The sequence below is a fragment of the Pezoporus wallicus genome, unplaced genomic scaffold (genome assembly GCF_028554395.1).
Source record: "Pezoporus wallicus isolate ANWC-B61680 ecotype Strahan unplaced genomic scaffold, APGP_CSIRO_Pwel_v1 contig_14027, whole genome shotgun sequence".
Lineage (NCBI taxonomy): Eukaryota > Metazoa > Chordata > Aves > Psittaciformes > Psittacidae > Pezoporus > Pezoporus wallicus.
The window spans coordinates 315,005-569,559 of NW_026640337.1; the positions used below are offsets into that span (position 1 = coordinate 315,005).

Below are 254,555 nucleotides of genomic sequence, written 5' to 3' on the forward strand. Positions count from 1 at the left end.
ATTTATCCCTAATGATTAGACGGGCAACCCTTGGGAGGAAGCAGCTGACTCAGTGCATACATACATGAGGAGCTCTTGGATTAGGACCCGTCTCTTCCAAATCGGCTTTGAGAAAGACAACCCATGGAGAAGATGGGTGTCGCCGTGATGGGCCGCGTGTCCCGTTACAGCTGGGGGTGTGCACAGTGCTTGGTGTGGCAGTGCATCTGCCCCTGAACACTGCCCTGAAACGGGATGTCCCCTCCTGCCCTGCCCAGGGAAGGAGCTGGGGATGGAGATGGGCGCCGCCGGGCTCCCTGCTCCCGGGCGCTTGGCTGTGTAATTCCCGAGGGCTCTTCCTGTCCGCTCCGAGTGCTGGTGTTCATAAAGAGCATTCGCGTATTTCAACAATAAAGGGAATTCTTTTCCACAGTGCTTTTCCATGACGGTTCTTTCCCACTGCTTTCCCTGGGGACCATGACCTGCACTCGCAGCATGATGTTCGGCGTTCCTTATCTCCACGGGCGGGGCCGCGGCTCACACACTAAATTCTGATTCTCACAAGGCCTTTCCCTAAAGCTTTTGCCTGCTGCCGTCTTCTGCGTGGGCAATAACCGGAGGCCACGGCACCGCCCGCACCCAGGAGGCTCCCCCCGGCCACAAGGAAACGCTCCTGGGGAGGGTGCCCGCGCCGGCTGCCAAGGGAGGAGTGGAGCCTCCCTTCACGGAGATGACCCGGAGCGGCCGGGCCGCAGCCACCCCCAGGCGACCGCCGGGGCCTCGCTGCGCTGCGGCAGCGCCAAGGCCGGCACCGCGGGGCCGAGCGCTCTCCGCTCCCAGCCGGGGCCGGCTCCGCGCTGAGGGGCCGGGCCGGGCCGGGCCTCGCCGACAGCGCCCCTCGGCGGCCGCTCCGCGCAGCTGCACCCGGGGCCGCGCTGCGGGGGCCGGGACGTGCGCGCAGCCACGCACCGCCCGCGCCCCGCGCCTGCGCGCTGCGGGGGGACGGAAGTGGCGGCGGTGCGCGGGACGGCAGCATGGCGGCCGCCCGCTGCTTGCGGCTGTGCGGGCGCTGGCGGCCGGCGCTGCTCGGCCCCGCTCGGCGCCGCCTCTTGGCCGCCGCTGCCTCCGCCGCGCCCGCTCCGGCCCCGCTGGGCCCCGCACCGCCGGCCCGCGCCGCCTTCAGCACCGCTCCGCCATGGCAGCAGCGCAGCCCCGGCGGGCTGGGGGGGGGGGACGCGATGGAAGGAGGCGGCGGGGAGGAGGGCGGCGGCGGCGGCGGCGGGGGGGAGGCTGGCGGCGCCGGGCCGGTCATGACGGCGCTGACGCCCTTGATGGTCCCGGAGCACTTCCCCAACGTGCCGCTCATCGCCGTGACGCGCAACCCCGTGTTCCCGCGCTTCATCAAGATCATCGAGGTGAGGGCCCCGGGGAGCGGAGCGGTGCCCCCGTCCTGGAGGATGAACGCAGCGCAGGAGCCGAGTCCGGCCCTGGCCTTTGCGGGGTGCGCTGCTCCCCAGCGCCCTGCCCTTTGCAGGCGTCTCGGCGTCGCAGCCCGAGCCCGCGGGGGTAGCGGCTGCTTTGGGCTGCGGGTTTCGCGGGTGTTGCATCAGAGCCGGTTGTGGCGGGGAAGGTCAGCAGCGGTTCGCTCGCACGCGCGGTCCTTCTCGTGCTCAAGGCTGAGCAGATGTGTCCTTGGCTTAGCCTCGAGGGCTCGGGTCACGGCTCCAGCAACGGCACTTGTGAGCGGAGGGAGCCTGCCGCTGCTGTGGAGCAGCACTGCCAGAGGGATGGAGGTCTGGGAGCGTGATCGCACCCCGCTGTGGCTTTTAGGAGCCCTACATTTATGTTCTGTCAGTTATGTTTGTACGTGACTCGGACTCCCAGCCCCCACATCCCTTCTCCCCCTGAAATGGAGCTGTTTAGCAACAGGTACTCCTAGTTTTACACCTCAGTCGCATTCCACCGAGCTGATTTGGAGTCAATGGAGCAGGAGCTGAATCAGGATCTTCCCGGTCCTGCACTGTTATTTATCGTGATGGTACTTCTGACGGTATTTTTCTGCATGTCCAGATCTAATTTGTGCAACTTTTAGTGCCCTTATAGACCTGTCGGGTGAGGAAAATACTAAATATTATGATGCTCTTCAGGCACGCCCTCGTGACACTTTCATGTACAAGTCATTGTAAATGTGTCTTACATTGAGATAATTGTTAAATGCTTTCTCTTACCCTGCGAGTTCACTGTGCTGCCATTTGATACTTTATTTCCTGGTAATATAAAGTCTCTCCAGTGAACGTGGAATGCTTTTCTCCTTTCACTTAATGCCTCTGACACGCGCAAGCACAGTGCTTTTAGGCATTATGCAGAATTAAAGCAGGTGTGCCAAGACGAGGACAGGCCAGCAGCAGTGGTACTGCTCCTGCTGCTCCGTCACGATCATCCTGTTCATTGTCAAAAGCTGCTGCGAGGCCTGGAGCAGCTCTGCTCTGGAGCCAGGCTGAGAGAGCTGGGCTGGGGCAGCCTGGAGAAGAGAAGGCTCCTGAAGGGGAGACCTGAGAGCAGCTCCAGTGCCTGAAGGGGCTGCAGGAAACCTGGAGAGGGGCTTGGGACAAGGGCCTGTAGGGACAGGCCAAGGGGAATGGCTTGAACCTGCCCGAGGGGAGACTGAGATGAGCTCTTAGGCACAAGCTCTTCCCTGAGAATCAGTCAGGGCTTCCCCATGCCTGGCCTTACACAGGGAGGGTGCAAAGCTTACGGAAAATGGATCCCTGATTTCATACCTGTTGTTGTCCCAGGTGAAAAATAAGAAGCTGGTTGAGCTGCTGAGGAGGAAAGTTCGTCTCGCCCAGCCGTATGCTGGTGTTTTTCTTAAAAAGGATGACAAGTAAGTAGTTTCTCTTGATCCTTTTAAGAAGCTGTTTCCATGGCTAGGCTGCACTTACACAAAAAGCCATGATCTGAATTTCCCTGCCTTGGGTAGCGTTACAGGAATTGTGATAGGCTTGGACCAGCCCATCTCTTCCTATGACAGCTTTCCTAGCCACCACCAGCACTGCAGGAGCTTGAGTCTTGCTTTAGAAAAGGCTGTTTTCTGAGGGGAACTGAACCTGTAGCGGGGGGGTTGGAACTTGGTGATCTCTAAGATTCCTTCCAACCCAACGCAGTTGTGATTCTGTGGCTGTCCAGGCTGGTGGGTGGTTTGGAAAGGGGCTGCATGGCGGTGACAGGGTAAAGTGCAGTGTTCTTGCTCCTGAGGCCAGCTTAGATTCCTCCAACCAGTGAATGTTTCATACCTGCTTACTCAGGATTCTGAATATCTCCTCCATTTCTTTTCCTCAACAGCAATGAATCTGACGTGGTTGAGGATCTGAACGAAATCTACCAGATGGGAACGTTTGTGCAGATTCATGAAATGCAGGACCTTGGCGACAAGCTGCGTATGATAGTCATGGGACACCGAAGGTAAGTGCTTGTGTTACCGCCGCATCTCACCAGCCTCCCAGTGCCAAAAGGGGTATTCTTTTTATCATCAGAAATCTGGTTTTGTGGTTCTCCACCTGGTTTGAGCCAGCAACTTATGATAAAGGTGCAGTCAGCTGCCCTTGGCCTCTCATTCACCCCCCAACAGGCTAAATCAGTGCTCACTTAACTTTTCTTGCATGGCAACTTGCTCCCTGTAAATTCTCTTTGTAAATCCAATCAGGACCTACCACTTGATTACCACTTGTATACTAAATCAAGCCTTATTTTGAATAAAAGACCAACAGCTCCATCTTGTCAAAAACTGGACAACGTCACCTTTGTCAAAGGTTGCAGTTTGACTTCAGATACAACTTAGGCTCTTTTCATGCTAAAATTGCACATAGCAGAGGGGAATTCATTGGACCTGGTGTCTTTTGGGTTTCAGGATTCGTATAAACAAGCAGCTAGAGGTTGAGCCTGAGGAGCCTGAGAACAAACAGAAACGAAGGAAACAGAAGCGCTCCAAGAAGGAGGCTGAAGAGGAGCCTGGAGCAAAGGACCAAGCAGTGGAATTGGTACTAGATCCTGTAGCTGCTCCCTCGCAGGAAGTTCTCATGGTAGAAGTAGAGAATGTGGTTCATGAAGATTTTCAGATCACAGAAGAGGTTAAAGTGAGTGAATTAATCCTACAAGCCTGAGCTTGGCCTGTAGAGCTGCACCTGCATTTCTTGCTTAAAAGGAAAAGTTCTAAAATCAGGCTCTACTTTCACACTTCAGAAACCTTTCCTTTCTCCTAGAGTCACTGCATGAGGGGCTAACATGAAAATAATGATTTTTTTCATGACAACAACCCAGTTCCTTAGAACTGATCACTTCCAAAAGTTGCTGAATGAAGAGGCTGGGCTGGGCTTTAGTCTGTGTCATCTCCTTTGTCAGACTGAGTCTTTGCTGCAGGGCGGCCTGAGTGGTCAGCCTGAACATATCTTCTGGCCAGGAACCAGCTGAGTTTTGTGTGTGCAGAAAACCACCTTCTAGAATCAAGTGGGTTGGAAAAGACCTTTGCGATCACCAAGGCCAACCACTACCCCAGACCTGCCAACACCAGCACTAAAGCCTTATATAGCCCTTCTTGCCTTTCCTTGCCTCCCGGGAGGAGTAACTGCCCCCACAGCAGGTACCATCACAGCACACCATCTCAGCGGCTGTGTTTCTGTGCTCCCGCCCTGGCGAGTTTGGGGAATGTCAGTCGTGTTTGCACTGAGGCGTTCTTTGTCCTTTGCCAGTGTTTTTGCTGATGAAATTTGTGTTGTGTTTATAGGCTCTTACTGCAGAAATCGTCAAAACCATCCGGGACATCATTGCCCTGAACCCCCTGTACAGGTACGTGTTTCCTCTGCCGCCTGCTTTGGGTACGGCACAGGATAGGTCCTATGGCAGGTGACTGGGATCTAAGTGAAGCTCATTGCAACAAGTATCATGGCCTGATCCATGTAATATGAGCATAGGAAGAGTCCTGGCATACTGACACCCAAAAATTTTACATAAGTCTTATAATAGCATTCCATATGTTTGGGTTTATGTATCCGGGATCATTCCTTTTATCAAGTGATTTATGCATGTGTTACTGAGTTTGTTACTGAGTGCTGGCTTAGCCAAGTTTTTAAGGAAACGGTTCTTTGCTATGAAACTGAGCTGTGTTTCATTTCTTTACTCTGTCATAAGAAGTAAATAACTCTAAAGATATTCCCTTATGAGTTTTAACAGAGCACTTTGGGTTTTATTACCATTTTTTTCAGAGAGTCTGTACTTCAGATGATGCAGGCTGGACAGCGTGTGGTAGATAACCCTATCTATCTGAGTGACATGGGTGCAGCACTGACAGGAGCAGAGTCACATGAACTTCAAGACATCCTGGAAGAAACGAGTGTAAGATGAAGCTTTTAACTAAAGCTGTAGTAGCTGAATCAGAAGTGTGGCTGTTACATGTTATGGTTTCTTTACCAGGCCTCAGTACAGAGGAGACTTCAGTGCTCTGTTTGATGATACTGTAGTATCAGTGACTAGGTTTGTGTTGAAGGCTATAGTAAGTCATTAATAAGTTGCCCTTAGGGAAAGGTAGTTCTGCATCATTGGTGGCATTGCTTGCATGATGTGTAACTGCTGCATGCTTCATCTTTCCTCATCTGCAGGTGCTGGAGATTTCTCCCAGGCAGCCTGTTGGAGCTTTTTATTCTCCATTTCTCCCTGGGAGTTGACAGCAGTTTTGTGTCTGAACACTCATTTTGTGTTTTGCTTTTCCAGATTCCCAAAAGGCTTTACAAAGCCCTTTCCCTCCTGAAGAAGGAATATGAGCTGAGCAAACTTCAGCAGCGTCTTGGAAGGGAGGTAAGGTTTTCAAGTAACATACACCTTGTATGTATTTCTATCATATCCACCACTGATGCTTAGTGCAGCCAGCAGAGAATTTTAAAGTAAAGCAACGGTCCATTCGAAATAGCAATGACCATTTTCTGCTGACTTTAGCAAGGTCTTTGTTCTGGGCAGCCATAGTATTCTTGTGACCAAATTGGGATGTTACAGACTGGAAGGATGCAGTACAAGGTGCGTGAAAAAACGTTAGCTAGTTTACTGGGCAGAAAAGGTTGTGCTCAACACTATAAAGCCTAATTGCATGTAGCTGCCAGTGGTGTCCCTTAGGGAGTCAGTAAGAACCTCCTCAAGTTCTGCAGAAAGCAACTGATAGTCCCACAGCTGGCTTGGAATAATCCCATGCCAGAGGACAGGCTGGGTACCACTGGATAGGAAATAGCCTTGCTGGAAAGAACTTTGAGGCCCTGATGTACAGGAAGCTTCTTATTAGCTCCTGTGGCAAGGAAGTCTGAGTGCATACTGGTCTCTGTTTGCAGTTGTGTAGACAACAGGTTGAGAGAAGTGGTTATTCCCCATTATCTGGCACTAAGGAGATCACATCTGGCTTACTCTGCCCAGGTTTTTGCCTCCCCAGCATAAACAAAACCTCCCAGTACTGAATCACAGCCAGTGGAGGGAGCTGGAGTATGTCATAGAGTCACTTTTTGTATTAAAATGTGCTGCAAATGGTCTCCAAGTAGCATTTTCAGTTGCTGCAAAGGTTATAACAGAAGTATTTGGAAGCATTTGGTTGACGTTTGATGGGTTGTACCAGGAACAGAATAGTTACTGTGGTTGTTGCTTTGTCCAGGTGGAGGAGAAGATCAAGCAAACCCACCGCAAATACCTTCTCCAAGAGCAACTGAAGATCATTAAGAAAGAGCTGGGTCTGGAAAAGGAGGACAAGGATGCTATAGAAGAGAAATTCCGGGAGCGACTAAAGGATTTGGTGGTGCCAAAACACGTCATGGATGTGATTGATGAAGAGCTGAACAAGTTGGGTTTGCTGGATAATCACTCTTCAGAATTCAAGTGAGTGCATGGCTGTGTCCTCTCCTGTCAGGGGTGTTTGGGAGAATGAGAGAAATCAATACCATTCTGGGAAGCTCATACCTTAGGAGTTCCTGTTGGGTTTTTGTCATAGTCGTTATCCCTGAATTTAGCACATGATCCCATCCGAGCTATGGGATTGTTCCCCAAATCCCCTCTGTTTCACTGTAGTTTACCTGTTGATCATTTTAGGTCTTCTCCTGCAGCTTAATGCTGTGGATAAGAACTGTGGTGTTCGTTCCCCCTCCTGAAACATGTTACAATTCCTTCAGCCCTTCATTTTGGCTCCACTCTCTTGTAGTTAGGTGTTTTCATGAGATGTGAGAGAAGAGAAACCTCAGACAGGAATCAGCCCCACACCACAAAATCCTGCAGGGAACGTGTGTGGAAGAGTCTTGTCTTTGGATTTGTGTTGGAGGTTCTTTGTCTCAGGAAAGCAAAAGCTTCCTGAAAAAAAAAAAAGCTTTGATTTTGGGGAAGGGAGTGAAAGTCAGAATGAAAGGTTAGCAATGACTGCCCAGATATTAATGTTCTTTTCATAGGCTCCGTTCCATGAGTAGCTTATATCCCACTTGTTCTGGCTGAGGTTGTTTTGGAAGGCAGAGGAGGAAAGCATGAGCTGATTGTTGTCAAATCACCCTCATTTGTGTGTTTCCATCAGTGTCACACGGAACTACTTGGATTGGCTGACATCCATCCCATGGGGAAAGTGTAGTGAGGAGAACCTGGAGCTGACCAGAGCCCGAGCAGTTCTGGAGGAGGATCATTATGGAATGGATGATGTCAAGAAGCGAATCCTGGTAAGACAGGAATAGGCAGTGTGGCCTATTTGACACTCTGCTTAGCACCAGGCAGTTTGGATGTATTTCAGGTTATAGCTTTCCATTGAATTTGCATTAATTCATGGATCAAACAAAGCTGTGTGCAAGAACACAATGTTCTGTAAGCAGTTCATGTGTTTAATTGTTCATAGCAATAACGGTCATATTCTGATTTCAAACTGCAATATACTCCCAGTTTATTTGCTTTGCTCCCGAGTGCTGAGCAAGTGGGTGAATGTCCAAGAGAAGCAGTCTCTATTTTAATCCATTTGTTCAATGAGTATTGCAATGGTTCTGCTTGCCTGGCAAAGATGCTGCCTTTCGAAACACACAGAACTGCAAGATGAAGAGGGCAGAAGTTAGCAAAGGGCATGTTTGCCTCCCAGCCTTTACCTATCCCTAGAGCTGTGTTGGATGCTGAAGGGTTTGTAGTCTGAAATACAGCCCTCACAAGAAGCAGATAGGGTGGGTTTCAGGCTTGCCTTGTTCCCTGACTTCTGTCACTTTTGCCTGAGGATGCCCCATCCCACCTGTGCTTGCTGTGGTTAGGGAAGCTGAGACATCTAAACTGTGTAAATAACCAGAGGGAAAAGAGGTGCACCAGCATCCTTACTTAGCTCCTCCCCTTGCCTTCCCCAACTCCTTTGAGGACCTGTTTTGTGTGATGCTCATTCTGTAATCGGTGCTTGACCTGGTAAGTGTGTTTTGGTGTTGGGGCAGTTGCCCTCTGTTCACTCTGGCTCTTCATCTGCTCCGCAGGAGTTCATAGCAGTCAGCCAGCTGCGAGGGTCCACCCAGGGGAAGATCCTGTGTTTCTATGGCCCCCCTGGCGTTGGCAAAACCAGCATTGCCCGTTCCATTGCCAGAGCCCTGAACAGAGAGTACTTCCGCTTCAGTGTGGGAGGGATGACGGATGTAGCAGAAATAAAAGGACACAGGTCAGTGTAACCTGAGCGGTTTCTCTATCCAGCACTTGTTACTAATGTGGTCAGCATGGGAACCCAGCTGAACTTGATGTAATTTACATCTCTGTTCTGCCAACCCTTGCTGGCAGGAGTTGAGATATAGGAGAAAAAGGAGAGCAAAGGGTGGAGTTTGGAATATAAATCCTGTTTGTGTCTCTTAAGTACAGTTGCTCTCTGTTTCTTGTGTATGCTTATGGAAGATCTTTGAAAAGCTGTGTGAGCTACCCAAAAGCGTTGGACTAATGTCAATTGCTAATTCATGTCTGTCTATAGATGCCAGCACTGGATAATAGTGGCAGATTGAACAGGCTCATTCACATGTTCAGATGTCACTGTTCAAACAGCTCTGTTCTCAGCATTGCCTCTTTTCTTCCCTCTAATTTAAACGTGGTTAAAACTAAAGATAAAAACTGCCAAAATTCATGTCTGATCTCTACTAGGAACAGACTCAGTGGGTCTTGGTGCTTAGTATGGTGATGGGTAGACTTGTTTCCCAGCAGGATATACCTGTTCCATCAGCTGCATTGTGTTGTGTGATGTGTACTCTACAATGGTTCCCTAAATACAGTCTCTGATAAAACAGGAGAACATACGTGGGAGCTATGCCAGGAAAAATCATCCAGTGCCTGAAGAAGACCAAGACAGAGAATCCACTTATCCTGATCGATGAGGTAATGTATCTGATCTTTCTGCTAGTTTTCTCTCATGGATCAACTCTTGACCCAAATAGGAAAAGTGAAGCAGCAACTCTCCCCAGAATCCCAGCTCTGGGGCTGTTAATTACGTGTTGCTGGGGTCTCAAGCTCTTTGGGTGACAGTGACACAAAGACCTGTTTGTTTTCTCTTCCCTGTCTCGGTGTGGGTGCATCAATGTGCACGAAACTAAAGATTATCAGAGAGAGTCACTCTCTCAGCAGATCTAAAGCAAGACTCTAAGGAATAAGATGCTTACAGACAGTTTGTGGTCTGATTTGAGAATAAATGAGTCAGGGCTACCAGCCTGTGGAAAATCAAATAAGGACAGGACATAATAGCAGGTGTTTGGGATAGACTGAAGTTATCTCTAGCTTCCTTGTGTGCCATGGTTGGGAAAGACCAACAGAAGATGGGAATAATATAGAGGGACCAAGACATTGGGTGAAGAGTTGCAGTGTAATGGAACCAATTAATATCTTGATTTGACAGGTAATGAAACCCTTAGGTCATGGCACTTCTAAAGTGGTGGTGGTGAAGAGCCTTGTTTTGGCTGCAGTAGCAAACTGTTACGTCCATCTAGTTAATACCTCAGGAGAAAAAGCAATGGAGAGCAGCCCTGGTTTGGCCTCTCCTGAGGACATGAAGAACCCTGAAAGAGGCAACAACCTTGGACATGGTCCTGGGCAGCTGGCTCTAGGTGCTCGCATCCAGAGCAGTGGGGCTGGACAAGATCATGGAACCACAGAGAGGTTTGGGTTGGAAGGGACCTTAAAGCTCCTCCAGATCCAGCCTGGCCTTGAACACAGCCAGGGATGGGGCAGCCACAGCTTCTCCGAGTACCCTCACAGCTTCTCTGCGCAGATGCCTTTGAGAAGTCCCTACCAGCCTCAGGGAGCCTGTGGTTCTGTGAAAGCAGCAGAGTCGCTACCAGAGCTGAGACAAGCACCTGTGCATGGGCACTTTGCACCTTGGGCAGAGTAAAAAGGATTTCTGGGCTCACATATTAGGGAACCGATACAAGGCAGCACCTTGTAGTCCTTGTAGTGCTCCTCTACAATACCGTTAAAATCTGTGTCTCCTCAGGTGTGTTATGCTCATGTAGTGGCCTAGTGGGGACTTGGGTGAATGCCCCAAAACTGCCAGGCTGGTAGTGGCTGTTTCTGAACAGACACATGAAGGTTTTCAGATGGAGCCATGGAAGAATCTTCGCATGAGAATTTATTGTGGTCTAAAACTTCCTGGAGCTTTTAAGGTTTTTCTCCCATAGGTGGATAAAATAGGAAGAGGATATCAGGGGGATCCATCCTCAGCCCTCCTAGAGCTCTTGGACCCAGAACAGAACTCGAACTTCCTGGATCATTATCTTGATGTTCCTGTGGATCTATCAAAGGTATTTCTCTCTTGTGCAAAGGCCATGGAGCTGGAACGTATGAATGTGAATCACTGCAGAGATCTCCTGTCCATGAAAAGATGCTGATGTTTAGTTAGACGGGATTGAGAACGAGTGCTCCCGCCTTTCAGACAGAAAAACACACATCTGAAGGACTGTTGCTTTGAGTAAAGCAGCAGGTTAATGAAAATCCTTAATAGGATCTTGTAATGCTTCCAGGTTCTTTTCATTTGTACTGCCAATGTAACAGAAACCATTCCAGAACCGCTGAGGGATAGAATGGAAGTGATCAACGTATCAGGATACGTAGCAGAAGAGAAACTTGCAATTGCAGAGGTAAGAGAAGCCACTGATGCACTGTTTAATCACATCTGATAATTCACATTCAGGCTTAAATAGTTACATGCAGCTGTGTCCAGAAAAACCCAGCCATGTGGCATTTTGGACAGAGTTCCTCTGATTTGAACACCCAGTTAAAGGAACTCCAGTGTTCCATGGGCTGTGGATTCCAGCAAATGGCATTGGGCATAATGAAGTGGTGAATTGGAACCATCAGGCTTTTGTCAGACAACTAAGGGAAGGATGCGGGGCATTGTTTCTTTCAGAGGTACTTGGTCCCTCAAGCACGAGTTCTGTGTGGCTTGGATGAAAACAAAGCCAAAATCACTTCCGATGTCCTGACTCTGCTCATCAAGCAGTACTGCAGAGAGAGCGGGGTGAGGAATCTGCAGAAACAAGTGGAAAAGGTGAGGGGAAAGTTGTGTGTCACTGTGACCATTGTGCTTCAGCCTCAGCTCCTCCTACAGAAAGAAATCACTGTCTCACCCAGGTATTGAGGAAATCCGCCTATAAGATTGTGAGTGGAGAAGCAGAGACGGTGCAAGTGACACCTGAGAACCTGCAGGACTTTGTAGGAAAGCCCATCTTCACCGTGGATCGCATGTATGAAACCACTCCTCCAGGAGTGGTGATGGGTCTGGCCTGGACAGCGATGGGTGAGACAGAATGACTTGGGTTAATGCCTACATTTATGATCTTCCAGATGGAATATGATAGTCAAACTGAAGCCAGTGAACTTCTACCAGCACCATTAACTCATGTGGCCTTTTTAGATCCTGACTCCTTCTTCCCTGAACAAGAGGCCCTTTCTTATTCCCTTTCCCCAGGTTCATTTTAGCCTCAGGCCAGCACATTTTCACTTTATGCTCCATATCCCATATGAAGCATATACATTGGGAACAGCAGTGACTAAAGGCATAAGCCTGTTCAGAGAGGACAAGACCTTGTCTACTCCCTTAAAAGCAGGAGGTGCCATTCTGACTTAAGGCAGGGCTGAGGCTTCCCTGCATTACTTCCCTAGGAACTTGGGGAAATACAGCAGAGGATATGACTCCTGCGTCCTCTAATTGACACTGGGTGGAATTGAAGAGGGAAATGATGTCTCAGCAGAGAGCCCCAGTTCCAAACTCCTGCCATTGCTTCTGCATCACTAAAACCTTCTCATTTTTCCTTTCAACTTTTTCTCAGGGTGTTGGCTTTGTCTTTTCTTTCTTTAGGAGGTTCCACTCTGTTTGTTGAAACATCCCTGAGGCGACCCAAAGACAAGGAAAACAAGGATGGGTCCCTTGAAGTAACGGGGCAACTGGGAGACGTAATGAAAGAGAGTGCCAAGATAGCTTACACATTTGCAAGAGCCTTTCTGATGCAGAAGGACCCCAACAATGACTTCCTCATGTCTTCCCATATCCACTTGCATGTGCCAGAGGTAAACTGATGCAGAGCACAAAGAGCATGCATAGCAGCCAGGCAGCTTGCTCCCCTAGACATGAAGCTGGGAAGCACTTCATTTGTGTGCAGGGTACCCTTTTAGCGGTAAAACCGGGGAGGGGGATAAAGGCATCTTCTTCTGGATCCCATGAAAGCATTCCTGTCAGCCTGAGTTTGATCTCAGATAAATCCAGTCTGGCACTAGTTCAGGCCTAGATTTTATTGGGCTTTCTAAAGTGAATGTTCTCTTCTGCCTTGAGTGATTTTCAGGTTTGTCCTCCACTGGTTTGCATCTCTTGATGCTCTCTCCCTTTTGTGCTGCTCACCTCTGGTACTTTGTTTTCATGGTTGGCTTAGGCCTACAAAAAGCCTCAAAGGATTCATGCTCTGGTTTTTGCTGGTGTTGCTAAACACAAATGAGCTAAAGGTAGGAGGTTGTGATGATTTGCTCTCTTTTACCCAGGGAGCAACACCAAAGGATGGACCAAGTGCAGGGTGTACCATAGTAACAGCTTTGCTATCACTGGCCATGAATTGTCCAGTGAGGCAGAATGTGGCCATGACTGGAGAGGTGTCATTAACTGGAAAAATTCTTCCCGTTGGTGGAATCAAGGAGAAAACAATTGCGGTGAGAGCTCTCCTCTTGTCTCTGTGCCCTGGGCTCTGCAGTGACTGTCACAACCACAGTGGTCACTGCTGTACTGGGAGAAACCTGCTGGGGGGACGTGGGGATCTTGGGGGTGTCTCTGGCTGTGAGGAAGGAGACAGGACCCCAGCCTTGCAAGAGCATCTGTGGTGATCCAGTTACTGGACTGGTGGAACTAAGGGAGATGTAGAACATCATCCATCCTTAGTGCCATCTGTAAGGAATCGCCTTGCAGAATAAGGGCGGATCATGCTCCTGAACAACTCTTTGTGTTCTTGCTGCCTAAAATGGGTATTTCTAGGAGGTGGATGGATTCCTAGGACTCAACAGCCTCCATCCCGTTGTTCTCCCGCAGGCAAAGAGGGCGGGCGTCACCTGCATCATTCTGCCATCAGAGAATAAGAAGGATTATTACGACCTTGCTGGATTCATTACAGAAGGACTGGAAGTGCATTTTGTTGAGCACTACAACGAGGTATTTGATATAGCATTTTCTAAGCTGGATTCTGGTGGAGGATGATGTTCAAGAATCCCATGGCTGGAAGGTGGTTTGTCCTCAAATGCTCAGCCCCCAGAGAGAACTGGGGTGACCTGAAGTGGGACATGGAGCTATTGCTGCTGAGCAGCTGCTGAAATGAATTATGGCTTTACTAGAGTAAAATATTTCTCACTCTTCACTATGGAATGATGATCCAGTTACGTGTTTCCAATAAACTGTGACATTTTACGTAAAGAATGTCCATGTTTTCAGCCACCAGCCCTGGAGCCTTTTTCCCACCACTGCTCTGGTCTCTTTTTAATTACAGATTTTTCAGTCATTGCTCTGCTGATGGGGAAAAAACATTTAACTGCAAGCAGAGCTTGGGGGTGTGATTCAGAGAGATCACATTCCTGAAGTGCTGGTAGTGGAAGTGCCTTGCAGAAACCTCTCCCTGTGTTGACTTATAAGGGGAAACTGAAATTCAAGAGCCAGTTCAGCAGAGCTCATACATTCAGTGTGCTCAGGCAGCCAAGAAGTCACCAGCATCCTGGCCTGTATGAGCACCAGTGTGGCAGCAGGGCCAGGGCAGTAACTGTGCCCCTGCACTGGGCACTGGTGAGGCTGTACCTCAAATCCTGTGTTCAGTTCTGGGCCCCTCACTACAAGGGAGACATTGAGGTGCTGGAGTTGGGCCAGGGAAGGGCAGCGGAGCTAGTGCAGGGCCTGGAGCACAGGGGTAATGGGGAATGGCTGAGGGACCTGGGGGGTTCAGTCTGGAGAAGGCTCAGGGGGGACCTTACTGCTCCCTACAACTGCCTGACCAAGGCAGTGCTGCAGTCACTATCCCTGCAAGTGTTCACACCCCATGTAGACGAGGCCCTCGGTGCCATGGGGTAGTGGTGGCCTTGGCAGTGCTGGGAGACAGCTGGGCTTGATCTCATTTCCAGCCTAGCCGAGTCTGTGACTGAGCTGCTGAGGGACACGTTTCTCCCCACTATATCATGTGTCAGTACCACCAGAAACAACTCCAGGCTTAAAGCCTGGGCAGGCTGAAGCAGAGGCACCACTGTCAGTCACTGCACTCATCTGGTAAGAAAGGACTTTATTGAATTAGAGATTGTGGAACTCAGTCCTTCTTTGCAGCAGCTTTCCTCATGGCTGCCAGGACATTGCTGAGCTCTTCCCTCTTCCGCTTAGCCCGGATGTGAGTGCCGACCTGAGGGCAGAGCAGAGCAGTCAGCATCATTCCAGCAGGAAACAAACACAGCTTCTTGGCTACCCAGGACAGCCACTGGGGATGAATGCCCTTCATTCCTTCACTCCAAATGGTAAAGTCCTGGTAAGCTCAGGGCCCATTTGCCCTGGCTAGCCAGTCAGGAACTTCTCACCACTGCATCTCATTGTACTCAACTATTTGAGACAAGGTAAAAGCTGCCCTCAGTGAACCCCCAACCTGGTGAATGGTTCCCAGCCTCTATCCCAGGATTCTTCCTCCTCTTCCCAACACCAGATTTGCAAATGATTCAGAAAGAGCAAAGGCAAAGTGAGGGCTCCTGGGCCTTGGGGCCCTTGTGTCTGTCTCCCACCCAACCCAAGGAGCATTCCCACCACTCTTCTCAGCCCAGAGAAGCTGTGGCTGCCCCATTCCTGGCAGTGCTCAAGGCCAGGTTGGACACAGGGGCTTGGAGCAAGCTGCTCCAGTGGAAGGGGTCCCTGCTCGTGGCAGGGGTTGGAACTGGAGAAGCCTTAAGATCCCTTCCAACCCAACCAGGCTGGGATCGATGATGGCAGCTGGACCTACCCGTTTCTTGATGAACTTCAGAGCACGTTTATCCTTGGAAACCTTCAGCAATTCCATGGCACGTCTCTCATAGGGCGCAAAGCCGCAGACTTCCCTGATCATGTCTCGCACAAACTTGGTGTGTTTGGTCAGACGCTGCAGGAGAAATCCATGAATCCAAGAACATCAGCAGTGACTGACTCACACTGGAGAGCCAAGCATCCCGCGAACACTGGGCTGAGGCCCCAGTGTGCTCAAGGCCAGGTTGGACACAGGGGCTTGGAACAAGCTGCTCCAGTGGAAGGGGTCCCTGCAGGGGTTGGGGCTGGAGGAGCTTTAAGGTCCTTTCCACCCCAAACCAGGCTGGGATTGTGTGAGTCAAACACCACATCGAAACAGTTTCATCAAAGCAGGTAAAAGCTGCCAGGTGCCGTTTCCTCTTTGTGAGCATTCCCTGAACTGGATAACTGATACTGGTCATTACCGCGCTGGTCTGGGGGCGCCTGCTCTTACTGACAGGAGCAGCTTGTGTGCTGACTGCACTCCGACTGCTTCCCATGCATCTGCCTTCCTCCTCCGCCGGTACCGGTAACGGCTGCTTCGCACCCACCCTCACGGGTTTAACGCCTCCTGCGACTTAACCCGTGTTTAACGCTCCCCCACCCCACTCCTGCGGCTGCCGCTGCCCCGGTCCCGGCAGCTCGGGGGCTCCACACCCGGCCCCCCGGAGCCACCTCGCGTTCTGCAGCCGCACCTCGCTCGTTCGGGGCCGCGCGGTCCCGCGTCAGCAGCCCGCGAGAGCCTCCCCCTTCCCGGCAGCCTCGCTCCGGTACCACGGGTGTCCGGTACCGCGCACCTGGGCTCGGCCCTCCCGCCAGCCCCGGGGCACGGGGGCAGCCCAGGCCCGAGCCCGGCTCATACTCACCCCGCGGCGGCGGCACTGCCGGGGCTTGGACACGTTCTTGGTCACCTTGTAGCCCTTGTTGAGGCCCACGGCCATGGGGTACCGGATCGCCATGGCTGCGGGACGGAGCGCTCAGCGCAGCCAACGATGGACGCGGATCCGACCCCGGCCCCGGCGCTCCCCGCCCGCTCCGCAGATGGCGCCGCACCGGAAGGACGGAGCGCGCGGGGAACGCTGGGACAGCCCCTCCGGAGGAGGGACGCTCCATGTCCATAGAGGCGCGAAGGGAGGGCGACCCCTGGCGGCCGGTGGTTCTGCCCCCCGCAGCCCGGGGCTTTGGGATATAAGGGATATGGGGACAGGCCAAGGGGAATGGCTTTAACCTGCCCCAGGGGAGACTGAGCTGAGCTCTGGGGCAGAAGGGGCTGAACCCCAGAGGAACGGGGGCAGCCCCGGCGGAACCTCCGAGAGGGCCGCGGCGCCGCGGCGGACTCCGCTGTGTGCGGCACCACGCCAGGCCTCGGCGCCGGCCAATAACAGACGAGGATTAGCGACCCCGCGGCTCTCCGCACCAATGAGAGGCGGAGGGGGGCGGAGTTTCTCCGCGGAAGCGGCGATCGCGGCGGGTGGCAGCGGCGGTAGCGGCGGCAGCACCGGGACCCGCAGCCATGTCCGAGCGGAAGGTGTTGAACGTGAGTTGGGGGGGGTGCCCCGGCCGGGGGGCGCTGTGGGGCCGGGGGGTGTCTGTGGGTGAGGCTGGCGCTCAGAGCAGGGGTGCCCGGCGGCCCCGGTTGGGTTGGGGGGGCCCTGAGGCCGGGAGGGGGTGTTTGGGGTGAGGGCCCCTCCGCTGGGGCAAGAGGGTCGGGTCCTAGAATCATGGACGGGTCGGGGGGCGGAGGACGTGCACCCAGCGCCCAGCACCCCGCACCCCGCACAGCGCTGGCTCCTCCGGGTGCATTCAGCAACCGGGAGCGCGGCCGCTGCAGCTCCCGCTCCTCCGGGTGGCTGCGCCCCGCACGCACACGTCTCTGCTCTGCCTCTCTAGAAATACTACCCCCCGGACTTCGATCCTGCCAAGATCCCGAAGCTCCGACTCCCGAAGGACCGGCAGTATGTGGTGCGGCTCATGGCCCCCTTCAACATGCGGTACGAGCGGCTGCACCAGGCAGCAGGAAGCGGCTGTGGGAGAGAAGCTGGCTTAGGGATGGGTTCCCCTTCGTACAGTGCAGAGGAGCTGCAGGGGTGACAGAGCAGGGAAAAGGGGATGGAAGAGAGGGAGGAGGTGCTGGGGGATGGGGGGGTTGTTTGGAGTGTGCTCCATTCCCACAGGATGAAAGCCCCGAAATAAATTGGAATTCTCTTGGTCTGTTCCCCGTTCTGTTGTGTGTTATGAACCTTTCTTTTCCCTTCCCCAGCTGCAAGACCTGTGGGGAATACATCTATAAGGGGAAAAAGTTTAATGCCCGTAAGGAGACCGTTCAGAATGAGGCGTACCTGGGGCTGCCCATCTTCCGCTTCTACATCAAGTGCACGCGGTGCCTGGCAGAGATCACTTTCAAGGTGAGATATGCCCTGGGTTTTCTGTGCTCTCCCTCCCTGGGGAGGTTGTGCAGGCTGTGGCCACTGATGGGTGCTGTCCCTGTGGGGAAGGGGTGCTTGCTGGGGTTTACCTGCAATAGGGGTGTGCTGTCAGGGCTAGACTAAAGGCAAAGCACAGCGCTGCATTGCTAGCAAGGAAATTAACCCTGTTCCAGCAAAGACTGGGTCCGAGCATGCGCTCTTTAGTTTATCTCCCCTTATCGTGGCTGTTTGTGGCTCTGAAGTGTCTCTCCCATCGGAGGCTGGGCTGCAGCAGCGCCAGTTGGAGAAACAGGAGGGCTGTGGGGGATTGTCCGCCCCTGTGCTGAGGCTGGCATTGGGAGCTGTGTGCGTGTGGCTCCGCAAGTGGCCACAGGATGGCCCCAGTGATTTTCCCGGCTTGTGCCTTAGACAGATCCCGAGAACACGGACTACACCATGGAGCATGGGGCCACGCGCAACTTCCAAGCTGAGAAGCTCTTGGAGGAAGAGGAGAAAAGAATGCAGAAGGAGAGGGAAGAGGAAGAGCTCAACAATCCCATGAAGGTAGGAGACAAACCTCTGCCCCGGCTGAGGGCACCTGAGCAAAGCAGGTGGCTTTGTAGCCATTGCCTTCGTTCTTCAGGCTCCCGAGGTATTGGTGTGCTCTGGGCAGGCAGGACACAACTCTGCTCTCAGGAGGTTTCCTCCTGTGCTAGCACTTTTAACAGGCTGCATCTTGCCCCAGTTTTCCCTGTCCTGTTAAGACCCCAAAATGAGGATGAGGACGATGGTGATGATGCCCTTAGGGCTTCCTGCCCTGTACTGGGTGGGGAGGTGGTGCTGGCAGGTTCTTCTAGCTCAGATAATCCCATTTATCTCTGGTCATCCAGGTCCTGGAGAACCGAACCAAGGACTCGAAGCTGGAGATGGAGGTTTTGGAGAACCTGCAGGAGCTGAAGGAGCTCAACCAGCGCCAGGCAAACGTGGACTTCGAGGCCATGCTGAAGCAGTACAAGGAGCTCGAGGCGGAACAGAAGCGCAGGGAGCAAGAGGAGGATGAGCAAGAGATCAGGTGAGTGGGCTGGGAGTGCACCCCGAGAGCAGCTCAGAGAGGGCCCTGCCTGAGGGGCTGGAGGTCACAGGAGCTGCCTGTGACCCTGAGCGGGCTCGGAGGAGAATGGGGGCACTTTGTCAGGGCAGTGTTATGGGGGGCTGACTCTCCCTGAGAAGTGTCCTCACATGGAGAGTGAGTTCCTGCTCCGGCTGAGGCTGCACATCTCGGTGCTCCCACCTCAGGCACTGCTCGAGGGTGACTTCTTAGGTGGATCCCGTTGCAGCGCTGCGGGCTGCCAGCTGCCCTCACCACAGGGAGCAGGGAGCTCAGGCCCAGCTCTCAGGCCTGGCTGGCTCTGTCCCTGCAGAGAGATGCTGGAGCAGGCACAGAACCGCCGGCTCCTGGTGGACTCTGACTCTGACGAGGAGCCTGTGAAGCCCCACGTGAAGCCTGAGGCCAGAATGAACCCCACGGACATCCTGCAGGAGGTGAGTGGGGGCAGAGGCTCTTCCCCCCAGTCCAAGCCCGCTGTCCCAGGCTCTGTGTTGCCTGTTTTGTCCCTGCTCTGTGCAGTGCTGGAGCTTGGTGTCACGCTTGAGCAGCTCCAAAAGGCTGTGTCCCCGTGCACTGGGCTGGAAGGGAACAGGGATCAGTTGGTGATTTTAGACCACGTCTGCTGACAAAGGCTGGGATGGAGCTGCCCCCACCTCGCTCAGGACGTGGCTCCCTTTCAGCTCCAGCAATTTATAACATTCCCCACAGGGAATTCAATCAGCAGCAAAGTTTTCGTTAGCTTAATTGGTGAAAATACTGAAGCCCATTCATTTCTTGAGGGGAAAATACACAGCGAATCATAGAACCGGGGAATCAGCTAGGTGGGAAAGACCTTTCAGATCAGCACATCCAGGCAGCTTGCAAAGGGCAGGCTCGCCTTTGCCGTGGTCCTACTCGAGGCTCCATTTCAGTGCTCTGAAAAGCACAGCAGTGAAACAGCCCCCCCTCCGTTGGGACAGCCCCTCCTTTGCTTCTGTTTTGTCCACGCTGGTGCCGTGCAGAACAAAAGAGCTTTCAGTGCCTGGCTCGCAGGGGAGGGATTATCCCCGCAGACAGGCCCTGCAGTGCTGCTCTGTGGTGTGGATCCGTGTCTGGGACCTCTCTTGGGTTGGGGGAATCAAAGCTGCTGTGACCCTGAGCTGGGCTGGGTTAATCTGAGCCATGTCCCCTGGCCCAGCACTGATCCTTGGGCAGGGGGGACTTTGATGCAGTGGCAGGACCACCTGCAGGCCCATGGTGCTGCTGCAGGGGGCGGGGGGCAGCCCTGGGGGTTGGATGGGGCTTGGAGCAAGCTGCTCTAGTGGAAGGTGTCCCTGCCCGGGGCAGGGGTTGGAGCTGGAGGAGCTTTAAGGTCCCTCCCAACTCAGCCTGTTCCATGGTTCTATGTTCTGTCTCAGTGTCCCATGGCCACACAAGGCTGGATTCAGCTCTCCCAGGCAGTGGGACCTTTGTCTCCAAGGGCTGTTCTGCAGCCATTTGGATTCATATCCTTGGTGTCTGTAGCTTGTGCCAGTCCCTATGGGGCAGAACACCCAGCCTGGCTGCTCGAGCAGCTGTCCCATGGCTCTTGCTGTTTGTGCTGCTGGTTTTACTGCTCCTTCCTCCCCCCGTTCCACTCTGCAGGACCCCCAGCCCCAGAGTAAGAAGCTGAAGACTGAGAGCTGGGAGCGGAGCGTGGGCAAACTGAACACCAAGTCCCAGCTGGCCGGGCTGGTGACAGTGAGGAAGCAGAAGCCAAGTCCTGCCCTGGCAAATGGCACAGGGAGCCAGGAGACCACGGCCAGCACTGGTAACTGCCCCTGCAGGGTTGGGGTGCCCTGAACTAGGCCATCGGGGAGGGACCTGGCAGCACACACATGGTGTTCAGCTCTGTCTTCAGAGCATCAGTGCTCTCAGGTCAAGCTGGGGACAGATGGGCCCACAATGGTGTGAGAACGGGGGGGTGTCCCTGTCTCCAGATGTCCTGATGGAGGAGAGGCTCCTTCCCGGTCCTTGGCTGTCAGCCAGGGCCTTGGAGACAGAGCCTCAGGGCCAAAAGCTTCAAACAAGCATCCTGGTGTGCCCGTGGGGTGCTGGGCACAGTCACAACAGTGAGATAGGGATGCAAAAGCAAGAAAATGGCTTTGTTTTGGGGCCTGATTATAAAACGTACCAAGTGTTGGAGCGTGGAAGCTTTAAAGAGGCTTTCCAGCACCTCGCCATCATCTGCTTGTCCTGGGAAGGCAGAGGATCCATGGATTTAGGGAAAGAGTCAGCAAATCGATCAGTTCTGGGCTGGTTGGCCCCAAGCCTTGGGCTCGCCAAGTGCCTCTGGGGAGCTCCTAGGCAGGGCAGTGCTTCGAGGTGCCCTCCCTGGGCTTTCCCAGCCTCTGCTCAGGCAGAAGGGGGTTCGGTTAAACCTTGGGGCACCCTTGCTGCTTCCTGCCCTGCAGGAGGCTCCGGCTCAGGGTCCTGGGCTCTCGTCCTGGCTGGATCCCAGCCGGGGGGATGAGGCACCGCGGCTCCGGCGCGGGAGGTCTGTGCTGTCTGTGCCGTGGGAGGGCTGCCCCCCATGCTCTCTGCTCTGCTCTGCTCCCAGGCTCGGCTCCCCCCACCGCGTCCTCCCTCAGCTTGCTGGGGATGTACTCGGACAGCGAGGACAGCGCTGGGGACTGATGAGGCACCAGAGCCCCAGGAGGAGCTGGCACCGCAGAGGGGGCCCAGCGGGGCTCCCGGACCATCGGCACCCCCAGCACCTTCCCGGCCCGGCCCAGGGTCTGTGTCCATCCTCCAGCAGGGAGCAGAGCCCGGACGATGGCTTCCTTGCAGGAGGACCTTGCTGCTGTGCCCCAGCCTGGTTGTGCCCAGGTGCAGCCTCCAGCCGGCCCTGGCAGCACCGTGATGCCCAGCCCTGCACCACGACGGGCGGGGAAGCGCCAGGGCCAGCCCAGGACTTTGTCCCTTCTGGTGGCACCCACTGCCCAGTCTGTGATGCACCAACCTGCCCACAGCAGTAAAGGGACCTCAGGGCCTTTCTTCCCTCCTCACCTGCATCCCTATGGGGAGCAGGGGAAGGTGGGTGCTCAGCACCCCTCTTTTGCTGCAGGAGGATGCCCTTCACCCTGCCTCAGGGTGGCTCCTGCCCCCCCCCCCCCCGTGGGGCTCAGGACCTGCTCTTGCAGGGTGAGCCTGCATCCCTCGTTGTGCTGTTGGGGGGGCACCTTGTGTGGGGTCAGGGCTGTCCCCCCCCTTCCCTGAGCCCTCCAGCTCCGTGCTGGACCTTCCCCGAGGCTGAGGGGTTTCCTCTGCTCAGCAGCAGCCTGGTAATAAATTGGATCCATCTGAGCCAGCTCCTTCTTCATCTTCACCCTGGTGCTTCCTGGGGGGGCTCCTGCCTGCGGGCCCCCCACTGCAGTGGGAGCAGCTCCTCCACCCGTCCGAAGGGCTGGAGCACCCCGGGTGCCCCCGTGGAGCCAGTGCCAGGCCAGGATCCTGGAGAGGACCTTTGTTCTGGGGAGACAATGGGGGGGAGCCCTTCTGCCCCCCCAGTGCGGCCCATGGGGCTCCCCAAAGGGCAGGGGGGGTCAGGGCCCCCATATGAGTCCCTGGGGGGGCTGGGTTCCCCGGGGGGGTGTCCGTGTTCCCCCTTTTCCCTGTGCCCTGACCCCCAGGAGCAGCCGGGGGGGGGGGCCCGCTCCTGTAGGGGGGGAGGCGGGGGAGACCCCCGCTCCCCTGTGGGGGTCCCGATGACCTCTTCCCCCCTCCCCGTCTCTCCCCCCAATCCCCCCCGTGGGTTCCCCCCCCCCCCAGCGAGGCGGGGTTGGGGGGGGGGGGGGGGGGGGCCGGGGGGCTCCGGTCCGCGCGGCGCACGGCGGCGACACAAAGCGGCTCCGGGCGGCGGCGGCGGCGGGGGGGGGGTCCCGCCATGGCCAAGTGGCTGCGGGAGTACCTGGGGCGGGGGGCGCGGCGCTCCCCCCCGCGCCCGCCTCACCCCGACTACAGCGGCCCCGGCCCCGCGCCCCCCGGCGCTGCCCTCCGCGGCCCCGCGGCCTCCCCTCGGCACCGGCTCGTGCGGGTGGCGGGAGCGGGGCCCCCCCGGCGCACGGAGCAGGTAGGAGCGGGGGGGGGGAGCGGGGGTGCAGGGGGGGAGCTGGGGAGAGGAACCGGGAGCACCGCGGGGTGCGAATGAGCCCGGGGGGGGGGGGGGGGGGGGGGGGGGGGGGGGGGGGGGGGGGGGGGGGGGGGGGGGGGGGCGCGGGGGGGGGGGGGGGGGGGGGTTTGGGGGACCCGGGGAGAGGGAACCGGGGATGGCGGCGGGGGGGGGGGGGGGGGGGGGGGGAGCGGGAGAGGGGCCGGGGGACAAAGGGAGCGGGAGGGAGGCAGCGGGGAAAGGGCCGGGAACAGCGGGATCGGGGCTGGGGGAGCCCGCAGGGCCCCGAGGCGGGGCCGGGATGGGGGGGGGGGGTCGTGGGTCCCGTCCCACCGCGGGCACCGCGCAGGGCCCCGGCGAGAGCGAGTACTCGGAGCCGTGCGAGGGGGAGCAGGAGCCGGCGCCCGAGGGCGGCTGCGAGGAGCCCGCGGAGGCCGCAGGTGGGTGCCCCCCCCCCCCGACCCTCCCCAGGACCCCCCCCCCCGTGTCCCTTCCCCCATGTCCCAGCGCCTCCTGTCCCCAGGGGGCCGGCGGGGGCGGCCGCGGCGGGGCCCGCAGCTCTACGACACCCCCAGTGAGGAGTGGGAGGCGGCCGGGGACGGCCCCGGCGCGGGCGGCAGCCGCGAGAGCCGCGAGAGCCGCGAGAGCCGCCTGCCCCGGGACGACGAGCGCCCGGCGGATGAGTACGACCAGCCCTGGGAGTGGAAGCAGGATCACATCTCCCGGGCGTTCGCAGGTGACGGCACCGCGGCACCCACGGGTACCACCGCTGGGGCATCCCTGCACCCACGGGTACCACCGCTGGGGGACCCCTGCACCCACGGGTACCACTGCTGGGGGACACCTGCACCCATGGGTACCACTCTGGCATCTCCCAGCACCAACGGATACCACCCTGGCATCCCCAGAACCCATGGGTACCACCCCTTGGGTCCTCCAGCACCTACGGGTACCATATTGGCATCTTCCAGCACCCAGGTGTACCACCACTGGTGGCCCCCTGCACCCATGGGTACCATCCAGGGGTGCCCCAGCATCCATGGGTACCAGTCTGGTATCCCCCAGCACCCATGGGTCCCACCCCTTGGGGACAACAGGAGGCCATGGCAAGGCAAAGCCTTAGTGGGGCCATCGGGAACATTCCTTTGTGGTCTGACAGCGAGCAGTGCCCCACAACAGCAGCACCCATAGGTGCTGACACCCTCCTTGTCCCCCCAGTGCAGTTTGAGAGCCCCGAGCGCTCCCCCAGCCTGTCCCGGCAGCTGCAGCGCCCCCCCCGGCCCCCCCCGGGCACCGGCTGCCCCCCCAGCCCCCGGCATGTGGACGCCTCACTCCCGCTGGAGAAGCAAGTGTGAGTCTGGGTCCCTCCTCCATGGGGCACCATGGCGTGCCCGCAGCCCCCTGGGGTGCAGGGACCCCATGGATGGGTCCCCAAGATGCTGGGTGCCCCATGGGATGGAGGGGTGCCCATAGGATGGATGGGTGCCCCATGGGATGGATGGGTGCCCATGGGATGGATGGGTGCCCCATGGGATGAATGGGGGCCCAAGGTGTGAAGGGTGCCCCATGGGATGGATGGGTGCCCATGGGATGGATGGGTGCCCCATGGGATGAATGGGGACCCAAGGTGTGAAGGGTGCCCCATGGGATGGATGGGTGCCCCATGGGATGAATGGGGGAATGGGTGCCCATGGGATGGAAGATGTGGGTGAAGGGTGAAGGGTGCCCCATGGGATAGATGGGTGCCCCATGGGATGGATGGGTGCCCATGGGATGGATGGGTGCCCCATGGAATGGATGGGCGCCCAAGGTGTGAAGGGTGCCCCATGGCGTGCTTGCTCCCTTTGGCACGGTTGGCTGTGCTGCGCCATAGCCAGTCTCCACAGTGCAGAAGGTGCTCCTGTGGGGCAGTGGATGCTGATGGCTCCATGCGGTGGGGCTGGTTCCCCACGGCACGGAGGGTGCCCCATGGCGCAGGGGGGTGATGCCGTGGCCGTGCAGGTGGTACCACGGCCCCATCGGGCGGGCGGGCGCCGAGACGCTGCTGGCGCTGTGCCGGGAGGGCAGCTTCCTGGTGCGGGACTGCGAGACCAGCCCCGAGGACTACTCCCTGTCCCTGAGGTGAGCGCGGGGCCGGGGGGCGCCGGGGATGGCCCCAGAGGGGTTCCCGTGTGGGGGAGCCATGAGCATGGCGCTGCACCCGTGTCGTTGTGTGTCGTCGCATGTCATTGTATGTCGTTGTGTGTTATTGTGTGTCGTGTGTCGTTGTGTGTCGTTGTGTGTCATGTGTCGTGTCATTGTGTGGCGTTGTGTGTTATTGTGTGTCGTTGTGTGTCGTTGTGTGTCATGTGTCGTGTCATTGTATGTCGTTGTGTGTTATTGTGTGTCGTGTGTCGTTGTGTGTCATGTGTCGTGTCATTGTGTGGCGTTGTGTGTCATTGTGTGTCATTGTGTGTCGTTGTGTGTCATGTGTCGTGTGTCGTCGTGTGTCGTTGTGTGTCATTGTGTGTCGTTGTGTGTCGTTGTGTGTCATTGTATGTCGTTGTGTGTCATTGCGTGTCGTTGTGTGTCGTTGTGTGCGTTGTGTGTCGTGTCATTGTGTGTCGTTGTGTGTCGTTGTGTGTCATTGTATGTCGTTGTGTGTTATTGTGTGTCGTTGTGTGTCCTTGTGTGTCGTGTGTCATTGTGTGTCGTTGTGTGTTATTGCATGTTGTTGTGTGTCCTTGTGTGTCGTGTGTCATTGTATGTTGTTGGGTGTCATTGTGTGTCGTTGTTGTGTGTTGTTGTGTGTCATTGTATGTCGTTGTGTGTTATTGTGTGTCATCGTGTGTTGTTGTGTGTCGTTGTGTGTTATTGTGTGTCATTGTGTGTCATTGTGTGTTATTGTGTGTCATCGTGTGTCGTTGTGTGTCATCGTGTGTCGTTGTGTGTCATTGTGTGTTGTGTGTTATTGTGTGTCGTTGTGTGTCATTGTATGTCGTTGTGTGTTATTGTGTGGCGTTGTGTGTCCTTGTGTGTCGTGTGTCATTGTATGTTGTTGTGTGTCATTGTGTGTCATTGTGTGTCGTGTCTGTCGTGTGTTATTGTGTGTCGTGTGTCATTGTATGTCGTATGTTGTTGTGTGTCATTGTGTGTCGTGTGTTATTGTGTTGTTGCGTGTCATTGTATGTTGTTGTGTGTCATTGTGTGTCATTGCATGTCACTGTGTGTTGTTGCCTGTCGTGTGTCATTGCGTGTCACTGTGTGTCATTGTGTGTCATTGTGTGTTGTTGTGTGTCGTGTGTCATTGTGTGTCATTGCATGTCACCGTGTGTCATTGCGTGTCATTGTGTGTCGTTGCGTGTCATTGTATGTTGTTGTATGTCATTGTGTGTTGTGTGTCATTGCGTGTCACTGTGTTGCATTGCATGTCATTGCGTGTCGTGTGTCGTTGCATGTCGTTGCGTGTTGTTGCGTGTCACTCACTGGGTCCCCATCCCGTCCCGCAGGAGCAGCCACGGCTTCGTGCACGTGAAGCTGACGCGGACACGGGAGCACCACTTCACGCTGGGCCGCGCCGGCGCCGCCTTCCCCTCGGTGCCCGCGGCCGTGCGGCACTACACAGCGCGGGCACTGCCCGTGCGCGGCGCCCGCCACCTCTCCCTGCTCTACCCGGTGGCGGCGCAGCCCCTGTGAGCAGCAGAGACCCCCCATAGGCCCCCCATTAAAACCAGCGCACACCCAGCCCTTGCCCTGTGGTCTGTGGGCACCGCGACGCTCGGGGCCCTCTTGGTGCTCACCTCGATGGTGCCTCGGGACCCCGCAGGCGGTGGCTCCGTCACCGGCTCCCGGACTCCTACCCCTGTGTCCACACGAGCCCCCCCATCACCAGCACAGCCCTTGTGGGGCGCTGCTGGGGACACCCCATCGATGCCAAAGCGTGGGGGTGGCTGCTGGGTCCACGCCGGGGGGAGCGGGTGCTTCCTGCGTGGTCACCATCGCCCCTCAGGCACGAGGGGAGGCCACGGGGCCGCAGAGGGGGTTCCTTGTTAAATGGCCCCCCCGACAGGACCGGTCCGTACGGGACAGAGCCGGCTGGGTACCGGGGCAGCGGGTGCTGCGGGGTGACCACACACAAGACACAGTGCGGGCCGATGGGTGCTGCAGAGCTCCTGTCTTGGGTGCAGAAAGGCAGGGCTGGGGGGGGCACCCAGCCCATGGGGACACGGAGTCACTCGGGGCCGGGGGGCAGCGGGGGGACCCCATCCCCGGTGCTGCCCTGCCTGGCACCTGCAGTTCTCCTTCTCCTTGGGGGCGGCAGCAGCTTCGTGGGGGCCGGGGCACCGCGTTCACGGCGATCCTTGTGTCGGGGGGAGCGCCGGGCCCCCCACACCGGGGCGCTGCTGGGGGTGCCCCCCCCCCCCGGACTACATCTCCCAGCATGCAGCGGGGCGGGCCCCGAGCCAGGACTACATCTCCCGTCGTGCCCCGCGGCCGGGGCAGACCGGGGCGGGGCGGGGCGGGGGGCGCCGCTCCCCCTTTGTTGGTGGCGGCGGGGCCGAGCGGCGGGGACGGCCCGGGATGGGAGAGCAGGTGGGGATGGGAGCGGGGACGGGAGGGGATGGGAGCGGGGACGGGAGGGGATGGGGATGGGGATGGGGGTGGGGATGGGGAGGGGGGTGGGATGGGGATGGGGCATGGGGGGGGGGAGATGGAGGAAGTGGGGAGGGAGGGGGATGGAGAGATGGAGGAAAGAGGGAGGGGGATGGAGGGATGAAGGAAGGGGGGATGGAGGAAGAGGGGATGGAGGGATGAAGGAAGGGGGGATGGAGGAATGAGGGAAGGGGGGATGGAGGAAGAGGGGATGGAGAAAGAAACAGGGGTGGGGAAAGAACCGGGTGGAGAAGGAGGGATGGAGGACGAGGGGATGGAGGAAGGTGGAACAGGGATGGAGAAGGAGGAAGAGGGGACGGAGGGGATGAAGGCCTGGAGGAAGGAGGGGTGGGAGCGCGGAGGGAGGAGGCCGCGGGGTGCAGGCTGGCGATGGAGGCTGGCGGAGGGCGCAGGGCTGCCCCTCGCTCTGCCTCAGCCCCACACTGCCAAGTCATCCCCGTCCCGCCATGTCCGGGGGCCGGGGGGGGAGACCCTGCCCCCTGAGCACGTGTGGCGGGGCCGGGCAGGAGTCCATCCGCAAGATCATCACCACCTTGGCCGTGAAGAATGAGGAGATCCAGAACTTCATCTACTCCCTCAAGCAGATGATGCAGAATGTGCAGGTACCAGAGACCCCCCTGCCCTCCCCATCCCCAGTGCAGGGTGGTACCCGGTGACCCCCCCCACCCCGCTGTGCCCAGGACAACTCGACGCGGGCGCAGGAGGACCTGGACGCGGAGTTCCAGTCGCTGTTTGCGCTGCTGGACGAGCTGAAGGAGGACATGGTGACCAAGATCAAGCAGGAACGCGCGCAGCGCACCTACGAGCTGCAGGTGAGCACCCCCCGCGTGCCCCCACCCCTAACCCTCACCCATCACTTCCCTCTCCTCCCTGTGCCAGGCCCAGCTTGCGGCGTGTACCAAGGCCCTGGAGAGCTCAGAGGAGCTGCTGGAAGCCGCCAACCAGACCCTGGGGATGGCCAATGACCACGAGTTCCACCAGGTACATCCCCACCGGCGCAGGGGGATGTCCCCATCCGGTGGCCTCCACGCTGCGGGGGTCCTGGACCCTCCTTTACCTGCTGGTTGATGCTGCTCTCACCCCGGGCAGGCGCCCTCCTTTTCTTTCTGTGCTGGGCACTGGGTGACACTGGCGTGGCTGTGCCTGCTGTGGGCTGGGGGTGCATGGAGACCCCCCGGGGTGGTCCCAGAGCTGCCTGATGCTCCCTTCCTCCTGATGCAGGGATGCCGTGGGGATGCAGGGATGCTGTGGGGATGCAGGGATGCTGTGGGGATGAAGGGGTGCTGTGGGGATACAGCAATGCTGTGGGGATGCAGGGATGCCGTGGGGATGCAGTGATGCCGTGGGGATGCAGGGGTGCAGTGGGGATGCAGGGGTGCAGTGGGGATGCAGGGGTGCTGTGCTGCTGGGTACCACAGTGGGACCACGGGCACACTCAGCCGCAGGGTCCGTGCCTGCTGCCCTCACTGCCCCTGGCTCTGCTCTCTCATCTGCTTTGTTTCTCCCTCCTCTTTCCCCCTGCGCTCGCCAGGCTGCCAAGCAGATCAAGGATAGGTACGGCCCCCCCGTGCCCCACCAACCGCCCCCCTCCTCCCAGCCAGGACCCGCAGAGGGTGCCCCACGGGTGCTGGGGGGGGGAGCGGTCAGGGCAGGCGGGTGCCCGGCTCCCGGCCCTGCTCACCCTGCTCCCCGTTGTCCCGGTGCAGCGTGACGATGGCGCCCGCCTTCCGCCTCTCGCTCAAGGCCAAGGCCAGCGATAACATGAGCCACTTGATGGTGGATTTCGCCCAGGAGCGCCGCGTCCTCCAGGCCATCGCCTTCCTGCCAGGTACTGCCCGCAGGCAGGGACACGGGGGGCAGCGGGCACCGCGGGGGCAAGGGGACACCTTGGGGCTGTGCCAGCCCGGGTGGGACAGCGCAAGGATGGGGTCCGGGGTTTAGGGGTGGGTGCTGAGGGACGGGGTGAGGAGCTGGAGGGGGCGTAAGGCCTGGGGCAGCCCATGCACACAGGATGGGAGGGATGGGATGCTGTGCCTGGGGGGTGCCCATGTGGGGTCCCCAGGGTGCTGTGCCATGGAGTTACCAAGCCCGTGGGATGCAGGGGGGCCCTAGGGGTGCCCCAGGGGTGCAGGGGGGCCCCACTGGCATGGCTCTTCATGCGGGCAGTGCCCAGCACCCCCGAGATCGACCTGGCCGAGTCTCTGGTGGCCGATAACTGCGTGACGCTGAGCTGGAGGATGCCCGAGGAGGACACCAAGATCGACCACTACGTGCTGGAGTACCGCAGGACCAACTTCGAGGGGCCGCCCCGCGCCAAGGAAGACCAGCCCTGGATGGTGGTCGAGGGCATCAGGAGCACTGAGTACACCCTCCCCAGTGAGGGCACGGGGGCAGCGCCCAAAGGGTGCCAGGATGGGAGCGGGCAGGGGGCTGGAGTGCCATGGGGCTGGGGGCAGCGCCAGGGGCCGGGGGGGGCGGTCCCCCCGTGCCCCACTGTGCGGCCCTGCTGTCCCCGCAGGGATGAGGTTCGATATGAGGTACATGAACTTCCGCGTGCGGGCGTGCAACAAGGCTGTGGCAGGCGAGTTCTCGGAGCCGGTCACTTTAGAGACAAGAGGTGGGTCCGGGGTGGGGGGGGCACAGGGCGCTGCCCCCCCCGGCTGCCCGGGGCCGGGGCCCCGCGGTGCCGCGCGCTGACGGTGCCGTCGGCAGCGTTCACGTTCCGGCTGGACGCCAGCACCTGCCACCAGAACCTGCGCGTGGAGGAGCTCAGCGTCGAGTGGGACGCGACGGGCGGGAAGCTGCAGGACGTGAAAGCGCGCGACAAGGACGGCAAAGGCAGAACGGCCTCACCGGCCAACTCCCCCGCCAGGTAACGGCCCCCCGGCCCCGGCATCGCCCCCCGGCCCCAGCTCAGACATCCCAACCCCTGCCCCGGGCAGGGACCCCTTCCACTGGAGCAGCTTGCTCCAAGCCCCTGTGTCCAACCTGGCCTTGAGCACTGCCAGGGATGGGGCAGCCACAGCTTCTCTGGGCACCCTGTGCCAGCGCCTCAGCACCCTCACAGGGAAGAGCTTCTGCCTTAGGTCTAGCCTAAATCTCCCCTGTTCCAGTCTGAACCCATCACCCCTTGTCCTGTCGCTCCAGTCACTGATGCAGAGCCCCTCTCCAGCGTCCTTGTAGCCCTCTGGAAGCTGCTCTGAGGTCTCCACGCAGCTTCTTCTCTCCAGGCAGAACAGCCCCAATGTCCTCAGCCTGGCTCCATACAGGAGCTGCTCCAGACCCTGCTCATCCTCTTGGCCTCCTCTGGCCTTGCTCCAGCAGCTCCATGTCCTGATGCTGGGGACACCAGCACTGCACACAGGGCTGCGGGGGGTCCCTCAGAGCCGAGCCAAGGGCAGGATCCCACAGGACCCGCTGCTCACAGCCTTGCCTGTCCTAGGGCCGTGCAGTCACCCAAGAGGACGTCCCTGGGACGTGGGGGCCGGGATCGCTTCACCGCCGAGTCCTACACGGTCCTGGGTGAGAGCCGCGGGCACCCACCGGGTGCTGGTGGGGACCCTGAGGGCACAAGGGGGTGCTGGAGGTGGGCAGGGGGCACCCATGGGTACCCTCATGAGCTGTGCCCATAGGGGACACCCTGATCGACGGTGACGATCACTACTGGGAGGTGCAGTTCGACCGGGACAGCAAAGCCTTCGGGGTGGGGGTCGCCTACCGCAGCCTGGGCAAGTTCGACCAGCTCGGCAAGACCTCGGCCTCCTGGTGCCTCCACCTCAACAACTGGCTCCAGGTCAGCTTCAGCGCCAAGCACGCCAACAAGGCCAAGGTGCTGGACGTGCCCGTGCCCGACTGCATCGGCGTCCACTGCAACTTCCCCGAAGGTGGGTGCGGGACCGGGACGGCGAAGCTGGAGCGGGGCAGGGGCGGGTGCAAGGAGGAAGCTCTTTACTGTGAGGGTGCTGAGGCGCTGGCACAGGGTGCCCAGAGAAGCTGTGGCTGCCCCATCCCTGGCAGTGCTCAAGGCCAGGTTGGACACAGGGGCTTGGAGCAAGCTGCTCCAGTGGAAGGGGTCCCTGCCCTGGCAGGGGTTGGGGCTGGAGGAGCTTTAAGGTCCCTTCAACCCAAAGCATTCCACGGTTCTATGGGCCACGGGCACCACCACGGTCACCGTGCGGGGGGGTCTGCGAGCCCCGTGCCCCCCCTGCACCCACGCTCCTGCCTGCAGGGGTCCTGTCCTTCTACAACGCCCGCACCAAGCAGCTGCTCCACACGTTCAGGACCAAGTTCACGCAGCCGGTGCTGCCCGCCTTCACGGTAAGGGGTGGGACGGGCAGCGCCGGCAGGGCTCCGGCGGCGGGGGCAGCCCCCCCAGCCCTGCCCCTCCTGTGCCCACAGGTTTGGTGCGGCAGCTTCCAGGTGAGCTCGGGGCTGCAGGTGCCCAGCACCGTGCGGTGCCTGCAGAAGCGCAGCAGCACCGCCAGCAGCTCCAACGCCAGCCTGCCCTAGAGCCGTGCCCCCAGGCAAGAGCACTGAATGTACCCCCCCACACCCCCCATCGCCCCATCGCTGCCCCGTGCCAGCGCCCAGAGCTGGGGTGCACCAGCGCCTATGGCCCCGCCGGCTGAGCCCCCCCGCAGCTCTGTGCCCCCCCCGGCGCTGGGCACGTCCCCCCCCCACCAGTGAGAGCTGCTTCTGGCCTGAAGAATAAAGCAGGATGTTTATGGTGTGACACGGACCTGGGTGCTGGGGGGGGCTCCGCACAATGAGGGGGGAAAGGGGGTTCTTGGGGTGATGTGCGGGGATGGGGCTGCTCAGAGCAGGGGGTAATGCCCCCCAAAACCATGCGTTTGAGGTCCGCCACCCCAGCCCCTTGGCACCCCCCTGGATCCTGGCACAAAGTGGGGGGCAGCCGGGCCCCCCCATGCTGGTGCCCATCAGTCCTCGATGGAGCACGGCAGGTTCCGGGCAGGCCCCTCCACCGTGCCTGCGCCACGGGGGGGTCATGGCCTGGAAGAGGACCCCAGTGTGCCCCCCCCTCCCCACACACCCCCGTGTGCCCTCCCCGCTCTCACCACCCACCTCCACCAACGCCGGAGCGGAGCAGGGGGGGCACCATGGACCCTGCGCCTGCCCCTGACCCCCAAACCCGCCCCACAGCCCCCCCGGACCCCTGCAGCGCCCCCTGCACGGCGGGGACCAGCACCGCGATGCCACCGGCCCCTGCTCCGGCTGCCCCCGTCCCTCTCCGGGCTCACGGTGGCGCAGCCCCCCCGCAGCTCCGGATCCGCCGCGGCTGCTGGGACCCTGGGGCCAGCCCTGCCCCGGCCCCCCCGGCGGTGCCACCCATGGGCGGGGAGGGGGGAGCCCCCCCCAACGCTCCCGGTGGGAGCTGCGGGGACCCCGTGGTGCTGGGGGGGGCTCACAAGGGGACAACGGCTCAGGGGGTGAGCGGTCACCGGGACCCCTCCGCCGTGGTCAGGATGAGGCCCGACCGCAGCTCCCGCTCCCATCCCGGAGCCCCCCCCGCGCTCCGGGGACCCCCCCGATAGGCGGCGAGCGTGAGCCCGGCCCCCCCGGTAGCACGGAGGCGGTGGCGGGGCCGCTCCGGGGGCGGTGTTACCGGTCGCGCCTGCTCCGCCCGCGGGAGCCGCAGGTGCCGCCGGTCCGGGGGGGGGGCGAGGCCGCGGTTCCGGGGCTGCGTCCCCGTGTGCGCCCCCCCCCATCCCCCCCCCGGTGCGGGCCCGTCCCTGCCCCGCCCCCCCCCCCCCCCCCCCCTTCCCGGTGTCCCGGTCCCGGTGCCCCCCCCTCGCGGGGCGGGGCCGCCCAGTCACGTGCCGCCGGCGCCGCGCGCACCGGGAGCGGACCGGAGCATGGCAGGTAGGGGCGCGCGCACCGGGCACGCACCTGCGCGAGAGCGCGCGCGGGAACAAACACCCCCCATCCCCCCCCCCCCCGCGCGCCCGCGCACACCCCGGTGTGGGGGGAGGGGAGGGGGGGGCACCGCGGCCGCGTCCCGGTGTCCCCGTGCCCCCCCGTGCGCTCCGGCCCCGTCCCCGTGGGCTCAGCCCCCCCCATCCCATCCGCCGTGCCCGTGCCCACCCCTGCCCCGTGTCTTTGTGTCCCCTCTTCCCGCATCCCCGCTGCTCCTCGTCCCCACGGCCCCGAGCGTCCCCGTCCCGAGGCGGACGGAGGGGGGCAGCCGGGGGTGCTCTCGGCAGGGACCCCCAGGCGCTGTTGTCCCGTCCCGCAGCGCTGGCGGCCGCGTCCCCCGGCGGGGATGAGGCTCTGGAGGAGGACGAGGATGAGCTGGAGCCGGGGCTGGACGAGGCGGAGGCCGAAGCGGAGGCCGGGAGCGGGGCGAAGCCGGCGGGGGGGTCCCGGGGGGCCGTGCTCACCCGGCGCGGCATCACCCTGCGCGTCCTGCTCCGTGACGGGCTCCTGGAGCCGGCCCGCGGCGTCCTCTCCATCTACTACCTGGTGACACAGGATGGGAGAGGGGACATGGGATGGGGAGAGGCATAGGGACAGGGATGGACAATGTGAGGTGGGGAGAGGCATAGGGACAGGGATGGGGACAGGGATGGAGGACGTGAGGTGGGGAGAGGCACAGGGACAGGGATGGGGACAGGGATGGAGGACATGAGGTGGCGATAGGGATGGGGACAGGGATGAGGGTTAGGGAGGGGGACAGGGATGAGGGTGAGGGATGGGGACAGGGATGGAGATAGGAATGAGGGTTAGGAATGGGGACAGGGATGAGGGTTAGGGATGGGAAGAGGGATGGGGACAGGGATGGAGATAGGAATGAGGGTTAGGAATGGGGACAGGGATGAGGGTTAGGGATGGGAAGAGGGATTGGGACAGAGATGGGGATAGGGATGAGGGTTAGGGATGAGGGTTAGGGATGGGAAGAGGGATGGGGACAGGGATGGGGATAGGGATGAGGGTTAGGGATGGGGATAGGGATGAGGGTTAGGGATGGGGTCAGGGATGGGGATAGGGATGAGGGTTAGGGATGGGGTCAGGGATGGGGATAGGGATGAGGGTTAGGGATGGGGACAGGGATGGGGATAGGGATGAGGGTTAGGGATGGGGACAGGGATGAGGATAGGGATGAGGGTTAGGGATGGGAAGAGTGATGGGGACAGGGATGGGGATAGGGATGAGGGTTAGGGATGGGAAGAGGGATGCGGACAGGGATGGAGGACATGGGATGGGGACAGGGCACTGGTTGGTCCCTCCCCATCTCACCCCACACTCCCCAGGGCAAGAAGTTCGTGGGGGACCTGGGTGCCGACGGGACCATCACGTGGCAGGAGACCGGGCAGGTCTTCAACTCGCCCAGCGCCTGGGCCACGCACTGCAAGCGCCTGGTGAACCCTGCCAAGAAGTCCGGCTGCGGCTGGGCCTCCGTGCGCTACAAGGGCCAGAAGCTGGACCAGTACAAAGCCGCGTGGCTGCGGCAGCACCAGCCCAACGCGCCGCCCGCCGACGAGGTGCGTTGGGAGGGAGCCCCTTTGGGTGCCTCCCCGGGGTGCGGGGGTGCAGTGGGGCCAGCCCGGTGCTGCCCGCAGAGCCTGGCCAGCGAGGGCGAGGATGAGGAGGTGCCGGAGGAGGAAGAGGAGGAGGCGGCGCGCGAGGGCCGGGCACCGGTGCCGGAGCCGGTGGCTGCCAAGAAGCCGGAGGAGAGGAGCAAGAAGCAGCAGAGCAAGAGCGTGGCGGAGCCGGCGGGGACGGGTGAGGTGATGGGGGGTGAGGGGGGCCCCGCGCCGCCGGCAGCGGTGACGGGTGTTGTGCATCGCAGAGCACGGAGCCCCGGCCAAGAGGATGGAGGGCAAAGCCCGTGCGCCCGTGCGGTACTGCAGCCTGGGCACCCGCGACTCCGCCAGGTACGGGGGCACCGGCACCCGCGGGTGTCAGCGCAGGGCCGTGGGGCTGTGCGGGGACAGAGGTGGCCGCGGCTCTTGCAGGAACCCGCAGACCCTGGTGGAGGTGACGTCCTTCGCCGCCATCAACAAGTTCCAGCCCTTCAACGTGGCCATTTCCAGCAACGTCCTCCTGCTCCTGGTGCGTCCCTTCCGCGGGGGACACGGGGTGGACACGTCCTCCGCAGGGACTGGGGCGATGGGACAAGGGGCCCCTGCCCGGGGCAGGGTTTGGAACTGGATGAGCTTTAAGGTCCTTTCCAACCCAGCCCATTCCATGGCTCTGACCCCGATGTCCCTGGCGTGTCCCCAGTGTCATTTTGGGTCCAAACTCTTTATTGTAACCTTTTCCCATAGGATTTCCACAGCCACCTGACGCGGAGCGAAGTCGTGGGTTACCTGGGCGGGCGCTGGGACACCAACACTCAATGTAGGTGCATGTGTGAATGGGTGCCCCCACCCCGCCCGCTCCATCACCACCCTCCCCGTGTCCCCCCCCAGTGCTGACGGTGCTGCGAGCCTTCCCCTGCCGGACTCGCCTGGGCGATGCCGAGGCCGCCGGTGCTGTGGAGGAGGAGGTAAAACCACCCCGACCCCATCCACACACCCCAGGGCTGTCAATGGGTCCAGCCCCGCATCACTCCCCCCCCAATAGATCTGTCAGAGCCTGTTCCTGCGGGGGCTGTCGCTGGTGGGGTGGTACCACAGCCACCCCTTCGGCCCCGCGCTGCCCTCGCTGCACGACATCGATGCGCAGATGGACTACCAGCTCAAGCTGCAGGGCAGCGGCAACAGCTTCCAGCCCTGCCTGGCCCTCATCTGCGGTGAGACCCGGACCCACAGCCCCGGGGGGGCTGCGGCTGCCATCACCCCCCCACCAGCCCCATCTCTCCCCCCATAGGACCCTACTACCATGGGAACCCCGGCGTGGAGTCCAAAATCGCACCCTTCTGGGTGATGCCACCCCCCGAGGTAAGGGGTCTCTGGCCCCACAGGGGGAGGTTGGGATGGGGGTGGCCCCAGCGCTGTGGGGTGAACCCCCGCAACTTGCCCCATCCTCCAGCAACGGCCCAATGACTACGGCATCCCCATGGACGTGGAGGTTGCCTATATCCAGGACGGCTTCCTCACCAACGACGTCCTGCAGGAGATGGTGAGGAGCTGACAGCCTCTTCCCCATCCCCACCGTGGTGCTGAGCTCGCTGCGCCTCAGCCCCTTCTCTCCCCACATCCCAGACGCTGCTCGTGGACTTTTACAAGGGAGCCCCCGACCTGGTGAAGTTCCAGGAGCTCTGGAGCCAGGATCAGACCTACCTGGACAAGCTGAAGGTGAGGAGGGGCCCTTAACCAGGGCATCACCTCCAGCCCCCCCCTTTAACTGGGCTGTGTCCCCCACGTCAGGGCTCGCTGGCCTCCCGCACCCCCAAGGACCAGAGCTTCAGCCACGTCCTGGAGCAGATCTTCAGCCTCCTCAAGCTCAGCGGCTGAGGGACCAGGAGCGCCCTCGACTCGGAGCAGGCTCCGGGCGCAGCTCGGCTCAGCAGCCCCCAGCCCGTGGGGCGCATCCAGACCCGGTGCGGGGCAGCGCCCACCCTGGGGGGCTCAGCGGGGGGGGTCCCAGCACCCCGCTCGCTCCTGCGCTGCCCTGGAGGTGCCGTGGTGGTGGTGGGAGCCGTGGCTGTCGTTGTGTGTGGAAGTGGTAGTTGATTAAAGAGCAGTTCCTGAGAGCTGCGTTGGTCGGGGCACACCTCAGCCATGGGGAGGGACCTCACGGGCTGCGGCCACCACCCATGGGGATGCTGAGCCAGGGGGATGCTCACCGGGGGGATGCCGTCATCCTCCATCGCACCGTGGCCCCCGGTCATGCTCACTCACAGAGGGCGCAGGCAGTAGAAAGAAGAGGACATTTAATACTTCCATTCAGATACAAGTCGAGCTTCGGGGGGGTCTTTTTTTCCCCTGGAAACCAGGAGAAACCATTACAAAAATCCACGAGGAAGTGAAGCAGTTGTCCCAAAACGCAGCTCCATCCACCTGAGCAGGACCCGCAGCGGGGGGGCGGAGGGCAGGACCCCCAGGACACCGCTCCCTGCGCTCCCTGTGCCCCCCGGCCCTGGCATGGGCTCAGTGCTCAGCCCAGCGGGGCGGGAGCACGCGGACACGGACATGCAGGGCTCACACCGGGAACGGGATGGGAGCAGCGGGGACAGGGCCTGGTGCGGAGCTTGGTCCCCAGCCAAGCAGGGACGGGGTCACCCAGGGAGAGGGGCTGGAGCCCGGCCGAGAGGAAGGGGGAACAGAGCACTGGTAGCAGGGGAAAGCAGGAGTCGGGATGGGGGGAGCGCTGCCAGGCCCCATCCTGACCCCCTCAACACGGAACCCGGGGCTATGGGGTGGCAGGAGCAGCACCGGGATGTACTGTCCCTGCTCCCACCGAGCCCAGCGGCCAAGGGGCTCGTTGCCCCCCCATAAGGAGGGTTTCTGTGGGGTAGAGGATGGGGGCGGCTCAGGAAAGGCACGTGAGGATCAGCTGAGCTCTGGTCGTGCGGCACCCATGGGTGCTGATGGCTCCCGGGGGCAGAAGTGCCTGTAAGGGACAGGAGCCACGACCTGCCCCAGAGCTCCCTCCCCACATCATCCCAGGAGGAAAAGGCCAAGATCCAGAAGCAATTTGGCTTAAAATCCTTAAAACCAAGGGCAGAAGGGAGCAGGCACCCGCTTGGGAGCCAAGGACCGCGGGGAGGGGGCAGAGGGATCCCTGCTGCGTCCCTCTGGGGTGGGCAGGGACGGCACAGAGCCCTGTGGGGCTGGTTTAGTGTTCGATGGGTGTCGTAGTGTTGCTGTGCCCCCAGCATCCCTCCCCTGAGCCCCAGGGAGAGCCGGGGTCCTACGGGGGCGCTGGGCATCCATGGGGAGAGGGGTAGTGTTCAATGGGGAGGGGGGGAAGGTCTTGCCCCCTGCTGGGGGGGGGGTGCTCCGCTCCCCAGCGCTGGGCCACGCACCCCTCGGTGCTGCCGCTCAATGAGATGGACGCGTCCCGGCTCTGGCAGCCGGGACAAGCAGAGGGCAGGGAGCGGCCGGCGCCGGTCCTGCAGGCGGGGGGGGCCGTGAGGAGGCGCAAAGTACCGAGGCTCAAGCACCGGGAGGAGAACAGAACCAAGAGCGAGGAACACCAAATCCGGGGGGGGGCTGACCCTTGTGCCTTGTTCCCTGGGGCCCATCTCCCCCCGCGGTGCCGCCGCAGCCGGGATGGAGGCGGAACGGAGGCTCCGTGGAGCGGGACGGGCGCGGCGGCGCCGTTCACTGAGGTAGCGGCACCAGCACCTCCACGTAGTTGAGGGGGAAGAAGCCGGAGTGGCCGCTGAGCATGCCCTCGTACCAGTTCTCGTCGATCTGGTTGGTCAGGGTGATGATGTCTCCCTCCTTGAAGCCCAGCTCGCCGTCGTTCTCGGGCTCGAAGTCGTACAGAGCCTTGCAGCAGGGCTGGTCCAGGGGCGCTGCGGGAGGGACGGGGGCTGCGGTGAGCTGGGAACCCCGCACGGCCCCCGCCGGCCCCGGCAGCACCGGGAGCGGGGCTCCCGCACCTCCGCCCTGCCCCGAGCTGCCCCCGCCATGGCACAGCCCCGTCGGGCCGGGGTTAACTCCTCGCCCTCAGCTCCCCAGCTCCTTCCCGACCTTGCCCCGGCGCAGAGCCCTGCCTCCAGCACCCAAATCCGCCTCCTCACCGGGAACCAGGGGGTCAAACCCCGCGTGACTGCTCCCGGGATGGGAAGATCCCAGCCCGGTTTGGGTTGAAGGGACCTTAAAGCTCCTCCAGCTCCAACCCCTGCCAGGGCAGGGACCCCTTCCACTGGAGCAGCTTGCTCCAAATCCCTGTGTCCAACCTGGCCTTGAGCACTGCCAGGGATGGGGCAGCCACAGCTTCTCTGGGCACCCTGTGCCAGCGCCTCAGCACCCTCATAGGGAAGAGCTTCTGCCTAAGAGCTCATCTCAGTCTCCCCTCTGGCAGGCTCAAGCCCTCTGTGCAGTCCAGCAGTTGAAGATGGGGTTATCAGACATCGGTGCGTGGTGGAGCAGGACCCTGGGGGTCCCTCTGTGACTGCCCCCCCGAGCACAGGGTTTTAGATCCAGCTCAGTGATGAGACCCCAAGGAGTGGGGAGCAAACCCCAGGCTCCTTCCCCATCTCAGCCCCATTTCAGCAACCTGCAAAGGGAAAGCTGCTGCTTGCTCTGCTCTGCCCTGCCCTGCCCTTCTGGGGTGGGCTCTGTGGGTGTTGGAGTCCCACTGAGAAGGGACTGAGCTAACAGAGAGCACCCAGGTCTGCAGGGCCCCCAATCCCCTCCCCATTGCCCTGGGCTCAGTGCACACACCAGGGCGAGGGGCACAGCCCCACGGCAGCCAGCACATCTCTGTGGAACAGCCCCAGCACTGAAGAGAACTCAAAACCCCACAAGCAGCAGCCAAGCAAGTGGCTTTGAGACAACTTTCACAGTACCAGGCTGGTCCCACCACCACAGCGCTTCCCTGCACCAGGCCCCACAAGTCCTCCTGCCCCCGTGCTGCTCCACCCCAAGCTTTCCCCACCACGACAGCTCTGCCCCACAGACCCCACATCACCCCACAACCCCTCCAAGGCTCCTTGCTGGGACCACAGAGCACAGGATGTGCTCAGTGTGCCGAGGCTCTACCTGCTCCCTCCAGCCTTCCGCAGTGGGGTATGGATGGGCAGCATGAGCAGGAATGGGAGAGATCCAGGCTGGGTGCTCGCAACCACAACAGAGCAACCCTCTGACACCTCATGGAAGAGGATCTGCTCCCTGTGGGCTCAGGCAGGACATGCCTGGGGGATGAGAGCTGCTCTAAGTCCTCCAGGTGAGCAGAGCCCCCAGCTTCGGGGTGCTCAATCCCAATGTAACGTGGCTGGTTTCACGTGGGGCTCAGCTTTGCTGTTGTGCTGGCCAGGCTCAGCACGGAGGTAGCAGCAGCTCCAAGCAGCAGCAGCAGCAGCATGGCAGGAGGAGCGAGGAGGGATGGGGAGAGATGGTCACACACATGCAGTGCACAGGGAGGAAACTCACGGATACTCCTGACGGAGGCCCGGGACGGCTTGTCGGATCGGAAAGAGGAGGAAGCTGCTTCCAAACAAAAAGAGACATGCTTAAACCAATGTGAACTGGAGAGAGGGAACGGCAGGGCCCGCAGGGAGGAGCTGTTAGGACAAAGAGCGGCCCACATGCTGTGTTAGGAACCCGCCTGTCGCGCTGGGACCAGGGGGGGATGAATGCAGCGATGGAAGACGGGGAGGGAGCAAGAGATGCTTCAGTTTCCCTGGCTGCCACTTGACCGGGCACCACAGGCGAGGCTGGAGACGCCACTGGGACATCCCCAAAGCCAACCTAACAAAGGCTGCTGGGCCCCAGGAGAAAACAGCCCCAGCCTAGAGGCACTGCTGACAGAGCCTCCAGCCTGCTCAGGTACAGCCAGAAACCTCATTTCCAGGCACAGTGGTTCCCCTCCATCCCCAGGAGGCTGCTCCAGAGGCACTTGGGCGTGCACACTCTTGGGACAACATTACCTGAGACTTTGGGGGTAGGATTGCAAGAGAAGCCCCCGTTAGATTGGTCAGTGTCTGCAAAGTCGTATGTCTCCCTGGGCTTGGGCTTGTATTCCCGCTTGGGACGCGAGGAGGCCTCCCTCATCCTGCAAGAAGAAATGGGGATAACCTGAGATAGGGAACGGTGTGATGAGATCAGCGTGGTTTCTGTTCTCCCTGGGGGCTACCCGGCTTTGTGGACACGAATCCGCACAGCCCTCTTGTGCTCAGGGTGGATCCTGCCCAGGGCTTGGGACCTTGCCCTTAGAGAGAGCCACATGGGGCAGGCTTTGCTGTGGAGCTGCTCAGGCAGTGCAGGCCAGCAGAGGCCACTCGTGCTGCACTTGGGAAGCTCCCACTCGGCAGAATCCTCCCAGCTCCTCGTTCAAACCAGACACAGGATCCACTCAGCAGCTTCTTGTGCAGCACCAAAGCACCCTGGGGAGCGGAGAGGCTGCCCTGGCCCTGGCCGCCCTGCACCAGGCTCTGCAGGGAAGCCTCAGTGGAGCCACCTCTCCCTCCCTGGCAGGGTGCAGGGAGATGCTTGCTCAGGGAGGCAGAGCAGCAAGAACACCGCTGCTGCAAGTCCTGGTTTCTGTTAGACAGAAGGGAGAGTGGGGCCGGCTGGCAATGGAGGGGCCTGGTGGCAGGCACACAGATGGCTGCCTTTAGGGACGCGGCGTTGGTGCCCTTCCACCAGCCTGTGGCCACCACATCATCCCCACTAAGCTGCATTCAGCTTCTGGTCCTCAGAGCAACTGGGAGCTCTTGGCATGGCCCTTGCTGAGCCACAGCGATGGCCAATGCCCAGGAACCCTCCCCAGTCACAATGAAACTAATGGCAAGAAGGCTGTAGGCCAGCCAGTTCCAGGTGACAGCAGGTGACAGGTATGTCCAGCTTGTGACATCTGAGCCATCTGCTCAATGGCATGATGGAACCTCTGACTCCAGCCGGGCTTGGCCAAAAGGCTCAACGCCCACAGTGCAAGGAGCCGAGCACTGGCACGAAGGGGATTCACCCTTCTCCACCCCTTCATGTTCCACTCCAGCCTCCTTGGGAGCAGCACACCCTGGTTCAGGCAGGGCTCAGCCCAGTGCCCATGGCACAAGCACTGAGGGGTTGCGTCAGATGTCACAGTGTTCCTGGCAGTGAAAGCAGCTGGTGCAGCCTGGAGGAGGTCTGGACTGAAGCTCTAGTGGCTGCAAGAAGTGCCTTTAACACCAGGGGACAGAGCCCTTAGAGCAGCTCCAGTGCCTAAAGGGGCTCCAGGAAAACCTGGAGAGGGGCTTTGGCCAAGGGCCTGTAGGGACAGGCCAAGGGGAATGGCTTGAACCTGCCAGAGGGGAGACTGAGATGAGCTCTTAGGCAGAAGCTCTTCCCTGTGAGGGTGCTGAGGCGCTGGCACAGGGTGCCCAGAGAAGCTGTGGCTGCCCCATCCCTGGCAGTGCTCAAGGCCAGGCTGGACACAGGCTTGGAGCAAGCTGCTCCAGTGGAAGGGGTCCCTGCCCGTGGCAGGGGTTGGAGCTGGAGGAGCTTTAGGGTCCCTTCCAACCCCTGTGATTCAGAGGGAGGGTCAGGGATCCACAGACAGGGCTTTGGTGTCTCCAGAACTCACCTGCGCTTGAGCTTCTCGGCAAGCTCGTCCAGGATCTGCACTGCCTGGCGGTGATAATCCAGCTGAGCGTCCACCAGGGCTGAGAGCTGGCTCACCTGCTCGATCTGAGGAACCACAGCAGGGCGTGAGCAGCTCTGGGTGACAGGAGCCCCTGCACTGCTCATGGGGGCTGAGGCCTCACTGAGCCCCCCGGGACAGGAGGAGAGGGCTGAGATTCCACACAGCAGAGCTCAGGCATGGCCAAGCCTCAGCCTGGGCACCTCCTGCCGCTCTCCGGGCTCAAATCCTTCCCAAGTAACCTGCTTTACCTGCCCAACCCCACCGCCACCAGCACCCTGAGAAGACACAAGCCACAGCCTCTCCCCTGGCCAAGAGCTCGATCAGGAAGAGTGGCTTCCAAAGGGACAAGAGGCCAGCAAACCCACGTGCTGGGCACTCAGATCTGGCTTCTCGGAGAGCAAACCCACACCTGCACGAATGAGAGTGGAAATGAGCATCCCTTTAACCTGTGTGTCCCTGGGGAGATCCCACCCTTGTGTACACAGGAGCACGCAGCTCCTGCCGTGCACTCACGTCAGTTTCTAGGAGGTTGTGCATGCTGGTCTCTGCTACTTCCTTGGACTCCTCGAACTTCTCCATGGCCTGTCTAAGCTCCTCATCGGGGATTTTGCCCTGTCGCTTCTTCTTGTAGTCAAAGTCCAGGCGTCTGCCTTCCAGCTTCTTGAGATGGTGCTGGGGAGAAGGTGGTGATGAACGGTAAAGGCAAAGAAGGCAACGGCAGGGGCTGGGAGCAGCCGAGCTCTGCTGCTGGGCGGGCAGCTCTAGTGACAGGCCAGGTTCGTGCCTTCCAGACACCCGACCTCAGAGCACAGCTCCTGCGGCTCCCACCTTTGTTCAGAGGCTGCAGAGGCTCTCTCCCGGCAGGGAGGAGTGGTCCCAGCCCAGCCTGGCAGGGGATTTACTGCTGTGGCTGCAGGGGCTTTGCACTAAGGAACAGCCCTCAACAAATCGAAACGATTTCACCTCCTTCCAGCTGAGAGCTGGAGGAGAGCAGGGCAGGGTGTGCTCCCCGTGCAAGCCCCTCTGCATGGCGAGGAGCTGGAGCGCCACTTGCACTTCCCCAGAGCTGTGGGGATGTCTGGAGGTGAGGAACTGGGAGGCAGGTTCTGGGCACTGCATCCCCTGAGTGCTCAGGGCAGGGCTGTTTCAATTCCGCAGAACTGGAGCACAGATAAATCCTGCCACAGGAGCTGGCAGCTCTTTCATCTGGGGCAGCTCTAAGTGAAAATTCACTTGAGAAAGCTGCCTGGTGATGCACAGGTTGGGATGAATCCTATTGCAAAGCCTGGCTGTGCTTTGCACAGACTTGTCTCTGTAGTAGCACACAGCAGCTACCAAGCTCCACGTCCCCCCAGTGAGACACCTTCTTGGGATGCTGCGTAAGAGACCTAGGAGGGCTTCCCTGGTCCTAGCTTGGAAGTCATGTTACAGCATCCAGGCTACTGACAGAATAGAGCCAAGAGCTGTGAAGAACACTGTGAAGGATAATGCCAGGCAGCACAAATGCAATAGGGCCGGGAGCTCCCAGCACGAAGAACCAAATTCAGCAAGGCCAGAACACACGTTGGGATGTATCCTCCATAAAACACAGTGAGTGAAGAACCATCCAAATCCAGCCTTCGGAGCTGCTCAGGAGCAGCAGCAGTGCTGAGCAGGGAGGGAATACTGGTGAGTGTAGAGAGAGAAAGCACACACGGTGCAGGAAACCTGCTGCTTGTGTGAGTCCTTGGTTCTCACCATGACAGAGACAGTGTTGTAAGCACTAACAGCCAGAAGAGGCCAGAAACAAGAGAGATGGGGAGGACGGCGACCCACGGCAGTGTTACCTGGATCTCCTTTAGGTCTTTGTCACACAGGTTCTGGAGGGGATCAATGAAATTCTGTTTGACTTCAATATCCAGCGAGTCCTTCACCTCAGCCAAGCGCTTCATGGATTCACCAGCATCCAGCAGCGCATCGCCTGCCGGCGGGGAGAGGAAGGGAGGAGGAAGAGGAAGGGAGAAGGGCCCAGCCGGTTAGAGAGAGCCCAGCGGGCGCTGGCTGCGCGCAGAGCCATTCTGCCCCCCACCCAGTGCCCCCGCTCCTCTCTGGAGCAAACCCCTGGGCCTGGCGCAGAGCAAGGGGCCTGCCGGGGCTCGCACCCTCCCGTGCGCCTCGGCACTCACCGAAGTTGGAGTCCTCGCCCAGCTCCTTGCCGTACCGGATCATGCTCTCCCCCAGCAGCCCCTCCGACTGCGGGTAGCCGGGGTTCTTCACCTGCCCGCGGATCTTGGACATGGTGTTCAGCATGGTCAGCTTGGCCCTGGAAGCTGGCACACAAACAGCCGCGGCCGTGTTTGCAGCTCCCCCGGGCTTGCCAGAAGCTGCTGGCTGCTGCCAGCAGGTTTTGGTTTCAAGCTGCACCCAAAGCCAAGAAGCGCCACTGCCTGCAGCTCCCAGAGACATTGTTCACAATGGAAAAGAGAGGTTCTTTTCCAAGAGAGCAAAAATAGCTCCCCAGAGCTCAGCACTGAGGCCCAAAGGAGTTTCCCCAGCCCTGCCATAGTCCCCAGAGTGCTCTGAAGGAGCTGGCTGGAAGCAGCAGGGCAGCAGGCTCCAGCAGTGATGCCTACAGAGCCAGCCAGCCCTTCCCAGCCCAGAGGTGCCAATTTTCCTGGACATCCCAGGTAAAACAGGTCTCCTCCAGCACCTCTCCAGGTCTAAGGTGAAAAGGTTCTCTCTGGTGGCTCTCTTCCCTCTCTGCCTCTTTCCCTGGAATGCTGTGGCAGAGGGAAGGGGACAGGAGAGGAGCAGGCACTCACCTGGGTTTGGCTGGAGGTACTCTATTGTTCTGGTCAATACTTCTGTAACTGCCTTGCTGGTCAGGTCCACTTTCTGCAGGGAAGACAAGGAGACCCAGCAGCAGTGAAAAGCAGCTCGGGGCTTTGGCAGGGTCACAGAGGAGTTATCTGGGTGACTGCAGAAGCTCTCTCTTGTTCCCTACTCACCTTTTCCATTTCCTTGAAGTCATCGTCGAGCTTGGTCCCTTCAGCCCCTCCAACCTTCTCACTGACCAGCTGCAGAGAGAGAACAAGGGAGAAGGGATCAGGCACGGTACTAACTGCTTACAGCTCCTTGCAGCTCGTGGAGTAAGTCTCTGGGACAGACAGGGTCCAGACGGCATCTGCAAGAGAAAGGAGGCGGCAGGAACAGCTCAAAACACATCAGAAAGATGTGGCTCTTTGCTAACCCTGCCCCACTCCAACTGCGAGCATCCCCTCCCCTCCCAGAGCACGGCTGAGTCAGGGCATTCCTCACCCACCAGAAGCTGCCACAGCTCCTTCAGTCCCGGCTCCAGCGCTGGCTGGAAAACCCAAGCAGCAGAACTGTCTCTCGACTCCATTGTGAGCCAAGGCTCTGGTTTCACACATGGCAAGATGCAAGTAAACAGGGAATGAACACAGCGCTCAGAGCTGCCAGCACAGGAGCAGAGCCTGGCAAGAGCAGGGGCCTCCCAAAGCCCTGACCCATCACTCCGAGGGGAAGGATACAGAGATGTGCAGAAGGGTTTGAATCCACTGATCAAAGCGTCTCCGAGGCCTGCTCTGAAACCAGAGTTAAGGGCAGATGCCACTTGGTCCAAGCAAAGCCCGATGCTCCCTGAAGCTCACCATTCACCTGCCCAAGCTCAAAGAGGACAAGGGCTCTATTAAACCCACCTCAACGTGTCCTTCCCAGCCCCACACCGCTGTGCCAAGGCAGTGCCCGGGCCTGCAGCACACACCAGCCAAAAGGAGAGCTTATCCTGCTCCAAACTGGTCCAAGTGGACACCAGGCTGCCCGCAGAGACATCAGAAGAGGTGCAGAAAGCAAGTGCTGGCTCCCAAGCAGCTGGTGCCAGGATTTCTGGTGTTTGCAGTCAAACCTCCAGTCGGGATGAACAATGCAGGGCTGTTTACTTCAACATCAAATACTTGATTTTATCACGGCTTTTTTCCTCCGGAATCCGGCTCCCATGGGGATATCGTGGTTCCTGGTTTCTTTTGAGGAAAGTGGGGGGAGGAAACCTTTTAGGGAATCATGGAATGGTTTGGGTTGAAGGGACCTTGAAGCTCCTTCAGTCCCAAACCCTGCCACAGGCAGGGACCCCTTCCACTGGATCAGCTTGCTCCAAGCCCCTGTGTCCAACCTGGCCTCGAGGCACTGAGCACTGCAGTGACTTGGGAGGCTTAAACACCCTCCTCTCTGGAGCAGAGGGGTGGGAAGCGGGTAAGAACCCCCCCACTTTCAGCCTGATTTAATCCTCCTTTTGACGCCCAAGGACCGCTGCGGGTGCCCTGCTGGGAAGGAATAATGAGATGGAGGTTCTCTGCCTGCTGGCTCTCATCAAAGTGGGAGGTTTCATCCCAGGAGGGAAGAAGGAGGGACGGTGCCATCCGCAGCAGCTCCATCCCTATCCCCACACTCCCAACTCAGGCAGGCAGGAAGACAAAGTCATGCAGCTTCCCCCCCAGTGCAAGTCGAGGCACGAGCCAGGAGGAGCCCTTGTTGAACCTAGAGCTTCCCAACGTGACTGGAAGGCAAGCTTCCAAGTGCCACATCGCGCTCTGCTGCCTGCAGGGAGCCTGGGAAGGCTGGCAAGTAGGCGGCTGCCTTTCCCAGGGAAGCATTAAGTTCACCAGGAAGCTCAGAAGCCCTTTTGCTTACAGGAGAGGGGAGGAAGGAAGCATCCACACGCTGCTGGGGGTGTCCAGCCTGCCTTGGGTGAGCGGTGGGGTGGCTGGTGACACGCTGGAGGTGCGCAGCTTCCTCCAGGGAGCAGCAAGAGAAGATGCAGGATTTGGCCATCTTTATCCTCTCGTAAGCCAGCCAGGCGTGAAGGGATGGCGCAAGGCAAGACACAAATCAATCATTAACCCAGGTCAGTGACTCAGCCCCTCTGTGGTGCTGAAGCAGTACGAAAGGTGAGAACAAGGCTCTGCTGCCCTGCTGGGAGGGGACGCCCTGAGAGGGTGAACCCAGCCCCCTGAAGCAGGGCAGTGGCAGAGCAAAACCCCTCCTTTGAGAGCAGCTTCTGAGAGCAAATATTAGCCCAAGGTGATAGCGTTGGGCGTCACGGCCCAGCGAGGCTCAGAACTGCTCTGCAATGGGTGGCTGTTACCTGGCACCCCAACAGAGCACAGCAGGGCAGGAACAGGGCTCAGGCACACGTGAGTGCCAGTGGAGGAGGCAGGAATCAATCCCTCGCTTCCCTTCCCTGGTTAATTAAAAAGATGCTGGCAGTTCCCATGTGCCCTAGATAGCTCCGAGCTGAGATCAGGGAGTGGGGAGGTGCACTGAATCCATGGGCTCTGGTGCTATGCCAGGATGTGGCAGCTCCCATCACAGAGCATCACCCAGAGCACCCCATCCAGCCCGCTCCAGCCGCAAGAGAGCTAATCCCAAGGGATGAGAGCCACGCGCACCAAAGGGCTGCTCCCAAACCACACTTTGCACTTTCTGCTGCTTCGCTTCCCAGAGCATGGACTCACGGGAGCTTCCCGCTTCCTTCCGACTGCTCCTTCCCAACAATCCCCACTTCCCCTGGCTGCCCGGAGCCCACCGGAGGGCTGCGTGTGCTGGAAGCTCTTTGGGAATGAAAGGCCTATTGTCTAGAGCAGGCAGTGCAGCAGGAGGGCGGCTGTGGGGAGAGGCAGCGCTGGTATGTGTACACAGAGCGGGAAGAGAGGCGCGATGCAGAGGGCTTCTCTTTTCCAGCCGGGAGTGGGAGAGAACAGGGGAGGGCTGCGGAGCCGCTCCCAGATCCACACATCCCTCCTCAACCCCCCTGGTCCTTCACCTCATCCCCTCAGCTCCAGGACAACTTGCAGCAAATGGGGAAATCCGAGGGCCCTTCCCTTGCTAGACCACACTGGGACCCGTACACGAACCTGATGGGTACCAGTCTGCCCAACACAACCTCTGCTGCTGAACAGCAGCTTTCCCGTAGGGCTTTACATCCCGGACATTTACATTCTGCCCTTCAGCCTTTAAATCCTTCCAAATGGGGAATTATCCCGAAGTCCTGCAGCCTCCACCCCGCACCCCCCGAGACAAACACAAACCCCAGCGAGGTTCTTTACAACTTGCTTTCTTTTCCCATAGCAAAGAGTCAGCTCTATTTAGAACACCTCAAACATGCCACAGCCCTGCATTCATAAGAGAAGGCAAACTTTATCCCTCCTCTTCCTCCCCGCCACCCTCGCGTTCTCCAGGGAAAGCTCCCTTGGCAAAACAAATCCCTATGGATGAGCAAAACCAGGAAGAGCTCTGCCCAGCTCCCGCAGCAGGAAAGAGCAAGTCCAGTGGAAAAAAACAGCCCACAAAGTAATGAAAGAAGATGCTGGAACTCATTTAACCCGCAGATGAAGAGGGGAACACGAGAGTCCAGTAGAGACATGTACACGAAGCAGCTGAGGAAAGCCAGGGCTCACTGGGATCACTCGTGCCCAGTTTCATAGAATCAAGGAATGGGTTGGGTTGAAGGGACCTTCGAGCTCCTCCAGCTCCAACCCCTGCCACGGGCAGGGACCCCTTCCACTGGAGCAGCTTGCTCCAAGCCCCTGTGTCCAACCTGGCCTTGAGCACTGCCAGGGATGGGGCAGCCACAACGGAGCGCGTTGGGAGGCGGCTTTGGGCTCTGCACCGAGTGACGAAACCCATTTACCACCCATCTACTGAAGCCAAAACACACATGAAGCAACAGAGACAACTGCCACGTTGGCTCCGTGGAGCTGCCTCTTGCACTGTGATGATGAAGCCACCAGTGAAAATGGCAGAGCTTTAAGGGCCCTTCCAACCCAAACCAGGCTGGGATTCCGTGATTCCATGGCTGGCAGAGGCAGGAGCTCAGCAGTGCTGAGTCCAGCTTCAGCGATGGAGAACACCCCAAGCACCCCACAGGTCCCCAGCACACAGAGGCTCCTTGCAGAACCAGCTTGTGCTGGGAGGTGTCTCCATGCCTGAGCTCTGAGGTGCTCCCTCTCCGTACCCAAGTGTCTCATTACAAGTTAATTGTCACCTGCTTGGCAAGCTGGCAGGGCTGGAAGTGCTGCAGACACCGGCTGGGATCCAGAGCACGTGGCCTCCTCAGAGGCTTCTTCCCTTTTCCAATGACAAATGGGAGACATTGCTGTGCAGGGAGGAGGGAGCAGACACCCCTGTGGGAGAGCTCAGCACAGCCACATGCTATTGTGAGCATCTCCTGGCCTACTTGAAGGAGAAGGAAACAAATCTGTTTATGTTGCAGAAGAAGGGATGGACGATTCCCACCAGCCTTGGGACGATGAGGAAGGCACATTCCCAGCACATCCCTGTGCTGCAAACAGGCACTGGGGGCACCCTGGTGCGTGGAATGGGCTTTCTGCCCCCAAAGCTGCCACCCTAAGGAGAGAAGACAACAAGTGCTGGAAGATGAAAGAGTCCAGGAGTGATTTGCTCAGGGAGCAGCAGAGCTCAAACCAGCAGGAGGACGGGACTCAGCTTCTCACATCCCCACTGGGCCGTGGGCTGACCAGAGGAAGAGGAACAGCAGAGGAACATCAGCCCCACCACCGACCCAACCTGCCTTGGGCACCTGAGAGCTCCAGCAGGCACCTGAGCTGCCTCATCTCCCTGCTAAATAGCCCATGGGAGGGTTTTTACCCTGGGGTCCAACCTCCCACCTTCTCCTCAACTTTATTTCCCTTATTTCCTTACATCACTTTTCTTCTTTTCCCTGAGCTGCCAGAGGGGAGATTAAGATGAGCTCTTCAACCACGACAGAACGCTGAGCTCCTTCCCCTCCCTCCCTCCTGACCAGGCAGAAAGCCTTCACAGTGACCGCAGGCTGGAATGGTATCATATAGAACCCACACAGAAAGAGCTGCTGCTTGCTGGGGAGCCACTTGTCAAACCACCATCTCCAGGGCTATCAAATGACTCGTCTCCCTCCAGCAGATGGGCTCAGAGGAATGAGGACAGCATGAATTAAAAGAGTAACTTAAGCAGCAGGCAGCAGGTGACAGCAGCAGAGCTGGGGCCAGCGAAGGGCACACATCTGCACTGCAGAGAGGCTGCTCCCGGTGTGCTCCTCCTGTCCCTGGCTCTATGACAGGAGCTGAAATCCTGGTTGTGATCCCTGTTCAGGAGGCTTTGTGCTCACCTCCTGCATGAAAACAGGCTGAGAACACTGGGGCTGTTCAGCCTGGAGAAGGGAACCTGCCTGGAGACCTCAGAGCAGCTCCAGTGTCTGAATGGGGCTACAAGGATGCTGGACAGGGGCCTTCATCAGGGACTGGAGTGACAGGACAAGGGGTGATGGGTTCAAACTGACACAGGGGAAGTTCAGGTTGGAGATAAGGAAGAAGCTCTTCCTGTGAGGGTGCTGAGGCGCTGGCACAGGGTGCCCAGAGGAGCTGTGGCTGCCCCATCCCTGGCAGTGCTCAAGGCCAGGTTGGACACAGGGGCTTGGAGCAAGCTGCTCCAGTGGAAGGGGTCCCTGCCCGTGGCAGGGGGTTGGAGCTGGAGGAGCTTTAAGGTCCCTTCATCCCAAACCGGGCTGGGATTCTATGAACAGTGAGCTCTCACCACAGGGAGACACTGGAAATGTTCTTGCTACAGGGAAGGGGGCACATCCAACAGGCAGCAACAGCCATTTGCATCCTATTTTCTCCTATTCTCAGCTCCTCCTCGCTCTGCTCCAAATGAGACACAATTTCTACTGAGCTGGAAAAAAACAAATAAAAGGAATTGGGTCAAATAAGAGGGAAAACAAAACCACGTAAGGAAAAGCAGCAGCTCCTGTCCCCCAGCAGCGCCTTCTCCTCACCCACTCGCAGTGATGCAGCAATGCAGAGGAAGTCCATGAAACCGAGGGGAAACATGGAATATTTGCCTTGCATCCAGATTTCCTGCTCAACCTCCCTACGTCCTATCTCGGAAGAGCCCCAGTGAATCACGGCCTGGCTGGTGCAGAGCTGCTGAGCCAGCGTTCCTGAGCAACTCCACCCGACCTCTGCAGACCCGGGGGAACAGACAAGCAGCTCCTCAGGCTGGAGACTTGGAGCTGCTCCTTAGGCCATAGAACAGGGAATGGTCTGGGTTGGAAGGGACCTTCGAGCTCCTCCAGCTCCAACCCCTGCCACAGGCAGGGACCCCTTCCACTGGAGCAGCTTGCTCCAAGCCCCTGTGTCCAACCTGGCCTTGAGCACTGCCAGGGATGGGGCAGGCACGCTGGGGACACCAGAACTGCACCAGTGCTGCAGGTGGGGTCTCACGAGAGCAGAGGGGCAGAACCACCTCCTTCAACCTTCCCTATGAAGGAACTGGGAAGGAGGCAGAAGCAGCTCTGGCTGTGCAGCACGATGAGGCCAAGCGAGGCTGACGGGACACAGAGCTGTCACCTCAGCAGTTCAGCCACGGCTGCGGTGGGGTTTGGGTGGCAGAGAGCATTAATGGGCTCAGGAAGGAGTCAAGCTGAGTTCCAGGCACGTCAACACACAGAAGGGACATCAAAACAGCTGCTGAGCTCAGGCAGGAGCTCAACTCCATCAAAGGGAAGGCAAAACCCTCCTCTTGGCTTGGAATGGACAGAGCCCCATGCAGAGCACGTTTAACACAGGCAGTGTTGGCCAAGCAAAGGCAGCGCTATCTCAGTGTACACAAACATCAAAGAGGGAAAGGAATCATTGGGAACACTATAAACACATTTTCCTTGTTCATTTGAATACTAGGAAAAGCTTTGTGCCTATCGGAGCAGAGCACAGCATCCTAAGGAAAAGGAGAGTGGGAATCAGTGCACAGATGCCTCTAAGTGCTGGGAGCAACCCTTGCACCGGATCAACCCCCTGCTCCTCCATCAGTTCAGGGGCCTTCCGCACATCCAGGTACTCTGTCACACTTCCAGCCCAAGCAAGATGCTGCTGAGCCCATTTTTCTCTCCCTGCCCCTCATTCACACTTTTTAACACTCACATCTGAATGGTTTAAATGGGAAAGAATCCTTCCCAGCACTTTGCAGGCTGCTTTGCCCCTGCAGGCGATGCTGTTGATGCATTGCTCTTGTCTCTACCCTGCAGCTGGAGCAATAAGTGGAGCAGGAATTTGTTTGGATCACGTTATCCCCACCCAACACAACCAGGAGGAGCTTTCCTATGGAAATAGCCGCAGCAACATCTGGTGCTCCAGCTTTGTGCCTGCCCAGTGCCCCTTAAGGCCACGCAGCAGCATCTGCACAGACACACGTCAGCAGCAAACAAGATGTGCTCGAAATGCTCCAGCACGGAGCAGGAACAGCACCTCTGACACAGGGGATCTGCTCCAGATGTAGGTCACTGCTCACCATCCTCCTGCCTGTTTCCTTCTGAATTAACAAGGTTAGGTTCAAATGTCACTGGTCCCCTGAAGCCAGAGCAGACTGGTCACAAAGTGGTTAATAAATGCTCACTGACGAATCAGGTCTGGGCCAATGTGAAGATAGAGCCTGGTTTTCAAGCACTAGAGGGAATTAGAAAGCATTTTCTTCATTAGAAAAAGGCCTTTAGAGCTTGAATCATGCAAATTTTATCTGCTGCCTGAAAGACAGACTTTCATTATGGAGATGCCTTTAGCTCGCCCTTTTTGGCTGAGCAGAAAAGCAATCGCATCAGTCACAGTATCGTTAACTTTATTAATAGCCAGGTAGGAGGAGATAGGAAGAGCCTAAAGCTCCCAGTGGCTTTAAAAGAAGGACAAAAAGACTAATTCCATCAATAAGACATGGCCAACAAAGCACATGGCACATGCCACGGGCTAGGAGGCTTCTTGTGGAAGCAAGAGCATCTCCTGATGGACTCACCATCTGCTGCAAGAGGCAGGTCCAGCACTGCCGGGGGACCCTGTGTGTCCCCCAGGAGATGGGGACACTCCATGGAAGAGCTCCCCAGCACCCCTGGCACAAGCAGCAAACCTACATCCACGTGGCTGCTGGATCCCTGTTTATCCCTGCAGCTTGGTCCAACCATGGCCCTTTCCTGTCAACAGGAACCTGCAGGCCCTGGGCTCGTTGCTGCAGCCGTGGGGGTGAGGGGAAGAGGAAGAGGAAACTGGGTTAAAAATAAGATATTAATTACGGCTTTTAGACCAACAGGGAGAGGCCACGAGGAGGCAGATCCTGCCCTGGGTCACGGTACACTGCAGCCGGCAAGAGAAGCTTGGGATGCTCTGGGGCTTTCCCAGCCCCACCAGTGCAGATCCTTCCCTTCCACACCAGCTGCTCTGCTCTGGTGAGACCCCCCCTGCAGCCCTGTGTGCAGTGCTGGTGTCCCCAGCATCAGGCATGGAGCTGCTGGAGCAAGGCCAGAGGAGACCACGAGGACGAACAGGGTGTGGAGCAGCTCCTGTATGGAGCCAGGCTGAGGACATTGGGGCTGTTCTGCCTGGAGAGAAGAAGCTGCGTGGAGACCTCAGAGCAGCTTCCAGAGGGCTACAAGGATGCTGGAGAGGGGCCTTCATCAGTGACTGGAGTGATAGGACAGGGGGTGATGGGTTCAAGCTGACACAGGGGAAGTTCAGGTTAGGTATGAGGGAAAAGTCCTGCCTGCAGCAGCTCTGGACACTGACTTCCCAGCCCAGGCTGGTGGCTTAATCATTCAAGATATTAAACCATTGTGATTAAAGAGATGGGGAGGACCAACAGAGCCCTCTGCAAACAGTAACCCCTCACAACCCACTTCACACAAATCCCCTCCCCAAGGGGCACTGAAGCAGCTGCAGTTTGGCTTTTTCCCAATGGAATTCTGCAGTCTCTCAGGAGGAGCTGCCCTGCTGCCAGCACAGGCATTCCCATTTTACCACCTAGGGCTTGGATGAGGCTCTGAGCCCTGGCAAAGGCACTGGCATACGTAGGGATGGGGAAGAGAAGGAAGGAGAAAAAAATGTGCTAAAGAAATGAATCAGCTTTACAAGCCAGCCTGATCTCATCCCTGGTTTGCTCTTTCCCAGGAGAAAAGCACTGGCAGGGAGCAGGGGGAGCAATGATTTCCTTCCATCCCATCCAGAAACCATCCCCTTGGCTTCACCCAGAACCTGTGCAAAGAGGGATCAACAGATCATGTTGGACAGCAAGCCCCAAGGCAGAGGGAGAGGCAGGAGCAGCACTGCACAGTCCCCTCCAGCCTGGAGTCAAGCATCCCTCCTGCATCCCAGATCCTGCCAGCGGGGTAACTCTCCCTGCTGGATGTCAGCGAGGAGAAAGGGAGCAAGCAGAGCAGCATATGGAGAGGTGGAGTTTTCCACCTCTGTTTTCTGCCTTTGCCTTCCAAGAATCTGAGTTCTTGTTGCTCTTTGAGCCCAGTGGCTGGGAAAACAATCTGAGAAGGTGGAAAAAAGCCGAGTTAAAGGAACTGATGCAGAACCGGGAGCCATCCCCTGCCTGCAGCTCCAGCCAGGCTGAACCGTGCTGAGAACTGCTCCAGCAGTGACTGAACCATTCACCCATGGGTCCTCAGCCACCGCCTGGCCCGGAGCAGGGACGTGCTCAAGTCCAGGCCCCTCCACCAAGGGTTCTGCTGACACAGGCTCACAGAACCACAGGACCAACCAGGCTGGAAAACACCTCTAAGCTCATCGAATCCAACCCTTCCGCAGCACCGCCAAGGCCACCACGAACCCAGGGCACCCTCTCCCACAACCTCCTCCTGCTCCTCAGCCCCTGCCGCTGACTCGGTTACTGGTGGCACCGCACGGGCGTGCAGAATGCACCAGAACAGCTCAAAAAGAACAAGAGAGCCCAAAATAGCACCTAAACCCCACCCTCGGGCGCCTGGTTCCTCCTTTGGCTGCTGGATGACGGCTCAGCCCCAGAGCACCAGCAAGGGTTCCCCCAGGGCTTCACACACTTCTCTCCTTGGCTCTGGGAAAGCACATGGAGCAGGTCAGGTCCATTCCCACCTTGAATCCTGGAGGATTCAAGACAAGATCAGCCTCAAGTTGTGATGCCACCGCAGAGAGGGATGTCCTTGCCCCCCTTGGGGCACAACGGAAACCATCCGCAGCAAGACAAGGCACCCACAGGCAAGCTCTGGCCTCGTGGGTTTGGATTTCCATGTGGAAGGTTATCCCACACACTGCACTTCCCATTTCTTTTCCAGTGGGAGATCCTGTGCTGCACGGTACGTCCTTGCCATGTCCACAAACCCACTGCAAAGCACAGGCAGGGAGCGGAAAGGCAGCTCATGCCTACAAAAGAAAGCCCCAGAGAGCCCGAGGACCGAGTGAACCTCAGGAAAAGGGAAAACAGGGGCTGTCACAAGGCATCAGCTGGGAAAGGGAAGATAAATCCTCATTGGAAAGAGAAATAAAGGAAACAGGAGGAAACGACCACAAAGGCCAAAATACCAGAGGACAAATGGCACGCTGCTTCCTGCATCCCTGTCATCCCTGCTCCCTGTGCAGCACGGCTGGGAGCAGATCCCACTGCCTCAGCCTGGAAGCAGATGCCAGGGCATGGCAGCAGCTGGGAGCCAGGCTGCTGGGAGGGAGCTCTTAGGATGCATTACCAACTGCCTGGAAAGCACAGGAGCTTGGGAACTGCGTGGTCCTGAAGCGGCTCTTGGAGGCTGCAGAGCACATCCCGGGCTCTTGGGACAGGCAGAAAGCAAAGGGTTATTGATGGTGGTTATTGATGCCCAAAAGCATCTCCAGAACCTCGAGAGCAGCCACCAAAGCCAGGAGCAGAGTGTGTGTGTCAAGGGTTTGGAGTTTCTACCAGCACTCACCTCTCCTCCCCTTGGCAAACGGCTTCTGGACCATGGAGGCTGGTCTGTGCCTCGGGCCAGGAGCCATCACTCACTCTCCCAGTCCCTACGCCCAGGCAGGCCTGGCACAGGGTTTAGCTTGGATCACGCAGCTTTGGGAGCATGTTAATCACACCTGGGATGGCAGCAGCACCCAGGGCTCAGCACCAGCCTGGCTGAAAGCAGCAATGCTGCCTTCCCTCAGCACGCCAAAACACGTCCTGGGTCCCCCAGAGGGCCCTGGCACCCCTGAGGTGACACTGCTCAGCAAGCTCATTCCTGCTGAGCTTCAGCTGCTCAGAGCAGATGGGGCGGTCCCGGCTCCCCACATCCATGGGGCAGCACCCAAAGCAGCCACACGGGGATCATGGTGATTCCACACCGCTGGAGGCTATGGATAAGGGCACCACGTACCACTGCTCCTGTCAGACCAAACAGGCTCTGCTGCTTCTCCTGCCCTGGCGCTGTCAAGAGGTGCCCGACCCCAGTCCTGCTGGCACAGAGGGAGGGGACGAGTTCCCCACCCCCATATCACAAGAGCACGGCCTCCACCCTAAGGCTTGTCCCTTCAAGGCAGAGGTGATAAACACGAAGGGCTGGTACAAACCCACTGAGACTCAGCTCAGAGCAGGCTCAGGCACCATGGCCAGAGCTTAACCGAGAGGTTTCATAGAACCACAGCCTGGTTTGGGTTGAAGGGACCTTAAAGCTCATCCAGCCCCTGCCACGGGCAGGGACCCCTTCCACTGGAGCAGCTTGCTCCAAGCCCCTGTGTCCAACCTGGCCTTGAACACTGCCAGGGATGGGGCAGCCACAGCTTCTCTGGGCACCCTGTGCCAGCGCCTCAGCACCCTCACAGGGGAGAGCTTCTGCCTCAGAGCTCATCTCAGTCTCCCCTCTGGCAGGTTCAAGCCATTCCCCTTGGCCTGTCCCTACATCCCTTGTCCCAAGCCCCTCTCCAGGTTTCCTGCAGCCCCTTCAGGCACTGGAGCTGCTCTCAGGTCTCCCCTTCAGGAGCCTTCTCTTCTCCAGGCTGCCCCAGCCCAGATCTCTCAGCCTGGCTCCAGAGCAGAGCTGCTCCAGCCCTCGCAGCAGTTCCATGGCCTCCTCTGGCCTCGCTCCAGCAGCTCCATGTCCCTCTTGCACTGTTGCCCCAGAGCTGGATCAGGACTGCAGGGGGGACTCCCTAGAGCCATTCCTACCCCAAACCCCTGTGTGTCCGAGTGGCTGCTGCTGGCTCAAGGCTGGATGGAGCCTGGGACCAGGCACTCCAATACCTGCAGACAGGGATCTCCCTCCCTGCTCCGGACACCGGAGCTGTTTCTGCTCCTGTTCCTCCTCCTTCCTTGGGTGAGCTTGTTTTCCACAGCAGCACAGTTTGCTGTGAACCAGCAGAACCTGTTGGGACACACGCAGCCACTGCTCCATTTGCCAGAGGGACTCTGTTGTGTGGGTGCCTCTCCCAGGCAGCAGAGCCAAATCCTGCTCCTTCTTCTCCCAAGGAGACTGGACCGGTCCTTTGTCACACAGGGAGATGGGGGGATCCCAAACCTGCTGCTCCAGCAGGACCCTGCTCCACGCAGACCTCGCTCCTGGCTCTCTCTGCCTTCAATTAACAACAGCCGTGGAAGCAAACACAAGGTTTTAGGAAAGATCTTCCACATGTTTGGTCTTGGCAGCGTCTGAGAGCGTTAAAAGAGCCAAAACTTAACTAAGCCTCGACTCCCTGAGCCAAGGGGAGGCTGAGGAGTGGGCCCGGTGGAGGGAAAAGGGAAGGAGGGTGGAAAGGGAAGGGAAGAGAGAGGAGAAAACCGGCCCAAATGGAACCAGTGACTCCTAGCTTCACGTTAAAGCATCTCTAAGGAGTCGATACCCATGTGCCCGTCACTGAAAAGGGGGTGGCAGCACCTCCAAGAGAGAGCCCTGTTCCTCCCAGCCCTGCAGAGCCAGGCGCTTCCTGGGTACAGGTGGAAAACCCCAGCGCAAACCCTGCTCCTTTGGGTTCTATGAGCTCCCGAAGGCCGGTGGCAACAAGAGCCATGAAAGAACTCCTGATGCAGTCCCAATGCAACATCAAGGACACCTTCTCTGCCAGTTTAGTGCAACAAACAGGCTCTGAGTGCTCAGTGGAGGCGAGGGGGCCACTTGGGCAAGCGACTTCAAGTGACTTCTCCTTGGACTGGGTTCCATTTCCTCCACAATAACCCAAAAAAGGTTCCTTTTAATTCCCAAAAGGACACCTGTAACAAAGGAAACCACTGACCCAAGCCCACCTCTTTGTCCCCCTTTGTGACAAACCCTCCCAGGAGAGGCTCCACAGGGTGCTCGGATGCTCTTAGCCCTTGGAATCGCGCTGCTCCTGACTCATCCATGAGCTTTCACCTCTAATTGCCCCTGCTCCAGCAACGCAGCGCATCCACGCCAGCAACATCCTCCCACAGCCAGCTTCCCTATGGAAGTGGTCGGAAAGCCCACTTCGAGCGCAGGGGGAGGGGGAATGACTTCAGGAATGCGCTCTGTTGCTTCGGTGGGGAAGCAAAATGTGTCCCCCCATGCAGGGCCAAGCGAAGGAGGCGACGCACGCAGGGCTGAGCCTGGAGGGGCTGGAGCTGGAACAAACCGCGTTTTCCCGCAGTTTAGAACAGGGGATTCCGGAATGGTTCCCGAAACACCGGCAGAGGAAGCTCCCACCGGTAATCCCGGTGCTCGCTGCGGGGAAGGGAGTTCATGGACCACGTTCGCAGCACATTCCCGAGCTGCCGCGTTTCCCCGTCCTCCCTTTCGGATGACACCAAGCCCCCGTTTCCACATCGATCCGAGCTCGCTTTCCCGATGTTGCTTCCCATTCCCGGCGCCGCTCTGCAGGAAGCGGGAGCTCCCCGAGCCCGGCCTGCGGGCACCCGACGTTAACGGGGCCGCAAACACCGCCCGAAACCCCGCTCTCCCTCCACATTCCAAAGGGAATCCCGGCCCTGCCGCCATCGGGGGGCTTTGGACCCCGCTCCCTGGGGTCCCCCCTCCGCATGACACCCGCTGGGCTTGGGGCACCGCCGGCATCGAAACCCCGGGACCCTCGGGCTTCCCCTCGAGCTCGGGATGGCACCGGGAAGAGCGGGGGCTGGAACAGCGCTCACCGGGAGGGGGGCAACCCGGCTCCCCCGGCCCTCACCTGGCTCGCTTTGTAGAACTGCTTCTTCAGCCCCGCCACCGACATGATGATGATGATGATGATGACAATGATGATGACGATGATGATGATGCTCCTGCCGCCGCCGCCCGCGCCGGGGAGGCCTGTGGCGGAGGGGCGGGCGGGGGACGGGACCGCTCCCGGACGGGACGGGACGGGACGGGAGGGGAGGGCCGGGCCGGGCCGGGGCAGGTACCGCGGGGCGGGGGGGAGCGGCGCTTCCGGCGGCCCCCGGGGTGCGCGGGGCCTCCCCGGGTCGGGGTAACAAAGAAGGCCCGGAGCCGCCGCCGCGCCTCGGAGCCAGGCCCCGCCGCCTCCGTCCTGCCCGGCCTCGTCCCCCGCGGCCTGTGAGGGTCCCCGCGGCCGTGGGGGGGTCTCCGTGTCGCCGGGAGGCGCGGAGGGGGTTTGACCGTGCCGGTTCTCTCCCGCAGACATGGAGTGCAGGGACAAAGCGGCTGCGCCTCCGCGGAAGCTCGTACAAGGTAAGGCTGCAGGGCAGCGGCGTCCCCCAGCGTGGCTGCAGCGCGCTGAGGAGGTGTCAGGCCTCGTTCTGTGCAACGGGGAGGCAGTGAGGGGACCCCAGAGAGGCTTTGGCTGCCCCATCCCTGGCAGTGCTCAAGGCCAGGCTGGACACAGGGGCTTGGAGCAAGCTGCTCCAGTGGAAGGGGTCCCTGCCCTGGCAGGGGTTGGAGCTGGATGGGCTTTAAGATCCCTTCCCACCCAAGCCGCTGTGTGCCTGCGACTGAGCTAATGCACAGCTCTCGTTCCAGCTCGGCTGCCGTTCAAGCGCTTGAACCCTGTGCCGAAGGATGATGCAGATTCAGAAGTCAAGAAAGTGAAGAGCTCCTCGGGAGGGTTTGCTCCCAGTAAGGATCCCTCCCTGGACGTGTTGGCTGCATCCCTGGACAATGTGGAGAATGACTGCCAGCTGGAGCCAGGGCTGGCTTTTGCTCCCGAACTTGTTAATGGAAAGGGACCATTAGACCATTTTATCCAGAAGAACCCAAAAGATAACCCAAATGAACCTGTAACCGTTACTGAGCTGACAAAGGGCTCCAGCCATAGACTGAGTGGTGACACAGACCATGTGGACTCAAAAGCATCTTCATCCCTAGCTGTAACTAATGGCATGTTAGGAAAAGAGAGAAACCCCTTGAGTTGCCTGGATTCCACTCAGAGAAGCCAAATGGATGAGCCCATGGAGACTGACGCACTGTGTGGGAATCAAGATGAAGGTTTAGTAGGTGGAATCCAGTCACATTCCAGGTTAACGGAGTGTAACAACGTGGAAAGCACAAAGGTAAACCCGCCTGAACTGAAGGATGTCATCTTTGGGGGGAAGATGCCTGTGGTGCTCCTGGAGGACATTATGAGCGCAAAGCCTCCCCCAGTCGCTTCTCTGGATGGGAGCATCACGTCGGGAAACGAGACCATGGAATCATCCCGGGAAGGGGACTCGGGGCTCACCAACTCCTCGCTCAGCTCTGGCTCTGGGGGCTCCCCTGGGCTGCAGCCTGCAGCAGAGACAAAGAGAACCTCCAGCCCCTTGGCTGCCTCCACGCCTGCGAGGAAGGTTGGTCCCTTGTTCTCTTTGGTGGGTGGCTTCCTGTGCTTGGAGTGAACAGGACCAATGGGATGTATGTGTGTGGAAGGTGATGGTGAGTTATTAGGGATGTAATGGAGTTATTGCCCTTTTATATCTTAGCTGTAGCAGAAGGATTTGAGTCGTGCCTGGTTTGGAGCTGCTGGTGCATTTGCATCATGGGGATGTGACTTTTAATTCTGTCACAGGTTCATTTCATTTCTTTGACTGGAGTGCTCCTCAAGTGCACACCCTGGGACTTGGTGCTTTGGTCACTGGGGTAAGGACAGTGTCCAAAAGCAGGTTTGTCCATTAGCTGATGGTTTACAACCTCTGTTCTCTTCTTGCTGAAGCTGCTGCAGTTCCTAGGAGCAGACATGGTCCAGGTCAGTGCAGAAGCTTTTCCAGCTCTGAATGGCTGTGGCATAGAAAAAGCTTTCAGTTGAAGCCAGAGAATATCAGTAGCACTGCAGATCCCTCTGTGAGCATGGGGGATGAGGCAGGTGAGCCTCTGAACTGAGCATACACAGCTTGTGCTCTCATCCCTCTTGTTCCAGGCACACCAGGGAACGCTCACTGCATGGATGCTGCTCCCAGGGAGCAGGATGCTGGAGCACAGGAGGGAACCCCTCGACATTAGCTCTGAGTGAGCTGCTTTCTTACCATTGTAGTTGCAGTTTGGGAGCTCTGATTCGTGGTGAAGGGGAAGCTGCTGAGCTCAACAGTGGCTGCAGTGGTGATGGGGCCTTTCACATGGCTCCAGTGCCTGTTCATCGCTCAGTCACTTTGGGAAGAGATCAGTGGGGTGCAGAGGCACCCACAGTGGGGCCTGTGCAGCAGGGGAGTCATTCCAATCCCACATTCCAAACCAGGAAATGTGCTTGGGCAGCCCCACATGTCTGTGCTGCTCAGCTACAGCTGAGAGGGGAAAACGAGGCAGGTTTTGAGGGGTGGGTTATGTGCTGCCAGGCAGTGGAGCATGTGGCTGGGGTGAATCCCAGAATCCCACCTGGTTTGGGTTGGAAGAGACCATAAAGCTCATCCAATTCCAAACCTGAAGGAGCTATGGATGAGGCAGCTGGGGCTTGGAGCTCAGGAGGTGGCTTCCAGTTCTTCTGTCTCCTTATCAAGGAAAGTGATCCATTCTTATACAGTTCAAACTCCCAGTCTTTCCTTGAAGGATTTCCAGCCTAGCAGAACAAGTAAAACACTACTGGAAGACAGGAACCCAACCGAGTTGTTGCTTTCCTGTGGTGTGAGGTGAGGCTGTTCCCAAAGTGGGAAGCTGTGTCTCAACCTGTCCTGGTCAGTTTGTTTTCCTCAGTGGGAACAGCTCCTATTAAAGTAAAGCTCCCAGGTGAAAGAGCTCTTATTTTGCCCATAGAGTGTCCTGCTGCAGCTTCGTGCGGCGTCACCGGGGATGTCTGTGAGCACAGAACATAAAGCACTTGGTCAGTGTTGAGCTATTAACCACAGAACTCAAACGTCTCACCTTCCGCTGTGAATGGAGGAAGAGGGAATGGGGGAATACAAGAAACAAGTCCCAGGGTGCTGAAACATTGGCAGATGAAAACCTTTGACCAATCCATGCATAATGCTCTTGAACATCAAATACCTGTTTTATCCCCCTATATAAATAACAGCATTAACTAACATGAGGAGCATGACCTGTTGGGAGCTTCAGGTTGGTGTGCTGGTGGAAAAGCAAGAAGAAGCAGTGTTAAAATATGGATAACAGCCCTTGAATTCAGGCAGTTATAGCTGAATATCCTACCCAGAGTAAGTGATAGGATGGAAAAAGCCCCAACCAACCAGTTTTAACCCAAAGGAAGTGACTTTGCTGTGATTAAACAACCTCTGTTGTGCTCCTGTGATTTGGAGCAGCTCTGATCTCTGGTTTTCTGCACATGATATTCCCTTGCAAATGCTACTTTAGAACTGAGGAGACTGAAGGGATTTGGTTGTGCAAAGCTGAGTAAACTGAAGCATTTGGATGGCTTCAGGCTCCACTGTAAATCAGAGCTGCTGGCAGGGTGTTCTGATAGAATAGGTAAGTTGCTGAATACAGAAACCTGCAAGAACAAGGTTAACCCAGTTCAGATGGAGCTTGCTGCTCTCCTGCAAGAGTTCCAGTGCCTCATGGAGCGATGTGGATCCCTAAAACTTGTGTTTTGTCATTCCAGGTATCTCAGAAATGCCACAAAAGCTCTGCAGAGAAGGAGAAGCTGAGATTGCAAAGAGTAAGGCATTTTCACTGACATAAAGCTAAGCTGCTGTGCTTTTACAGTGAATAGTAAGCAAAGCCCTTTGTGTTTCATCTTAGTCCACTTAGAGCATCTCTTATCCCACTTTTCCTCGCTTGATGCATATGGAGCCAGCTTCATGCATGCACTTAAAGTACTTGGCTCGTTCCAAAGCTGCTTAATGCATATGGAATGAAGTGTGGGTGGCCTGCACTGCATTCCTGTGCACTTTGGTAAGATATTAAGAACCTGTCAATGTTGCTGACTGCTTGTCAAAATGAACTTGAGGAGTAGTGGCCTAAACCCTTCCTGAGAGGGTAGGTGCACCCTGCAAAGTGATCACATGCAAATGAAAGCTTCCAGAGCTATTTAGGGCTGGTTCCCTTCCCCCTTTTAAGCCACAAAACACAGGATCTGTTCCTCATTAATAAGGGAGGCAAGTGGGCTGCTGAGTTGAGGGTTTGCTGGAGAAGCTCTTGGATGTCACATGGAAATGTTCAAGCTCTGCTCTTGGTTTGCTTGAATGCAGCTTGTGAGGAAACTGTTCCATACCCAAACAGGGGCATGGTGATGCTGCCCATTCTGCTGGATCATAGGGAGTTCTTGACTAGGGAGTGCTGTAGGAGTGGGCTTTGTCTGTTGGAAAAGTGGATGTTGAGAGGGGCCTGTGCTTAGGAATTTACTGTGTTTCTTAGGAGCTACTTTATAAAGTTGGTAGGGGCCTTGTGTGATTTCTGTATGCGGCTGAGCCTGCTCTCGAGATGCTTTGCCTGTTACAGTGCCCCATATAGAAGTCCAATCTGTTGTTTGCTTCTTCAATTCTATACATATGTTAAAAATAGCAGTAATGTGAGGGAGAGATGAGAATGGAAACTGCTGAGAACCAACCAGCCCCACCAGTCCTGCTGTTAACTTCCCACCGCTTCCAAAGCAGGCAGGAGCCCTTCACCAGGGACTCCGTTCTGACAGGACTGGGTTGGGGTTTAACCACTGGCACTGCTTTGTGCGTTGGTTGCAGCTATTTGTGCATCGTGCACTGATCACTTCAGTCTGGTGTTGCCAAGAAGAGAGGGGAAACAAATAAAGCAAAGCTGCAAAAGCACAGGGAGGATGTTTGTGTGTCTGAGCACAGATGCACCCTCGATTCCTGATGAAGTCCCCAGTGCCTAAAGCTGTCTTTGTGCATTCTCCTTTGTGTCAATAGACCCATAAGGAGAATTTCAGTTGCTCTGGGAGGAAATACAGTGAAAGGCAACGCTTCCAATGTAATCTTCCCCCCCGTGCCTCTTGAATATGCTGAGGGTGCCTGGTGTTGTCTGTTACCTAAAATGGATTAGCACCAGTGACAGTTCTGGTGAGCTCCAGGTCTTCTAAAGCAGGTTCACAATCTGGAGTTTGGACTGAAACACATTGTCAGGAAATCCTGATGGCTTTATAAAGCAAAATCACATCAAACTGTCTAAATTTAATCCTGTGGTAGCCCTACCATTGACAGCAAAGCATGAAAGCTCAGCTCATGAGGGATGTGTTTGCAAAGAAAACATCACATCCCCAGATAAGTTTCCATAATGCCACAAAGGTAATGAGGATGACTCAAATATAAAGCAAGTAGAACACAAAGCTTTTCTTGATGCTTAGGAAATGGAAATGCCTCCATTTGTTAGAGGAAAAGAACAGTTAATGCCTTCAGAGAGGCAGCACAAGGCAGCTCAGCAGCACGTAGCTGTGGTTAATAACCTCCTGTCCTGTGAGAGCTGGAAATGGCACCACAGGGGAAACACTGGATGGGTACAAGAATTCCATAGACTGGTTTGGGTTTAAGGGACCTTAAAGCTCCTCCAGCTCCAACCCCTGCCATGGGCAGGGACCCCTTCCACTAGAGCAGCTTGCTCCAAGCCCCTGTGTCCAACCTGGCCTTGAGCACTGCCAGGGATGGGGCAGCCACAGCTTCTCTGGGCACCCTGTGCCAGCGCCTCAGCACCCTCACAGGGAAGAGCTTCTGCCTAAGAGCTCATCTCAGTCTCCCCTCTGGCAGGTTAAAGCCATTCCCCTTGGCCTGTCCCTACAGGCCCTTGTCCCAAGCCCCTCTCCAGGTTTCCTGCAGCCCCTTCAGGCACTGGAGCTGCTCTCAGGTCTCTCCTTCAGGAGCCTTCTCCTCTCCAGGCTGCCCCAGCCCAGCTCTCTCAGCCTGGCTCCAGAGCAGAGCTGCTCCAGGCCTTGCAGCAGCTCCATGGCCTCCTCTGCACTCGCTCCAGCAGCTCCACGTCCCTCTTGTGCTGCTGCCCCAGAGCTGGATCAGGGCTGCAGGGGGGGTCTCCCTGCCCTGCTGCTCATGCGATGGGGATGCAGCCCAGCACATGGGGGGGGGGGGGGGGGGGGGTGTCTGGGTTGGGATTTAACATCTCAGCTGAAGAGAGTCTCCAGTTTTCGTGCCAGCAGCCGTTGCTGTGTGCTAAATGACACCTTGCTTAACGGCTTCTTTCCGACCCAGGACCAGGAGCGCGCAGACAAGCTGCAGAAGCTGCAAGCAGAAAGGGAGGAAAAGGGAAGGCTGAAGGAAGAAGCGAAAGCCGCGAAAGAGCGAGCCAAGGAGGAGGCCAAGAAGAAGAAAGAGGAGGAGAAAGAGTTGAAAGAGAAAGAAAGGAGGGAAAAGAAAGAGAAGGAAGAAAAGGAAAAAGCCGAGAAGCTGAGAGTGAAGGAGGAGAAACGCAAGGAGAGGCAGGAAGCTTTAGAGTAAGTGCCTCGGTTTCTTCATGCCCTGGGCAATAACGTGTCACGGTGTGAGGACCTTACCATCCCCACCTCACCCACCCCTCCTGGGGGCTATACTGGTCGAACAGCACGTGCCTCTGTTACAGGGTAGGTTTGAAAGGCCTGAAAGGCTGCGTGCACCAGAGCCTGGTCTCAGCAGTGCTTTCTGCTTGCAGGGTGACCTGGGCTTCTGCTTTGAAATGGCTGAAAAGTGCTGTTATGCTCCACTGAGTTTTCCCTTCATGACCAGTCTTGCTTGTACTTTGCAGTTTGCTGGCACGGGTGCCCAGGCTGGTGAGGAAGTTGCTTGTAACTTGGTAATATCCTAAATACCCTTCCCTGGGACTGAGGAAGCTACTTTGTGGCTAAACCAGGGCAATATTTGCTCTAGAAGGAATCGAGAGTCTTCTGTACGCTTAACCAAGTCTGCTCCTTGGCTGAATTAACAGCTTTTCTTCTTGCCTTGCATGATGGGGTCTTAGGCAAGGTCTGGGGCTTCTCCCCTCTTCCCCGGTGCAAATAAACACTGATGGTTCCTGCCAATTCAAATGAACTTTGTATTAAAGGGCAAAACTCGAGGAGAAGAGAAAGAAAGAAGAGGAGAAACGGCTGAGAGAGGAGGAAAAGGTAAATGCTTTCTCTAGCTTGTCTCTAAACCTTGCTCTGGGGAAATGATGTTCCTGGGCTCCCTGGCACCCTCCCCTGGGTGCAGCTGGGCCAGGCTGCTGTGGTGGGGCTGCTCCACCAGTTCTGTCCTGCAGGTTCCTTGTCTGTGGCTTCTCTATGTGGGGGATGTGTCTTTGCTTTTACCCCTTAAAGTACATTGGTTTCTCCAGTGGCCCTGGGTGAACTCAATCCTTTGCCTTAGCAATGACATTGGCATCCCCAGAGCATTCTTAGGGAGGCCAATTGGGGTTTGTTGAGTCACAGGAGCTGGTAAATGCCTGAAAGTTTGCTTTACACCTCAGTGGGTTTGAAGTTGAGTCATGCATGAGCTCTGCTGCAATTAGAAACCTTGGCCTACCTGTGCATTCACAATGTGCTCTTTGATTGCAGCGTATCAATGCCCAGAAAGCAGAAATCACGAGGTTCTTCCAGAAACCAAAGACTCCCCAAGCCCCGAAGGTGAGGTATTGCTGTTCCTGTCCTTCAGTAGTTGTCTTCTAACAAGTACAGATTTCCTTCTCATCTGCCCCTTCGAGCTGCTTAGGTGGGCAGAGCATTAGTTCTTTTCCTCACTTCCCAATCTCAGAAGTGTAAAGGGCTTTAAAAGAAGCCTGTGACCAGTTTGCAGTTGCTGAGGAGAAACCTCACCTCTGCCTTCTCCTGCACTGCCTCTAAAGACCTAGAGTCCCTTGAAAAGATCTCTTGGCGTCTCACATGTGAAGGGCTTAACCTAACTCTTCCTTCAGGCCTGGTGCTCAGGTCTGTTGCAGGTGGTGACCGTGTTGGTACCACGGTTTCTTGGGTGTTGAGACCTTGCCAATCCTCACTTGACATTTCAGATTCTTGCTGGCTCTTGTGGAAAGTTTGCTCCTTTTGAAATCAAGGAGAACATGGTCTTAGCTCCCCTGTGTCGTATCGCCCTGGATCCAGACTTCTTGGAGCAGCTGGATAAGCTCCTGCATGCACAGAACAGTGAAGTTTCCTTCTTGAGGGACCTAAAGTGTCGTAAACCACGTAAAACTGGACCTACTTTTGTCAAGAGCAGCCCTGACACAGTGAACAGGTTAGTTTGTGGCTTCACTCGCATGTAATGAGCTGCAGAATGGTTCTGACTTTGTCTTAGTCTAATATTGGAGGTGATGGGAAGAGGGAGCTTTGCTTTGAATACTTGTATTAGATGAGAATTGCTTCCCCAGGGAGCAGTAGGTTATGATGGGGATTTCCTTCATTCCATGCAGTGCTCTCAAACCCTTTCCTGCAGAAATTCTTGTGCTTCAGGCAGCTGCCCTGCAGCACTGGCCACTGCTGGCCTTTCCTGCTCTTCATCCTTGATTGTTTCCAAAAGGAAAAGCTGCCTCTAAGCTGTTTTGGGGAGCAGCAGGGGAGCATTGTGCAAAGGCTGAAGCTGCTCTCTTGTTCTGACAGGGATGTGGTGGTAGTGGATAACTGCAAAACAGACACTGTTCCTGAAAGGGGGAAATTTGGGAGGATGAAACTCCTGCAGTTCTGTGAGAATCACCGTCCTGCATACTGGGGCACATGGAACAAGAAAACCACTATGATCCATCCCCGGAATCCTTGGTCTAAGGACAGTGTAAGCACCTTGCAGGCTTGTTGGATTCTTTCCTTCTTCCTGCTCTTGAACTTAAGATGTATTTAGCCAAGTTCACTTGTTCTCTGGGATTCCTGATTCACTTCCATGTTCCCTTTTGCTACTGAATAGTCAGCCCCTGGCTGGGGTCTGGCCTCGAGCTCTCAAGTTGGTTACACAAATGGCATGTTGGCATTTGTTCTAGAAGCTACTGGACTATGAAGTAGATAGTGATGAAGAATGGGAAGAGGAGGAACCTGGAGAAAGTCTCTCCCATAGTGAAGGGGTAAGGATTCTGCCTGCTGGAAAACAGCTTTCTGAACCAGAACACTTGCCAGTGTGCTTTCTAACAAGCAGAGTTTGCTTTTAGGATGATGAAGAGGAGGGAGAGGATGAAGATGATGACGATGGGTTTTTTGTACCCCATGGGTACCTATCTGAAGATGAAGGAGTGACAGAAGTAAGTGAACTGTGGGGGGTCACTGGATTTCCAGGTGTTCCCAATGAATCTTGTAGTGTTGGCAGTGATGTAACTGGGTTTCTATGGTCCAGTAGCAACTTCTGCAGCTCAGGGAGCACAGGGAAAAGCTGGCTTGAAAAAAGCTTTTGGTTGTTCCTGGTCCATCTCTCAAATTCTCTCTCCCCTGTGGCTTTAGGAGTGTGATCCAGAGAATCAGAAGGTTCGTCAGAAGCTGAAAGCAAAGGAGTGGGATGAGCTGATGGCCAAGGGGAAGAGGTTCCATGTGCTGCAGCCTGTGAAAATCGGCTGCGTCTGGGAAGGAGCAGAACACGACAGCGGCACAAATGCAGACGTGAAGGTTCTGCAGCAGTTCACAGCCTGCGTCCTGGATGCACCCCTTGCAGAGGAAGAACAGCAGGTCCAGAAATGTAGCAAGAAAAGAGCAAAAGATCAGCAAAGTAAGACCTGAAGAGCTAAATACTTGTGTTTGTGCACTGCTGCACTCTGCCTGGGAGAGCACAGCTTTTCATACTGAGTGTCAAGTTCAGAACAACCTGTTTCTGAAATCCAAGGAATCTCTGAGAGCTCTTGGAAAAGAGTTTCCCAGCGTTGCAGCTGTATGGCCTTGATTGCACTCCCCCAGAAACTCCTGCTCTGGATAATGTAGGAAATGAAGGCAGCAGCACTTCAGTAGATGCAGATTTAGGACTGGAAGTGCTTGGGCCCATTGACCTGGTTATTGCTAAGCAGGGAGAGGGTTTAGGTTGTGTGACAGGTTTTGGTACTGAGTAACACAAGGCTGTGGATAATGAACAGAAAGGTTGGAACAGGGGTCAGAGCTTTCACTCGAGGGTGCCTTTTCTCCGTCCAATTTAGCTCCCGTTACAATCCTGGATCTAAAATTACCCTCAGCCTCTTTGTCCTCCTGGCCCCTGTGTCCTGGTGGCTCTTCCCAGCCCTTCAAGAGTTCTTTATCCCCCCCCAACCCAACCTTTGCCTCCTTCCTTCTCTGCAGTCCTTGCCCACCTCCTGCCGCTGCTGCACGGCAACGTGAACGGGAGCAAAGTGATCATCCAGGAGTTCCAGGAGTGCTGCCGGCAGGGAATGTTCAGTGACGTGACGGCGGCCGCCGACTGCAGCGACGCCAGCCCCGCCAGCCCCATGGCCTCCCGCCCGCAGACGCCCGTCGGGGAGGACAGTGGGGTCCCTTCCAAAGCCAGGCTAAAGAGGATCATCTCGGAGAACTCTGTGTACGAGAAGAGGCCCGAGTACCGCATGTGCTGGTACGTCCACTCCGAGGTGCTCAGGAGCTTTGACCAGGAGCATCTCCCCGTCCCGTGCCAGTGGAACTACGTCACCCAGGTGCCCTCCTCGGGGAAGGAGGAGGCTGGCAGCGGGGCCGGCCTGGCTGTGCTGCAGCCCACCCCCGTGGCAGTGAAGAGGAAGCCCACGGGCAGCATGTCCATCACCAGGTTCATGAAGAGACCTCGGGATGCTGAGCAGGTGAGTTCCTGTCGGGGAGTTCTTCCCCAGGACAGCACAGCAGGGATGGAGCTGTGTCCCCCAGCACACCCCAAACTTGGTCCAGATGAGCAGAGGCCAAATATAAAGCTGCAGATGCTTTTCTTTACACACACCCCCTCTTTTTTTTGTGGGGGAAGGGAGTGAAGTGATGTGACTCTGAAGAGATGGGTTTCTTTTGTGCCCCTCCAGCCTGGCCTGTGTGTTCCATTGAAGAATGTTGCTTTCCTGCTGTTCTTCCATTCTCTGCTATTTGGCAGTGATTTGCATCCAAGCTGTGAATAGTTTCTGCTTGGCCTTGGTTTTACAGCTGTGTGTCATTTGTATGCAGGTTTTTATGTCTGTGTATGGCTGCCAGATGCATAGCCCGAGCTGGGGACTTACATCACTTGCATGTGCACTGATTCAATGTGGTTCCTAAGTGCTGCAACTCAACCTATAATAAGTCTGCAAAGTCTCCAGCTTATCCTGTCATCCATAAAGCTGAATTTCAAGAGCTGCTTTAAAAACATCCCCATTCATAGGAACAAAATGAGATGGATTCAAAGGAGTTGGTACTCCAGCTCTAAGCTTTGTTGTGGTCTTCCTGTTGTTGGCTTCTGCTTTTCAGGGTAACCACGGGTACTATGAACAGCTTAATCACCCCAAATGATGACTCAAAAGTATGTGTTGGGTGATGCTTCACTGTGTATTTAAGACATGAAGGTCTTATATATAGGTCCTGAAGTTTGGTGTTACCAACCATGTGCTTCCAAACCTATGAGTAGGGCAGGGCGTGAACTGCTGGGGGGTTTATCCCTCATCCTCTGTGGACAAGGGGGTTAGGAAAGGAGCCACAGACAAGGCTTTTGATGCTTTTCCTTCCCACTTTATTCCTGGCTTGTCTTCTGAAGCAGCTCCCCATGCAAGTAGTGATGGGGATCAGAGGCTTGCACGAAGCTGTTCAGCCCCCGAACTCCATCTGCTTGGGTTTTTTCCTCAGCCACTAAATAAAGGCAGAGATAAAAATCCCTGCTTGGCACCCGCTGGAAGCTGCTGAGGAGTGAGTGCTTGAGCAGGAAGAGCCAAAGAGAGGCTTTTAGTAGAATCCCATCACCAGCTCCCCAAAGCAGCTTCAGGCCGTGCCTGTGGGGTGCAGAGGCCCCAAAGCCTTTCATGCCTTAGGACCTCTAAAGGGAGGTCCTCGATCCCATCCTTCCTGCTGAGTGTGGGGGAGCGTGGGGACAGCAGGAACGGGTGGGAGTCAAGGCTGCCAGGTTCTGCCCCCCAGCACGTGGTGTTCTCATGTAGGTAAAGGTGCTTTTACATAAGCTGTGGGGAGGGGAGGCCTGGCTCTGGAAGTGGGCAGTACCTGCGCACGTGTGGGAGGGGAACAGCTTCATCTGGGAGCTGTGGCTTTAATGGGAGATGCAAATGTGAAGTTTCTTCTCTTGGAACAGCTTGGAGGGGGTGGTGGGGACCAGATCCTAGATTCCCCTTCCAAAACAACAGAACCCATGAGGTTCAGCCCAGGTTGGAGCTCTGTTTTGCTGTGGAGGCTGTCGAGCGCGTTGTGCAAGAGTGAAACCTCCTGGAGCAGCAGCTCGGCGTGCTTCCCGCTCCCTGAGCCACTGCACATGAGGCCTTTTATCCCAGATCCTGGCCTGTTGGAGCCGGGACTCGCTGCTTTCTCTTCCCTTGCAGCTGGTCAGAGGGTGCTGGGAGCCCCAGTGGTGGGGAGCACCCACTGCTGCCTCAGCAGCACTGCCCCGGCACCTTCAGCTTGCTGTTAAAGGCTCCTCTGTTCCCCTTCAGGCTGAAGCTGCAGAGATGGATGGATTTCAGGCAGACACTGAGGAAGATGAGGAGGATGATGACTGCATTATTATGGATATACAGCCAGGCAAAGGTGGGGAAGGAAAACGATAGCAACCTCTTGGCTCTCCCACGAGGGAGAGGATGGGGTGTGGGGCTGAACCACTCGAGCTCTTGTGCCCCTTTCTCCCCAAGCCTCGTGCTCTCCTCTCTGGGTATTTTATTCTAGGTACTTCTGTGCTTTTCATGTTTTATTCTAGATGCTGCTTTGCTATTTACAGTCTTTAATGTGCCCTTACCTCTTCCCTCCTCCCTCCCGTTGATTAAACAGTGCAAATAGCATTTGGCTGCCAGTGTTACCTTTGGTTTCTGCTTCTTTTCTGGTAAGAAATGGGAATGTTGGGGTCAGGCTCAGCAGATCCAGGAACTGTTGGTCAATGTTGCTGACTGGGGTATGCACAGGCCAGAGCCCTGCCAGGACTGACAGGGTCTGGATTGTAACTCCCCCCTGCTGCCTTCTTGAAGCCATAGGTGCAGGCTGAGTTGTCTGAAAGGGCTGGAGCAGCTCTGCTCTGGAGCCAGGCTGAGAGAGCTGGGCTGGGGCAGCCTGGAGAAGAGAAGGCTCCTGAAGGGGAGACCTGAGAGCAGCTCCAGTGCCTGAAGGGGCTGCAGGAAATGTGAAGAGGTGCTTCGGACAAGGGTATGTAGGGACAGGCCAAGGGGAATGGCTTGAACCTGCCAGAGGGGAGACTGAGATGAGCTCTTAGGCAGAAGCTCTTCCCTGTGAGGGTGCTGAGGCGCTGGCACAGGGTGCCCAGAGAAGCTGTGGCTGCCCCATCCCTGGCAGTGTTCAAGGCCAGGTTGCACACAGGGGCTTGGAGCAAGCTGCTCCAGTGGAAGGGGTCCCTGCCCTGGCAGGGGTTGGAGCTGGAGGAGATTTAAGGTCCCTTCCACCCCAGCCCATTGTAGGACAGTGGCCAAGCTCTGGGCTGACAGGTGAGGGCTCTGGTCAGTGCTGTGCAGCTCTGCTCTAGAATCGAAGCAGTTGCTCTTATTTGTGTCCCAGTTATCCCTTAGGAAGTGGCTTTCAAAGCTCCAACGCTTATAGTGTGTCCTTTCAGGCTCCGGATTCAGCCGCAGTGGGATGAGGATGTGGAGCAGCTCCTTTCATCTCAGCCAGGTTTTAACTATAAATACTTGTTCATACACATCAATAACTTAATGCCAAGCACATGATGTGCATTCAGCTCCTCTAAACCACTTTCAAACCCTCCCAGCCCTTTCTTACAATAGAGCTTTCACAATGCCACTGCCACAACCTGAATTAAGTGGGGTTTTGTGGAGGGCAGCTCCTCGAGCTGATAGAGAAGAGCTTGTGCATATTCCTGAAGCCCTGCATCCTAAAGCTGAATGTTTGACCCATTCTAGACATATCTGGTGCCGCGTTCCTCCTCTCCTTCCCAAGCAGACAATGGAACTGCTTGACAAGAAGCTTTCCATTTAATCTTAAGCTGCTTTTTGCTTATTACAAGACTGGAGGGAGATGAAAGCCTTGTCCTGAGGATGGGGCTGCTGTTCAGCAGCTTCCTGCCTCAGGCTTTGTTGACACACAGGCAACTGCCTTTGTTTGCCTCTGCTTGAGTCTAAAGCACTGCAAAGATGAGGAAGATCTCTTTTTTACGGTTGAAGTGATTTTATTCTGCATTGGTGTTAACCCAATATTAAACCCAGGTTTTGAACAGCATTGAGAAGGAGACTCACAAGGGAAGACAGCAAGCAGCGAGCAGTCCAACCCTACTCCGTTCAGGAGCATAGTTAAAACCCCCCAACCTAAATCACCCCAAACCAACCCATTTTCTCCTTTGCAGATTCTACAGTGGCAGCTTTGGACTCGAGTGGTGGAGGAGCTGCTCCCCAGGACACCAGCATGCTCAGCCCATCTAATGCAGTTTGAGCCTTAACCACCTACTAACTTCTGGATGTACGTAGAATGAGTTAGAGAACCTTAAACCCAGCGTATCTTTGAAGGAGATACTTGAAAGTGTTCCATATTTCTTGTAAAGAGAAGACAGCACTTTGTTCTGCTTCAGCCCCAATGGAAGCTTATGTTTTTAGTCCTAGTTTTTAGGTTAAAAGAAGAAAATCCTGCGTCTTACTCTGTCCTTAATAAAGCATTATTGACATTTTGATACTTCTTTGTAATGGAAGGTATCTAAATTATCTCTAAACCTAGCAGAGGGCTTCTGGAATAAGCTTGTTGTGATGCCACTGGGTGAATGACTGTTCATAATGTTGTATAGCATGGCCTTGGGTATAAATGATGTACAATTATATGTGAATTTATGCGATCTCTAGCCTCCTGTTTGTGGTCTTCCTTGCTCCAGAGAACAGCAGCAGGGCTTTACCTTGGGGAAAGAGAAGAAACCACACCTTGTGTCCCCTCCGTTTCGGCTGGTGTTGATTGTTGATCAGGGTTGATTGTTGGTCTCCTGTACCCACTGCTGCAGCAGAGGCTGTAGAGTGCAAAGCCATCACGACTGCCATATAAAAGACTGAACTAGCATCAGACTTGCTGGGAATTCTAACCTTCTATGGCTTGTGAGGTGATGGATTAGTTCCCTAAACCCCTGGCTGCAGTTTGAGGCATCATCTCTCACCGTAAGCAGGTGTTGTCAGTCCCTTGGGCTGGCTGTGGGTGCGTGGAGTGAAGAGGTGGGTGATGCCACAGCAACACCAGTGCCAGCCCCTGCATTTCAAACCTACAGAGCAATGCAATTCCAGCAGCTTTGAACAGAACTGAGTCTTTAACCATTCCACTGAACAGAATGGTTCATCTACATATGGTTCATCTACATATGTCCTCTCCAATAGGAGTTCCAGTGCACACAGAAGCAAAAGGAAAAGCCCAGCCCTACATCCAGGCTCACTCGAGTGGGAATCCAGCCTCGTACTAGCGCTGAGTTACCCCCCTACGAGGGAGGAGAGAGATGCTTCAGCCTGGGCTTGGGAAAACCTCGAGCAGTCCCTGCTAAACGTGGCTCTTAAAGCCCTTCAGAGCAGTCCCAGAAGAGTCCTAGAGGGACTCAGTGCGTGGAGGGGACCACGAGGTTGGTGTGACACGGCTGAGCCGAGGCTCCTGCTGCGCAGAGCTTAACCCCAAGCCATTGCTGAGCTCAGTCCGCACGGGAAATGGAAGCAGGAGTCTGAAAGCCCCGGCCCTGCCTCCAGTGCCCTTTATTTCATGACAGTGTCTGGACTCTGGCGAGAAGCTCTGCTTTCAGGGGGCTTCGTGGCTGCTCCTCTCCCGCCGCCCGGATGTCTGCCATGACTGCTGCATCCCAGGCCAGGGTCAGCAGGGCTGAGGGTACCTGCACAGGAAAGGCACTGAGCTGGAGCAGGGTGATGCTGGGACCTCAGAACCCGGGGTATGTGCACGCCTTGGGAAGAGCGGCAAGTGTGGGGTGCTATGAGGAGCTCTTTCTAGGGGATGCTGATGGGCTTGTGCTCGAGCTGCTGCCCACGGCCCAGCCTGTGTTTGCCATGGAGGCAGGCCGCTGCAGTTCACAGAGTCACCCAGGCTGGAAAAGAAAAGCATCAAGTCCAACTGCTCCCCAGCACTGCCAAAGCCACCGCTGCCCCATGGCACTGAGGCCTCGTCTCCATGGTGTGTAAACACTCGCAGGGACGGTGACTGCGGCCCTGCCCTGGGCAGCCTGTTCCAATGCCTGAGCACCCTTTGGGGCAGGAATTGTTCCTCAGCTCCATCTAAACCTGCCCTGGTGCAGCTTGAGGCCGTTTCCTTTTGTTCCTTGGGAGAAGCGACTGACCCCACCTCACTACACCCTCCTGTCGGGTACTTCCTTCCAGACCTCTGCCTTGAGCCAGAAGCCTTCAATCAGTGCTTAAAGAGAAGGAGGCAGAGCAGCACTCGGGGCACTGGAAGCAGCAGACACAAACCTCTCTCTACGTTATGAGCAGCGGGTGACTCTGACCACCTGAGGACCCCCTGGCAGGTACCAGCTCTTTTTCACTCACCAGCCCGCATTCATTGAAGGCCAAGTTCTCATCTGTGAGTTTGAGACCTCCAGGTCCCAGAAGCTCAAAGGGCAGCCAGTCTTCTCGGAGTGCTTCTCTCACAAAGGTGTAGAGCGCAGAGACCGATTCTCGTGCATAAAACGTCCCTGCCATGAGCAAACAAGGGGAGGTATTGAGAGAGAGTCCGGCATTCCCCAATCTAACCTTTTGTGGTAGGTTCCGTGGGGCTCCCGCACTCATCCTCACTTCCCGAACCACTTCAGTGCCACAGAAACAGCCCGATTTGACTGCGAAGTAGAAAAGCACAATCCCCAAAGCCAAAACCTGCTTTAATTTGTCCCAAGCCCCTGCCAGCCTCTAACAAAGAGCTGGGAAAGCCTGAAATGCTTCCCAGAGTTCTGCTGTAAGACTTGAAGTGGATTTCATCCCCTTGTATAGCACAGGCAGCCTCATGCTGGCTGCTGTAACAACTTCATCTAACGAGTCCAGCTTGCTCCTGGCAGCCTGGGAAGAGCAGGATTTAATTAACAGAGCCTTGGGATTCTTCCCTCTCCACTCAAGCCTGGCCAGGCAAAGGGCTTGGAGATGAGGAGTCAGAGAAGCCTTACCCCACTCTGGGCTCTTTATTGCTTGTGTTTCGCTCAGCACACCTCCAGCCTGCTTAACGGGCAAGCTCTTTGGCTACGAGTGTTCTCAGAAGCTTCTAAAGGCTAAGAAGGCTTTTTACCTTGGAGGAGATACCCATCGGGGAAGCGGACCCGGAGCAGGGTGTAGTTGTACTTCCGCATTTCCCTTTGCTCTTCCTTCTCTCGCATGGCTTTTGTCCTCAGCATTGAAGCCTTCTCCACTGCTTCTGTCCTTTAGGGAAAGGCGAGGTGAGAGGAAGCCGGAGGCTGGCGGCCCGAGCCTCCTCCGAAAGGAACCCACCGGAGGCGCTGCTCGCGCCTGAGCTCCTCGGCGGTGAGGCTGTAGAAGTCGGGGGGCAGCTCGAAGCGGGCGGCGGCAGGGGACGGTTTGAACACGCAGCGCTGCCGGTCCAAGCGCGCCCGCAGGGGCTCCGAGCTCAGCAGCTGCTCCTTGTGGTGCCTGAGCTCGTCCAGGCGGGCCAGCGCCTCCTCCCGCAGCACGTAGTACTCCTCTGTGCCCTCTGCAACACAAGGCCAGGAGCTGAGGCCCTTTACACAAGCAATGGATGAGGTTCCGCGCTCTCCAGGAAACGGGATGCATGAACAGGGAAACTGCTGCTCCCATTGCAGCCTCCCCCAGGACGTCCCCCCAGCCACACACACCCCCCTTCCAGTTTAACACTCCCATGTCTTGCCTTGTCCTGGAACAGGCAGTGTTTTTGTCTCAAACCCGACAGCCTGGAAAAACCCGTGTATCCCTTCCAAGCAGCTTATCCTCTCCTGGAAGAAAAGGCACCAAGTTGGATGTATCCCGCTCCAGGCAAGGACTCTGCTGGGCAGAGCGCCCGGGGGAGCCTTCACCTCACCTGAAACACTTTGTTCTGCAGTTTGATTTTCCGGTACTTCTCCTCCTCCGGATGGAGACAGATGTTATCCAGATACCTGCAGAGAGAGGAACGTGGCCTGGATCAGAGCAGGATGTGCTCTTCCACCGTGCAGCAAGTGACTGAGAGACCTCAGTATTCCTCACTGAAAATCACAGGAAAGCAGGACCATTTCCTCCCCAAGGCAGGCAGAAGCTGGATCCCAACCAGCAGCTCCCAAACCTGGATGAGTGCAGTGACCATTAAACCCTCGTGGAGATGCTGCCCTTACTCCAGCTGACACTGAAGATGGTTTAAGCCTTGGGATTTGGTGTCCTACAGACTCTGCCCTGGAGCACAGCAAGAGAATGACTTGCCAAGGCCCCTGGGTGCCCCTTGACCACCAGCCCCACGTACTTGGCCATGGTCTCCAGCCCCACGCGCACTCTCTCCCGGTCCTTATTGAAGGTGTGAATCTCCATGATGGAAGCTGCCACTGGATCTACGGAGAAATACTGGGAGAGAAGGAGGGAAGCTGGTCAGGGGGAGCTGCTGCTGCTCCACACAAAGGGACTGGTGTGGTTCAACCCAGCACCAGGCTGGTTCTGCCCGTGCTGGGATGGCAGCGAGGAGCAACAGGGGCAAAGTGGGGCAAAAAACCAACCCAAATGAGGGTTGGGCTGAAGACGTCTCATAGGTAAAGCATGAAGCAAAGGGATTTATTCCCTCCTCCCCCCTTTGGCCACTTCCAGTGTGTAATCAAGACTCGGCCACAAACCCAAGGCGCAGCAGAGCTGCTATGAGGATAACGCACGCCATCCCAGCCCAAACCGGTAAACAGGAATGCCGAGGGAGGGGCTGGCACGGGAGTTTGCATGGCTCCTTCGGGAGGCGCCTGGAGAAGGTGCGGGGCTGGAGAGGGGACCCGTGCCACGGAGCGGAGCAGGGGAAGGCCGCGAGTGAAGCACTTACGGCCTGGATGGCTTCCCTGAGGTGCTGCTCCTTCCTGTCCCTCCGGACACGCTCCCCGCTCAGGGGGCACGTGAAGAAGACCCCGGAAACGGAGAGAGCGGCGGCGCCGTCCTCCGCGGGGGAGGCCGCGTCCTGAAGGAGGCAAAGCCGGCACCGGGTGAGCACGGGGAGGGCTCGGCCTTCAATGCCCAAGCCCGGCACTGCGGGAGCGGGGGTTCCGGTGCCCCAGGGCGGACACAGGGGCTCGGAGCAACCCGCTCCGGTGGAGGCGCCCGTGCCCGCGGCAGCCTTGGAGCTGGGGGATGTCCGGAGCCCCCAGCCCAGCCTCTGCTGGGGAAGCGGCGGCTCTCACCCCTTCCTCTGCATCGGGCCCTCTCTCAGCGGCGGCCGCCTCCGCCCTCAGCTCCTTCCGCACTGCAAGAGACAACCCCGGTTACAGCGGCCGCGGGCAGCGCATGGGGGCCCCGTTCCCGTCTCCCAGCACCCGCAGCCGGCCCTACCCTGGCTCCTGATGGCCTCCTGTGACGAGGCCGCCTTGGCCTTGGGCCTCCCCTCCATGCGGGCCAGCGCCGCCGCCGCCGCCATCTGCGCCTCATCCGTGGGGCCCTGACGGGGCCTCGGGGCCGCCGCCGCCGCCTTCGGGCTCTCCCTGGGGGCCGGGGCCCTGCGCAGGAGCGAGGGCTCGGGTCAGAGCCACCGGATCCGGGCTCCCCCCCCCCCCCCCGCCGTTACCGGAGGGTCCCCGCTGCCCTACCCCGTACCGGGACGGCTCCGACAGCTTCTGCCCGGGCCCCGCCGCCTTGAACTTGAGGTCGGCCTTGATCTCCTGGAAGAACTTGCGCATGGCGGGACCGGGATGGGACCGGGAGGGGACCGGGATGGGACCGGGATGGAACCGGGATGGAACCGGGAGGGGACCGGGATGGAACCGGGAGGGGACCGGGATGGAACCGGGATGGGACCGGGGCCGCCGCGCCCGCCCGCGTCACTGCCAGCGGAAGGGGCGTGTCCCCGGAACCGCTCTGCGCTGCCGGCGCTCTGTGACCCCCGCGGTCCTCCGGGGCGCAGGGAACGGGAGGGGACCCCCGGGCCACCACAGGGTGCCCATGGATAGGGATAGGGACAGGGATAGGGACAGGGACAGGGATAGGGACAGGGATAGGGACAGGGATAGGGACAGGGATAGGGACAGGGGTAGGGACAGGGATAGGGACAGGGGTAGGGACAGGGACAGGGATAGGGACAGGGACAGGGATAGGGACAGGGATAGGGATAGGGACAGGGATAGGGATAGGCATAGGGACAGGGCTAGGGACAGGGATAGGGACAGGGACAGGGATAGGGACAGGGACAGGGGTAGGGACAGGGACAGGGATATGGCACAGCCTGGGATATGGCATGGAGCCGTGGGATGGGTCGGGTTGGAAGGGACCTTAAAGGGACGTCCCCTCCGGGCGCTGCCCGCCCATCACCGCCCGCTGCCCCTGGGGGCCGCAGTCCCCCTGCGGAGGCTTCGTCCCGGCCGTGGGTTGGGGTTGGGGATGGGGATGGGGTTGGGGTTGGGGACAGGGCCCACCCGGCTCCTGCCGGGACCTGCCCCCAAAGCACGTGCAGAGGAACCGGGTCCCATTAAAACCAGGTTTAGGAATCGAGCTTCTGGGCAGACTGAGCCATAGCCTATAGCCTGACCCGCACCCTATAGCCTGACCCGCACCCTATAACCTGACCCGCACCCTATAGCCTGACCAGCACCCTATAGCCTGACCCGCACCCTATAGCCTGACCCGCACCCTATAACCTGACCCGCACCCTATAACCTGACCCGCACCCTATAGCCTGACCCGCACCCTATAGCCTGACCCGCACCCTATAACCTGACCCGCACCCTATAGCCTGACCTGCACCCTATAACCTGACCCGCACCCTATAGCCTGACCCACACCCTATAGCCTGGCCCATAACCTACAGCCTGACCCACACCATATAGCCTGACCTGCACCCTATAACCTGACCCGCACCCTATAACCTGACCCATAACCTACAGCCTGACCCATAGCCTATAGCCTGACCCGCACCCTGTAGCCCTGGTGCATAACATATAGCCCTGCTCTACATCCTCCAGCCCTAACCCATAACCGGTAGCCTTACCCATCGCTTATGGTCCTGACCCTCACGCAGTAGCCCTGGCCACTTCCCTATGGCCCTGGCTCATATCTATAGCTTGACCCATACCCTATAGCCCTGGCCCATAACCTATAGCCCTAGCTCATAGCCTATAGCCCTGGCCCATAATCTATTGCTTGACTCACACTATAACACTGACTCATACCCTATAGCCCTGGCCCCTAACCTATAGCCATAGCTCATAGCCTATAGCCCTGGTCCCCTCTCTATAGCTCTGGCCCATAACCTGTAGCCTGACCTACACCCCATATTCCTGACCCCCTTCCTATAGCCCTATCCCATAGCCTATAGCTCTATCCCATAGGCTATAGCCCTACCCCATAGCCTATAGCTCTATCCCATAGCCTATAGACCTATCCCATAGCCTATAGCTCTATCCCATAGCCTATAGCTCTATCCTACAGCCCTATCCCATACCCTATAGCCCTACCCCATAGCCTACAGCTCTATCCCATAGCCTATAGACCTATCCCATAGCCTATAGCTCTATCCCATAGCCTATAGCTCTATCCTACAGCCCTATCCCATACCCTATAGCCCTACCCCATAGCCTACAGCTCTATCCCATAGCCTATAGACCTATCCCATAGCCTATAGCTCTATCCTACAGCCCTATCCCATACCCTATAGCCCTACCCCATAGCCTACAGCTCTATCCCATAGCCTATAGCCCTACCCCATAGCCCTGACCCACCCACTGTATCCTGCCCCATAGCCCCCGCCCTGTCCCCACCCCACACTCCCGGCCCCCCCCGCCCCCTCTGGCCACGCCCCTCAGCGCCCCCTCTCCTCGGCGCCTCTAGCGGCGCGGCCCAATCCCGTTATCCCGCCGTGCCTTCTCCTCGCTCCTACTGGATGAGAGCGCTGAGCGGCGCGGCGCAGAGCCAATGGGAGCTGGCGCCGCGGGCGGGGGCGGGACATCCTGCGGGCCGGGCCGCCGCCGCCGCCGCCGCGCCGCTGCCCGGTGGTGCCCGCGGCCTCCGCCGCCCGCGGCCGCCATGCCGCACAGCTTCAAGGCCGGGGACCTGGTGTTCGCCAAGATGAAGGGGTACCCGCACTGGCCGGCACGGGTGAGCCCGCGGCGCCGCGCGGGGGGCACCGGGGGCGGGCGGGCAGCGGCGCGGGCCCGCTCCGCAGTGGAGGTGCCATAACGGGACCGGGGCCGGGGCCGGGGCCGGGCCGCGCTGCCCCGGGATGGGGCTCGGTGGCGGCGCCCGACGTGGGGCGGACGGAGCGGACATCCCATAGCGGGGCTGGTGCCGGGAGGAGGGCGTGGTGCCGGGCCCGAGCATCCCGTACCGGCACGGGAGGGGGCACAAGGGGCTGTGCGGGACCCGGTACCGGGTGTCCCGGAGCGGGAGGGGGCACAACGGGGTGTGATGGACCCGGTACCGGGTGTCCCGGAGCGGGAGGGGGCACAACGGGCTGTGATGGACCCGGTACCGGCTGTCCCGGAGCGGGAGGGGGCACAAGGGGGTGTGCGGGACCCGGTACCGGGTGTCCCGGAGCGGGAGGGGGCACAAGGGGCTGTGCGGGACCCGGTACCGGGTGTCCCGGAGCGGGAGGGGGCACAAGGGGCTGTGCGGGACCCGGTACCGGGTGTCCCGGAGCGGGAGGGGGCACAAGGGGCTGTGCGGGACCCGGTACCGGGTGTCCCGGAGCGGGAGGGGGCACAAGGGGCTGTGCGGGACCCGGTACCGGGTGTCCCGGAGCGGGAGGGGGCACAACGGGGTGTGATGGACCCGGTACCGGGTGTCCCGGAGCGGGAGGGGGCACAACGGGGTGTGCGGGACCCGGTACCGGGTGTCCCGGAGCGGGAGGGGGCACAACGGGGTGTGCGGCACCCGGTACCGGGTGTCCCGGAGCGGGAGGGGGCACAAGGGGCAGTGCGGGACCCGGTACCGGATGTCCCGGAGCGGGAGGGGACCGCACCGGGAGCTGCCCTGCGATGGGACCGGGCGCTGCCGTGGGCGGCCTGCCCCCAGCACCGCACTGGCCCGGGGACCCGGGGTGAGAATGGGGTGTTCCGAGCGGAATGGGGGACCCCGCTCCCCGTGCTGGGGTGGGGGCTCAGCGCTGGCGCTGCTGGGATGGGGCCGGGCACCCCGATGGAAGCACCCGCGCAGGATGGGGGGTACCGGCATGGAGAAGCCCCCAGCCTGTGCCGGGGGTCCTGCGTGGGCACCTGTGCAGGGAGGGCGCCAGCGCCGGGCTGGGGGTCCCACACCGGTGCCTGTGTGATGGGGGGGGGTGACCTGGGGGACCTGTGCCCAGGAGCTGTTTGACAGCCCCGAGCCCTCCCGTTCCAGCCGCACCCAGGGGAGACCCTGACCCCCTTGGGGTGATGGTGTGGGACCTCAGCCCTGGTTCACCCCCAGCACCCCTGCCCTGGGGATCCTCCCTGCTGCTGGGGAGGGACCAAAGACCCCTCCTCTCCTGGTGTTCCAGCACCCGAACCCCATAGGGGTGTCCCTCACATCCCTTCCCTTCACCCTCCATCCTCATCCTCCCACTGCCCCTTCCCAGCTCCCTGCCTGGACATCACCCACCCTCTGTCTGGGGGGGGCACAGAGCAGGGGTCTGGGGCTCTGTCCCTTGTCACGGATGGGGGCACACACGCGGGTGCTGAAGCAGTTCGGGGGTGATGGAGCGCGTGTGACCGGGTGACAGCATTGTGGTGCCTGGAGGAGATGCGATGGAGCAGGGCAGGACGTGCTCGCTGGGGGGCTCAGATGGGGCCCGTGGTGGTGCCTGGTGAGGCAGGTTCATGCGCTGAAGGTACCCGATGGGAAGACGCTGGCAGGTACCGGGGAGGCTCAGGGTGCTGGAGACGACGCTGCTTGGCTGCACCGCGCCGTGACTGGGATGCCATCCCCGCCATCCCCGCCGTGCCCGTGCTCTGCTGTCGTAGCTGGGGCCGAGAGGACTCGGTCCCTCCACGCTGCGGCCCCTCCTGCTTTAGCTGCTTGCTCCTTTGGGGAAGGCTCCCCTCCGAAGACCTCCCCAGCACCCCGAGGCTCCCGACCAGGCGGAGCGGACGGACGGGCGCTGGATGAAGACGGGGCGGCCCCGGGGCCTCTCCTGCAGCCGGTCTCCAGCCAGGAAGGACCCTCTGGAGCCGGAGGGGGCTTCCCTTGGGCGATGGATCTCTGGGGAGTAGCACAAGGCTTCCCTGGGCGCTGAGCCCGGCGGTGGAGCGACGACCTCGCGCCGAGCTCATCCACGAGGATCCCTTCTGTTACTCTTGTAGAGATCCCGCGTGTCCGTGCTTGCCTGCGAGGGGACGCTCCGGCTGCTCTCTCTGACCACCCCCTGCTTTGGGTTTCCTTTCAGATCGATGACATCGCGGACGGCGCCGTGAAACCCCCCCCGAACAAGTACCCCATCTTCTTCTTCGGCACCCACGAGACGTAAGCGCTGCCTCGCTCCCCGCTCCGGGCTGCGCCCCCGCTGCCGCCCCGGCCTCACCTCTGCTTTGTTTCTCTCCAGCGCCTTCTTGGGCCCTAAAGATCTCTTCCCTTATGAGAAATACAAAGACAAATATGGGAAACCAAACAAGAGGAAAGGCTTCAACGAGGGGCTGTGGGAAATCCAGAACAACCCCCACGCCAGTTACAGTGCCCCCCCGGTGAGTGCGGCGCCTGCCTCCCTCCTCTCTCTGCTTCTCATTGCTGCCGTGCCGATGTGCTTCCAGCTCCCAGACTGCCTTCCTCAGGGCTGCTTCCCTTCCCTGCCCTCTCCCTTCCTCCTCCTCCTCTGGAGGAAGACGCCTTTGCCCCAGCTTTGAGGTGGATCCGGGCTTGTGCTTTGTGCTGCTTGCCCAAGCCGTGGAGGAGTTCATTGCCACAGAGAACACTTGAGGCTTGCTCAGCTCGAGGCTCCTGCGTGCGAACTGCTGGGCGCTCCCTGCTCTTCATCCATCTCTGAGGTCCTGAGCCAAAAGCCCCTGGGCTGCTCCTTCGGTGAGCTTCAGAGCAGGCCAGGAGATGGCTCTTGGCCGTCAATTGCTTGCGTGGGCATTTCATAGCCATGGTTGTGTGGTGCAATCTCGTGCGTAGCGATCTTCAGAGGAGGCGTCCAACGCGGCTTCACAGGCAGCTGGTCTGAGGAGGCAGAGGGAGGTTAAGGTGGGCTGCGAGGACAAGGGGGTCTGCAGGCAGCTGGGCTCTGGGGCCGAGCCCCTCGGCTGTGCTGCTGCCAGGGCAGGACACAGGATGTGGTTTGAGCTGCAGGAGATGCTCGGGCCCAAGGCTGCAGATGTAGGGGAAGGTGAGGCCATGGAGGTGCCCGAAGAGCTGGAGAACAGCTCCAGCTGGGCTGTTGGGAGGTTGGTTGGCAGCACTTGCATTGTGCAGGGGCTCCACAAGAAACCTCTGGTGAGGGCCCTGCTCTGATGAAAGGACCATAGGGACACCAGTGGCCCCCCCAGGGCTCACCAACACCAACTGCATCTTGAGGCCACACTGCTTGGAGAAGCAGAAGAAGAGACTGAAGGAGAGGTCTTTGTTGGCTTTGGACCCAAGTGAAGCGAGGTGCCGGGATCAGTGAAGGACAAGGAAGCAGGAAGGCTCCAGTGCTGGAAGAATCCTGGCTTTGGGAACACCGACCCTGCCGTGCACGAAGACAGTGAATCAGTCTGGAAGATGGGAGCTTGGATGCGATGTCCTTGCGCGAGGAACCTCCTGATGGGCTGGGGAGAAGTCAGGAGACCTTTCCTACATGGGATCAAGGGAGCAGGACACGGGAGATGCCAACCGGGACGAAGGCTGGTCGCCATGCTGGACTTCTCACGGGGACCTTTCCAGTGGGGAAGGTGTGTGAAGTGCTGTGGGGTGAAGCCACCCGAGGAGGAAGAGGCCTGGTGGCCACCGGAGGGGAACGCTGGAGGCACCGTGAGGGCTGTGGAGGGCTGGGGTCTGCTTGCCCAGGAGGGGTTGTCAGGATGAGGTTTCTGCAGGGTCTTTGGCAATGGGTGCAGGCTGAGCAGGGAAGGTGCTGCTGGTGGTCTCAGGGTGCTGTGTGAGGGGTTTGCTGAGGGTCTCCGTGAAGGGCTCCTAGTGCTGCCCAGAGCCACGCTGAAGGGTTCTGTGCCACACACCTCTGCTCACACCCCTCTGCTCCATGCTGCCATCCATCGCTCGCCACCCTCCTGTGCCCCTTCTCCTCTCCCTGCTCCGCGTGCAGCCCCTCCAGGCCCTAACCCACCTCTTGTCCCCGTGTCTGCAGCCCGCGAGCTCCTCAGACAGCGACGTGCCCGAGAACGACCCCATGGGGGGAAGCGATGCTGGGGACGATGAGGAGGACGCTGCCATGGCCGGAGTCACCACGGAGAAGATGGAAAGTGATGAGGACTCGGACGGAGGCAGCGACCACAGCGGGCTCAAGCGGAAACCGCTGCCTATGAAGGTGGGTGCAGGATGAGGGGGTGCCACGCGGTGGGGACAGGAGGTGGCCTGGTCCTTGGGTCCACCACTGAGCTTCCCTCCACCCCGCAGCACGGCAGGAGGTGGTGGTGAAACCAGCTCCCTCTGGATCCTCCCATGGGAAGTGGGGTTCAGTGCCTGCCTCCTGTTGTCTGTGAGGTGGTGCCGTGGCCGAGCCCTGGTGCAGTTTGCACCCTAGAGAAGCCAGATCTCTCCTGAGTGCCCATGGCTGCTCTTGCGGGGCCGGTCAGGAAGAGCTGGGCCACCCCCTTCACTGCCTTTGTGCTGTGGGTGGAGGGGAATGAGCTGCTCTCATGTTGTCATTCCTCACACACCAGATGCCAGTGGCAAAACGGCCTCGGAAGTCCTCCAGTGACCTGGATCAGGGCAGCCCCTCCGGGACGGAAGAGGAGAACTCGGAATCGTCCTCCGAGTCGGAAAAGAACAGTGACCAGGTGAGAGGAGATTGGGATGTGCTGGTGGGGAAAGGGCTGGAGCATGGCTGGAAGGAGCCTCCCTGGCTTCTGAAAGCATCGTGAGACTCTTCCCTGGTTTTTCCTGTGTTTTCCTGCAGGACTTCACTCCCGAAAAGAAGCCGGTGGCCAGGGCTCCACGGAGGATGCCGGCGGTGGGGAGGAAGAAGAAGGTAAAAGACCCTGAGTCTGTGGTGCTGCGTGAGGGGGGTCTTTGGGGTCTGCACTGCCTGGAGCAGGGGTGCAGGGCTCTGGATGGAGGCTCGGTGCTGGGAGGGACCTGGTGGGTGCCTCAGTGGCCTGGTTGCACCCTGTGCTGCTGTGCTCCAGCCCCACTCTGTGCCTGCAGAAAGTGGAGTCCGCCTCCGACTCAGACTCCAAAGCGGACTCGGATTCGGAGCTGGGGAATGCGACTGTGAACATGGCCAAGTCAGACTCCAACTCGGATTCGGACTCGGATGTGTCTGTGAAGAAGGCTCCACGGGGCAGGAAGCCAGGTAACACTGAGGAGGCCGCTTCTGCCACTGCGGGGTCCCTGGGGGACTGGGGAGATGCGAGGCTCTGGGGGCTCCTGAAGCTCGGGGGCTCCTTCTGCCGCAGACCCCTTCCAGCCCATCTCAACAGCCCTCTGCCCCCTCACTCCGGGGCTGTTTGTTATTAACAGAGGGACAGCCAGGGCTCCTGCTGAGCATCTCCCCGTTGTCTTGCAGCTGAGAAACCCCCTCCCAAGCCCCGGGGCAGGAAACCGAAGCCTGAGCGTGTCCCAACCAGCTCCAGCAGCGAGAGGTGAGACCAACGGGGAGCCATCACCCTCGGGGCTGGGCTGGAGCCTCACCCCGTCCCCTTTGCACAAGGGGTCCAAGCGAGCTCCATCCCCTGCAGTGACAGTGACAGCGACGTGGACCGCATCAGCGAGTGGAAGAGGAGGGATGAGGAGCGGCGGCGGGAGCTGGAGGAGAAGAGGAAGAGGGAGCAGGAGGAAGAGATCCGTCGGCTCCGGGAGCAGGAGAAGGAGGAGAAAGAGAAGAGGAAGGAGAAGGCAGAGAAGAGCGAGGAGGTGCACTCGGACTCGGACAGCAGCGCAGAGGATGAAGTGGCCAAAAAGGGCCGGAAAGGCCGGGCCAAGGCCCCTTCCTCCTCGGACTCTGAGCTGGAGCTGGAGAAAGAGGTGAGTGCAGAGCTGGGCACAAGCAGGCAGCCCATCAGCAACCTGGCAGGGACCACAGGCAGTGGCAGGGACCTTGCATTACACTGAGGTTGCCCATGCAGCCCTGGGAAGGGTTGTGTCCATAGGGACGTCCATGCTTTGCACATGGGAGCTCTCCCCCTGGCCCAGGATACCCATCCAGCTCTGGGTGCAGCATCTCCGCAATGCTCTCCCTCTCACCACATTGTATTTTCTCTGCTGTCCTCCCTGGGGCCTGGGGGGGCATCAGCTGGATGGGAAGCACAGGAAGGGTTGTGGAGGGCTCTCGGGAGCCACACTGCCCATGGGCAGAGGTGAAGTCCAGTTCGTCCCCATGGAGGGGGACTGGGGAAGCAGCACAAAGATGCTGATGTGTGGGAGCACCCACGGGTCAGCCGTTCGGGTGCTGCCTGCTGTTGGAGGACAGCTCCAGGTACCAGGACATTCCCTTTTGGAGCAGCACTCACTGTGCTGCAGGCTGGGTCCTTTCTGCCCCTGCACCCTGCAGACTGGCAGCAGTGGGGTGGCCGCTGTCATTGCTGGCCATGGCTGTGGCATCTCTCCCCCTGCCGCAGGGAGGGCTCAGCCTCTCGCCTGCATTGTTCTCTCCTCCAAGGTAAAGAAGCCAGCGAAGAAGCAGCCCTCGGAGTTGTCAAGGAAACCGAATCAGAAGGAGAAGAGGGGCCGAGCAGAGGAGAAGCCACGGAACAAGTCAGCACCTCCTCCTGCAGCTTTGTCCTTGGGGACGGTGCTGTCGCTCTGCTGCTGCCCAGCCCATCCCTTGGGTGCGGATGGGGCTCCCGTGGAGCTGCCCCGTGCCAGCAGCACCCATGGAGGGGCCAGGTCCCTTCCCTGCTGCCTCCTAGAGCTGGAGGGGCTGGAGGAGGTGTTGGGGGACCAGGCTGAGGAGCTTCCCTGCTGGTTTCCATCTCCTAGAGGGCGATGTTTGGGGCTTTGCCTTGCTGCAGTCACTGGGAGCTGGGCCATGGGGGAGCTGCTGCCTCAGGGCTCTGCTGCCTGGGAGCTGGGATGTGTGTGTGGCATCATGGCAGGGCTCTGGGGTGCACACCCGAAGCGCCATCACCCTCCCGGTGAGCCCAGCAGCGAGCAGGGGCTTCCCATGAGCAATCTTCCCTCTTCCTTTACCTCCACAGACCCTTGAAAGTGGAACGAGGCCGGAAGAAATCCGACCTGATCCCTGAAAGGAGGATGGAGAAGAAAAAGGGTGAGGGCCCCGTTGCTCACCATCACAGGCGGAGAGAAGGGATCCAGGGCTGGTTTCCCCCATCCCAGGGAAGAGGAGGGATCTTTCCCGCAGGGATCAGTGTGGTGGTGCTGGGGCCTTGGCCTCGTGTTGGGAAGTGCAGGGCGTGCAGAGGCATCAGGGAGCTTCCTACAAACATCCCCAACCCCTGCTCCTCAGAGAGGCCCCTGAGGTTGTGTTTGACCTTGGAGATGGAGGAGGAAACCAAGCCCTTGCTGGGGGAGAGGTCCCGTGCTCTGCCCTGGTGGCCTCACGCCACTGAGGTCTCTTTCTTGCTCCAGAGCCCACAGTGGAAGAGAAACTTCAGAAGCTTCACAGTGAGATCAAGTTTGCGCTGAAGGTGGATAACCCGGTGCGTTACCTGCTGCAGGCTCGGCCACCATGGGGGCTCAGCCTGGCTCCCAGCCCTGCGGGTGCTCAGCCTGGCTCCCAGCCCTGCGGGTGCTCAGCCTGGCTCCCAGCCCTGCGGGTGCTCAGCCTGGCTCCCAGCCCTGCGGGGGCTCAGCCTGGCTACTCCTCTTCTTGCCTTGCTGGCTGGCAGGAGGGGAGGGTGCTGCCCCAGGTGCCCATGGGGAGCCTTCCAGGCCCCTTCTGATCTCGGTGTCACCCTTGCAGGACATCAAGCGGTGTCTAAATGCACTAGAAGAGCTGGGCACACTCCAGGTCACCTCTCACATCCTCCAGAAGCACACTGACGTGGTGGCTACGCTGAAGAAGGTAGGACAGAGGCTTCCTCCTCTCTGCAGGGAGCCAGGAGCCTGCTTGGGCCGCCCCAGCCCTGAGCCCATCCCTTCTCCTTCCTGGTGCAGATCCGTCGCTATAAAGCGAACAAGGACGTGATGGAGAAAGCTGCTGAGGTCTACACCCGGTTGAAGTCGCGTGTGCTCGGACCAAAGATGGAGGCGATCCAGAAAGCCAACAAAGCCGGGCCTGAGAAGGACAAGGGGGAGGCGGAGAAGGGGCAGGAGAAGCTGGCAGGAGGGGAGCCCCGCAATGAGAAGGGGGACGAGGAGCCGAGTGCCGGTACCGCTGCTGCGTGGCTCGGGGTGGCCCCTGCTCCGTGCGGGCACGGAGCCATCCGGGGCATCTCCCATCCACTGGGGCCAGGGGCAGGGCTGGCTCTCGGCGCTGCAGGGGTTGGCAGCCCTGGGGGTTAGCTCCAGGCCCTTGTTGCCGGGGTGGGACGGCACTGACCAGGCAGCGCTGGTGGCACTGGGAGCAGAGGGCGAAGCTCAGAGCCTTTGGGTGCCTCTGGGCTGGGGTTGGCTCTGGGTGACTGCTCGCAGGCACCAGGGAGCTGCAGGACCGGAGACGCCCTTGGCTGCTGGCTCCGTGACCCAGAGCTTCCAGCCCCTGCCTGGGGCCGTCCCGGGGATGCTGCAACAGCATTCCCAGAGGAGCTGCTGGGGAAAATCCGCCCCGACGCCTGCTTTGGGCCGGGGGGGTGGAGGCTTTGGGGCCCTGCTCGTAGGTGTCGGGGTCAGGGCAGACCTGGGGTCCCCCCGTGCTCAGCTGGGTGTCCTGTGCCTGGATGGGGACAACCTGTGGCCGTGGGTCCCTGGGATGGATGAGGTTCACGGTGAGGACCTGTGCATCTGAGGCTCTCCCTTCCCTTCAGACTTGTCAGGTCCTGTGAATGGTGAATCCCTGTCCCAGAAGGCTGAGGGCACAGAGGAGAAGGACAAAAGCCAAGGGCTGGGAGCCAGCGAGCTGGAGGCATCCACGGAGGAGCCCCACAACAAGTGAGCATGGGGGGGGACCCCTGCATGTGGAGCACGGCCAGGCTGGGCTCGCACAGGGATGATGGGGGGGGCTCAGGGGTTTCCCAGCTTGGGAATGAGCCCGGGATGCGGGAGAGGGGCTGCAGGGGCTGAGGCCTCTGCTCTCGCCAGCAGCGTGCAGGACTATGCCAAGGCCGAGCGAGCCGTGGTGGAGGATGTGGAGGATGTGGAGGAGAGCTGAGGAGGAGGAGGCAGAGGGGTTGCGAGGGGGAGCCTTCCTCTGCTCGGGTCACTGCACGCCGCGCAGCAGCTGATGTCCTTCGGTCTCGTCCCGTGCCCCGGCCCCGGCGGGGCTCTGCTGGTTTGTCTGTGTTCGTCCCCTCGCTTGGTCCTGTTCTGTTCCCTTGGGCTTGGTTCATTTGGGTTGGTTTTTGGGTTGTTTTTTTTTCCTCCTCCCTGATTTCTCGTGATTTCAACCCACATGAAATGAATATAAAGGGGTTTTTTAATGAAGCCCAACCGTGTGGTTCTTGAGGCTCTGCTGCCCGGGGCTGCCACTGGGACCCCCCACCACCACCCCAGGCCCCTGCCTGCTGGGCAGCAGCAGCTCTGCCCCTTTGCCTGCTCTTTTGCCTCGATCCAAGGCTTTTGTCCATGGAAAACAAGGATGTTCCAGCTCTGAGTCCTCTTTGTGGCCATGCCCCGGCCCCGCTCAGAGGCTGCTCTTGCTGTAACCCTGCCCTGGGGAGAGGTTGGCTCCTTTTTGCTTCTCCGGGGCTGATTTCATGCTCCATAAACAAAACCCAAATAAAACCTTTTGCCTCTTGCCCAATAGGGCAGGGGCAGGCGGGGGGGGTGCTGTGCTGTGCTCAGCCCCATCCTCACGCTATGGAGATGGGGAGGGACATTGAGGGAACCCAGCTCCTGATGCTGGGGATGGCAGATGGGGACAGAGGGCTGCATCCCTGTGCCCCTTGAGGGGCTGGTTAAGCCCCACACTGCCCCATCAAGGTGTAACCCCCCTTGGGCCAGCACCCAGGGGTATTTGGATGAGCTTTAAGATCTCTTCCAACCCGAACCATGCCCTGATTCCATGATTTAAAGGCAGATCCAGGGTCATTCCATTGGTGTTCCCCCACCTCCCCCCTTGCCTTGGGCCGTTGCAGCCCGCATCGTTGCAGAGGGAGCATGGAATAGCACCAAGATATGGACGTGAGCTTGAGCAGAGCCTTGTTGTTGGGTCGAGGAGGGTTTCAACCCTCACCCGGAGCTGGAGCTGGTCCAGGCTGGAGCGCACTTCCCTCTACCGCAGCAGCGGGTGCTGGAGCAGGTACGGCACCAGAGCCGCCCAGGCTTGGGCCACCATCTCCCAGCCTCGGGCCACCATGGTCCCCAGCAGCTCCCGCAGGGACCGTGCCTGCCTGAAGGGGTTCTGGACCTCGCCGATGCTGTGCCGTGCCCGGCGCAGGGCCTGCTGCACCATGTCCTGCAACCGCTGCGCCAGCAGCACCGCGGGCTCCTGCTGCAGCTCCTCTGTGTTCTCTGGGGAGGGGGGAAATGGCACTTTGGGCATGGGGGGGCACACATATGGTGGGGGGTCCCCCCCTCAGATGGTGGCTGCAACCAAGGGGCTGCTAGTGCTGGTCTGGATGGATGGGGGTCCCCAAGCAAAGTGGGAACTTCAGCTGCAGCATCCCAAGAGGGGCACAGGAGCCCACAAGATGGGGCCTTGGTGCTCACCTCCTTTGAGGGGTGCATAGGGCACCCTGGGGCTACAGTGCTGCATCCCAAGACCGTGCCCTGTGGCTGCTGCCACCGGATGGGGTAGAGCAGGGTGCTGCCGCTGCTGCATGGGATGGGGGCAAGGGGGGGCCCTGTTTGCTCCCAGCCTATGATGGGAGCAGCATCAATACAATGAGCAGGTCCTGCCCTTAAGCTGGGGGTGTCCCTGGTCCCACAAGGGCAGGGGCCAGGCAAGGGGGCCTGGGGGGAGGTCGGGGGGCCCTGTTCACTCACCCTCAGCCATGGCGAAGGGAGGCCAAGGCCAGTGTCCTGCGGGTGCCGTGGGGTCCTGGGGGCTCAGCACCCTCCTGCCTCTCTGTTCCAAGGCTCAGGCGCTGTGAGGTCACACAGGGCTATGACATCATCACCTTCCTCAGTGCTGTTTGGGGTCGATGGAACCATGGGGATCCCGCTGGCCCCCCCCCAAACCACAACTCGGGCTCATGCAAAACCAGAGTTTATTGCTTTGGGAGCCGTCCCCGAGCGCACAGACCAGGGAGGGCTGAAGGCACTGAGGATGAGGGGACAAGGGGGGGGCTCCGACCAGGGGACAGAGGTCACCCCAAAGGCACTTGGGAGCACCAAGGCACATCAGTGCAGCCCCAGCACAGGCGGGCACTAAGGTTATGGGCAATGGGGGCCGGGCAGGGGGTAGCAGATGCTCTACTGCGGCTGGGCAGGGTTGGAGCAAGCACCCCGGCGGATGGGGCAGGCGCTGCTACTTCAGCTCCAGCTCCACCACGCTCTGGCCCGAGGGGGCGAAGGGGCCCACGAGCCAGGTCAACGGGGGGTTGCGGGCCACGCGCTCCACCAGCTCGTCCATCAGCTGCCGCGCTCGGGCGGCGTTGGCACGAGCCTGGGCCAGCACCGTGCCCGTCACGTCCTGCAGGGAGGCGGCGGAGCCCAGCGCCGCCCGCAGCCCCTCCACGCTGTGCCGGACCTGCGCCGCCGTGTCCTGCAGGCTGCCGGGGAGCCCCTGCAGGCTGGAGACCAGGGGCTGGCAGGAGCTCTGCAGCTGCTGGGTCAAGCCCTGCAGCAGGGCCAGCGCGCGCGACTCCACCGCCTGCAGGGGACAACGGCGCCGTGAGGGGACGGGGACCCCATGGGGAGATCCCCCCCCAAATCCTCCACCTACCTCCGGCGGCACCAGCTCCTTGCCACTGCCCGGCTGCTTCTTGCTCCACTCCAGCCACAGCTGCTGCAGCTTCTCCTGCCCCCCCTGCAGCTTCTGGTCCATGCCCTGCTTGAGGTGCTCCACCTGCGGGGAGACAGAGCCTGGGCTGGAGGCGCTGCTGCGGGCACAAAGCGGGGCAGGGGCACGGGCACGCATGGGGATGGGTCCTACCAGGTCGAGGGTGCCCTGGAGCTGGGCCAGCACCTCCTGGCTGCTGTGGCGGGCGCTCTGCAGCTTGCCCAGGGAGTGCTGCAGCGCCCGGTGCCGCAGCTTGGTCGAGAGCGAGCCCAAGCGCACGAAGTAGCTCTGCTGCTGCCTCTGCTGCTCCGGCTCGAAGCCCTCCACGGCCGTGGCCAGCTTGGCTGCGGGACAGAAGCCGCATGCCCACGTAGAGCCAATGGCCCTGCTCAACCCCTACCCACGGGGCATCCTCAGGGGGTTGAGCTCCTTACCCAGCTCCTCATCCGTCATGGGCAGGTAATGGTCCACCAGCTCCTCCGACTTCTCCAGCACGGAGCCCATCCCGCTCACCACCATCTGGCCCACAGTGGAGCCCATGACGGTGCTGACGCCGCTGCTCACCGCGGACTTGGTGAGCTCCACGCTGCCCTGCACGGCCCCTTTGGTCATGTCCATCACACCCGTCACCCGGCTGGTCACCGCGTCCTTGGCCCCGGCCACGGTGCTGGTCAGGACATCCTTGGCCCCTGTCACCGTGGAGGTCACCAGCTGCTTGGTGTCCGAGATGAGCTGGGGGGCACACACACAACCCTCTGTTAAGCAGTTCGGGGAGGGGGGGCACACACTGAGCCCACCCAGCACGGTACCTTCTCCGGGGGCTGCTGCAGGATGGGCAGCTTCTCCTCCAGCTTGTCCAGCCCTTTGCAGGCGTATTCGTTGGCGGTGGACACTGGAGACGGGAGCACAGACGGGTTTAACACCCTGCTGGGTGCCGGAGCGCTGATAGGGACAGGCCTTGGGGCACCCCAAAGCTCATGGGGTGCCCCTGTATCCCCCCCCCCCCAGCCTTCTCCAGCCTTTTGTATTCATTAGAGGTGGAAACTACAGATAAGAATCCGGCTTTTCCCTGCCCTGCTGCCCCTCCAGGGGCCAGGTTTGGGGTCGTGTGTCCCCCCCCAGCCCCACTCACGCTGCGGCTCCAGCTTGCTGAGGATGGGCTGTGCCCCACTGACCGCCGCCGCCGTCAGCGTCTTCACCCCCTTCTCGGCAGCATCGCAGACGGAGCGCACGTAGGGGTGGCTCTCCTTGGTGGAGCTGTACGCCGTGGACACCATCCCGTAGGCCGAGCTCACCAGCGGCAGGCTGGCCACCCGCGACCCGATGCTCTGCGGGCACCAGAAGGACGGGGGGGGGGGGGGTAACGATAGCGCCCCAAATCCCGTAGGGAATAAGGGACCCCCAACGCCCCGAGGATGTCTTCGGGGGACTCAGGTGCCCCAGAGCAGGGACCCCCCCGGACCCTTCCCTCTCCGCACTGACCTGCGCCTCCTCAGCCTTGGGCTGCTCCGTCCCGGGCTCGCTGGCGGCCATGGCGGGGCTGGGGAAGGGGAACCGTGAAGGGGAGAACCCCACGTTACCCCCCCCATCCCCGCCCGGGGCAGCCCCCGCGGGCCGGGCCCCCGCTCACCTCCGGAAGCTCCGCTCCAGGCTCGCCCCTTTCCTCCCCTCCGACCTTTATAGAGCGGGGCCCTGCCCCGAGCGCATGTGACCGGGACCCGCCCCGCGGGGCCGGCCCGGGGCGGTCCGGGAGCCCCGAGCCAGGGGGCAGCGGCGGGGCCCGGGGCTGCAGCGACCCCGACCGGGCCCCGCGGCCGCTGCAGGATCCGGTTCCGCGGTCCGGGATGCGCCCACCCCCACCTCCAGGGACCGGATCCCCCCCCGACCGCATCCCTCCGGGACCGGGTCCCCGGGACGGGGCTGCGCTGCCCCCCCCCCCTCGGCAAGGACCGGATCTCCCCATCCCGGCTGCACCGACGGCCCCTGACACCGAACCCTTCAAACCCCCCTCCCATCGGGAGCATCCCAGTGCCCCCCCACCTGTCCCCGTTCAGACCGGTGCCGGTGGTTGCCGGCGGCAGCAGGACGGGCAGTCCCGGGGTCCTGTGGGTCCTGTGGCCACGCTGCTCCCCGGTGTGAGGGAGACCCAGAGCCCAGCCCCGCCGCGGTGACAACGGGGCAAAGTTCGGTGCCACACGGCCGCGGGTCACAGTCCAACAGCACCGCACTCTCCACGCAGCACCCACCAGCACCCATCCGGCTCTCCCCATCCGCGCACCCACCGTGCGCTCCCCGTCCCACGGTCCCATCTCTGCCGCCCGTGCTGAGCCCCCCGGCGCGGTGCTGGCGTCGCCACAAGGGGCTGTGAATCACTTTTAAGGCCTAAAAAGTTGTTTTACTTCTTTAAAGTGCGTTGAAGCTGCTAAAAGACATCCGGATGCTCCCCGTGCTCCGGGACACCCGCACACGCCGCTTCCTCCGTGTGCCGCCATCCCCTCACGAGTCCCCCATGTGCGGCATCCCGGGTCCCACACCGGTCACCGCGTCCACGCCACCTCATCCCCAGCGGGGATGGGGCTCGCTGCTGTGGGTGCCGCCCCAGTTTGACGTGCCGGGGGCTCAACGCTGGGTGAGCCGTGGGGCGGTGTGGATGTGGTGGCCCTCCACCGTGTCACAGCCCTCCCACTTGGCCATCTCCAGGGGGGCATCCTCTGGGTACTCGACCAGGGCTGGGGCGAAGGGCCCCACGAGCCAGGGCAGGGGCGCGTGCTCGCCCACGTGCTCCAGCATCTCGTCGATGCTCAGCTGCGCCCGCAGCACCGTCTCCCTGCCCTGCGCCACCACCAGCTCCGACAGGTCATGGAGGGAGCGGGCGCGGGACAGGGACGCTTGGACGCCCTCCACGCCGTGCCGGACGTGTCCCGCTGTCTCCTGCACGCTGCTGGGCAGGCCCCGGATGCCGGCGGCCAGGCGGGTGCAGGCAGCATGGAGCTGGTGCAGGAGCCCCCGCAGCATGGCCAGGGTCCGCGCCTCCACCTGCGGGCAGCAGGGGACCCCTGGGCCATGGTGTCCTCCACAGGCAGGGACCCCAGCCCTGTATCTCATTGCCTTCCATGCACGCAGACCCCAGCCCCGTATCTCATTGCCTTCCATGCGCACAGACCCCAGCCCTGTATCTCATTGCCTTCCATGCGCGCAGACCCCAACCCCGTATCTCATTGCCTTCCATGCGCGCAGACCCCAACCCCGTATCTCATTGCCTTCCATGCACGCAGACCCCAGCCCCGTATCTCATTGCCTTCCATGCACACAGACCCCAAACCCATATCTCACTGCCTTCCACGCACACAGACCCCAACCCCATATCTCACTGTCTTCCATGGCCATGGCCCACCACCCCTCACCTCAGTGTGTTTTATGGTACCCCGGACTCACACATGGTGTCCACCATGGCCGCAGGCCCTCACACCTCGATGTCATCTATGGATACCCCAGCCCTATGCTGTTGTCTTCCCCACGGGCACCCCCCCTCCCAACCCCTCAGTGTCCTCCATGGGCATCCAGCCCCGTACCTCACTCTCCTCCATGGGCACAGCCTCCTGCTGGCTCCACTCCAGCCACATGCGGTGCAGCCGCTGCCGGGTGCCGTACAGGGGCCCGTCCGTGCCCTGCCGCATCTGCTCGATCTGCGGGACGGGGCAGCGAGGCGGGAGCACCCCAGCGGGTACCAGCACCCCCCGATGCTGGCGCGGTCCACACCGCATCCTTACCAGCTCGAAGGTGCGGTGGAGCTGGGCCAGGACGTGCTGGGCTCTGTGCCGTGCCCGCTGCAGCTCCCCCAGCGAGCGCCGCAGCGCCCGGTGCCGCAGCTTGGCCGAGAGCGAGCCCACGCGGACAAAGTAGCTCTGCCACCGCCTCTGGTGCCCCAGCGCTGCCACCTCCGTGCCCGCTGCCGTCGCCACCACTGCAGGGACAAGGGGGGGAACCCACAGGGAGCCACAGCATAAACAGGGTTGGGAAAGAGCTTGAGGAGGATCAGGTCCAACCGCTCCCCCAGCGCTGCCTGGACCAAAGAGCCCGACACCGGAGCATCCCTGGCGCTCTGCGCCCCATGGAGGTGCCACCCCCAAGATGCTCGGGCACTGGGTGCATGTGGAGGTGCCACCAGGAGCCAGGCGGTGTCTCCGGTCACCTCTGCCATGACACGGGGCCATCTCTGCCCACCACTGCCCCGTGCCAGGCTATAAATACCCAGCATGGGGCTATATTTGCTTTCTGGTTTCCAGGTGAGAGGTCACCCTGTGCAGTGCTGTCTTCCCCGCCTTAGCATTCCCCATGGTGGGAATCATCCCCTGCGCCGTGGCCACGGGCATCCCATGGGGCTTGGCACTGCAGAGGGACCGCTGAGTGCAAGCGGTGCCGGGGTGGTGCTGAGCAGTGAGGGGGCTCCAGCACCCCTGGATTGAGGAGATGGCTCAGAGCCCTGTTGACACTCACCCAGCTCCTCGTCCGTCCCGGGCAGGTATCGCTCCACCAGCTCCTCCGACTTGCCCAGCACCAAGTCCACCCCCGTGGCCAGGATCTGGCCCACGCGGGACCCCGCCACGGTGCTGAGCGCCGAGCACGTCCTGGCCACGCCGCCCTGCACCGCGCCGCGCGCCAGGCCCACGGTGCAGGACACCAGCGCCCGCGTCCCTGCCACCACCTGGGAGGGGACAGCACAGGGACGCCATGCGCCAGCCCCGAGCCCAGCGCCGGACCCCCCCGCCTCACCCGGGGGAGACGTTACCCGCTGCGGGGGCTGCTGCAGGATGGGCAGCTTCTCCTCCAGCTTGTCCAGCCCCTTGCAGGCGTATTCGTTGGCGGTGGACACTGGAGACAGGAGCACAGACGGGTTTAACACCCTGCTGAGCGCTGACAGGGACAGGCCTTGGGCCACCCCAAAGCTCATGGGGTGCCCCACTATCTGCCCCCCCCCCCCCCAGCTTTCTCCAGCCTTTTGCAAGTATATTTATTAGAGGTGGAAACTACAGATGAGAAACCAGCTTTTCCCTGCCCTGCTGCCCCTCCAGAGTGCTGCTATAGGAATAGTTTTGGTGGCACCCCAAAACTTGTGGGTTGCTGCCCCTCCTCCCTTCCCCAGCTTCTCCTCTCCCTCCTCCAGCCCTTTACATCCATGTTTATGGCAATCTAGAGACATGGAACCAGATTATTCCTCCCTTGCTGCCTTCCCAGGGCTCTGCAGGGGCCGGTTTTGGGGTGTCCCCCCCCAGCCCCACTCACGCTGCGGCTCCAGCTTGGTGAGGATGGGCTGTGCCCCACTGACCGCCGCCGCCGTCAGCGTCTTCACCCCCTTCTCGGCAGCATCGCAGACGGAGCGCACGTAGGGGTGGCTCTCCTTGGTGGAGCTGTACGCCGTGGACACGGCGCCGCAGGCGCAGCTCACCAGGGCCAGGCTGGCCACCCGGCTCACCACGCTCTGCCGGGGGTGCTGGGGGTGAGCTGGGGGCACCGGTGGTACCCGCAGCCCCCCCTCAGCGCTCCCTGCACCCCTACCTTCAGCTCCTGCCCATCCTCGCGTGGCACGGAGCCGTCGGAGGACATGGCAGCGGTGGCTGCAATGGGAGGAAGAGCAAGATCATGGGGTGCCAATGGGGGACGCTGAGCCCCGTGGGGACCCCCAGCCCCAGAGCCACCCCTCTCCATGCCAAGGGAAGCAGCACACGGTGGGGCTGAGTCCCTCCGTTTGCCCCCAGCCAACCCTTACTCCTCAGAGGGCTGAGACCCATGGACCCCGTTACATGAGTGAGAGGCCTCGGAGCTACTCAAGGGGGTGTCACGGGGGAGCGGGAAGGGTTTGGGGATGGGGGTGGTCCCCTGCCCTATCGGGGGGGTTTCCCCAGCCCCTCCTGGGTCCCCCCACCCGGGTTTGGGGCCGGGGAGGGGTTTTCGGGTGACTCAGCCGGAAGCGGGGCTGGGTCCTCCTTTCGCAAGCCCCGAGTGTGGACGTGCCTCCGGTCACCGCCGCCTCGGCCGGGGCAGCCCCGGGACCCGCTGCAGGGAGCGCAGCCACCGGTGGCTCCCCCCAGACCCCCCCCCCCCCCCCCCCCCCCGCAGCATCTCCGAGCTTTGCGGTGTCCTCCTGATGCTCCCCGGGTCCCATCACCGAGGGGGGCACCGGGGACCCCCCTTCCCCTGCCCCTGCGGCCGCACAGGCTCTGCCCCCCTCCAGCCCCCGCAGACCCCCGGGCCCGGAAACACCCGAACCCCCCCGGAGCTCCTCCCCGGCCCCGCTTCCCCCCTCCCGAGTACCGCCAAGTCCCGGAGCGCTCCTCACCCTGGGGGCGCGGGGCCGGTCGCGATTCCCGGTCGCGATTCCCGACTCCCGCCCAGACCCGGATTCCCAGTCAGCGGCGGGAGCCAATCAGAGAAGGGGTGGGACTCGTCTCCACCAATTAGGATGGAGGGGCGGGACCAAGGGGCGGGAGTTGGGGGGTGGTCGCCACGTGCGCGGGACACGATCTGGGCCCGGGCCCTAAGGGGGGAGAAATGGGGGAGGGGGGGGGGAAAGAAAAGGGGGGACACGGGGGGGGTGCAGGGGGAAGCATGGGGGGACACGGAGAGGACACGGGAGGGGACATGGGGGGCACGGGGGAAGTCACAGTGGGGGACACGGGGACATGGGGGGCACGGGGGGACACGGCAGGGAGCACGGGGGGAGACATGACGGGGTCACCCCGTCCCGGGGAGGTGGCCAGGGGCACCGAGCCACCGCCCAGTGTCCCCATGCCAGGCGCCCCCGTGCCAAGCCCCCCCATGCCATGCGTCCCCTTGACGTGCGTCCCCGTGCCCGCTGTCCCCTTGCCAAGCATCTCCATGCCAAGTGTCTCCACACACCCCCCAGGTGTCCCCGCACCAAGTGACCCAGCGCCCGGTGTCCCCGTGCCAAACATCTCCGTGCCAATGTCCCCAAGCCCGGTGTCCCCATGCCAAGCAGAGCCGCTCAGGGCTCCAGGTCTGCCCTGGCCCCTGTGGGTGCTCAGGGCATGGGACAGCAGCGCCTGGGCGTGCTGGGTGATCCCCGGGGGGAGAGCGGTGCCTGGATGGGGACAGGGACGGGCACAGGCAGGGAGCACGGAGAGAAGGGGCCAGCCCGGCTGGGGGATGTGGTGCCCCTCACTGGGGGCTTCATCGGATGAAACGCAGGAGAAAACGCGGTGGCTCCAAGCGATGGCATTTAATGTGCTTCTGTGCGGTGGGGACAGGGGCGTGACGCACGCAGGATGGGGCCAGGGACGTGGGACAGCCTGAGGCACGGTGGGGCTGGGGGGCACTGGGACAGGCACCGCAGCACGGGGACAGGGCAGAGCTGCAGCCCGGCGCTCCCCGCCTCGGTTTCCCCAGGAGAGCTCCTATGGGCCGGGGACAACGCGGCGGGGAGGGAGGTGGCACCCCCGAGCCCCTGCGGTGCCGCCAAGCCCCTCACCTATGGGCCCGGCGGCTGCTGCCCGTCCCCGTTGTCCTCGCAGCCCCCGGCCCCGCTCGGCGCAGCCACCTCTGCCCCCGGCGGTGCGCGGGGCTGGCGCAGCGGGTGTCGGCGGCGGCGCTGAGCAGCGGGGCCGCGCTCCGCAGCAGCGCCCGCAGCGCGCACCCGCAGTGCCAGGGGTTGCCCGCAAGGTGCAGCTCCAGCGCGGGGCCGGGGCCGGGAGGGGGCAGCTCCAGCGCCCGCAGCCGGTTCCGCGCCAGGTCGAGGACGCGGAGGTGGCGCAGGGGCAGGAAGATGCGGGGGGGCAGCTCCCGGAGCCCGTTCTCCTGCAGGAACAGGAGGCGCAGGGCGGGCGCGGGGGCGAAGGCTGCGGGGGGCAGCGTGAGCAAACGGTTCCCCTCCAGGTCGAGCCGCTCCAGAGCCCCCAGCCCGGCCAGCGCCCCCGGCGGCAGCGCCGCGAGGAGGTTGCGGGCCAGGTCCAGGCTCCGCAGGGAGCGCAGCGGGCGGAAAGCCCCCGGCGGCAGCTCCGCCAGCGCGTTGGAGCCCAGGTCGAGCCAGAGCAGGCGGGGGAGATGCTGGAACCATGCGGGGCGCAGCGCCCGCGGCCGGTTCTCGCGCAGCACCAGGTGCTGGAGGCAATGGCTGCTGCTGAAGGTGTCGGCGGGGAGGTCGCGCAGGAGGTTGTTGGTCAGGTCGAGGACGCGCAGGGCGGGCGCGGGGCGCAGCAGGGCCGCGGGCAGCGAGGCCGGGCGGGTGGAGGAGAGGTGCAGCTCCTGCAGGCGCGGCACCGGCAGCAGCGCGGAGGGAGGGAGCGCGGAGAGCGCCGTGAACTCCACCGAGATGGCGAGCGTGGTGCGGGGCAGCCCCGCGGGGAGGGAGCGCAGCGTGGGCTCCGTGCAGACGAACCGGGTGGCGTTGGGCTGCGGGGAGCAGGGCGCGGCGGGGCCCGGCGGCAGCAGAGCCAGCACCAGCAGCAGGATGGGTCCCGGTGGCATCGCGGTGCCGCGCTGCGGGCAGCGGCCCCCGTCAGCCGGGGATTGTGCAAGCCCTGCCGTCGCCAGCTCACCCCACGGCGCGGGCAGGAAGGTGCCCCGAGCCCCATGTCCCCCACCCTGGACCCCACACCGAGACCCCCAGCCCTACCCTCACCTTCGCAGCCATCCGGTGGAGCTCCCTGCGGACCGTCCGGACTCCTCGGTGGCTGTGACCCGGGGGGGCTGCTGGTACCGGTTGGGAAATCGCTGCCTTCGCTGCCAGCCCGCAGGGTGCTGGCATCCGGGGTAGGGCCAGGGCGGTGGCATCCCCGTGTCCCCACTGAGCCCCATGGCTCTTGCAGCACTGCCACCCCCTTCTTACACCCTCGGGCCTCCCAGGTACCCCAGCACCCATCACCCATGGTGCTGCATACCCAGATGGGTGAAACTGAGGCACAGCTTGCGATGGGTGCTGGGGAGCCCCATGGCAAAACCCCATGAGTGCGTCCATGGCTGGTGGCTGCTGCAGGCTGAGCACTGAGGAGCTCGTTGCATGAGAGAGGGGCTGGGGGTGGGTTTGGGGGGGGCTGGGGGGTGTTGTCATGGCAATGGGGTGCATGGTGTGGAGGGGGGTAAGTGTGGTTCAGGGGCTTTGTCCCCCATGTCCCCCTCCAACCCCTTCCCCCACCGCATAGCAGCCCCCCCTCAAGACTGGTGCTGCCCCCCCGAAGCCGGGGGGAGCTCCCGGGGGGGATCAGACGGTTCCGAGGCGGCGCCGGGGGGAGTTGCCTCCGGTAAACGGGCGTTTATTGGGGCCGCGGGGTACAGACCGCGGGCGGCCGCATGCATGGCCGCGGGTGGGGGGGGGGCGCCCGCCGCCCCCCACCCTATTTACAGCCTGCCACCCCCCCCCAGGGACCCGCCAACCCAGTGTGGCACCAAAAGGGCCCCTTTGCCAGCAGAGAGTGGGTTCGGTGGGGACCCCCCAGCCCCAGCGGTGCCCCCACCCCCCGGCTGTGCTCTCCAGGAGGGGTTGATGGATGAGGTCCCGCCCAGACTGGCTCTGGGCAGGGGCTGACCCCAGGTTAGGGGTGTGAGTGTGCCCCATCCGAAGATATCACACATTTGGGGGCTTCCCCGCCCCACTGCACCTCACAAGTTCACCGTGTCCCATCCCCACAACCAACGCACCGCGGGCCGGGTGTCCCCAGGGCGCTGGCAGCACCCCTAAGCCCCCTTCTTGGGGTGCCTGGGTGCAGCTGATGGAGCCGAGGGGCTGCAGGGTGAGGGGCACAGCCCCGCTCTTCCTCGGCTGTGTCCGTGTGTCCATCCTGCTGCCCCCCAGGGATCCCCCTCCCAGGGTGCCGCACCCCTGGGTCCAGCCTGGGGAGGGGACGGGATGGACGGAACCCCCCTGGGACCCAGGGCAAAGCAGCCGGAACGTGGGGCACTGCCCCACTGCCAGCCGGGGACACCCCCAAACCCTACCCAAGGGGTACCTGTGTCCCCCCCCAACCCATGCAGCATCTCACCCCATGCCCGCAGCTCTGCCCTGGCCACCCCTCCTTGTCCCCAGGGAGCGCGGGAGGACACTCACACACACACACACACGCTGGGACCCTATTTCCCCGAGGGAGTCCGCTCCACGCCGTAGCGCAGGAGGTGCTGCAGGTCCGTCAGCGCCCGCGGGGGCCCGGTGCCGGGGGCCCGTGCCCCTGTGCCGTGTCTCCCGTAAGCACCCTCGCCGCTGTTGAACGTGTGGTTCCTCTTGAGGTGGGCGCCGGCGCGGCCCGTGCCGTTGTTGGCGTTGAAGTTCAGCTGGTCAGGGTGCCAAGGCGGCCCCTTGGTAAAGTCACCCCCTTCCCCACCGGGTGCCGAAACCACCCTGCGGCGCTCGGGGCTGGGGTGCGGGGTGCCGGAGAAGTCACCGTACGAGCTGCGGGGGGCACGGCGGGCGCCGGCGGGGGGGTGCTGCCGGGTGCGGGGCCCCTCCTGAGGCTCCCGACCCCAATGTCCATCCCCCGAGGAGTCGCTGAGTTCAGCCTCCAGCTCCTGATCCACCAGGATGGCGTGGCAGGAGAGGGGGATGCCGCGGGGCGGGCGGGCGGAGCCGGCGTGGAGCCGACCGGCGCCGGCGGTACCGGAGCCAGCGGGGTCCCGCAGCGCGGCGTTGATGATGTTGTGACTCTGCTCCCAGGTGCAGTTCTGGAGCGCTCCGGGGCAGCGTTTCTGCTGCAGCGGGGTCTGCTCCGGCGTGGGCAGCACCCCCGAGTCCAGGTCGTGCTGGGCGACCTTCCCCAAGTCCTTGGGCCACCCGTTGGGCATGAGCGGGGCCAGCAGGGCGCCGGGTTGGCCGCTGCGCGCCCGGCGCTCGCCCAGGCGGCTGACGCTCACCACGGACTCGCTGTGTGCCAGGATGGTCTCCTTGTCCTTGCGCCGCGCCAGCTCCTTGCGGTCCCGGTGCCCGATGAACCAGCACACGCTGAAGCCGGAGATGACGGCGCCGATGACGAAGGCGGCCACGGAGGAGATCACCAACAGGTTCACCGACACCAGCCCGTCCGGCTCGTCCACGAAGCTCTCTGTCACCAGCCCTGGGGGGAGGCAATGGGGGGGACACAATCAGGGGACGGTCGTGGTGGGGATCTGGTGGAGTCACCACGGCCCCGTGCCCCGTCCCTCGTGCGCTCACCCTCGCACTCGCCCAGATGGGATGTGCTGCCGCCGGTGATGTCCTGCTCGAAGGCCACCCTGGGGGGTACAAATTGAAGGGGGAAGGTGTCAGCTGGCCCCGATAGGTGACGGGGTCCCAGCTTGCTTCAGCCAGTGATGAATTGGCTGGGTCTCAGCAGTAGAGGGGTGCAGGCGCTCCTGTTGTCCCCCCACACACCACGTCCCCCAGTGTCCCCCCCCCGTCATGGGCCTGGAAGCGTTTGTTACCTGGGGGTGGGCTCCAGGAAGACGCAGGAGCCCTCCGGTGTCCATCCACAGTAGGGATCCTGGCTCCCGAGGCAGTTCCTGGCAGGAAGCAGGGAAGTCAGGATCCCCACCATGAGGGGGACAAGCCCCCTGGCCCTGCACCGTGCCTCAGTTTCCCCTGTTGGTGCTCCCAGCCGTGCCGAGCCATTCCCAGGCAGATCCCAGCACCGGAATGTGATCCCCGGCTCCTCCCATGCCCCCCCCATGGATCCCTGCCCACCGGGACACTCACTTCATGCAGCCTGAGTGCTGCTGGCAGCGTGCCACTGGCACCCTGGCCACGCAGGGCGGGAAGGCCAAGAGCAGGGACCCCGCTGCCTTGTCCAGCTCCAGCCCCAGCAGCCGCCGCTCGTCTGCCGTGTCCCGGCCACACCTGGAGACAGAGCTCAGCATGGCCCCGGTCCTGCTGCGCCTCAGAGGCAGGGCCAGAGGGGGGCATCTCACACACCCCTGCTTTGACCCACACACCCCTTGCATCCCTCTGACGCATCCCTTCCTTCCTTCCATCCATCCATCATCCACCCACCCACCCATCCCTCCATCCACCCATCTCTCCATCCATCCATCCTTTCATCCATCCACCCATCCCTCCATCCACCCATCCCTCCATCCTTCCATCCACCCATCCCTCCATCCTTCCATCCACCCATCCCTCCATCCATCCATCCATCATCCATCCATCCAACCATCCATCCATCCATCCATCCATCCCTCCTCCCGTCCCCCCTGTGTCCGTCTCCAGCACCCACCTCCCAGGCTGGTAGGTCTCGAACTCCTCCAGGAAGATGCTCTGGCTGCCGGGAATGGCGGGTGCGGGGCTGGAGCTGGCGTTGGGCTGGATGAGGAACTTGAGGACGGTGCCGGTGCTGGCGCCCAGGAACACCACGGTGTGGTTGCCCCACGGCCCCGCCGCGGTGTCCACCACGATCTTGCGGAGCTGGTACCTGCGTGGTGTAAATGGAGTCGGCGTCAGGGTGGGCAGGGAAACCTGAGGCAGGGTGGGCCCAAGGAGCGGGATGGGGCGTGCAGATCCCACATGGAAACTACTCCAGATCCTGGCCAGGAAACAGACCCATCTTGGATCCCACCCATGACTCATCCCAAATCCCACTCAGGATCCTGACCACATCCCACCTGTATCCATCTGGATTTCAACTGGGATCCTACTCAGATCCCACTAAAGAACCAGCCCAGACTCCCCTGATCCGTCAGCAGGACCCCAACTGGTGCCCAAGCCCAGCCCTGTGTCCTGGTTCTCATCCCCACATCCCTATTATTAGCCCCATATCCTTGTCCCAGCCCTTGCTGGAGGCAGTGACTGGATCCATTCCCATCAGCAGGAATTAAGGCAGGTTTCATTAGGATGAGACAACCTTGACTGCAAAGCTCACGGGATTTATCCAGTGCTGGCACGTGCCAGGCTCCAACAGCACCCAGCAGCACCCCTTAGCACCCATTAGCACCCACCAGCACTCACCAGCACCCAGCACCCACCGGCTCATGGTGCGCAGGATCCAGGGAGCGCTGCCCAGCGCCGGCACCGCCTCGTCCATCAGCGGATGCGTCTTGACGAAGTTGAGGATCTCATCCGGGAAGGAGCTGGAGGAGTTGTAGCGCATCCCGGGGGACGCGCAGCACCCGGGGCTGCGGCCGGGCACGGCTCAGTGTCCCCAGTGCCATGATGGAGCCCTGGCCCCATCATCATCCCTGTCCTCATCATCATGCCCATGCCCATCCCCTGATCCCTCCTGTTCCCATCCCTGCCCCTGTCCCCATCACCATCCCTATCCCAATTGTCTTAGAATCATGCTCATCCCCATCCCCACCACCCTTCCTGCGGGTCCCAGCCCTGATCACTCCTGTCCCCACCTCTGTCACTGGCCCCATCCCTGATATTACGCTCACTCCCATCACTCTCCCTGTGGGTACCAACCCTGGCTCCCTCTGTCCCCATCCCTGTTCCCATGCCCCTTCCTGCCCATCCCAGCCTTGTTGCCCCCGTCCCTGTCCCCACTCACCGGGGTTTTGGCACCATGTCCTCGGGCACGGGCGTCCAGATGGACTCGGGCGACTTCTGCTCCCGGAAACGTCCCTCGAAGACAGCGGCCACTTGGGTCATGTCAAAGGCACAAACGGCCGAACCGGGAATGCTGCAGGGACACGGGCACGGGCTGAGCACCTCAACGCCTCCCCATGTCCCCGCCTGCTCCCCAGCCCAGCCCTGGCGGTCTCGGCAGGGTACGAGGGTGTCCAACCTGTTGGCAGGCGTGGAGAAGACAGCGAGCACCACGGGGCGCCCGTCCAGCTCCAGGATGTCGGTCACGGCCTGGATGACGTTGAAGTAGAAATGGGAGTCTCCCGGCACGGAGCAGTTGAGCCGGGCCTTGAGGAAGGACGTCCACTGCTTCTCCAGCACCCGCTGCGAGCCCCCCATGTCGTTCTTGCACACCCGGGCCACCCGGGACACCACCACCTACGGGGTGGAAATCATCGTCACCCGGAACCCAGCCCTCAGATTGTCCCTTTATCCCTGTTCCCAGCACGGATGTCTCAGGCCACCATGGGGATATAGAATAATGGAATCATAGAGTGGTTGGGGTTGGAAAGGACCTTAAGATCATCCAGCCCCAACCCCTGCCACGGACAGGGACCCCTTCCACTGGAGCAGCTTGCTCCAAGCCCCTGTGTCCAACCTGGCCTTGAGCACTGCCAGGGATGGGGCAGCCACAGCTTCTCTGGGCACCCTGTGCCAGCGCCTCAGCACCCTCACAGGAAGAGCTTCTTCCTTATCTCCAACCTGAACTTCCCCTGTGTCAGTTTGAACCCACCACCCCTTGTCCTATTGCCACAGTCCCCAGTGAAGAGCCCCTCGCCAGCATCCACCCAGATGGATGCCACCTTCTCCCACCTTCTCCAGGTAGTTGAACTCCATGGCGATCTCCCGGAAGAAGAAGTAGACGTGGCTCCTCCATTCCACGGCGTGCACAAAGTAGGGCTCTGTGGGGACAGTGGCAGGGTGAGGGATGTGCCGGGATGGCGTGAGGGGACCGTGTGCCACGTCTCGGCATGGCACTGGCGGGAGGCACCTTTGAACCACTTGGAGTCATGTTTGACGGTGCGCAGGGTCGGGCTGTCCCCAAGGCTGCGGTAGATGACGGCGTCAATGGCCAGGAAATCGGTGACGGTGGCGGTGAAGAGCATCCCCCCTGCGCGGAGAGGGGGGTCAGGGGGTGCGGGCAGGGGGCAGAGCGCGCAGCACCCACCGTGGCGCCAGCACCGACCTGTGAAGAGGGCCACGTTGGCGTGCTTGGGGTCATAGGGGCAGCGCGCCATGCCGCTGATGTTGTCCCCGACGGGCTCCAGCGTGTCCATCTATAGCGGGTGAGACGGGGCCGTGAGCACCCCTGCGTGCCCAGACACGGGGGGGTCACACGGGGGGGCCCTCCTGGGGGCCACCATCGACTCACGCTGTAGTTGGCGCAGACCGGGTTGAAGGCGTTGGTGCCGCAGACGAAGAGCAGGTTCTTGCTCCGCACCAGCAGCACCTTGATGAAGTTGCGGCACTCTGCCTGCACCGGCGGGAGGGCACCGTCACCCCCAGCGCCCAGAGACACCCCTGGGTGCCCCCCATGGCGAGGGGCTGGCTGGGGGGGTGTTTTCACCCCAAAATGCTGCTTATGGGACCTAACGTTGGATTTGTCGCCAGTAAATCACAGCCACTGGCAGGGGGCAGGGAGGTGACATCGGGGGGGACACGCATAGGGGGTGGCCTTGTCTGCGTGATGTGGGGCATGGAGGGTGCTAGGTCCCCAGCCAGGGGGTGTCTTATGGGGTGCAGGCCCCCTCACCGCATACCTCGTGTTTGCCCTTCATCCTGCAGATGCTGATGTCGTGCTGGTTCGAGTGCCATGTCAGCTTCTGGGGGGGCAGAGAACACAGTGTGGGGCTGGGGAGAAGCTGGAAGCCCCCCAGACACCCCAGTATCCCCCCATGTCCCCAGGGGCACTCACCCGGTGGTAGCGCATCTCAGTGGCTCCAGTGGGCTCCAGGCTGACGCGGTAGATGTTGTCCCTGGGGAGGGGGACACGGGTGTCACCACCCTGCTGTGATGCTGATGTGCCCCCCAGCCAGGCATGTTGGGGGGTGCAGGATTTGGGATGCTGGGGTGGGCACTGAGCATCACCAGGGCATGGACAACCCCAGCAGCACCCCCCAGGGTGCCCCAGAGCAGATACTGGGGAGCCCCAAGGCCCCATTTTGGGTCCCTCCCCAGCAAAGAGGGGTGGGTGGGTGTTGGGTGCCCCCCCGCAGTGGGGAGAGGCTTTGGGGTGCCGTGGTCAGACCTGTCCCCGATGAAGAGGGTCCTGTTGACCTTGAGGATGCGCTGGATGTTGAGGCGCGGGGGGCCCCCCACCTCGGGGCCGGGCGAGCGGCTCGTGCCGTGACCCACGAACACGGGGTAGTGCTTCACGTCTGGGGAGGCACAGGGGGGCACACGCTGCAGGGGCACCCACGCATCACCGTGCCCCTGGGGAGCCAGGGTGGCCCCTGCACCCAGCCCTGCCCATGGGTGCCCCCTCCTGCCCTCACCCCAAACCACCCCAAGTCTCCATGCCCCCCCTTGCGCCCTGACCCCCACCCCGGATGTGCACTCACAGTCCTGGGGGGCCACAGCGATGGGACCGGGCTCCTCGGGGAAGGTGCCTCGGGCCGCCCCCTGCACCCAGAGCAGCAGCAGCAGCAGCAGGGGGGCGCGGGGGGGCGGTGGCCTCATGGTGTCCCCCGGCGCGGGCGGGCACCCACCGCTGCTGTGGGAATGGGCAGAGGTGAGAGGGCAGCACCCAGAGCGGCACCCGCACCCCAAGCCCATCACCGCGGTCCCAGTGCTGGGTGCTGGGCTGGGGCCGGCGCTGAGGGGCTGGCGCAGGATGGGGCTGGGATTGGCCATAGGGAAGCGGAGCTTTTCCCGATGGAGGAATTTGAAATAGGCTGGGAAAGGTGGGCGCTGTGCACCGGCACCGGGGTGTCCCCCACACACACCCCCCTGCACCCCAGGCTGATCCCAGCATTCCCATGGCATCCCGGGGTGCACCCGTGCCGGCCCAGCCACAGAACGTAAACCCATTAGATAGGCACCGGGAAAGAGGGGGGACGCTGGGAAAGGGGGGGACATTGACAAAGGATCACCCACCGGGAAACGGGCGGGACGCCAGCCCTGACATCCCTAAAACTTGTTTGGGAATAACAGCGGCAGGGGCTCAGCACGACCAGTCCTGGCCCCTAACGAATCAGGGTTTGTTAGGAGGGAGGATTATTCCGCCCTCCACCCCCCCATATTATCTTACATTGTCTTATATCCAAATCCCATCCCTTTCCATAGGCTCATGCTGGATTTTACCTGCTCTTTGGCACAATTTCCTTTAGAACATACCCAGTGCCAGGAAGCATGGTGGGGCTGGGGACATGGGGCCGCAGGGACATGGGGACACGGATGACAGCCCCAGTGCCGCCGCCACTGCGCCCCCGCCACCCGTCCCTGTGGGAATAGGGCTCAGCAATGAGCAGCCAGGCAGGAATTCCATTGATCGCCAGCTCCATGAGAGCGGGTGCGATCGAACCGTCCCCCTCCCGCCACCGCATCCCTGTGGGGACCGAGGACGGTGACATTGTGTGGGGCTGGGGGTCACGGTGCCCGGTGGGGAGGCTCAGCCCCAGCCCCAGCGCGGTGCCACCAGCCCCGGTGCCAGCCAACACTGACCCAGCCTCCGGGGACGTCTGACCCTGAGCCGGCTGTGTCACAGCCCCTGGGGACAACCGACCCTATCCCTTGGTGGCCTCCCAAGGACCACGCTGGGCCGGGATAACCAGGGTGGAATGGGATAACCAGGATAGAACGGGATAACCGGGGTGGAACGGGCTAACCAGGGTGGAACGGGATAACCGGGGTGGAACGGGCTAACCAGGGTGGAACGGGATAACCGGCATGGAACGGGATAACCGGCATGGAACGGGATAACCAGGGTGGAACAGGATAACCAGAGTGGAACGGGATAACCGGGGTGGAACGGGCTAACCAGGGTGGAACGGGATAACCGGCATGGAACGGGATAACCAGGGTGGAACGGGATAACCAGGGTAGAACGGGATAACCGGGGTGGAACGGGCTAACCAGGGTGGAACGGGATAACCGGGGTGGAACGGGCTAACTAGGGTGGAACGGGATAACCGGCATGGAACGGGATAACCAGGGTGGAACAGGATAACCAGAGTGGAACGGGATAACCAGGGTGGAACGGGATAACCAGCACGGAACGGGATAACCAGCACGGAACGGGATAACCAGGGTGGAACGGGATAACCGGCATGGAACGGGATAACCAGGGTGGAACAGGATAACCAGAGTGGAACGGGATAACCGGGGTGGAACGGGCTAACCGGGGTGGAACGGGATAACCAGGGTGGAACAGGATAACCAGAGTGGAACGGGATAACCGGGGTGGAACGGGCTAACCAGGGTGGAACGGGATAACCGGCATGGAACGGGATAACCGGGGTGGAACGGGTCCATGGAAGAGCAAACCGAGCCTCAAACCCAGCGCAGCTGAGCAAAACCGTGACACAACCGCATCAACCAACCCAGAGGTTTGGTGCTGCCGCTGAGTCCGTGCCAAGGAGTGGGGTACGGGGGGGATTCGTCCCCCAGAAGAGGAAAGGAGCCGTTTCTGGCACAGCGAGCACCCGTTCGGCACCCATCGGCATGGGCGCCAAGTCAGCAGGAGCCCCATCCCCTGGGCACCGGGCTGGGAATTCCTGGGTTTTAGCGCATTTGTTGTGCCAGAGCTGCTCCAGGAAAGCCATTAACAAGTGAATTGAGGTCATTAAAGCCTAGGGGGCTTTTACCACCTGAGCTGAACTCGGGGCTCCCCCAGAGTGTGTCCCCCCCAGCTTCCCCTTGTGGGTGCTCCGCACCCAGCCTCATTACCCGAACAAGCCACCCCCCTCCTTGGTATCAATGTCCCTATCCCAAACCCATCAGATTTAAGCATGCTGTGGAATTCCCAGGTGCCGGAGTGAGGAGGGACACCCCATAAAGCAGCCTTAAGGGAAGGGCTCGGCGCATATCAGCCACTTGAGACTCCACCACCATTTGGGGTGCAGGGAGGTCTTGTTGCCTCCGGTGCCTGTAAGCCCAAGGTGGGGGGGGCCGGTGTCACTGTGTCCCCCCACTAAGCCCGTACGGTGACAGGGAGCGGGCGCGGGGTAACCGGAGCCTCCGGCACCATAAATGCCGCCGATTGTGCGGGCAAAGAAAAGGGAAAAAGGGGAGGTTGGGGGGGGGGGGGGCTGGAGGGGAGGGGGACACGGAGGGGGACGGGTGGCACACAGGGACCCATTCATGGTGGTGGCGGAGGGCAGGGGACGGTCCCCGTGCGCGTCCCCAGCGGGGAAACTGAGGCAGGGCTGAGGACGGGGCAGGGTGCGGGCATGGGAAGGGTGCTCCGGGGAGAATGGGGGGGTTCCGGCCTGGGTGCCTCTGCACAGCCTCGGGCATGTCCCTTGTCCTTGTCCCCGCCGCAGCGCCCTGCTCCCTGCCTCAGTTTCCCAGTGTCTCCCCCGCCTTATTTCCCAGTATCCCCCTGCATTCCCGGTTCCTTTCTAATGGGTTTATGGAAGCACACACAGCCCCCCACGCACACAAAGCTTTGGAGCTGGAGGGGGGGGTGAAGCCTTGTCCTCCCCCTCCACAGCATCTCCCTGACCCCCCAACACAGGGATGGGGGGAAGTCTCCCCGGTTCCGCCCCCCTTCATGCTGCAATTCCAGAGGGAGCCGTGAGCCCCCCGCTACTTGTGGGGGGACGCTGTGCCCTTCCCCGGATGGGAGCCCTTCCCCGTGGCATCAGGGCACGGCTCCTGCCCCCCCACCCCCCCCCCCAACACCCCACTCTGCCCACCTGAGCTCCTCCGGCCACTTCCTGCTGTCCCCACTGCAGGGTGTCCCCAGTGTCCCCCCTCGGCTTGGAGAGGGGGTCCCGGATGCCTCAGTCCCATCCTGGGGGTGCCCCGACGGCGCTGGGGGCTCCGGTGTCCCACGAGTGGCTCAGCTGTCACGGCCCCCCCATGGCCCCCCCCTTGGGAAGGTAGAGCTGATGTCACCGTAACCGGAGCCACCACCGACACCCCCCCCCAGCAGCTGTCACCGCAGCCGGGGAGAGGGGGGGGCACCCATGGGACCTCCCGAGCGGCACCGCCGCGATGTCCCCTCCCACCATGGAGCCATGAACCCAGCCCGGAGATGCCCCCATGGCCATGGGGGGGGACGCAGGCACCGGGGTGTCCCCCCCACACCTCACCTGCACCCCAAGCTGATCCCAGCTCCCCGCATTCCCGGATTCCAGCAGTGCCGGGACAGGCAGAACAGGAACCCCTTAGAAAGGCACCGGGAAAGCGGGGGGACAATGGGAAAGGAGGAGGGGGGAGCATTGACAAGGGGACACTCACTGGGAAATGGAGGGGACACGAGCCCCAAAATCCCTAAGAACACAACTGCTTTGGGAATTGCAGCAGCAGGGGCCCAGCATGACCAGTCCTGGCCCTTAATGAACCAAGGCTCGTTAAGAGGGTGCTTTATTCGCCCCCCCGCCGCCCCCCCCCATATTATCTCCTATCCAAATCCCACCCCTTTCCATAGGGATCATGCTGGATTTTACCCCTTGTTTGGGCTCATTTCCTTTAGAAACCCCCAGCACCAATAAGCAATTAATTATGCTAATGAAGTCCTTATAAGCAGCATTAACTAATTAATTAGAAAGCCCCCCCATCCCCTCACCAGTGTTCCCCCCCCCATGCGTCACTCTGTCCCCAGAGCATCCCAATGGGAGGGACCACAGAGGGGGGTTTAGTGGTCACCAGCAGTATCCCCCCCCCCCCAAACTTGCCATGGGGACCCCCCCATTCCAGCTGCCACCACCGCCGGGGCTGGGGGGGCTCAGCCCCCCCCCCCAGTTTCCGTTGTGGGGCCGGTTCAGATGGCAGAGCCAGGAAGCAGCTGTCCCCATGGCGGGGACGGAGCAAATGTCACCCCGGCCACCTGGCCCCTGCCATGGGTGTCCCCCCCCCCGCACCACCACACAGCACCCCCAAGGGGGGGGTACGGGGGCAGCACCCCCAGAGCTGGGCCAAGAGGATGGGGGGGACCGCGGGAGGGTGAGGTCCCCATGCAGGTGACAGCGATGCGGTGCCAGCAGCGTGGAGGGGGGGGACACACAACACAGCACCCCCCATTTACCTTGGTGCTTCAGGGCCCGACAGCGGCTCAAATGTCCCCCCCCGGGCCTCCCGCTCCGGTTACCGGCTCCGCTTACAGCTGCCGTTTATAGCGCCCGTCCCCTCCCCACCACCATAACACCCCCCCCGCAGGCGTCCGGGTCCCCCAGCACCCAAACGGGGTCTGAGCCCCGACGTGGGGATGGTGAGGACCCCCCCGCGGTCATTTGGGGCGGGTTTGTCCCCACAGTGGGTGCCCAGGGGTGACTGGAAATACGGAGCTAGTGCCCGCCGGGTGGCACCCATGGGTGCTGGTCCCTTCCACCAGGCCAGGGCGGTGCTGCATGTGATTTGCATGCTAAATACATGTCACCTGCATGTTAGATACACGCCATCTGCACAGGTTTCCTATGGAGATATCGCTTCATGCCATGGAGGGGACAGGGGGGTGGTGAGGGGGTGCTGTCCCCCCAGTTCACAGCCCTTGTCCCCTGTCCCCCCCTCCTGTCCTGCTGGTCCCCCCAAAGCACTCGTCCCTGCACACATCCGCCCGTGTCCCTCTTGTCCCCCCAAAGACTGTCACCTCCTTGTCCCCGATGGGACACATCCCCCTGTGTCCCTCCAACACAGCCTTGTCCCCCTTGTCCCCAAAGTCGCACATCCCCCGTGTCCTCAGGGACCCCATGTCCCCGGGGCGCCCTGTCCCCGAGCGGGCAGAGGGATGCAGCTCCTGCCTCAGTCCCAAGAGCCAAATCCAGCCCCACACGGGCAGCCCCACAATAACAAACGGGGACACGGAGCCCCAGCCTGAGCCGCACGCACCCGCATCGCTCCCAAACAACACCCAACCCAACCCCAACGCTGGGAAAGCGACCCTACAACAGCAAACCAGGCGGGAGCCGGAGGAGGGGCCGGGAATGCCGGAAGGAGCGCTCAGCCCCTCACCGTGGTTTAAGCTCAGGTGATGGGGTTGTGGGGTCATTGCCTGCGGTCCCCGCTCTGTCGCTGTCCCCAGCATCTCGCTGCCCCCGGGTGCCGCTGGTCCTGGAGCTGCCACCCAGCTCCTGGGGACACCAGGGACAGGGCTCCAGGGTGCCAGGAGGTGATGCTGGAGCGTGGGGCACAGCACGTGAACTTCACCCGGCTGCATCCTCCTCCTCCTCCTCCCGGTGGGGTCACCGGTGCGATCCGGCTCCATGCCGTGGTTTTCCAGCCACCGGGAGCCAGCAGCATCCGGAGCCCAACTGAGCTGCTGGATGCACTAGGGCCAGGTTGGTGCTGCTGGATGTGGGATGGGATGCAGGCTGCAAGGTGGGATGTGAGATGCAGGCTGTGGGTTGGGATGCTATGTGGGATGCAGAATAGGATACAGGAGGCAGGATGTAAGGTGGGATACGGGATGCAGGCTGGGATGCAGGATGAGCTACAGGATGCAGGGTGGGATAATGGATGCGGGATGCAGGATGAGGGCTGGGATGAGGGATGCAGGCTGCAGGCTGGGATGCAGGCTGCAGGCTGGGATGCAGAACGCAGGATGCAGGCTGGGATGCGGGATGCCAGTGGCGGTGTGGAACAAAGGGCCATTGTTCCCGGCGCTCCCAACGCTGCCTCCCGCTCTCCGAAGGTCAGGTGCTTCCTCGCTGCCCTCCAAACGGCTCCTTGTTCTCCCACCAGCGCCGGCACAGCCCGAGCGGCCGCTGTGCCGCCAGGCCACACCGCCATTGCCACCGGCAGCAGCAGCAGCACCACCACCAGCACAGCCACTGACACTAGCACCGGTACCAGCACTGCCACCATCCACCACTGTCACCAGCACCAGCACTGCCACCATCCACCACTGCCACCGGCACCATTGCCACTGGCACCGGTACCAGCACTGCCACCATCCACCACTGCCACCGTCACCATTGCCACCGGCACCGGTACCAGCACTGCCACCATCCACCACTGTCACTGGCACCATTGCCACTGGCACCAGCACTGCCACCATCCACCACTGCCACCAGCACCGCCATCACGTGCTCCCGGCCACCAGCACCACAAAGCTGCTGCAGGATGGGTGACGATGTCCCCATCCCCTGAGGGCCCCAACAGACGTGTCGGGTGTCATGTGTGTGCAGGCACGTGTGAAACGCGTGTTACGTGTGTGGGCATCAGGTGTCACGTGTGCTGGTGCGTGTGCATGGGGTGTCGTGTGTGTAGGTATGTGTGCACCATGTGTCATGCGTGTGTAGCTGGTGTGTGTGTGTGTGTGTGTGTGTGTGTGTGTGTGCACCATCTGGCACGTGGGTGTGCACCACATGCCCTGTGTGTGCAGGTGTCAGTGTGCACCGTGCCCTGTGTGCATAGGACATCACACGTGTACAGGTGTCTGTGCACACGGGAGGGGGGTGTTGTGCACATGTGTGAGTACACACGCGCCTGCGCATGGGGTTGGTGCATGCGTGCACGCGTGTGCGTGAGGCTGCCATGTACACGTGTGGTGCATGTGAGCTAGGCTGTGCTGTGCACGCCCCACCTCGCCGGGCAGGACCTGACCCTGCACAGGGCAAGGACGGATCCCGGATGGATCCCCTCTCCCAGCCTCCCATATCAGCTGCTAAACGCTTCCCAATTTCCTGGCGCTTTATGTCGATGTCCCCGGCGGGAGATGATGGATGGGGCTGGTCACAAAAGCCACTTCTGTTCCCACCGCCCAACCCAGGGCCGCATCCCGTCTCCCCGGGGCGCACATGGGCGCTGCCACTGCTGCCCCTTCCCATGGCACCCAGCTCCATCACCCTGGATTCGGGCACAGGAATGAGGGTGGCTGCCAGCCCTCTGTCCTGGTCCCCAGCTACTGCGAAGCCACACGATCTGTGCCTCAGTTTCTCCACTCGATGCCCAAGTGCATCCACAACCACATTCCCCCCTTTGGATCCATCCAGCACCAAGCCCGGCGCTGAGCTGTGCCGCGGCGCTGCCAGGTTTGATGGGATTATCCCAGCAGGCAGGATTACACAGGGAAGAGCCGGGGATTAGCCACGGCGCATCGGCACGACGCTGCCACGGCCACAGCCGGGCTGCCAGCAGGCTGAACTGGGCTGAACTGGGCAGGACTGGGCCAGAGGTGTGAAACCAAGCCCCAGGGCTGGGGTCCCCTGGGACCTCCTCTGGGGAGCAGTGGCTTCACCAAGCGCTGTTTAATCCCCCGGCACAAGGAGACGAGAGGGAGCTTTTCCCCCTCTTTATTTTTGTTTTAATTTAACAAAATTGTAATTAAATAGGGAGGAAAATCCTGTTAGCACAAGGCGGCCCCACTGGGAGCTCCCCCGCGCCAGACGACTGCTCCTCCGCTCCTCCCGCCTTCCAAAGGGAATCGAAACCTCCAGCACCCCTTGCATGGGATGCAACCGAAGCCCAAAGGACCCTTGGGATGAGCGGGGGGTCCCCAGCGCCATAGGGTCCCCTCTGCATTGGAGCTGAGGGCTGCTGGGGATACAGCAGCATCCTTTTGGGTACTACGCTCCGGCAGCCACCTCCATCACCACGCTGGGGATGGAGTGATGGGAGGAAGGGATCTCAGATCCCTCCAGGATGCGGCGCTTGGAATGCTGATGGTGATCGGGTGCCAATGGGTCAAGTGGGTGCCACGGCACAGCCCAGATGGAGCTGGGCTCACTCTTGGGTTTCTTTACTACTGTTTATGCTGCCGAACACACGCTGGATGCCACCGCACCCGCACCACCATGGAGCCATCTCACCCGGGCCCATGGCAATGAGCTTGCCTGGCACAGCCAGAGATGCCAGCACAGGGAAAGCCACCCTGGTCAACACCGCGCTCTGTGCCGGGTAGGAAAACCTCGCCAAAGGCAATGCCAGGGAACGGATACGGTGCGGGAGATGCTCCAAGGGGCCGGCGCAGCTCAGCCCACTGCAAAATCCAATCGCATCCAAACTGGCAGGTTTAATTAAAACTATTTGAGCTGGTCTAAGGATACAAACTGAATCCGGCACTGCAGCAGGGATCCGCATCCAGCTCCGGTACCCGGCGAGCAGCGCGGCGGCGCTGGGCCTTGTGGCCAGGCTGAGCACCACCACCACGGCAGAGCCGGTGGGAAGAGCCCTCCCAGGAGCCACTGGTTTAACTGGGAACCAAGGCAGCGCTGGTGCATGTGCGGAGCAAGCAAGGGAAGCCGAGGGGGATGGTGACACCGAGCCTGTCATCACCACCCTGCCCCATGGCATCACCACCCTGCCCCATGGCATCACCACCCTGCCCCATGGCTTCGTGCTCTCGGAGGGTGGCAAACGTGCCGAAAACCTGGACTGGGGAATTTGGGGTCTCCAAAGCCACCCCCCTCCAGAAGCTGAGGGTAGTGGTGCCACAGCATGCGGCACAGCCACACACATGGACACACATGTACAGCCATGCAGACACATGTACAGCCGTGCAGACACGTACAGCCGTGCACACACATGTATAGCCGTGCAGACATGTACGGCCATGCAGATGTGTACAGCCGTGCACACGTGTACAGCCATGCACACATATACAGCCATGCACACATATACAGCCATGCAGACGTGTACAGCCATGCACACACATGTACAGCCATGCAGACATGTACAGCCGTGCACATGTGTACAGCCGCGCACACGTGTACAGCCGTGCACACGTGTACAGCCGTGCACACATCTGCACACGTGTACAGCCGTGCACACACACGTACAGCCGTGCACACGTGTACAGCCATGCACACGTGTACAGCCATGCACACATGCTCAGCCGTGCACACACATGCTCAGCCGTGCACACACATGTACAGCCGTGCACACACATGTACAGCCATGCACACATGTACAGCCATGCACACACATGTACAGCCATGCACACATGTACAGCCATGCACACACATGTACAGCCATGCACACATGTACAGCCATGCACAGCCAGTGCACACACGTGTACAGCCGTGCACACACATGTACAGCCTTGCACTCTTGTAGAGCGTGTCACTCTCTGTTACAGCGTTGCTCACTCATGTACAGCCATGCACACACATGTACAGCCATGCACACACATGTACAGCCATGCACACATGTACAGCCGTGCACACACGTGTACAGCCGTGCACACACGTGTACAGCCAAGCACACACATGTACAGCCATGCACACATGTACAGCCATGCACACACATGTACAGCCATGCACACGTGTACAGCCATGCACACACATGTACAGCCATGCACACACATGTACAGCCATGCACACACGTGTACAGCCATGCACACACGTGTACAGCCATGCACACACGTGTACAGCCATGCACACACATGTACAGCCATGCACACACATGTACAGCCATGCACACACATGTACATGCACACCAGCCATGCACACACATGTACACATGCACACACACGTACAGCCATGCACACACGTACAGCCATGCACACACATGTACAGCCATGCACACACATGTACAGCCATGCACACATGTACAGCCATGCACACACATGTACAGCCATGCACACACATGTACAGCCATGCACACACATGTACAGCCATGCACACACATGTACAGCCATGCACACATGTACAGCCATGCACACACATGTACAGCCATGCACACATGTACAGCCGTGCACACACATGTACAGCCATGCACACACATGTACAGCCATGCACACACATGTACAGCCGTGCACACACATGTACAGCCGTGCACACACATGTACAGCCGTGCACACATGTACAGCCGTGCACACACATGTACAGCCATGCACACACATGTACAGCCGTGCACACACATGTACAGCCATGCACACACGTGTACAGCCATGCACACACATGTACAGCCGTGCACACGCGTGCACGGCCACCACCTCCTGCCCGGAGCCGGGGGTTGGGGTTGGCGATTTCTCTTTGTTTATGGGAATGGCAGCGGAAAGTGACCCTGGGGGGGGGGCGCTGCCCCCCAGCACCCTCCAAGCCTGAACCCGCCGCCCCCACGCACAACCCCCCCAGCGCAGCCACGTGCCCCGGTGACAGCGGTGACCCAGTTCCGTGTCACCCCGGGATGCTGCAAAAGGGGCATCGCTGCTCAGCACCCCCGGCTCTGAGCCCCCCTCCAGCACCCAGCGGGGCTCCCACCTCCCAACAGCACCCACGGGCGGACACACGGACACGGCGCCTCCAGGGCCCAGGAACCCCGGGACGGATCCTGCGCCCTCCGGCGGGGCGGGGAGCCGGGAGCTGCCCTCTGCTGCCACCAGATCAGGCCCCAAAGCCTGGCTAAAATCGCCGGGGAGGGACGCACAGAGGGGGCCCCCAAGCCAATGCCCCCCTTCCCCAATGCAGGGGGGTGGGATGGGGGGGTCTCAGCCGTATTCCACCTCAGCCCTCACCTTCCCAGGGCAGCCCCGGAGCAGGATCTGGCCTCATTGGGGCCAAGCTGGTACCTGAAGGGACTGCGATGGGGGGATCCGGGGGGGAGGAGGACAGCGGTGCCAATGTGCCACCGTTGCCCCCACCTTTCCCAGGCACTGGGCACAGGCAGACCCGGGTGTCCCCGCAGGGGGGTCACTGGCAGCAGTTGTGTGTCCCCATTTCCCACCCCCCCGTGCTCCCCAGGGTGGGTGCAGCACCCAACACGGGGGGGGGCTCCCATCTGCACACCCCCCCCGGCTCACGGCCTCATCCGGCAGAGGGGAAACTGAGGCACGGCGGGAGGCAGCGCTCACCCAAGGTCACCCCGAGCCGATGGCACAGCCCAGTGTCGTCCCCCCCCCGGTCTTCTGGGGGTGCTGGGCTCCCCTGCACAGGGATGGGGCTCCCCCCTCCCTCCTGCCCCATGGGGGGGGGGGGGCGGCTGGGGCTCAGGGGGGTCCAGCACCCCGATTGCTCTGTGTTATATGGGACCGATGGAGACCAAGCCTGGGGGTGGGTCCCGAGTGAGGGCGACGGGGCAGGATGTGGATTAGGCTCAGCGCCCCCCCCCCCCCATGTTATTTGAGGGTTACCCCCCCCCCAAGTCTGCAGACGGCGCAATGGTGCTGAGCCCCAAAAGGGAGGACGGGGCCCCCCTACCCCACAGATGCTGCCTGCACAGGGCTCCCCAGCTTTGTCCTGACATGGGGGCTGCCAGCCAGCACCCCCCCAAGGATGGGGGTGCCCCACTTCTGCCAGGTGCCCCCCCATACCTTGTCCCCACAAGTGTCAGCTCCATCAAGACGGAGACAGGCACTCCTGTGATCTGGGGGGGCTCTTTGTCCCCCCCAGCCCTACAGGGTTATGGGGGGGCACTACCACTGATCATCCCAAACTGAGCCCTTGCTGCTCCCCACTGCCCTTTTGGGGGCTGTATTGCCCGGGCCCCCCATTTCAACCCATCCGCCCCCCCCATCCCAGCAGAGGCTGCACTGGCTGGGGGGGCACACACCAGCTCTCCCCTTTTCCTGCTCCTCCCCCCAAAAAAAACAACAGGCTTTGGCTGCTTCCCGAAGGAGCAGTGGAGGCAAAACGGAGCTCAATGAAGCAGACCCCCCCCCCCTTTCCATCTCCATCCTCCCAGCTCGAAGGGGTCCCCCCGGCCCCTCAACACCCCGCGTCCATCACCGTGTTCCGCGGCGGGGGGGCTGTCAGGGTGCCGGCCCGGGATGCTGATGGGTGGGATGGAGGTGTGGAGGGAACGGGGAGGGGGCGACTGCGGGATTGAGGTGCTGGGGGGGGGTTGAAAGGTGCTGGGGGGGTTGTCGGGGTGCTGGGGTGAGGAGAAGGGCTCGGGATCGGCGTCCTGGGGGGAAGATGGGGGTGCGGGATCAGGGATGGGGTGCGGGATCAGGATGCTGGGAAGGAGCAGGCTGCTGGGGGGGGACATCAGGGTGCTGAAGGGGGGACCAGGGTGCAGGATGAGGGTGATGGGGTGGGCCGGGTGTGCGGGGGGGGCCGGAGGAGGGGGGAGGGGAGGATTGGGGTATCGGGGGGGGGAGGCCAGGAGCGCTGGGGTGGGGATGGGGATGTAGGATGGAGGTGCTGGGGGGGGGGCGGTGCAGGGGAACCGCAGGGTGCAGGGATGGGGGGCAGAGGGGTGCGGGCTGGGGGTGCTGCGGGTGCCGGAGGGGTCGGGGGGGCCCCTCCAGCCCGTGACCCTTCAAGGTTCCGCCCGCTCCGCCCGGAGAGCCGCTAACAAAAGCGCCGTTCCCAATGCAGCAGCCGGCGGCGGCGGGAGGGGGGAGGGCTGGGGGGGGGGGGGCCCCCCTTTTCCTCCCATTTCCCCCTCCTCCATCGCTGCTTCCCCCCCCCCGGGGAGGGAAAAACCGATGGGGATGGGAAGGGGACACCGGGGGGGACGGGACCGCCCCGCATGGCTCGAAGGGGGGGGGGGGGGGGGGGGGCACCCGCCGCGCTCTTACCTCGCCGTCCCGGGGGGATCCGGGGGGGCCCGGGGCACCTGCGCCCACCGGCAGCGCAGCACGGCCCGGCCCCGCTCCGCTCCGCGCCGCCGCGGCGGGAGGCGCCGGGGCACCGGAGCCCGGGCGGGGCGGGGCCGCGGGGGGGGGGGGGGGGGCGGTGGGAGCCGGGGCCGGGCCCGCCCGGTGGCTGCGGCTGCACCGGGGCCGTTCCGGTACCCGCGGCGCTGGAGGAGCCGCCGCTGCCGCCGCTCCCGGAGCGGCTGCGCCCCCCGCCCTGCCCCCGCCCCGGGGAGGCGGCTCGGCCCTGCCCGGCCTCGCGAGGAGGGGGAGGAGGGGGAGCCGTCCCCGCCCGCCTCTCCCCCCGCGCACAAGGGCATCCCCCCCATCCCCCCCTTAACGGGAGGGAACGGGACCGACCCCCCCCGGCCCTGCCTCAGTTTCCCGTTTCCGGGCATGGGGAGGCGGAAGGGCCCCAGCCCCCGAAAGCCCGGCAATGGGAGCCCCCCCTTGGCACTCCCCCCCCCCCCCCATTGACTTTTCCCCCCTTGGACCCCGCTTCCTCAGCTCCCCCTCGCACAAGGGGCTCCCTCCCTGCTCTGCCATCCCCCGTCTGCCTCAGTTTCCCCTCGCACCAAGGGCTCAGAGCTGCCCCATGCCCCCTGCAGCGGGGGGAGCCCAGGCCTGCCCACCGTTGGGTGCAGGGGTGGGCAGAGTGGCTTTGCCACCCTCCTGTCTCTCCCCAGCCTGGTTCAGCTGAATCGGCGCAGGAAACCTTGGCTCAGCCCCCCGAGGTGCTGGGGTGCGCCATGGGCGATGCCACCGGCCTCTCGCACTGGGATCATGGCCCTGGAGCCGCTTGGATCCCCAAATCCCACAGGGCTGCCATTGCTGGAGCAGCGTGCCCCCTGCCTGCATCAGTGTCATCGCTGCACTGAGCTGTGCCCAGTGCTCAGCCCGCCCTGGGTTTCCATTGCCACCAGTGATTCACCTCTTCCTGCCTCCTGTCCGGTCCCTCCCGTCCCAGGGGCAGGGATGGGGACAGCCACCCGGGGGGGGACACTGGGCTGCCCATGCCGGAAGGGGGGGGTCTCCAGGGGAAGGAAACCACGGCTGTGACTCAGCGCCTGACTCACCTTCCCCAAGGGGAACACCGACGGGACCCCAGGGAGCCCCTTGACCTGTTCACACAGCCCCAGCCTCGCCGGCCAAGCTGGGGCTAATTAAGGCCAATCAAAGCTCCTCTTAATTCCTGCCCAGTTCCCACATGTCCTCCTACATGGCATGAGCATCACCAACATCCCACAGCACCCCGATATCCACAGCACCCCGACATCCCACAGCATCCTCATATCCCACAGCAACCTCATATCCCACAGAACCCTGACACAGGAATCCTCCCGGGTGGGAATTTTGGCCAGCAGTCTGGAAAACGGCAGCTTGGGAAGGGTTATTCTTGTCCTCGGCCTCCGTGCTGAGATTTATTCCCGGGCTTTGGGGTTTATTTGACCTTTTGGGAATTGAGCGAGGAGCAGAGGAGTGAAGCAGTTTGCCATAAATCTTGCTGCCACCCGTGTGATGAGCGGTGCCGTTCTCTGCCACGGGGTGCAGGGGGGTCCGTGTGCGTGTGTCCCACAGGCCTCATGCATGCTGAGCATGTGGGGTGTGATCCACAGCCCCCCAGGCCTGTCCCAGCACGTCCAGCATGGCATTCCCCTCTCCCGGCCCCCCAGCCCTGCTGGGGCCCAAGCAGGGGTTTTGGGGAGTGGTGCCTTTGCAGCAGCCCCCCAGGACAGGCACCAGTGGGGGGGGGAAGGGGGGGGTGTCATGGCATGGGGCACGGTGGCCCCTGGGGACAGGGACCACAGCTGGGAGGGGTTCCTCTGCTCCCCATGTCCCCTCCATGGGTAGGAACCACCCTCAGCATTGGTTCTTTAGGGACACCCCTTCACCCTCCCCGGGGGGGGGCACACCAGGCAGGGCACCCACCTCTGGTCAGAGCAGTGGGCTTGACCCGGCTGATTGCCTTGCTCCCAGTCAGCTGCTGCTTCTGTGGGAAGGCCCTGCAGGAGCCTGGAGTCATGGGATGAACTGGGAATCCTGCAGCATCCTCTCAGCCTGAGCCCGTCCTCCCCTCGGTGGGTGCCAGCAGCACCCAGCATTGGGTGGGGGGTGCTCATGGTGATGTATGTGTGTGCATCCCTGTGTATGTGTGTGCATGTGCCTGTTCATGTGCATGCGCACATGTGTGTATGCATGCATCCATGACCTGCGGCGCTGGGTGCCGCATGCCTTTGGTCTTTATGGTGCTGGGTGCCCTTGATCTCTATGATGCTGGGTGCCAGGTGCCCGTGGTCCCTGTGGCACTGGGTGCTGGGTGCCTTGGTCCCTGCAGTGCTGGGTGCCCTTGGTCTCTATGGCGCTGGGTGCCCCTCGTCCCTGCAGCGCTGGGTGCCATTGGCAAAGCCACGCTGGCGGTACTGGGTGGGCAACGCACCCAACAGCACCCTCCCCCTGCCAACAGCACCCACCTGGGCCCTCACCACAGAGCCGCCGTTGTGCTGCCGGCCGAGTGGACACGGACACATGCACACACGTGTACATACATGTCCGTGTGTGCACACGCGTGTCCCTGCATGCGCTGGGCTGCCATCACCCCCCCCCCCTCCCCGTCCATCCCCAGCTGGCTCCGGCCCCCCCAAAACGCGCCGCGGGGTCCCCGGCACCTGCCGCGGCCGTGGCTGCGCCGTGGCGCTGGGGAGGATGAGCGGTAATTAAGTTAATTTGCACATGCAAATCATCCGCGGTTGGAATCTGTTAATTTTATAATTCGATGTTTAATGCTCATCGCCGCTCTGTTTTCCCCGCCAGAAACCCAACATTTTCTGGGTGCTAATGACGGGGGCCGTGCTCCGGGGCTGGGGGACGCGCACCCCTCGGGCACCCGGGCGCTGCTGATGGCAGCAGCCACCGGTTAATCCCCAGCGGTGACGGGTGCTCCCTGCCATGGGGGTGCTGGGGGGGGCCGGGGGAAGGGGCTCACCCCGCAGCTTTCCCCCGGCTCGGCCGAGCCGCAGCCCAGCGGTTTGAGTGGGGTTTAGACACGCACAAATCCCTGCCGGCCGCCGGGGCTGTGCTGCAGGGGGAAGGTGCGGAGCTGCGGGCACGGTGCGAGGGAGGGAGCCGGGGGCGATGTGCCCCGTTCCGGAGGCAGCGCGGGCTCTTCCCATCCCTGTTGCCAGGGAGGTGTTTTGGTGGTGGTGAGCTGAGACCTGGCAGCTCGTGTCAGCAGCCAGGGGAGGCAGGGAGGGAAGGAGGGAGCGCTGGCCACTGGGGTGTCCCTGCGCTGTGGGGCTCTGGTGGCATCCACAGCAGCTCCCTGGGGAGTCCAGCACCAGCCGTCAGCACCTCGAATGCAGGATACAGAGGGGACACGGGGTCCTCATCCCTTCCCAATGCATCCCTGAGAGCTGCCGAAAGTCCTGCCCCAAGAGGGGGGCTGCAAAAGCTGCGGCCGTGTGCCGAGGCTGAGCATCACCCCAAGGTCAAGCATTGCCCCGAGGCTAAGCATCAACCCTGGTGCTGAGCATCACCCTCTGGCTGAGCAACACCCCGGGGCTGACCATTACCCTGGTGCTGAGCATCACCCCAGGGCTGAGCATTACTCCAAGGCTAAGCATTACCTTGGTGCTGAGCATCACCCCAAGGCTGAACATAACCTTGGTGCTGAACATCATCCCAGGGCTGAGCATCACCGGGGGCTGAGCATCCCCCCGGGGCCGGGCTCTGCCGGTGCCGCAGGAGCTGGCACGTCCCTGTTTATCTGCGGAGCCGGCCGGGCTTTTGCATACGCCGGATTTGCAGGTTCCTTTGAAGCTCCGGCAGCTGCCGGGCTCTCGCCTCTGCCTCGGCGGAGATAACGCGGTTCCCCGCAGCCACCGCGCTCGGAAGAACGGCGTCACCGATCCTGCCCGGGGCTGGATCCGGCCGGGTGATCCCAACGGGGCAGGGAGCGGCCCCTGGGGAGCCAGGGGAGGCGGATGCCACCTTTCTCATGAGGACTAATTGCAATTAATAGCGTCTCATTGTTTACTCGGGGCTGATTTAAGCACATTTCAGGCTAGACTGAGCAGCTGAGCGTTTCTAATGTATTTTCCTTTCTGCTTTCATGACCTCGTTCCTGTCGCCCCGCTCCCATCTCTCTGCTCTGGGAGATGAACAGTAACTTCATCAAGTTCATCCAGGAAGAGAAAACCTCTCCGTGGCTGTGCTGGGGGTGGCCGGGAAGGAACCGTCCCCCCTGAGCCCCATGGACAGCCCCTTGTCCCCCACGAGTGTTACCCTGCCATGGCCATCACCAGCACTGGGCTCTCCCACCCAGCTGTTCCCACTGCACAGCCCCTCTGGCTGCTCTCCCCATGATCCCAGGGCTCTTCCACGCAGATGTGCCCCCATGGCCCCATTCCAGCTGTTCACCCCAGCCTGTCCCCATGTCACCTCCGGTCTCCCCATCATCTCTCTCCAGCTCCGTTTCATCCGGAGTCACTGACTTTTGCAACCTCCTTTTTCCAACCTGGAGACTCTCCCTTCCCTTCCTCTGGTGGTGTAACAATGGCGAGGGGGCCTGAGGACGTGCCCGTCCCCTCAGGTCCCTGCTGGGGGGCTTTGCCACACTCACCTTTCCCTTGGCAGAGCTCCCGCCTGTTCTCGCTCCTCCTCAGCTTTTCCCTTCTCCTTTGGGTTTCCATATCCTGGTGAGGAAGAAGAGCAAAGCAAAGGCTTTTGGGGTAGGCATGGTGGGATTTGCCCACTGGGCTCATAGCGTGGTGATGGGGTGATGAAGCACATCCCCACATCCCCCCTCCAATACCACTGCACCCTACTGCTCCTTCCCCATGGCCCCTCGTGCCTCAGTTTCCCCAGTGGCTCAATGCAGTACGCCCAAAGCCCCCCCCCAGACCCAAGCATCGGCACCAGGCTGTCCCCATGGCAGGCAGCCGTGGGGATGCCACCACCCCCCCATACGATTCCCTTTGGGAGAGGGGCTCTTGCCAGGGAAGAGCCGGGGCCGGCTCCTGGCTCGGGGCCCCGGCAGCGATTGTGGTTTTCTCCTCAAGCGTGGCTAACGCCGCGCTCGCCGGCGGCACAGCCGAAGCCAGAAGCATTTTTCCCCCACCCCGGGGTAGCTCAGGCAACACCCGCCGCAGAGACAAGACCTGGAGGGGGGATCGCCTCCCACAGCCAGGAGGGAATGGAAGCCACAAAGAATTCCACCCCATAGGACGGGAGCGGGCTGCTGGTCCCGTCCTGAGGTTTATTTGTCGAGTTCCCCCCACCCCGCATCAGTATTTTCCACCTTTCAGCCCAATTCTGAAGCTCCGATGCCCCCTCTCCAAGAGGATAAATCCCACAGCACACACGGGGCTCTGCTCCCTAACGACCAAACACAGTAAATTCAAGGACAAGCAGAGTTGAAGAAGCTGCTTTTTAAAAAGCATGATTTATTTACGCGATTCTTCCAGCGAGCTGGTAAAAAATGATGCGTTCCCAGCATCAAAACCGGCTAAAAACCTCCAATTAAATGGTGAGAATCCTGCCCTTCCTCCCTGGGTAAGCACCGCAGTTAAGGTCAGCTCTTTCCTTGCCTTAATTTCTGATTTTTTACCTTGATAGCAATTTTCCCTGCGCTGCCGCCAATTGGTAACCGGCCTCTTTTGTCTTTAGCCCTTCCTTTCTCCTCAGGAAAATCGAATCGCACTCTTTTTTATTCGTGTGTTATGTACACGCCGATGGGGCGAGGAACGCCAGGAGGTGGGGGGGATGCTCCGGGGGATGCTCCGGTACCCACCACATCCCAGGGTGGGAGATGAAGCCATACCACGGGAGCAGCGGGGCCGGTTGCGTTGGGCATCAGCCCGTGGTGTGTTTAACGTCGCCGTCTGTCACCGCGAGCACCGGGACGCGGTCCAGGGAGAGGTTTGTGGCAGGGAAGTGCCAAGCCGGCACGCAGCGGGCGCCTGGCAGGCGCCGAGCGGTTCCAGCGGCGTTTCCCATGTCCCTACCCCCAGCACGCTTTGTCCCCAGAGGGTGTGGATGTGCCAGGGTGGGAGGGGGTCCAGCGCCGCACCGGGAATATTGCCCCCCCTTTTGGCTTCCAGATCCTGCATCCCGCTTCCCAGGGAAGCCTTCGGCCTCGCTGCCTCCCAGGGCTTTGCTCCGATCGATGCCCCAGCCTCTCTTAACACCTCGCAGGGATCGATGGACAAGGCAGGGAATTGCCTGCACTGGAGGGATATGGCTAATCCCCCTGGCAGGGCTCTGCTTGCGGCCACTCGCTTTAACCCTTCCCGTGCCGTGGCTCTTTGTCAGTGCCAAAAGTCTGGTGCCCATCACCATGGCCTCTGGGTACCCACGCAGCGCTGCATCCCCAGGGCTCTCCCTACTTTAGCTGCCTGCTCCCTCCTCTGCTTCTCTTCTCCTTGAGCTGCAAAGAGTTCCAACAGCCACCGAGAAGGCACCAAAATCAGCCAAATTCTCCCCAAATTCTGAGCTTGCTGGTGGCTCAGGGGCCATTTCCCTGGGTGCAGGGACACCACCGCCTGCCGCTGACTTTCCCTTGCCAGATCCCTGCGGGATCCCCACGCCGCACTTCCACAAAGCATTTTAATCACTAAAAGGCAATTTGACACCTTAAACCCACGCTCTGCAAAGGGGTGCTGGGGTGTCCATGATCGCACAGGGCTCCCGGGTGGGTGCATCTCCCCGGTGGGGATAGGGAAAGGGCTCCCAGGCTGCAGGGATGCTGCACTTCCCACGCGGCCGGAGCATCCTTAAACGGGAGCAAGAACCAGCTCAGCTGATGCCAGAGCCCTGCAGAGCCCTGTCACAGCTCAGCACATGCCTGAGTTCATCCCAAGCGAGCTCCACGTCTCTGAGGGGTGTCACGACACAGGGATGCCGGGGACGGCGGCAGCCCGGCGAGGAGCTGGATCCCGTCCTGGGAAATCGGCTTTCGAGGAAAAGCGGCTCGGGGAGAGGGAAGAGGAGGCTGGAAAAGCTCCAAGATCAGCGGCACGGATACGAAACCATAAATTATCCTCGAGGCTGAGCCGGCTGCGGGGAACGGCAGCCCCTGCGGGGAGCGGGGGACGCGGCACGGCCGGCGCTGACCCCGGCAGGGGCTGAATCGAGGTGAGCGGCTCCCGGCGGCCGCGGGAGCTGCGATTTCTCATCAATCCAAAGGGAATAATTAACAGGCGCGGGCAGCCGGGGCTGCTCCCCGCATCCATCACCGCAGGGCTGCTGCCCGCATCCATCACCGCGGGGCTGCTCCCCGCTCTCAGTCACCAGCACGGGGGCTCTGTGCCAAAGCCGGCACCGCCGCTCGCCAGCCCCCAGCGTGAGCTGCTCCTTTGGTGAAGCAACACCCCCCCCCCCCCAGAATGTAACTGGGGAGCATCCATGGTGACAGGGATGCTCCGCTTGGGTTTGGATGATTCCCCCTGGCAAATGTTACCCAGCGCCGCTTCCCGGCATCCCCGCGATCTAATTACACCCAAGATGAAGCAGGGAACGCTCCTTGCCTTTAATTAATATCTCAGCACCGCTCAGAGCAGGCTGGGAGCGTGAGCACCGCGTCGCAAGGGGTTGAGGGTGCGCAGGTTTTGGGGGTAGGGTACCCCGCATCCCACAGGCACCCTCCGAGCGCAGATGGGAAACAGGAGCTGAAAAATGACATTTAAATAATAAATCCCAGCTATTAAGTGGAGGCTGTACCTGGGAGAGGCGGCCGGCACCGGCGGCCAGCAGGGTAATTAGACCACGGCTGAAATGATGAAAAGAGATCTGCAGGCTTTGAGGCCGAGGCTTTGAAGCTGGAAATCCTGTGAAAGCAGCATCCCCGCACGCACCCGCAGGGAGATATTTACCCAGGAGCTGCTTCTCCCCCATCCACATCATGGCCAGAGCCGAGGGGAGATGCTGAGCCTGGAGGGATGTTTCGTGGTACCCTGAATTCTGTGTGTAGTGCTCTGGGGAACGGTAACCCCTGTACCAGGAATCGCGACATTGTGGTGGTACGGCCGGAGACGAATCCAGTGTCACAAACAGGGCTGCCTGTGCCAGGGAATGCCAGAGCCCTGTCCTGCAGGGAGCCAGCGGGAACCAACAAATGCTGGAGCTTCTGGGATGAATCATAGAACCGCAGACTGGTTTGGGCTGGAAAGGACCTTAAGATCATCCAGCTCCAACCTCTGCCACTGGCAGGGACACCTTCCACTAGAGCAGGCTGCTGCAAACCCCGTCCAACCTGGCCTGAACACTGCCAGGGATGGGGCAGCCACAGCTTCTCTGGGCACCCTGTGCCAGCGCCTCAGCACCCTCACAGGAATAACTTCTTCCTCATACCTAACCTGAACTTCCCCTGTTTCAGTGTGAACCCATCACCCCTTGTCCTATCACTGCAGTCCCTGATGCAGAGCCCCTCTCCAGCATCCTTGTAGCCCCCTTCAGACACTGGAAGCTGCTCTGAGGTCTCCAGGCAGGTTCTCTTCTCCAGACTGAACAGCCCCAGTGTTCTCATTCTGGCTCTATACAGGAGGTGCTCCAGTGCCTGCTCATCCTCATGGCCTCCTCTGGCCTTGCTCCAGCAGCTCCATGTCCTGATGCTGGGTCACCAGAGCTGCACCCAGGGCTGCAGGGGGGGTCTCACCAGAGCAGAGTAGTAAAAGGCTCAAACCAGGGGATGGATGAGCTCAGCCAAAGGGACACACGTTGGGAAAGGCTCGGCATCTCCAGTGGGCTCCGCTGGCCTGGCTGGAGCTGCTCCTCCAGCATGTGGAAAGCCCTTGATTCAAACCAGTCCCTGCAGGATGTAGGTACCACAGCCAGACACGTGGATGAGATCCTGAGGAGCCAATGTGCTGCGTCTCCCTGGCCATGGAGCCATCTTCACCATGCTCACTGAGGCCATGGCCACGTTGGTATGGAGCTCATCCCAAGGGAATGCTGGATGGGCATCCTTTGGTCTGTAAACTCCAGCCTGGCTGTGGCCATTCACCCAAAGGGAAGTGACCAGATCCACAGCAGAACCAGGAGCATCCCAGGATGTAGATGCCTGAATGCACCTGCCCGCAGAGAGGACGTCTGTACGGAAAGACCCTTGGATTTGGCCTCCCACCTGCCCCAAAACCCTGAGCAGGGAGTCTTGGCCTTTGGGATGCCGTAAGGGATGCTGGTGAGAGCGGTGCGGCCGGGCCGGGCCCCAACAGGAGTGAAGCAACAGCTCAGCGCAGGGGCAATTAGCAGCTTGCGGTTCCAGATCCTCATTAGGGGCCGGCACCCCCCGCTGTTGCGCTTTGTGCAATTAGTCGCTAAGTAACACGCAGATATTTATACCCTGGCGAGGCACCGGGACCGGCGGCACCGGGATCCTCCGGCTGGAGCCCGGCCAGCGCAGGGATCGTGGCGCTTTGGGAGCAGCAGCCAGCTCTTGAGGGTAGGGGAGCTGAGCTCAGCTCTGAGGGGCACCCTGGGGTGCTCCATGCCCAGGGGAGCACCCTAAGGTGTGCGCCCACAGGGACACACGTGGCTTTGTCACCCGGAGGAAGCCGCAGCACCGCCGTGGGGGACCGGCTGCGCTCAGAGCCGGCTCTATAGGGAAGATGTTTTCTTTTCCCTCTCACCCCACCCTAATTAATTGTTTTAATTAAGGAAATGCCACCTCCACTCCCGACTGCCATTTGCCTGCAGAAACGGTGCTAATTACAGCGAGGGAAATGCGCTGTGGCTTGTTTAAACCCATTCGCAGGCAGCGGGGAGGAGGCTTCTGTGCGGGGGGGGGTGGGGGGCTAAAAATATATGGGAAAAAGGAAAATAAACGAGCTCCAAGCTGCCAATCGCAGCCCAGGGAGTGGTGGGGACCTGGGGGACCTCTGTGAGGGGCGACTAAGGTGTGGGATGTGCCTGGAGGTCGAGGTTTGGTACCTCCATCCATCACCGGATGCTACCGGAGCGCCCTTCGTTACTGCATCACCCAGACCATTCCCGGCTTGGGAATGGGGATTTAAAGCCCAAGTTTGCAGATGTGGAGATGCCACCAACACCTCCTTCACCAGCTTTGTCAGCAGCAGCCAGGAGCTCGCGCTGCCTGCTGCTTTTTAACAGCTTTCATGAATTTTAATGGCCAGTTGCTGCCGGGTTTCTCCTTTTCCCATAGCTCCCACCCCCTCCCCAGCCCTTCAGGTCACCCTGCTCCTCCTCTCAGGGCATGCCCAGGCTCCCAGCCAGCACTTGGCATCCTCAGAGCTCCCCAAAAACCTTCCCCAGTTTCCCCTTTGCTGCCCCTGCAATGGGGATCTCACCCCGAAGGCACAACCACCAGTGCGAGGGGTTCGCTGTGGAGCTGCTCCGGGCACCTCGGTGGCTTTTCCCGAAATCCAGGGATGTGGAGGCTCTGGAGACTCCACTTCAGAAGTATCCATCTCTATCAGCAGCTGTTTAACACCTCCCCGAGGGACCATAATGAAGGGAAGCAACTTAATCACCATCATGCAGCAAAGTGCAGGCGAGCGCGTCTCTGCTGGGCCCGGCCACGTCTGATTCCACCACCCGTGGTGCTGCTCCCTTGGGGCCGAGGTGTCCTCGGGTGCTCCCACCTGGTGACAGTGTCCCTCATGGTCCCTCCATTCTGACCCTGCAGTGATGTCCCTCCTGGCCTGAGCAATGATGCCCCTCTTGGTCTTTCCAGGTCCTCACTGATGGTCCCTCCTGCTCCGCGCAGCAGCACAGACTTTGGGTTGGAAGGGACCTTAAAGCTCATCCATTCCAACCCCTGCCACGGGCAGGGACCCCTTCCAGTTGCTCCAAACCCCTGTGTCCAACCTGGCCTTGAACACTGCCAGGGATGGGGCAGCCACAGCTTCTCTGGGCACCCTGTGCCAGCGCCTCAGCACCCTCAGGCCCCTGCCCATCCCACCTGGCCAAATTCCCGGGCTGGGAAGCAGCGGGGAGCTGGGACCAGGCCCCTTTCTTTCCCCATCTCCTTTATCCTGGGTCCACTTCCCAGCACAAAGCAGCGCTGGCGGTTGCCGAAGTGATGGAAATAACATTTTCTGGCGGAGATTCCGCTTTGTGTTTTTTTAAACACAGCTGAGAGCTGGCTCAGCGCTCCCAGTCCCTCCCCTGCCACCGCCACATCCCCGCGGATCCTGGAGCTGATCCTCTTTGGCTCCAAGAGTCCCCTTTTTCTGGGGGAAATTTCCCAGCTCCAGTTCGCACCCCGAGGGCCGGTGTTGGCCCCGGGTGGGTTCTGGGAGGGATGGGAGCAAGGGCTGCTGACGGCTCTGCTTGGCTCCCTATTCCAGGAAGGGTGTGTAGGAGAGAGGGAAGGAGTGGGAGAAGCTGGATCCATACTCCAAAGAGCTTCTGCCACGATGCTGAGCTGGGTATCACTGTCCCGGCATGGTAGAGGGAGTGTGGTCCCCTTGATAAGCGTCTATCCCCCATCCATGGCCACTGCACTGCAGTGTCTGTATGTGGGGAGATGGTGGTGATGGCCATGGGGAGGTGGTGGTGATGGGGTTTGCAATCAGGTGCTTGAATCTGCAACCAGCAGACCTGTCCCTGGGGAAGGATCACGGCCCCACCTCCTGCTTTGCAGCATCCATAGGTGAGGCAGAGTGAAACTGGGACACAAACGGGGAAAGTCTGAGGTGAGCAAAGGGAAGCTGCTTGCCCGTTGTCCCTTTGCCAGAGGATGTGCTCCCAACCAGCCCTGTCTAAGGAGCATCTCCATCACCTCGAGCCCTGCCTTCCTTCTCTATCCTTCATCTCCATCATCCCCAGCCCTGCCTCCATCCCCACCGCAGCATCCCCGCACCCGCTGCTGCGGCTGCCCCCAGCTCCCGCATCCCCGTGAGGGATGGAGCTGGATTGGAGCGCAGGGAACTGGAGCGCTGAAGATCAAGAGGAAAATGATCAAAGGCGGGATGTGGGTGAGCGCTGGCAACCCCGTCACCCTGGAGACGGGAAGCAAATATTTGGGCTAATAGCGCTCCCGGGGAGCGGGACCAGGCGCTTCCCATTGTCAGGTGACAATAGCGATGGGCAGCCACCGCGGTGGCCCGGCTTCATTAGACATGGTTGGTGCAGGGGGGAATCTGGGATATGGGCAGGCTCGTTATGGGAATTGGCCATCAGCCAGTGCTGGGTGCTTGGCAGAGGGATGCTCAGCTGGAGGGATGCTCTGGCAGATGGATGTTCAGCCGGAGGGATACTTGGCCAGAGGGATGCTCAGCTGGTGGGATGCTCATCCAGAGGGATGCTGGCGGTGGCAGGGTGCACGAGGTGGCCCCAGGGCTGATGCTCTCCCACCATCGCACCACAGCGCAGGCCACACCACCAGCGGTACCCCCAGCATGGATGCGTCCCCTCCTGCAGCGGGTGGCTCTGTCACATCCCTGAGCTCAGCCTTTCCCCACTGACAGATCTGGCTGCAGGAGCCTTCCTCCTGCAAGGCACAGCCTCCCTCCTGCCTATCCGGGAGGGAAACTAAGGCCCAAATCCCTCCCTGCTGGGGTGACAACGTGGCCCTGGGGCCACCCATGTGTCAGCACCCACCTGGGTCTGTCTGCACTGGGGGAGGTGGGGTGGGCACAGCACGGGGTGGTGCAGGCCCCTGGGGGGGGACAGGAGGGAGGTAACAGCTTCAATAGAAATGTAGAGAATAACATTGATACTAAAATTATTGATATTAATATTATTGTGCTTATTAATAGATGTACATTCTGTAGTTACAGGATTATCATAGTGTGCTTATATTTATTTTCTAGCCCTTATTGTAATAACGCTGATGCTGGTGGCAATAATAATAATAATAATGACGCTGATGCTGATCCCTGAGCTGGCAAAGGGCCTTTGGCTGGTGCCTGGCGCAGAGCCGAGGCCAGGGCTCGGTACCTGCCGTGCCGCCGGTTCCAGGGCACGGTGGGATTGGAGTGACAGGGAGGAAAATCAATCTGAATGAATGAGGTCACCTGCCTCATAAATAATTCATCCCAACCGGTGTTAATGCTCCGCTCGGCGGCGGAAGGTGGAGGAGCTGCGGCGGGGCTGGGGCTGGGGCTGGGAGCCGGGGCTGGGTGCTGGTAACTGGTGCTGGTACAGCACAGCCACGCAGGATGGGGTGCAGCACCCGCAAGGCTCGGGGTGCTGGTAACACCCGGTCCTGGGGTGCTGGGGGGGTGTGGTGTGTGTGTGCTGTGTCCTGGTGCTGCTCCCGATGCCACGGCACTGCCGGAGCCATGGCAATACCATGGGGATCATGGCGAGGGGAGCCGGATCCTTCCCGTATGGGAGGACCTGATGTGCTGGAAGAAGCCACGAGGTCTCTTAACAGCCCCCCCCCCCCCCATGGCACAACCCCCGTGTGGGGCCACCCCTGATGGGACCGAGGTGACCCCAGCACCCGGCTGCTGCCACCAGCTGCCCGGGCACATGGCAGCGCTGGCAAAGGGGCTTTTGTCCGCCGGGCCCGGCAGGCAGGTGATGGAGGTGCAGCGGGAAGCGCAGGGATTACAGCGGGGAGAAAGCGCTGCAGTGTGAGGCCAGCAAATGGTTTAATTCCCTTTAACTCCCCGGCTGCAGCTGGGGTCAGCATCCCCCTCCATGCACACGGGGCTCTTCCCAGCCTCTTCCCTCCTTGGAGCTGCTATGGAGGAAGGTGAAGGAAGGAGCCCGGCAGCACCAAAACGTTGCAAAAGAACATCTTGAAGCCATTCTGCCATCTGTTGTGCTTACAGCGCAATTAAGCAGGCAGCAGCCGTGCCAGGCAAGAAGCATCCTGCCTGCAACGTCAGCCCCGTGCCAGGCCTCGGGAATAACCCTGCGGGGAGGGAGGGGGGGGGCGGGTGCTGTGGTCCCCCCTGGCAGACCCTGGCTGAGGACATGGTGCTCAGGAAGCTGCCTGAAGGAGCCAGAGTGATGCTGGGGTTTGATTGGTTGGAGCTCGGATGGATGGATGGATGGATGGATGGATGGATGGATGGATGGATGGATGGATTTATGGATGGATTTATGGATGGATTTATGGATGGATTTATGGATGGATTTATGGATTTATGGGTGGATGGATGGATGGATTTATGGATGGAGCTCAGCTCCCCCGGCTCACCAAGCTGAGTGCCAGTCCCAGAGACACTCACCAGTGCTCCAGGATATGAGGGGCTCAGGAGACCTCAGAGCAGCTTCCAGTGTCTGAAGGGGGCTACAAGGATGCTGGAGAGGGGCTCTTCAATAGGACAAGGGGGGATGGGTTCAAACTGAAACAGGGGAAGTTCGGGTTAGAGACAAGGCAGAAGCTCTTCCTGTGAGGGTGCTGAGGTGCTGGCACAGGGTGCCCAGAGAAGCTGTGGCTGCCCCATCCCTGGCAGTGCTCAAGGCCAGGTTGGACACAGGGGCTTGGAGCAAGCTGCTCCAGTGGAAGGGGTCCCTGCCCGTGGCAGGGGTTGGAGCTGGAGGAGCTTTAAGGTCCCTTCAACCCAAACCACTCCGGGATTCTGTGATTTTGGGGAGCAGGAGTGGGATGGCAGCGGCACCCCAATGGAGGGTGCTTCACATCAAGGGCTGCAGCACCCCAAAACCTCTCGCCCTGCCAGCATTAGGATCTGGGGCCATTTGGGTCACTGCCCTGGGTGACACCACCACGAGAAGCTGCCACAGACAGGGCTTGGTGCTGGGCTGAGACCTGCCCAACTCGTGTCACGAGCCCCAAGCCCCTGCTGCCATCCCACCAGGACCCAAGGCAGCGTTCCAAGGGGGATTCACCTCCGGAGCTACGGCTGCTGCCGGCTTGAGGCTTGTCACCACTTCCCTCAGCTGCTGCCGGCATTAACTTTCCTGGTAACGTTGGTTTATCCCCTTGATCCTGACAGGAAGCGGGAGGCAAGGGAAGCATCCCTTGGGAATCGCCGCCACACACGCCCAGCTTTAATTAGGGATGGAAAACCTCGGCCGACAGCCGCGCGGGACCGGCGCTGCGAGGGATTAGCACCGGCATGGAATCATCGGGGAGCAAAACGCTCCCATGCTGGTGATGCCACGAGGCCGGCACCGGGAGGAGGGGGTTGGAGAGCAAAAGGGGGCACGCTGGGGGGGCGGAGGTGTGGGATGCAGTCACCTCATCTGATTAAACCTGGGATTAATCAGCTCCATCCGGTTGGATGTGGGATCACAGCTCCCGCTGCCGCGGTGCACTCCTGGCTCCATCAGCATTGACCACCGGCTCCCAGCCCGGCCAGGGTTAAACCATCAGCTTCTCCTGCTAATTAATAATCCACTTGATTAGGAATTACCAGTCAATATGTCACCAGCACAAGGACAGCAGCCGGGGACACTGCTCCACGGGGCCATCCTCTTCCTCGCTGAGCTCCGTGTGCTGCAGCCACATCGCTTTGTGCTTAACCTACATTTGCTTTTGTCCCGGCTGGAGCATGCCCGGGGCTCCGTGTTCAGCTCAGCACAGCGTGGCTCGACGTGGCTCAGCATCCCACCTAGCACTGCCGTGCCTCTGAGCATCAGAAGCAAAGGGATTCAATCCCAGTGTTCCCCCACTGCATGCTGATGGGTGGTGTTGGGGTGCAGCTCACACGTGCCCTGCTGCACCCCCAGGGACACTCATCGCCCTTTCCCTCCCACGACCCTAAAAGATGCCAATGAGTTCCCTCAGTGTCACCCCTGGGGCCTGGGTCCCTCTTTAAGCCCCATCTCTGGGGGGCTGCACCCTCCCCTTGCACAGCACAAGCCCTTTGGGGGGAGTCACAGGGACCCTGCGAGCCTAGGAAGGGGATCCGCTGGCTGCAACCCCCTGGGAAAGGACCCGTGGGATGGTGATACAGCTGTAACGAACGGTGCTGAGGGCTAATTATCACTAATTATCACTCCCAAGGGCTAACATCACCCTGCCAGCGCGGTGGCTGGTGACACAGATGCCACCAGGGTGCTTGCGGCAGTGCTGAGCTCTGCCTATTTTTATCTCCTTGATGAAGTTGCTTGGGTCGCTTCCATCCCCAGCAGCTTTAACAGCCCCGGATGGGACCTGCCGGTGCCGCCCCGGCTTTGTGCAGCGAGGACGGAAGAAGCGAGGCAGCGCCTGCTGCAAAGTCCCCTCTGGAGGCTGCTGGAGCTGGGTGCGGGGTTGTGGTGGGGAGAAAACGCCTCCGTGGGGACAAGGGATGCGTATTCCCATGGTGGTTGCTCTCCCCTTGGATGAGGAGGGGATGAGCCTCACCCCTGTCCCAGCATCATCCACCCCAGGATGCAGGCACTGGATGGTCCTGCCCCAGCTACAGCCTTTCCCCATGGCTTTAGGACAGCTTCAGCCACCCTTTGGATGCTGCACCCCTAAGCAACACCTTCTCACTCCCTTTCCTTCCATCCACCTCCGGGATAACCGAATGCAGGGGGAGCATTCCCTGCTCATGGTTCTGCTCTGGAGCTGGGATGAGGTTTTCCAGCTCGGTTGCAGCAGGGCAGATTGGTGCTGGGGAAGGGGCCGAGGCAGCGCAGCCGGTGCCGGTAACGCGGCAAGAAGGGGCCATTGTGGTGAGGCACAGCTGCACGGTGCCGGGAGCAGCGGGAATGCCAAATGCCAGTGGATGGGAATTGCTCGGGGGATTCACCACCCCCCGGTGACAATACGGGCTTTATGGGGAGCACCGCTGCCACGTCCCAGGAGCTGCTGGGGCCCAGCAGCTGCCCCGATGGGGCCATGTGAGTCCTGTCCGGTGTCCCCATCGCTTTCCCATCCCATGACCCCCGTTCCTGCCCTGTCCCATGTCCCCCTGCACAGCCCCACTCAGCAAAGCAGGGTGGTGGTGCTGGGTGCTCCGAGGACCTGCTCCCTGGGGAACTTGGGCTCCTCTCGAGGCTGATGGAGACGGGTGCTGGAAGCGGTGACAAAGTGACACTGGGGATGTGTCCGTGCCCTTCCCAGCTCTCCTCTGTGACCTGGCGGCAGCGGCTCCTGTTTCTCTTGCCGAGCCCTAGTGAATTATTCAGGCTCTGCCTCTCTGAGGATGCTCCCCCTCGCCTGGAGCGGAGCCCCCTGCACCGGCCGCGGATGGGGATATGGATGTGCCGGCCGCTGAGGTGGGATGAGCAGTGGGAGAGGGAGCGGGAGGAGATGTGAAACCTCCCCAAGCGTGGGGTGATGCTCAGCGTGCGGGAGAGGAGCCTCTGCAAAGCACCATTTCATTTCATTGAAAGGCGAGGAGGAGGGAAGGGGGAGCGGCAGCACATGAGCTGGCCCAGATCCTGTTTCAGCTCTTTTTCATTCTGTATCCGTGCAGTGCCAGCTCCTATTCCCACTGATCCGTGACGGCTGCTCCATCCACACTGGCAGAGATGTGGCTGTGCTGACATGAGCCCTGACGTGGCCCCCAGTGGCTGCTGCGACCCCACGAGGGTTCGGGATCCAGCTCTGGGGTTGAGAGTGAGGTGGAGAACTGTGCGATGCAGGGATCATCCCCGAGATGCTTCTCAGAGGCAGGAAGTGAGGGTTTGTGTGCTGGGCACACTGGGGTGTACCGGGGAGCACCGGGGAGCAGGCTGCATCCCACATGCCCACCCCAGCCTGCCACCCCTCACAGCACCTTCAGTAATGGGCTGAGTGGGGTGAGCACAGCAGGGATGCCACAGCAACGGGAACATAGGATGAGACAGGGATGGGGCTGCAGAACAGGACAGGAATGGGGACATGGGACAGGACAGAAATGGGGATGCAGAACAAGGCAGCAATGGGGACACGTGACAGAGCAGGAATGGGGACACAGGCCAGCAATGGGGCTGCAGAAGCAGGCAGTGATGGGAACACTGGGGACACTGCCACATTCTGCTGAGGCTTCCCCAGCTCCATTCACCACCTCCCCCTGCTCCGTCCCCATCTCCTCAGCCCACAGGGCCGTGCTCTCTGTTCCTGGCTCATGGCTTGTGTCTCATTGCTGCGGGTGGCCACCAGGCACAGATGAGCTGTGGAGGGTGATTTATGCGGGCAGGTTGATGCTGCAACTGTCTGGGAGGGCGGCAGCAGCTGCTCCGGCTGCTCCAGCACAAGGGGGGCAGCAGGAGGTGGGGCTCGGGGCAGGACATGTCCTGGGGGTGTCATGGAGGGGGGTGGTAGGGCTGAAGGGGAATGGGGACAAAGCGGGGGCTGAGTTCTGCTTCAAAGCCACTGCGTGAGACCAAGATTCAAGTCAAGGCTCCGGCTCACCCAGATTTAATCCGCTCTAAATCCCACCTTTAATCTGTTTAATGCCACCTTCGGGAACTGGGATCCTGAGCGATGGCTCCTTCCCACCGAGCCGGGAGGAGGAGGAGGTGGAGGAAGAGGAGGAGGAGGAGGAAGAGGAGGATGCTCCCAACGCTGGGGTGCTGGGATGGGGATGCACGGCTCGGCGGGACCGCAGGGCTTGGGGTCCCCAGCACAGGCCGCGACTCCCCGATTGCTGCTTCCCGACCTGGAAACTCCTGCACCCGCCTCCGCGGGCGGGCAGCGGGGGGGTCCCGGTGAGACACCGGCCCTGCGCCCACCGCGGGGGCTCCGGCTACCGCCCCGCCCGTGACACTGCCCCGGCCGAGCGGAGGGGATGCCCGCTCCCGGTTTGCACCGGCCGTGGGGGGTGGTTTGGGGCCGGGTGGGGGTCTAGGGTCTGGGGCAGCCCCCCCAGAGCAGAAGCCGCCCGCACCCCCGGTACGGGGGTAGAGAGGGGACTTTGTGGGACCCCCCCGGTGCTGCTCGTGCTCAGCCCGGTTTACCGGAGCCCTCCTCAGCACCCGGCCCGCTCCGCTCCCGGCACCCCTCGGCTCCGTACAGACCCGTGCCCGTTCCACGCCGCCATAACGGCACCGGTCCCCGCACGCCGGGACCATCGGAGCCGGGGCTCCGGCTCCGGTCCCGGCTCCGGTCCCGGTCCCGGTCCCGGTCCCGGTCCCGGTCCCGGTCCCGGTCCCGGTCCCGGTCCCGGGGGATCCCCAGCCGCGGGTTCCTATTGGCTGCTTTGTAGCAAGCCCCGCGCTGCCATTGGCTGGCACCGCCCGTAGGCTCCGCCCCACCACCCCGCGGCCACCGCCCCTCCGGGCCCCGCTCGGGACCTCGCAGCAGCCGCGGGCGGGAGGCCCGGACCCGGCACCGGCACCGGGGGCACCGGGGGCAGCGAGAGGCACCGGGGGCAGCGACCCCCCCCCGCCCGGCCCCGCCCCGCCCCGTCCCGTCCCGTTCCGCCCCGTCCACACCGGGGGCACCGGAGCAGCCCCGGTCCCGGCGCCGCGCTCCCCCGAGGCAGGAGCAGGTAAGGGCCGGCCGGGCTCTGCTGCCCGCGGGCGCAGCGCTGCCGGGATCGGGCCCTCTCCCCGGTTCCCCCCGGTCCCCGCGCTCCGCGGGGGTGGCGGTGCGTGGTACCTGCCCGGTTCGTGCTTCTCGCCCCGGTACCGGCTTGCGTCTGGAGGGTGAACGCATCCTTCCCCGGTACCCGCCGTGCCTCCCTCCCTCCCCGTGTCACCGGGCACCGGGGTGCCCCCGGGGACCGAAGGTTTGGGGAGTCCCGAGGGGCGGGAGCTGCCGGGTGGGCAGAGCCCGGGGGTGTCCCCAGGAGCCTTTGGCCGTGCCTCAGTTTTCCCGGTAAGGGGAGATCGCCCCCAAAACCGGTGGGAAAACCGAGGGGGGCTGGAAGCGTCCGGTGGGTTACGGCTGACGGGAACTCGGAGAAGGCGGAGGAGGCCCCCCTGGGGTCATCTCTGGAGCGAGGGCAAGGATGGGTGCCCCATGGCATCACCCTGGCCTTCCTCTGCACCCAGCCACTGGCTATGCCCCGGGCTCTAAGGAATGAAACTCCCCCATTCCCTTTGGTGAGGCCGGATCCTGCCTGGAGCCACGGAGTTGGATGCAAAACTTCCCAGCTCCCACCAACCAAAGCTGTATCAGCTCCGGAGCAGGGAAGGAGTTGGGCCATAAACATTCTTTGCCAACCCCAAGCCCACCACGGGATCCAAATTGTCCCGTGGAGCTTTTCTTCCCTCCTGGAGCTGCTTTGTCCTCGCTGATCCCGGGGCAGGAAGCATGTGATGCACCGAGGCCCTCACCACGGGACGGATGGATGGGCAGACGGTCGGTTTGGCCTCTTCCCCCCCTCCCCATCCTCCGTTTTCCACTTCCCCATCAGTCTCCGTCTGCTCCGAGCAAAGGAGAAAGGAAGTTGCAGCCCGAGAGGGCGGCTTGATGGCAGCTCGATAAAGAAAAGGAGGAAATGGAAGGCGACACAGATGCTCCAAAATAACCCCCCCTTCCTCCTCACCCTCCTCCTCTCCTCCCTGCAGCTGCCTCCCCCTCCCCCCCCAGGGCACGGTAATCCCAGAGGGATTCCTTGATATGGCACCAGATCAGCTCCCCCATCCCGAATCGGCACTGTGGGGGCATCACCCCCACCCAGTGATGGAGCACCCGCAGTCGGTGCCCCTTCAGGTGCCAGGATCCCATTCCCACGCAGTGCCAGTGAACGGGAAGCGCCGGCGGGATTTACCACCTACGCCCGGGGTTGGAGCCCCCTTGGATGCAGCGCCCAGCTCCTTGCACAGACACGTTGGAGCTGCTGGGGCAGATCGACATTCCCAGGCATCGGTGCAAAGGAGAAACCAGAACCCTTCTGTTCCTTCCTGTGGGTGCCCTCGCTGGGGCTGCATTCCGGGGCACCTGCAGGAGGAAGATGATGGGATTGGGGCATTCAGATCCCAGCGCCAGGGATGGTGAGGATGATGACGGGGACGTGTCCAAGTGCGTGGTGTGAGCACCAGGAGCGAGCGGAGCGCGATGCAGCGTGTGGCGCCCGGCTGAGGCGATGCCAGCACTTCCCACCGCATCCCTATCCCCTGCTCCAGGGAGCCGTGGTGGCCGTGCCAAGAGGAGTTTTTCCTCAGGCGAGGTGTTTACCCAGTGGCTTCCTCCCTGGCCTCACCCCGCTGGGCACACACGCGCCGGACCCGGCGCCTTTTGGTGCTGTTTGCGCCCATGGCAACGTGCGAGTGCCGGTGGTTGTGAGAGGCGGCGTTTGTCCTTCCTCTTCCTCCTCCTCTGCTGCCCCGGCGCTGGTAAACGGGGGTCTGGAAGCTGGGAAGGCTCAGGGATGGGGAGGGATGGGTGGTTGGGCTCTCCGGTTACATCGCTGCGCTCTGACCCGGCTCCTGTAATCCAGCCCGGTGCGGGGTTTAATTAATGAAGAGGGCTTGGAGGTGCAGGGAGCTGGTGGAAAGCGATGCCAGGGGGTGCAGAGCGGAGCAGCGGGATCACATCCGTCACACGGGCGTGTGGCCAAGGACTGGGAGGCACCGGGGATGCTGGGGTGCGGAGAAGGGGTGATTTTCAGAGCAGCGTGCATGGGATGGAAGGGAAACCATGAAATGTTTACTTTGGCTGGGAGGAAACTTGTAGCAGGTTAATATGGCCCTGGTGAGGAGGAAGAGGAGGAAGGAGGAGGAGGAGGCAGAGGTGCCCCTGCTCTCAGATGGAGCTTTGTGGATGCCTCCCCTTGCTCCGCATGCCTGCTCCGTGCCCATGAATTATTGAAGTGCTTTTGCTTCCCTGCATGAGATATGGAGCCCGATGCTGAGTGAGATGGGGGGTTCGGAGGGGAAAGAGGGCTGGGGTTGGTCAGGGGCGAGGGGTCTTTGGGGCAGGTAGGAATCGCCTTGGGACTGGCAGGGTGATGGGGTCTCGTGCTCCCCCCCTGCAGCCAGGAGCTTTCATTGATGCTCTGTAAGGAGCGGGCCACGCTCTGCTCATGGCCGTGCCCTCACTGGTGCAGGAGATGGTTTCTGGGCTGTCCCCATTTAGACGGGGGCCGAGGCTGCGGCCGGGTGTTGGATGCGATGCTCGTGGCTGTCCCCAGGGGACCCCATGGCTGTGTCACTGCATGCCCACCTCACCCGGGACGCCCACCCCCGCGGCTGCAACCTCCTCACTGAAACCTGCCAAACGGGTGGAAACCCCCCCAAAAAAAGGGCTGTGACTCCCCAGAGCCACCGCTGGGACCGCAGCTCTTCCGGAGCAGGGAGGGACTCGGCGTGAGCAGCGCCCGGCTGCTTGGCTTGGGACAAGAAGCTGGGTTTTGAGGGCGTTTTCGTTAAAAAGAAGAAGAAGGGGGGGGAGGAAACAAACAGACCCCGAGCAGGGCTGCGGAGTTCAGCAGCAGGAAGGAAACCGAGCGGTTTATTTCGGTCTCGAGTCTGCTCCGCGGGGCAAAGCTTTGCCTCTTCCGTGCGCCGACAGCAGCCCCTGGGCGAACAATGGGGCTGCGGGGCCCTTCCCGCCAGGAAAACAGCGCGTTCCGGTGACAGCTCCTGCGTGCTGCTGAGTCAGCAGGTCCTGGCGGGGCAGACGGAGCCGGGCGCACGGCCCCGGGGCCAGCGGGAGCCGACGTGCGGGGAGGTGAGCGGGGTTCCCTTGGCCTTTGCAGGAGCGACCTCAGAGCAGCGCAGCGGGGTGCTGGGACGGGGCAGGGTGTGCTTGGGGGGCCCAAAGAGACCCCTCGAGGCCGCTTCGTGCCTCGGTTTCCCCCCACAAGTGAGGACTGGTTCCCTGCAGGAGGGGGCTGTGGGCAGCCAGCTCTTGTTCAGTGCTGGAGCGGAGGCTGCTCTGTTATTGCAGGTGCTGATTGGGAGCCGTGGGTGTGCGGGGCAGAAGGAGCTGGGGCTTCCTATTTTGTAAGGGCTCCGTAGGTGGGATCTGCGCTCCCTTTGTGGCTGCAGCCGCTCTGCAGAGAGCTCAGGTGCGGGAATCCCTGTTTACAAGGCATTGCTCCCAGTGGGGAGCACAGGGCACCCACAACCGCCGCGCAATGCAGGGGAAGGGACCTCCGTGGTGCCCACACCTTGGCAAAGCCGTGGTCCTTCTGGAAGAGGCTGCCTGCTGCGGGCAGAGCCGGTCCCCCATAGAGCCAAAGGGAGCAGAGATGGAGCCCATCCTGCCCGTCCCTCCGGGCTCAGCTCCAGCAGCACCTCCCGCATGGAGCCATTGGCATTAAAGTGAACCTGGGAGCTGCCTCTGCTTTGTCATTTGTGCCTCAGGAGCCGGAGCTCGAGGCTCACGCTGGCAGCAATCGATGTCTTCACATGGAAGGAAGCACTCACAAACGTCCGTGTTGTTCCTCAGGGCTGTAAATAACGCTGCAGGCGGCAGCTCCGTTACTGCGCGCTCAGCTCATGCCCTCACGGAGCCTTGGCCTCAGGGAGCCGGTGGCTGGGAGATGCTCAGGAAGCCAGGGCTCAGTTTGCACCATCACCCATGCACCATCACCTGTGCTCCATCACCCATGCACCATCACCCATGCTCCATCACCCGTGCTCCATCACCCGTGCTCCATCACCCGTGCTCCATCACCCGTGCTCCATCACCCGTGCTCCATCACCCGTGCACCATCACCCATGCACCATCACCCGTGCTCCATCACCCATGCACCATCACCCGTGCACCATCACCCATGCACCATCACCCGTGCTCCATCACCCATGCACCATCACCCGTGCTCCATCACCCATGCACCATCACCTGTGCTCCATCACCCATGCACCATCACCCGTGCTCCATCACCCATGCACCATCACCTGTGCTCCATCACCCATGCTCCATCACCCGTGCACCATCACCCATGCACCATCACCCATGCACCATCACCCGTGCTCCATCACCCATGCTCCATCACCCATGCACCATCACCTGTGCTCCATCACCCATGCACCATCACCTGTGCTCCATCACCCATGCTCCATCGCCTGTGCACTGTTCCCCTTGCACAACTGGCTGCAGTGAGGTGGACCCATGGCCACAGCCGGGTATCTGAGCCCTGCTGGGGTCTGCTCCCATGCTCCATGGTGGTAGGAGCAGGATTGAGGATCCCTGTAGGGTCTCAGCCAAGGGGGCCCTGGTGCTGCCCATGCTGAGGGCAGACTCAGAATTGGGGCTGCAGACAAGAGGCTCTCCATACCCATGGCCAATTTATCCCCATCCATTGTCACACCAGCAGCATCCTTTAGCTTCAATAGCTCCTCTCCCCTCCCTGGTGATGTTTTTACAGCCTGATCCCGTCCCCTCCTGCTGCCTCTGCGCCAGGCTGACCGTGCCACGTGCAGGTTCTTGCATAAGCAGCCCCCATCCCTGCCCATCCGTCCTGGCGTGGGAGCTGCTTGTTCTCACGCTGTTCTTGCCTCCCCGTGCTTTGTGGCTCCGTGATTTCCTGGGCCAGGGATGCAGCTCCAGGCTCGGTGGCTTTTGATTCATTCACAGCACTTTTCAAAGTGGATCTGGCCCCGCCGGGGTGCGGGGAGCTGGGCTGCGGCTGAGCAAGGGGTGAGGTTTGTGGCTGCTTGAATTATTCACCTCCATGCAACGCTCAGGAGGAAGCAGAACGAGTCCGGGCTCCAGCGCCATGGGTGTACCAGGGCAAGGGCCTCCATCCATGCTGGTGGGTGCTGCAAACCGGCTGTGCCACGTGGCTGCGGGTGACTCAACCAGCACCTGGGTCGTCCCCAGCTCACCCTGCAGGAAATGAGTCAGGGTTTCAGGAAGACAAAAAGGTTGAAGTGATGGGGCAAGAGCCCTTCCTGCACCCGGAGCAGGCGGCGCCGGGCAGGACCAGGACGGGGATGGAGGGTCACAGGCAATGCTCAGGTAGGGAGACCTCAGTCGCTGCTGGCACTGCCCATTGCACTGCAGCTTCCCCCCAGGGTTTGGGGCAGGAAGGTGGGAGCACCCTGTAACTCATCCAGCTCAGCTCCTGCCTTGCACCCAGGAGCTCTTCTTTGTCCTGCTGTTGGTTGGAGATGCTCTTCCTCCTCCCAAAAGGCTGAGGGGGTAGGATAAGAGATGGGGGCTGATGCAGGACATGAACTGTGTGTGTGCCTCTTCCCCTTGCAGAGATGGACACCTTCAGCACCAAGAACCTGGCCCTGCAGGCCCAGAAGAAGCTCTTGAGCAAGATGGCTACCAAGACCATAGCCAACGTCTTCATTGATGACACCAGCAGCGAGATCTTGGATGAGCTCTACCGGGCCACCAAGGAGTACACCCACAACCGCAAAGAGGCGCAGAAGATCATCAAAAACCTCATCAAGATCGTGATGAAGTTGGGCGTTCTCTACCGCAACGGGCAGTTCAGCGCCGAGGAGCTGCTGGTGATGGAGCGCTTCCGCAAGAAGGTCCACACCTTGGCCATGACGGCCGTCAGCTTCCACCAGATAGACTTCACCTTCGACCGCAGGGTCATGTCGGGCGTGCTCACCGAGTGCCGGGACCTGCTGCACCAGGCTGTCAACGGCCACCTCACCGCCAAGTCCCACTCCCGCATCAACCACGTCTTCAATCACTTTGCGGACTACGAGTTCCTCTCGGCTCTCTATGGGCCATCCGAGCCCTACCGCACCCACCTGCAGCGGATCTGCGAGGGGGTTAACAAGATGCTGGAGGAGGACAACATATGAAGGTGGCCGAGGCAGCGCGGGCGCCTGGTTTGAGCAGCACCGGGCTCGGTGTCCTCTTCTCTGCAGCACAACCCCATTTGCTCCTTGTGTCTCCACCAAACTGAACCTCTCGACTGTGTCTAACCCTTGCCCAGGGTCTGCAAACCCCTCCCTGTGCTGGGCTGAGCCCTTCCCGGGTGACCCTGGGCCTCTGGGCTCCTGCTGTACAGTTTGATTTCCTTTGTCCACTAAGTGCTCTTAGCTCCGGGTCCAAGGAACCGGACTCCTCCCCTTGATCTCTGTTGTAACTCTCCTGGGGGAGACCCAGACCAAAGGCTCTTGGTGTGTGACGCCTCTCGGGGCTCTCTGAGCGGGGGGCGGTTGTTTGGATGGACACTGGTGAGGGCTGGGGAGCCCCATGGTTTCCTTTCTGCAGCTCCACGATGTGCTGGGAGCAAATCGTGGCCCACACTGGCACCGCGCGGGGGGGAAGGCGTTTCTGCACCTTGCAGGCTCTTCAAAGACAAGGCCTGGGGACCAGAAGGATCCCACCCCACCTGTCCGCGGGAGCAGGGAGGGAGCTGCTCCTTCCCCGCATCCCAGCTACATCAGAGACACAATTCCCCCCCCCGGCTGCTGCGGTGGTACCACTGCGGTGGCTCCGGTGCCTTTGGTGGTGTCCAAAGCCCTCCCATGGATTCCATACATTTCACGTGTCCTCCGCTGAGTTCTGGCTGTGGTTTTTTAGCCGACTGTAGCTCTGATGAGTGACGGAAATAAACCAAACTCATCCTTAAATGGAGATGGCTCCCTGTGACCCGGGCTTTGTGCTCTCCAGCCCCAGCATCGCTGCTGCCCAGGCTGCCCCTGCTCCCCGCAGCGGGAAGCAGCTTTGCAGGATTCAGGGATTCGGTGCAGGTGAGTTGGGCTCTCGGAGCATGAATGCCCCAACCGGAGCCTGCTCCCAGCACGCTGAGCTTGGCTTTGAACACGGGAAATTGCCCTTTCAGCAATCAGGACACGGCACAATCTCATCTGGCCTTATCTCCACAGCCTCCTCGTGCCTCCTGTTCCATGGGATGTCTCCAGGCACAGGAGGACGGCAGTGCTGATGGGCAGAGCATTGTGCCTCCCGTTCGCTGCTACCTTTCCACCGCTGGCTCGAGGCACTGAGAACTTCCAGCCTTTAAGATTCAATAAAAGGAATCCCCCCCATCTGGGTCATTCCACAGGCCTGGCTCCGGATGTCACATCCAATGCAGTTGTGTGACACAGCGCGGGGTGGGGGGTAAAGCACCTTTAGGGGTGTCCATGGAGGAGAATGCGGCCGAGCTCCACCGAGGCGCTGGGCCCTTGGGGAGGGCAGGGTGAAGTCGCCCTTTGGCCCACGGTGTTTGGGAGCAGACGTTCCTGGTTCTTTCCAGCTCACGGCAGCTGCCAGGGACGTGCAGGAGAGGAGCCAGAGCTGGAAGCAGCTCCCGGAGTTGCCAGCGGATGCGGGGAGCAGGCAGGGCAGAACGGGGCTGATGGATGCGGCGGCTGCGCTGACACAGGCACTTCCCTGTTCTGCTCTCACGGTGCACACCAGCATCAGCTGCAAGAGGCTCCTTAATTGCATGGAACATCCCAGCGCAGATGAGCCCCGACCCCGTCCCCAGGGTTTCGTACACCCCAGGACCACAGTTAACCCACCAGTGCCTGCCTTTGCCTTCGCATGCAGGTGCCTCATCTGGAACTTCTCCCTCACACCCCATGGCGAACACACACCTTGTTCCCAGAACTCCGAACGGAGCAAACTGGGGCCAGAGCTTGATGCTTTATTCCTTTATTGGTGGTGTATTTACACAGGGAAGGAATTCCACTTTCCCTCGCTGTTACGACTCGAGATAAGAAAAAGATCCCTTCCGTACGTAGAAAATAGTCCTGCAGTTGTACTGAGGCATGGAAGTGGTGCTCGGGTTGGTTCCTGGGTTGTGTCAGAATAAGCAGCTCTGCCTTCCCCATGTCCAGTTACCTCCCAAGCCCTGCTCTGCACTAGGGCAGGGCAGGAACATCCTCCCCAGCGCAGCCATACTCAACAAGGAGCCCGACAGCTTTGGCCAACTCTATCCCTTCCTTCCCCCTCCCACCCAACTGGATTGTTGGCAGTCCTGGGGGAATGGTTGGACTTGATGATCTTAAAGGTCTTTTCCAACCCAGTTGATTCTGATTCCTCCTGTCAGGCTTGCAGAGAGAGAAATCCCATCCTTCCCTCTGGAGACTACAGAGTTAAGAGCTCCCCTTTAGCAAACCTTGGTTCAATCCAGCCACTTATGTTTCTGTGCTTCTCTTCCTAGCAAGGGAGATAAGGAGCCCCCGTCTGAGGGGAGCTTCACCATATTCAGCAGATCAACCAAGCAGAAAGCGGGTGACAGAATGGCTGGCTGCAGATCAGGAGTCTCAGAGGAGGTTTCAGCTGCAAAGCACATCGTTACTCTGACACAAGCCAGAATGCATCTGCCTTAACACCCCCAAGCCCCGCTTGTGTTGGACCCTAGCACATTTCAATATGGAAAACATCAAAAGGTTTGGCCAACCCCCAAACCCAACCCCCTGCCGTTAAGCAGTGATCCTCTTTATCTGCCGTGCTCTTCCGACCAGAACACCCTGCCCAGCGCCGGCCCGGGGTCACAGCTCCTCACGGGGTGTTCTTGCTACAATCATGAGCTTGGAGAGTTCAAAACGGAACTTGCCTTCCCTGTGAGCCACTGGAAAGAGAGAAAACAAGGCCAGCATAAAGCAGATGGGAGGGCATGCACAAACCAGCCCTGCTGGGTCCTTTCCAGGACCATAAAGCCAGCAGGTCGGGCACTGCACTTCCTTCTGCTGCACACAACAGGCGCGCTGGGATAAACCCATTCTTCCCCCGTGGTAATTTAACACTTACACTGCAAAACCCAGCCCCGGATGCCCCTGCCTCCATAGCACACACTGGCACCTCTCTGCATGGAGCTGTACTCGGCCCCCGCTTGTCTCCCAGCCCCTTTCTCACAGAGCTCTCAGTCACAGACCTGTTGTTTCGGTGACCTCAAACTCTTCCTGTTTTAAGGGGATGTCGCTTTGTCCACCCGCCGCAGCCTGAGACTGAAATGGGAAGGAAGGGGTTTAGGCAGTTGAGGCAATGCAAGAAGCTGCTCGCTTTAAAGGAAACAAAGCAGCAGCACGTGTTGAAAGGGAATGAATTTGTGTTTTCATCACGCGGGGCGACAGGATGCCACCCTCAAAGGAAACCTGACGGAAAACCTCTGGCTAGTTTTCCATTCCTTACTGAACCACGAACTCGTGCCTGAAAGCCTCACCTCGGAAGGCCGGGAAACGGGAGACTGCACCAGCCACAGCACCAGCAGAGGGGTTATTTACACTGCCACATGGGGTTTGCTGAGGCAAAGCAAGCCTCCCGTGCACTGCAGCCTGCCAGGGGGGAGTCTGCGGAGCCACCAGCAGACCCAGGGTGTTGAGGGAGCACCAAGGCAGCGGTGCAGGAGGCTGTACCTGCAGCTGCTCTCCCGCTGCCACCGCTCTCTAATTAGGGACGTGATGGAGGACGTTTTATTGCACAGATGTCTAATAAATGTTTTCCATGTCAAATTCATGTTTTATAGCAGCCTCCCACACGCCTGCTTCCAAGTGATCAGCTGGGACTTACGTAAGCCATGGCATACTCTATCTTGGCTCCTTTCACTTCGGCTTTAAACTGGGTAAAGAAGAGATAAGACTTCCCCTGGGGCCTGAAATGAGAAAGCAGAGTCTTTGACACGGGCAGAGAGGCTGGAGGCGCAGCTGAGCTCAGGGCTCACAGCTCCCTCCCTCCACAAGCACCTCTGGCTCTCTTGTGGCTCCATCTAATGAGGAGGGTGGAGCGGGGGCCACAGCACCCATGAACCACCCTGCAGAGGCAAACCCAGCCCCCCTGGCCCAGACCCCAGTGGCCTCACTGTTGGTTGGGGTTAAGGAACACACCTCCAGACGGAGCAGGAGAAGAGCTGCTTGTCTTCACTGACTCCAACGTTCATCTGCCACTGCTGCAGAGGGGAAAGGTCCATACAGTCACTGTGGGTGACCCTAACCCTAACCCTTGTACATCTCCCTTGCCCCAGAGACCAGGCACCTCCCCTCCAGCTGCGGCCATGGCAGGTTTGAGCCATCCCACAGTAACACAAGGGAATACACAAGCTCCTGACAGCCCCTTCTGCTGCGTGTGGCACAGGGGTCCAAGCCCGGCTGCCATCCCCATCCCCAGTTCTGTTGGTACAGCCACAGAAGGGAGTGAGTGAAAGCCTCATTTCTCCTTCTGCTCACACAAAGGGACCTGACTGGAACAGGACTTGCAGAGGAGACAGCACAAACTGCATCTGCACAGCACCTACAGCATCCGCACGGCACCTACTGCACCTGTACGGCGCCTACTGCACTGGCACGGCACCTACTGCACCTGCACTTCACCTACTGCACCTGCACTGCGCCTACTGCATCCGCACTGCGCCTACTGCATCCGCACTGCGCCTACTGCATCCGCACGGCGCCTACTGCATCCGCACGGCGCCTACTGCATCCGCACGGCGCCTACTGCATCCGCACGGCGCCTACTGCACCTGCACGGCGCCTACCGCACCTGCATGGCACCTACTGCATCTGCACCTACTGCATCTGCACGGCACCTACTGCATCTGCACGGCACCTACTGCATCCGCACGGCACCTACTGCATCTGAATGGCGCCTACTGCACCTGCACTGCACCTACTGCACCTGCACTGCACCTACTGCATCTGAATGGCGCCTACTGCACCTGCACAGCGCCTACTGCATCCACACTGCACCTCCTGCACCTGCACTGCACCTACAGCAGCAGCACCACGAGCTGCAGGAAGGCTCCCCAAGAAGCAGAAGCGGCTCCTACGCGGCCCTTCCTGCCCAGCGGGGTACGGAAAGGGCTCTCCCTGCTCTCCAGACGCATCCAGCCCAGGATGCGCTCAGCACCCCAAGCACCAGGGCCGCAGGAGCGCGGCACAAGGCGCCGCGGGCAGGGAGCTGCTTTAGCAGGCAGAGAGCGTCGGGACCGGTGCAAGCGCCGCCCACGGCCACCACGAGCAGCTCCCGGCTCGGCAGCCCACGGGCGCAAGTGGAACCCGAGGGTTTCCCCGCCTCACCTCGTTCGTTCCGCCCTGGGCCGAGTACGTGAAGGTGCAGGTGCGCTCCTCCTGGAAGGGGAGGAGGGGATGAGCCACGGCACAAAGGGTGAGGGGCCCATGGCCGCCCCTTGGGCCCCCGTGCGGCAACGAGGGGACATCTGCGGGCACCTCAGGGGGTGACCCCCGGGGGTCAGCGGGGCCCCGTGGTGCCGGGGGACCAAGGACCCACAGCCCCTTCTCCATGGGGAGGCTGCTCCTTCCCGCCGGGGACCCCTGCACCCCGCGGGTGCCCTCCTCCCGCAGCCGCCCCTTTCTCCTCGGGGGCACTGCCCATGGCACGCTCCGTTCCACGGAGGTCTCCTCACACAGGGGCTCTCCCGTTTTCCTCCGGGACCCTCCCGTTTTCCTTGGGGACCCCCTTCTCCTTGGGGACCCCCTTCTCTTTGGGGACCCCCCCCTTTTCCTTGGGGACCCCCCTCTCCCTGGGCTCCCCCCCCTCCGCAGACCCCCCTCAGGGACCCCTCTCCCGATGGGGTCCCCCCTCCCCCGCCCCTTAGCAACCAGCACGGACCCCCCACCGTTAACCCCGCAGCTGGTCCCGCCCCCCCCCCCGCTGCCAGCCAATCCGCGTGGCGGGGCCCGGGAGTGACGTGGCCCACCGCTAATCAGCGCCCGTCGCGCCCGCGGCCTTCGCCCCGTGTCTCCGCCGCTCACCAGGCTCCGGGAGAAGGAGTGCACCCCCCCGCCGGGCCGCACGTCGAACCGGGCCGCGCTCGGCTCCTCCGCGGCCCCCGCCGCCAGGCACAGCAGCGCGGCGGGCACCAGCGCGGCCCACAGCCCCCGGCCGCTCCTCCCGCTGGGCGCCGCCATCTTGGAAAGGAAGCCTGCGCTACGGCGGGCGGGAGGGGTCAGCGCGGGCAGCGGGCGCTCCGGCGGCCATCTTGGGTGCGGGCAGGAGGGTTAACCCTATGGGGGCCGCGGTGGGGACAGCGGCACGAGGAGCCGTGGGCTTGGGGGACAAAGAGCCGTGGGCAGGGGGGCGAGGAGCCGTGGGGGCAGAAGTCGGCCCCCAGGCGGTGCCCCCGGGGCCCCTCAGCCCAGCCGGGCCCCGGCACTGAATCCGGCGCCATTGAGGACAGAGAGAGCAGGACGGGGATGGGGGCGGCTCCTTCATTTCTGCCTCCTCCGCAGGGGTAAATACAGAGCCGTGGGTCCGGCGGAGGAGCCCCAGCCCCGGCCCCGGCCTTTGGGGTGGAGCCGGGGCCGCAGGGGGAAGGGGAGGAGCGTGGGAGCAGAGGCAGGGGCAGGCGGCGCCATCAGCGGGTCCTCGGGAGGCGCTGGGCTCGGGGCACCGGGAAGCGGGGTCGGGTCCAGCCGCAGGGAGCCGTGGCCGCTCACGGCACCGGGAAGCTGGCCTGTGCGGCCACCCCGCACTGGTTGTGGGCGCCCTTCAGCAGGCGGATGTAGCCCTGCTCACCCCAGAGCTCCGACCAGCTGCAGGAGGGGGAGAAAGAGAGCAGCCATGGGCGCATCCGTGGGCACAGCCATGAGCGCATCCATGAGCACATCCATGAACACATCCATGAACACATCCATGAACACATCCATGAGCACATCCATGAACACATCCATGAACACATCCATGGGCACATCCATGGGCACATCCATGAACACATCCATGAACACATCCATGGGCACATCCATGGGCACATCCATGAACACATCCATGAACACATCCATGAACACATCCATGAACACATCCATGAACACATCCATGAGCACATCCATGAACACATCCATGAACACATCCATGAACACATCCTTGAGCACATCCATGGACACATCCACGAACACATCCATGGGCACATCCAGCACATCCCTGAGCACATCCCTGAGCACATCCCTGAGCACATCCCTGAGCACATCCATGAGCACATCCATGAACACATCCATGAACACATCCATGAACACATCCATGAACACATCCATGAGCACATCCATGAGCACATCCATGAACACATCCATGAACACATCCATGGGCACATCCATGAACACATCCATGAACACATCCATGGGCACATCCATGGGCACATCCATGAACACATCCATGAACACATCCATGAACACATCCATGAACACATCCATGGGCACATCCATGGGCACATCCATGGGCACATCCATGAACACATCCATGAACACATCCATGAGCACATCCCTGAGCACATCCATGAACACATCCATGGGCACAGCCGTGTGCCTGCACACAGAGAACCAGCCCTGCCTGGGAGGATGAGGAGACAGGGACAGGGACGTTCCTGCCATGCAGCCCCAGTGGGGCCAGGTGTGTGTGGGGGTGAAGGGGGCAGCAGGGTCATGGAATCCCAGCCTGGTTTGGGTTGAAGGGACCTTAAAGCTCCTCCAGCTCCAACCCCTGCCAGGGCAGGGACCCCTTCCACTGGAGCAGCTTGCTCCAAGCCCTGTGTCCAACCTGGCCTTGAGCACTGCCAGGGATGGGGCAGCCACAGCTTCTCTGGGCACCCTGTGCCAGCGCCTCAGCACCCGCACAGGAAGAGCTTGTGCCTTGTCTCCAACCCGTTTGTGGGACATCCTCAGCCCCTACCTGTTCTTTAAGATCCAGTAGCTCACGTTGTGCCCGCGGTCCTGGCTCGTGCCGTAGCCCACGGCCAGCATCCCGTGGTTCACCCGCTGGCTGCAGAGCGCGCTGCTGAAGATGCCTGCGAAGAGCAGAGCCGGGCTGAGCCGGGGGCAGCCCTCATCCATCCTCCTCCGGGGGTGGCTCCCACCCCTCAGGGCCTCCATCAGGACTCAGCCCCCCCTTCACCCCTCCCTAGGATGCGCGAGACGGTACCGGACTTGTAGAAGTGGAACTGGAAGCCGCTGGCGTCCACTGCCACTCACACGGGGCCCACGGTGGCCACCGCCTGCTCCAGCGCCGCCTCATTGCCCTGGGCCACCATGCGCAGGCCGGAGCAGGCGGCGGCCCTGTCCCGGGGGCTGTACCGGCAGCCGGAGGTGTCCTGGCGGGAGGCATGGGCTGAGCGCGGTGCTGGCACCCTCGCGCCCCGGCGCCCCCCGGCGCTGCCCCTCACCGTGCCCGTGTAGGGGTAGACGCGCTCCGAGTTCAAGCCGCCGTTGTCGCGCACGTACTGGAAGGCGCGGGTCATGTACCCGCCGCGGCAGCCGGCGTTGCCCAGCGGCCGGGAGCAGTCGATGAGGTTCTGCTCGCTCAGCACCACCAGCTTCCCCGTGCGGTTGAAGACGAGCCCCTCCAAGGCCCCCGTGGCGCTGAAGGCCCAGCAGGACCCGCAGTGCCCCTGGGTGAGATGGGGACGGCAGGGACGGTCACGGCGTCGCCCCAAAACCCGCTGCAGAGAGATGCTGTGACCCCCCCCGTGTGCTCTGCAGCTCCTCAGCCCTCACAAAGCTGCTGCTTTATGGTGACCAGGGGTTTCGTGGCGGCTGGGAGGGTGCTGCTGGTGGTTTCTGCCGCCCAGGCCCCGGCAGCCATCACACAGCCCTGACCGCATCCCGAGCCCACCTGGTTCTTCACGGGTGTCACGTAGCCCTTTGCCCTCCAGTCCACCTCCAGCGGGGGCTTCAGGGTCTTTGATGGCTGGAAGAGCAGCGCTGGCTCCTCCGGCCATGCTGGGGTGAAGCCGTTCAGGAGCTGGTTAAACTCCTCCTCTGTCTGCAGGGAAAACCTGGGTGATGCCAGGAGCAGCACCACAGCCCCACCGGCCCCTGGGGAAGCACCTGCAGCTCCCAGTGCCCATCTCCAGCCCTGGGAGCATCAGGAGGTCCCCGGTCCCCATCTCCAGTCCTGGGTGCATCAGGAGGTCCCCGGTCCCCATCTCCAGCCCTGGGTGCATCAGGAGGTCCCCGGTCCCCATCTCCAACCCTGGGTGCATCAGGAGGTCCCCGGTCCCCATTTCCAGCCCTGGGTGCATCAGGAGGTCCCCGGTCCCCATTTCCAGCCCTGGGTTCATCAGGAGGTCCCCATCTCCAACCCTGGGTTCATCAGGAGGTCCCCGGTCCCCATCTCCAGCCCTGGGTGCATCAGGACGTTCCCGGTCCCCATCTCCAGCCCCGTTGCCCTGGGGGGTGCAGGCCCTGGTGCAGGAGGTGTCCCCGGGGGGGCTGCGGTACCAGGTCCCCGTGGTGGTTCATGGCCAGGCGGAAGCCGTGCTGCCCCTGCGACTGCTCCCAGTTGTGCTGCTGGATGCGGCGCAGGTTCTTCTCCCAGACCTCCCTGCGGATGGGCTCAGCCTCCTGCCGTGGGGCAGCAGGATCAGAGCCAGCCCCCAGGAGCAGGGGCACACGGGATGGGGGCACTCGGGTACCTCTGGGTGAGCCCCCCATAGGGAAGCAGGACCTACCCCTGGGTACTCCTTGCCATGGAGGCTCTTCCACCCTTCCCAGGCCTCATCCAGGGCGGGATCCAGCGCCGTGGTGCAGCCCAGCAGGGCCAGCAGCAGCCCCAGCAGCACAGCCATGGTGCTGAACTGGGAGGAATGGTGAGAGCAGGGTCGGGGGGGGCCAGGGCTGGGAGCAGGATGAGTCCTTCCAAGCCCAGGTTAGAGGTGAGCGTGGAGCCAGAGAAATGCAAGCAGAGGCAGAGGAAAGGCACACGTTGGCCTGTGCAGCCACGCTGCCGCTGCGATGGGAGCTCCAGGAACCATGGGATGGTTTGGGTGGGAAGGGACCTCTAAAGCTCATCCACGTCCAGCCACAGACAGGCGTTCACCACCCTTTGGGTGGCACTGAGCTGTGCTCTGCAGGAACAAGCAGCTCCGCAGAGAGCAGAGCCTGGCTGGCAGGAGGCAGCTGACACAGGGCAGGGGGAGCAGCAGGGACGGAGCCGGCCCAGCCCTCCCTTCCCCATCCCCATCCGCGCCACCAAGGAAGAGCTCCATGGAGCGAGAGCCGCAGCCGCTGGGCCGGGATGAAGCTGCCGGCAGCAAAGTGCCCGGCAGAAACCTGCCCCAGGCCCGAGCACGGGGCTGGAAGCAGCGATCAGGGGCTTGGTGCAGAGGTGGAGCCGCTGCACGGTGCCCACTGAAGCCTCACACGTGCCCCCGGCTCCCTCCGGGAGGCCTTTCCAGGATCGGTTTCCACCCTTCCTTCGTGCCAGCGAGCACCCGGAGCCCTGCCCCGGCTCCCGACACCACCAGCCCACTCCACTGCAGCCCTTCGCCTTCCTCCCGCACCTCCCCAGTGCACCCTGGTATTCCAGAGCAAGTTCAGTTATTCCCTGCCAAGGGGAGGGAGATAAATGCCTGAGACACCCCCAGACACACGAGTTTCTACTGACAGGGCTGTCCAAGAGCGAGAGCCATCGGCACCCCTTTGTTCCACACGCTCTGGGAATGGAGATGCCGGGAGCTATTCCCCCTGAGCATCCTCCGGGGCAAGCGGTGGCTTCCCTGAGTGAATTCCATAGCTTGAGGAGCGGGGTTGCTGTTAAAACAAGCCATCAGGAACATCTGTTCCCATTCCGCATCCTCCACCTCTGAATGAAGCCCCACATGCTGGGTTGTGGTGGGAGAAAAGCCTCCCGAGCCCCTCTGGTCCCCGTTCCTGAGGAGGAGCCGGTCTTCCCGCTCCGGCCATTCCCACTTGCTCAGGAAATGAACAATGTCAGGCTCCAGCTGCAGAGCCCCTGTGAGGACCAGATACCCCAAGCCCAGCTCCACGCTCCCATTACCTTTCCCACAGGACACCTCCCCCAGTGTTTGTGTTTCAATCCCCGACAGAGCCTGTTCCATATGGAAAAGCTCCAGCGCGCGGGAGGTGATTTTCCAGTTAACGCCTCTCAGGATCCTCAATCCCCCAAAGAAGAAAACCAACCTCTTCCTACAGCATCAAACAGTCCCGGCTTCAGAAGCGAGCTCAGACGATCAAAGGAGCTGCCACGTTTGTAAACTGCTGCAGACGGGAGCGTTCTGACGGCGGTGCAGGCGGTTTAAGCAACACTTGCTCTTTTGGGGCAGGAAGAAGCAGTTTAAATTAAGACTGGGAAGAAACAAAGCCTGCAATAAAAGCTGCTTACCCCAGCCCCCAGCCAGCTCTAAAGAGGGGGCAGAAAGGGAGCAGCTTCTGTGGCTCAGAGATGTGCAACTTCCTTCATTGCATCCCCTTCCGACCTCAGGAGCTGCACGCGGGGCTCCCCGGGGGGCAGAAGCTCAACCACAACGGTGCAGGGCAGTTACGTGGGGACAAGGAGGAGGCAACAGCCCCACTCAGAGCCACGCTCCGAGAGCCAGCGGCCCCAGCTCTAAGACACTTGGCGTTCGGAGCAGAAGCCTCCAGCTCGCCCCCTCAGGGCACGGCAGGGTGGATTCATCACTGCTGATTCCCATAGCAGAAAGGGGCGGCCAGGCCAGGGCTTGTGAGCTTCGGGCTGCAGGGAGGATGAGCACGAGGCAGCTCCAAGTGCGGGATCAGCTCCATCCCCGCAAGTCACCGCAGGTACCCAGGGCTGGTGTCAGCCCAAGGTCGCACAGCCCAGGATTCCCAACCCTCCACCCTGCAGCTTCCATTGCCTGGATCCTGCTGCCCCCCAGGCATTTACGAGGCCCTGCGCTGCTCGGTGCAGGCACCGAACAGAGCTCTTTGCTTTCCCCACAGACCCAGCTCTGCCTATGGGGAGGCGGCTCCGTCTCCTCGCGCGCCCGCTCCTGCGCCCCAGAGGCAGGCCCGGAGCGCCAGCAGGAATCTTTGCAATAGTTTAATGAGTCGCTACATCTTACACTCATAATTATAAAAGAATAAGAATCCATAAAAATATTTTCTTTTCATAATACGCACTTAAAATACTCCAGGGCAAGTCAACGTGGTTCATTTGGGTGGGTTTTGTGTGGTTATCCTTTTGCCCCCTGGCAGAACCCTTGGCTTGAGGGGGGGACGTGCTCCCCTGAGGTGCGATTGCTCAATCCCCCCTCCCCAGAACGGCAGTTCCTGTGGAGCAGGTACAACAGAAACCAGAAGAGAGCGTTTGCTGAGGAGATGGGCAAAGGGGACCAGTCACTGACCCGCAGAGAACTGAAGCACAGCCAATTTCAGTGCACATCTGAAAGCTCGGGGTGTCGGGGACGGTGGGCCCAAGAGGCAGCACAGAGAATGGGGGGAGGAGGGGTTTGCATAAATATCATCCATCTTGTGTTGCAAAACACCCAAGTGCTGCTGCGAGCTCCGCAGGGATGATCTGTGCTGGGAGCCAGCTGCTTCAGCTGCCTGTTGGCACAACTCTGCTTGGGAGCGGCCATTAGAGAAAGGTATCGGAGGACGCTGTTACCGACCCCAGCCACTTCCTCCATCTGCTCTGCAAAATTCCACTGCAAAATAGAAAAGACTTAGTGTTGCCATGCTTCTGTCGAGCTCCCGCCACAGCCCAGGGCTCCACGCTGGGCCAGGACACAGCAGCAGTGATCAGCTCCCCTGGGGCTTAACAACAGGTAGCTCTCTCTTCCCTCCTCCCGCTCCTGGCTTAAGGGAGCTTGCTGATTCAGCTCTTCCGTTTCCAACACAGGCACTGAGTTCTTGCAGGTAGGAGTATGGGGACTGCAGAGGTGCAGTGGGACGGGGAAAAGGATGGGGGAAGAGAAAGATGGGCACAAACCTCAGCCTCGGGAGACAGACCACTGTCCATTGCTTCCCAGGAGAGAGGGAGTAGCAGCAAAAAAAGCATGAACAGCCAGGCTGGAGGAGAGGAAGAGGATGAGCAGCCGAGCAGGGGCAGACCTCCAGCTTGGGAAGTGAGAGAAGGTGGCACTGTCCAAAGGGAAGGTGCCCTCCAGCCTCCCCCCTGGCTCGGGGGGACACCCAGCCCAGGTGGGCACTCAGCCATGTGTGCTCTGGGTGATGGCTGCGGAGGGAGGCGGCGGCGCAGGGGAGGGGGAGCTCTCAGTGTCCAGCTTGCAGAGGCTTGTGCTCTCAGAGGTATTCCTGTAGAAAGTGCAGCAGCGTGATTTCATAGTGCTCCCCTGACTCGGGGCACCGAATACTGTGTCTCTCGTTGGGGTAGATCTGTGCAGGAGCAGAGAGAGCGGGTGGTTAGCCAGCAGCAGCTCCTGCAGCACGCACATTCCCCCTCACATCGGCCCTTCTCCCTCCAGCCAGTCTCTGGTGGGCACAAAGGGAAGGGTGAGAGCACCAGCCCCCTCCCGCACTGCCCTGCTCTGCTGGGGCAGGCTGGCACCTCTGTTGCCACCAGCCAACCCAGACAGCGAGAGAGTTCAACAGAGAAGGAAAGTTCCAGGCCTGAGGGCAGCAGCCCTGCCTGTGCATGCTCTCAGACACAGGGCACATGTGCCAGGGACGGAACAGCCACAGTGCCACCTCCCGGCCACCTCTTGGAGTCAAACTTGGCACCTACACCGCAACAAGACGTGGAAGCGGCTGCCTCCACCTTCACCCGCCCCCAGAACACACGGCAGAAACGTTTTCCTCTTTCCAGCCTTAAGGGACCTTCCCACTTCTCTCTTGTTCCTCCTACCTGCAGCTGGTAAGGTTTTCCAGCCCGGATTAGCTGTGATACCAGGAAGTTGGTATGAAAAAAGTGCACATTCTCATCCAAAAAGCCATGGAGGATCAGCAAACGATTTGGCCTGGGGACGGGATCAGAGAAAGGATGTGAAGCCACATAAAAAGCTCTGCAGAGGGTCTAAGCAAAGAGCTGCCAGCTGGCAAGCCAAACCAGCAACAGCCAGGCAGGCAGTAGAATAAGGCCCCAGATATGGCCCTCAACCCATCCCTGGCAAAGGAGGTGCAATGCCCCAGCTTGCTGCAGAAGGCAGCGACCAACCAGGAGTTGAAACAGATCGGGATGAGAATCCATCCATCCTTTTAGGATTCAACAGAGATACAAGTGGAGCTGGGAGCAGGTTTGGAGCAGATCACTCAAGCCCATGGTACTCACTCGTTGGGAAGCTTTTCTACGTGTAATGCCACAGAGCCAGCCTCATAACCTTGCTGGTTGTTTTCTGGGATATCCATGTACCGCTCAGTGTAGCCCGTGTCATAGGCCATCCAAACTGTGACAGGAGCACCTGCTATAGCAATCTGTCAAACAAATGGGGGGCAGGAGACAGCCTCAATTATCAAGTGCTAAAGAGGTCAAGCGTTCCCTGTTTTCCTGAAGGGGAAGGAAAACCAGGTTCTGCTCTGTTCCGTCACTCAGACCAGGGTGGCTCTTCAGCAAACCCACATAAAACCCAGATTCCTCCCCCTGCTGTTCCTCTTAAGAGTCACAATGCGGTAAATTCCTGCGCACTAAAGGCTTCCCCTTTTCTAGGGGGACTTGTGGAATGATCCAGAAACACTGCTGGGGACTTGGGAAGGGATTAGGAACAGCACATCAATTATGTCATTGAATGCTAGGCTAAATCCACCCTGAGCAGCCGCTGGGGTATAACAGCACCCCAGTGTCAGACAGGTATAACCTGTAAGCAGAACGCAGGGCTGCTGCCAGGAGCTAGGGGCGGGCAGGACTGAGGGACATGTTCACCTCTGGCAGAAGCATCAAGCAAAAAACCCAATTCCAGATGCCAAGAGTGACAGAAGCTGAGGGAACCAAGTGTCCCAGGATAACAGCCCCACGCCCAGACTCACCTTGAAGACATTGGGTTTACAGATAAGCCCCATGAGGGAGAGGAAGCCCCCGTAGGACCAGCCATGGATGGCCACCCGACTCAGGTCGATGAACCCGTATTTCTCTGCTACATAATGTAAACCTTCCACCTGGTCCTCTATCTCCACCTGACCCTAAAAGGCAACAGAAGCAGCTCAAGTTAGTGGCTTTCTACATCTAGAAGCTCCAGACAGAAAGGACAAGAGCAACGCTCACACAGGCAAAGTGCAAGCTTAGGAAGAGCAATGAGCAGAGGCACCGACGCAAGCAGATCGTTACCATTTGGTTTTTCAGGGCCCCCTCAAACTTGAGTCCTCGCTGGCACGATCCCCTTCCATCGATCACGACCACAGCGTAGCCCAGGGACGCCAGCGTGTTCAGCCGCAGGTACTTGATTCCTTTGAAGGAATTATTCACAAGCTGCACCTGCACGAGGAGAGAAGCAAAGCATGAGAGCTGAGCAGCTGCCTTCCAGCCCCTTCCTCTCCTGTCCCACTGGGTAGGATCCCGAGCCAGCGGGCAGCCACTGATGGAGCTATCAGAGCCACGCAAATCACACTACATGCTGTTAAAACCATCTGAGGTTTGAAGCAGAGGTCAGAGCAGAGCTCCAGTGCTCATCGCTAGCCAAAGTGTAAGTCTTAGTGCATGACCAAGCTACACAGAGCTCTGCCCTGGGCAGCAATCCCATGCCTGACACCAGCAGTGGATTCTTACCTGAGGGCCTCCGTACACAAAGAGCACTGTGGGATGCTTCTTCCCAGGCTGGACATCGTGAGGTTTGTAGACCATCCCATAGAGCTCAACATCTGAGTGGGTGCGGAAGTGGAAGATCTCAGGTGGGATGTAATCTGGGGGGCAACCTGCAGAAGGAAGGTCAGACACTGGCAGTGCAGTAACTGGCAGCAAGCTCTGCCTCCCAGACAAGCTCCTTCTGTTCAAACTTGACTTAGTCGGGGCTCTTTCAACACCAAACCACAGCAGAGAAGCCTCTCACTGGGAAGCACGCAGCCTCTAACTGCCTGCATAGGGCACCAGGCCATAGACAGTGAAGGGATCACACAAGAAAACATCATCAGCTGGGTATTCTCTATACCACAACAGCAAATGTGGAAGGTTAAGGATGACTCACACAGACATAATCATGATCTCCAGAACTTACTGGCTGCCTCCATCATGCTAGCCCAAAACTTGGGCTGCTTGTGGAGCGGGTCATCATCGGGGCCGCTGAGCTTGTAGACGTGCACACAAGGTGGACTGCTCACGCTGCTGTAGTGGCTGATGAACATGTCAAAGTTCTGCAGATGGGAGAGAGGAGAGTTAGGGGAAGAAGGTCTTTCATTTCCCACATCTCAGCTCAGACAAGAGCTCCCACATCTCAAGCAACCAAGACAAAGAAGCCCTCAGGACTCGCTACTGGTCACGATTCATCACCGTCCCTAGTTAGGAGCCCTGTCAGTCAGGAGATGAGGGCATCTTGGGTCTAAGAAACAACAGACCTGGCTCATTGAGCAGCTGTGGGAGAAGCCTGGAGTTGTGAGTCGCACGATCTCTCCAGGAGACTCGTAGCTGACGACGTAGAGGTGGTGCTCCAACGGGGTGTCCTTTGTGCCTTGGAAATACACCAGCTTCGTGGTCTCATTGACCCAGATCTATGGAGAAGAGAAGGATGACAAGGAACTGCTCCTCTGCCAGTTCAAACAGTCTGTCCCCTGGCAGCTTAAAACAGAAATAGACCATGACAGACTGCTCCTGGCATTAGGGACCATGCACAATGCCTGTTGGAGTGACAGGCTAGAGAACACGTTCCCAGCACCCATAGAGAAGTGTGCACAGTCCAGCAAAGTAACAAAAAGCAGCCACTCAGCTTTTCTAACACACTCCAAGCATTTGCTTACTAATAAGCACCAAGAGTTGGGCTCTGTCCTAGGTGAAATCAGGTAGATTCTGTGCTTAAATATCTCTGGATTGTAAGGGTAGACGTGTATTTTTTCCAGCCATCATCATAGCAAATTCCCATCTGTGGAAGGATTGGTCCAACAGCTCTAACAGCACCAAACATCAAGCCAAATTCAAGCATGGTTTTAATGTCCAGATAAAGCTGCTTCTGAACACCCCCGGCCAGCCAGGAACAGAGACTACAGCTTTTAAACACTGCATTGATCCAGCAACACCAACTGAGCTGTTTTCCACCCTCCAGGTTCCAAATGCTGAAGCCCAAATGCTATTTCTGACTAACCCACAGTTTGAAGACCACTGTGAACAGCAAAGGGAACTCAGTTGGGCAGGAAAAGCAGGCAGAGCCCTGCGGAGCAACAGATGCATCCAAATAATTGCTGCTAACACAATTTTAGCCATAAGACATGCAGGCCAAAATCAACAGCATGTACAGTGAGAAGCCACACGGGGAGGGACAGCAGGTTAATTGCAGATTGAGGAAAAGCAGCAGACACCAAACACATGGAGCTGGAGGCCTTTTAAAAGCAGAAAGTGAAAATCCAGATTAATTGGCAATGACCAGACAAGGTCTTTATCTGGACAGGAATCACCCGGGAGCATTAAAGATCAGACTCAATTCCTGAAGCAGAAGTAGAGCTCTGTTTCTACAAGATTAACACCAATTCATTGCTGGCTGTTCTGCAAGCAAGAAGAGATCCAGTTTCTCCATATTCTAAATTGCTTTCTACTCCCCAGCTGCCTTCTTCCTACAGGCTCCACTGAGGGATCAGCTGGAGACCAGGCACTAGGACATCCTTCCAACTCACAAGTACTCATGGGGGTTAAAATGCTTCAGCAAAGGGAGCAAGCCCAAGCTTCTCCATCAAACAGTTCTTTGCTGCTCTTGAACCTCAGACTTATGTCCTTTTTTATGGCCTGATTCACTCATGGGGTTTACCTAAGGAGCAATGTGAAGGCTGATTAAAAAGGCAATGAGTTCAATGTGCACTGGACTACAGCCCTTGTGGGGAAAGCACAGGCAGCCATAAAAAGAGAAACAAAATGAAGCTTAGTTTTAGCTGGTCCCAGGTGTAACAGAGGGCATAGGCCAGGCCTGTGGGCAGACAATGCAGAGCTGTAACACTGCAAGAGAGAACAAAAGTGACCACTACCTTCGATCCATGCCTCGCCAACACCTCCCATTCCCCACCAGTCAGCGCGACCTCCTCTTTGATGGGACATTTGAAATCATCTGGAAGAAAGGAGAGGAGAATCAGTCCCTGCCTTCTCCAAAAGGCAACACGAGCAAACCAGAGAGGGAGCACCCGAAGCTGAAACGCCAACAAGGTGCAGCTCTTACCCTCGCTATGGACGTATGGCTGCACCCAGTCATAGCTGCCCTGCTTCAGAACCGCTGTGACTCTGTACAGGTGGCAGAAACCTGTTTTGCATTCGTTGGCTCGGATAAAGCAGAGTTCTTCCTCCTCTCCCTCCGGTTGGATGAAAGGGTAGAAGATATCATGAACCTGTCCCACAAGGCAAGAGACTGATGAGTGATTGGTATGGAGACAGCAGAGCCAAAGCCAAGGGAGGCGGTGCTCAACTACCGGGCTTCCAAAGGAAAGGAGAGGGGGAGGAAATTTCCCAGGTGAATGGAAAAAAGCCATTCCCTACTTTCCTGTTCCCACAAAGAAGCTCTGGACCCACACAGAAAACCACATGCTCTGGGCTTTCCATTGCTACCATCATGACCAAGCTGGACATTTCACCTATGAGAGTCCCGCTAAGTGGCTGCTATTCCAACACCCTGGTGTGAACTTCAGGCCCCTTTATCACTTCAGTACCGTGATGCTTAACTGTGTGGGAAGAAGAGGCAGCCTGTGTTCTCCTCCCAGCCCCGAGCCCCTTACATTTATCCACACATCAGTGGTTTCTTCATAGATCACAAATGGCTGGACATTTTCTGGCACAGTTTTGGCAAATTCAGCACGCTGTTCCTCGTTTTCTGGGACTGGAATAAAGAGTGCTGGAGGCAAAAGGATTAGCTGCAGCCGCTGCTGAGGTCTGTCTAGGAACATAGCCCAAGCACTGGGGAAAGAAGTTAGAGGTGAATGTCAGTACTGCAATGTAGCTGTCCCTTTCTAACACTCAGAACATGCAACCCTTTTCCCCCCCGCTGGCAGAAAGGATTCAGGCATCTCAATGCAAAGCTTTTCTCATCATTGCTGCTTTCTAATCCCCTGGAAGCTTTGCCAACACACACGTATTGCCAGACAGCTCTGGTATTTCACAGGGGGCTCGCTCAGACGAGGTGTCTGACAGATCTGCCAGAGTGTCTCTTCCAAGGGAGCACTGTTAACAGAACCCTGTCTCCAGAACATAACTCTTCCTTGGACAGCCCCTCCATCAGGAAGCACTGTTTGTTTTCTAGCAAGCTCCTGATGAGCTGAAGTGATCACTCTTAAAGCGATCCATTTGCTTCCTCATCGCACACTGCACTAGCAGGGAAAGGCACAGACCTAAGACAACTGCCAAGTGAAGGAGTCGCTTCAGTCTCAGCCTTGTTCCTCTCCAAGGAGAGTCATTTGAAGTGGTGCTGCACTGCAGGCCTCTCAACATGACAGATGGCAAGCCACCGCTGCATAGTGCGCCTACCCCAAGGCCTGGAAGTGCATCAAGGGAAGTTTCATCATTAAGACAGACTTTGAAAAGAGCCAGTTCTCCCCTAGCATCTCAGTGACTGTGGGTTTCCTGAACTCATAGATTCAGCACATTTAGGTAAGCTCCGGTGCAGAACAGAAGAATCACCAATGGGATTACCTTCTGTAAAGCTCAATGAATTTCACTTCCAGAGCAGAAAATTAATGACTTAGAGAACACAGTCTTCAAAGACAGTGAAATCACCTTAACTCGATGTGCACACAAACCAGGTAACACTCACGCAAGCTTTTTAGGGGAAAAATTAAGACCTTTAAAATCTAGCAAGCTATGGGAGCACACCCGTTCCAGGGCAGCCTTTCCCCACTGCATGAAGGACTTGGCACCATGCAACCTGCCCACCTTCCCCTAGCACATTTGGCATGGATCACAAACTGGACCAATGAAGAATGCTAAACCGGCTTCAGTACATTCTCATTTGCAGCAGGAAGCAGACTGCACTTGTGTTAAATAGCTCCAACTCAAAGGAATTCCCTAAGACTGCCTGCTTAATACATCAATGTCATTTAAATCTGTGGTTGTGACTTAAACCCCACAGCTTGTCACTCCGGTCTACACTGGATGCTACTTTTAGGATGATTTAAAAGTGAAGAAGCCAAATACTCATGTGCCATTTCTGGCACTCATGGCTTTAAAACCAGGTTTTGACCACAATCGAGAGCATATCGAGGGCCTGCAATAGTTCAGCCCTTGGGAGCATTGATTTGGAAGAAAAACTTATGTACTATTTGCCATCTCGGGTCCATCCGGCACGGGCAATGTACTCCACAGTGGGAAACAACACAGCAAATGGTTGCACCAGCTCCTTGTCCTGAGCACACAGGATCTGCAGCAAAAGGAAGGTCCAATATCAAATCAGAGTGCTACCAGGCCTCCTCACCTCCTCCTATGGAAGCTCAGTGAAACAGGAGAATAAGGAAGTTTAACTACTGGCATCAGCAAAGGGTCAGGCCAGAAGAAGCAAAAGCCCTTCTGCAAACAGCAGGAAGAGAAGGGAAAAAACAAACTTCAAAGCAAAATGATTTTGGCATTCAGCCACAGAAATGGCTACAGCCAGGGACTGAAGCCCAGGATGAGAGTGGGCTTCAACCCTCCTGCTCTGCTATTGACAGCGTGCTATACCCCAGGCTAGCCCTACCTCTCGCTTCCCTCCCCTCTCCCAGCTGCTCTGCCAGCACAATCCTTCCCAGCATTTCCAAGTTCTTCTCTTTCTTGGATAAACACACGAGAGAACCAGGTGTTACAAGAGGGTGAAAACAACCACTAACACTATCTAGGGCTTCTTAGTGACCTTAACTCTTGGGAGCTCCAGAAGCTGTCAACCCTCCTGTGTAACGTCCCATTCTGAGTTGTTAGCACTTACCTTCCCCTTGCTGTCTGTCTTGAATTCTGCCAGTTTTAATGTAATCTTGGGGTTTTTGCTGCCTGCAGAGAAGTGAAGGAATACCAAAATGACCAACTTGAACACTCCATACAGCTTCTAGAGAAGAACCAACCTCGCTCCTACTGAAATGGCTGTGTGTGAATGTACAAATACCAAATTATGGATGTGAGCAAACCCCGCTGTAATCACCAGAGTCATTCTGGGTATGGGAAAAGTTTGCTTTTGCCTTGTCTAGTTGCTGTATGTTCTCAGAAGGGAACGGAAAGACAGGATTCAAAATGTATTCCACAATATGCCACCAGACAGACTCCATTTTCTCAGCAATCCTTTCATGTAAGCTCAACTTGAAATCCCATTCCTTTCTTGCAGTAGATTCTGGGCTCAGAGACCCAATTAGGCCTTGATATTCACAGCTTCTACATTCTAGTAAGTACCCAGATTAATCATGCAAAGTTTACAGCACAGATTCCACTGCTGCTGCCAGCAGGAGTCAAGAGCTGCATTAGCAGCCCCATGGTACTTCACTTACCTGTCCTGGGGTACCGATAGGAGTCGGTTTTTCTCTCCTCCAAGGCAGGTGAAGGAACATGAATTATCTCCACCTCTGACTCATCCACTTCCTCATACAAGATCCTCAGTGTTTTTAAATCCTCTGAACCTAGGACAGACAGCATCGTTTGCTACAGTTTTCCAGCTGCCTCAGGCTTGCCTGGAGCACTGCAGCAATACTCTGGTGCAGAGTGTGCATCTCCTGTATAGCCACAGCCCCTAGTGACCACCTGCAAATACTCCTCAGAGCACGGTTCTATTCCCCCAGTGTTCTGGTCCTTCAGAAACAGAGCAAACACAGGCCAAGGGGGAAATCTTGCTCAAGGAATCATTCATAGCAGGGCTGGCAGCAGGTAGTGTCAGACTTTGACAAGAAGAACAGTGACTGACCTTCTGTGGAAGCTGTGGGACACCACCAATAGCCCGTGAAGCGATCAAACTCCTCCTGAATGACAAAAGTGGCTACACCAGCAGACTTGGGGTCATCAAGAACATTGGATAAGCCTGGAGAGGAACAAAGATGAGACTGCATTTATATCTCCTTGGCAAAAGCTGATCCAGAAGGAGGCACTTGTAATAAGCCATGAAAACATGAGCCCTTCTAGCCCAGATCTGTCAGAAGGAATTTCCTTTCCAATCTGGCAAGGAGCACCAGTTACCTTTATGGCAATATGTCATTCGCTTCTCCTCTCCTGTCTCAATATTTGCTATCCACAGGTCGTTGTTATTAATGAATGAGAAGAAGGCAGGGTCAGCAGGGCAGATCTTGGGATCCATTCGTGGTCCTGTGCACTGAGTCTTGATTTCCAGAGGCTTCATTGGAGACACCTACAGCAAGAGGCACACAAAGAGCTCTGTACCAAAACAGCTTCCATTGTCATGTTTAAAAGGCCTAGACCACAGAAACAATACAGCACATGAAATGATGGCAAACACAACCCTGACAAGATAACTGACCATCACCAAACAGATGCAGATGTGCAGCCATCTCCAAACAAAACCATTAAGTCTATTTCAGGTGATATTCATAAGAATCACTATCAGACTCACCATGAAGCCATTCTTGCCCCCATCTCGACAATGAAAGAGGCTGTTGCTGGCCTGGAAGAGGAATAGGCCACTCTCACTGTGGAAATCGTAAGACGTTATACCGAAGACACCGAGCCTCTTGCGCTCCCTCAAGAGTTCCTCTTCTCTAGAATACATCCCATGATGAGGGGTTGCCTGGTATTGAAGGAAAGGAAAATCTCAAAGCATCTGCAAGGAGAGACACTTTCACAGACCAGGGATGCTCCAAGCCTGGCACCAGTGAGTCTGTGAGTGCCCAAAACACAACATCCCAGCCCAAACCAGCCAGCACGCCCCGAAGTTCCCTCTACAGGAGAGGTGACTTGTGAACGTGTCCCTTCTGCAGTTGGCACTTGAGCATGAGCTGAGGAGAGCTGCACTTGCTCTGCTTATGCAAATCAGATGTTACAATTAACTTAATGACATTATCTCCAGCCTTCACAAACAGTTTCCATGTCAGACACTGCAAACAAAAGCTCTTCTGGGGATCTTGAATTACCCTGAGGAGAACTAGTGATCCACATGGGGTCACGACAGCTACATTCTTTTCCACCAGGAACCCTTTTAGTAGGGAAGGAAGACCAATACCCTCCCCCTCTTCTTCATCAATGCTGTGAGTGACAAAGGGCATTAGGATACTGGTATCAGGGAGGGGAAAATTCACCCCCTTTCTGGTTTGCTTACAAGCGTGTAGGGCAGAAGCAGCAGTGGAAATTCCACTTTCTTAACTTCCTTAAAAGCAGGAGAGATGACAGGCAGGCATTCCACTGAGCACAGCAATGAGCACAGCAAGAGCCCAGCCAAGACACCCAGAAGAAAGGTGCACTGTGCTGATAGCTTGTAATCTGAGGCAGGCTACGCGCTACTTTACAGAGTCCTCTCTGCTGGGTCAGCCCTTTGCTTGCCACATCAGCTGCTGTTTCACTGCTGCTTCACTGCACACACAAGTGACCATCTTGTATTAGGAAGCAAAGCGATTCCTGATACAACATTCCCACCACTGTTATTCCCCGTGTGTTATACTCTGCCACATTATGATCTTCACTGTTTACTGTACCCACCACACCAGCCCACAACATCACCCTCAGCCCAAGCTCTTCGCACTTCAGCTTACCTGAAAGTGATCCAGCATCTGTTTCCATGACAAGAGAAGCAAGGCCTCTTTCCGTACCTTTTTGGGAATCTCTGAATAAAGAAGGGAATTCTCTCGGCTACCATATGGCATTCCTATTGGGAGGACAAAAGCGTCATCCTACTTAAGATTAGTTAGCCAGGACAAAGAGGACCAAGAGCAAATTGAAAAGGAAAGTGTTAATAGAGGGCTTGGGGCTGTCCAGAGGCTTTCCCAGCAGCTCTCAGTTCAATCACAGAATAATCTCTAAATTCTTTAGATATTTATTTACTTGTAAATCTCCCTAAGAAAGATTTCACAGCAGCCAACCTCTTCACAACTGGTTACATCCAACCTCCCGCACCGTGGACGGTTCAAGCCATGCCCTCGATCCACTCTAAGAAAGCCACTCCCTGGGTGGGTGACTCAACATTACTCTCCACATTTCCCAGCCAGAAACTGGCTACAGGAACCTCACTGAGGCCAAGGCAGCAGCCTGCGAGGGGAAGGAAAAGCTGGGAAGCTCCAGAGAGCCCATTCACATGTGAAACAGTACACTACTCTTTCATCCAGTCAAGAGACTTTGTCATTTTACATAAGCCTTTGACTGTGGTTATCAAACAAGCTACTGGCCACCCTCCAGCTTCCAAAACCACCACGAAAAATAAACCACCCTCACACATGATTCTGGCAGCTCTAACAAAATCAAAGACCATGAACTTGCCCTCTACATATGCTGCAGAGACTAGTGCCTAGATCAGAATGCTGCACAGGTAAATGGGCCCTGATATTGTCTACTCTGCACACACTCTGGGCAGAACAGAAAGATTCTGAAGCCAGTTAACCCAGCACTCCAGTTACTGAAAATTAAACCTGAAATATTAATAAGTCCTCAAGAAGCAAAGCAATATGTGAGCATGTAATCCTCAGAGACAGAACCACCAAAGTGCTGAGCATGTGGTGTTTAACATAAGCAGCATCTGCCATGATACAACATCAAATTCTATGGGGACAGCCCAGGAATGATTTAAGATGTCCAAGCAGGAAGAAAAAATGCAGACAGGAACAAATGACTATATATCCACACAGCTGACACTCATGTGAGTGTGCTCTGCACCTCCTCTCTCCTTGTGTTCCTACTTTCTACAACGACCTCACACTGACTACAATCCATCAGCATTCACAAGAAAAATAGTGCCTGCCTCCCCAAAAGACATTATGTTTTGCTCCCAAGTGAGGAAATGTATTCAACCCCTACAGTAAAGTTCTTTGAGAGTCTTCATCCTCCTCCTTGGCATGTTATTTGACGTCGGGACAGGAACAGCACTCTGATGTTAAACCCTCATAAACTGCTGAAATGGGTCTGAGGATTTAATAGCAAAGAGCATTCAGCTCAAAAGATGCTCCTTATGGTGAAGGAATCAGGGTTTACCCTGTGTCAGGAATGCCTGAGAAGAAGTACCCTGGCAGATATTGCCCTTAAATGATGGGTCAATCTGCTCTATGCCCTGTACATTTCCCTAAGGGAGAGAACACTGAAAAGACACTTGTGCATCTTCACTCCTGATTCTGGCTCCTGTAACAGTCACCCCTGTGCTGAACACCAACAAGCAGGAGCTGCTCTGGCTGCCATTTCATGCAACAGAACATGAAAATACTTTTAAATAGGCAACCTGGATCCTTAGTTCTTTAGTCCTCTACATCAAACACTGTATCAAAGTCAACTTGGCCTTGAAATACATTCACAGCTTTAAATCAAACCTCACTGTTCAGACTTGACAAGAAAAATATGCTAACTCTGCATACTGCCCTTTATCGTAGCACTTGTGTCATAAGAATATATGAGGAAGAAATCAAGTCAGTGGCACACAGGAGCTGCTTAATGATAAAACAAATCAGCCCCTCAACCCCAGCACCCTGTGTCCTACAGTGACCTCCACTCAACTCAAACCAGAAGAAAGCAAAGCAGGGTCACTTCAGGAAACAGTTGCTGTGTGGAGTTGCACATCAGGCAATTTCTTTACTGGCCCAGTAAGGATCAGCTCATGCCCCAGAGCATAACAAACTCTTTATAGTCTATAAAGCTTCCCATGCTACCAACCACAGAATTATCCAGTTACTAAAATCCAACCACTCTGTCACTAATTACAATGTGGCTCCAACTAATGAGGGACCTGTACAGCACAGCATTCTGCTGCTTTTCAATCCTGCTGTAAGGAAGAGGATATTTCCCTGTGAATACCATTAACAGTTCATTCCCACCTAATCTCTTTTTTTTTAATCCTCTGCTCCTAAAAGCATTCTACCTACACAGCACTTAATAAAGCAGGGAGACACCACCACCTTGCATTAATACCTAAAACTTGCAACATAAGAGTCTTTACTGACAACAAATTCCTTGGAAAGTCAGTCTGGTTTATCAACCAAGTAAATCCATTTCTCCTAAGCTACAGAGGCACAAGACAGTTCCGAGTTTGAGGAACAGCTCCATCACCTGGGTTGCCAAAGGACACTGCACTGACACTGTCATGAGGTACAAACACTTCCCCCTGTCACTAAGCAGCGTGGTTAAAGCACTTGTCTGGGGCTGCAGAGCAATCTGCCCAGTGCCAGGCTTTGCTAGAGAGCGAGCGTGCAAACCCAGGGCAATGCTGCTTAACTCACTTCTCCCATCTCATAAATGGAGAGACTTCCCAGCCTTTTCCTTGCCCGTTTTGACTGGAAGCTCTCCTGTCAGACATTCACACTGGCTTACCCAGGTAATAGAGGCGATGAGAGTGCGGGCTGGACTCTTCTGTTTTCCGGACAAACTGGAAATCATGGGGAGCTTTGTTCACTATCATGCCCGAATACTTCCTGCTGCTGTGAATAATGTCACGCAGCCCATCCCAAGAATGCTTTTGCACCTGGAATTGGGAAGGCACATCCTCCATCTCGACCACTTCAGAGCTGTCTGATAGCGTGTCCACTGCAGTCATCTTCTCTTCCCCTTCAGAACTAGATAAAAAACTGAGGGAGGAGTTGAGGGAGAGAATTAAGCCTTAAAAATCAAGCAAAGAAAGCCCTAAGCATGCATCAAGCTCAGGAGAACAGGCACGCCTTAAACTACAGCTCCCAGGCTTCTCTGCACTCAAAGATTACATTTTAAACATACACCGATGTATTGAAGGGAAAAGTCCATTTCCCATCCCATGTCAAGTGCTGTAAATGAAGGTATTAACCTCAGCAAACTCGCTCTCCCAGGACTGATTCTAGAAATAAGCTGTTAGAGAAAATACAAGCAGCAGATTCCGGTGCAGAAAACAACCAGCTTGACTCAAAGGAAAACCAGCCCAGGAATTTGGATGGATGGGTCATAAAAGCTATGACCTATCGTAAAGGCACATAAACTTCTGCTCTGGAAGACCACAGAAGTGAAGTCCCTTCCCCGTCCTAAAGCAAAGCCTGTTCAATGCTGAGAGAGAGGTTTAAAGCCCAAGCACAGCACCTCACTTACCTGAAGAGCCCTTGCAGGCAGAAATGAAGCGGGGGAGACAGTAAAACAGGAAGAAACCAACAGAAAGAAGGGAGCAGCAACAGACTCTGGCTGTATCCTGGAAAATGTGGCATGCATTCCTCACGCATTTCCAAGCTGGCACTTATTGAATGAGAGTCTCCCAGAAACCGCCTCCACAACAACTACAGTACATGTTAATTTGAGGAGAGGTGGGCCAACAGACTTGCCCAAGGTCAATGACGTCATCTATTGCAAAGCAGGAGTGAGCCTAGGACTAGGGAAACCAGTTTGTATCAGCCCATTTGGGAAGCTGGGTATCCTTCCATGAGGACATTTTAGTTCTTTTTGGGGATACCTTGCTGCAAAGCATCTCAGGAGGAGTTCAGTTTTCTGCAGAGATCAGGCTGGAGAAGTCTGCTGCATGGGGACAGAATTGTTACCTTTGACACAGCATCAAGGTGGCAAAGCACTGACTAACATTACACCAAAAAGGACCTGTCCTCAGCAGACCCAAGATTTACATTTTCAAATGAGCTGTTTCTTGAATCCTGCCTGTCATTTGGGACAGTGACCTGCATTCTGAGAGGAGAAAGACTTCTTGGATGCAGCTGTCATACTGCAGGGTTAAGCAAAAACATTAAGACTTGGGCCTCAGGAAGGTGCACAGTGAATTCTTTCCCAGCAAAGAGAACCAGGGGAGAGGGGGAAGATTATTGTTTGCACCACCACAAAACACTCACCTCTGCCCATTTTCTACCCTAACTGTTCCCTAAGGATTCCCCTTGCTTGCAGCTTCTACCAAACTCTCTAAAAAGGAGCCCTCACCTAGTTTGACATCTTATGAAACTATGGCAGGAGATGAGCAAACCTAAACCAAAGCACATCTGGACTTCCTCAAACTACAGGCACATGGTACAAGGGCTGGAACTAAAACCATGTCTTCAAGCTGCTAAGTCCCTAAATCGTGCAAAATGTGTGATTACCACCACAAGAACAAGATCCTGAACTGAAGCTCTAGGTACTCCCTGTACCTACAGCCCAGCAGTAAATCCACATCCTGAAAACAGAGAAGAGCACTTCCCAATCAAAGCCAGGCAGGAAGCCCAAATAAAACCACAAAAGAGAACGTGACGGGATGTTCTAAAGCTGTGAGTGTGGCTGTGGCCTCTGCTGTCTATAGCCAGGGTCTCCATGACAGCGTCTCTGATCGCATCTGAAGGCAAAAGTGTTGCCTATGAGAAACACATGACAGGAAGCCCACACACGCCCAGGAACTGGCTGCAGTTCTCTCAACCCAACCCCACTGCAAGTCAAGTCAGTCAATTCAAATGATCTGCCTTTGGCTCGAGGTGCCTGACCTTGGGTTACTCTCACCCAGGTGGTGAAACCACCTTACTCAGCCAGCTTGACTCTTCACAGGGGAAAGCTGCACCTTTAAGGGCTTAAGAAATCCACAAATGTAATAGTGCTTACTGTCCCACAGTGAACTGCAGGCTGCAGCCCCTTCCAAACCCTATTGCCATGGGTTTATGATTCACTAGGGAAGGGAACACCACAACTTTTAGCTTGGTACTGTTCTCATCCTGGTGATTCTGACACTACAACAGAGTGGAATAAGCAAAGTAGCCAACAGTGAAAGCACTGGGAAATGCCACCATCACACCCTGTGGGGTGGAGTCTCATAAACTTCAGTCCTGACACAATAGAGAGTAAAAAGAAAATCCAATTGCTCCATCCATCACCACAGCCATCTCTTGGACAAAGCACAGGATGTATTTGGCAACACTATCTATGGAAGTAAACAAGTATAGGGAGTAACATCTAACTGAAATTGCAGAGTAAGTTCAGGGATTAAATAGTTCAAAGGTGAGTGGGATCAAGACACCAGTTTTAACCATCTCTCTCTTAGATGGTCTTGACACTTTGACGTCAATATAGCATATCCGAGATCCACACCTCACTGGAGAAAACATGATCCTTTACAGTCCTCATGCCAAGGCACTGACTGAGATGATTCAGAGCTGCTGCAGAAGCGCTGCTAACCCCACTCCCAAAAGCATCCAGCTCTCTCTTGGAGGTCTTTTTAATGCCTCTTCTACCCTGCCTGGCCACGTTAGACAGGGCAGGAGTACATCCCCTGAGCCCTGCTTCAGGGGGAGTCTGAAGACAACAAGCAAGTACAGGTGGGACATCCATCAGCACAGGAACTGGAAGTCAGTGACACAAGTTACCTGCCTGAGTCACTTCCTGACCCACAGATCCTGACCCCGAGCTCCCGGGGAAGAATGAGATACTTGGGATTTTTCAGAACACTCCTTCACTCCAAGAGGTGATTACTGCTCTGTCCCACACAGCCTAAGGGTCAGTAAAGGCCCTGGGAGTAACCAGGACACATACCTCCTCCAACTTCCTGCAGTCTCGTTTTCCAGACGAACCCTCTTTATCTTCTGCATTAACTACTCAGCGAGCTGGGCAGGACAGGAAACTGGGAAGGAAGAGGGAAAAAAAAGCAGATTTCATTTAGCTGCAGTTTCTCTTGTCATGGGAACACAGCTGCAGAAAGCATTCTCCCCAGGTCACATTTCCAACCGAGCAGGGAAGTGCAAACAAACCCCTTGGTTTGCACCTCGCAGTCCAGATCTGCTCTGCCAGCACATGCTGGGTATCAGTGGCTCACAGAGAGCTGAGAGACTTCTTCACCTGAACAACGCGATGCAGGGCACTGCAGACTGCCTCTTTCTTGCCTAAAAAAATACTCATTAAAGCCTCAGCATCCTCAGTGCTGAACTTTCCTTTCATTCCCCTCCCCAAATCCTGGAATTCTCGGGATTTCCAAGTACAAAGAGTTGAGAAAGCAGAGGTCTGGTCCATACATGCACAGGCAGGAGTCAAACAAAGGACACCATAAGGAGCCAGCCAGAGGGTCAGCAGCCCCAGTACCAACAGCGTCACAGTCCCACCTGGGACATAAACCCCACATTTGTCTTCCAAGCCAGGCTGCTGCTTCCCTCTGCCTCAGCCTGAGGCCACAGAGGAGCCCCAGCTCCACACACAAGCCCATTTTCCATGAGCAAAAGCAAGCCCCACCATCACTATCGTCCTCTCTACCCAAGTACACAAAAGTACAAAGATCTTTGTCTCCTCTTCAAGAGAGCTCTGAATCACAGACACACCCGAGACCTGCCACTGCCTTTGAGGAGGCCCCTGCTCTGACCAAACAGCCATTTCTCCACCACAACTGCACTCACAGAGGATCAGGAGAGACAAAACATCACAAAGAAGCCCCAGCAGTGAAGCTCTGAGGCTGCAGAGGAGAACAGAGAGGGAATGAAGTAGCAGCATCCAGTAATTTAAGGGCAATTTTCTCTGCCAGCACAAAGGGCAAGAGAAGCGATGCTCAGGAATGCTGAGTAACCTGGTCTGATCTCGGAGCTGACCCTGCTTCGAGCAGGGGGTTGGGACCAGAGACTTCCTGAGGTCCCTTGCAGTCTCAGTTATTGTGTGCTTTTAATGATTCAGAGAAACATCTTACCCTCATCCCGCCCGCCACAGCTCACACGTTTCACCCAGCAAAGGAACAATAACGTCCTCTGACGCTGAACCCAGAGCAAAAGCAACTGAACAAAACAGATACAAAGGATCAGAACCTCGCATGAATCATGATAGCCATTTGTCAGCAGACCCCGAGGGGCCTGCTGCTGCATTCAGGAAGAGCCAAAGCAACACAGTCACCTAGAGGAGCCCTTACAGAGGCGGCCCTCGCAAGGCTGGGAGCTTTTCAGGTCTCCTTTCTCCAAAAACAAAAGGCACGGAGGGTGCAATAAACCAGCGGGGATCGCTCCACAGAGGGACGAGCTTTGGCAAAGGCGCCCGCAGCCCATGGCCATCCCCTGCCCGCGCTGCAGGGGCAAGGCCGGGCCATGGCTTGGCAGGAGGCGAGGGACGGAGCACCCTGGCCCCCCCCTCACTGCCGGGGAAGGCTCTGCCTGTGCCGAAAGGGGAGCAGCAGCTCCCCCCCTACCTGGGCAGAGCACGGGCTGAGGGGGGGGCACCCCAACTCCGGGTACCCCCATCCCTGGGGACAGGGGGAAGCGCGAACACCCCCCTGTAATGCTGAGGTGCGGCCGCCCCCCACATCCCGGGGGACGAATACAAGTTATGGGGGGGGGAAATACAGCCCATGGGGGGGGGATACAGCCCATGGGGGGGGGGAATACAGCCATGGGGGGGGGGGGGGAATACAGCCCATGGGGGGGGGAATACAGCCCATGGGGGGGGGAATACAGCCCATGGGGGGGGGGGGGAATACAGCCCATGGGGGGGGGGGAATACAGCCCATGGGGGGGGGGGAAACAGCCAATGGGGGGGGGGGGGGATACAGCCCATGGGGGGGGGGATACAGGGGGAATACAGCCCATGGGGGTAAGAATACAGCCCCCCTCCCCGCCGGTCCCCGCGCCCTCCTCACTCACCGCGGGGCGCGGCGGCCTCCCCCTGGGGGCCGGCGGGAGGAGGGGGGCGGCGGCGGCTCCGTCAGTCCCGCTCCATGGCCCGGGGCTGGGGACCGGAGGGGACGGGGGTCTCAGGGAGGGGGCGCGGCGGCCCTGCCACAGCGGGACCTTTCACCCGGCGGCGGAAGTGGCGGGAGCGCGCAGGGCGGGATGGCGGGAGCGCGCGGAGAGAGGGGAGCACCAACTCGCGGTAGAGAGGGGGGGTGGGAGGAACCACTGCGTGAAAGGGGGGGAACGATTGGGGAAGACGGAACTATTCTCCTTAGTGAGGGGGGTACAGAGAGAATCGAGGGTGACAGAGGGTAAAACAAAGCACAAAGACACTCTTATTTCACCGCCGAGCCTCGGAAGTGGATCCCTGATGCAGCATGTATTGCCGCCGTGAGCAAACTGTGGTGATATTCTTATCCATCGCCTCGCCAGGCCCCCCTCGTCGAGAGGATGGTTGGGTCCAAGTGGGTGAGCTTGCAGAGGGAGGCCGGGGAGCGCTTTCTCGCCGGGCGTTGGTGGTATAGTGGTTAGCATAGCTGCCTTCCAAGCAGTTGACCCGGGTTCGATTCCCGGCCAACGCAGGGCTCCTCTTTTCGCACTTCACTTTTTTTATCCCTCTTTGCACCGATTCCAAAGCGGATTCCGAACGCGGCTGCACCCGAGGGGCCGCGTCCCGCGCGGGCGCGTTACAAACCTCAGCCGCGGCGCTGGCCACCGGGGCGCGGCGGGACAGGGGGGGAGGTCGGTGGGGGGCACATGGTGCCGTTACTTGTGTCGCAGCGGGGCCTGCGAACCGTCGAGAGGCGGCGGGGGAAGAAAGAAAACGAAAGGGGGAAAAAAGGAAAAGACAGAAAAAAAAGCAAACGACAATGAAAAAGGAGGTGTTTCCGCCCGGGATCGAACCGGGGACCTTTCGCGTGTGAGGCGAACGTGATAACCGCTACACTACGGAAACCCGCTGACCCAGCCTGCTCCAAACGCCCAGAAAAGCGGGGCGGCAGAATAGCATTAATTAGTGCTAATGACTAATTAGTGCTTCCGGAGGTCCACCCGCCCCGGGGGGGGGGCTGAAGCGGCTCCTCGCGCCGTGCTGGGCTGCACGGCGGAGCGCTCGGGACGCTCCTCGCCCGGAGGAGCCGCTCCTCCTGCGGCTGCTGCCAGCAGATGTCGGTAGAACAGAGCCGGCGGGGAGCGGGGGCCTCCCTGCAAATGGGGCTTCTCCCACGCGCGCAGGGCTCTGCTCTCGTCCCTGGGCAAGAGGACGGGGCCGAGCAGGGGGCCGTGGTGCCGGCATCACCCTGCGGTGAGCTGAGGGTTGGGGTCAGCCCCACTTCATGGTAACGCACCCACGGCAGTCGCTCTTCGGAGTAAAACCTCGGCGCTTGGAGTCGGGCGCGTTTTTCCTGCTCTGTTTTGTTTGTCCAAGTGTTTAATGCTCTGCTGGCTGCAGAGGAGAGCTTCGAAGGGGGGAATGTCCCATAAACCCAGATGGAAAAGAACCTCGCTTTTAATAAAACTTTTAACAAAATCCACTTTTAATTTTACAGTTTTGTAGCTGATCTCTTGGTTTGGAGCTCAGAGGAGGTTGTACCACGTCTTTTACCTCCAGTAACTTATCCTGATCTGCCTCGCGATGAGGATTAGAACACGGCATTAAAGTCCATGGCAAACCTGAAGCCTTGGGGCTTGTTTGCTTCGTGCTGCTATTGAGCAGCCTGTGTTGGGCTCCCCGTGCCTGCAGGGGAGGACTCTGGCAGCAACCTTTGCACTGTGCACAGTGGAGTGCCCTGAGGGCAAACCTCATCGATAGCTGAGGGCAAAGTCCTCTCCCTAGAGCAGGAGGAAGTGGGTCTGTAAACTGAGCCAGGGCCATCAATGGAAAGATTCAAAGGCTTCTGGGTTTGTTTTCGTCCCCAGACCCCTTTCAGGCTGGCAAGCCGTGGAGAAAGGAGAGCTGCAGAGCAGACAGCCTCAGGCAGGAAGCTCTTGGAAGGTACCTGTGGGAGGCAGGAATGGGATGAAAGCTGTTGTGCTGCCAGTGTTAACTCCCAGACCTGCAGAGCTCAGGTGTATCTGGTGGTCATTAAGACAGCGCTGGGCTTTGGTAGCCTTGAAACCTACCGTGTGGGTGGCGTGCAGGCTGTAGGTCCTCCTCCTATGGGCAACTCTGAGGTCACAAAGCTCCCTCTCGGTGCGGGCTGCATCCTGCTGGAATGGCTCCTGGGGATGTTCTTGCTCTTACAGAGCTCCATTGGCAGTGACTGCTCAGACTTCACCTACAGGACAAAGAGACTTGGCAGCATTTTAGCCTCCCCTCCAGCCCCTGACCTATCCCACTTCCTCTGCTCCCAAGACTTACAACCCCTGCGGTGCTGCTCGGTGTGAGAGCTCTTTCCACCTCACCCCCCTCCTCAATGATGACAGTCTTTAGAGAGCTAGGAAGGGCTGCCACATAAACCCCCAAGGAAAAGAAAGCAGGGGCTCATTTGGAGGTGGACGATGGCTCCTCTCTGCTGTTATCACCAGCATCTGCCCTTTCTGAAGCAGGGAACCCTCCCCCTGCCAGTCCTTTGAGCAGCGCGCTGGAGGCAGCCATGCCGGGCTTTGTTTGCCTGACACGCTGCGATGGTTGTGGAGTCCCATCTCCCCTTCCCCTCCCTCTGCTCCCGAAGCAGCCTGCGTGGCTGTTCCAGGAGAGGGGAGCTCGGAGCAGTGCCGCGCAGGAGAGCTGACAATCAGGGCTGGGAGACAGCGCTGCCTCGCACAATACCCCCCCAATTAGCCATTCATTTCTGCTCCCTCTGAAATGGGGAGCACGGCCCTTGTGCTGGGAGATAAAACAAGAACGGCTTCAATAGCACTGATTTAAATTAGGTCAGGCTAGCTTTTGTGTGGCAGGGACCACACAATAGCAGTCACACGACTGCGGAGGGGAGCAGCATAAAGGAAAAGAGGCCAAGCAAGTGGCACAGATGCTGGGAGTCAGTGGGTGCTGGGAGATGAGGGGTGTATGCACAGGAGTGATAGCAGAGGGGCAGGCACTCCATCCAGCACGTGATGCTAATGCATAAAAGGGCAGACATGGTCAGCGCGGGACACAGAGGTCAAATATTGCCTCTGCTAAGCCAAAGCTATCAGCTAGTTCTGCCCCACCGAGGGGTACAACAGCACAGCCATGCCCCCTCAGCACTGGGGGCTGGGCTGGTTGCAGTCCTCAGCGCTATCACCAGGGTTTGCAGTTTCTTTCCCCTCAGAAGTTCATCAAAAGCCCACACCTAACCCGAACCCCTGATGTACCGTGGAATCCTATGCTCAGGTCTTTATGCATTGGTGGGTTTGGGGGGAAAAACCAGCCTTTTTGCCTCTAAATGATCTCTTAACCCGGGTTCTCAAAGACCTCTTCAGTGAGAGGTCCTTCAGTGAGAGTTGCCCAGGGGAGTATGAGCACTGGAGGCTAGTCCCAGTTCCCGTTAATATTAATATTCCTGTTGCTGTTATTACAGTAGTTATGCAGATCTGTGTGTATCCGCACTGGGAGAACACAAGAGCTTTCTTTAGCAGTAACACTCTGCTCAGAGCTATCAACAAGAGCCAGACGTTTTCAGGCCAGGCTGAGCAAGCTGCTGTCGTGGTCTAAATGGGTTTATGCAGTTAAGTCCGTATGCAAAGGAAGGGCAGGTAAGTTTAAAAGCAAGAGTTCACCCCTGCAAGTCTCCCAGGCAGAAATCTCTCACACTGAATGGTCTTTTGTGACCAAGACTGGACTTCTACAGCTAAGAACCGCTGATGAGAGAAACTGTGGCTGTGGAAACGTTGAAAGCCATGATCAGCCATTTAATATGGCATTCTTCAGCTGCGTCAAATCAAAGGACAGCCTAATGCTCTTTGGCAGCTGCAAGAAAGAATTGTAAAGATAATACTTCTAATTTGAGCCAAAGGTTTATCCTATTCCCAAGTCTTCAGTTTCTTGCTGGAATAACTATTATTACAGTTTTCAACTACTGATAGTACAAAAGTGGGTGAGCCACAGAATCTGCATGTGCCAGCCAGTGCCAAAAGGAGAAAACGAGGTTAAACCCCCAATTATCAGTTATTCTCCTTCAGTTGGTTCTTCCCACACAGATGGCTTTTTTCAAGTCCAAGACAGCCTAGAGTCACTCTGTGGCCATCCTCAATGGCACGTGCAGTTCCCAGGTTGATTTAAAGGCACCGCTTCCTCCACGTCTGCAGCCAGAAGCTGCTGTTGGAGAGATCCACACTAAAAATAAGTTGTCCCTTTTTAACAGCAAGTGTAATTAAGCGCTGAAATAGGGCCTGTTGCAGGGAGGTGGCCCTGAAGGCACCCAGCCAACGGGAGGCATCTTGCTAAAAGGTATGTTCATGTTCAGCCAGATGGTGAGAGCTTTCATGCAGGAAGCTCCTAGTGAAATTATCTCCCCAGTTTATGTCGGGAGCCCGTCTGGAGCAACCATAAGAGCCCTAATGCCTCTCCAAATACAAATAGATGGCTGCTAGTTTTCACTGCTTTACTGCTATGCTTATTTTTAGCCTTTTAGTTGTGAGAACACGACTAAACCGACACAACAACAAAGTCACACTGGGCCTTTCAGTTTGGTTTGCTCTCTAAAGCCCTCGTCCACACTGCAGGGAAGACTGGAGGTGCCCGATTCCAAAAGCACGTTGTGGTAGCACAGAAATCTGTTACCTGGTTTGTTCTGTTCCTTTGCTCCCTTGCGGCTGCCTCTGGTGCCTCTCCCTGTACACGGCAGGATGCCAGCTCTTACAAGCACCTCACAGATGTGAGCACTGTGGGTTCCAAACAAGAAGACATAAAAATTACATATAATCATGTTAGTAGTACACACATCCATGTCTATAAATAAATCACAACTATACAATTAGGTAGATGCAGCTAGAGATCAGCGTTCTCAAGCAAATAGCACAATTTGGGATGTTCCCGAGTGGTGATTTTGTACATGCCAGTATTACTGAGATGGACTCTGTAACCCCAAACACTCATCTGAGTGCCTCAGCTCTCCAGCAGCCCCCAAAGCCCCGCAGAAACAAACGGGTTTGCCAGAAGGCTGCTTCGTTCCCTGGAGGTTTATTTGCTGTTTGGCTTGGGGGTATTCTGATCAGTTTTTAACGTCTATTTATTGGTCTTATTCTTGCTTTTGTTTATTTCTTCTTCCTTTATCGGCTCCAGCTGAGACGGGAGAGGTGGGAGGAGGGTTTTGTTCCTCTGGAGATAACAGGAGGCTGTGTGTGTGCAGCCATGGTGACAGGAGCCGGGGCGCCTGCTGCCTTCCAGGCGGTTTGCTCCCCAGCCCCTGCTCGGGGGAAAGTGGGGCAGCCACGAGAGGAGCTTTTGTTGCTCAAGTGCTTCAGCTGTTGTGCTAATTAAGCAAAGAGCTCTTGTGCCTTCCCACCTCCCGGGCCTGAGGAGGCTCTGCTCGGGCCCGAAGGGGAGTGGGGAGGCTGTGCTGCGGCTCCTCAGCATCCTGCTCTCTCTGCAAGGCTCTTCTGTTTCAGCCTTGCTGGGTGACCTGTGGGCAGCCCTCCTCAGATTCCCTGGCTGCAGGGGGAGGAAATGAGAGAGGCCGAGCTCAGGCAAGGCCAGATGGAAACTGCCACCCCGCTGCTCGAGGCGTTATTGTCGCTTTAATGCGGTATGTCCCCAGCTTCTCAGACAGGCTGACTATCAGCAAGATTGCTCTTTCCTCCTTCTCCAGCCTTCCCTGGATGTTATCCCTCTCTCCTTGGAGATGCCAGCCCCTGTCCCTCAGTTCTAACAGCATTTCTGCAACCTCCCCAGTGGAAGAACCTCTTTTGAGCCCCTCCGGTGTCTCTGGAACGTGCAGAAGATCCGGTTCATCTCCGGATGGTATTGGGCAACCTGCTCAGGGTGCTGGGACAAGGAGAGCAGGGTGGGGAGAGGGCAGGCTTAGTGGGAGCTAAACAGCCCCTGCTACAGGCATTACACACTACCAAAGCGCTGCACGTGTGTGGGGAGGAAAGGAGGCCGGAGATGTGGAGAGAAACAAACAAATAATGCAGGGAATAGGAACGCTGCAGGAATCCAGCAGCCCATGGAACTGAGGTCTCAGCTCTGGAAGGTGCCGGTCACCAAGGGCTGAAGGTCACGGCTGCTCCCTGCGCCCACTGCACTCAGTTGGATATCTCCATCCCAGGATCTCACAGGGAGGAATTTAGGGCCTCGCTGAGGAACAGATGGTCTCCTCTTGGGCCCCATCTGCCAGGCAACACTGGAGCAGTTGGGCTCTGCGGTGCTGAGCAGGATCTTGTTTGCTTTCCCCTCGTGTCAGCAAGGTGGAACTCAGGCCTGCTGTTACATCCCAGCTTTCCAGGATGCAGCCGGAACTCGAAGGTGTAGCCCAAGAGAGGGACAGGCACCGTGGCATCAGCCAGCCCTGGTGTGAGTCAGAGTCTAGCCTGAGCAGAGGTGCAAGAGGTCAGGATGTTGATGGGGAACCCTTCATTCAAGTGCAGGAAGAAAGCATGTGGCCTAAAGGAGAAACGTGGAGTAAAGCTGCACAAGGGAGGTGCCAGGAGCAAGAGGCACGTGAGCCTCATCCGTGAGGGACTGGTTAGCGCCTGGACTACTGAGAAACACACTGAGATTACTGAGCCAAGTCCTGAGCATTCAGCTCCTGAGCTGAGGGAGGGGGAATGACAAGGCGGCAGTCTGCCATCTGAGACCCACATCAGTGTGATTTGCAGGGTGCCCTGGAATCCTGGTGAGCTCCGGTACGGACCCGCAGGCAGGGAGCTCGTGGCTGCTCTGCAGAAGTTGAGCCTGAACGATGGGAAATCTCTGGTAGAAATCCTTTGAGCAGGAAAGCAAGCCAGGGCCTGAAGTGGGCCTTGTGCTGGGCTCTCCCCTCCCCAGCTCTCAGAGATGAGGCAGAAGGGGCTGGAGAGATGGACCCAGTACCTTAGAGCTGCCCCTTCTGTCCCCACTTGGGCACAAGCAGTCTCCATCCACTGGGGACGTGAAGTGTCTCTAGACACGATTAAACACACACAAAAATAGCAAGTGAGAGCAGCTCCCCTTTAGCAGCACCAAAGATTGCTGCAGCACGGCTGATAAAAGAACTTCACTTCCTTGGTCGGTTGTGGTGCTGAAGCCCAGCATCAAGCACCGCAGAGATCATGCACTAGCACATGTTTTCCAGAGCCCTTGGCCCCAGCAGTCGGGCTGCTGAGGTCCTGCTCTCCCAGGCTGCCAGGTGAGGCAGGCAGAGCTCTAATGGTGCTTGGTGAGCAGAGGGCACGGAGCATTACTTTATCCCCTCCCCTGAGGGTTCCCATCCGCAGCGGCTCCGGCGCAGGATGCTGCCTCTCAGCTCTGCAGTAATCAGCCCAGAGGCAGAAAGTGGAAACTTTCTGGTTGCAGCCACTTAGTTTCATTAGAAGCATTGAAAGAGAAAACAGGCCTCGGGTCGGGCAGCGGGAGACGCGCAAGAGGAGGGGCAGAGGGGTTTGCAGCTTTGCTTTACACGTCTGTTAGCAAGTAAGCTTCAGCTAAGGACCGGAGGAGGGAAGGAGGGGCAGAGGCAGCCCGCAGCTGGGGTCCATCACCTCTGTTGTTGGCACTGCTGTCAGGAGATCAGACAGCTCTGGAAACCCCGCTCCCACTCGGGAGACCCGAATGAGCAGGATTCCCATCCTGCTGCCCCGAGGCTCGCTCCTGCCTCACATCCCCTCTGGCAGGATTTGCTCTGAATTGCTTTCCAAAGCCTTGTGCACAGCCCTTTCCCAGGGCTCCGTTCCAGGGCTAAATTGTCCTTATCACTGCAAGGAATTTTCCCTCACGTCTAGCCTAAGGCGTCCTCATTCAACACAAACCCGATGCTCTTCAGGGGTAGGCTGTTAAGGGCTGGAGCCGCTTCCTAATCACATATTGATTTCAGTGAAGCGGAGCTCAATGGAGAGGAGCCTGCCCAGCCCTGCTCCATCCCCCTGGTGTCCCAGGAGAATGTTTTGCGTGAGGCTAAATGCCTCTGTAAGTGCCTCTCAGCTTTGCGCTCCCCGTGAGCCGTTCTGCACACATGGAGGCATTGAGCACACGAGCAGGCCTGGCATCACATTCCCTTCTGGCGACAGGGATGTTACCTGCCCCGCTCTCCTGCGCAGTGGTGCCTGTAGGCTCTCCCTAGCAGAGCCAACGGCACAGCCAGGCAGGAATTCTGCCTCCAGGAGCAGCCCTTTAGCCCTCACTTCTGCTTTCACGCATGTCCTCATCCAAGGGCAGAAACCGCTTCAAGCCTCTGAGCCCCATTTCCCTGCTTCGGTTTTCACTGAGCCGCCTCAAATAAAGCAACACGTGCACGCCAGGGGCCTTGGGAGGGCTTTGGCAGTGGGACAGAGCTGTGCACATCCGGGAGGCAGGTGGGGGCTGGGGGTTTGCTCACTGACCAGAAGCAGCAGCCCAGATTGGTGATCCGTGGTATGTTTAGGAGTATAAACAGGGTCTGGCTCATCCAGGGCAGACCGTGTGCACTGGGACATTGTACCTATACCCTGTGGTCAGTAGAGGCAGATACTTGGGACAGTGTGCGAGGGAATGTAAGGGAAGAGGCTTCTCCTACCTGTAGTCCTTAGCTTCCAGCAATCCACGAGGACTGCCTGGATGCTGCATCCATGTTATTAAGTTTACTCGCTGCTGATAGGCCAAATCTCCATAAACTTGTCTAAGCCCCTTTGAACCTCCTCATGCTTTCGGTCTTCACAATAACCTGTGGCAAACAAGCTCCAAAATGTAATGATGTGCTGTGCGAAAAAGCACTGCTCTTTGTCTGCTTTCAGCTTCCCTGGTGATTTCACCAGGGCACCAGCTCCTTGTATTGTGTGAAACAGCATCTGAGATGTCAAAGGGACAGAGAACCCCAGATTTTAGTGAGAGGTCGTCTGATTTTGTCTTCTAAGCGCTAAAACCACTTCTGAGAGCGCAGCAGAGCTTCTGCTTGTAGTGCTGATGACAGTCCTGCTCCAGAGCCGCCGTTGGCTCTTCAGCTTGGTTTTATTTGTTCCCTTTTTTCCTTTCACCTCTGCTTCCACAGCCTGCTGGTCCCTGACAGAGCCACTTGTCAAGTTCTTGTTTACTCAGTTAGCAGGGGCTTTCTCTTTACAATATTCCCCTTTTAACTGCTTCAGCAGCTGAGAGTCTATTGCTGGAGATGCGAACACAAACTCAGCCGAGGCCAGGCACGTTTCTCTGAGTGACCTCCCTCTCCTCATTATATTTGTGATGGTCTCAATGTCGCAAGTTCAAGTGCATGCACACGGGGTTTAATACAACACAGAGATAGAGGCAGGGAGATAGACTTCCCCGCTCTCCCTTGAGGCGTGAACGTACTCTGCTGCTACTTGACTGTGCCTTTTGCAGACAGCTCATTAAAAGTGTGTTCATTACCCATCACCGCAGCCCTGTGCTTGCTCAGGCAGACGGGCTCCCACCCCCCGTGTGCACACCCTGAGGGACAGCTCAGCCTGGCACAAACTCGTCTCATTCCTCACTCTACGGAGACCTTGGCTCTGAGAAGCGGTTGTTCATTCGTAGCCTTTGTGCCCTCCACGGAGTTGTGTCTTCCTGGTCACGGCGTTAATTCACACTTAGATGCGGTTTTGAATGTGCCACTTCTTGCCTAAGCCTTTGAGCTGAGTCCAAGTACCATTTCTTCTCAGTCCGAGACACCACCCCTAGGGGGTTTAGCAGATGTGAAGATGTGGTGCTTAGGGACATGGGTTAGTGGTGGACTTGTCGGTGCTGGGTCAATAGTTGGACTTGATGATCTTAAAGGTCTTTTTCAATCTTATTCTACAAAACTATGTTTGAGACCTGTTTTCCTGAGTGTTCATGTCCTGCAGCAATGCAAACCACTGTGGCAGCAGGGATAAATCGGCTCTACGAAACTCAGCTGAATGAAGCTGACTTTCTGCTGCCAAAGTTGGACAGGGGTCTGAGCAACTGCTCTAGTTGAAGGTGTCCCTGCTTACAGCAGGGCGTTGGAACTGGATGAGATTTAAATGTCCCTTCCAACCCAAATCCTATTACTCTGATTCTACACCTTGTGGCCTCCTCCTGCCATGCTCAAAGCTGTGGTTTGGTGCGTTGCAAAGCAGAGAGCTCTGCAGGGCTTGTCTGTGCCTCAGTTTCCCTTTGCGCTGAAACCTGGTTTAGTGGTGGACTTTGCAGTGTTAGGTTAACAGTTGGATGCTCTTTTAGGTCTTTTCCAACCTAATGATTCTCTGATTCTGTGCCCTGTGTGCAAACAAGCAGGCACAGCTACAAGCAAGGGTGCGAGTGTCAGTCTGCAGAGCGTGTGCACAGGGGATGGAGTGCCCATAGTGCAGAGCCTGTGTAAGGACGTGTGTGTGACGGAGGTGAGAGGAGCGGCTGCGGATGTGGAAGCCACCACGCCTGTGTGTAGGCAGCATTGTGGCTGGGATTTGAGGGGGCAGAGAAGATTGGTCTGTGTGGGAGCTCTGCAAAGGTCAGGCTGGGTCTGTGCGTGCCGTGGTGGGAAGCTTCCTCTCACAGGGGCCTGGCTTTCCATCCGTAAAGGTGCCTGTAACATGAAAGAGAGTTTTTTAGCACCCCTCAGGAAAGGGGTCGTGGACGCGCGCTCTCAGCTGAGCTGCGCTGTAAAGAGGAGCCCCCCGGGAGCGTGTCTCGGTGAGCACGTAGCTGTCGTGTGGTTTGCGAGGTGCCTCTGGCTGGACGGGGGGGATTGGGCACAGGCGATGCGCGTGTGGGCTGGGGTTGAGCTCAGCGGGGTGAGCAGAGGCAGGGCTGTGGCGCGGGCTCCGAGCAGCACGGCAGGGCTCTGCCCAGAGGCAGAGCATCGCTGAATTCAGCGCGGCTGCCCGGCAGGGGTGTTTCTCCGCGCACCTTTGCTCCCGGCAGCGCATCGGGCCCTCCGGAGCCGGCACTCGTTGAGGAGCATCGGCGGGAGAAGGAGCGGTTCCCTTGGAAACCTCTGGATGCCCAGCAACAAGTCGCTGGCAGCTGCCATGTGACCAGGTGAATTAATCAGACATGGTGCATGAATCGGGTCAGCCGGGGCCAAAGTCCACCTCGCTCCCCCTTCACTCCGTGGTTAATTACCCGTCCGCGAGGGCTGCTCCGAGTACGGGGTGGAAAACAACTTGAAATCATTAAATCAAACGGTGACCTTTTTCCTGTTGTGGCTTCTAAGTTCATCCCAGACTTTCTCCACGGGAAAAATCCGTCCAACCCCCTTTTTCCACGCGAGAATGCAAATGAGTGAGGCACAGGAGTCTCCCAAGGTGGAAAAGCCAGAGGGAAGGAGGCTGCCCCACACACAGTGAGCTTCCAGGTCTCTTCTTGCAATAAGCCCTGCATTTCAAATGCATCTTCTGAATGAGTAGCTCAGGCTTCAGACAGTTTGATCTTGGCAGGTACACCTCATGTTCACAACTGAGAGCCCTTTGAAAATCAGGTTTCTGAAGTCTCAACTGAAATTGCTGCCTGAAATGACTGGTTAGGCGGCATGGAGAAGAATTGAATCCAGAGTCCTGCCTCGTACAAGAGCCTACAGCTGCCAGGAGAACAGGCAGTGCCTGTGCATTTCTCACCCCTTCTGAACAACTGTAGAATGGCTGTTCTTCACTGATACACAGCTGGAGAGTTTCTTCTTCATCACCCCTTGTGGGCCATTTCTCTAACCTCAGTGGGACCTTCCTCCACTTGACTTAGGAGCAGACACAAAGGCTGGAGGGAAATCAGAGATGATGTAGCTGCAGCTCTGTACCAGGAGGTAGCAGCAGTTAAGGCTAAGCTGAGAGCAGATTGGGAGAATCCTGGTGAGCAAATGAGGTAAAGGGATCCAGCTGGGGTAATAACAGCCACAAGCCCTGAGCTCAGTCCCATACTCTGGATTTCCTTTTGAGTAGGCTCCTTGAAGGGAGTTGGGTACCAAGTCTCACTGTCCTTTTGCTGTATGTTCTGGGGTTGGTCCTGGGAGGTACTGAGCACCTTACATCCACACAGCAAATGCCCCTGCCCATGGCAGGAGGGTTGGAACTGGATGATCTTTAAGGTCCCTTCCAACCCAAACCAGTGAAAACATGCAGCTCCTTGCTCCCATGGAAGCACCGGAAGAATCTCAGTAGCTCTTTGGGCACAGAGGCAGCGCCTGGGTTCCCCACGGGTACACGTGCCCCCCTGGGGATACCTCCCCAGCCCACTGCCCTATTTCCAAGGGATCCGGGCGCTGCCCGCCCAAGGGACGGACCTGTTGCTGTCTGCCACCGCTCCTCCGACCCGCCTTTACCCGGGAGGAGACTCTTACACTGAAACGCAGGCAGCTCTCCATGATGTAATCTGTGCAATCTCGGCATTTGCAAGGAAAAGCAGCTTCCCGTTGGCCGAAGCGGCGAGTCCCCGCCCGGGTGCTCCTCCCGCCGCCCCCCCGGGGCTGATAAAAGCCCCGAGGCAGAGGCCGGGCAGCTCTGCCAGCCCCTCTGCTTCCAGAGGTGACCCGGGACAGGTGAGCTCCGCGGGTGCGGAAGCGGCTCGGCCGAGGGCGGAGCGGGCTGAGCGGAGTCGGGGATGCTGCAGGTGCCCGGGGGAAGGCGAGGGGCACCCCGGGTACCTGTGGAGCCGGTCCCGCCTCTGCCGGGGAGCCCCTCCAGCGACAGAGGGACCCCGGGGGCTGCTGCAGCGTCCCGGGGGAAGAGCCCCGGGGCAGCGGGGAAGGGCGGCGGGGGCAGCCGGAGCCGCGGATCAGCACCACGGACAGGGCCCGAACCGCGCGTCCCGCCGGGGCCGGGGTACCGGGCATGGGCACCGGGCACCGGGCATGGGCACCGGGCACCGGGAGCGGGTACCGGGCATGGGCACCCGGCCCGACGGGTCGGGGCAGGTCTTCCCCCGGGGGGAAGCGCCGCCAGGTCCCCACCCCGAGCCTGGGGAGCGGCGCTGGGCGGTTCACCGGGGCCGGAGGGGGCCGGGGTGAGTCCAGCCCCGCAGGGGTCAGTGGCAAGGGGCTTCTGGCCGGAGAGGGAAGGAGCTGGAGCGGGGAACGCGGGGCAGACACGGCCCCGGTCAGCCCGCGCGGTGCCCGGTGGCGGGCCAGGAACGCCGGTGTGGGTTGGCGGTCCGGCTGCGCCGGGGCAGGTACAAACAGCGCTCCAGGACCTCTGCTGCAGCCGGCAAAGCTGGGGTCTGGTGAGAGCCAAGGGCTGAGCGTGGTGGGAAGGGAGATGGGAACAGATTTACCTGCGCCTCCCCGAGCAGCCCTGAGCGCCCCCGGTGAGACACAAGCCCTGATGCAGGTCTGGGGTAGGGCAGGGGCCAAAACACTTCGGGAAGCAAAGAATGACTCTAGATCTGCCCACGTGCTCCAGTGTCAAAGCTTTGTGCTGGAAAACCCAAAATCACCGCTTTGAAAATGTGCCTGACTGATAGCTCGTCTGTAAAGTTGCTCTTAAAATTCTCTAGTTTCTAGGAGAAATGGGATCTTTCACCACGGTGCTGTTGGGGGTAAATTCTTCTTTGACATCTATTTTTCCTCAGTAGTTTCTTCTATCTGAGCACTCAGAATTGGTCTTGCTTCAGTGGGACTTTTAGGGTCCCTCAACAGACATCTTCCAGTACTCAATGGCTATATCATTTTCCCAAAATGCTGACCCCCTCCACCACCCCCCCCCTCCCCCCAAAAGATAATTGAATGGAATCAAATGAAACCAAGTTTTTCTTTTCTAATTTTGACCGAAATAAAAGAGCAAAGTCTTGAACCCTGCCTCAGGGCAGACATTTGAGCAATACAATGTAGTTCAGGAAAGAAAAGATAAAATGTGAAAGGTCTTAATGTTAAGTTAATGTTAAATATTAAAAGTCTTTAAGCCCTTCAGAAATAAGGCATTTTCCCAGCTCTGTTTCAGCTGAAGTGATTTGCTGCCTTGGCTTTATCTCCGGTTTTGGAAGGTGAGACCTTTCCCTGTTCACTGGAGATCCTCCCCCGGCTCTGTTACACCTATGTTTAAACACTTTGCTAAGCAGAGGCTCAGCGAGGAGAGGTAATCCAGGGCTCAGACTGGCCCCGTCTCCTGCCTTCTCACCCACATTTCTCTTCAGTAACACGGATCTCCGAGAGGAAAAGGAAACCCAATGGTTTCCATTTGAAGGAAATTCCTATTTGCTGTTTCAGGCTTAAATATTTGGGAAGAAAAAAGAAAAACACCTGAAAAGAAAGTAGATATTTCATTTAAGGCCTTGAATATACCACAGCCTTCAGAGATACACGTTCTATCTGCTGAACATGCTAACGGTGGAAGTGCTTGCCTGTGGAATTGGAGGGGAGAGATAAGAGATAGCTTTGTGTTATCTACCTGTAAATCCTTTCACATCTTCCATCAGCTGGGTAGCTGCACAGTGACTGTGATCGTTCTTAGTGCAACAGAACACGGAGGCTTAGTTTGTGCAATGCCTCCTCTCTCCCATCAATAGAAGGGCTTTTCCCTTTGAAGTTCAGCAGTAACGTAAGGGCAAGAAATGCTGGTCTTTAGCTCCTGTCCCCAAAGAGACACACAAAAGAACTTGAGGAGAAGCCAGGAAACGATATTGCACCAAATCCTATTCCTGTTTATATGGGGTTGTGTCCGTATTCCGTGACACTGTCTATTCAGATTTAATATAAAAAAGAGGCTGGGAGAGGATATCAGATCCTCCACTAATCGTGTTTTGCATTGTGCAGCATGTATCGCTTAATCAAAGTCATTTCAATTTGTTAGGGGGTGTTTGGTTACCTTGGTTTTTACTGGCAGTTTTCTGTAGCTCTCAACCAAACCCCATGTCATAGAAGGACACAACCCTGTCCCTCTTCTGAGAAATCCTAACAGAGAGGACTCTGAAGAGCAGGGGATTTGAACCAAACTGACTTTAATTCCTGACCCTTAAAGTATTTAGCAAAGTGCATAAACTGGAGATCGATGTGGCAGGAGGTAACCACACTGGCCGCTACAAGGGAACAGCCCATGTGTGGCTAGAAAGAAACACTCCATAATAGATTTTTGCTATTTAATTCTGCTAAAGGCAAGATCCTCCTTCCCTTTCCCCCTCCCATCAGAGACAATGTGCTCCAGTCCCTGGGCTCTCTATGCCTTGCACAAATATTTGTCTGTGCGGTGCCTGCCACTCCAGTAATGAGCTGCTTTTCCACTGCAATCGTGGCATCTGGTAGGGGTTTGGGCTGGGAGTAGCTGGGAGACTGGGAGGTGCTTGGGAATCTCAGCAGGAAGAAAGAGTGGATTTCAGCTGCGAGATCTGCGTTTGAGCTTGGATAAACACGTTGAGGTTCTTCTCTCTTGGGCAGAGATTTGTTCCACCCCAGACACCTGAGCTTGGCAGCAGCCCTGGGCTCTCTCTGCCTGCTCCAGGCACCTGCACTCACATGCAGTTTACATTCAGCTCCTTCCCAACACCTGCGTTCATGCCCATGGAATGTGTGCGTGTCTGTGTGCGCCGTGGCCCGGCACTGCACTGCGACACCAGCGCGGTTCTGGTAACCCCATCCTCTGCTGGACAACGGGGGCGCAGGGGCTGCCCTGCCTCAGCCGGGTATTTGAGCACCTGCAGCCATCTCAGCTCAGCAAACACCCCACAGGGCTTGGGGACACAACTGAACCGGGGCCGGAATGAGATCCTAAGGCACAACTCTGAGCAAGGAATTTGCCTTTCTGCTGGTTGAAATCAACGGGAGTTGTCTCTTAAACTCCTGATAAGGACCCAAAGCCCGGAGGAGATGAAAAGCAGGTGATGGAGTTGATGTAAACATTCTGTATAGGCAGGGCCTTCCCTCCAAGACTCTGCTGAGAGTTGTGTGGCCTCAAGTGTGTCATTGTTTAATGGCTCTTTAAAACTGAGGGAGTTGTAAGGAAACAAGGCACATGCGCCTCACTGGGAAATAAGCAGGAGTGGGGATCCGGATTCCTTGGTAAATCCTGGTAAAATGATCTGTCTTTAGACGCTGAAATATCTTTGCAAATCATGTCCTTAGGGAAAGAGATGCTGGGATAGAAATTGAATAAAACCTCCTAAATTTAAGCCTAGAGCCAAAATAGACAAAGAAACAAGAAACGGCTAAGGAACAGTTAATGCAATACTCAGTATTGCTATTTAGTACCCTAAGGCCGCGCAGGATATCTGGAGTCTTCAGCTTTGAAAATCCTAGCTCACTGCTGCCAAAGGAGCGCTTGATGTGCGCTGTGCTCAGAAAGCGCCCAACCCATGCTCAGCCCTGCAGCTCCAGGTTTGCCCCTGCAACAGGGGAGAAGCCCTCCCTGCCGGGTTTTGTTTGATCGGCAGCTCCTGCTCCTCAATAGGGCTGTTCACCCGTTCCAGAGGGAGCCGGCTCCCCCCTGCCTCCAGGAGCTCGTATTTACAGCGAGCAGATGGCTCCGGCGAGGTCCGGTCGGGATGCGCGGCCCCTGCCCGGTGGGTGACGAGCGCGGAGCTCCGAGGCGGCCCCGCTCCGGGGGTGGCAGCGCAGGGAAGGGGCAGCGCCGCGCTCGGCCCTCGGCAGCTCGGGGCTGGAAGGGGAGGCTCTGCTCCCCGCCGGGGTTTCCTCCCGCCTGGGCTTGTTTGCACCGGGACTTGTCTGCTTGCCCTGCGCGCCTCTGCAGCCTTGCAGCCTCTTGCCCCTGCAAGCCCCGCAGTTACCTCCCCGCGGGGAGCAGCCCGGCCGTGTGAGTGCTGCTGGTCCAGCGCCTGGCACAGGCTGTGGCTCGGGCTTGGCATGGAATGGACTTTTCGTGGCCCAGCGTGGGGCTCTGCGTGTGAATGCATGGATGTGCAGGAGGGTGGCAAAGCCTCGGGTGTCTTACTCAGCATCACACTTCAGGAGAGGGCTTGGAACTTAGATGCTCTCTAAGGCCCTTTCCAACCCAAACCGTTCCGTGATTCTGTGACAGACGGGAGACTTTTGAGTCTGGCTCCCAAATGTTCATCAACAAACCTACAGCACCCCCCACATCAGGCCCCACTGGAGGAGAACACGAATGCACTTCCCTCCCACAGGAATCAAACACACGCCTGACGTTAAACCCTTGCCTGAACTGAGGATTAAAGGATGTTATGCAAAGGTCTTCTTTTTATCCTGTGTTACTTGAGGCTGTGCAGTCTTCCCAAGTCATGTTCAGAAGCAGAACCTCCACCTTCATTTTCCAAAGCATTTCATGTTTTCGGGTGCCCAGCACAATGTATTCCCCTTAGGCCTGATTTTCAGGAGCCTTCTGAAAGGAAGGTATCCAAAATTGCTTACTTGTTTTGAAGCTCTAGAGCCAGGATGAGCAGTCCACCTACAAGATCCCAGCATGGACTGAAGCCCCCCCAGGCCAGCAGCAATAGGCAGTACCTGCTGCTGTGCCAGGAGCTGGGGATGGGAACAGGGACACGCTGCGAAGGAGAGGACAAGGCTGTGAAAGGTGGCTGCAGCTCTCTGGTTTCTCCAGCTGGTGTTCAGTGTGCTCAAGGCACGGGGGGTAGCTAAGAGCAGCCTGACAGGAGAACACTTGGGTTGAGTTTTGCGCTCCTCATGTTAAGATGAAACCTAAGTAATAGCCTCAGATCCCTTTTCTGTAAAGATGGGCATTGTGATAGCCATTTCCCAGGGGGACCAGAAGACCAAATGAGGTGATATCCATCAAGCCCTGGAGTTCTAAGAGCAGGTGGGACTAGAGAAAAGGAAAAGGTTATTATGTTGTCACGTTTGGCCCAGGAGGAAGATTATCCATCTGTCTTACCAGACCTCTTTATCATCTGATTCTCTCCTCCTTTATCTTTGGCGATCTTTCCAATCCATCTCACTCAGCGCAGGTCTCACTGCGCGCTGCTGAAGGTGTGTTTGGCAACAGAGGCGCAGGCAGTTTCACACAGCCTGGCAGGGTACCACACAGGTAGGGAGCACAGTAGGTGCCAACTACTGAGTTCCCAATAAATCAGCTGATTTCTTTTTCTCGAAAAGACAGGGATTCTGTTTTTCTGCTGCCTTACCCATGAGGAATGGGTTGGAAGGAGCTCCTCTTCCTGGATTTTGGCAGAACAGACTCCATCCTGTGTAACACACCTCAATAACGCATGGATGTTGTGCACCCTGTGCCAGGTGTGTGTGATGCACACACACACACAGAGCCTGTACCGAAGTGGATGTAACGTATGAAATAGGTTTCTGTGGTGGGAAGCACTGGGATGCATCATTTGAATCATGCTGGATTCTACGGTGAATTCAAGGTGAATGATGTTTGTTCAAGTACTGCTTGTGATGTGGCTGAACTGGCTCAGAGAAAACAATGAAGTTCAAGGGCTTCCAGTCCCTGACAGGGTTCAACAGCCAAGTCACAGCGTGCTGGAGGCTTTTCTCAATACCAATGCATTCTCAATACCCTTGCATCTTTCCTTCTCATCTATAATCAAGCAGCACTTTCCCCCCTTGTTGTTAGTGAATGCATTAGGGTCTAAACTTCAGAATCTCTGGAGCTGCTTCCTGGAATAGATGCAAGCAGAGCACTTGGTTAGGGACAGAGATGATTACCTACAGGCAGTCTCAGTGGAACATCCCAGGGTTCCTACAGGCACAGCCTAATGCAGGACTTACAATGCTGAACAGACTTCCATTATGGGGCTGGCTCTGTTGATGCACATCCACAGAGAGCTCCTTGTTAAAATGCACACCAGTGGCTCCAAAATACAGCAGCTCAGTCAGGGTTCATTAACAGCCAAATCATTCCAAGGGACATTGTTTCAGAGAGGAAAGAATTGGGATTTGGTTGCACAGAGGCTGGAGATTTTGCTAAGGATTGTGTTGGAAGTCGACTCGGGCGAGGGCTGGAGCTTGCTTGCGCTGCCCTGTGCCATGTTGGAGGCTTTAGCAAAGGGTTAACTTCAGATACACGTGCAGCATCTACTGCAGTGGGACCCCAGCTTACACCGGGGGCATGTTAAAAGGAAGTGGTATTAAAGAGGTGGCTTTAAAGCACATGTGTGTGCAGGGAATTGCTCAGGGAGGTGTCACAGGCCTCACACTGCTGCTGGAGGATCTGTGCCCATGACAATGGCAGAGCAAGCGTGCTTGGCTCTGCTCTCAATCTCCCCTTGCAAGCAGGCCCAGCAGCAAAGACCTGTGATGGTGATGGGGGAATCTCGGTCCATTTTGATCAGCAGGTATGAAGCAAACAGAAGAGTTATCACTAATAGATACCAACGGGCTGCAGCACAGCTTGAGTGTCAACTTCCTCTTCCTTGTTTACCAGGGAGGACGCACTGGAACACACAAGACATCTAATGGCTTAGCAATGCACTGCAAGGGAACACCTAATTACCAGGTCTAAGAGGGGAAGGAATGAAAACCAACTGGGATGAAGCCATCCATCGGCATAGCTTTGATTTCTTGTATGGGGTCTTGCATGGACCGCGCTGGTAGCTCCCACCTCAGCCGTGTGCTGCTGCTGCTGCTGCTGCCCAGGGGCGTGAGCCTGGTGCCTGCTCATTCCCAGCTCAGCTCTGTTTTTAAAACCTCCTCTCTCTAAAAGGGCTGTCTTTAAAAAAACCAACAAACCCAACAGAAAACTGCACAGCAAAAGGGACAAAATTGCTCCTCAACAAAGGGGCCTATCAAAAGCCTGTCAATAACGTGCCAAAGGCCAGAACCTGCCTTTCAAAGAGGCTCTGCAGCCCCTACGTGTACTTTTGAGAGCAATTAAGGGACGTGAGCAACATGATGATTATCTCATGGGTGACATTTTCATTGGCTCTTTGGGGAAGAGCGATGGGTTTGAGATGGCTGTGATCAATGTTCATCCCAGTCCTACAGAAATGGCAGGAGAACATGGGCCTGGAAAGCAAAAGGCAAAGAGGAGGAAGGGGGTGGTGGAGGAGGTGATGAAGGTAGGAGGATTTTTAACTCCTACAAGGGGAAAGAAAGCTACAGTGAGAAGTAGGATGGAACCTGAGCAGTGAGAGTGGGGATGTCAGGAGGGCCGGTGTGCTGTGCTTGCACATGGAGAAGTCTCCATAGGGCACATCACCATGCCTCTGCCTTTTCCATCATGGATCCTGTGCCAGTGAGCAGCGTCATCCCAGGCTGAGCCCGTGGTGTCCTGCACCTTGTTGCTTCATCGGGTCACAGTTGCACTCTGAGCCTAAGGGAGGAAGAACAACACATCCCACATAGAGCCTAAAGCAGAGACTTAGGGCAGGAGTGCAATTATGACTACTCTGGGTTTTAATAGCGTATTCCCATCAATGTTGTCCATCTGTCCTTCCCTCCTCTCTTCTTTGTGCTGCAGGTAGCACCAAAAGCCCAGAGCTGGGAGCAGGCAGCAGCACACAGAGGTGGACTGCATCCGATGGGATGCGAAGGCCATTCGGGTGCAGAGACATGACTACACAGAAGAACCTGGGGCTGGTGTGTGAGTCCCATGGTTACTAATGCCCGTGGGACACGAGGAGCCTGGATACCTGTAACCCACAGGTACAGACTGGCTCAGTGGTGTGAATGCTCAGCACGGGCTGCGCTGCGTGGGCAGGAGGGGCAGAGCCCTCTGCCATGGGCACTGGTGCGTGCAGCAGGAGCAGGGCAGAAGCGATGGCAGACAGCAGCCAGATGTTGCAGTGCCCAGATGTTTTGGAGCTAGGCAAAATGTTTCCTATGCAAAAATGCAGATTTGGTTACACTGTTCCCCCTGTTTGCTGAATTGCTTGTTTAGGAAAACAGACTTATTTTAGCAGAAGAAAATGTTGCTTAATTTGATCTAAACCAATCTCCTTCCTGCTTGTCATTTTAGGAAGGGAAATTCAAAATGTTACTGTTCAGCTAAAGCAAAATTCCTTTGTGAATATTTGGACATCTTCCCCAAAAGACCCCATTCCGTTTGCAGCTCCTGCCTTTTCCTGCGGTGGGGGTATCAGGGTGTATATCCATCTCTGTGTGCATCTCCATCTCTACACAAGTGCATGCTCACACGCTGTGCAGTTTCAAGTAGATCCAGCAGCTTCTGCTCTGCGTTACCCAGGATTGCCTCTTGAAGAGGATCTTACTAATAAAACTAATGCTATGTTACTAGTTAAACATTGGGAATAACTCTCCATCGTAGGCAAACTCTGCTGAAGGCAGGAATCAACGGAGACGTTTGCACTGGAGGAATCCCCCGGGGTACCAGCAGGCTGCATTTACTGAGCATTTCTCCAGTGAGCTGTGATGGGAAGCGCATGGAGCAACAAAGGAGGTAAAGTGCTTAAAAACAACTTGTATTTTTAGACCCCAGTCTCCCATAGAAAGCTTTGGAATGCTGAGCTCTCCACTTCTTATTTGCGAGCAGAAATGATGTTTGAGAAGAGACTGAGACCCCTGCGTTTTTTAGAGTGCCCATAATACTTTTCTTTAGACCTATCTGCTGTCCTGACAGTTAATCTGCCTAATGGCTGGAGGGTTTTTTATCCTTCAGAAGCAGTTTTTGTTAACACAAGCAGAGAGAACACGAAGCAACAGTCTCTCGAAGGATGCAGCCTGACAGCAATATTGCCATCGCGCTGAAAAGAACTCAGACATCCGCATAATCCTCAGCAAAATTCATCTCCAGCCTCCCAACAGAGCCTGGTGAGAGCCCTTGAAGTGGTAATTAAAGTCTATTGAGTGGCAACTGCACCTGTTTAGAGAGGAGTGCAGGGAAGAGGTGCACAAAGGGAGATGAGCAGCACGGGGAGGGAGGTGGGGAAGGAGGGAAGTGGAAAGAAGGGAGCAAAAATAGTGTTTGTTGGAGAAGCCAAGCCAATGGATGCGCGTTTCCCGTGCTCCCCTTCCCTTGCTTTCCGCACCCCTTCACACACGCAGCCGCTCCTACCCCACTCTCACACCCACTGATGGAAACCCCAGGGGTTCCCCCCGCCGGCTCTCCTGGTGTAAATCAGCAGAGTTCCCCTCAGCTCCTGTGGACTTCGCACCCTTTCCACCAGCTGCAGGTCTGCCCCAGTGACACTCATTTCATGTGCAGCCACCGGGCCCCGCGGGGGCGGCCAGGACATGCCAGCTCTTGTCTCTTTTCCTCTAGAAGAGAGCTCATCCCTTTGTGTTGGCTTTGTCACCCCAGCGCAAACCCCGCAGGAGGCAGACGTGTCTGAGAGCAGAGCCCAGGCAGGAACCAGGGGCAATGGGAGGGAGCAGAGAGATGCAATGCCTTGAGCACGGCCAGGGATGGGGCTTCAGTGGAGCAGCGCTGACTTTGTGCTGCCCATTGCTTTGCTGACGGCACAGAGCAGCAGGTGAAGTGGTAACACAGTGCAGAAAGGACACGCCAAGTGGTAGAGGGAAATCCTCCAGTGTTTGAGTAGGGGAGTAAAAGAGGACATTCTTTGGTACAGAAACCTGGCCTGGCCTAGCAACCTGAGGGCCAGAGAGCAGCGCTGCGTGGAGCTCTGGATGCATGAGCCAGGGAAGCTGTCAGCCTGAGATCATGGTCTGAGAGCAGAAGTCCTGGCTCCTGCTGCCACAATCCCAGTTTCACCTCTGAGGCCAGTAAACAGGGAATCCTGCTGTTTGCCCTGCTGAGCATCCCAGATGGGGCTACGAAAACTTAGTCAAAGACCCTGACAATAGCTTTTTCTTTGTAGAAGTAAATAACCATCCCTTATGCTCTCCATGTGCACCTGCACTGCTGAAGCTTCCTCACTGAATTCCCTTTATCCAACCTAAGCCCAGCTTTGCCTTCTGTGGTGCTGTGCACTTGCAAAGGCACTGCAGTAATACAAGCAATCCCTCGTCACTGCAATTCTCTCTGTGCCCCAGCAATCAACTGGCCTGAGCTAGGACTCCTGGGGTGAGCAGAGGGAGGAAAGAGGTTCATCCTGAGAGCACCCCAAGGCTGAGCTCAGCAAAAGCATCAGCCAGAATGATTTGCCTGGTGTTTGCAGCTTGTTCTTCCTCTGAACCCCTGTCCTCAGACTGCAGGCTGCCTGGGGGGGTGATGTGAGCCCTGCTGCCCCATTGTCAGAGCCCACAGCAGCTCTGGTGTTAATGTTGCATCTGCTTCCTACAAATACTGTTAGCAATGCCTCTGCAGCGTGTCCCCAGCGCTGTGCCAGGAAATGCCTCCCTGTGAATGAAGATAGAAAGGAGCACGCATTAAGGAAAAGCCAGTTCCTTTGTCTGGTACAGGTGGGATTTGCAGTTCGTTTGGTGTCTGATCCAACCATTTAGCTCCAGTTAACAGAAGCAGAGAGCCCTGGACAACAGGTCAGCCTACCAGTCAGGTCCTGTCTTAGGGCGAGACGGACTTCTGCGCTGACAGCAAAGGGAGCCTCCATGACTCTGACACTGGGAGCATGAAGTGTTAATAGGCTGAAGTTACAGGAGAAGATTTAGACCTAAAATACCTCCTAAATTCTAGCCTTGTGCATTAGCAAGATCACTGGGTAGATGGATACCATAATGCCTCACTTCTATCGCTTTGCTCCCAAACACTCCTCTCTCATTTTCCCCTCTCAGCCCTCCTGTTCCTCTGCCTTTTTCTCTTCCCACCTTCCCTCTGATTGCCGAGCAGCTTTGTGACTTTGCCATCAATAAGTCTAAAGAGCATTTGTACCACTCTGCTCCCCCTTCTCTCCTCCCTCCACTTCCAAGTCAGGCAAGCTCATCGATCAGAGGAGCTCAGGAACTATCTGGTGTTTTGTTGTCAGGATGGTAATAACATTGCAGTTGTGAATGGGCTGCTGCAGGCCTGATCATGGACACCTGCAGGGTTTGTTTAATTGCATTTAATGACAAATCCCATACAGAGGAGCATTGCCCGAGAGATTTATTATCCGCCAAAGAGGCAAAGCACAACAGCTCAAAATATAATTTGCACTGAGCATTTTTCCCCCTGCCTCCCTTTAAACCATTGCAATAAATAACCAATCGGGCAAAGTGGGCAGCACTGCTCTGAGGAGGAGGTGGAGGGCAGAGGACGGAGATTGAAACCAGAGGAAATAACAGCAATAAGGCTGCACTGTTCTTTCTCCCATCCCTGTGGTCTGCTATAGAGGAAATAGTGTTTGTCTAATTTACAGCCTGGAAGTGCAGCTGGGGATCACTCCGGGATGTTCAGCCTCGTCTAACATAGCTGGAGGCCAAGCCCTTGAGGCCCCACTCTTCCTACCTAGGTTATTTTCCCCTATGTTCTGTAGCTAAGTTTAGATCCTGTCTATCCAAACAATTACAGAGGAACTACAGCAGCCTCTCAGCACCACGGGGTTACCAGCAGCCATCGGCTTCCGATGGCTGAAAAGGACGGGACAAGCTCAAAGTGGCAGATCCCATCCTGAAAAACATCAGTGGGAAATACGGCCCTATGGAGACTGATCCCCTGTGTGCAGCCTAGACAGGAGCCTCGCACGCCCCGAGCCTGGGATGTGTCTTCTGCTAAACACATTGCTCCAGCTGAGGATGAGGAGCTCATCCCCTGCTCACCCTGAGCAGTTCCTTCTGCCTTGACCGTGCCATGAGTGTCCAGCAATAATCCATGGCAATTCCTGGACCCGGTGGATCGCCGTGCTGGGCAGCACCAGAACAAGGAGTGGGATGTGTTCCTGTCACCTGAAACTCCAGGTTAGCACTTCCCAAAGCAGCTTCTCTCCCTCCCAGGTTTATCCATCTTTACAATTCATTCTCTCTTCTAATGGCAGAATATTGAATGGATGTGGGCAGCTTATTTCTAAACACTTCTTTCTTGCCCCCCAACCCGCTTTCATTTGAGAACACTCTGCACTGGGGCAGACGGGAAGATACACGATGGTTTAGAGGAAATTCCTTAGTTTGTAAAGTGTGAGCAAGGGGTGCACACTCACTGCTATGTTCAGGTTCAGTTTTGCCCTGTAAAGGGTGGTTTGGGGGTGACGACAACCTCGTACAAGCAAACGCCACCCTCTGCGGCGCCTGGGCTCTGCTCTGCTGTAGGTGGCAAGCAGCAGTTGGCGACGGCGTTAGGCAAACAGGGTGCAGGGCAGCACCTGGAGCTCGGCTTTATCTGATTTCCTGCACAAAGGCAGCAGCGCTAATACCCCTGTCAAACAAGAGCACCTGGACATCCCCGGCTATCAGCTCCAGCTATCACAAACGCCGGCGCTGCCTCGGCCGGCACCGAGCGCTGTTATCTCCTGAGCAGCACAAATCCCCGGGCTGGAACAGCCCATCTGGAGTCTGATTGAAGCGCCCGGAGAAAGCGCCCAGGTTGAAAAGGGCAAAGAGAGGAAGAGGGAGGGCGGGGGGACTGCGCTGCTCCGGCGGAGCTGCCGTGGGGCAGCAGCAGCAGCAGGAACAGCAGCAGCAGCAGCAGCAGCAGCAGCAGGAACAGCAGCAGCAGCAGCAGCAGCAGCAGCAAACCTGCTCCTTCGGCTGAACGCGCTTTCTCCTCCTCTGAAAGGAGCCTTTCAGCACAGCAACTCCCAGAGCTGGGGCTGCTCAAGGAGGCTTTTGTTCCTTTCCTTTGGGTTTGGAGACGGGGAGGATGCTGCCCCTTGTCTGACTTCAGTGGCTGAGGTCCATCAGGCTCCCTCGGACAATGGCAGTCGGGAGGAATAATGGAAGATCCTTTCCACGGATGCGAGGCAGCATTGTCCTTTCCCACCTTATTCATGCCATATGCAAGGTATTAAGAGGGAAGAGCCGGGCAGTGGAAGCAAAGCTAAAGCTGGGATGAAAGAAAGATTGCTCATCAAAAACCTCCGAGAAAAGGCAACTGCAGTCAGGTTTTGTTTTTCTCACTTGACTCAGTCTCTCAGTGGGATTCCCGGAAACTCGGCACCATCATTATCCTCTTCTTTGCTGATTCCTTTTCTCCAGCGTTCCCGAGCCTCTATTACATTTGCTTATTTTAGACCAAAATACAACTGATAGACAGGTTGACAGAGCACTCCTGGAGGAGTTCATCACAGCGGAAGGGAAAAGGAGACCCTGCTGAGCCCTGCTATCCCTGCAAACAGCATTGCCTGATGCTTCACACGCATATCTAGCCTCCTGAGCGAGACAATGGAGCAGAAACTCCCAGGTACAGTCACCAGATTGCACGGATGATTACAGGGCGGTTTGACACCGTCTCACAAAGAACACTGCTTTCTTTTGCACTGCAAGAGGCAGCGTCCAGCCCTGAAATGAGAAACAGCACTGAAAGCGTGAGAGCAACTGAGGAAGGATAAGAGGAGGGTGTCCCGGAGGAGGAAGCGCTGCTCTCATGGTCTGCCTCTGTGTGGAAGACTAATGATTTTGTTGTTCTGATTGATAAAGGTGACAACAAATCATAGCCTGCCATCCAGCACAGACCTGCACCCTCGCTGTGCCGTGGGGCAGCGGCCCTGCTGCCCGCAGAGAGCCCTGCCTGCGACGCAAACCTGGAGGCTGTGTATGTATTTAAGCACTTTGGTACCCTGGAGGCCGTATCCTGACTTCTGCTCCTCAGTTCCCTTCCCCTCGAAGGGATCCCACACGTGGGCTCTGAGCGGAGCAGCGGAAGTGTCTGTGAAGAAGCCAGGCTGTGGGGCTGCTGCAGCAGCCCTGAGCGGCCCTCCCGAAGCACAGCACCCACCTGAAACCCACTGTCGTGGTGTGGATTGTGTCTCAACCCCACAGCAGACGTGTGGCAGGGTCAGGACGCACACACCAGCTACCGAGCGCACTGGCTCTGCTCATACCTTGATGCCTGGAGGGGACTGCATTGAAAGTCAGGCCCTTTGCTTCCAACAGGGTTTTTAAACGTGGCAAGAGCCAATGTTCCACACCACCCGGAGCCTCTATTCTCAAAGGTGCTTAGGGGTGAAAATGGAACTGCTGAAGTGCACTGAGGCCAGTGGTAAATGTGAGTGCCAAAATGTCTTTAGAACAATTTGGGTTGTCGGTGCTGTCGAGCATTTTCTTTCTTTCTTAGTTTTCTCCTAAACAGGAGATGCTCAGCATCACCCACGTCATTGTTATGATGGCATATGGAGCCTAAGTCCTTTCGGCTTGACCTTCAGCTAGGTCACTTGGGTTGAAAGCAGAACCCTCTGTGCGGAGCGGGTGCAGATGTCTCCATGGCAAAGGGAGCCCCCTGACCCCCAGACCTCTGTGCTTTGTGCTTAACAAGGACTTTACAGTCCTTGGAGCCAGTCAGTAACATCCAGGTTCTCAGTGGGTCCTAATACTTCCTTGTTGAACAGCAACTGGGCTCCCAGGTTCTATTCTCTGCCACTGACCGGTCGCAGCTTCTCGTCCCAGTGTCTGCCTTACTGGGTGCCTCTGTAAAAGGAAACGGTGACTCTTGCCCTTGAGGAGGATGGCTCTCTTGGTCCTGTTCTAGCTGGAAGTTTGTTCCTCCCTCATCCTTTTCTACTGGAGCTCCTTATTCCATCATAACTCCTGTGAGTCAGCCACAGTTACTCCGGAGAGCTGTGGTCAGGGACAGAGGTGATCACTTGCCAATGCACACAAAGGCAACACACAAAAGCAAACTGAGCCTAAGGTTTAGGTCCAAATCTGATGCTCCTCTCTCTTCCTGTTCACCTCAGAGGCAGTCTTTTGTCCTCTCTGTCTGGGAGAGGGAGGGATCCAAAGCTACTCTTTATCACCTTGGCTAATGCAGAGGCAGGAGCAGAGCAATGCTTCTCCCAGGAAACCTACTGCTGAAAGAGCTGACGGACTCTGACGGACAGATCCCTGCCCTTTGATGCTGGCTGAAAGGAAAGATCCCTGTATCCTCAGCAAGAAGGAGCCAGGCTCCCCCTCTCCCCCACTGATCTATTAAATCCACAAAACCTCAGAGGGCAGCAGTGCCACCATTAACGTTGGAATTGCCAGCCTGGTGCCTAACGTAAATGAAAGCCCATTGCCTGAGTGTGAACCCAGCCTGCCTCTTGTGCAGTCTGATCAGAATCCCTCCTCCCAGCTAGCCGCGGCCTCGTGCCCTGTACGAGCACAGGACACGTCATCCCGAGCCCTTGTGAGGAAGGTGGTTACAGGACAGAAGCCCCTGCAGCAAGTTGGGCACGGGCTCGTTGCTCCTCCTGATGCCACGGTGCCCTTTTGCACTGGTTTTAGGCTTGTTCCCTTTGTACAGCACATTCCTCATGGAGCTGCTTGAGGAGATGGCTCTGGCTTCACTGGGCCCGGCAGCCTGAAGCCATCACCCTCCGGGTGTGGAGATCAGGCAAAGCCCTAAAAGGTTGAGAAAAGCCTGGTACGGAGCTGCCTGCAAAGCTCCCATTTGTCCTCATGCTGAGGACCCCAGTGCTGCAAGTGGGGTCCCACCGAGCAGAGCAGCAGGAGCACTGCCCTTGACGTTGGCTTTCGGGGCTGTGAGCATGGCCTCGGATCCTAACTTCTCCATCTCCTTCTGGAACCCTTAGCACGGATCCAAACGTTCCCCCAGTCGGAGGGAAGGCCTCCAGTGTGGAGCAACGGATGAGGAACTCCTGAGCCTTTCATGCTAAAAACGTCCCAAACCATGTCACTGTATCATTGTCAGCGCTGTATGCTATGGTTTTGAATTGAAGCTCTGTGGCTTTGGCTGCCCTACAAGCCCAGCAAACCCGGGCTGTACATTCCGAGTTCACAGTCTCAATAAGCAGCCAGGTAAAGAGCAGTCGTTATTCCCATGTTATTGGCAGGGAAATAAGCCTGAAGATGAGAGGACCGGCCCAAGGAGTCTCTAGCAAGGGTGAGGTCTCAGCCTGGACCTCTAAAGTCCCTGTCCAATACTTCCGGTCATCCACTCACTTGCTTTTTAAGTACCCTGGGAGGAAGATGCTGCTGCTCCTGCAGCACTGCGTGATCCAGCCTGGCTGAAAGGGGCTCTGAAAGGGCAGCTGCAGACACAATGAACCCTCCTGCCACACAACCCGGCAGCCCTGTCGCAGCGGCTCATGCTTTAGTTGCTCTTCCCTCTGGCGGGGATTCCATTCCCCTCTATACCCTGGGAATACCGCCCGAGGCTTTATCTGCATCACCCTGCCCGGGAGCCTCCGGGGCTTGTGGGGGATACTGCGCAGATGAGGGATGTGAGTCCCGGCCCTGCAGGGAGAGGCTGCTCTGGCTCCTCCTCGTGCTCTTCGCTCTCTCATTGCTCTTTACCCATGGAAAAAGCCATTTTCCTCGCCTGCGTTTCTACCCTGTGATGGTTCTGAGAGCCCAGCCGAGAGCGCGGGCAGGCTCTGGAGTAAACTGGGACCTAAAAACCCTCCCTGGTGTTCCGGTGAATTCCATCCGCGTTCTACGGAGGGGAAATTCATAGGAAGCTTTCGTTAACAGATACCTCACTAAGAGTGCGAATGCATCTCATCACCATGGCAACACCAGCGAGCCAGCAGGGAGGGGAGATGTCGCCGTGCATCCACCTGAGCAGCCCGAGTGCTGCGGGTTCACAAGCAGGGATGGAGACGCAGCCCCCCGTGCACACCAACACGCACAGGTTAAACCGGACCACGTCTGCCCCAGCTCATTGCCGGCAGCTCTTTACTTGGAACCCCAGGATCCCAGCCTGGTTTGGGTTGAAAAGGCCTCAAAGCTCATCCAGCTCCAACCCCTGCCAGGCCCTGGTCTAAAGCCCCTCTCCAGGTTTCCTGCAGCCCCTTCAGGCACTGGAGCTGCTCTCAGGTCTCCCCTTCAGGAGCCTTCTCTTCTCCAGGCTGCCCCAGCCCAGCTCTCTCAGCCTGGCTCCAGAGCAGAGCTGCTCCAGCCCTCGCAGCATCTCCATGGCCTCCTCTGGCCTCACTCCAGCAGCTCCACGTCCCTCTTGTGCTGCTGCCCCAGAGCTGGGTCAGGGCTGCAGGGGGTTCTCCCCAGAGCGCAGCAGAGGGGCAGGATCCCCTCCCTGAGCTCCTGCTCTGGGGTGCTCCCGGAGGGGTCTGGGCTGGGTCACGGGGAGCTTCCCCTCAGGCTGCTCCATCCCGTACCCCCCAGCCTGTGGCTGTGCTGGGACTGCCCTAACACACGGGCTGGACCTGGCCCCTGTTCACCTCCATGAGGTTCCCATGGTCCCACCTCTCCGCCTGTCCAGGTTCCTCCGGATCCCATCCCTTCCCTGCAGCATCACCGCACCGCTCGGTGCCATCAGCTGAAGAGAACACAGCTGTTGTCTTGTGACCGTGTGCGTGCATTCACACACCCGTGTGCACATCCGTGTGTGTGTATTCACACATCCGTGTGCGTGCATTCACACACCCGTGTGCACATCCATGTGCGTGCATTCACACATCTGTGTGTGCATTCACACATCTGTGTGCGTGCATTCACACATCCCTGTGCGTGCATTCACACATCCCTGTGCATGCATTCACACATCCATGTGCGTGCATTCACACATCCATGTGCGTGTATTCACACATCCCTGTGCATGCATTCACACATCCATGTGCGTGCATTCACACATCCATGTGCGTGCATTCACACATCCGTGTGCGTGCATTCACACATCCCTGTGCGTGCATTCACACATCCCTGTGCGTGCATTCACACATCCGTGTGCGTGCATTCACACATCCCTGTGCGTGCATTCACACATCCCTGTGCGTGCATTCACACATCCCTGTGCGTGCATTCACACATCCATGTGCGGAGGGGATATGGGGCTGCTCCCACGCACTGCAGCACACAGGAAACCACGCTCACACCGCACGGACACACCAGAGGTGCTCCTTTCCCCGCATGGACCTGCTGCATCCCTGCACACACCGCACACCTCCGTGCAGCTTGCGTGGAACTCTGCCATGGACATCGCGGCTCTCGGGAGCTGCTCCTGGACTTCAGCAGCTGCTGACGGGAAAACGAGTCCGTGATGCAGAAAGCAGTTTCTTAGCAACAGAAATGCTATTCCATGTCAAGGCAACACGCGTTAGCAGGATAATCCAAGGTAATTCCAGACAGGACCTAAACGGGTGAACGCACTGAATAATGATAATGACAGACGGGATAATAATAACGGGAATAACCGGGCTGGCCTTGTTTTCCTGGAACGGGGAAGAGAACACCTATAAATAGAGCCCAGCAGGAGGAACGCGGCGCCCGGGCCCCACGGAAAGCTTGGAGCCGCTTCAGTCCCGTTCCTGCCCTGCCCACGGGCCCTGGAGGCCGCAGCCCGGCCCGGCCCGGCCGCGCACTGCAGGGGCAGGGGTCCGTCAACTTCGACGGGGAGACCATCGAGGGGGCCCCGCCGCTGTGGGCAGCGTCTGCCGCCGGGCACCTGGGGGTGGTGCGCAGCCTCCTGGATCACGGGGCCTCGGTGAACCAGACCACGCTGACCAACTCCACGCCGCTGCGGGCCGCCTGCTTCGATGGGCACCTGGAGATCGTGCGTTACTTGGTCGGGGAGCGCGGGGCAGACCTGGAAGTAGCCAACCGGCACGGACACACGTGTTTGATGATCTCCTGCTACAAAGGGCACCGGGAGATTGCACGTTACTTGTTAGAGAAAGGGGCTGATGTCAACCGCCGGAGCGTGAAGGGGAACACAGCCCTGCATGACTGCGCTGAGTCCGGCAGCCTGGAGATCCTGCAGCTCCTGCTCCGCTCCAAAGCCCGCATGGAGAAGGATGGCTATGGCATGACTCCTCTGCTGGCTGCCAGCGTCACCGGGCACACCAACATTGTGGAGTACCTCATCCAAGGGGGGCTGCAGCAGGAGGAGGAGGAGGTTGCAGGGAGCCAAAACGGGACCTGTGCCTCAGGTGGGAGCCATCAGAGGTGCTGTGGCGCTGGCAAGCAGGCTCCTCAGGGCAGTGATGAAGAGGCGTGTGAGAGATGTTGTGCCTCAGCTTCCAGCCAGGATGAGCAGCAGGTCCCTAACGTGTTCTGCACTCGAGAGGCTGCTGTGGAAGCGCTGGAGTTGCTGGGTGCCACGTTTGTGGATAAGAAACGAGACCTTTTGGGAGCCCACAAGTACTGGCGAAGGGCGATGGAGCTTCGGTGCGAGGGGGGACAATACCTGCCTAAACCTGAGCCCCGGCAGCTGGTGCTGGCCTATGACTATTCCCGGGAAGTGAGTTCGCTGGAGGAGCTGGAAGCCTTGATCACTGATCCGGATGAGATGCGCATGCAGGCGCTGCTGATCCGAGAGCGCATCCTGGGGCCTTCCCACCCGGACACTTCCTATTACATCCGTTACCGAGGAGCCGTCTACGCTGACTCCGGCAACTTTGAGCGCTGCATTAACCTGTGGAAGTACGCCCTGGACATGCAGCAAGGCAACCTGGAGCCTCTCAGCCCCATGACTGCCAGCAGCTTCCTTTCCTTTGCTGAGCTTTTCTCTTATGTGCTTCAGGACCGCTCCAAAGGCACTTTAGCAACTCACCTGGGCTTCTCAGACCTCATGGGAGTACTGAGCAAAGGGGTCCGGGAGGTGGAGAGAGCTCTTGTGCATGGCAAGGACCCTGTAGTTGACTCAGCACAGTTCACCAAGACGCTGGCCATTATCCTGCACCTGGTCTTCTTGCTGGAGAAGGTGGAGTGCACCCCGGAGCAGGAGCACCAGAAGCGCCAGGCCATCTACCGCCTGCTCAAGTGCAGCCCCCGGGCCAAGAACGGCTTCACTCCCTTGCATATGGCTGTGGACAAAGATACCACAACAGTGGGACGTTATCCCGTGGGCAAATTCCCATCGCTCCACGTTGTGAACTTGCTGCTGGAGTGTGGGGCTGACCCGGACAGCCGTGACTACGACAACAACACCCCGCTGCACATTGCCGCCCGCAACAACTGCCCGCTCATCATGAGTGCCCTGATGGAGGCTGGAGCCCATATGGATGCCACCAATGCCTTCAAGCAGACTGCTTATGAGCTGCTGGATGAGAAGCTGCTCACCAAGAGCATGATGCAGCCCTTCAATTACATCACCCTCCAGTGCCTTGCTGCTCGCGCCCTGGACAAGCACAAGATTCCCTACAAGGGTTTCATCCCCGAGGAGCTGGAAGCCTTCATTGAACTGCATTAGGGTGGGAGAGCTGAAGCCTCCAGCCTCTCCCGTCGCTTCTTCCACCCCACAGAGGTCGTGCAGCCTGGGATCTTGGCCCATCCTTGCCTAGATGCTGAAGGCTGTTGCTGTGCTGAGATGGGATGTGAGCTTCGTCCTCATCTGTCACCATGAAGCTGGCGTGTGCAGGACTAGGGGAAGAGGAGGCTCGAGAGCCCATGGCTGCCCCTCAGTGTTGTCACCTTCAGGTACCAGACAGCTCCAGTGCACTGTATCCAGAGAAGACTGCGGCCCCTGCCCTTTCCCATGCCAACCGTCTTGCCCTGAGAAGGAAGGACCATGGAGATCCCCTGGGACCTGCTGCCTCTCCCCTTAGTGCTGGATTAACTGAGCATTAAGCTTTGGAGCAGCTACACCTCACACATGTGATCTAGTGCTTCCCATCCCACATACCGAGCAGATAGGAATGCAAGTGAGGAATAAAGCATCTTCCAACTAATTCTTTCCCCCCCCTTTCTCAGATTTGGGACAGTGCGAGTGGAAGAGCCGGGTGCCTTGTGCTCTGCTGAGGTAGTTGCCTTGCCTGGCAGTAGGGCTGGGTATGCTGAGGATGGTTTTTGTTTCTCCCTTGGTTGGCCAGGTAGCAAGTGGTGGTAAAGGCCTGAGATTTCAATGATTGTGCATAAAGCTGGGTTATTTTTTCTCTTTTAGAGCCAGGCCCTATCTATGCTGCAAGACTTCTTCAGTCCCGTAAGATATAGTAAGGTCAGTTCTGGTTATATAGTTTCATCAATAGATGTTGGGTTTTATGAATGGGGAGGGAAAACTACTACCTTCAACCCAAAACATTAATGTGGTATTTAGGCTCTTAGCTTGCCCATTCTTCCAGCGTCCACTCCCTTCCCTGCACCAGAGCCCTTTAGCTCCAAGGGATCGAGGTGGATATGGCCAGGTTGCAGAGCCAAACCAGTGCACTTTGAGCCATCTCTGAGGATGGGCTTTGGCAAACCCTCCAGGGTGGGAGGTACCTGTGGTGGGCTGGTGCTTGCACGGTTGGTAAAGCAGGTGAGTGTTGGTGGCACGTTTGTATGGGGGGGTGGGGGGTCTGAAGGGAGAAGCAAGCAAGAAATGAAAGTTAAAGGTGCCTCCTTGTTCTGCTGAGATCTGTTGGTATCAATCAGTTGGGCTCTTCATTATCCCCCTCTGGAATATCCCTCCCTGGAGTGGGTTGTTAGCTTCTGCTTTTGGCTTGTGATTCTTTTTGCAACTTCCCGGAGGATGGTGCTACTTCAGCGGTTGAATTGGGAATCTCCCTTGGCTACTGGTGGGGCAAACTCCCTGGGTTAGGGCCTGCACACAGGTGGTGTTTGCCTCCCTTAGCAGAGCCCTCCTTGCTGGTAAGCACTCGGTGTTGGTGAACATGATGCTGCTGCCGCAGTTGATCTTGCAGGGGGAGGGACTGGGCTTGGGCAGCCTTGGCTCAGTGCTTGGCCCTGGGCAGGCTGGAAAACACAGGTGGGGGTGAAGCAGCTGCCTCTGAGCTCTGGGAAAGGTCAAGAACTGGGAGAGCAGCACCCTGGCAACCAACCATGCACTAGATGCTACTGAAGCTTCTCTACTTGTATTTATAAGCCAGCGTATCCACATGCCTCAATAACCCAACGCTCTGCCCCTTCGAGCTGTTGTAGATCTGCCGTTCCAGTTTTGCAGTGTTAGCTATAACATGTATTTATAAAGCCCGGAGGTTTCACTTGTCTGGAGCTGTAAAGTGCAGAGTTAGTTGAGCTGCCTTCTAGTTTCCTTTTGGCTGAAACCTGAACTCAACTGCAGGAATGGAAATTGTTCATTTGTGAGCTGATGAGCGCCCTTAACTTTAAATAATAAACCAACAAATGGCTGCTAGAATGCAAGTGCCTTGGAGTTCTTGGTGGGGAGCCTCCCTTTTCACCTTGTGTCCTGAGGATGCTACACTTGTGGCTGTGGAAATACTGGGTGTGTGCAGTCAACAGACATGGTTGGTTTGTGTCACCCTCCTGGGAGAAGCCGAGCTGTACTGCAATTGCAAACCTCTCTCCTGGCAAAGGTGCTGGAGTTAGTTCCACACAAGGATTTGCATTTCCAGAACTCCAGTCGTGTGTAAGAGCCTCATGGAGGCGAGAATACTTTGTGTGATGGAAAATGGCATTTTGTTCTCTTTAACACAGACAGAATGTGTAATGACATAGTGAGGACCCAGCAATACAGTGCTGATGGTGATTACTGGGTGGGAGAAATCCCTGCATGAATTCAGGAGTAATTACAGTGAACAGTCCATACTTATTATGGGTGTTGTCTGGGCCAGCTCCAGTGCATGGGGCAAACCAGAGGGTTGTGGGGAGCAGGGAAACATTCTGGGGGTGGTTTTAGCTGAGTAACTCTTGGGCAGAGAGTGGAGGGTGGTTTTGCACTGGGGTGGCTGCACGCCCTCCTGTAGCACACCAGGAGCCCTTCCATCCACTGCCATGAGCAAACCATCTGCTTTTTCCTCCTTTCTTAAAACCTCCGATGTGCTTTTTCCCTCTTGGATCCTGGTGATTGTCCCTCTGGAGAATAAAGCCTCTCATTCGTGCAGATTTCTTTAGGAATGCCAAAGTGGTGAGGAATTCACTGGGCTTTTCCTGCGGGCAGTTGCTGGTGCCCTTCCGTGGATGTCTTTGGAGCCTCCTAATGCCGTAAGCTCACTGTTGACAAAGTGGCCTAGAGGCCAAAGCTGGAGGTGCCATGCCAGCACTTCCCATTTCCCAGAGAAACCGGGGAAGAACGAGGGGGTCCACAGGCCCACGTGCACTCTCCTGGTGAACACAAGGCCCTGGTGCCAAAGCTCCCTTCCAGGGTGAGCAACGGCAAAGAGGGCCCTGAAAACGGGGGAAGAGTGAACCTGCTGCTGCGGTTAAACCAGGGCTGTGGCTCCTCAGTGGAGTTTGCTCCCAACAACCTTTGGTCTTGTTGAGCTCCACACACACTAAAATCCCCCAACCCTGCAGTACCCCAAGCCTGTCTCCACTCCAAGCAGACTGGATGTGGCTCTGTTGAGGTTGTTTACAAGCTGGAACAGCTTCCAGATGCCTGCTTTTGCATGAGGCTGTATTTATAGAAAGCTGAGGAGCTGGGAAGGAGTGATGGGTATGTCTTCATGGCTTCTCCCCAGGGGAGGAGCGCAGCAACTGCAGTGTGACAGGAGTGCAGTAACACAACACCTAGAGAACAGGGGTGACGTAGAGGAGGCTAAATAGGGATGGAGAAAGAATCCAGGCACTTGGAGGACTCCAGCAGGCTCTCTATAAAGAGTAAATGGGTTAATCCATTGTCACTGGGTCCTTCCAAGTTCAAAGCTGAACTGTTTCAAAGCTGGAAGCCAACAACCGATGGCAGGTTTTAAATAGCAATATTGTATTCGTGGCGTTCTTGTTCTGCTCAGGACAGAGCGGGCTTTGATTTGTCCAAGCCTGGGCTTTTGTTCTCGCCCAGGGACGTCCAGGAGTTCAGCCTCCTTGAGGGAAGCTGAGAAACCTGTGGAAAGACCCATGAGGAAGGACCTGTGGCCTCTTTAAGAGGAAATGCTGGGGGATTGAAACCCAGACTTGCCAGCTACTTCCCTGTTGCAGTTTAAGAGCAGGGACAACCAGCTCTGAGCTCCTCCATCTGGCGGTGCCCAGGAGCTTGCACTCAGGTTTGCTCGGTGCCTGGGCTTCTCCCCCATCACCCTGCAGGCACCCTCAGCCCCTTCTGAGGGGCACAAGGTACTGGAAGGCACCAAGGCAGCAATTGCAGCTCTCCCCAGAGCGGGTGGAGGGGACTGGCCCCTTACAGTTACTTGCTCTCCTCTGAGGAGCCAGGGCTCCCCTTCTGTTCTCTCCTCCCATGTCTTGGGAGCTGTATTCAGGAGGCTGCTACTCGCTTGCTGTAGGAGCCCTGTGCTTTGGCTGCCAGACCATGGTGGCTCCTCTCCATCTGAACCCACCTGGGACAGGCTTTCAGAGTGACCTGCATGGAGTCACCTCCCTGTATCCATCACGCTGGCCTTTGAGGTGTCCCCCCTGGGGAAGGACTTGGTCCTTCCTGCCAGGGTGAGCTGACTCCAGAGCTCTTCCAGTGGTGGCTTGGGGCTGACCTCTACTGACGGAGCAGGCAAACGGCTGCAGCAGAAGCTGTTGGAGGAGGAGTGCGGGGTCTGGGGCCTTGCTGCAGCTGCCTCCTGGTGTTGAAAGCTCAGGAGATACCTCCCAGGTGTAGCCTGCGGGATACCTTGCCCATTCCTGCCTTTCTCCACCCCTTCCCTATTGCTCCGCTCAGCACTTTCATTTTCTGCTCAGCACTTTTCATTTTCTGCTCAATCTGTTCATTTCCCCCCCAGAGCTTCCCCTCAAAGGAGGTTACACAGAGGTGGGGAATGTGCACAGAGCGCTCCTCTGTGCTGCCCCTGGCTCACTCCTGCTCCCACCTCGGACTTGTACAAGCAGGCGAGAATGGAGGGATGGACACGTAGCTTCTGCCTCCTCAAACCTCCTCCACATTTCCCCATCTCATTCCATCTTCATGAAGTAGTTTTCCTCCCCGCCCCTTCCAAGCTCTACTGGGCAGATCCTTCTTTCCCCTTGGGCCTGGTGTGCAATCCCACTTCTTTAACAGTTTCCTTCAATACAAACCCATTTCAGGCCATGCTGAGGGGGCACTGGGGAATTCTGTCTTTCACCACCCAAACTGCTCTCGCTGTAGTTCCCAAGGGGAACTGGGAAGTGATTCCTGCTGCCCCTCAGATGTCAGAAGCTGCTTTCCTGAACCTCCCTGGGTCTGATGGGAGCGTGTGCCATGGCCCAGCTCCCTCCACCCCCGAGGTACAGACACATCCCCTGGTTTCCCAGCTATCCCTGGCTGCCCCTTGGGGAGTTCTACAGGACAGAAGTGGAGAAATGCAAATCAATCAATTAAAATTTATTTCTAAACCCATCCAGTGGCCTCAAAATCAAGAGTTTTCTCAGTTAAAAGTGTTTTCTCATTTACTCATAAAGAAGCACAAGGAAAAGTGTCGCAGGAGGCTGCAGCCTCTTTTGTCCAACACAAAAGCAGGTCATTTTCTCCTGGGCTCCAGGAAGTGGCACTTTTAACCCACAGGGAAGTAAGAGTAGTCCCAGTCCCAGCACAATCACACATCTGGGGTTTAAAACCACGCGTGAGCAGCTCCAGCCGTGGCTGAGCTGCTGCTGCTCTCCTCAAACGCTCTGCCTGGAGCCTTCCTCAGGGCCCTCTGCACCTGGTGTGAGGGTTTCCACCTGCATCACGTTGTGGTTCCCGATCTGAACCATTCGGGCGTTCTGGATGATGAGGGGTGGGATCCCTCCTGGACCTGGCAGCACGTTGTAGTGGCCTGATGGGGGCTGGTCAGGAGGAGACCCCATGCGAGCAGGCCCGAGGCCACCTCCAGCCGGGGACCACCACTGTCGGGGTGGTTGCTCCAGCAGCGGGGGCTGTGTTGCTGAGGGAGGGATGGAGCCAAGGTTGAGGGCGGCCACGTTCTGCAGCATTCGGTGCCGCTCCTCTCGCAGCTGGAGCTTCTTTCTCTGCAGCATGTCCCACGAGTCTTTCTTCTCATTGATCCTGCTGGTGGTGAAGGTGTTCTGCACCGTCTTGGAGAAGCCAGGAGATTTCTCATCCAAGGGTGTCAGCCCTCCAAGCACAGCAGGAATCTGACCCCACTCCAAGGGGTTCTCCTGGGGTATAAAAGGGATGACTGAGTCGCCCTTGGATGGATTCATGATGGACTCCATCAGAACAGTGTTTGTCTGAAACATGCAGAGGTCGCACGGGAAGTTCTTGGTCAGCAGAAGGATGATGAAAGCAGAGTTTTCCATAGCATCCTGGAAGCAAGTCATATGGCTGCGTCCAGCAATGGCAAAGTTCTCACAGAGCGTGGCACCATTGGGCACCCCCATGTTCTCCAGCAGGTCCTTGACCCGACGGGCAACAAGCTCATCTTCACTGGCATGCAGGACAACAAAAGTGAAGAACTTCCCACCATCCAGCCCCAGTGTGGGAGCTGGTTCCGCAGTTTGGAGAGGAGGAGGCCAGGCAGGAGACGGGGATGAATGGGAGCGCAGGGGATATGGTGAGCTGGAACGAGGTCCCTCAGGAGGGGGAAGAGTTGAGGCGAAGGAATAGGTAGGAGGAGGAGGAAGTGAACGGGTTGAAATGGAAGCAGATGCAGAGTTAGGAGGAATGCCTCCTGAAACGTGGGGCTCCTCCATGGACACGTGGGCAGGACCAGTGTCCACGGCAGCCCTTGAGGCAGGAAGCCCTGTAGATGGTTGCTTTTCACCTTGCTTTTTGTCTGTGTTTTCTTTCGGTGCCTGAGGTTTTGCTGCCACTGTGTTGGAGACATCGCTGCTTTCCCCAGGTTGGTTCACAGCACCCATCGTGGGCAGCTCCATGTCAGGAACTGGGACTGTCGGATGGCACGAACGGGCCTGTGGAGCATTCATTGCTTGGAAGACTTGGGCAGGCTGAGAGCTGGGGCCGGGGCCGGAGGCTTCCTGCAGGCCATGGCTCTGCCTGTCCCCGTCAGGCTGTTGTGCCCACTCCGGGCAGGAGGCCCGGCTGTGCAGAGCAGCTGTTGGTGATGCGCTGATCTCCAAGTGGCTGGGGAAAGAGAGGTTCTCCAAGGAGCTTTCCACAGAGTGCAGACTCTTTGGGCTTGAGAGGCGTGAGAGGTCTGAGTGGATTCCTATCTGCACCGGAGAACTCCTCACCATGTACTTTGGGGTGGCTGGAAGGAGAAATCCGGCTGCATCAGAACTCAGCATCTGCTCTTTGTCACCTGAGCCCACGCTGGCAGCAGGGCCGTGTTCTCCCTTGTCCCTGGGTGGAATGCTGTGGAGTGCTCCCGGCACTTCCTTGCTGGCGTTGCGGGCTTCTCTGGCAGCCTGGCAGGCCTTCTCCATGGCTTCAGGGCTGCACAGTTTCTCCTTCCCCAGCGCCGTGTAGATCTGTGCCAGAAGCTCCATGGCACCTGCATCTAGCTTGGGAGGCTGCAAATCCTCCCCATCTTTCTGTGCTCCTGCAGCACCCAGTGTGGTCTGGTGGACATACTGGGCTGCCCGGTTATCCCTCAAGACATCCAGACAAATCCTTGCCTTCGTTTCTTGCCCCAGAGCAAGCAGAATCATGGCTTGCAACAATTTGCTGCTGGGCCTGAATACCAAGTTCAGTTTATGTTTGAGGCTCAGGAGTTTTTCTGGAGGGACCCGGGATAGAATACAAAAAACGTCCTCAAAGCTGGGCTGGAGCGGGGTGCTCTGCGCCATCTCCTCAGCTGGTGGCCTGGACCAGCGACCAAGGCAGCATGGATGGAATAGGGGTTTCCCAGCACCTGAAGGGTCGTTTCTCTCCGATGCTCTGGCCACACGGCACGTAGTGCACGAGCAATGGCTCTGTGCTGCTCAGGAGCTCATCCCAGAACTGGGCGTCTCTGTCTTGAGGAACCTGTGAGGAGAACACAGGACAACATCCAGAACTGGTGATGTGGGGAGCTGGGGGGATGCTCCAGCTCCCCCTCGCAGCTTTAAAGTACTTTTGCATCTCTCCAGCGCTTGCAGGTCTGCCGGAGCTCCACACGTTATCCCAAGCCTGTTACTAAGCCATGAGCACGTTCTCTGCGTTCCAGTCACATTAATTACAACCGCTTTGAACTAATTGCTGCACTAATAACGCGCTGGGGTAAATCCAAGCGTCTGTTCTCCTCCAGGCAGCCGGCTCCAGACTCCTTGCGATGGGCAGTGAGGAATGAAGCACGCCTAGAGGAAGCCCATTCAGACTCCTCCTGCCACGAGGGCTGTAACCCACGTGCATCCTCCTCCTGGCAGCCTCACGTCACTGTGGACTCTGCCTCTCCCTCTGTTCCCGAGCCCTGTTGAACCCTCGCACTCACCTGGCCTCTGCCCAGGGCGGAACGGACCGGCAGGACTCGTCCGGAGCGGGGCCGCGGGTGCCTGGAGGGTCCCCGCTCGCAGGCGCTCCCTGCGCCCGGCCGAGTCTTCCCTATTTAAAGGGGAGCGCAGCAGCCGCCCCAGAACCGCTGCGGACGGGGAAGTTTCCCGTTCCAAAGGGCGCTTTTCTCACAGAAATCCTCCCATTGCCCAATGCGGGAGCTCAGGCCGCGCGTGAGGAACCTGGGGGCTCTTCCCATGGAAACCTCCCGAGCCCTGAAACGGCCGCACGAGGCGAGGGCGGCCCCGGGAACCCCCCGCCCCCGGCACCTCGGGGCTGCGCTTCCGCCCCTTGACTCACCGCGGAGCCGGGTCCCGGTCCTCGCCCCTCGCTCCGTCCGCGCCCCCGGCCCGGCTCCGGGGGTGCCCTGTGCGGCGGGGCCGGCTCGCCCCGGTGCCCGGGCCGGGAGCGATGCGGGCGGCCGGAGCCGGCAGGAACACGAGGAAGCGGGGAGCTGCCACCTCCTCCCCCCCCGGAAGCTTTGCATCCGGAGAAGCGGCTCTGGCCTCTAGCGCTGGGCTGAGGCGTTACCGACCGAGCCCCAGGGTCCAACCCGGCCTCGAGCCCTGCAGGGATGGGGCAGCCACAGCTTCTCTGGGCACCCTGTGCCAGCGCCTCAGCACCCTCACAGGGAAGAGCTTCTGCCTAAGAGCTCATCTCAGTCTCCCCTCTGGCAGGTTCAAGCCATTCCCCTTGGCCTGTGCCTACATCCCTATGAAGTGATTCATTAAATGCAAGCTCGCTCCCAACTCAGGCTAAGGGAGAACACAGCAATGCCCCTTTAGACACACACACACAGACGTGGGTAGTTCTTTGGACACAGGTCATGCTTTATTCTGATGTCTGCTTGCCCTTATTCCAGCCTTGGGACAGGCATTACCCAAATAAGTTACATTAGAAATGATTACAAAGCATTGTTCACTGGGAAAATATCCAGCACTTATCAGCCCTGTTTTAATAGCAGGATATCCTGGCATTGTGGCAGAGAGACTTCTTTATGGCTGCAAAGCCTGCATGGAGTTACTCACAAACAGCTCATCCCTGAAGGCAAGATAGTCCCTTGCACATTGGCATGCTTGAAGGAAAATCCCACCTCGCTCAGTGGTTCTCTATGAAAGAAAGGGTTGGATCCATAAGGAAAAGTCCCTTTTTGAGGTGGCCTCTTCTGCCATCCGGGGCTGAGCCTCTCTGGAAGCACAAGAGGCAGAAAGGAAGGTAACCTGGAACGTGGATGTTTAAAACTTGCCGGAGGAGGTCAGGCCCAGCCTCCTCTAGAGCAGCTTGCCTGAATAAAACCCAAATCCAGCATTAAAACTAAGTGGAAATCACTGCTTCTCTCCCACAGCTTGTTTCAGCAAGAGCCACCCCTTCCCACGCACCTGGGCTGACTTCAGAAGCCAAAAGGACAGGGAGGGCCCCATCTTCCCTTTCAGGGCAGCAGCAGGGTTTACAAGGAATAGCAGATCAAGGTATGGAATCAGCCCACTTGGGTTTGAGTCTCCTTCCAAACTACATCTCACTGGAGGCTCAGCGAGGGAGCAGGAGGCACTTCTGGCACATGATTAAAAGACCAAGTGATGTTCTAGCCAGGGAGCCATGGCCACAGGAGCTGGAGTTCTTCAGAGATCCTCCTCTGGTGCTTTAGGTTTTACCTCCTTTGCAGCCAGTGCCACCTCTGCATCTTCCTCTGCCTTCTCTTCCAGCTTCTCCAGCACTTCACCCTCTTCCCCTAGGATCTCGTGTGCTCCCTTTGGTTCTTCCGGGGTCTCAGCCCCCTCCTTTGATGATGTGGCCTTTTCCAGCACAGGTGATTTTATTGGAGGCACCGAATCTTTCTTCTGCTGCTTTCTGCTCCCCTGTGACATGGTAGCTACTGCCCTGAAGGGCCCCACAACCCAGTTGAGAGGAGTGTTCTGGGTTACATACTCAAAGAGCACATCTAGGGACCTTCGGGCTTCTGCCACCCGGTCCTGGCTCCGGGTCAGGGTGGTGCTGGAGAGGTCCTGGAAAGACACAGCACTGGCAAAAGATCTGTGGAGCTTGTGGATATTTCGAGTGGCCTGATGCACAGCTGCTTGGATGTTGCTGGGCAGGCCTTGGATGCTGGCTTTCAGGTTCTCATAAATGGGTTGGAGCTGCTGGGTGATGATATGCAGCATAGTTAGAGTCCGTGACTCTACCTGATGGGAAAGAGATAGAGCTCAGTTACTAGAGCAGGTGAGATGCACCAAGAGGCCTGATTAAATGCCCCCTGTAGGGATACCTCTACTTGGGAGGCAGTTCTGACTTGGTTTCCTTTGGGTTGGGTGAGGCTCCAGTCCAGCCACAGCTGACAGAGCTTCTCCTGCCCATCCAGAAGCTTCTGGCCAACCTCCCCTTTCACAGACTCAATCTGATAGGAAAAATGAGAGGAAGAGCTGGACTGCAAGCACACACAGAGCAGCACCAGTGCTTCCCTCCCAGGGAGGGAGCCGAGGTGACATGCAGCTGGTGGAGCATGGAGGAAGAGCTTCCATCTGGCCAGCAGGGCAGGAAGGCTACAGACAGGAGGAAAGAGGGAAAGGCAGGTTTGTACCAGTTTTATTGCCAGCTGGAGCCGGGAGAGAGTCTCCTGGGTGCTTTGCCTGAGGCGCTGCAGTTTGTGCAGGGAGAGGTGGTAGGCTCGGCGCCGCACTTTGGTCGACAGGGAACCCAGGCGCACAAAGTAACTCTTGTTCTGCCTCTGCTCCTCCACAGGAGCCATCCCGGGTCCCTCAGACGTGGCCAGTTTACCTGGAGGAAACAAGAAGAGAGGTGTAGCTGTGCTCCACTTGCCCAGCTGGAGGGGAAGAGGTAAGATCACCCATTGAGAATCAGAATTGAGGCTGAAGCGTGCTGTGCAAACAGGCGAGGTCTGTTGTTGCTCAGATGTTAAAGGTATATGTTGGTCCCTGCTCAACATGCTCTCTTCAGATAAGCAGACTTTAGATAGGTTGAAGCATGTACCCACGGGTTTATTTGCCTTGAGGCTGATGGGCAAGGACCAGCGAAGCAAATGCTTGCTCTGTCCCATGCCACATGGAGCTACCTGGCTGCTTCAGAAGATGAGCCCTGCAGTGTCAGGTGCTCTCTAGTCAGCTGCTCAAGGACTTGCATTTACAGGCGCCAAGCAAGCGTTTTCTCACCTAGTTCCTCCTCTGTCATGGGGAGGTAGTTATCCACCAGGTCTTCTGACATACCCAGGACAGCTTCCACACCACCTCCCACTGCTTGGCTCACTGCCTTGGCTTTGCTTATGCTGTTGGTCACCACCGAGTTGGTCATTTCCACACCCTCCTGGAGAGCCTCTTTGCCCTGCTCCAGGGCTGTGTTGATTTTGCTGGTAATGGTGCCATATGCAGCATCCAGAGCTGTACTGACTGTGGAAGTGACCGCTGATTTGGTCTTCTCAACACTGTCTTGAACAGCCCCTTTGGTCAGGTCCATGGCTTCAGTCACCTTATTGGTCACTAGGTCCTTGGCACCCTGGGCAGCCTCTACAGCAGCACTAATAGTAGAAGCAACAGCAGACTTGGTCCGTCCAACACTGTCTTCTACCATGTGCTTACTGAGGTCCACTGCTTCGGTCACCTTGTTGGTCACTAGGTCCTTGGCACCCTGGGCAGCCTCCACAGCATTGACAATAGTAGAAGCTACAGCAGACTTGGTCCGTACAACACTGTCTTCCACAATATGCTTACTGAAGTCCACTGCCTCTGTCACCTTATTAGTCACAAGGTCCTTGGCACCCTCCACTGCTTCTGTCACCTTGTTCGTCACTAGGTCCTTAGCACCCTGGGCAGCCTCCACAGCACTGACAATAGTAGAAGCTACAGCAGACTTGGTCTGTTCAATGCTGTCCTCCACCATGTGTTTACTGAGGTCCACTGCTTCAGTCACCTTGGTGGTCACTAGGTCCTTGGCACCCTGGGCAGCCTCCACTGCTTCTGTTACCTTGGTGGTCACCTTGCTGGTCACTAGGTCCTTGGCACCCTGGGCAGCCTCCACAGCATTGACAATAGTAGAAGTTACAGCAGACTTGGTCTGTTCAATGCTGTCCTCCACCATGTGTTTACTGAGGTCCACTGCTTCAGTCACCTTGGTGGTCACCAGGTCCTTGGCACCCTGGGCAGCTTCCACTGCTTCGGTCACCTTGGTGGTCACCTTGTTGGTCACTAAGTCCTTGGCACCCTGGGCAGCCTCCACTGCTTCGGTCACCTTGGTGGTCACCTTGCTGGTCACTAGGTCCTTGGCACCCTGGGCAGCCTCCACAGCATTGACAATAGTGGAAGCCACAGCAGACTTGGTCTGTTCAATGCTGTCCTCCACCACGTGTTTTGTGAGGTCCACTGCTTCGGTCACCTTGGTGGTTACAAGGTCCTTGGCACCATGAGCAGCCTCCACCGCACTGTTAATAGTGGAAGTGACCACTGACCTGGTCAGCTTGACACTGTCCCCAACAGCATTTTTAGTGAGGTCCACAGCTTCAGTCACTTTATTGGCCATTGCTTCTCTTGCCTCGCAGGCAGCATCCATAGCAGATGTCACTTTGGTGGAAACCAGCTGCTTGGTGTCTGAGATTACCTGCAACAGTGAGAGGCAGAGAAAGTGACTTTTTTTTTCCCTGAAATAGGTTTTCCCTCCCTGAAGTAGCTTTCCCATATGGCTAAGTTGTGCTTGTAGCCTTGGGGGAGAGCAGGAAGTCTGTACACTGTATTTACATGGACATGCTGAAGGCATCTCTCCAGCTTTCATGAGCTTACAGTGCCTCCTCTAGCCCATCCCAGGGCCCGAGCTGACAAAGCAGTGCTGCTGAAGTTTCTTTCTGTATCCATAACAGTTCCATCAAGCAAGAGACAAGTCACAGCTTCCCATAAGGAAAAGCCTTTCCTTTACCTTATCTGCTGGCTGTTGAAGAAAAGGCAAGTTCTCCTCCAGCTGATCCAGTCCTTTACAGGCATATTCATTTACAAGTGCAACTAGAAAATACAACAGGTATTAGTTTATTCTTCAGTTGGGAGAGGGCCTTTTTACCCTACAATGGCCAATCCAGGATACTCATGAAAGCAAGCTCCTCCCCAGATAATCTTTCTGAGGTGGGTGGCTTGTTGGAAGAGTGAACAAACCCTACAGTTAGGCAGCTTTAAGTAGTCTCCATTTTGCCTTCTCAGCTTTGTCGCTATTGGCGGCACATTGCTCCAGTTGGAGTGCAATACTTGCCCTGGGCAGGTGGGATTATCAGCCTAAAGGGTTGGGATGAGACAGACTGAACTATATCCAAGGCAGACACTGCTACTACCAGTTGGGATGCTCCTAGCTTAGAGAGATGAAGAGCAGGGAGGTTTTGGCTGGTGAACTAAAGGAACCACAGACAAGAGGCCAGTCTTTGTTGTGTCCACTGAGCAGCTGGCAGCTGCCGAGTGGAAGACTCGGTGCTACAATCAACTAGAACAAGGTGCTATAGGAGGTAGACACCACCCAACAGACACATGAAGTTCCCCTCCCCACCTCCTCATCTGTGTAGAGAGGGTCACTCCTCACTTACTCTGCGGCTCCAGTTGGTTCAGGATGGGCTGTGCCCCCCCAACCACGCTACCTACTGCGACAGCAGCCACGGTCTCAGCCACACTGCAGACACCGCTGAGGCAAGGATGGGTCTCCTTGGTATAGTTGTAGGCAGATGAGACCAGGTTAAAAGCAGAGTTGAGCAAGGGCAAGCTGGTGACTCGATTGACAGCACTCTAAACCCCAAGAGAAATAAATGACATTAGAGACCCAGCCTCAAGCTGGGAGTGAATACAAGCCATGGGTCTATGCAGAAAGGTCCTAAGGAGATATCCAATTCATCTCCTCATCCTTCTTAAACTCAGAGTTGAAGAGACTCATCCAAAACCTGATAGCAAGGCAGTGACAAGCCAGGGTTAAAAGTTCGTGAGCTCTGGGCTCATGAATTCTGAGTCACTCCGAGTTTCAGCACCAAACCCAGATGTGGAAATAGGGCCTGTAACAGCTCATGTGTCAGAATTACTTGAGCAGGCCCTGAAGCTCTCTTGAGCTTCTGAGCCAACCGAGTTTAGATTTAGCCACAGCTCCATAGGGTTAATCTTTGTTTTGAGGTGCTGACAGGCATTAGCTCACCAGTGGGCCTCAGCAGGGAGTTTAACTGTTGCACGTTAGAGTTCTGTCTGCCCTGGCACCTACCCCTTGCTGCTGTTCCTCAGCCTTCAGCAGGTCCTTTTTTGTGGTCTTCTGTGATGCCATAGTGAACACAGCTGCAGCTGAAAGGAGAAACAAGAGTAGGACAGCATATTCATGTAGGACAAGGACTGTGCTCTGCCACCTCCCTCAATCCCCAAACAGCCAAATACTTTCAATAACCATCCCACTTATTTAACTGCTGATAACATTTATCTGGCTTCAAAGCAGCAGGTTAGAAGTGGGCGAGAACTCTTATCTGTCTTGCATTTTGTGTGTGGTGGATTCACCCTGTCTGGATGCCCACCAAGCTGCTCCTTGGAGAGCAAATGTAAGTGAGGAACCACTGGAGGTTGTCTCACTCGATTACTGTCCTTCTACGAGAGACTGACTGGAGATGCTGAAACAGCAGTGGGCTTCTTTCACCTTATTTCACCTTTGATGTTGATAGCCCCTCTCCTCTGGAGTATCCCTTGCAAAGGGCACTGAACCAAGAGTCATCTGGTGACCCCACTCTGCCTGTGTTCATGGTGGGGACCCTCTGGCACCTTCCCTACCACTACCAGCTCCAGCCAGAGGGGCAGATGCAGCGCGGGGAAGGACATGAAGATCCTTTGAAGCTTTCCTGGTGTTCTCCTCCTGCTGCCCAGTGAAGCAGGGAATCTCTCCTCACTTCCTGTGAAACCAAGCCTCAGCAGTGCTCTCATTACATCATGCCATAAAGAACATCAAGTATAAAAATGATGCAATATCTTCAGTGGGTATTGGCTTCCCCAGCACAGATTTAGGCTGGTATCTGGACACTCCAGTATCGGGTGATAATCCAGGATTGCTTCTCATCCTTAGCCAGGCACAGAAGGGATTTCAGCATATTTGCTCTGCAGTGCTTTTCTCTCCCGTGCCAGTGAAGCCCTATTCTTAGAACCGCTGTGGCATTTTCCAATGGAAAGCCCCCAAACCAAAATTCCTCACAAACTGGATTCCCAAGCCAAGCACTGCTCCAGGCTCTGCCCCCCAAAACTTGCCATCTGGTTCAGGAGGAGGCCATTGTCTTGCTTCTTGTGCTCTTTGCCTTGTGTAAGGGTTTTATTTTCCTGTGCAAACAGGAACAGAGAGCCGGGCAAGAAGTAGTGACACAAGCACTTTTCAGGCCTGGCCCTTGGCTGGAGCCTTCTCAGGAGGGCAAATCTTGCTGCTGCTGCGTGAAGCATGCAATTCATCAGTGTTTTAATGGGGCACCTAGTGCTCCGTGTCTGCAGCAAAGGGGTCCCAGGCACTGGGACCTCCAGCATCCCAAGGGAGAGGCTTTAACAGCCCTGCAGAAGCACAGCTTGAACTCCAGCAGCCTGGCTCCAAAGCAAAGCAGGGCTTGAACAGAGTCCCAAAGTCCACAGGCTTTGCTCACTCACTGCTTATTCCTCCTGCTCTGCTTTAGGGCAAGCTGCTTGGTGTTTGGGAAGCTGAGAAGGCTGAATCAGCCTGCAGCCCTGTCACGGGGCAAAGCACAGCTATTTCCACAGCACTGCAAACAGCCCCTTTGCTGAGTAAAACACTTCTAGAAGGGTGGGAGAAACTCAGCTGCAGAGCATCTTACTGGCCTTGGTGTCAGGCACACCACAGCCAAGAAAGGAGAGGACTCTGGCTGCAGCGTAAGTCAGAAGGAACTCCTCATCTGATGGAAAAACCAGTTTGAGGTTAGAACCAACCTCTGAAGTACTAGGAGCCTATCTTAATTATGGATGCAGCCGTGTCTGATAATCCTTGCAGCACAGTCATGTTAGGGCATGGTTTGCTCTCCTCCACGTAGGAGGGATGAGGTGTGTTGCAATGCCAGTATCTGTGGGGCAGGCAAATCTTCCTGAGCCCACAGCATGGTTTTAGTTTCTCTTTTCCCTGCAGAAGTGCTGAGCAGACCTCATTTTCCTTCTGAGCCTGTAGGAAAGCACAGTGCTGGGCACTTCTGGGTGAGCTGCTTCAGGATCCGTTGAAGGAAGGCACGATTTCAAGCCAGTTGCAAGGGGGAATCCCAACAGAGAGACCCCCCCCAAGTGTGGGGGGAACCACCAGGCCAGAGAGCACAAACAGCATCGCTGTTTGCTTTGGATATAAATGACAAGCAGATGGTTTCATACCATTGCTACGTGAGAAATACTAGGTCACTACTGGAGAAAGCTGAAACAGGCAGTTTCAGCGAGATGAAACTTCAGCACCCATTTCTGGCACGGCAGAATAGCTCAGCTGCTGGTCCTTGCCCAGTTTGGCACCAGTCTGAACTGGGTGAACCAGCAAGAGCAGCAGGTCCGACTGTCACAGCCAGTGCCGCGCGTTAGCCTGGCAGCAGGACAAGTCCCTTCCTGCTGGGGCTTGGTTCCTGTCACCCTGACAATGACCATCGCGCACAAAACTACTCCTTTAGCTGGGGCAAGGCTTTGCTTTTCCATGAAGATCAGATGTGAGGGTGGGCTCTTGTTGTTTAGGAAGCTTTTCTTCCTTCCAGAAGTGTTTTACCTTGGGAAAACAGACTGGCCACGGCTGCATGCCTGCTCAATAGCTTAACTGGCAATTCCTTAATGATCCTTTAGGAAAACAAAGCTGAAGGAGTGCTTTGGCTATGAGCAGGGAGGGCTAATCAGGGCCCATTGGTGGTGAAAGCACTTATTTACATTCTTCTCGAGATTTGCCACTGATACCCCAGTTCCTAGAGCTGCGGAACAGTGAGGATGGCACTGCCCACAGCCCGGGGAGCCCTCTGGAGATGCTCTGAGGGCAGAGCTTGCTTTAGGAAGAGGATCAGATGATCTTCAGCCTTCACCTTAGGACATCCCTTTGGGAATTGCTGGCGGAGGTGCTCATCTGACCTGTCTGGAAAGCCATCGGCATTAGGGAACCTCAAAGATTAAAGCCACGCTTCCAAGAGAAATCAAGCACCGCAGCCAGTGGCTGCAGGTCAGTAACTCCTGGGGGCAGTTACCATCAGCTATCCAAGCTGCTAGAATTTGGAGATACTTCAGGAAAGAGGAAAGGGGGTTTCATTAAAACAGCTCCTCAGTACTTCCCATTCCCCATCTTTCCACAGAACACACCTCGGCTTCAGACAGAGGCTGTAACCTGCAGAGCAAGCAGCACGCTGCTCCAACACCCACTGCCATCTGCCCTTTCAGCAGGGCCAGCGTCAGTAATTGAAGCCCTTTGGAGCCATGCAGGTTTCAGGCAGTCACCAAGCCACACTGCAAACCTGGTTAGTCTTGAGGAGCACAAAGGCACTTTGCCAAGGGCTCCCTTCAGCAGGGAGCAGAGCCTCCATCTGCAGAGCAAGAGTCACCTTGTCACTCCAGCCACCCCCTTGGTGAGCACCATTATCATGCCTACACCTAAGGATCATGTGAAATAGCTCCAGGCAGGGCTGGAAGCATTGTCAACAGGAAGGGGATGCCCAAGTGATCAGCTGCCTCCTGCAGCACATACCACAGCATCACCACTGCTGATGGCCAGGGTATGCATCCTGCACTGGCTGGGGGGGAGAGCTGTCTCCAGTGCACCCTCACACAGCTTTGGTCCTCTTGTTTAAGAAGCAGAAAAGAGCTTTCAGGCCCAAAGCTGCTCGATCACAGCCACATGGCCTTATTGAAGAGTCTAGGAAGCCTTTAGAGAAGGCTCTGATGCCTTCCAGCTCTTCCCCAAGGCACAGCAGATACAGCATGACACCCTAAGATGTCACCTTTGGCCTCAGAAAGCCAAGACCCCCCACCCCCAGATGGGGAAAGCAGCAGAAACACAGCACACAGCCCTGTGCTTCCCCAGGGAGCTGGAGCAGCCCCTCAGCAGGGGCACGTCAGCCTTAGTGCAGCCAGGAGCCAAGGGCTCTAGGATGGAGCCAGCTCCAAGCCCTGTCCGCACCCTCCATCCCTGGGGGGGCCGCAAAGAGCCACGCGGGGCAAGAGGCTGCAGAGCCCCTGGGTAAACAAGGGGCAGACCTGGGGGGTTCCCCCAGCCCTGACCCAAGCCCCAGCCCCAGCCCCACAACCACAGCCCCACAGCCCAGCCTTACCTGGCTCCTTGGCTCCCAGCACTGACAGCACAGGGAGTGCTGGACCTCGCCCGCATAAATACCCCCGGGGGCTGATGGGCAGCCGAGGGAGCCAATGGAGACGCTGCAGGTGCTGCCCTGGCCAATGGGGAGGGCAGGGCAGAGAGAGGGGCGGGAGCTGTGGGTGTGGGAGGCAGATGAGGGCCCCCCCAGGAAGGTGATGGTGATGGTGGGGGTGGTTGGTCCCCCCAAAGAGGACATCGCTGCCGGGGTGTCCATCCCCAGGCACTGCAGGGCCATGCAATGGGGTCCTGCTGCCCCACAGCAACCATGGACAGGGAGGTGGTCTATGGGGATGTGAGTTGTGTTGTGAGGTGGGCTCAGCCCATGGCCCTGCAGGCACCGCTCCTGGTCCCATGCTCTGAGCTGGTGATGCTGCTTGCCACCATGGCAGCCCCAACGCTGCTGCCTTCTTCAGGACACTGAGAAAGGCTTGGCCAGAGAGCGAGCTGAGCCCAGGGCACTTGTCAGGACTGGCTCGTGAGTGGTGTGGTTGGGAAGCCCGTGCGCGGGTGCTGGAGCTCATCAGGACAGTGGCTGCTCCTCGCTGGCATCGCAGGGAGCATCAACAAGTGCCAGAGAAGCGGGACGTGGGCTCCGTGGTGTGGAAACCTCACTTGGCTCTGGTGTGCTCTTGGCAGAGCTCTCCTACCCTGCAGCACGGGTGCTGTAACTACCCGAGGAGCAGGGCGTGCGCTCCCGCTCTCAGCCCTCGCCTGGCTCCAGCAGATAAGCGATGGGGAAAGATGCTGCTGCTTTGCTGTGATTTTGAAGATAGGAGCCCCAGCAATGCAGGGCTCTGAGCAATAACACATAATTCACAGTTTAGTCAATGTTTTGCTTTTCCATTTGTGCTTTTCCATCTCCCGATCTCAAAATCTGGTTGGAAGCCATCAGTTAAGCTTCCTGTTGTCTGTTCACAAGATCAGCGGGGGAGGAATCTGAGGCACGGGGAAGAACGATCTGAAGTCTTCTAGAGCCATTAAAGCGATTGAGTCACCTTGGTTTTGGCCAGTGAATGCAGGAGACCTCGGGTCTCATGTCTGTGACCCATGAAGGCAGAGCAGGAGCTGTCAGTGCTGTTGGTGACAGAAATGTAGACAATTCCCAGTGCTCAGCTTTGAGGCATGGAGCTGTTGGCTGGAAAGACTCTGGAGGTCAGGCAATCCATCCTGCTGCTTAAGACAGGACCATTGGCAACGCCGGCCCAGCTCTGCTGAGGGCTTTGTCTTGCTGAGTCCTGAAAACTCCCAGGGATGGGGATCCAGCACTGAGGATGCTCCTGAGGAAGGAGCAGTTCCCAGGGCATGGTCCCTCCTGGGATCCGCTTCCCCTCCAGGGGGAGCAGTGCTTGGGAAGTGTTTGTGAGGCTGGTTAGGAGATGTGGCACGCTGGCTTTTAGAGGCTGGGATGAGTTTAGGGGAAAGAATGGGTGTTCTTGTCCGTCCTTGGAAGATCTGATGGATTGGGGGGGGTAGGAATCAGGATCACTCCTGTGTTGTCTGAATGTTGGCCTGTCTGAGGAGAGCAGCTGCATCCTCAGGTAAGGTGTCAATGATGCAAACTGCCTGAGTAGGGCAGTTGTGGTGGGGATGGTGAAAGTCTCCTGAGGCAGGTTCTGTTTCATCACCTGAGTGGGGAAACCGGTGCTGTCGGCATGGATCCCCTTCATGTGGCTGGTAAGGAGGCAGAGGCGAAGGTGAGCACCAGTGGCAAATGGTTCGCGTGAGATAAGCAGTAATTAGCATTAATGAGGTAATGTTGTTTGGTATCTGAAGTGGGGCTTTAGCTACTAGGTCAAAAGAGCAACGCTTGGAGCTCCTGCTCCGTGCCAGGACACGGAAAACCTGGAGCTTGCAGTTCCAGAGCAAAGGTTTGCATGCTCAGTCCTGTGGTTCTTGTATGTGTAAGGAGAACAAGGTACATTATATACATGAGCTGTGTGTAAGAACAAGGTACATTATATACATGAGCTGTGTGTAAGAACAAGGTACATTATATACATGAGCTGTGTGTAAGAACAAGGTACATTATATACATGAGCTGTGTGTAAGAACAAGGTACATTATATACATGAGCTGTGTGGAAGAACAAGGTACATTATATACATGAGCTGTGTGTAAGAACAAGGTACATTATATACATGAGCTGTGTGTAAGAACAAGGTACATTATATACATGAGCTGTGTGTAAGAACAAGGTACATTATATACATGAGCTGTGTGTAAGAACAAGGTACATTATATACATGAGCTGTGTGTAAGAACAAGGTACATTATATACATGAGCTGTGTGTAAGAACAAGGTACATTATATACATGAGCTGTGTGTAAGAACAAGGTACATTATATACATGAGCTGTGTGTAAGAACAAGGTACATTATATACATGAGCTGTGTGTAAGAACAAGGTACATTATATACATGAGCTGTGTGTAAGGAGAACAAGGTACATTATATACATGAGCTGTGTGTAAGAACAAGGTACATTATATACATGAGCTGTGTGTAAGGAGAACAAGGTACATTATATACATGAGCTGTGTGTAAGAACAAGGTACATTATATACATGAGCTGTGTGTAAGGAGAACAAGGTACATTATATACATGAGCTGTGTGTAAGCAGAACGAGGTACATTATATACATGAGCTGTGTGTAAGAACAAGGTACATTATATACATGAGCTGTGTGTAAGCAGAACAAGGTACATTATATACATGAGCTGTGTGTAAGCAGAACGAGGTACATTATATACATGAGCTGTGTGTAAGCAGAACAAGGTACATTATATACATGAGCTGTGTGTAAGAACAAGGTACATTATATACATGAGCTGTGTGTAAGGAGAACAAGGTACATTATATACATGAGCTGTGTGTAAGAACAAGGTACATTATATACATGAGCTGTGTGTAAGAACAAGGTACATTATATACATGAGCTGTGTGTAAGTACAAGGTACATTATATACATGAGCTGTGTGTAAGTACATTATATACATGAGCTGTGTGTAAGGAGAACGAGGTACATTATATACATGAGCTGTGTGTAAGTACAAGGTACATTATATACATGAGCTGTGTGTAAGCAGAACAAGGTACATTATATACATGAGCTGTGTGTAAGCAGAACAAGGTACATTATATACATGAGCTGTGTGTAAGCAGAACAAGGTACATTATATACATGAGCTGTGTGTAAGAACAAGGTACATTATATACATGAGCTGTGTGTAAGAACAAGGTACATTATATACATGAGCTGTGTGTAAGAACAAGGTACATTATATACATGAGCTGTGTGTAAGAACAAGGTACATTATATACATGAGCTGTGTGTAAGAACAAGGTACATTATATACATGAGCTGTGTGTAAGAACAAGGTACATTATATACATGAGCTGTGTGTAAGAACAAGGTACATTATATACATGAGCTGTGTGTAAGCAGAACAAGGTACATTATATACATGAGCTGTGTGTAAGAACAAGGTACATTATATACATGAGCTGTGTGTAAGAACAAGGTACATTATATACATGAGCTGTGTGTAAGAACAAGGTACATTATATACATGAGCTGTGTGTAAGCAGAACAAGGTACATTATATACATGAGCTGTGTGTAAGCAGAACAAGGTACATTATATACATGAGCTGTGTGTAAGCAGAACAAGGTACATTATATACATGAGCTGTGTGTAAGGAGAACAAGGTACATTATATACATGAGCTGTGTGTAAGAACAAGGTACATTATATACATGAGCTGTGTGTAAGCAGAACAAGGTACATTATATACATGAGCTGTGTGTAAGGAGAACAAGGTACATTATATACATGAGCTGTGTGTAAGCAGAACAAGGTACATTATATACATGAGCTGTGTGTAAGAACAAGGTACATTATATACATGAGCTGTGTGTAAGCAGAACAAGGTACATTATATACATGAGCTGTGTGTAAGAACAAGGTACATTATATACATGAGCTGTGTGTAAGCAGAACAAGGTACATTATATACATGAGCTGTGTGTAAGCAGCATACACTGCAGGCCAAGATAAACTCAGTTCTAAGGAGCCGGGAGGGTGTGGGAAGGACGTGGGAGGAAGCAGAGAAACACGTTTGGGGTAGGGGAGTTGAGCGCGTCCTACAAGAGGCAGCATCCCATCAGTAACCCCAGCCTTTGTGCGAACCCTACAGCAGCAGCAGCAGGACGTGGGGCAGAGTCCTCCTGGTGGTCCCCAGGCCTGAACCCCATCTCCTGTGCCCGTGGGCAGCCAGGACCCCCCTGCTGCCAGCTCCCTGCCCTTGTTTCCGCGCCGGTGCTGGCTGGGTTTGTTAGGAGGCGTGCGGACCCACACCGATGTGGGGCTGTTGGCTCCCCGCCGTCAGGTGCGACTCCTTCCCTGCTCTGTTGTGGGTCACAGCTCAGCGCCGTCCCTTCGGGGACCACACGTGGTGCCGCAGCGCCCCGTTTCCGCTGCAGCGGAAGCGGCCTCCTCGTCTCCCGCGGCGCTCACTGCGTGGGGCCGCGGGCACGGGTGATGCCAGGCTGAGGAACGCGCGGCTCCGCTCCCTGCTCCCCGGCCCTGCCGAGCCCTCGGCCCCCGGCCCCCCGCGTGCTGCCGCTCTCGGCCGCCCTCAGCACACGCGGGGCTCGGCCCTCTCCGGCCGCGCATCCCGGGAGCCTTCCCCAGCCCCCGCTGCCCTTCGGGCACCTCCGCCCCGCTTGGGGGCAGGCAGCGCCTGGCGCCGGCTTTGCCCTCGCTGCAGCCTCGTGGCTCCTTGGCTGCTCTCCCCGGCGCCCAGTTCCCCCTTCCGCTGCTTCCCAGGCTGGTTTCTGGCACCCGTCTGCTCCTGCGGGGCTTTACCGCACCCCTCGGGTCAGGGCGGGTGGGTGCCAGCTCAGGCCGTTGCTGAGACCCCTGCTCTTGCTTCCCCAGTAACCATTGCACTCCCCAGCCGTGGAGTTTGGCCGCCCCCCTGCCAAGCAGTTGGGGAATTGGAGGAAATACCTGTTTGGTGCCATAGGGGCACAACTGGGAATGCCCGCGAGGAAGGCTGCCCCCAAAACCAAGAGGTTACAAGTGGGATAAGGCGTTGCTTGAACACTGGGAGCAGGAAGGTTCGGCAGTGGGAAGTTCATGGATGTCGAGAAGCAGAAAGTGAAGGATCTGAATGGCAACGGGAGGCCTCTGTGTCCTCAGCTCCAATGGTTTTGCTTTGGGACCTCTTTTCCTGCACTGATTTCCACATCTGAGCAGTGATTTCCAAGCTCCGAATGATTTCTCTTTGGGAAGGTGGAAGCCAGAATGAAGTTACTGGCACGTCAGGCAGTGACATTCCATGGGGACGCTGAGGAGGGGAGGCCTTGCCTGGCAAAGGATCTTCCCCTATAGCTGCTCCTCTGCAGCTTCCCCATGGCTGGGGTGATCCCAGCACCACAGATGTGGCCTCTTGAGCTGGTGGGAGCCAGGGGGGTTGCAGAAGAAGCCAAAGGTGCAAAGAATTCCTGAATCCAGATGGTTTCCTGTGAGCTGAACCCTGTTAACCATGGAGGGCGCTGGGATCTCGCGTGATGCTTCCTGTGGCCTCATGGGACCAGCGCCCTGCTGCTTTTCCTTCCAAGTGCTGTAAGGGCATTGGAAGGGACGGACTGGGAATCGCGGGGCTCCAACAGCCACCCAAGGATACCTTTGCCCCCGTTGGGACTGCTCGGAGCAGCTCTCAGTGGTTCTTTGCCCAGGCCTTGGTTTAAGGGTGTTCATCAGCTGCCGGTTCTTATGTCCACGCCGGGACTCTTGTTCTCCTCAGACGCCGTGCCCAGACTCACAGGGAACAATATTCCCATGGCCTGGAGAGCGCCTGCGTCTCTGTGCCAGTCAATTCACCCGTGCTGTAGGCTCTCCCAGGCTGCAGTGGCCATGGCTGCTGGCACACGAGCGGGATATTGTTTCCTCCCAGCAGGGGGCATTACCAGATGGCAGAGCAGCGTTTTCCATCCCAGCTGCCCAAAACAATGCGAAAGGGAGGCGACCAAACCGCGCAGCCCTGGGGTGACTGCGCTGTGACCAACTCGTGGTCTGCTCCTTCTGGCAGTCAATGGAAGCCTGAGGCTTTGTCTCTGCAGCACCAAGTTCTCTGGGAGCTTGAAGGGACCTTAAAGCTCCTCCAGCTCCAACCCCTGCCAGGGCAGGGACCCCTTCCACTGGAGCAGCTTGCTCCAAGCCTTGTGTCCAACCTGGCCTTGAGCACTGCCAGGGATGGGGCAGCCACAGCTTCTCTGGGCACCCTGTGCCAGCGCCTCAGCACCCTCACAGGGGAGAGCTTCTGCCTAAGAGCTCATCTCAGTCTCCCCTTGGGTAGGTTCAAGCCATTCCCTTTGTCCCATCACCATTCCCTCACGTCCTATCCCCTAATGAACGGGAAGGAGAGCAGGTATCACTCAACTCTAATGAAAGCAATGTCCCATTACTGGAATGATGTGGAACTGAGCCTTGAGTAGGCGCAGGCGAGCAGAGCAGCGCGTAGGCTGCAGCGTGGGTTTTGCCCTGCGTGGATTCTCTGAATGAATGGGGTTTCTCTAGGAGGGGGCTGCTTGTTCTGACTCAGCTCTGGGGATGCTGCCGGTCTCCCCGCTGCTGCCTGAAGCCTTTCCCTTGAGCAATCCGTGTCCTACAGGAAGCTCCCTGCGCTGTGGGGGGAGCTGCTGAGGGTCAAAGGACGTGTGTGTGTGTCCCATGCTTGGGTACCTGTATGGGTGCTTCCTAAATGGATGTGAGATGGTACCCTAATGGGGGGGGGGCAATACCTGAAGGAGGATAGTAAAAGTCTGTCATAGAACTGTCCTGCATCTCAAAACCATGAGGGATGTGGATTCTGACCTCCTCTGGCAATGGGTGGTGGGATGTGGATCCGGATGGGCTGCTCAGCAACACCAGTTGGAACTTCAGGCCAGGACATCCAGTCCTGGGGCGTTCAGACTGGAGCTGGGCCTCAGAAGGGTGAAAACGTGCTTTCCGATGCTCAGCTTTTCCTCCTCCTCCCGACCAGGTCTGCAGCACCCGGGGCCCCTCAGGCTGCAGGGCCTGGGGCTGCCCGAGGGCAAGGCTGAGGCTCCAGTGCAGGCACACAGGGAAGGCTCTGGGCGGAACGGAGCCGAGTGCTGCCTGCCCTGACGCACCCCGCACGCATGGGGCTCACCGAGTCCAGGCCAGCGGCTCCCAGCCCGTGACCTCCGGCTTAACCGAGGGATCCCCATGGAGCCACGACAGGGCAGGAGCAACGCTGAGGTTCCCGCGCTGTGCTCCGTGTGCAGCCGGCACCGCGCTGGGGGCTGCGGATCCCCCCGATCCCTGTTTGGAGGGGCCGGGGCCGGGGGAACTGGGAGAGGCCGCGTTGTCTTTCCCTTGGCGCGCCTCGCGTTCCCTTTGTCCGCAGGTTGCGGGGTCAGCGGAGCTGTTCCGGCAGCGCCCAACCCGCCGCCATTCCCGCTTTTCCAGCCCCGGTGTCTTCCCCCCTTCCCCCTCCCCAGCCACCAATTTCCATGGTTTTAGACTCGTTTTGAAGCTGACTTTCCTCGGAAACCTCTCGGTCCCCCCCCTGCTCGCGGTTTCCCCCCTCCCGCGGCACATTTCCCGTGTGCAGTTTTGTGCTTTGGGGGGAAAACATCCTCCCGGAGCAGCGCATCCCATCGGCCCCACTCTGCCGGGTCACCCAGGCCATGGGGTCAGCACACGGGCCCCTGGAGCAACCTGGATCTAACGGCCCGGGAAGGGTTAGAGGCCTCTTGCGGATTGTGTGGATTATTCCGGTTATTCGGATTATTCCGGTTATTCGGATTATTCCGTCCCCAGGGGCTGGGGACCCCTGCGGAGGAGCGGCACCGGGTGGCTGTGGGAGGGGGTCACTCGGGTCTCCGTGGCCCTGTTTATGGCTCAATACCGGCTCCCGGTGCCCGCGGGGGTTTCCCGGTACCGGACCCCGCGCTTTGGGAACCGGGGGGGTTCTGCGCCTCTCGGATCCCCGGTGCAGCCCCCGGGGAGCGCCGGTCCCACCGGGTGTCCATGAACCCCCACCCCGAACCCCGATTCCGGCTCCCGGGAGGCGGTGGCGGCGGCCCCGCCCCTCTCGCTCGTTCCCGCCAGGGGCAGCCAATGGGCGGGTGCCCGCGGCGCACGGGGCTTTTCCGCGCCAAACTCCAAAGCCCGCGGAGCGCAGCGCGGCACCGGCCTCCAGCCCCGCCACGCCGGTGAGTCCCGACCGGGACCGGGGGTAACGGGAGGGGAGCGGCCGGAGGGGCTTTGGTCCTCCCCTCCCGACCGTGTCCGTGCCGGGGCTGCTGCGGGAGCGGCTCCGCGGCGCCCAGGCCGATGACAGCTCCCGGGCCTCGGGTCAGCGGCTCCCCGCACCCCGGCCCGGGGCCGGTCTCGGCGGGGCGCGGCCGCTCCGGTGCCGCTCTGCGGGACGCGGCGGGCGCGCGTTGCGGCAGCGGCGCCGACCCCGCTCCGTGCCCCTGCAATGGGGCCGCGGGGCCCCGGTGAGCGGCGGCGCCGGGGAGGGCCGTGGGGGCATCGCCCCGCTTGGCTTCCGGGGGCGATGCGGACGGGGCCGGGGGCACCGCTGACACCCCCGGGGTTTAACGCGGGCGGAGCAAAGGGGCTGCCCCGTCCCAGGGCGAGCGCGCGGGCTGCGGGCGCCGGTGCCCTCCGCTGCTTCCCCGCCCAACCCCTCCGGTCCCCCGGGGGCATCGCTCGCACCGGGCCGTCGGGTGGTGACGGCCCCTTTAAGACCCTAGACGCGTCTCATTTGCATGATCTCGCGAGACTTCGCGGGGGCGGTGGGCGGGGCGGGTCCCATTGATGCGGTGCCCGGCGGGCCGGTGCCGCGGCTCTCACCCCGATCCGTTCCCGGTGTCCCCGGCGCGAGCAGGACCGGCGCCATGTGGATCCAGGTGCGCACCATGGACGGGAAGGAGACGCACCGCGTGGATTCGCTTTCCAAGCTCACCAAGGTGGAAGGGCTGCGGCTGCGGATACACGAGGTGTTCGGCGTGGAGCCGCACCGGCAGCGGCTCTTCTACCGCGGCAAGCAGGTACCGTCCGACAGCCCCGGCCCCACCGCAGCCGCTCCGCTCCCCCCCCCGCCCCATGTCCCCGCCATCTGGGGAGCGAGAGCTTCATTGACTTGGCTTTAATTGCCCGCAGACGGGTGCTCTGCTGCCCTCTAGCGACTGCGGCGCTGCGGGCCCCGCTGCCAGGCTCCCCTCTCAGCCGGGCCGGAGGGGTTTTCGTTGTCTCCTCCGTCGAGCCCGTCCCTTTCCTGCCTTGCCGCCGCCGCTGCGATGCCTGCAGGCGCAGCGCTTCCAGGGGTTCCTGCCCTGTGAACTGAGCCCCTCGGGAAGCCGTCAAGAGCCGCTTTTCCCTTGCAGAGTGGGGGAGCAGCTCGTGGCTTCGGAGTTGTTCTGCCTCAAATCGAAATCTCATTGAGTGAAGAACGTGCCGTGACGTTTCGAGCGTGTTCCCCACAGCACCGCAGTTGTACGGCAGCTGTTCTCTTCCCTCGAGTTCGTAATCCCTCAAAATTAACCTTGAACCCAACCACACCGATTTTACAATGCGGTTTTTAATACATTTTCCCAAATACCCTGCTCTCAAATCCATTTTCCAAACTTATTTCCCAAGCACCCTTTTCCATCCCCTGCCCTGCTGAATCTGCACGTAAAGCAACTCCTGTGCCCGTGCTTGGTTGGTCAGAGACGTTTATGGCAGAGGTAGCAGTTCCTTTGGGCTGCAGCTGGAATCCCATAGGATGGGGGGTGTTAGACAATCTCTCCTAGGCTATTTATGCCCCCTTTCCCTCCATTTTAGGGTGATGAGAGCTGGTGGTGCGTTAGAATTAGCAGGTGTGACTGTAGGATATGGAAACACACCTGGAGTAGCTTTAATCTAACAAGCTCGGGTACCAGCAGTAGTGTAAGAGGCTTGTAGGAACGTGTAGCATCTCTGCAGGGCTCGCACCGCCTCCTCTGTTGCACTGGTGTAGTTGTGGGTGCAGTAATTGCCCATTTGTGGCTGTGGATGAAGCGATCAGGGAGGGTTGGTCCTGGGTTTTGCCAGGGCTGCCCTGATGATCTTGTGAGCGGAGCTTTGGAAGTGATAACTTGTTTTGGTGAGGATGCTCTTGCCTGACAAAGACAGCTCCTCCCTGTGCAATTCCAGCACTCCTTCCTTTAGGCGCGGTTTTCCATAGGAACGTTCCCCCCATGGCTTTCAGCCTCCCTTCAGCATCCTCCCCCTGCTGCGCTTCGCCTGTTTGAATCCTTACAAATCCCCCAGTGATGGTGGGAAAAGCCTGGTCCATGCAGAGCCCCACAGCCTTTGTTTGAGGTACGGCCTCGGCTGCGGGCGCCTCTTCCAGCCCATTCCCGGCGCTCCCATGGGTTTGGGGCCGGCGCCTGGGCTCGGCTTTTCCATCCCTGGCAGCACTGGTGCCTCCGGCGCTCCTTGGTGAGACCAGCGCCGTGTTCAGAGCCGAGTCGTGGTCTCTGTGGTGAGAAACGACGGGGTTCAGGTTTGTTCTTGTGCATCTCGAGGAGTTTTCATCTCGGAAAAGCCCAGAGCTCTTCCTGCCCGCTCAGGTTTCCAGGGGTTGTTGCACAGCCGCTTCGTGCCATAAATCAGAGCTGAGTAATCCCAGTGATTCCCACAAAGGGTGAATTTTTGTGGTTTTGCTTTGTTTCCCCCCCCCCGATAGAGAACAAAGCTCAGGGGCTGCTTTTTCTGGTGCTTTGGGCTGGAAGGGGATGATCATTTCCTGTGTAATTTCTTAGTCAGACCTTAAATATGTGGTGAAGCTCTGCCCCTGCTGTGGGCTCCAGCAGGACGGTTTAACTGTGAAGTGGGAGCGCTCCTCGGAGTTCTGGGGAGGGCACGCAGAGGCCTCGTGGTCCTGTGGACTTCTTGCAGGGGCAGGATCCACAGCCAAACCCGCAGCCAAAGCCTTGCCAGACAAACCCGCTGACCTAGGAGAGGCTGTGGAACCGGGACGTGCTTGGGGCGAGGGGGCAGTTTCACATTGAATTGAATCTCTTGATTTTACTCTCAATGGGAAACTTGTGTGCTTGCCCAGAGAGAGGCGAGCGATGAGCAATTTGGCTTCTGCCTAATCCCATGTTCAGCAGCGATGCTGTAACCGTCATCCGGAACGTACACGAGTCCAGTATAAAGATGAGTCCAAGGTGGTGTTCTGATGTGTCTGAACTAAGGAATAAAGAACTTCCTTGTCAGTTAGTAAGTAGTGTGGAATTACCTTTAAATCCTGATAGGGAATGTAGGGGATCTAGAGTTCTTTGAGTCCTTCCCAGAACTGGTGTCTTGGGAATGTACTGCAAACCCTTTCAGATCTCCTACAACGCTGTGGCTTGCTCTGGGTATTGAGTCTACCGCAGCGTGGAGGTCTTGTTCTCCTGGCTTGCAGAGGGCTGAGGAAAGAACATTTCTATGGTAAGAACAGCGCTCCATATGGATCTGTGGTGCTGAAGTTCAAGCCAAGTTCCTTGTTTGAAAGCCACGTGCTCCGTCTCGGCACGTAGGGACGATGGCAGCACGATGGGTGGCTCTGCATGCAATAACCGCCTGGTCTCACTGCTTCCCTGCAGATGGAAGACGGTCACTCCCTTTTCGATTACAGCGTCGGCCTCAACGACATCGTGCAGCTCCTGGTGCGACAAAGCCCCGCCGCGCTTCCCGCTGTCAGCAAGGAAAAGGATCCCGAGCTCTCGGACACAGACTCTGGCTGCGGCTCGGGCCAGAGCGAATCCGACAAGAGCTCTCACAACGGCGAGGGTGCCCTGGAACTGGAGGGCCAGCCCGGCACGGCGGCACAGCCCGACTGGAGCGACCCGGGCTTTGGCCTCTATAAGGTGAGGGGTTCCCGGGAGCTGCACCCGGACGGGAATTGCTCTTTGATGGGGAAGTGACTTTTGTGCCCTCATTCTGTGGGTACTGCTTTTCCGTTTCTTAACCCCTGCACCACCAAGCCGTTCACTGCCTCGTGTTGTAGGTCAGAATGCTTTATTTTTCATGTTATCCTTTTAACTACAACGACAAAACTGACTTAATTCGAATCGGAAGCATTCTGAGGGCCCGTTTTGATTTAAAAACTCTGAATCGTTCCAACCTGGGAGTCGCTGCCTTTGTCAAAGCTGAAACTTCCTTGAATGAACAAAAGAAAATCTCAGCCAGCTGTGCAGAATCCCTTTACCTGCCTGTTTCAGTGGATTTTATTGCAGACCTAGTGCTGCCTTTGCCAGACTATGAGCTAGACCCTTGGGAAGTCTGTTACAGACTGCCTGATAAGGGTTTGTGCTAGATAAGAAGCCTGCTTGTGCTCCTGTTGGTGCAGAATGGATATTTAGCCTTAGGGGCTCAACCTGTATTTCGGTTGGGATTGGAAGGGTGAAGGAGATCTAAATTTTTATGATGATCTGTGAAATATCTTGATCATGGGGTTCTTGGGATGATTCAGTCCTTAATAGCCTTGGAAATGAATGCTTCATTGGAAAGCCCATTTGAGTGAGCCGTGTCCTTTGCTTTGTGTAGATCAATGACCTGGTCGACGCTCGAGATATGAACATGGGGGCATGGTTTGAAGCCCAGGTTGTAAATGTAAGCAGAAAAAAACCCGCAAGTGCATCCGCTGAGAGCTGCTCAGATCCTGAGCAGCCGAGAGCCATTCCTGAAGAAGATGTAATATACCACGTGAAGTATGAAGAGTGAGTTTGGTTCCCTTCTTGTCCATTTGGAGCATGACGTGGATGGGAAATTTGACTGTAGAGCTCCACAGGGTAAACCAGAACTGGGCTGGTGCAGTAACTGAGCCCTGTGAGCTGTAAGTTTGTCTTACAGCTGGAATTCCAGGGGGTTGGAATCAGGTTTTTAGAACTATGAAATGCTGTTATCCAAGTCTGAAGTGGGATACAATAGCAGCAGAGCCAGAGTGCCCCATTCTGGCTGTGTCTGAGTGGGAAATTGCATGTTGCATCAGCTCATAAATTGACCTGTCTGGATAAAATCCATCACTTGGAACAGCTGTGATGTTGAATCTGATTTTCCTTCTCTGTCCCTCCCTGCCTTCCCTCTGCTCCAAGCTATCCAGAGAATGGAGTTGTGCAGTTGGGTTCCAATGATGTACGGGCTCGTGCACGGACTATTCTGAAGTGGCACCAGCTGGAAGTGGGGCAGGTGGTGATGGTCAACTACAACCCCGATGAGCCAAAGGAGAGAGGGTTCTGGTACGATGCAGAGATCCTGCAGAAAAGAGAAATGAAAATGATCAAGGAGATAAATGCAAAGATATTACTTGGGTAAGCAAACTGTAAGGTGGAATAAACCGAATGCTCTGCTTAAGCTTTTAACTCGGAGCGACTCCTCAAAAATGCTGCTGCAGCTGCAGGGCATGAGCAATGCAAGCTGTGGAGTCATGGAGTGCCCCGTGTTTGCGAGGAGGCAGAGACTTGTTTGCTGTGTTATTTCAGTAATTTTCACAGGGTTGCCAGAATGTTCCTCTTTTTCCCTCTCCCCGCAGTGATTTTGACTTTGAAACTATAAAATCTGAGAAGAATCAGTCTGAAATTCATTTCTGGGGTAGAACAGTCACTAATGCTACAGGTGCTGGAGTTTGTTAAAACAAAAAGGGTTTTACACGTGAATTGCATGAAGGGGATGGGATTCGTGGTGATGCTGTTGTGCCACTGGCCCAGCTCACGTGGTGCTGTAGTGGGTTTTGTGTGGCACAGGACTAAAGACACATCATGCACGTTGCTGAGGAGCCTCCACAGCTGTGAACTCTGCTGCTGTCACAGGCTCACCTTTCAGACTTTCCTCCCTTCTCCTCACAGGGATGCCGGGGATTCCTTGAATGACTGCAGAATTATATTAGTGGATGAAATCTATAAAATAGAAGAGCCAGGCAGTGCTTGCCCACTTACTGCTCCTCCAGCAAAACGTGAGTGCTGCATGGTTCTCGTGTCTCAGTCTTACCTTGGGGATGTTCTGATTGTCTCTGTGAGGTCTGAGGCTTCCAGGACCCCCGCAGTTGTGCCACCTCTGTCCGTTCCCAGTGTATCTCGGTCCCTTCTGGAGCCTGAAGGGGGCTGTGGTTTCTTTCTGCTCACAGGCCGCATTGGACCTGTGTGTAAAGCTTGCAAGGACAACCCGAACAAGACGTGCAGAATCTGTGCTTGCCACATCTGTGGAGGTAAACAAGATCCAGAGAAACAGCTCATGTGTGACGAGTGTGATATGGCTTTCCACATCTACTGCCTCAGCCCTCCCCTCAGCAGCATACCAGACGATGAGGACTGGTGAGTTCTGTGTCTGTGGTGCTGCAGTTACTGTCTGCTTAGGAGCAGAAGGCGAGGGCTTCGTGCTGCCCTTAGGTGGCAATATTGTGTCTGTAGAGCTCAGGAGATGCTTGTGTGGTTGGGTGTTTTGGAAGGACTTTGTAGCGTTTCTTGAGCATCAGTTTAGTCAGAGCATGTTCGAAGCCAGTGGCTTTCCAAGTTCTTTTGCTAGTTTTGGGATCTCTATACCTGTCAGAGAAGAGGAGCTACCTATAAACTGCAAGCCTGATGCCAAGAGCCTTAACTTGTGTCATGGTTTTTATGGGCTGCTTACAGGTAGTCTGCAGCTCTGTCACCACATCAGGCCGGTGATACATACTCTGACCTGCAATATATATGGTGATAGATACACAGAGATAGATAATGCAATACATCTGCCTCTATGCATATAGATAGCGATGTACATACATACTGTGTTGTTCCTTGTCCCGTTTCAGCATTTTATACAAGGATTTTATGGTACAGCTGATTTCCTGCCACACCTGCAATGGTTTAGGAGCTTGTGTAAAGCACTAGCTAATGCCAGTGTAATTCCAGCAGGGAGAGTTGCTTTGGTGTCCTGTCTAGTCTGTAACATAACTCAGTGTGTTTTGAGGAAATTCTCTGTCAATGTAAGGCTTTGCTACTTTTCATTGACTGGTGACTTTAGGTATTGCCCTGAATGTCGAAATGATGCAAGTGAGGTGGTTTTAGCAGGAGAGAGATTAAAAGACAGTAAAAAGAAACAAAAGATGGCATCTGCTAATTCATCCTCGCGGAGAGACTGGGGCAAGGTCAGTTCAAAAGCTGTTTTCTTTTGAAGCATAGCGTGTGTTAGTTCCCCGTCGTTCTTGGCTGATGGGTCTTGCTCCTTGGAACAGGGCATGGCGTGTGTCGGTCGCACAAAGGAATGCACCATTGTCCCCTCGAACCACTATGGACCGATTCCTGGGATTCCGGTTGGCACCATGTGGAAGTTCAGAGTGCAGGTAGGAAGGCAGATCCGGGCCTGAGCCCCGTAGGGAAAAATGGGAACGATCCAGCTCTTAGGAGAAACCTGAAACAGTTAAATCTTGGAGCGTGTGTCGCTGGGTATGTAAGCGCAGAAAGCGAAGAACTTGGGCTTTGTGTCGCTCAAGTGTTCCATAACTAATGGTGCATTGTCCAGGCGTTCCAAGGGTGTGTTTGGGTTTTTCAGTGCTTTTTGGTAACTCAGAAACCCTCACCCAAACCTATTTGTTTCCAATAGCTTGTCCTGGATGTGTGTGGTGCCTCCCACTTGTTCTGGTGAGGGTCTCTCTCAAACACCCACGTTGAACAGGTTGTTTTCTCATCTTGTTAGAACACTGGGGAAGAAAAAGCACTGACCTGTCCAGAGCCTGTTCTCAAGTGTTGGGTATCAGAAGTCTTCTAAATCCAGCACAGTGTTGAGAACGTGCTTTCACCCTGCTCATGTGCAAACCAGAGCTGTGGTAGTACTGTCAGTGACCTTGGTTCCAAGACCAGGGGCAGCTGTGCTGGTTGTAGCCTGTGGGCAGCAGTGACCAAGCAAAGGTTTCCCTTTCAGGTGAGTGAATCCGGCGTTCACAGGCCTCACGTTGCGGGGATCCATGGCAGGAGTAACGATGGTGCCTACTCCTTGGTGCTGGCAGGGGGCTATGAAGATGACATAGTAAGTGAACCTTGCTTAGTTTTGTCTGAGAGCCAAACTAACTTGTTCCAACAAAGACTTTTCCTTAGTTCCTTTTTTACATTCTCTATGGGGCACATCACGTCCCCATCTTGACGATACTTAAGCAAATGGAAAGGACAATCCAGTCACGTTCGCCAAGCTGAGAAACGGGGTCCCTGGAATTAAGTTCAATGTCTATTTGTCAGCTTTTATTCCAGGAGTCCTGAGCTGCCTCCCTGGGGTCTCTGTCACACCCACAGCTTGAACAGTCTCCTGATATATTCTGCCTGAGCTTGGTGTGTCAAAGGACACACAAGGAACAAAACCAGGCAACAAAGTCCTACTTTGATTACATGTCTTGGTTCTGCCAGTCAAACCAAGCCCTTGGGAGGCTGTGCCAGGCTCTGCTCTTCATTCGTGCAGGCACTGCTACATCACCAGCCTGTGCTGCCTTACCCTGACCGCAGCCTGGTAAAGCTCATGTAGAACAGCCACGCACCAATGTAGCCATTCTAAGTCTTATTTCCGAGTGCAAGGGCAGGTAACTTGTGCCTCAGCACTTGCACTGTTATTACATGATTCTCATGTGGAGCATGCCCCTGCGCTTCCAGGCTGGTTCTGTGTGAGCAGCACAGAGCTCTTTGGGCACTGTTTGGGGGTGTGACAACAACAGTTGTCACCCTGAGTCCTCTCTGACAATCTAAGGGAGCACCACGGACTTAAGCAAGGCTGGGAGATAAAGGGAGGAAGCGTCTTTCCTTTTCTGAGAATACAGCATTAAAGCTGCTTGATTAAAAACTCACCTGCTTTTGTTGAATGATCTTTGTGAATGTGTCGAAACCATCCATATACGTTTCAGGATCATGGAAATTCCTTCACATATACAGGGAGCGGAGGGCGCGATCTCTCTGGGAACAAACGCACAGCGGAACAGTCTTGTGATCAAAAACTCACCAACATGAACAGGTCAGTGCCGTTAGCGCTCCATTTCTGACCTCAGAGCTGGCAGTCTGTCACCCTGAGAAGCTCTTTGTCCTGTTTGCATCAAAAGGAATTGGCTAAATGGAAAAAATGGTGAGAACTGGGTTTCCACTATTGTCTTTAGGCTGCAGATCAGCTGCAAGATGGGAATGCTTCTTACAGGGCACTGTAAGTGAAACAGGATCGTAAATGGTCCTAATCTCAGATTTAATATTGACTGAAACTTAAGGACTGGAGGAGTAAATTAGAGCAGAAGTTTTCCTACTGTCTCCTGAAGACCTTTTAGCCACTGGTCACTTGTCATTCTGAACCGTTGCTCTTACGAGTAAGTGTGGACTCGAGTGGAGGAGGTTGTCCGTGAATAATCAGTATATTTAAACGTGGTCCGCAGTCAGGAGGCTCCCACTGTTCCTAGTGTTGACTGGGCTTTCTTTTCCAGAGCTCTGGCTCTGAACTGCAGTGCCCCCATCAATGATAAAAATGGAGCTGAAGCCAAGGACTGGAGAGCTGGAAAGCCAGTCCGAGTGGTGAGGAATGTGAAAGGTGGCAAACACAGTAAATACGCTCCTGTAGAAGGGAACAGATATGATGGAATATATAAGGTAAGAAGGATCTGAATTCTTTTACTGAATTAGGGGGAGATAATTTGGCTCTCAAGGGGTTTTGATGGTGTGTGATGGACCTGACTGACTTTTTTAGGTTGTGAAATACTGGCCTGAGACAGGGAAATCTGGATTTTTAGTGTGGCGTTACTTACTTAGGAGGGATGACGAAGAACCTGCTCCTTGGACCAAGGAAGGAAAGGACAGGATGAAAAAGCTTGGCCTAACCATGCAGGTACTCTTTTGGAACATTCTTGGGGTTACCCTTGGCAATGAACTTGATGGAGAGAAGGAACTTTTCCATCGTATGTTCTTACTGAGGATTATCCTTGTGTAAGAATCAAGACAGGCCCCCCTTACACTGAGGGGGAAGCAGTGCTTTCAGTCTTGTGGGTTGTTTGTGGGGTTTTTAGGAAGCTAAATGAACAAAACTCCTGTTTTATTCCTTATAGAATTTCTCTAGTCTAGCTGCTTTGAAAGAGCTGGGATCAGTTGTTAGGCAGAGAACCCCGGGAGAAGCTCTCCAGAGGTTGTTCTGCTGACCTGTAACAATCTGAGTCTAAACTGGTGTTGTGCATTGGGTCCTTTTTGTTCTCTGTTTTCCTGCAGTATCCTGAAGGGTATCTGGAAGCTGTTGCAAACAAAGATAAGGAAAAAGAGAATAATGGAGATGATGAGTTTGATACCCCAGGGAAAGGAAAGAGGAAAAGGAAATCAGCAGGTTTGTGGAGTAGGCAAGTGGATAGAGAAAGCCTTGTAGGTTTTTGTGCATTTTACCTGGTTACTCTTTTCTGGTTGCTTTTTGTTTGGGTGTCTAAAAAATTGTTGTGTTTTCTTTTAGGTGGGGAGGAAAAACTCATGACCTCTCCTACGGGGACTCCAAAGAAAACGAAAGTTGAGCCATACAAATTGACAGCTCAGCAGAAATCTCTTATAAAAAATGATGAAGCCAATGAAAAGCTGTGGAATGGAGTACTAGAAGCTCTCAAAGATGGACCGGTATACCATGGGGCTCTCTTTTTATCCCCCCAAAATAGAGACAACTAATACTGTTGTACCTAGACACAAACCTCTTGGCTGCTTTAAAGAAACAGCTGCAGACCCAGAGTGGGCTGTGGGGTTGTTTCTTTCAAAGGTGGTAGCAATAACTTGATGCACTTGTTCTCTTGACAGAAATTTCTGAGTAAAGTGGAAGAGGCCTTCTTGTGTATCTGCTGTCAGGAGGTTGTGTTCCGGCCGGTCACAACTGTGTGCCAGCACAACGTGTGCAAGGTGAGCAGCTGAACTCTCCTGTTGAGCATCCCCCACCTCCTGGGGCAACCCGTGCCAGTGTTTTACCATCTTAAAAGGCTCTTCTGCGTAGAAAAGTCTGCTTTAAAGAAAGTTCCAGTGTTCTATTGCTACTCTGATTCTTGTCAAAGATGACCAGAGCTCTGTGGGCGCAGTCATGCCACAGTGTGGCAGAGCCTGGGGGGTTTTGTTTTGTTCTTTTGAAGACAGATGCGTTTTTGCAGAAGTTCCAATGGTCTTTAGCAGCTGCAGGAGAATTCTTGCTCTTTAGAAATGCCATTGAACCAACTACCTCTGACCCCTAAGTAGTGTCCATGACTGAGATGCTCCATTGAAATACATGTAATAAAGCAGCTTGCATGCATCACTCTTGGCTTTTCTCACCTCTTGTCAGTACTTGGGTGAACCAGGATCTACTTTTCCACCCTGGTTCACTTCCTTCTCTCCGGGGGGGTTTGTAGATCAAGCTGCAGTGCATTTTTCTCTCCCTCTTAACCAATTTTGTCCTGCACCAGGATTGTTTGGATCGATCCTTCAAAGCCGATGTGTACAGTTGTCCTGCCTGTCGCTACGACCTGGGCAAAAACTACAGCATGCACGTGAATGAAACGCTGCAGACCATCCTCACTCAGCTCTTCCCTGGATATGGCAATGGACGGTGATTCTGTAAAGCACTTCTCATTTTCTTTTGTGCAAGCTTCTTAATGGGTTTTCAATGGGCTTAATTTAAAAAGAGAAACAAGTAGTCTGTGTTCTCCCAGACCCCCGAAAAGGCTTTAAAGTCTTCCTTATTTGGGAAAAAAACCCAAACTATAAAGTTTAAGGAAAATCCTTTTGTATGTCCGTGGGTTTTGTTTTTGTTCTAAACATTGAATTTTTGCATTTTTTGTTTTTCTTTTCTCCCCCTCAAACTTGTCACCCATCAGCACAGAATGATCATGCTTATTTTCAAAAGGATTTCAAGCGCTTCCAGTCAGGCCACTAAAGATTAGGAAAGGTCTCAGAGTGCCCCCTCTGCCCCCTCTCTTTTCTTATTGTATTTGAAATTTTATTCCCAAAAAATGGCTTGGTTGCTAGAACAATCTTCAGTGTTTGGGGATTTGGCCATAAAGGTAGACTTGGGCATCACCTTGGCAGCAGTTTGGATGTTCCTTTTGTACGTGATGGCTCCTGGCTTGTGATCTTTTAACCACAAGTGGGTATTTGTTACATATTTTTGTAAAGAACTGGGTTTTAGACATTTGACAAACTTCTCAAAAGCCATTTCCTGCTAATTTTGTATCTCAAACAAATGAAGCTGCTTGCGGATAGCCAAGTAGCTGGAGCAATATGAAGTACTACCTCAGCTGGGCTTCTTTCTTACTTGGGAACTGTTGGTTCAGCCGGGTGCTGTTTTCTCTCCAGAAATGCCATTATGGAATATACTAAAGCCATTCTTAAGTGCCTTTTGTCCTTTTGCTGAAAGACTGGGCTCTGAATCACCACGTATTATCTATTTTTTCATAAGCACTGAATCTTTTAAACTTGCCAACCGGATTTTAATCTTTGGTTAAAACACAACACTGTAGCTGTACGTGATTAGTACGAATTTGCTGCCGTTCAGGTTTCCTCCTAATGCTAGGTGTATTATGGTAACGTCAGTCTTTTTTTACTTCTTTTTGCTGCGTTTCTACCTGGAAATGGAGAATAACCAATTCTGACTTTTCTATGAACCATTTTTTTACTGTACATGACCACGAGAAGGCCTCGCTTTTGTGAATGGGTTGTCTTTTTCTACCATTACCAAAGTTTGCAGTTTAATACCTCAACAAGACAGGGATGTTTTTTTAATCACACTTTACTGCAGACAGACTGGAACAAATGTGCCTATTTTTGGTTTTCTTAACGCTTACTCTTCTTAAAATTACGTTAATATACTAGGGGGGAAAAAAGCAAATGTTTTATAGGTTTTTGTGCTGAATTTGTCAATTTTTTGTACAATGTGCAAGTTGAAGTTCTCAAAATAAATATCTTTTCTGATGAAAGTGTTGCCTGTAATTCCTTCTGAAATGGGCGTCCTCATTGCTAGTGCAGGGATTTGTATTTCTGTTCCATTCTGCTAAGCCTTTTCTAAGACCTATTGTTTTCATTATGACTTTTCATTAAAAAGAAATAGGGGAAAACACTAATTTGCTATTATTCTAGGCACCACTGATGTTATGTTCGACTAGAAACAGGGAGATTCCCCGCATCCCTCTCTTTTGGGGGCATAACTTCCGTTAGAGTTCCACAGTACTGAGATCCCAAGGATCACCTGGCAATGGGAATTGTCTGCACATTGATGGAATAAAGCCAAACCTGTTCCAAGTGCCACGGAGCGTATGGGAGGTGTTTACAGCAAGGAGTGGGAGCATCTCTGTCAACTTCCCAAGGCAGAGAAGTACATTTAAACACTGAGGTTTCCATAGACAAGTGCAGATAAAGTAAATGAAGAAGACTTCAAGGCAGTCAAGATGTTGAAAACGAGAGCTGTGAAATTAAGCAGCAGTTTAATCTGCCCTTTTTAGAATGAGTTAATTTTAAGGTTGCTGTTAACATTAAATGCTTATTATTTAAATTTATTTAAATTTCACTGGAACTGCCCTTCCACATTTTATTCTGGGGTAAGAATTTGGGGTGAGCGGCTGAAATTGAGGAAATGTCTGTGCATTGGAATGGAAAAGACCCCCTTGCAATGACCTCCTTGGTCCATTGGTTTTGGTATTTGGAAGCCAAACCGGGTTTTGCTCTGTAGGTTTCAGTGTTGGTGTTTATTTAGCATGAATTAGAATGGCTGCAAATCAGCTGCTTTGTAATTCTGGGCTTGCAGGTCTTAACATAAAGCTCTACAAGGGAAATGACTGCGATAAAGTGAGCTGGGGTGTGGAGGGGAAGGGATTGTGGGATTTAATGGCAGAGATTATTAGTAGGATGCTACTTCCTTTCCTGTACGTACTTGTCTGGAGTAAATATCCAATATGGGATGTGATAAAATGTGTTTTGTGGATCAGGAAGCGAGAATAACCACACTGATAAAAGGGAAAATAACCCAGTCAAGGATGTCCTTCCTATTTTGGGAATTCCCACAGCCAGAAGCCATGGGCTGGAGTTTAATTGAGTGCAAATTAAAAGATGCCCCTGATATTCCTTCATCGTGGCAGGTTCCTGTGGTCCTGTAATTGCAGGCACGCTGAAGAGCGGCTGCTGTGGGGATGGCGACGAGGTGATGGGAGCTGCATTGCACGGAGGGAGCAGGACACGTGCGGGAGCAGGTCCCGGGTAGGGGCTGGAACCGGGCTGCCGGGATGTGATGGTACCACCGCGTCCTCTGGGCAGGAAGGGAACAAGCTGCAGGTAGATCCCAGGGCTCTCACAGAATGCGCTGGGCGATGCAGCCGACCTGGAGCACCGGCAGGAGCTGGGGAACGTTCCTGGGGTCCATGAGGGGCCTCAAACATGGCCAAGAGCTGGAGCGCACCCGGCTCCAGGCTGTGGTGTCCATTTCTCTCACAGAATCATGGACTAGCTCGGGTTGGAAGGGACCTTGAGCTCAGCCAGTTCCAACCCCCTGCCATGGGCAGGGACACCGAGGTGTCAGGGGGCTGGAACCGGCTGAGCTCAAGGTCCCTTCCAACCCGACCTAGTCTATGGCTCTACGTCGCCCACGGCTCTGTCACGAGGCGCTGCGCTCCCCCTGGGGCCGCTCCTCCCGTCACGGTGCCGGCACCGGGGCGATGAGAGCGGGGAAACCCCAGCGTCCCCACAGCGCCCGGGCCATCTTTAACACCTTCGTCCTGACCCCGCCCGGGCGGCCCTGGGGCTCCGGGCCTGCGACAGCGCCGAGTGCCCCAGCGAGGGGCAAGGCCGGGCCCGG

The 254,555-nt window shown here is 57.8% G+C and overlaps 22 protein-coding genes, 1 long non-coding RNA gene and 2 other non-coding genes across 48 annotated transcripts; 12 read left to right on the forward strand and 13 right to left on the reverse strand.

Annotated features, from left to right (window-relative positions):
- Positions 1–1,165: 1,165 nt before the first annotated feature.
- LONP1 (lon peptidase 1, mitochondrial) lies at positions 1,166–13,860 on the forward strand. The gene is made up of 18 exons (XM_057418700.1): positions 1,166–1,394; positions 2,775–2,863; positions 3,322–3,441; positions 3,887–4,112; positions 4,760–4,821; positions 5,238–5,367; positions 5,743–5,826; positions 6,662–6,882; positions 7,562–7,700; positions 8,481–8,659; positions 9,270–9,357; positions 10,650–10,772; positions 10,992–11,108; positions 11,378–11,518; positions 11,602–11,767; positions 12,329–12,537; positions 13,003–13,167; positions 13,541–13,860. Exons 1-18 carry the CDS (start codon positions 1,218–1,220, stop codon positions 13,703–13,705), a joined length of 2,601 nt encoding a protein of 866 aa, XP_057274683.1. The 5' UTR covers positions 1,166–1,217; the 3' UTR covers positions 13,706–13,860.
- Positions 13,861–14,751: 891 nt separating this feature from the next.
- RPL36 (ribosomal protein L36) lies at positions 14,752–16,511 on the reverse strand. The gene is made up of 3 exons (XM_057418778.1): positions 16,372–16,511; positions 15,468–15,602; positions 14,752–14,882 (listed from the first exon to the last, which is right to left on the reverse strand). The coding sequence occupies exons 1-3, from the start codon at positions 16,462–16,464 to the stop codon at positions 14,793–14,795; spliced, it is 318 nt and encodes a 105-aa protein (XP_057274761.1). The 5' UTR covers positions 16,465–16,511; the 3' UTR covers positions 14,752–14,792.
- A 497-nt stretch (positions 16,512–17,008) lies between these two features.
- Positions 17,009–21,681, forward strand: YJU2 (YJU2 splicing factor homolog). The gene is made up of 8 exons (XM_057418766.1): positions 17,009–17,042; positions 17,396–17,496; positions 17,766–17,910; positions 18,340–18,474; positions 18,801–18,982; positions 19,332–19,452; positions 20,642–20,807; positions 21,597–21,681. Exons 1-8 carry the CDS (start codon positions 17,019–17,021, stop codon positions 21,671–21,673), a joined length of 951 nt encoding a protein of 316 aa, XP_057274749.1. The 5' UTR covers positions 17,009–17,018; the 3' UTR covers positions 21,674–21,681.
- Positions 21,682–22,866: 1,185 nt separating this feature from the next.
- On the forward strand, positions 22,867–26,832 carry SHD (Src homology 2 domain containing transforming protein D). The gene is made up of 6 exons (XM_057418767.1): positions 22,867–23,108; positions 23,497–23,587; positions 23,671–23,883; positions 24,366–24,498; positions 25,149–25,268; positions 26,636–26,832. The coding sequence occupies exons 1-6, from the start codon at positions 22,923–22,925 to the stop codon at positions 26,820–26,822; spliced, it is 930 nt and encodes a 309-aa protein (XP_057274750.1). The 5' UTR covers positions 22,867–22,922; the 3' UTR covers positions 26,823–26,832.
- A 735-nt stretch (positions 26,833–27,567) lies between these two features.
- Positions 27,568–32,534, forward strand: FSD1 (fibronectin type III and SPRY domain containing 1). The gene is given in 14 exon segments (XM_057418729.1): positions 27,568–27,633; positions 27,636–27,719; positions 28,307–28,402; positions 28,481–28,612; positions 28,680–28,781; positions 29,332–29,354; positions 29,507–29,628; positions 29,967–30,176; positions 30,319–30,417; positions 30,513–30,672; positions 31,243–31,322; positions 31,433–31,684; positions 32,029–32,117; positions 32,199–32,534. Coding segments are annotated over 14 exon segments (1,626 nt in total). The 3' UTR covers positions 32,310–32,534.
- A 1,085-nt stretch (positions 32,535–33,619) lies between these two features.
- Positions 33,620–37,455, forward strand: MPND (MPN domain containing). 2 transcript variants are annotated; one of them, XM_057418736.1, is made up of 13 exons: positions 33,620–33,680; positions 34,054–34,280; positions 35,069–35,299; positions 35,378–35,540; positions 35,608–35,692; positions 35,774–35,870; positions 36,086–36,158; positions 36,230–36,306; positions 36,384–36,552; positions 36,630–36,700; positions 36,792–36,881; positions 36,965–37,057; positions 37,130–37,455. In XM_057418736.1, exons 1-13 carry the CDS (start codon positions 33,674–33,676, stop codon positions 37,214–37,216), a joined length of 1,470 nt encoding a protein of 489 aa, XP_057274719.1. In that variant the 5' UTR covers positions 33,620–33,673; the 3' UTR covers positions 37,217–37,455. The 2 variants fall into 2 exon arrangements, with proteins under 2 accessions (XP_057274719.1, XP_057274718.1); XM_057418735.1 differs by having other exon boundaries at positions 35,069–35,540.
- Positions 37,456–38,914: 1,459 nt separating this feature from the next.
- SH3GL1 (SH3 domain containing GRB2 like 1, endophilin A2) lies at positions 38,915–60,060 on the reverse strand. 3 transcript variants are annotated; one of them, XM_057418752.1, is made up of 11 exons: positions 60,033–60,060; positions 59,939–59,984; positions 45,986–46,054; positions 45,800–45,872; positions 45,164–45,307; positions 44,825–44,958; positions 43,512–43,670; positions 42,939–43,042; positions 41,305–41,429; positions 40,808–40,864; positions 38,915–39,225 (listed from the first exon to the last, which is right to left on the reverse strand). In XM_057418752.1, the coding sequence occupies exons 2-11, from the start codon at positions 59,981–59,983 to the stop codon at positions 39,029–39,031; spliced, it is 1,107 nt and encodes a 368-aa protein (XP_057274735.1). In that variant the 5' UTR covers position 59,984; positions 60,033–60,060; the 3' UTR covers positions 38,915–39,028. The 3 variants fall into 3 exon arrangements, with proteins under 3 accessions (XP_057274735.1, XP_057274736.1, XP_057274738.1); XM_057418753.1 differs by having other exon boundaries at positions 40,808–40,861; positions 60,033–60,059; XM_057418755.1 differs by lacking the exon at positions 40,808–40,864 and having other exon boundaries at positions 60,033–60,059.
- A 289-nt stretch (positions 60,061–60,349) lies between these two features.
- Positions 60,350–74,918, forward strand: CHAF1A (chromatin assembly factor 1 subunit A). Its single transcript, XM_057418701.1, has 14 exons — positions 60,350–60,438; positions 60,727–61,529; positions 63,722–63,778; positions 66,273–66,514; positions 67,099–67,159; positions 67,589–67,657; positions 68,038–68,261; positions 68,624–68,792; positions 68,995–69,075; positions 69,160–69,249; positions 69,446–69,707; positions 70,265–70,752; positions 72,565–72,658; positions 74,433–74,918. The coding sequence occupies exons 1-14, from the start codon at positions 60,390–60,392 to the stop codon at positions 74,516–74,518; spliced, it is 2,775 nt and encodes a 924-aa protein (XP_057274684.1). The 5' UTR covers positions 60,350–60,389; the 3' UTR covers positions 74,519–74,918.
- Positions 74,919–75,768: 850 nt separating this feature from the next.
- UBXN6 (UBX domain protein 6) lies at positions 75,769–79,975 on the reverse strand. The gene is made up of 11 exons (XM_057418783.1): positions 79,828–79,975; positions 79,561–79,724; positions 79,413–79,474; positions 79,061–79,192; positions 78,506–78,603; positions 78,092–78,167; positions 77,921–78,005; positions 77,527–77,746; positions 77,327–77,457; positions 76,600–76,745; positions 75,769–75,932 (listed from the first exon to the last, which is right to left on the reverse strand). Exons 1-11 carry the CDS (start codon positions 79,902–79,904, stop codon positions 75,804–75,806), a joined length of 1,320 nt encoding a protein of 439 aa, XP_057274766.1. The 5' UTR covers positions 79,905–79,975; the 3' UTR covers positions 75,769–75,803.
- Positions 79,976–82,192: 2,217 nt separating this feature from the next.
- HDGFL2 (HDGF like 2) lies at positions 82,193–91,563 on the forward strand. 4 transcript variants are annotated; one of them, XM_057418722.1, is made up of 16 exons: positions 82,193–82,314; positions 84,578–84,654; positions 84,734–84,872; positions 86,471–86,650; positions 87,006–87,122; positions 87,242–87,313; positions 87,490–87,637; positions 87,851–87,926; positions 88,023–88,308; positions 88,943–89,037; positions 89,481–89,551; positions 89,872–89,942; positions 90,206–90,307; positions 90,400–90,613; positions 91,209–91,332; positions 91,483–91,563. In XM_057418722.1, the coding sequence occupies exons 1-16, from the start codon at positions 82,243–82,245 to the stop codon at positions 91,550–91,552; spliced, it is 1,914 nt and encodes a 637-aa protein (XP_057274705.1). In that variant the 5' UTR covers positions 82,193–82,242; the 3' UTR covers positions 91,553–91,563. The 4 variants fall into 4 exon arrangements, with proteins under 4 accessions (XP_057274705.1, XP_057274706.1, XP_057274707.1 ...); XM_057418723.1 differs by having other exon boundaries at positions 91,486–91,563; XM_057418724.1 differs by lacking the exons at positions 84,578–84,654; positions 84,734–84,872.
- A 2,021-nt stretch (positions 91,564–93,584) lies between these two features.
- Positions 93,585–95,847, reverse strand: LOC130604312 (perilipin-3-like). Its single transcript, XM_057418749.1, has 7 exons — positions 95,768–95,847; positions 95,418–95,613; positions 95,095–95,177; positions 94,720–95,017; positions 94,439–94,629; positions 94,229–94,351; positions 93,585–94,156 (listed from the first exon to the last, which is right to left on the reverse strand). The coding sequence occupies exons 1-7, from the start codon at positions 95,816–95,818 to the stop codon at positions 93,812–93,814; spliced, it is 1,287 nt and encodes a 428-aa protein (XP_057274732.1). The 5' UTR covers positions 95,819–95,847; the 3' UTR covers positions 93,585–93,811.
- An 811-nt stretch (positions 95,848–96,658) lies between these two features.
- On the reverse strand, positions 96,659–100,710 carry LOC130604311 (perilipin-3-like). Of its 2 annotated transcripts, XM_057418748.1 has the most exons (8): positions 100,623–100,710; positions 99,842–99,900; positions 99,569–99,764; positions 99,075–99,157; positions 98,777–98,990; positions 98,056–98,234; positions 97,858–97,971; positions 96,659–97,321 (listed from the first exon to the last, which is right to left on the reverse strand). In XM_057418748.1, exons 2-8 carry the CDS (start codon positions 99,887–99,889, stop codon positions 96,905–96,907), a joined length of 1,251 nt encoding a protein of 416 aa, XP_057274731.1. In that variant the 5' UTR covers positions 99,890–99,900; positions 100,623–100,710; the 3' UTR covers positions 96,659–96,904. The 2 variants fall into 2 exon arrangements, with proteins under 2 accessions (XP_057274731.1, XP_057274730.1); XM_057418747.1 differs by having other exon boundaries at positions 98,777–99,157.
- An 895-nt stretch (positions 100,711–101,605) lies between these two features.
- Positions 101,606–102,938, reverse strand: LRG1 (leucine rich alpha-2-glycoprotein 1). Its single transcript, XM_057418761.1, is given in 3 exon segments — positions 101,606–101,845; positions 101,848–102,778; positions 102,921–102,938. Coding segments are annotated over 3 exon segments (1,017 nt in total). The 5' UTR covers positions 102,933–102,938; the 3' UTR covers positions 101,606–101,771.
- Positions 102,939–103,656: 718 nt separating this feature from the next.
- Positions 103,657–123,511, reverse strand: SEMA6B (semaphorin 6B). 5 transcript variants are annotated; one of them, XM_057418705.1, is made up of 17 exons: positions 123,388–123,511; positions 110,381–110,532; positions 110,068–110,197; positions 109,735–109,795; positions 109,580–109,642; positions 109,192–109,293; positions 109,006–109,096; positions 108,811–108,930; positions 108,633–108,721; positions 107,980–108,197; positions 107,743–107,874; positions 107,219–107,368; positions 106,474–106,668; positions 105,957–106,097; positions 105,686–105,763; positions 105,438–105,496; positions 103,657–105,339 (listed from the first exon to the last, which is right to left on the reverse strand). In XM_057418705.1, the coding sequence occupies exons 2-17, from the start codon at positions 110,496–110,498 to the stop codon at positions 104,366–104,368; spliced, it is 2,721 nt and encodes a 906-aa protein (XP_057274688.1). In that variant the 5' UTR covers positions 110,499–110,532; positions 123,388–123,511; the 3' UTR covers positions 103,657–104,365. The 5 variants fall into 5 exon arrangements, with proteins under 5 accessions (XP_057274688.1, XP_057274690.1, XP_057274691.1 ...); XM_057418707.1 differs by having other exon boundaries at positions 110,381–110,529; positions 123,388–123,510; XM_057418708.1 differs by lacking the exon at positions 123,388–123,511 and adding an exon at positions 115,012–115,031.
- Positions 123,512–144,282: 20,771 nt separating this feature from the next.
- Positions 144,283–149,222, forward strand: TNFAIP8L1 (TNF alpha induced protein 8 like 1). 2 transcript variants are annotated; one of them, XM_057418768.1, is made up of 2 exons: positions 144,283–144,519; positions 148,340–149,222. In XM_057418768.1, the coding sequence occupies exon 2, from the start codon at positions 148,342–148,344 to the stop codon at positions 148,900–148,902; it is 561 nt and encodes a 186-aa protein (XP_057274751.1). In that variant the 5' UTR covers positions 144,283–144,519; positions 148,340–148,341; the 3' UTR covers positions 148,903–149,222. The 2 variants fall into 2 exon arrangements, with proteins under 2 accessions (XP_057274751.1, XP_057274752.1); XM_057418769.1 differs by lacking the exon at positions 144,283–144,519 and adding an exon at positions 147,816–148,093.
- Positions 146,403–160,260, reverse strand: LOC130604318 (procathepsin L-like). Its single transcript, XM_057418762.1, is given in 9 exon segments — positions 146,403–146,412; positions 155,449–155,544; positions 156,671–156,785; positions 156,920–157,088; positions 157,161–157,385; positions 157,610–157,759; positions 158,218–158,340; positions 158,448–158,568; positions 159,776–160,260. Coding segments are annotated over 8 exon segments (999 nt in total). The 5' UTR covers positions 158,565–158,568; positions 159,776–160,260; the 3' UTR covers positions 146,403–146,408.
- MYDGF (myeloid derived growth factor) lies at positions 150,691–154,939 on the reverse strand. The gene is made up of 6 exons (XM_057418775.1): positions 154,765–154,939; positions 154,069–154,119; positions 152,881–152,942; positions 152,567–152,648; positions 151,932–152,004; positions 150,691–151,628 (listed from the first exon to the last, which is right to left on the reverse strand). The coding sequence occupies exons 1-6, from the start codon at positions 154,918–154,920 to the stop codon at positions 151,549–151,551; spliced, it is 504 nt and encodes a 167-aa protein (XP_057274758.1). The 5' UTR covers positions 154,921–154,939; the 3' UTR covers positions 150,691–151,548.
- A 525-nt stretch (positions 160,261–160,785) lies between the features above and the next one.
- On the reverse strand, positions 160,786–180,542 carry DPP9 (dipeptidyl peptidase 9). 3 transcript variants are annotated; one of them, XR_008973426.1, is made up of 22 exons: positions 180,436–180,542; positions 178,361–178,448; positions 175,223–175,476; positions 172,471–172,583; positions 171,339–171,512; positions 170,948–171,116; positions 170,679–170,792; positions 170,269–170,397; positions 169,719–169,780; positions 169,081–169,181; positions 167,548–167,725; positions 166,998–167,163; positions 166,810–166,889; positions 165,199–165,351; positions 164,862–164,997; positions 164,417–164,562; positions 163,979–164,125; positions 163,681–163,833; positions 162,989–163,131; positions 162,566–162,677; positions 161,690–162,096; positions 160,786–161,405 (listed from the first exon to the last, which is right to left on the reverse strand). XR_008973426.1 is itself a non-coding variant. In XM_057418710.1 (22 exons), exons 2-22 carry the CDS (start codon positions 178,414–178,416, stop codon positions 162,004–162,006), a joined length of 2,583 nt encoding a protein of 860 aa, XP_057274693.1. In that variant the 5' UTR covers positions 178,417–178,448; positions 180,436–180,542; the 3' UTR covers positions 160,786–162,003. The 3 variants fall into 3 exon arrangements, 2 of the variants coding, with proteins under 2 accessions (XP_057274693.1, XP_057274692.1); XM_057418710.1 differs by having other exon boundaries at positions 160,786–162,096; positions 175,223–175,277; positions 175,374–175,476; XM_057418709.1 differs by having other exon boundaries at positions 160,786–162,096.
- A 432-nt stretch (positions 180,543–180,974) lies between these two features.
- TRNAG-UCC (transfer RNA glycine (anticodon UCC)) lies at positions 180,975–181,046 on the forward strand. Its single transcript has one exon. It is a non-coding gene; the product is annotated as a tRNA-Gly (tRNA).
- Positions 181,047–181,347: 301 nt separating this feature from the next.
- Positions 181,348–181,420, reverse strand: TRNAV-CAC (transfer RNA valine (anticodon CAC)). Its single transcript has one exon. It is a non-coding gene; the product is annotated as a tRNA-Val (tRNA).
- A 312-nt stretch (positions 181,421–181,732) lies between these two features.
- On the forward strand, positions 181,733–185,231 carry LOC130604338 (uncharacterized). Its single transcript, XR_008973434.1, has 3 exons — positions 181,733–181,768; positions 182,383–182,458; positions 184,752–185,231. It is a non-coding gene; the product is annotated as an uncharacterized LOC130604338 (long non-coding RNA).
- Positions 185,232–209,779: 24,548 nt separating this feature from the next.
- Positions 209,780–213,913, forward strand: FEM1A (fem-1 homolog A). The gene is made up of 2 exons (XM_057418794.1): positions 209,780–209,919; positions 211,488–213,913. Exons 1-2 carry the CDS (start codon positions 209,780–209,782, stop codon positions 213,433–213,435), a joined length of 2,088 nt encoding a protein of 695 aa, XP_057274777.1. The 3' UTR covers positions 213,436–213,913.
- Positions 213,914–218,370: 4,457 nt separating this feature from the next.
- Positions 218,371–221,780, reverse strand: TICAM1 (TIR domain containing adaptor molecule 1). The gene is made up of 2 exons (XM_057418714.1): positions 221,734–221,780; positions 218,371–220,929 (listed from the first exon to the last, which is right to left on the reverse strand). Exon 2 carries the CDS (start codon positions 220,749–220,751, stop codon positions 218,664–218,666), a length of 2,088 nt encoding a protein of 695 aa, XP_057274697.1. The 5' UTR covers positions 220,752–220,929; positions 221,734–221,780; the 3' UTR covers positions 218,371–218,663.
- A 1,059-nt stretch (positions 221,781–222,839) lies between these two features.
- On the reverse strand, positions 222,840–227,887 carry LOC130604289 (perilipin-4-like). Of its 9 annotated transcripts, none has more exons than XM_057418697.1 (8): positions 227,653–227,887; positions 226,997–227,192; positions 226,348–226,430; positions 225,670–226,035; positions 225,550–225,603; positions 224,598–225,405; positions 223,697–224,205; positions 222,840–223,613 (listed from the first exon to the last, which is right to left on the reverse strand). In XM_057418697.1, the coding sequence occupies exons 1-8, from the start codon at positions 227,710–227,712 to the stop codon at positions 223,053–223,055; spliced, it is 2,637 nt and encodes an 878-aa protein (XP_057274680.1). In that variant the 5' UTR covers positions 227,713–227,887; the 3' UTR covers positions 222,840–223,052. The 9 variants fall into 9 exon arrangements, with proteins under 9 accessions (XP_057274680.1, XP_057274679.1, XP_057274674.1 ...); XM_057418696.1 differs by having other exon boundaries at positions 224,598–225,206; positions 225,330–225,351; positions 225,418–226,035; XM_057418691.1 differs by having other exon boundaries at positions 224,598–225,603; positions 225,682–226,035.
- Positions 227,888–239,880: 11,993 nt separating this feature from the next.
- On the forward strand, positions 239,881–252,687 carry UHRF1 (ubiquitin like with PHD and ring finger domains 1). 2 transcript variants are annotated; one of them, XM_057418785.1, is made up of 17 exons: positions 239,881–239,986; positions 240,667–240,829; positions 243,395–243,658; positions 244,338–244,510; positions 244,886–245,101; positions 245,636–245,742; positions 245,914–246,100; positions 246,789–246,912; positions 247,000–247,107; positions 247,686–247,790; positions 248,650–248,756; positions 249,211–249,373; positions 249,471–249,608; positions 249,983–250,094; positions 250,215–250,372; positions 250,547–250,645; positions 251,179–252,687. In XM_057418785.1, the coding sequence occupies exons 1-17, from the start codon at positions 239,892–239,894 to the stop codon at positions 251,323–251,325; spliced, it is 2,466 nt and encodes an 821-aa protein (XP_057274768.1). In that variant the 5' UTR covers positions 239,881–239,891; the 3' UTR covers positions 251,326–252,687. The 2 variants fall into 2 exon arrangements, with proteins under 2 accessions (XP_057274768.1, XP_057274769.1); XM_057418786.1 differs by lacking the exon at positions 247,686–247,790.
- The last annotated feature ends 1,868 nt before the right edge of the window (positions 252,688–254,555 follow it).

Coding starts and splice junctions, on each gene's coding strand:
- LONP1 (XM_057418700.1), top strand. CDS start 1,218: ATGGAAGGAGGCGGCGGGGAGGAGGGCGGCGGCGGCGGCGGCGGGGGG. Junction 9,358..10,649: donor CACTTATCCTGATCGATGAG/GTAATGTATCTG, acceptor TTTCTCCCATAG/GTGGATAAAATAGGAAGAGG. Junction 12,538..13,002: donor TCCACTTGCATGTGCCAGAG/GTAAACTGATGC, acceptor TCTTTTACCCAG/GGAGCAACACCAAAGGATGG.
- RPL36 (XM_057418778.1), bottom strand. CDS start 16,464: ATGGCGATCCGGTACCCCATGGCCGTGGGCCTCAACAAGGGCTACAAG. Junction 15,603..16,371: donor GGCAGTGCCGCCGCCGCGGG/GTGAGTATGAGC, acceptor TTTCTCCTGCAG/CGTCTGACCAAACACACCAA. Junction 14,883..15,467: donor TGAAGTTCATCAAGAAACGG/GTAGGTCCAGCT, acceptor CTCTGCCCTCAG/GTCGGCACTCACATCCGGGC.
- YJU2 (XM_057418766.1), top strand. CDS start 17,019: ATGTCCGAGCGGAAGGTGTTGAAC. Junction 17,911..18,339: donor TGGCAGAGATCACTTTCAAG/GTGAGATATGCC, acceptor CTTGTGCCTTAG/ACAGATCCCGAGAACACGGA. Junction 19,453..20,641: donor CCACGGACATCCTGCAGGAG/GTGAGTGGGGGC, acceptor TCCACTCTGCAG/GACCCCCAGCCCCAGAGTAA.
- SHD (XM_057418767.1), top strand. CDS start 22,923: ATGGCCAAGTGGCTGCGGGAGTACCTGGGGCGGGGGGCGCGGCGCTCC. Junction 23,884..24,365: donor CATCTCCCGGGCGTTCGCAG/GTGACGGCACCG, acceptor TTGTCCCCCCAG/TGCAGTTTGAGAGCCCCGAG. Junction 25,269..26,635: donor GACTACTCCCTGTCCCTGAG/GTGAGCGCGGGG, acceptor CCCGTCCCGCAG/GAGCAGCCACGGCTTCGTGC.
- MPND (XM_057418735.1), top strand. Junction 36,553..36,629: donor CTGCCTGGCCCTCATCTGCG/GTGAGACCCGGA, acceptor CTCCCCCCATAG/GACCCTACTACCATGGGAAC. Junction 36,882..36,964: donor ACGACGTCCTGCAGGAGATG/GTGAGGAGCTGA, acceptor CCCACATCCCAG/ACGCTGCTCGTGGACTTTTA.
- SH3GL1 (XM_057418752.1), bottom strand. CDS start 59,983: ATGTCGGTGGCGGGGCTGAAGAAGCAGTTCTACAAAGCGAGCCAG. Junction 45,308..45,799: donor GTACCTCCAGCCAAACCCAG/GTGAGTGCCTGC, acceptor TTTGTGTGCCAG/CTTCCAGGGCCAAGCTGACC. Junction 43,043..43,511: donor ACAACCTCCTAGAAACTGAC/GTGAGTGCACGG, acceptor GTGGTTCCTCAG/ATCGAGCAGGTGAGCCAGCT.
- CHAF1A (XM_057418701.1), top strand. CDS start 60,390: ATGGAGTGCAGGGACAAAGCGGCTGCGCCTCCGCGGAAGCTCGTACAA. Junction 67,160..67,588: donor GGCTGAGAGAGGAGGAAAAG/GTAAATGCTTTC, acceptor CTTTGATTGCAG/CGTATCAATGCCCAGAAAGC. Junction 68,262..68,623: donor AGCCCTGACACAGTGAACAG/GTTAGTTTGTGG, acceptor TTGTTCTGACAG/GGATGTGGTGGTAGTGGATA.
- UBXN6 (XM_057418783.1), bottom strand. CDS start 79,904: ATGCGCAAGTTCTTCCAGGAGATCAAGGCCGACCTCAAGTTCAAGGCG. Junction 77,458..77,526: donor AGGCGCGAGCAGCGCCTCCG/GTGGGTTCCTTT, acceptor CTTTCCCTAAAG/GACAGAAGCAGTGGAGAAGG. Junction 75,933..76,599: donor CCTTCAATGAATGCGGGCTG/GTGAGTGAAAAA, acceptor TTTCCTGTGCAG/GTACCCTCAGCCCTGCTGAC.
- HDGFL2 (XM_057418722.1), top strand. CDS start 82,243: ATGCCGCACAGCTTCAAGGCCGGGGACCTGGTGTTCGCCAAGATGAAG. Junction 84,873..86,470: donor CCAGTTACAGTGCCCCCCCG/GTGAGTGCGGCG, acceptor CCGTGTCTGCAG/CCCGCGAGCTCCTCAGACAG. Junction 89,038..89,480: donor GAGGAGAAGCCACGGAACAA/GTCAGCACCTCC, acceptor TTACCTCCACAG/ACCCTTGAAAGTGGAACGAG.
- LOC130604312 (XM_057418749.1), bottom strand. CDS start 95,818: ATGGCCGCCAGCGAGCCCGGGACGGAGCAGCCCAAGGCTGAGGAGGCG. Junction 95,178..95,417: donor CAGCAAGCTGGAGCCGCAGC/GTGAGTGGGGCT, acceptor TCCCGTCTCCAG/TGTCCACCGCCAACGAATAC. Junction 94,157..94,228: donor AGGAGCTGGTGCCGCCGGAG/GTAGGTGGAGGA, acceptor TGTCCCCTGCAG/GCGGTGGAGTCGCGCGCGCT.
- LOC130604311 (XM_057418747.1), bottom strand. CDS start 99,889: ATGTCCTCCGACGGCTCCGTGCCACGCGAGGATGGGCAGGAGCTGAAG. Junction 97,972..98,055: donor TCCACCGCACCTTCGAGCTG/GTAAGGATGCGG, acceptor CCCGTCCCGCAG/ATCGAGCAGATGCGGCAGGG. Junction 97,322..97,857: donor TGCCCATGGAGGAGAGTGAG/GTACGGGGCTGG, acceptor TGCTGCCCGCAG/GTGGAGGCGCGGACCCTGGC.
- SEMA6B (XM_057418705.1), bottom strand. CDS start 110,498: ATGAGGCCACCGCCCCCCCGCGCCCCCCTGCTGCTGCTGCTGCTGCTC. Junction 110,198..110,380: donor CGCTGTGGCCCCCCAGGACT/GTGAGTGCACAT, acceptor GTGCCTCCCCAG/ACGTGAAGCACTACCCCGTG. Junction 106,098..106,473: donor GAGACCTACCAGCCTGGGAG/GTGGGTGCTGGA, acceptor CTCTGTCTCCAG/GTGTGGCCGGGACACGGCAG.
- TNFAIP8L1 (XM_057418769.1), top strand. CDS start 148,009: ATGGGGCAAGAGCCCTTCCTGCACCCGGAGCAGGCGGCGCCGGGCAGG. Junction 148,094..148,339: donor GGGTCACAGGCAATGCTCAG/GTAGGGAGACCT, acceptor TTCCCCTTGCAG/AGATGGACACCTTCAGCACC.
- MYDGF (XM_057418775.1), bottom strand. CDS start 154,920: ATGGCGGCGCCCAGCGGGAGGAGCGGCCGGGGGCTGTGGGCCGCGCTG. Junction 154,120..154,764: donor ACTCCTTCTCCCGGAGCCTG/GTGAGCGGCGGA, acceptor CTCCCCTTCCAG/GAGGAGCGCACCTGCACCTT. Junction 152,005..152,566: donor TAGAGTATGCCATGGCTTAC/GTAAGTCCCAGC, acceptor TTCCCATTTCAG/TCTCAGGCTGCGGCGGGTGG.
- DPP9 (XM_057418709.1), bottom strand. CDS start 178,416: ATGCAGAAGATAAAGAGGGTTCGTCTGGAAAACGAGACTGCAGGAAGT. Junction 175,477..178,360: donor ACTGCAGGAAGTTGGAGGAG/GTATGTGTCCTG, acceptor CTCCTCCCTCAG/TTTTTTATCTAGTTCTGAAG. Junction 165,352..166,809: donor TGGCGAGGCATGGATCGAAG/GTAGTGGTCACT, acceptor TCTTCTCCATAG/ATCTGGGTCAATGAGACCAC.
- FEM1A (XM_057418794.1), top strand. CDS start 209,780: ATGCATCTCATCACCATGGCAACACCAGCGAGCCAGCAGGGAGGGGAG. Junction 209,920..211,487: donor GTGCACACCAACACGCACAG/GTTAAACCGGAC, acceptor ACCTATAAATAG/AGCCCAGCAGGAGGAACGCG.
- TICAM1 (XM_057418714.1), bottom strand. CDS start 220,751: ATGGCGCAGAGCACCCCGCTCCAGCCCAGCTTTGAGGACGTTTTTTGT.
- LOC130604289 (XM_057418688.1), bottom strand. CDS start 227,712: ATGGCATCACAGAAGACCACAAAAAAGGACCTGCTGAAGGCTGAGGAA. Junction 226,431..226,996: donor GAACCAACTGGAGCCGCAGA/GTAAGTGAGGAG, acceptor TGTATTTTCTAG/TTGCACTTGTAAATGAATAT. Junction 223,614..223,696: donor GAACTGCCTCCCAAGTAGAG/GTATCCCTACAG, acceptor CTTTCCCATCAG/GTAGAGTCACGGACTCTAAC.
- UHRF1 (XM_057418785.1), top strand. CDS start 239,892: ATGGGCGGGTGCCCGCGGCGCACGGGGCTTTTCCGCGCCAAACTCCAA. Junction 245,102..245,635: donor AATGCAAAGATATTACTTGG/GTAAGCAAACTG, acceptor TTCTCCTCACAG/GGATGCCGGGGATTCCTTGA. Junction 250,373..250,546: donor AAGCTCTCAAAGATGGACCG/GTATACCATGGG, acceptor TTCTCTTGACAG/AAATTTCTGAGTAAAGTGGA.